Here is a 258,509-nt window from a genome sequence, read left to right as displayed (position 1 = left end):
CAATGGCTGGCAAGGAGCTCTGTCAGGGTACATGGGAATCGCAAGTGAGTTTGGATCCTGGATTCCATATGAGTATGCAATACAATAACCAGCTGGAAGATGTTTCTATGCAGGCTAAGACCCACCTGCCCAACACTCTAACTGTATGTTACCACTCACAATATGCACCTGCCCTTCCCTCCTCCAAGCCTTTTGTGCAAATCATTGTAGTGGAGAGAGTGCCAAAGGAGTTGAAGTGAAGCTTTTGGACAGGGCAATTGTAAACTGAGATGTGACCTCTCTTCTGGATGTTTCCACATTTGGGAAGGGTTTTATCATGGATGGGTAAAAGCTGCAGGAGGGGGCACTGTGCACATGGGTCTCATCTAAAGACAGTGCAGTGTTGTTACGTGCTGGAAAGCATGTGGAGGGTGAGCAGGGTGAAGGAAAAGCATCTTTGCCCCACTTGGAGCAGTCTTGTGCTGAAAAGCACTGCTGAGTCCCCCTGTTTGTTACTGTGTCTGAAGGGAATGCACACTGCAGCAAATGTCCTGTGAATCATTGAAGTGTGAGGTTTTAAAGTTACCTGAAACGTCAACTAGTTTGACTCTCCTGCTAAAAGTTGGGACAGCTTCCACTAAATCCTCCAGAAATCCCACACAGGTCCTTTGCACGATGTGCCTCGAGACATACAAACCAGCAATACCTTTGTCCTTTCAAGGATGTCCCAAGGTAGAAAGGCTGAGGCAGTGGTACCCCACCATCTCAATTCTCATTCCCTCCATCACATGCAGGGAAATCTTTGTGTTGCACTTCTGCTTGTGCTTTGGGTAGAGTAGGAGCCATCTGTTGTGCCATACGCCTCCAATTGCCCTTGCAAAGAGTCATGGGCCCTGTTCACTACTGAGCACTGTTGTGTCCTCTGTGAAATTCTGCCAAGCATTTGGCCATGTCCGGTTTGCAGCCATCTTCATAGCTAAAGTAGATGTGGTGGCAAAGTCATGGGGTGTAAGAAGGACATCTTTATTGGCCATGAAATGCCTTGGTCCCCCGTGTGTGTTCAGCTTTGCCTGTGGTCTCTATTTGGGAGGGGAATAGCCTTGGTCCTTAAGCACTGGTAGTCTGCTACTAAACACGGGAAGGACGAGTGAGAGAAGGAAGATGACAAAAGCGGAAGAACAACTTCTACTGAGGTCAAAGCCCATTCTCAATGAGAATGTCTAAACCCCATGACAGAGGTGCCCTGCCTAGAAAGTCATTGCCTAATACAGAGCGCATGAGCATAACGCAAGAACGAGTGGCTGGTGGAGCTGAACCTTGTGTCTATGTCCAGGCTGAAGCCTCAAGGTTATGAGGAGATGGGCCACATATATGAGGAAATACTTTAAAGTGATGTCCTTCAGGGCAAGAGTCTTGCCTCACTTGTGAGGTAGAACATTCCTCATCGGCTGCATCATCTGCCTATGCTGACTTGTCATTTCCCCTGAAAAAGTTAGGGCTCTAATAGTGTCTGTTGAAAGGAGCCTGAGTGGCTGAATGGGCACGTCATGAACAGGGAAATGAAAAGGAAGTGTTGCAGGGAACATGAAGAACAGTTCCCATTTCTTTAATTGTGATGCTTTGCATGGAAGATGAGCTTCTTGGTAAACGCATTTCATGCTCAAAGCATGCTTCTGGGCCTGGGGTGTCCTGCACTAGTATAAAAGCCAGTGCAGCTGCAGGCTCCCTCATCCACTTCTCTTGCCTTCTCCTCCTTGGTGAACAAGGTGAGCTGCAATTGAATTTGCCTCACTCCTCTGTTTTGCTTAAACTCCTCTTTTACTTCTGATCTTGTTAAAAATTTTGCTGAGAGTCTTGGTCCTTTTCACACTCTTGACTTTGGACTCTTAGCCACCACTATGAGAGGTAGAGAACGGTCTTTGGTTTTCATTCCTGTTTTGGGTTCAGGGCTCTTATCCCTCTTCTTTCCTACTGAAGCTGTCCCTGCTCCCAAGCCTGTGCCTTTGCTCTGGCTGAGCAGGCTGTCAGGCTGCTCCTCACACGCTGCCTGTGCTTTCCCTGCTCTCTCTCCCAGGTCCACCTCCATCCCACAGCCATGTCCTGCTACGATCTGTGCCGTCCCTGTGGGCCAACCCCACTGGCCAACAGCTGCAACGAGCCCTGTGTCAGGCAGTGCCAGGACTCCCGTGTGGTGATCCAGCCCTCTCCCGTGGTGGTGACCCTGCCCGGACCCATCCTCAGCTCCTTCCCCCAGAACACCGCCGTGGGATCCTCCACCTCTGCTGCTGTTGGCAGCATCCTGAGTGAGGAGGGAGTGCCCATCAACTCTGGGGGCTTCAGCCTCTCTGGCCTTGGTGGCCGCTACTGTGGCAGAAGGTACCTGCCCTGCTAAATCCAGGCTGGACATGTCCATTGAATGTGTGGACCAGGAAGCCCAAAGCCAGGTGCTGGACTGAGGACATTGCTGCTGGCCAGAGTTCCCAGATGGGTTGAGCATCCTTGTGTCCTCCTGCAAGGGAGGGAGACAAGCAAAGTGCCAGCCTGTGGTATCTGGAATCACAGCCAGCTGATGTCTTCTTCTTCTTCTGCTTTCTTCTCCACACCATGAGTCCCTGTTGCCTCCTGCTGTCCTGTGTCATGAGTTCATCTTGAAGCAAATGGGGAACCTCTCTGTTCGTCACCCTCTCCTCACGTGTGTGGCAGGAATATGCATTTTCTGTTGCTGTGAAGAAGTGCTTGACTGTCGAGTGCCCTTGTAGCAGCCTGGACACCGTCCCTTCCAGGATGCGCTGCTTTGTTTCTCTCTTTAGACTAATTAAAATTTATGCTGCATTGTAGTTTCAGTCTCCTCATGTTCCTTCTCTCCCGAAATACCTATTTAATCTAGGTAGGGGAAAATGCGATTTCCTGAATGGGAATAAGATGCATGTTAAAGCCAGTTTTTGACCTCTCTTGTGCATGGAGGAGCTGAGTACTTTCAGGGGCTTCAGTCATTCTAAGAGATATGGTGTGGTTGATGGGAGTATGGTATCATCTGAACACACAAAGGTTTTTCAGAACTTCCCCAAGGAACATATGGCCAACAAGCAAGCTTGGAGGTGCCTCTAGTTTATGAGTCTAGCCATTAAGCCACTGGAAGATATTTCTAGGCAGGCCAACATGCACCTGTATAAGGCTCTGATTGTGTGCTATATCCCTTAGTTGATCCTTGCCCTTCCCTCCTCCAAGTACTTTTTCCAAGGCCTGGAACTGAAGGGAATCCAAAAGGAGTTGAAGGAATAGGTGTCAGCCAGGGCCACTGTGTAAGGGAAGATATGACCTCTCTACTATATATTGACACAATGGGGATGTGATCATTATGGTTGTGTAAAACGTTTAGGAGAGGAATGGTCACACAGGGGTAACTCTCTGAAAGAGATGGGCAGTGCTGGTGACATATACTGGACTCTCTGCAAAGGGATAGAAGAGAACAGGAAAATCACTGTTGTCCACACTGGATCATTTCTGTGGTCAAAACCTTAAGCTGTTGTCGAGACCTTCTATGTGTGTCACTGTGTCCTGAAAGGCAGTGGCTCACAAAAGAGATGTGCTGCAAATCCTTCCGAAACCCCTCCAGCTGCTGTGAAGGCTGTTCTTAGAGAGGTGCCAACCAGTGGTCTTTTTTTTCTCCAACCATGGCCAAACTGGGGAGATTAATGAAGTGTTACACCACCACCTCAATTCTCATTCCTTCCTTCACATACAGGCAATACTTTGTGCTGCTTTTCTGGTTATGCTTCAGGTAAAGTAGGAGGCACCTGCTGTGTCATGCTCCTCCAATTCTCCTTGCAAAGGTTCATAGGCCCTGCTTGCTACTGAGCAGGGTTGTGTGTCCTATGGAAATCCTGCCAACATGTGTGCATACCTGCCTGGTGTGCAGCCATCTGCGTGGCTAAAGCAGAAGCAGTGGCAAAGACATGGGCAAGAAGAAGGATGTGTATCGATTAGGCATGACATGCCTTGGTTCCCAGGGCGCATTCAGCTTTGCCTGTGGTCTCCAGTAAAGAATACTGGGAGGGGAAAAGCCCTAGTTCTTAAGCACTGGCAGTCTGCTGCTGTCATGGTTTAAGCCCAGCCGGTAACTCAGAACCACACAGCCACTTGCTCACTCCGCTCCATTCTTCCTTCCCTGGCTCCCGGAAGGATGGGGAGGAGTGTAGCTCCCAGGGGTTGAGGTAAGAGCAGTCCAGTAAGTAAGGTATAATAAAAAACCACTACTGCTACCACCAATTATAATAATGATAAGGGAAATAACAAGGGGAGAGAATACAATTGCTCACCACCTGCTGACCAATACCCAGCCTGACCCCAGCAGCGATCTGGGCCTTCCTAGTAGCTCTCCCCAGTTTATATACTGGCATGACATGCTGTGGTATGGAATATCCCTTTGACTAGTTCGGGTCAGGTGTCCTGTCTCTGCTTCCTCCTGGCTTCCCCTCCTCCCTAGCAGAGGATGAGACTGAGAAAGTCCTTGATCAAAGTAAACATTACTTTGTAAGAACTAAACACATCTGTATGTTATCAGCACTGTTCCCAGACTAAAGTAAAAAATGCAGCACTGCACCAGCTACTAAAAGGGAGAAAAATGACTGCTACTGCTGAACCCAGGAGAGCCGCTAAATGCAAGAGGGATGCGCAAGAAAAGGAAGACGGCAAATGAGGCAGAACAAATTCTGCTGAGATCAAATCTCAGTCTCAGAGAGTCTAAACCTCATAGCAGAGGTGCCCTGCCTAGAAAGGCGATGCCTAATACAGAGTGCATGAGCCTAACACAAGAACGAGTGGCTGACAGAGCCAACCCTTGTGTGTGCATGTCCAGGCTGAAGCCTCAAGGATATGAGGAGATGGGACACATGCATCAGAAGCTCTTTAAAGTGAGGCCCTGCAGGGCAAGAGTCTTGCTTCACATGGTGAGGTAAGAAAATCCTCATCGTTGGCTGCATCATCTGGCTGTGCTGATGCGTCAATTCCCCTGGAAACATTTTGGCCTCTAATAGTGTCAGTTGAAAGGAGCCTGTGTGGCTGAATGGGCACGTCATGAACAGGGAAATGAAAAGGAAACATTGCAGGAAGCATAAACAGTGTCCCCATTTATTTAATTGTGATGCTTTGCATGGAAGATGAGCTCTTTGCTAAACACATTTCATGCTCAAAGACTGGCTCTGTGCCTGGGGTGTCCTGCACCACTATAAAAGCCAGTCCAACTGCAGGTTCCCTCATCCACTTCTCTTGCCTTCTTCTTGGTGAACAAGGTGAGCTGCAACCAAATTTGCCTCTCTCTTGTTTTGCTTAAACTGTTTCCTTTCTGAGCTTGTTATATCTTTTTCTGAGAGTCTTGGTCCTTTGTCCTGCTCCTGACCTTAGACTCTTAGCCACCAATGTGAGAGGTGGAGAAACGTCTTTGGCTTTCATTCCTGTTTTGGATTCAGTTCCCTTATCTCTCTTCCTCCCTACTGAGGCTGTTCCTGCTCCCAAGCCTGTGCCTTTGCTCTGGGTGAGCAGGCTGTCAGGCTGCTTCTTACATGATCCCTGCGCTTTCCCTGCCCTCTCTCCCAGGTCCCAGGTCCACCTCCATCCCACAGCCATGTCCTGCTACGATCTGTGCCGTCCCTGTGGGCCAACCCCACTGGCCAACAGCTGCAACGAGCCCTGTGTCAGGCAGTGCCAGGACTCCAGGGTCATCATTGAACCATCTCCCGTGGTGGTGACCCTGCCCGGACCCATCCTCAGCTCCTTCCCCCAGAACACCGCCGTGGGATCCTCAGCATCTGCTGCTGTTGGCAGCATCCTGAGTGAGGAGGGAGTGCCCATCAACTCTGGGGGCTTCAGCCTCTCTGGCCTTGGTGGCCGTTACTGCGGCAGAAGGTGCCTGCCCTACTAAACCCAGGCTGGACATCCAGTAAGTGCATCGACCAGGAAAAAAAAAAGCCAGGTGCCGGACTGAGGACATTGCTGCTGGCCAGAGTTCCCAGATGGGTTGAGCAACTCCATTTCCTCCTGCAAGGGTGGGATAGAAGCAAGTTATCAGCATGTGCTGTCTGGAAATATGTCCAGCTGATGTCTTCTTCTTCTCCTGCTTTCTTCTCCACATCATGAGTACCTGTTGCCTCCTGCTGTCCTGTGCCATGGGTTCATCCTCAAGCAAGCAGAGAGTTCATCACCCTTTCCGCATGTGTGTGGAAGGAAAACACTTGTCCCATTGCTGTGAAGGGTGCCTGTCTGTCAGGCGGCCCAGTAGCATCCCGGGCAGTATTCCTTCCAGGATGCACTGCTTTGTTTCTCTCTTTAAACTCATTAAAGTTTATGCTGCATTGTAGCTTGAGTTTTTCTCGTGTTCCTTTCTTCCTGGGATGTCCAGCCAAGCTGGGCTGGGGAAAATGGGATATTCTAGAGGTGAAGAGAGTGAATGAGTGAGGTTCACTGTTTGATCTGTCTTGTGCTTGGAGGAGCTGAGTATACTTAAGGGTATGGTCACTTGAAGAGAGATGTGGTGATAGAGGGAGTGTGTTATAGTCTCAGCATGCAAAACTTGCCATGAGCTCTCCGAATGGACATGTGAGCACCATGCTAGCTTGGATACTGCCTCTAATAACCCAGTGGAAGACATTTCTATACAGGCTAACAGTCACCTGTCCAAAGCTCTGAATGTGAGCTTCTGCCCTCCTCCAAGTACTTCCTCCAAGCCCTGAACTGAAGGGAGTCTAAAAGTAATGTTAGCCAGGGCATCTAAGAGGAGATGTAACCTCTCTGGATATTGGCACAATGGGGGTGGGTTCATCACTGTTGTGTAAAATTGTTTAGGGAGGAGAATGGTCACACAGGGGAAACACTCTGAAAGAGATGGGGAGCATCAGTGACATGCTCTGGAAACTCTGTGGAGGGCTACCAGGGAGCAGGAAAACCATCTTTGCCTCACTAAAGCAGTTCTGTGGTCAGAAGCATTAGTTGATATGGAGTCCTTCTGTGTGTGTCAATGTGTCCTGAGCAACAGTTGTTCTGAAGCAGATGTCTGCAAATCATCCCCAAACCCCACTCAGCTGCTGTGCAGACTGTACCCATAGAGGTGTCAAACAGTGATTCCTCTGTCCCTCCCATCACCCCCCAAGCTGGGAAGACTGACGGAATGGTACCCCACCATCTCAATTCTCAGTCCCTCCATTACAGGCAGGCAATACTTTGTGCTGCTGTTCTGGTAGAGTAGGAGGCATTTGTTGTGCTGTGACACTACGATTGCCCTTGCAAAGATTTATAGGCTCTGCTTGCTGGTGAGCACTGTTGGATGTCCTGTGGAAATCCTGCCAAGTATTTGGCCATGCCTGGTCTGCCGGCCATCTGCATAGTCAAAGTGGAAGTGTCAAAGACATGGGCAGTAAGAACACAGATTCAGAGAATCACAGAATTATAGAATTATTAATGTTGGAAGGAACCACTAGATCATCCAGTCCAACCCCTTTGCCAAGTTATGGCCACCTAGAGCGGGTTACACAGGAATGCTACTGGGCTGATTTGAAGTATCTCCAGAGAGGGAGACTTGATAACTCTCTTGGGCAGCCTGTTCCAGTGCTCCAATGAAGAAATTCTTCCTCTTTCTCAGGTGAAACTTGCGGTTTAGTTTATGGCCATTGACTCCTCATTCTGCTGCTGAGCATCATAAAAAGGAGGACATATGTTGATTACCAGCACGTACATTGGTCACTGGGGAGTATCCAGCTTTGTAAGTGGTCTCCAGCAAAGAGTGTTTGGAGGGGAATAGCCTTGGTTCTTAGGCACTGCTAGTCTGCTGTTAAAGGCAGGTGGGAATGAAGGAGAGAAGGAAGATGACAAAAGAGGAAGAACAACTTCTGCTGAGTTCAAATCTCAGTCTCAGAGAGTCTAAACCCCATAGCAGAGGTGCTCTGCCTAGAAAGGCAGTGTGTAATACAGAGTGTGTATGCATAGCACAAGAGCGAGTGGCTGATGGAGCCGACCCTTGTGTGTGCATGTCCAGGCTGAAGCCTCAGGGCTAAAGGAGATGGGCGACATACTTCAGGAACACTTTAAAGTGAGCCCCTGAGGGTAAGAGTCTGGCTTCACATGGTGAGGTAGGACACTCCTCATCACTGGCTGCATCATCTGCCTATGCTGACTTGTCATTTCCCCTTGAAACATTTTGGCCTCTAATAGTGTCTGTTGAAAGGAGCCTGTGTGGCTGAATGGGCATGTCACAAACTGGGAAACAAAAAGACAGCATAGCAATGAATATAAACAGTGTCCCCATTTCTTTAATTGTGATGCTTTGCATGGAAGATGAGCTTCTTGGTAAACACATTTCATGCTCAAAGACTGCCTCTGTGACTGGGCTGTCCTGCACCTGTATAAAAGCCAGTCCAACTGCAGGCTCCCTCATCCACTTCTCTTGCCTTCTCCTCCTTGGTAAGCAAGGTGAGATACAACTGCCTTTTTGCACTCTTTCTCCTTTCCTCCTCTGTCTTCTTGTATCACTGAGCTCCTTACTCTTTATGTCCTGAGTCTTGGATCCTTGCAACCACAATGGAAGGTGGGGGACGACTTTTTTCAGGGGATGTTTCAGGATTGGGTGTTTAGGATCTCTCTTCCTCCCTACTGAGATTGTCCCTGCTCTCCAGCCTGTGCTTTGCTCTGACTGTGTAGGCTGTCAGTATGTTCCCTGCCTGCTGACTGTGCTTCCCTGCCCTCTCTCCCAGGTCCACCTCCATCCCACAGCCATGTCCTGCTACGATCTGTGCCGTCCCTGTGGGCCAACCCCACTGGCCAACAGCTGCAACGAGCCCTGTGTCAGGCAGTGCCAGGACTCCAGGGTCATCATTGAACCATCTCCCGTGGTGGTGACCCTTCCCGGACCCATCCTCAGCTCCTTCCCCCAGAACACCGCCGTGGGATCCTCAGCATCTGCTGCTGTTGGCAGCATCCTGAGTGAGGCAGGAGTGCCCATCAACTCTGGGGGCTTCAGCCTCTCTGGCCTTGGTGGCCGCTACTGCGGCAGAAGGAGCCTGCCCTGCTAAACCCAGGTTGGATGTCCAGTGAGTGCATGGACCAGGAAGCCCAAAGTCAGGTGCCGGACTGAGGACGTTGCTGCTGGCCAGGATTCCCAGACAGGTTGATCACTGTTGCTCCCTCCTGCAAGGGAGATATGGAAGCAAGGTGCCAGCCTGTGCTGTCTGGAAACATGGCTAGTTGATATCTTCTTATCCTGCTTTCTTCTCCGCATCATGAGTCCCTGTTGCCTCCTGCTGTCCTGTGCCATGGGTTCATACTGAAGCAAGTGCAGAGGGTTCCTGCTCATCTCCTTCTCCCCATGGATGTGGGAGAAATTTGTCTTGATGCTGTGAAGGGTGTCTGACTGTCAGGTGCCCTTGTAGAAGCCTGGACGTTGTCTCTTCCAGGATGCACTGCTTTGTTTCTTTCTTTAAATACATTAAAGTTTATGCTGCATTGTAGCTTGAGTCTCCTTGTGTTTCTTCCCTCCTGCGATGCCCAGCCAAGCTTGGCAGGCAAAAATGGAATGCTATACAGGGGAAAGGTGTGGGTGAAGGTATGTGGTGGTTTCCATCTTTCTTGGGAGATTGGGAGGGGGTGTTCTACTGAAGTTGTCACTTGGATGACATAGTTGCATCCAACACTGCCTTTCCAAAGTCACAAAGTTTTGTCCTGAACAAAAGACTTGTGTTTTGCATCAAACCCCTTCAATTCCTTCCATGGCCAGTAGATGTGCGTGTCATGTTCAGATGTCAAATAAACAGTAACCCACCACTTCTGCCCCCAGACCATGCTCCTCAGTCCCCTTTCTGAAGTACATAGCAATGTTAGACCTGCAGAGTTACTGATTGGGAGTGTACATGACTTGTTGTCCACGAAGCTGTAGTGAAGTCCTTCTCGGTCTCTTGTATACCAGCAGATGAAATGAAGAAATCCTCCAGGGTGCAGCCATTGTGTCCTTTTCCCATTCTCTCCTGAACTGCAAGTCCACTGGGATCAGGGAGGGATATCTCCTTGCCCATGCATGGAGCTGGCATGTAGGTGGTCTGGCCTACTCCTCTGAGATATAATAGTTGCTACTGCAACAGGTGATCTAGAGGATGACAAGCTGCCTGTCCGTTCCTGCCTCATCCTCTAGTCTTCCACAGTTGATGTTTTTCCCTTTGGTCTCCAGTATTGCTTCAGGCAGTTATGTGCACATTTTGTGCTGTGCCCTACGTAGTGGGAACACCTACAGTGTCTTTCCCCATAACTAAAGCCCTATTTTCTCCATATGAAAGCTGCTGGGCATTAAATGTGGGGATATGAAGGTCTGGCAGGAGACCCTACCCATGGATTTTCTGGGGCAGGGGTAGGATTGAAAGGATGCTTAGAAGAAAGGACAGATATTGCACATACACAATGAATGTAAACTTGCTCTCTTGAATGAAAAGTCCCTCTCCCCACACTGTGGTCATAGATGGAGCTGGTGTGCTGTGTCCCAGGTGCAGAAAAGATTTCCTCTTCTTGCACATCAATGGCCTGAGTGCAAGAACTCCCAGGCCAATGGCTGTGATGAGCCTCACCTGGGATCTCTCAGTCCTCTCACTCCCCTTTAACCCACTTCTCTATTTAAGTTCTGTGCTGAGCCTTTGCCCTTTTCTTCAGCTTAGCAGTAGGAGTGTGAGCTTCCTGTTCTTTAGTACATTTGTGTATGCCTGACTCCCTTGATCCAGACAGTCATTAGTGGATGGCATGCCCAGTCTGTGCTTAGTTCTGTCTGGTTCTTATGGCCCTTGTCAGCAATTGATGAGCTTTTTGGCCCAGGTTAGCATCCAGGGATCTACTCCTAATGTGTGGAGTGACTGTGCTGCCTTATGTCAGTCCTGCATCACCATGAGCTTGATGGTTGACCTGGACTCTGGGCTGCACCTGTCTACAGTCTGTGAATTTTCCTTGCTCAGGTACTGTGCAATAGAATCATACATCTGTGTCATGTTTCATGTAATAATTTTGTCCTCTGATATTGTCACTTGAAAGGAGGCTTGTTGCTGAATGGGTACGTCACAAACAGGGAAATGAAAAGGCAGCATTGCAGGGAATGTAAGCACTGTCCTCATTTCTTTAATTGTGGTGCTTTGCATGCAAGATGAGCTTGTTGGTAAACACTTTACATGAGCAAAGGGTGTCTCTGGGCCTGGGGCAGTCTGGACCAGTATAAAAGTCAGTCCCAGAGCAGGCTCCCTCATCTACTTCTCTTGCCTTCTCCTCCTTGGTGAGCAAGGTGAGCTGCAAGTGTCTTTGCCTTCTATCTTGTTTTCCTCTTTTTCATTTGGCCTCAACTTTGCCATAGCCTTTTGGTAGCTTTTGCTGGCAGCCTTTCTCCTTGATCCTGTTCTCTCTGTTTCTTCCTCTTGTTCTCCACTTGGGAGAGGTGGAAGAAGGTCTTACACTTTTCCTGTGCCTCCTTGGGAACTTCAGCTACAGAGGCTCTCTTCCTCCCTACTGAGGATCTTTGACACCCTACACAGGCTGTCCCTTCTCCCCAGCCTGTGCCTTTGCTCTGGCTGAGCAGGCTTTCCCTCACACACTGCCTGTGCTTTCCCTGCCCTCTCTCCCAGGTCCACCTCCATCCCACAGCCATGTCCTGCTACGATCTGTGCCGTCCCTGTGGGCCAACCCCACTGGCCAACAGCTGCAACGAGCCCTGTATCAGGCAGTGCCAGGACTCCCGTGTGGTGATCCAGCCCTCTCCCGTGGTGGTGACCCTGCCCGGACCCATCCTCAGCTCCTTCCCCCAGAACACCGCCGTGGGATCCTCAGCATCTGCTGCTGTTGGCAGCATCCTGAGTGAGGAGGGAGTGCCCATCAACTCTGGGGGCTTCAGCCTCTCTGGCCTTGGTGGTCGCTACTGCGGCAGAAGGAGCTTGCCCTGCTAAACCCAGGCTGGACGTCCATCAACCAGGAAGCCCAAAACCAGGTGTCAGACTGAGGCTGGAGCTGCTGGCCAGGGTTGCCAGATGAGTTCAGTGCTCCTCTCCCTCCCTGAAAAAGAGAGAGAGAAGCAAGGTGCTTTCTGGGCACTTGGCCAACATGTCTTGTTCTTGAAATTCCTGCTCTTGATGACTTTCCATGCCTCTGTGATTTTGAATTTCACGTTGTCTTGGTATAACGCTGTACTTTAAAATGATGAACGGAGGGTTTTTATTCAGGACTTGAGGAAAAGTGAAATGTCTCTTGCTGTCTTTCACTTGCAATGGGTTAAAAGTTTTTTTCTCTTTTATAAATATATATCTTTTGTTTGCTGAATGCTGCTTGACTTTACATGATTAAACTTGTTTTGCATCTGAATATATGTTTCATTATGGTTTAATTCTCCTTTTTTCATCTTCTTGGGGCCGAATATGTCCTGTGGCAAATCTCTGCAGAGTATCTTCTCAGTGGAAAATGTGAATTGAATAGTCACCACAATCAACATGATAAAAAGAATTTCATTGTTTAGACTCCTGCGAAACACTGAACCTTTTTACCTATGTATTTCTCTTGCTATTTTTTTCCCCATTTTTTTTCCCACCTCTGTGCTTAACAGTACAATTGTCCTCTTTTAGTTTGGGAACTTTCTGATCTTATCACTTATTTGGCATCTGTAAAACTCCCAGAATATGAAACTCCCTAATTCAGAAGCAGTATTTGGGTATCTGATTTTGATTAGATTGAATACTACCAGCCTCTGAAGCTTCAACCATGACATTCTTTGAGTGATTTTGACTCAGGGCTTCAAAGGGGAAGCGCATATTCAAATCTCAGCAGAATCATAAAACTATGTTGATGATGGGCTTTGATATCTTCTCTTTCAAATATTAAGCACAGTCCATGAAATATTTTTGCTTAGCTAATCCACACAAAAACTCTCATAATTTAGAGGAAAACTGAGTGAAGAAGTAGATAAATAGCCATAGGTATTTCCTGTAAGATTAAAATCAAATTGCTCCTGTTACCACCTAGGGTTTTTCTCAAAGATCTTAAAGCTCACAACATTGTGTGCAGCTAAGAGACATCAATGACAAATAAAGAATAGCTTGTCTGTAGGCACATAAGCTTCTGAGAAATTTGTCCAAGTTCTTTATTGTATCAATGCCTTTGTTCTACTGCTGGTGCTGTGCAGGTTCTAACAGAACATAGGACAGGAAAGCAACATGAGAGAGTTGTGTAATTTTGATGACTGTCCACTTCATTCAGGGCTTTCTCCTTTAAAGCCTACTAATATCTATTTCAAAAGTGAAATGTTGTAGCGCTGATAGAGATAGTGAAGTAACCAGGGGGAAGACAACTGGAATTCAGGTTCACTGCTAGAACCAGCCCAAATGTTCACATGCCAGGAGGAAAAGATAGTTTTATATTTTTCCAAATGTTTTAAGCTTATAAGCCCTTTTTGCTTAAGAATTACTTACTTGCAAAGTTACTAAATTAAAGGGGGCTGGGGGGGGGGGGGGAAGAATGGTTTAGAGATAGTATGGGATATGTTTACTTTTAGGCTGTGGCTTGAGGCAGCAAAAGCAAGCTATGAAAGATGGGAAATCAGTAGGTCCTAGACTGAATGGAGTCTCTGCTTAAAATTTGGTTTCTTTGACTGTGCTTTCTATAGAAATAATTGAAGGGACTGGAGTGCATCCACAAGTATTTGGTGCCCCGTTGACAGAACTGGTGTGACTGAAGTAATTATTCACACGAATCTCTGAGTAATCACTCTGATGTACATCAAAGAATGGCTTCATTCTTGGTGACAGAAAGGCGTCTTTCTATGATGCAAATGGACCTGTAGCATAGAAAGTACAGAAATGAATTTCAGGAGAATAAAGTGTCCAGTTGTTAAGTGGCCTTTACCCAAGAACAGCATGTCCTGAAAGGTACATACATGCTGCTGATGAATGAAAAAGCTTGGAGAACTAGTCTCTGCCATAAGCCCCTTGGTCTGTTTGCTGATTTAAAAGAACAAAGAAACCAATGTCCTGGAATTGGCCATCTTCAGACAGCATGATGTCATGGATGCTCAACAAGGAGGTTCAAACCCTGCAGCTTGTCCAGGAGAAATTGAAAAGTAAAGTTAAAAAACATTTAGTGTATATTTATATTCCACTTACGTAACAGAATTCCAGCAGTTTGCAGTGTAATTACTGTTGTACTTCAGTCTGTAGCAAGGGAAAAAGTTCAGTGGCAATCAAGTCCTTATGTGTTGTGTTGGTTTTTTTTCCCCTATGTGGGGGATGATATCTCAAAGTATTTTAAAATTTGTATTTGTCCTCAAGGTGACTTGCGCAGTGCTATTCATACATATGGTCTGAGATGGTACAGAATGAAGATATATGTTCTTTTCTTAAAAGAACAGATAAATCAGGTCTACATGTCCCCATGTGTTATTAGCTGTCTCAGACTGTGTTATTGAAGTGTAATAGGGTGATACTATCTAAATTTGATATAGTATAATAGAATTTCACACAGGGCTTTGATGCTTTCTCACTGCATTCAGTGACATTTCAGGTGTGCATATGTTTGTGCTTTTTTATGCCTTCAGAAAACACCAAAGTTCAGTCTGGACTGTTCTTACGCTTGGCTAGAGTTGGAGCTTTGTAAACACTGGTGGCGACAAGAATTTCTTAAGGATACACACTCATATTCTTAATAAAAGAGCAGCTTTGAATGATGAATTATGCATGGTATAAATTCTTCTCAATATTTTTGCTTATGACTAAGGTGAAACATATACTGAAGCATAGAGTTTGTTGTGCCTGAAAGGTGGCACTGGAATAAATTTGCTCCATAATACCAGAAGATGAGAGATACTTGTGTGATGGAATATATATGTCAGAAGGTAAGGAAATAAAAACAAAGTAATAAATAGTAAGGAAAAGACATTTAATCAGTTGGAAGCCCTTTGCATTCAGGACATACTCGTTGGTAAATAATTTCATGCGCAAAGGATGTCTGTGCTCCTGAGGCCATTCGATATGCAGTATAAAAGCAAACTCAACTCAAGGTCCTTACTACCACTTCTCTTACATTTTCCTCTTTTGTGAACAAGGTTAGTTCTACTTCTTTCTATTTGCTGAATTCTTACCTTCATAACAATTTGTTTGCTGTTCTTTTTTCACCACAGTATTCTGCTAGCTGCTGGTTTGGTTCAGGGGAAGACTTTTTCTCTTTAAAGCATTGGGGTTTGCTGTTGGAAATGCAGGTATTTCTGCCAACTTGGCCATATAGATCCTTGAAAAGGTGATATAAGTTTATTCAAATATGGGCTTTCAGATGTGCTAAGTGGTTTACCAAATTCTAATAATAGTAATATTAATAAAGATGAACAAACTGAATGGGTAATATACCGGTGCAAGGGGGGTTGGAACAAGGTGATCTTTAAAGGTCCCTTCCAACTCAAACCATTATATGATTACAGAGATCTCTGTGCTCAATCATCTTTCAAGTAGCAATGTGCTTTTTATATCTTTAAGGGTCTTATCCATCATCTGTAATGTGTGAATTTTCAACTGGGTTGATATGAAAACAACAGTATTTGTGAAGTGTGTGGGTTCATTTATCTTCAGAAATGTCATCCAAAAAAAATTCTTTTCTTTGCTGTTTATTCCATAGAAGCTTTTCACTGTTGCCTATTTTTATCGTGATGAGCTTACTACTGGGCACAGTGGGAAATAAGTGGGTAAGATGATACATATACTAAAAGAAAGAGCTGGTGAGCAGACAAACTAGGAAGGTTTAAAGCAGAGGTCTGTGGGTTATAAAATCAATTAGGTGGAACCACAAGTTTTTGAACTCTAAATACCACTTTCTAAATGAAGATAAAACGGAGCTGCATACTGATATTAGAAGGAATAGCCATAGTTCAGCAAGGATATTGACTCTAATCACATACCCTCAACCTTCTATTACAGTAATCAACATGGACTTCAGCCCGATAAACATATCAGAAAATTCTGCTTGGTGTCTTTTAGTACTCAAGTTTTGAAATTGTGTTATAGGAAGCAATGACATCTACTGCAAGTTTAGAGAACTGGTTTCAGGGACTGTGAGAACAAAGGAAAAAATAGCAAAAATGGAAGAGACCTCAGCACCCAACAAAGTGGGATAAACATAGGAAACAGCAACCTTTGTTCTTAGTGGTATGCTGGAACCAGACACAGTGGGTATTCAGAGAGTATTTTGTTCAGGGAATATTTTGTTCAAGGCCAGGTTGTTGTCGCCCAAGGCTCTGTCCCGTGTGAGGCATCCCTGCCCATGGCAGGGGTTTGGGACTAAATGATATTAAATTCCTTTCCAACCCTCCCCATTCTATGATTCTAAATCCTGGCTTTCTCATAGGATTGAGATCCTGTCCACTGTGGACTAGCTGTCTGGGAAAGATTTCCTAAGACATCAGCTTCAAGCATCCTTAACGATATTGAAATTCATACCTCTTTGTAGGCAAAGTTGGAACCTGGAAAATTATTCATTTCATTTTCCATCTGTCTGCTGAACTCTATCCACAAGTACATTTGTAGCTAGGTATTACTCATAATTACTACTACTACAATCCTCTGAATACCTGGAGCTGGATGTCAGTAGTGCATTTCCAGACATACAGCCAATCAAAATACTAAAAGCAATGATACAGGTACGTGTCCTTTTGTTCTGCCTCCAGCTATTCCATTGAATCACCAATAACTGAGAGTGAATTACTTCATCCTCCATCTTCATGTAGCACATTTAAGAATTTTCTTTCTTTCTCAACTCACGCCCCATTCAGTTTCCCCCCCCAAAAAAAGATCCTTTGAAAGCTCCTATTGTCCTGAGCTGAGTAAATGTAAATGTAGTATGATTCCTATATTGCATTCACTTCTGATCCTGTATTTCAGAATTGCGTCCATCCTACAGACATGTCCTGCTATGAACGGTGCCCCCCCACCTCCTGTGGCCCAACCCCATTGGCAAATAGCTGCAATGAGCCCTGTGTCAGGCAGTGCCAGGACTCAACAGTGGTGATCCAGCCCTCTCCTGTGGTGGTGACCCTGCCTGGACCCATCCTCAGCTCTTTCCCCCAGAACACCACAGTGGGATCCTCAGCATCTGCAGCCATTGGGAGTGCTCTCAGTGCTGAGGGAGTACCCATCTCCTCTGGGAGCTCCTTGGGATTAGGGAGCTTTGGCTGTCCAGGCCTGGGCAGTGGGTACAGCCGGCCCTACCGTCGCTACAACACCTACCGCAGTGGCTTCTACGGGCCATGCTAAAGCATGAGGAGCAAGCAGGAAGAAATGACCAGGAACGCTGAAGCACAACTCAACACAGGACTGAGCTCATGGCCATGGTTTTCAGATGCAGTGTTAGACGCCCACAGCCTGAAGTTTATGGAGCTGTGGGAGCTAGTAATTCCCTAAAATGAGGGCCCTCCTCTTGTTGTACTATTTTATATTTCTAATCAAGTATGCAGTTCTGCTGCACAACTCTGTAATTGGTGCTGCCTGGTGTAAAACTTACAATTTAGACAGTAGATGGGACTTAATTGTCAAGGTGTAATGCTACACTAAGAGCTCTGTCCACAGAATAAATCATCATGAGATGTGCCATTCTTCCCATGCTGAAATCTATTGCTTTGCAGTATTTCAATTCACTCTTTAGTATTATTAAAGTTATACTTTTATCACATCTCTGATCTTCTGTTATATTTTGCTTCCTCACCTACCTTCTTTTGAGACTTTTTCTGGGTGAAATTCTTCACTGCTTAGATCATCACTGCCCAGAGACATGATATGAATAATACTGGGGCCACTAATAAGAGAAGAACATATGTTTAGAGCTCCAGATCAAGAAAATGTTTAATTTAGCAGCTGAATTGCTTATTGATTCCACACTGACTCATCATATTACTTGGCTTTCTGCATCTCTGCCAAGAAATTATTCTCAAGCCTGGAAGCGTTCTATGATCTAGCACAATGCCAGGGTATCTAACCCAGCATATAATGATGTTTGTTTCAAGGAATCTTGTGATTCACACTCTCAATTACTCTTATGTGGAGCTGCAGGGTACAAAGAAAGATTTACATTCTTTTACCACCAAATCACTGTTTGAATGCTTGGATTTGTGAAGTAAAACATGAAAACATTACTTCTGCTGAAGTAAAACAGCAGAATTCTCAAAGAAGGGATACACATAGCATCTTCAACAACAGTATTTGATGTATTTACTTGCTATTTACTGCATAAGTACTGTGTCTTTTAGGGCTTCTGATAAGAGCTAAGTTGTCTTTACTGTCCTGACTGCAGCCCTACAGAGTTCCAACATGAGTCAAGGAATGAAGCATGCCAACACAAAATAAATATAGCACATGCAGGCATTAAAACCTTTAGAAATCCTCACAAGTAAATTGTCTTTGTTAAAGGACAGAGCTGAAATTTAAACAAAACTTGCAACAGTTACTGAAGCTACTAAACCAGTAAGTTTGGGGGGGGAAATAGAAGAGATCCTCATGTAGGCACTGAAATAAGTCCAGTCATAAAATTTGTTGCAGCTCGTACATTGTCACCAGTAGTTAAATTGTCCCCAGGAGTTAAATTGCTTATGGTTTATGTACCAGTCTAGCCTCATCCTGGCTTTTAATGAAAAGTCTTCCTCAAAGCTTCTTTCATCTCAGAGATCTGATGATCATTTGAATGCCTTGTTCTACTACACTCAGGCCTCTGAAGTCAACATCAAGATGCTACAAATTTCAATTCATGTAAGTAATTTGTCAGCTCTTTGGCAATTTGGTAGTTCACCAGACTGACAAGGAGCTCTCTGTTATTACACAAAGGGTTGTAATTGGGTGTGTGGAATGTGAAATTCCATCACTGATTCGTAAGCGAGAAGTATCCTTGTTCAACAGCCTTAATCCCAAAAAGCAAGATCCAAAGGCTCTCGATCTTTTGGGTGAAATCTAAACTGAACTAGCATAATATCAGTGAAAACATTTGCAGGCTGTTAATGTTTCTAAAATATTATATACCCTCCAAGAAACACTGCTTATGTCCCTAGAGGTGAGAAGGAGGAAAAATTGGCATTTTACAGATGAAAGGGGAAAGAATTCTCCAGGTAAGTGATACTTTTCACCTTTATATAGGATGAGGAGCTATGAGGAAATAATTTTTTAAGAAGACTCCAGGTAGCATTGGATAGTAGAGATTTTGAGGAAAGGGAAGGAAAAGACTCTTAAATAGAAAAGCTCATAGCAGCCTTCCAGTATCTGATGGGGGCGTATAAGAAGGGGACTCTTCATTAGGGACTTCATCTGGGGAGGGACTCTTCATTAGGGACTGCAGTGATAGGACAAGGGGTAATGGCTTAAAACTTAAACAGGGAAAGTTTAGATTGGATATAAAGAGGAAGTTTTTTTACTCTCAGAGTGGTGAGGCACTGGAATGGGTTGCCCAAGGATGTTGTGAATGCTCAATCCCTGGCAGTGTTCAAGGCCAGGCTGGACAGAGCCTTGGGGTACATGGTTTAGTGTGAGGAGCCCCTGCCCATGGCAGGGGGCTTGGAACTGGATGATCTTAAGGTCCTTTCCAACTGTAACTACTCTATGATTCTATTCTATGACTCTATGACAGGAGAATTTTCTTGTGGAGAATCATTAAAACATGTAGACTTTTTTATTTTTTTTTAAACCCTTTTATAGTATTTAAAGAAGATGAAGATTTAGCTGCTTTTTTTTTTTTTTAATCAATTAGGTAAATTTTTAATAAAATCATTAAAGTTTCTGAAGGTGTTCCCCTTGAATTACTTTGTGAAGTTCTTTGAGTGATCTTGACTCACACTTCAGAATTGGGTTATTAGCCAGGTGATGCAGGTGCTGAGATCTTGTCATGTACCTTGAACATCAGGTAATACGAAACTTTGCATATTTGAGCCATTAGTGAAAAGCTCTTCTGAACTTTGAAGTCCTTTGATCTTCTGAAGACCAAGACGAACTCATAGACAAAGACACTCTTCATTTAGAGTTAATTCATATCTCTTGCTGAGGGACAGTGGTGCTAAGAAGAGAGATTTCAACCCTGCTTTTTGTGTCCTTTCCATGTCTGCCAGTGTTTCCAGCAGGTTGGAGCACAGCTAGGGCAGGCCACTGAAGGCTGCAGAGGTAAAAGAATCATGTAGTGATTAATGTAATGGAGAAATGCTGGGTATAATTTCTCCTGATGCCATTGTTTGGCTCAGGCAGAACCCTGGTTCTAAGAACCAATACTTGAAAGCAATCTTTAACATCCACATTTGTCTTCAATTTGATGTGAAAAATGTTGCATATCCCAGCGACTTAGTGTGATTTCAGGTAGGAATAATGGTGATCCCTCAGATGAGAGGCTGCACAGAAATCATACTGAGAATTAGAGGCAGTTAATAAATGTCACAAAGTAATAAGATCAAATAATCAAGCTCTTTCATTGAAAGTGTGGTTGAGTTTAGCATGGAAAATGAAGTTAAATTTATGATTGGGTAGAGAAATGCAGCCTTATGTGTGTATTAGCTATATTCATACATACACTGGGTTTGTATGGAGAATTGTGGGTTAGTCCAAGCAGCTTTAGAATGTGTTTTGTTGTCTCTGATCAGCAGTTCTCACCAGCCTGAATTTTCTTTAACCTCAGCTCTATGTGTGGTATTGAAACAGTGCAGAAATCTGGGGATACCTATTCTACATCTTGTCTTGTGGTAAAGCTAAGTCCTTGAAATGGAAATGCTTCAGCCCAAGTCCCCATCTCAGTCCTAAATGGTTATTCACCTAAAGGAGTGAAGTCTTGAGTAAGGGCTATGCATTTCCTATACTCCCTTAAGCAGTGTCTTGATGACTAAAATGAAGCATAAAATTTACATTGGCCTTAGGAGGTGACATAATTACTGCTGTAATTCAAACGAGTCACCACAGTCTTCCAAGCAATTCAGTGGGTGCCCATTGGTGAAGATGAAAGCTTTGTCTGTACTGGAATGTGAATGTAATAAGGGGAAGGGAAAAAAATAGAACAATAGTGAAAGAGATTTTGAGTCAGGAAAAATAAGGTTGATGAGTTTGGTGGGTTTTGCATGCAAAATCGTGAAATAATTTCATGCATAATGTATGTTTCTGGTCTGCTGGCAGTCTGCAACATGGTATAAAAGCCTATACAAGACAAGACTTTTCCATCCACTTCTCTGGCCTTATTCGCCCAGGTGAACAGGTAAGTCTGAATCTACCCAGTGTCTTTTTAAATGCTAAACTGTTACTTTGATGACTGCTTTTCTGCTGTTGTTATTCTTAGTTCTTTACAAATATTGCTAGCTTCCCCCACTCCCCTTGGGAAGGAAAATTAGAAAGCCTTAGTTCTATCAAAAACAGGGCTTTATTTACTTGTGAAGCAGGGTGTGATGAGACAGGGCTTAGAGGATACTGACAATGCTGTCTCTCAAACAGCTTCATGCTCCATTTTATAGTTTAGTGCTAAAGATGTAGTTAGCCAATGAACCTGGAAATACAATATCATCTTAAGAAACTGGTACTAGCAAAACCATAAACCCATGTCGAGTCCAGGGTTCTATCCCTAAGTCTTTGTTTTCCACAGGCAGAAGGGCAGTGATCCCAGCAGACCCAAATACATTGAATTCAAATCAAGGCAGAAACTTCTGAAGAGGAAAATAATGCTTCTGCACATTCCAAGTTTGCCAGCTGTGGCCATACATTTGGGCATTTGGGAGCAAAGGATGCTTCTTGAACACTGTTCTACAGCTCTGCAAACAGTGTTGGCTGGGCTGTTAGCAGTTAAGTTCTAGCATTAAGGCACTAAAACCAGTTATGTGTCAGTGTTCATCTCAGGGTCACTGTCGACGCCTCATGAGAGCTCCAGCTGCTGTTCTTCATCTCCTGGTCACAGTCACAATTGTACTTCAGGGAGACAGTGCAAAGGGAAACTACCAAAGAACAGGAGGTGCCTTTGCTGGTAAGGCTTAGGGTATATTTTGCAATGACTGGCACCACAGTTCAGAGACCAGCATAGGGCAGAAGCATCTTCCAGCAGCCTTATAAAGATAGGAGAAACCTCTATGCTATTTTCAGACTATTGTGGACTTTGATCTGATAAGTGATCACCTTTCTGACTACCTTCTCTAGGTACTTTCATAGACATTATGCTCCTGCCTGACTTCTATAAACTTAATACAGGATTTTATTACATTTACTTTCTTTCCTGTATTTCAGACTTCTCTGTCCTACAGCCATGTCCTGCTCTGACCTGTGTCCTCCCACCCCCTGTGGTCCAACCCCACTGGCAAATAGTTGCAATGAGCCCTGTGTCAGGCAGTGCCAGGACTCCACGTATGTGATCCAGCCCCCTCCTGTGGTGGTGACCCTGCCTGGACCCATCCTCAGCTCTTTCCCCCAGAACACCGCCGTGGGATCCTCCACCTCTGCTGCGGTTGGCAGCACTCTCAGTGCTGAAGGAGTGCCCATCTCCTCTGGCAGCTCCTCAGGATTAGGGAGCTTTGGCTATCCAGGCCTGGGCAGTGGGTACAGCCGGCCTTACCATCGCTACAACACCTACCGCAGTGGCTTTAGTGAGCCATGCTAAAGTGTGAGGAGCAGCAGGAAGAAATGACCAGGAACGCTGAGGCACGACTCGACACAGGACTGAGCTCATGGCCATGGTTTTCAGATGTGATGTCAGACACCCACAATTCCACCTGAAGTTAGTGGAACTATGGAAGCTTCTAAAATCAGGCCGTTGCTTGTCTTATTCTTCAAATACTTCATACTTCTGATGAAATACTATTTTTTCTATTGCTGTAAATGGGACTTGATTGTCTCAGTTCACAGCAGCACTGAGAAAAGTAACCCAGGATGAAAGGCACAATAGCTGTTGTCTTACTGAATCCTGGAAATACATAGTTTGTACTTTTTTATTCTGCTTTTTGCCCTCATTAAAGTTATGCTGCATCACTATCCAAGTCTCCTGGGGTTTGTTTGAAAAACTCTCAGCAGCTCACTTTTGGTAAGATTTCTTACTGTTCCTCTGTTTTATTAATCAAAAGCTGCTTTTCCGTGTTGACTAGAGGTAAGTATGACCTCTGATGACTTCTCTGCTAAGAGGTCATTTTACAGCCAGGAAACTTGGGGAATATTGCATATACAAGGTCGATAGTTTGTAAGAAAGTAGAGGCTTAGTCACATTGTAGCAAAGTGGATACTATGTATTGATATAGTATCTACTTTGTATACACATACCATACCTTTGCAGCTTTTCCTTCCCCGGCTCCGAGGAGGAACTGCATCACGAGGGTTAAGACTGTGCACTTAGAAGTGCCTGTTACCAAATTCTCTCCATCATTGGAAAGCATTTCTGAGCCAAACGGGACCCAAAACTGGGAGTCTGGAAGGGAATACTCTCAGAATAGACCTGCTCCCCCTGCAGATCATATTATGTATCTTTTATAACTAATTCCAACCTATCTAAGGCTACTCAAATTTAGATGTGTAACTCATGTTGTTAACTGAACTGCTGGCGCCTCTGTGGATCTTCACGGACTGATACTGAAATAGTGGGGTTAGCAGAGGTACTTGTGTATGCTCACAGGTTGTAGGTATCTGCAGGGTAAGCGACAAGTTGAACTTTCACCCTGTGTGAAAATCTAGTTTCAAACTCTATTTTGAGATGAAAACCTGTCTTGAGATGAAGCCACAGAAAGGCTTCAAAAGGATGTGTGTTAGTCCTGGGTCTGCAGCTCCAAACAAGAAGTCTGTGATCTTTTCCTTCCTAAATGACTAATGCAAGTAAATGTAAAATCAGGGACCTGGAATCTAATTGTATAAAAATGCACCTAATCAATGTCTCATCTAATGCTTGGTGAAGTAATGCCTGGTGAAAAGGTTTTATATCAATATTTATTGGCAATCCCTTGCTCTGAGGTGATGGATTACAAGAACACATTCATTAGCCTGTGTGGCACCAAGACATCATTCTGCAAGGAACATGTCTGACTTATAGGACCTTGGGTAGAGAAATACTGATTGCACTCTTACAATCTGAAATATAATGAAAATCTCCATTTCAAATATATTTAAGTAATAACTAAAGGCCACCCAGTTGGGGAGTAGTGTTTTGCAGTGGTTCTGGAGAGTAAATAATTTCTTCTCTCCAAGGTAAATTAATTTTTGTTGTTGTTTTCTTTTACTGTTCCCATTGAATTCCAGCCTAATGACCATGCTACACCCGATTCTTTGCAGAAATACCCCACAGATCTGTACACAGTAGTTTTTTTGTCAAAAAGGGAAATTGTAATGTAAATTGATGAAATTTATCAGACCACAGTCAGATGCAAAACCAAACCTCAAACTTTAGTAATTTGAAAGTTGTTCATAGCAGTATTTGAATAACATTAACAATGAAAATAGATATGCTAATGTATGGACTCAAGGACTACATATCTACCCATATTTGAACACCTTTGCCCTGAGGGAAATTCTCTGAGCAGCAGAAGCTGAATCTGCAAAGCCCAAAACATAGGCTTTGCCTACACCAAAAGGCATCTGAGATTACACATACAGCAGTGCCACTCATCTGCCTGGGCTAAATAACAAATTATAGCAAATACCAAGTGGTGGGTTGCACAAAAAATAGCAGTGCCGGGCACAGGCATCCGGTCTGACTAAGTTGAACAACCTTATGCTACAGATACATCTTCTGTTTTAAGCAATAAGCCAGAAATTGCTAACACCATGAGGGCATTAAGCAGATTTCACCCTCAGTCACCTGGAAGCAGGTGCCATGGATTATTCTGTGAACTTCAAATGGTGTGTAGGACACGCGGATTGCTCCTAATGTGGTCAATAAGCACCTATATTGATACAATTAGCTAAGAATGAGTTTTAAGATAAAAGCGAGAACTATCAGATCCGTTGTGAATGGTGAGAGAAAGGAGAGCTCTGAGTTGCCAGAACTTTTTCAGATTAGTTCAACTTCTCAAAGCCTCCGAAGCATCAATTTCTTTATATAAGCTAATTAATAAAAAAAAAAAAAATTGATTGCAGATGGTGCTCTTAATTTCTTTGAAATATCCATTTTCTGTGTGTTTTTTTCTCCATGCACACATTTGGGGTCACTTTTGTGCCTGGGGCCATTACTGGAGTCAGCTTCCAGTCCCATTCTGATTAAGGTTTTTTGTTCAGACATTTCGTCACCCTCTGTTGTCTCAGGAGGATGTTCTCACATTATGCAAAGAATTATAATTATAATCTGAATATATAGGTCTGTCCTTGATCATACAAAAACCCCTGTGAACTTCTGATTCACTCACTTGAATTCACCTCAAAGATGGGGCCATTAAGTCATTTCTGCCTGTATACTAAATTTGTATACTAAATTGGTTGGAGTTAGAAAAATAATTTTTTTTTTTTCCCAAGGAAGGCTGTAGACAGCTCTTAAAATGTTGCTAGGCCTTTTTTATTTTAAACTTATAGTCTGAGACTCTCCCTTGGAGACTGTGTCTAATTCTGATGTCCTCAACATAAGAAGGACATGGAACTGTTGGAGCAAGTCCAGAGGAGGCCACGAGGATGGTCAGGGGCCGGAGCACTTCCTGTATGGAGACAGGCTGGGAACATTAGGGCTGTTCAGCCTGGAGAAGAGGAGCTGCCTACCTCTTAGAATACAGAGAAATACTAAGGAATGGAGAGGGTTGGTGAAGATAGAAAAACTTAGGCCAATTTATCTGTGAATCTCCTTGAAATAGGAGATGGTTTAAACTAAACCTTGAACTATTTCTTTAATTAAAAATAAAATACTTTAATTCCTGCAGCTAGGAACAGTGACATTAATTTTAGAACCCAATAACTGACCTGCACTCTCAAATCTTAATAATATATTATTATAGCAGTGATATAAGAATTCAAATATGGGTCACGTATCTTCAATTTGCACATATGATCTTTTGCATGCTTAGCACTTTAATAAAAGCTTCTGATAAACTTTGAAGTTCTCAGGAGCCTATGACCAAGCCAAACAAGTTTCTCTTCCCAGGGGATCTTTATAAAGACACTCCTAATTTAAAGATGATTTACATGTCTCAGTAGTTCAAGTGCTAGGAGAGCAGAAATTTCAGTACTAATCTCTGTGTGTTGGATTGTTTATGTATTTTACTCACTTATTATTTATCCTGCATCCCCCCACACTCCCCAAAAGGCTCAATTTCATTGTGCAATCCAAAGACTGCTGCAAAGTGACAGAAAAATTGACTACAAGTGAAGAAGTTATTGACACTTTCTATACTTTTTATAGTTCTCCAGCTGGTGCCATTGGTCTACAATACATCTGTACTGAATATTGCAGCATAGCTGGAGAAATGAATGCTGCACTAGGAAAGAAAGAATTCATGTATGTGATGTCTGCCTTCACAGCTGGCTTTTGGAAATTCTTATCTTTTGCAGAACTCTTCCTTGAGAACAAGCGTCACCAAACAATACAACATATTTATGCATGTGGAAGTTAACGTAAAGCCAGTTGCTGATATTTTGAGATCTGAGATAAGAATAAAAGTGGATTTGTGAATTCTGTAAAGAACTCCTAAGTGGTTAGGCCCAGAATTAGAGACAGACTCTTTCACAGAAGTGCTATCACTTGATATTATCTCATTAGACTGGACTTCTAATACTCTTTTTTGTTTCTCCTTCCATGACAAAGAAACTGTATCTGGTGTGTTTTTCTAGGTATATCTCAGCCTTTGTACACAGCCATAACATTTCAGTTTCTTCTGATTCTGACAGGGTCCTTCAGTGTCCCTCCCTTTTGTACTTGTGCTTCTTCTCTAATTTTGGGGCTGGAGTTGGGTGAAAACTGCATTGTTCCTAGCTATTTTCTGCAAAATTCAATCTCTCTTTTCTCTAAAAGCAGCTTGAATCCCCAGACTACAAGTGCTCATGGGCTGACTTCCAAAAGCTGAAATTCTTCATGGTTTCCAACAGTATTTACCTTGCAGAGAAGTGTACAAGGGACTGTATTATGTAAATTAAGATTAATCTTCTTTAATGACACCAAGCAGATCCAAAAGGGTTTTGAAGGCAGAATAAATCTTTCTGAATTAATCATTCTAGTGTTTGGAGAAATTAACTTGGCCCAGAATATTTTAAGATGAAAGAGACTTGTGGTCAGATATTCATGCCACAAGATAAGGAAGTGAAGCACTAATACACACAAATACTAAGGCAAAAAAACATGTAATCAGTAGTGGCTCATAAATAACTTCATGCACAAAGAATGCCCTAAGTTGTTGGGCAACCTGGGCCTCAGTATAAAAACCTGAGCAACTCAAGGCTCTTCCACCTATTTCTCTTGCCTTCTTTGCCTTGGTGAACAGGGTAAGTCTGAACCCATTTCTTCTCTCTTTATATGTTGAGCTGTTGCCCTGATGATTTTGTAGTTTTTCATCCCAAATGTTGTAGTATGAAAGAGGAAGTTTTTTGTTGGTGGTCAGTTATAAAAATCATTGAATGGGGTGATTAACTACAAGTTAGACAGTTAGGTGTATTTATTCAACTTTGGGAAACAAACAAGTTTTCAAGTCCTGCAGCTGAACATAAAATATCTGTAGTGAATTCTTGGGTCTGTTCAGAGTAGTGTGCTGGTCTGTGGAGAATCCAGATAAGGTCACATCAGAAAAACACTGGGATAGTGGCCAATACTGGTAGTCATGGATTGTCAGCTCTCCACATAGAGCCCATGCCTGCCTTTGAAACTCAATTCTTAGTTCTGTAAGCAAGGAGTGACCTTCTCAATCCTCCAAACAACTGCATACAGATTTGCACTGTAACATGTAAGGTCTGCTAATGATTTTAATATTAACAATACACAAAACCAGAAGTGTTCCTGGATTCAGCTGCCTGTTTCTATTTCATATAGAACAAATTTTAAGTGCCTAAGCTTCTATTTTCCACTTTCTAAAACTTGGCAAAGGGACCTCCAAGAGAGGTCTCCTTAGAGAAAATACAAGATCAACCCTGTCAAATATCATCTTGTTTGTGATAAACTTCCCTTATCAGAGAATTCAAGCTGTACAAATACAGTTTGATTTAAATTCTTGTATCGCATTTCTTCCTTCTTTTGTGTTTCAGATTTACCTCCATCCCTCAGACATGTCCTGCTACGACCTGTGCCCCCCCACCTCCTGTGGCCCAACCCCATTGGCAAATAGCTGCAACGAGCCTTGTGTCAGGCAGTGCCAGGACTCAACAGTGGTGATCCAGCCCTCTCCTGTGGTGGTGACCCTGCCTGGACCCATCCTCAGCTCTTTCCCCCAGAACACCACAGTGGGATCCTCAGCATCTGCTGCTGTTGGGAGTGCTCTCAGTGCTGGAGGGGTACCCATCTCCTCTGGGAGCTCCTTGGGATTAGGGAGCTTTGGCTATCCAGGCCTGGGCAGTGGGTACAGCCGGCCCTACCGTCGCTACAACACCTACCGCAGTGGCTTCTACGGGCCCTGCTAAAGCGTGAGGAGCAAGCAGGAAGAAATGACCAGGAACGCTGAAGCACAACTCGACACAGGACTGAGCTCATGGCCATGGTTTTCAGATGCAGCGTTAGATGCCCACAGCTTGAAGTTTATGGAGCTGTGGGAGCTTGGCATCTCCTAAAATCAGGCCTATGCTTGTCTTACTTTTGTTATGCTTTACTTTACATTTCTGATCAAAAGTCTTGCTCTCTCGTGCTTTTTTTTTTTGTAATTGAAAATGACTAGAAAATATGTAATTATTTGAAATTGTTTTGCATGGCTGAATTAGTACAATTCACTTAAACAAAGAAGAAGGAAGATCTCATTTTGCTGAGTGTGTCATTGTGAGAGGGATGAGTGGGTACTGTCCTTAGTGGACCATGGAAATGTATTCCTTATGCTTTACATTGCTTCCTTCCATTCCTCAGCCTCATTAAATTTGTGCTGCATCATAACCTGAGTTGTCCTGTACTTCTTTCTTTTCCCAGCCCCTTTTCCAGCTTGTCTGTACTGAACCAAGTCCCTTTACAAGTCACCAGTTCCAGAAAACACTGTGCACATAACTTCATACCCATTGCCAAAGGAGAACGAGTCAGACTGCAGCTGTGGAAGAAGATTTTCTGTTGTCTGTATGTGCTAAAGCAAGCCTGAGACAATTTATCAAAGCCTGGAAAGTGATGATGGTCACCTGTAATAGGTGTGCCTCCTGTTGTTGCATAAGCAGGAAATTTTAAACTAAGGAAGCTTCTTTTGTTACACTTTAAAGACCCTCTACCTACAGTACCATGATGATGGAAAAAGGCCCTTTAACTGTTTCAATATTCTTGCTTTATAAGAATATGTTTGGTTTGAGAATAATGTCTTTGGGGATGAGAATGGAACAATAAGCTGATTTGAGAAGGGGGAAATTCAGTGAAAAGCTCACTGAGGGGATTACTGTTTCTGCTTATCCTTCCGTAGATGTAATAGATGAGAGTATCCTTGTAAAAAAAAAAGAGGATAGATGGATACAGCATGAAAATTTACTAGGAACGCTCAAAATTATAGAGATAAACCTTCTTCTGAAGCACTACATCCACTCCTCAGCTTGTTGCACAAATAGGATATATGTACTATTACCTGAGCAACATAGAAGATGATTGTGGTTTTCTTTATCCTATCTGTGGTACTTTGGAAGACTCCTTTAAAAGGAGGGAGATATTATGCTTTTCCTGAGCACAGCTGAGATTGCTCACGGCAGAGGTGTTGGGGGAGATGCAGTAAGCTGGAACACTCTTCTGAATGGAGCTTAGAGCTTTCTGATGGGTGCGGCACCTCTTGGCATCTGAGATCAGGCCCTGGTAAGTCTCAGACAGAAGGAAGAGAAGGCTATGTGGAATTGGTCTTTGAAATTTGCTGGCCTGGGAGCAGGTCTGGGAGAAAGATGAAAAGGTTTGAAGTTCTAAGCCTTTCTTAGTGTGTCTTTATAAACTGACTCCTATTTGTTGTGTCTGGTAGATCTGTACTTTATCAGGCATTGCTTTGGTTGGCTGTGTTGTAATAAAGGTGGTGTTTAGAGACCAGGAGCTTTGGTCTTTACAGGAAGAAGGTTTGAAAAGCTCTGCCTGAAGGCTCTGGATGACTCAATATCCTGTCAGCCCATACAACTCACAGCCTGATATCTCTAAAACTTCTTTCTTGGAGTCTTTGTCTGTGTCTGTACAGACAGATGTTGAACTGTAATTAAAACCAGGGAAAGATGTTAATGAAGTTATATTGACTATAGTCATTACTGGAACTAAATTAAAGGAGGTTCATCAGTCCCATTGTAGAATTACTAAGTTTAAGGACTAGAATTTCTTAATAAACAACAGAAGAGAATGGAAATTTAGCAACTTGATATTATAATATAATAGAAGGTTGATCTGAATTAAATACATTTTTTTTTCTATCTCAGCTGAAACTATTGCTCAATCAAAGGAGATGCATTCCAAAGAAGTCATCACTCATTTGCAGTTGTTGCAAAATTGGTTTCTCTTATGGATTAAACCTATGTATCTAACACAGCAGAGAAGTTATAATTCCACAGTATCAATATGGCTGGAAAGAATAATGGCTGAGGTAGCACAGTACAGGTATTTTTAACATATAGATGTGGACAGAGAATGACATTTCTCATGATAAAGTACATTCTCCTACTCTTGTAATCCCCTTCTGCAGTTCCTTCTTAAGCTTTCTTCAAATCAAATCTTTCAAAGCTCTTTGCAGATTTAAGCCCTGTGCATGTACACTCTTTCCAAAGTTAGGACCTGTTCCTCAAGTGATCAGAAATTGTAGCAGAAAGAGCTGCCTAATTTGGGTTAAAATTTATTGTAGCTACAAGTGTAGCACAGAACCAAAGTAAAAGGTTTCTCTGTATGATTTTGTAGTTGATCAGAAACTGGTTTAGACACTGCTACAGTATATGAGCTAGATTATAATGTTACAGAGAACTTTCTAAGCAAGACAAGCTCAGGTGCTACCTCTCAAGTTACTGTCATGTTTGCTTTGGAAATGTCATACCATGTTAGACTGGGGTCTACAAAATCAGGCAGCATGTGTCAATAAAACATAGTATTAAACAATGAAACAGCAGCATAAACCCCAGTACATGATAGAGTACACATGCTCTGAACAAAAGAACAGTCTATGTCTTCTCTCTCTCACTTTATAAACTCACATCTGTTAATACCTATCAGTGAACAGGTGGGACAAGTTGGTCCCATAAGAAAAAGAATAATATGAGATGTTTTTGCAGAATAATAAATATTTACTACTGTTGATGTTGAAAATGTATCTCAGTACTGAATTTTGTAAAACTCAAATCAGTATTGTACTGTCTGATGTGTATACAGGGGTAAGGTATGAGGCAGAAAGGCTCTGAAGACCAAAGGCTTTCTTGGGCTGCCTGGAGGATCTGAGACTTTCTTGCACATTTACTAACCAGGTTCTGCATCTATTAGGGCTTTTTTTTTTTTTTTCTTGCATGTGGCTGCTTTCCCACTAATGAAATGGTTTTGTTTGCTGTTTATGTTTATTGTCTGGACTTATCCTGGTGTTGGACGAAAACCACAATCCGCAGTGTCTCTTTCATCTTTTTGATTTACATCCATTCAGTGTACCTGGCTCCATCATCCTGACTCCACCTTCCCAAAATATGAAGGAGTCAAAATTCAATTTGGTTGAGAATTTTGTCTGCACTTCAGCAGTTTGGTTACACTGGCCCATGAAAGTACCACTGCTGTAGCAGCAGGAGCTTGTCATTTCAGTTGTGAGTGTACAACTTTATCCCTGATAAGTGGTTATGAGAGTTAGGATCACTACTCTTTGTAATATTCCAATATACAACATCCCAAAGCTTTTTGCTCCTAGGATAAGGAGATTGAGCCAACCAGGCTAACTTGACATATGATCACCTTCACAAGAGGACTTGTGATTCATTTTATCATCATCATACCTTTTGATGAGCTTGTTTTCAAACCCACATTCTTCTCTTACGGTCAATAGGTAGTTATTCCTATAAAGGAAGATGCTTTTTTACATTTTGGTACCATAGCAGTGTGTCTCTGCGTGTTCATTGTCAAGAGCATTGGGGAAAGACTGGTAAATCTCAGGGGATAGGAGAACTTCAACCAACAGTGTCACTAGTAGAGATAATCACATACCTAAGGGCATCCAGTAGCTGATGATTGGAATGAGGTTTTTAACATGATTTTGTGGAAAGACTTACTTGTATTTTATGTAAAAAATGGAAGTACAGCAGTTTGTGACACCAATGTGAGGAAGTTTGAGAAGTTCGTTAGTTATCTTGGTAACAAACTGTAAATGCTGATCATGTTCAAATAGTGTCCAATACTTTCACATTTTCTGATAGTGCCTCGTTTGCACATCTGAGCCATTAATGAAAACATGTTGTAAACTTTGAAGACTTCTGTTCTTCAGAAGTGTACAGTCAGCATTTATTTCCCAGGAGATCTTCTTGAAGATACTCACAGTTCAGAGATTATTTGCATGTCTCTAGCTAAGTGATTTAAACATTAAGAGACGACAGGTGAGATTCAAATACTGATCCCTCCCCTAAAGACTGCTTATGCATTGTATATAATTACTTTTTAATCTAGAGATTGTCTTTGAAAAGAAATAGAGTTGTTGCACATTGCAAAGGTCTTTAAGGCCATGCAAAATGAAGACAACATTATTTGCTTTCAAAAGATGAAAAAAGAACAAGAATATTATAAACTGCTGTAAGTAGCTACCATTAATTTGGAATATAATTTTGTATAATAGTTCAAGACACAGTAGGGGAAAATTATAATTTAATGGCAAATGTAAAACTGTTTGGCATCTTTAATGACCCCATAGGAAAACTTGTGTAAGACTTTGAGTGCCAGTGTCTCTGAGTAAGCTAAAATTCACATGCATCCTCAATCTGATCTCAATTGTTTTCCTGGAGTTTGATGTAAGAAGAAAGCTAAAACTGCAGACTCCTTAGATTAAGGACTTTGACACTCAGTTCCCAAATTGAAGAGCTGTGTCCCAAATTCCCTCATGGAAGTGTAGTAGTTTAATATTAAAAGAATAGATCAGACTGCCTGTACTCTTTCATCCTGTCTCCTGAGTCAAGAAAGTAAAACATGTTCCCCCAAATAATCTATTTCCCAGGAAGTGCCTTGTAGACTGGAAAAGTGTAATTAGCTCTACTAAGTGCTGTCTGTAACAATCTTATTGCTGAATCTGTGCAGCTGTCTGGTTGTTTGAGAGGAATTTGGTAAAATTGCAGTCCAATTGTCAGAAATGGTAACTTCTGGCCTTTTCAGAAAGGAATGTGTCAAAAACTTCTTCTCTCCAAGAAGATGGAAAGGGGATTTCACAGGGGAGTTCACATATGTCTTTAATACATGTATTCATCTGTGTCAAATTATGTACATTGCATATACTGTCCTTAGGATGCAAAATAATTTCTTTAGTAACTCAGATGAATCAGCTGATCTGACCAGGAATTAACTGGGCTCATAAGATCTTAAGATAAAAGAAACCTCTCCAGTGGAATGCATACATTATGATGAGGAAATTAAATCAAGGCAATAAATACAAACATTGAGGAAAAAGTAAATCATCATCTGGGAATATTTTGCATACAAGAAGTCTTCAACAATTAGCTGGTAAATAGCTACATGTTATTATGTCTCACGTCTTCAGGCACTCTAGGAAACAGTATAAAAGCCAGCACAGTGAGTGCTGCCATCCACTTCTGCTTTTTTCTCCTTGGTGAAAGGGTAAGTCTGAATCTGTTTTCTATCTTTCAATGTCCTGAATTGTTGTCTCCATGTCACTTTATTTTTACACGGTCTTGTCAGTTTATGCAAGTCTAAGGTTTATGCTCTTTATCAATGTGTGTGTGTGAGACCTGCTAGTAGATCTTTCTCTGAAAGAGGGTAGCTATTTTTGAAGGGTGGCAATTGCTAGCCACAGGACTTCAGACTCCTCTTTTTGCATCATTCAGTTCCAAGATGTTCAGAACTCTGCATGTTAATTGTTAAGCAGCTAGAAGTAAATGGGGAGAATCTGTGAAGAGATTTTGGCTTTCCTAGAGCTTTTTCTGTAGACAGACAAGCAGGCTCAAATTTTCAAAAGTGTGCTGAGCAAGCATGTCTTCTTGCACCAGAGTACTGTGAAAATAAGGTTTCTCCTAGCCATATCATACAGGAGATCATAAGTTTTGTCCCTTGCTTCCCTCATGTTGCAGGGCTGCATACATCCTGGAAGAGTGTTGTGGAAAATGAGCTATCAAAGACTGCTCAGGAGCAGGTAGAGCTACCCCTTCAGCTGTCCTCCGTAGCATACAGGAGTTTGAGTTTCATTGAAGTCTCCTTTGAACCTTAGACAAACACATTATTCCATTTGCCATATAGTCTCTTGCATGCTCCATCATCTTAGCAGCTTAATTTACATGACTATAATTACAACTTCTTTCTTGTATTTATTTCCTTCCCTGTATTACAGACAGTTCCACCCTTCAAACATGTCTTGCTATGACCTTTGTGCTCCCACCTCCTGTGGCCCAACCCCACTGGCGAATAGTTGCAACGAGCCCTGTGTCAGGCAGTGCCAGGACTCAACGTATGTGATCCAGCCCTCTCCTGTGGTGGTGACCCTGCCTGGACCCATCCTCAGCTCCTTCCCACAAAATACCACAGTGGGATCTTCAGCATCTGCAGCTGTAGGGGATGCTCTCAATGCTGGAGGGGTCCCCATCTCCTCTGGGAGCTCCTTGGGACTTGGGAGCCTTGGCTATTCAGGTCTAGGTGGCCTTTATGGGAGGTCTTACCGTCGTTACAACCGGTGTGGGCCTTGATAAAGCCCTGGGGGAAAAAAATCAAAGGAACAACCAGAAGCTTACAAGTGTGATCTGAATGCAGGACTGAGTTCATGACCATGGCCATATACTTGCTGACCACCCTCAGCTTCCCCCTGAGCTACTGGGACTGCAGGAGCTTGGCGTTGCTGATTGAATGCCTTTCTCTGTTATCAGTGAGGTGAAAAACATAACTTTTATTGTTGCATATAGGAGTTGGGTGTCCAGCTGTAAAGCATTGCCTTGAAATGGATGATTAGTTTTATCCAGATTCAGCCCTACTGCTTTCTTATGCTGTACATTTTTTTTTATTCTACTCATTAAATTTATGGTGCATCATAATATGTATCTTGCAGTGTTCTTCCTCTTTGGAGCCTTCTCTTGGAGAAATTTGCTTATGTATAAATTGTCAGTACAGACGGATCATCATTTAACTCTTACCCTACCAATTAGGGAAGGAGGTAAACATAGATAAATGCAAGCAATGAGTAATACCCCTTCTTTTACAGGGTATATTTTCCTTCAGTCACACTTCAATAAGTACAATATGAAATTAAAATTTCTGGCTAACAATCAATGAAGGGAAAGAGGTGGGAAAGCTAATGTTGTCTTACAGGAAATATATAGTTTCATTGTTTGGAGTTCTAACATTTTTGAGCTCATAAAATTCTAGCAATCTCTAGTATTATTTTCATGCTCACTTTTTAGATTATGAAGATTTTGCTGATAGCAAAGAATGGTGGTAAATACCAGGAAAAACATTTAAAAATCGACCAGTGGAAAAAAACCAAAACCCACTATGTATGATTCTTTTGTTGGATGCTAGTTAAGGAATGCTGCAATTAGGTGGAATTCGTTGCTAAATTAAGTGGTGAGCTGAGGGCCTTTGTGGTGTCACCAGAAGTCCTCAGAGCTAAAACAATTACCCCACCTGTTCTGAACCTTGAAGATAATGACTGTTAAATTGCTAAGCAAACATTCATTAACACAATGCTGCTGATGCCTTAAGGATCCCAATTAAACTTCCATTCTACGTTTTATAGAGTGATTGAGCAGGGCAGATTGTTAAATTAACTCAGTATACCAAGGATTTTTGCTCCTGGAGGAGGCTAAAGGCAAACAAAAACTAGAGAAATTCTCATGCAACACCACGGAGATTTAATGCTAAAGAGAAGTCAGCCATTCACAGAGAATCAAGGCAATACAAGGGGAATACAAGTGTGATGCAGGTATCAGGCTCTGGTACCAGTGCTCTGTGCAGGACACACGGGACAGCCAAAGTGATAGAAGGATGCAGGAGATACCGGGGCTCAGTCATGCAGTGTGAGCACACCGTGGCACAGGGCAGTGGGCTGCTGGGTACACACAGCCCCCTCAAGACCCATGCCAGGGCAGCTGACGCATGCTGCTGGTCCCCATGGCACTTGTTCCACATCCTGGTGCCATGATCCTTGCTTCAGGGTTATTGCTGGTTCTGGGCTCCATCCTGTGGACTTCAGAAAGCCCCGCAGCTCCCACGGCGGGACCTGCCCCACCTCTGGGAGGTAATGCCAGTGCCACAGGAGGAGAAGCCAGAGCTGCCAAAGCCACTGGACCCGTATTGACCCCCATAGCCCAGGGAGCCCCCATAGCCCAAGTCAGCTCCATAACCTAGGGAATGGCCATACCCAAGTGAGCCTCCATAGCCTCCCAAGCCAAAGGAGCCCCCATAGCCCCCCATACCAGAGGAGCCCCCACAGCCCCGGAAGCCCCCATAGCCCAGGGAGCTACCATAGCCCCCCAGACCAAAGGAGCTCCCATAGCCCCGGGAACCTCCATAACCCCTCAAGCCCAGAGAGCCTCCATAGCCTCCCAAACCAAAGGAGCCTCTGTAGCCCCCCAAGCCCAGGGAGCTCCCATAGCCTCGGGAGCCCCCATAGCCCAGGGAGCCTCCATAGCTCCCCAAACCCAGAGAGCCCCCATAGCCCCCAGAGCTTTGGGAACTAAAGGACCTCCCCAACAGGGCTGGACCTGATGATCCCACCACGCTCTCCTGAGGAAAAGAGCTGAGTATGGGGCCCGGCAGTGTCACCACAGCTGGCGGGGGGAAGATCACTGCTCTGGAGTCGGGACACTGCTGCACACAGGGCTCATTGTAGCTCTCGGCAATGGGCTGAGGGCAGGTCACCTCACAGGGTCGGCAGGACTCACTGTAGTAAGACATCCTTCTGGTGTTGGCTCTGAGTCTGCAATGCACAGTAGTAAGCAGGTTTCAGATGCAGAAATATTCACCTGACTCTAGATGCAGACATCTAGTGTCATGTGGAGTGGATGCCACTTGATATCAACTGCTCTTGCTTGTAGCATGATGAATCTAATATATTAAGAAGAGCTGAAACACACTGAAGTTTGGTAATATTTTTACAGCATGTTAATAAATGAAGTGTCAGATACAGGCAGCTGTTTCTGTAGTTTCATCTTGAGTCCCCAGTAGTACCCAACTTCCAAAAAGGAATATTTACCCTTCTGGTGCAAATACTACTACAAAGTGGTAGATACTGTGATCACTTTGATATTTTTTAGATTTATAAAGCTTGTAGTTCATGAATTAGAAATAAAAAGTCTGGGAAAGGGTATTCCAAGTGACATAGTAAAACTTCCCATTTTGTTCTAAGAATAACACCTTCTGTCTCTCACAGTTCTCTGCCCTGCTAATCCGTAGCATCATGTAGAATTTAGCATCAACAGAAAAAAAGCTTGAGAAGCATAAAGGTTGAACCAAATCAGACTTACCCTGTTCACCAAGGAGACTAAACCAGGAGATGTGGATGGAGAGGCTAGGAGTAGAGGCACCTTTTATACCTTTCTTAAACTGCTTACAAATATGAAACACCCTTTGTGCCTCAGGTCCTACTCAGTAACAAAACAACCTTCCCATTGAGGGATTTAATTTTGCTGGCTTTGCATTGCCACTCCCCACCTTCCAAAACAAGTGTGATACAATTTCAGTACTAAGTTCTGGGCACTGGTCTGGTGAATGATGACATCTTTCAGACATCTAATACCCAGCACCAGCACTGGGCCTCTGCTGTTTTTAGGGTTGATGAGTAAGGATCAGTTAAAGTCATCTGTCTTTTAGTAACAGTGCCATTTAAGTGAATTCTGTGAAAAGCTGGATAAAAAGAGGGAGGGGGTAATAGAAAGAGGGAGAATTTCAGGTATCTACATCCGGTTTAGAAACATGGGGTTTTAAACATCTGCATTTGCAGATCAAATACCAATAATTGCTTCTGAATTATAAGGTGGATTCCATTGTTACTTTTACTGCTGTCTTTGGAATGTCATTGAGACAGTGATGCTTCAATGATACTCCCAATCCTCCTAGGAATGATAAGAAGCTTTACAAACACCTACTAAAAATTCACATTTGATGTGTTGTACCATGATTATACACGACATGCAATGATCAGCATTCAAATCTTGCGCAAGAGCATCAATCTGGGGATGTGTGAATGAAGCGATCCGTCGTTAGGTACAGCTTCATGCATAAGAGTCATTTAGAGGTGAGAGCAAGTGATCTGGAGAGTCTAAGAGTAGAGATTTTAGAACATCGATCTATCTGACCCCTTGTTTTTCTGAACATGGAATAATAGCCAGTTAAACCTGAAAATTCAGATTATTGTTATTTTTTCAATAGAATTTAAGTCAATAGACATTTCAGGCATAGTAGCAAAGTACTGTCTTGGGAGGTGAAGCTACTAGCTACAGTTGGTAGCACTGACATACCATAATCTCCCCAAACTTATTCATACTTAGCAAAAGTATTACTGATCACTGATTTGAATGAAAATCACATCATTGCTAGTAGTGAAGTTATAAATCATGGTCCGATTGGGGAATCAAAATAATTGGCTGGCATATTTTTAAATGATGTTATTTCGTAACAGGGGCACTTCCAAATCTTACTTTTCTTCATTTAATATGATAATAACAGAAATTGCAAGCACTAACTATTAACGAGTATTTGTGAAGCAGTTTAAAGTCATTATCTTCCAGGTGCCTCATTATAATCAGCAAATCCTGATGACACTTCAAAGGCATAAGTATCTTACAATTTAGAGGTAATTTATAGCCTATCTTTTGCAATATTGTAAAATTAGAAAATGACAGATTTGCAAATAACTATATGATGCCACAGACTTATTAAAATATATCCCTTTTTACTACTATTTTATTCATTTCCCACTTCTTAATTGGTCAGGACTTTAGGGAATGAGGACAAAATCAGGATTGTTTTGAAATGTATTTCTAACAGAACTTCTAAAAGTCAAGATTTCAAATGAAATTTTGACATGTTTGGTTGTAAAGTTAGACAGAGACAAGGTCAGCAGTCTGCCTATTTCAGTAAGGTCTTTTCTGCTTCTTTGGAGATGTCACTTAGGCCAGTCATTCCTCTTTTGACCTAGTCTCATCTGAATTGTCTCAAAACTTGAGAGAAGGATGTTAGAAAAGGTTTCATGGACTGATGCGTTATAGATAACACCTCTAGTGATGATGGGACTGCATAAAATCGTAGAATCAGCTAGGCTGGAAAAGACCTTTAAGATCATCAAGTCCAACCATTACCCCAGGAGTGCCAAGACTACTATTAAACCATGTCACTGAGGGCCATCATTCCCCTATACCACTTGGTAGGTGCAGTAAATAAGACACAGATCTCACTGCCTGGGTTAATTACAGGGAAAATTAAAAGCTTAGACCACCAGCTAAAACTTTGCCAGGTCTTCTGCTTTCATGCTGTTACTAGAGATATCCCATCAGGAGTGAGCCTGTATCACGTCAACTCTTTGCTCTTCTGTGTAACAGCATTTATGGATCCCTGCAAGGAGATCAACTTGTGTCCTCTTCAAGTCCGCTGCAAGAAGCCGTGTCCTCCCAGCTCGTGTGGTGACCTTCACCTAGTTTGTGCATGTAGCAACATAAAAGGGTTCCACACCACGTAAGCACTACCTGGAACATTAAAATTGGACTAATGTGACGCACGACTCTTGTTCCGGCTTCCAGTTGCTGATTGTATGGCAACCCTTCAGCTTCAAGTTCCCAAAATCCCCTAAAATGACAATCACAGGTAAGTGATTGTATCAGCAGTTGTATCACACCCACACTAATATTTGGGAGGGACAGTGCTGAGATGACAAAATTAGAGCTCCCACTATCATGTTTTGTAACAGATTAGGACCAGAGGCACAAAGGCTGGCTTAAAGAAGGGTATAAAACCTTGTATCACCCACAGCCTTCTATCCAGTTCTCTTGTCTCAGTCTCAGCAGTGAAAGAGGTAAGTGTGACTTCACTCATTCTTTCTACTACTATTAGCATTTACTTTAACAGTGTTCTTGTCACAGAGATGATTCCTGCATGTGTTTTTTCAGACTTAGATTCTTTGTTTCCCTCTGAAAATGTGTCTTTGTGCAGATGCAGCATCAGGAGTCACAGCATTAGGATAGGAAATAGTTCTCAAGCTATAGAAATACTTGGGTTGACTTCCACATCATGAAGTCTGAAATAATGCATATAGCCAATGAGCCTTTTCTCCTATTCCTGTTGGCTTCTTTTCACTGTTCACTTTGTAGGGACACCCTTGCCTGTCCAAGTTTCTGTAGACAGATCTGTCCATCCAATTTACCCAGTACTGAATTTCTCTTTCATATTGTACAGTTTCCAAAGGTGATCATGATGAGATGAAAGAAAGGACAGAGGTGGAGTTGGTACAAGAATGAGTTTCATTTTTTTAGCATGTAGAAATGTATCCACATCCCTGTTAACTTCTGATATTTTAAACAGAGAATCATTGCTTAACAATATTAGTTAATCTCCTCCCACCCACTTCTAGTATTTGTTCATTTACCTTAAAACTCCTTACTGCAGACTCAGAGCCAACACCAGAAGGATGTCTTACTACAGTGAGTCCTGCCGACCCTGTGAGGTGACCTGCCCTCAGCCCATTGCCGAGAGCTACAATGAGCCCTGTGTGCAGCAGTGTCCCGACTCCAGAGCAGTGATCTTCCCCCCGCCAGCTGTGGTGACACTGCCGGGCCCCATACTCAGCTCTTTTCCTCAGGAGAGCGTGGTGGGATCATCAGGTCCAGCCCTGTTGGGGAGGTCCTTTAGTTCCCAAAGCTCTGGGGGCTATGGGGGCTCTCTGGGTTTGGGGAGCTATGGAGGCTCCCTGGGCTATGGGGGCTCCCGAGGCTATGGGAGCTCCCTGGGCTTGGGGGGCTACAGAGGCTCCTTTGGTTTGGGAGGCTATGGAGGCTCTCTGGGCTTGAGGGGTTATGGAGGTTCCCGGGGCTATGGGAGCTCCTTTGGTCTGGGGGGCTATGGTAGCTCCCTGGGCTATGGGGGCTTCCGGGGCTGTGGGGGCTCCTCTGGTATGGGGGGCTATGGGGGCTCCTTTGGCTTGGGAGGCTATGGAGGCTCACTTGGGTATGGCCATTCCCTAGGTTATGGAGCTGACTTGGGCTATGGGGGCTCCCTGGGCTATGGGGGTCAATACGGGTCCAGTGGCTTTGGCAGCTCTGGCTTCTCCTCCTGTGGCACTGGCATTACCTCCCAGAGGTGGGGCAGGTCCCGCCGTGGGAGCTGCGGGGCTTTCTGAAGTCCACAGGATGGAGCCCAGAACCAGCAATAACCCTGAAGCAAGGATCATGGCACCAGGATGTGGAACAAGTGCCATGGGGACCAGCAGCATGCGTCAGCTGCCCTGGCATGGGTCTTGAGGGGGCTGTGTGTACCCAGCAGCCCACTGCCCTGTGCCACGGTGTGCTCTCACTGCATGACTGAGCCCCGGTATCTCCTGCATCCTTCTGTCACTTTGGCTGTCCCGTGTGTCCTGCACAGAGCACTGGTACCAGAGCCTGATACCTGCATCACACTTGTATTCCCCTTGTATTGCCTTGATTCTCTGTGAATGGCTGACTTCTCTTTAGCATTAAATCTCCGTGGTGTTGCATAAGAACCTCTCTAGTTTTCATTTGATTCTCAGCCTCCTCCAGGAGGAATATTCACTCTTCTACTTGGAATGCCACAGAAGTGACAATTTTCCTGTGATAAGGAGGAATTTCTTTCCTCAGCAGTAGATCTTTTGTTATTTGAAATACATTCCTGGTCCTCATAAAAAGTGCACACAGGTTTTGTGCGGTTTTCTTTGAGGGGACAGTTTCCTGAGCCATTGTCTGTAGAAGGATTGATAGGCTTTACACTGGGATTAAGCATTGAGCTCAGATAAGTTCACAGACTCTGCTATACGTGGAAGAAGAGCTCAAATATATGATGAAGAAAATAAGAGGGTTTTTCTTAGATCTAAATGTTCTTGTTCCTATAAAACAACAGTAGCCAAGGGAACAACGGGAGTGCCCCATAAAAGGTAGGACTAGGATTTCTGCATTTGTCTGCCAGTGATGAGGGTGTTGACCTGATACTAAAAGCTAAACTTCACAGACTGTAAGACTGTTGACAAAGACGGTTGACAAAGATGGGTTAAGCAGAAAGATGACTGTATTATGCAGCAAAACTTTAATCAGAATGAAAGTTACAGGAAAACAACACCAACCTCTCCTTCGATGACAAACAAATACCCTCAACCAGCATAAAATGAGAACCAAGACAGAAATAATGTAGATCATTAATCCAAAGGAAAAGGACATTAGCACTTTCAGGAGATTCACCACAGATGCTCCTGCTACTTTTAGCAGGCCCACAGGTGCTGTGGAGGAACTGGGTGCATTGGGGTGAGGAGTACGGGCTGCAGAACCTGGGGGCTTTGCAGCTGGCTCTAGCAGGGCCCACGGGTGTCCCACAGCCTCTGGCTGTAGCGGGGCAGAGCCAGAGGGCTGCAGGCGGCGGGAGTGTAGGGTCTGCCAAAGGTGCAGAGGCCCCCCGAGGCCTGAGTGGCCCCAGCACCGTAGAGGCCTCCCAGCCCCAGGTTGCCCCCAAAGGCGGGTGCTCCAGAGGAGCCCACCACGGCTTGCTGGGGGAAGGAGCTGAGGATGGGGCCGGGGAAGGTGACAACCACAGGCGGTGGCTGGATGAAGGCTGAAGAGTCGGGACACTGGCGGGCGCACAGCTCGTTGCAGCTCTCAGCGATGGGCTGGGGAACGGCTACGCCGGTTCTTGGTGGGCACAGGTCGTAGCAAGACATCTTGGTATAGAGTGGAAAGTGGAAATGGAAAAGACTGAAAAAAGGCAGAAGATTTATGAGATAAATTTCAAAATGCTGATGTGTGAAATTAATATGATGTGCTTTTGTGTGCTATAGCATTTACTTTATATTCAGCCTTGATCAACTTTCTTTACACTAGCTGAGCACCTGGATCCAAATTTTCTGGCTGTATAAAGACCTCCCCAGGAATGACCAAACACCACTGAATGACCTTTTTTTCTGGGCTTACGTGGGTGTGTATTACGCTTCCTGCAAGCATGCACACTGAAGAACAATATAAGAACTTCAGTCACATCTACCACAGAGTTCCCAAAGTGGGGAAACAGAGTCAAGTTAAATGTGGCTTTTCTTGAAATAGAAGGGTTTATTTATATCTCCCAGAAAGATGCTGAACACAGATGAAAAGGTGGCTATCTTACGTATTTACCGTAAATTTTATGAAGTACTAAAATAATAATCTGAAATAATATTTTCAGCTGCAATTTTTAGCCTTCCAGTTACTTAGAACACGCAAATATATTTCTCAGAGTTTCTGCACTCACACCCTGTTTCCCAAATCCCGCATTTATCACTCTTCCCACCAGAAGTATGGACAAAAACTTTATAATGCTCATAGGAATCTTCTTCTACTACTCTGATACACATTCTGATTAAATAAATAGAAATAGACTGAAAAATCATACTTACGAATCTCAGGAAGCCGAACAAGCCCAAAGATGTGTGTGGATGAACTCTTGGACTATAGCTTATATAGAGTTTCTCAGCATTCCAGTGGGGTTTGAATCTCCCTTGGTGCTGGGTTTTTCATTTGGCTGCCTAACAGGAATTGTTTAGGAGCTTTGAGTGATGAAAGTTTTGTGTTTGTCATGGTTATGATTTTATTCAAATTCTCGCATCATGTGATGTCCGTGTTACACCATCATGATTTCTTTAATCTTGGGTCTTAATTGGTTCGAGTTGTAATTCCTTGTATCATTATGATTACTTCACTAGAATTGCCACGTGCATTAAGCTGACTCCACATGTTACTTCTTCCTTTACAAAGTTGTCATAAGCTTGTCTGCTCAGAGATTTTGTAAGACTCATCTTTGGCTGACATGTACTTTTTTCCTAAACAGTCCTTTAATCTGTCTCATAAATTAATTGGAGACAGAGTGCAGCTTCTCCTAGGACTACCCAGGATTTTGTCTTTTCTATCCCTAACTTAAATAGACTTCTTTGATCTAAGCTGTATTTAAAGTGGTCACAAATATCAGCAGAGATCATACAATGCCCATGACAATTCCCAAAAAGCTTTCCATAGAGAGAAACAGTCTTTTGAATGGCAACTTAATCCTATGTAAAAGTATTTTTTTTCACTAAAAGAGGTTAAGTGGGAATTGAAATTCAGCTTTAAAAGAGCTCATGGTTCTGCTGACTGTGATTTGAGCCAAGAAGTCAAAGAAATCGCCATCTAGATATGTATGAGGCCCATGATGCACCAAAACAAGTAGAATTTTGAGGACAAATAGAAGAAGCAGATAAAGAGTTTTTGTTAGATGTCGGGGGTGTCAACTCTTACCAAGTATGTTCTGAAGCTTCTTGGGAAAAAGTTATTTAGAATGATTTCACAAACATTCATGAGCTGGTGTTCAACCCTGTGAATGTTTTGTGTTGGGTTAATGTATGAAAATGTGTGAGTGATTTAGATGCTTCAGTGTTACACAATCACATTTACTCTAATGTACAGGAAACAAGACGGTGCATGCCATTACTTTAATGAGATCATTAGAATTGTGCCATTGGAAGTCATGGGTCAACATTAACATAGCTCTTTCATTAAAAAAATGACCTTTCAACTTTCTGAATCAAATCCTCTGTTAGTATAAGTTACCACATTTATTGTATTATGTCAGTATTCTGAACTATACTTTCCAGAAAAAAATTCTACATACATTGTGATTGTTTACACTTTTTCTGTGTTTTTTTTTTTCCAGAGGACAGTCAGTATCTTTTATCCAACTTTTAATGTCTTGTGCATGTCCAAGGCATTTTACAGACCCTACTCATTGTCATACCAGTGAAATTCCCCGGAACTGAAATATCTTAATACCTGCAATGATTAAGGTGAATACTTCTTGATGTGATACAGCTTCATCCTGATATTTTCATTTTCTCTTCAAGTGATAAAGGGATTGTGTTTAGGTTGTGGGTTTTGTTCTGACATGTATTGTTTCACTTTGGGAGGAGTTGTGGCTGGGAAGGTAGGTGGAAACAATAGCTGGCTAAAGTGACTGTTTCCCCAGCCAAAAATTATCCTGCATTTACTGCAGGGGAAGACAAAAAAAACACTTTCCAGGCATAGAAAGTGAATTACTGCAATCCACATCTCCCAGCCTAGGGGTGAATTCCTTGCCTTGATTCACATTTTACCACAAAGTCTGCAAGTCAGAGCAAGTTGTGTCTCACTACTCTCTCAGGGCAACAAACTCTCTCCACATCAAAGTTCTCTAGTTTCTCCTGCCACTCGGTAGCATTATTCTGTATTTAATAACATTGTGATTTAAATGCTCTGTCAATTACAAAATGTCTTTGGGGGTTCCCATGGGAAAAAAGCGCTTATTGCAGATTTTCTCTAGCCACTCCTGAACAAAGTATAAAAGAGCACTTTAGAAGCACTGACTAATGATTTATGCATGCTGTTTTGTTGTTATAATGAGACTTGTGTGTCCCAATGATGATTATTATCATCAGTCTAAACAGGGAGATGCTCTTAATCATATCACTTCACTAATCAGATTGTGGCTCCTAGTTGCTGGGGATGGCCATCTCTGTCCCTGCCCTGCTTTCGCTTTTGTGTCACCCATGGCAGTGTGCTCCTTTCACAGTGTCTAAAGCTGTCTTGAGCAAGAGATTCATAGACTGTGATAAAAACCTGCTGTTCTTTCCAGTATCTCTCTAGACCTTTAAGCAATCAGAAAGGGTGAGATTGGATGTTAAGGACAAGAGATGAGGAGAGTATAAAGGTCATATTTTCAAAATTAATAATAATTTCTACATATTAAATAAGAGACAGGAGTACTTCATTGGTCTGGAGATCTGTTACTGTTCTAAAGTACTCTTAAAACTAAGCGTGACAAATTTTATCATAGGAGAGAAGGTGGAATGTATTTTCATGGAAGATAAAGAAAACAAATGTTTATGTGCAATAGTAACATAATCAACCAAAGAAAATTCATCATTTATTTTAAATTTTGCTGATAATCATACGATAATGAAGGTCAACTACACAGAATAGACAACAACCAAAAAATCATGCAGATGCAGGATATGATGTTAGCAGAGACAAATATTGAGAGAAAGAAAATACATACAGTATGGAAAAGATGGAAACAGCTATTCTCAATCCTTAACTCTGTTGCTCTCCCCTAAACGTGTACTAACATGGCCATGAATGAATAGTACTGCGCAAAAATATAAATCATAGAAAATCTGTAAAAAATGGGAATGTAAAATATAATCGGAAGGAAACAGACAATTATGGACTAAAGCAGTGAAGCAGAAAATCTTCTGTGCAATAACCAGGTATAAAATTAGCTCAATCCTCAAAAAATATTTAGAATAAGAAAAGATTAAAAAAAACACACTGAAAATCTGATGCATAAAGGATTTATTGAAAAAAGAAAAGCAGGAAAATCAGACTGATGACACAAAACAAAAAAATAGGACAAGAATAATAAAAAGAAATGAAAAAATGCAGATGAACATTTCTACTCTTACAGTTGTCAAGTTAAAAATTCAACCACAGATAACAAAATACAATATTTTACACAGGTTCATGCCACAACTTACAAAGATAATGACAAAGCAAAACAAACGTGAAAATATAACACATTGAAAATACACAAAAGAGCATATTAGGGAAAAGATGTGTGAAACTTGAGTGAAACAAAAAATTAAACCCATAAATATCAGTGTTAATAGAAAAGATTAATAGTTGCAACACTGGGCATGACTAGCTTCTACTAAGAACTTCCATTACTGGCAGGTATGAAGGCTGTAGCAGTTCCTCTAGCAGGATCCACGGGTGTCCCACAGCCGCTGGCTGTAGCGGGGCAGAGCCAGAGGGCTGCAGGCGGCAGGAGCGTAGGGTCTGCCAAAGGTGCAGAGGCCCCCTGAGGCCTGAGTGGCCCCAGCACCGTAGAGGCCTCCCAGCCCCAGGTTGCCTCCAAAGGCGGGTGCTCCGGAGGAGCCCACCACGGCTTGCTGGGGGAAGGAGCTGAGGATGGGGCCAGGGAAGGTGACAACCACAGGCGGTGGCTGGATGAAGGCTGAAGAGTCGGGACACTGGCGGGCGCACAGCTCGTTGCAGCTCTCAGCGATGGGCTGGGGAACGGCCACGCCGGTTCTTGGTGGGCACAGGTCGTAGCAAGACATCTTGGTGTGAGAAGAGATGTGAGCCTGCAAGAGAAATCACCAAACATGGGTGTCATGAGCAAGGGCCAGATCACCCTGGTGGAGCTATGCCCTGATCATCGTACTTTTCTGGGGATGCAGGGGCCAAAGCCACTGCCTTGCCTGCACTGTCCAAGACTTTTGCTTGGCTCATCCAGCCCCCCTCAGCACTCTACTCTCCAAACACTGAGGTCACACGATCCCTTCCCCAGAGCCTATGCAGGGCCTGATCCTGTGTGTCCTGGCCACTCAGCTCCTTTCTCCCTCCTCCTGCCTTGGCTAAGGGCACTCTGGCGATCCCAGACTGCTGCCAGCTTGTCGGCTGCTGTCAGAGCTCTCCTGGATAGGGAGGCACTCACCAGCCTCGGCCACAGGAGCAGAGCCCCGCAGGCACTCACCTACCCTTTTCCTGAGCAGAGCAAGGCAGGAGCGGTGGATGCCAGCGCTCATCCCGGCCAGGGCTTTTATGCCTGGCTGGCGAGGGTGGGGAGCAGTGGCCGCTGTGGGGGCACGTGGCTCACGGCAGCCGGTTCCCGGCCTCTTCCCTGAGTGGCGCGGGGCTGTTTTGCTGACATTGTTTCCTCGCCAGCCCCAACCTGCTCTATCAGCCCCAGTAATTACCCTGCTTGGTCACTTGATTGCTGCCACCTCATGGGTCAAATTGCCCCCACTGGCTTTTCATTATCTTCATGTGTAAGAGAACATGCTGTGTGACAAAAGCTGACCACAAATGCCATGCGTGCCATAGCTTTTCTCCATGGGCTTGGTATCGAGGCATCCTCAGGCATTCATTTCAGAGCCACAGGGCAGATGGGGCTGTTGCTGCTGGGCAACAATTACACTTCCCAAGGACCATGAAACGCAATGCGGAGTGAAGGAAGCCCGGGCACAAAATGTGCTGTTCTGGCAAGGGGATGCTGACTCAGGGAGGGGCAGGAGCCAGACAGCCCCATTATCATGGGCAGGAAGGTGTTTCCAACTCTGCAGATTGGCCCATGTATTGCTGAGCCATGGCAAGGCTGGTATAAAAGCCGTGCCTCTGCCAGTCTCTCCCAACCACCACTCTGGTCGCCTTCTCCTCGAGGAGCAGGGTAAGTCTGTGAGTGCTTGTCCTTCTGGCCCTGTGCACCGTACCCAAGCTCTCCATCTTGGGAGTTACCCTTTGCTGCTTGCTTGCAACCTGTGACTTCTTGCAGAGCACCATCCCATCGCACACCAAGATGTCTTGCTACGACCTGTGCCCACCAAGAACCGGCGTGGCCGTTCCCCAGCCCACCGCTGAGAGCTGCAACGAGCTGTGTGCCCGCCAGTGTCCCGACTCTTCAGCCTTCATCCAGCCACCGCCTGTGGTTGTCACCTTCCCCGGCCCCATCCTCAGCTCCTTCCCCCAGCAAGCCGTGGTGGGCTCCTCCGGAGCACCCGCCTTTGGAGGCAACCTGGGGCTGGGAGGCCTCTACGGTGCCGGGGCCACCCAGGCCTCGGGGGGTCTCTGCACCTTTGGCAGACCCTACGCTCCTGCCGCCTGCAGCCCTCTGGCTCTGCCCCGCTACAGCCAGAGGCTCTGGAACTCCTGTGGCTCCTGCTAGAGCCAGCCCCACGTTCCCCAGAGTTCCTGGGACACCTCACCCCTAGGCCTCCTGTCATTTTTTCTCCGATTTCCCTCTATCCGTGATGCTTTTTCTTCTTGCTCCTTCCCATGCCCATGTGTGTCACTCCACCAGTGCTCCATGAGGAAATTGCTTATCTCTGAAGCAGCCACTGCCTGGTGAAAGCCTGAAGAAAAACCTCACCTGAAGCCCAAAAGGAAAATCTGCATGTTTCAGCCTTATGTTTCTTTCTTTACTGCAATAAAACAAGCATGCATCCAAGGCCTGCTTCTGCATCCTTCTGTCACAGGCCAGCCTGGTCTGCAGTGTTCACTGGTCCTGCTCAGGGCACAGCCAGACAGGCCACGGTGATCTTGCAGCCCTGGCAGCAGAGCCACGCTGAGCTGCCTTTGGGGACACCCCACAGCCTGGGCCCCTCTGGACACACACATCCTCAGAGCTAAGCTCCAGGGACACAGGCTGAAAGTGGCTGCTCCCCTGCCAGCAGGACATGCAGCCCTAGGGCATCTGCAGACTTGCAGCCTCCTTGCACATCTGTGTGTCTACACCATGGCCTGAAGGCAATCAGAAGTAATGCCTGCAGTGGCTCCAGCCCTGGGAGCCTCCTTGGCACTGCTTGAGGCCCAGAGAGAGAAAGCAAAGGGGAGGCTTCGCCTTCCTTATTCCTATGTCGCTCACTTCCCTTTCTCTTTCTTTGTCTTTTTTTCCCATTCCCTCCTTCTAGTTCTCCTTCTCCCTTCTTTTTCCCCTTCTGCTTCTCTCTTCTTCCCCTTCCTTCTCTTTCTCCCTCCATAACACCCACTCGCTGCTCCTTGGTTCCCTGGTGCACACACAAAATTACAGGAATCACAGCCTGATGAAAGTAGAAGCAGACTTTGCAGGGAGGGCATCTTGTCATGCTGCCTCCTTAAACAGGGACACTGGGAGCTGGCTGCCCAGCACCATCTCCAGGGGCTTTTGCACCTCTACAAGGGCAGAGACTTCACAAGCCCCCAGGCCAAGAGGTGTCAGTGCTTGCTCAACCTTACCCTGCAGAAATGGGCTTGGAACGTAACAGCTGAATGAGACTCCATGGGTTTCTCTGGAGCCCATTCCCTCTAGACTTGGTGCTGACACTGTGGAAAAGAGCCTGGCTCCCTCTCCTCAACACCTTCCCTTCAGATATTTACACACATTGATGAACCCCCCTGAGCATCCTCTACATGTGGAGAAGTCCCAGCTCACTTATCCCCTCACCAAAACACAGAGTTTCCCTGTCCTGCCATCATTTTCCTGCTTTAACCCCAGCTAGCCACTAAACACCACAGAGCAGCTTGCCTCTACCTCCCTCCTGGGATGGGAGAGACGGATAAAATTGAGAAAATTCATGGGATGAGAGAAAGACACCTCCATAAGCGAAGCAAATGCCATGCAGACAAGCAAAGCAAACCAAGGAATTCATTCTCCAAGTGCAGCAGATGTTCATCCATCATCAGGAAATCAGGGCTCCATCACATGTAGTTGCTGCAGCACAGGATACAGCGGAATGCCCTTACTAGACCATGTTTCTAGCTCTTGCTCACCTTGGTGTTGCCCGGCACCCCCAGGGCCTTTCTTGACAAATGCACTTCACAACCCACTGCCAGGTACCTGGCATGTGGAATAATACACGCTCTTGCCAGCCCCCTCTGTGCAGATGCTTGGAGATGCTGTGGTGCTGATGGAGAGCACTGGGGGCCTGTTGGAATAGCTGCAGCTCTTGGGAAGAAGAGCAGGCACAGGAGCACTGCCAGAGCCTATTCTGATCCCTTCCATTTCACTGGTCCTTCAAGCCCCACCAAACACTTTTCTCCATCCTGCCTACATGCTCCGTGTCCCACCACCACCCACCGTCACCTAACCTGGGCCCTAAATCCCTTCACCTGGGAGAAGAAGGAAGGGAGACAAAGCTTAGATGCAGGATAACTTTATTGTGCCCAGAGGTGCAGGAGAGACTGTCACAGAACCAGTGGGCAAATCCCAGGGAGACTGGCTGCCACGTCTTTGGGGTAACAGAGGCATTTTCTCAAAAGAATGATTTCTGGCTCCGCATGCCCCCTTGCTGTGGCATTCCAGATCCCCAGGACTTGACCCGTCAGCCCCCCAGGCCTTTTGGGTGGAGTTCTTCCCCTGTGTTATAATTGAGAATTCAGGGGAGGAGAGGAGAGCAGAGAGCAGGAGTAGAGCACAAGGAGAAGAAGCAGGGGTGTGACATTGGCAGCTACCAAGGCCTTGGCTGGAGATGAGGATGTTCAGCACTCCTCAGTGCCCTGTGCTCACCATCTCACTCCTGCAGCGGTGCTGGTGGAGTTGACCTGGCTCTAGCAGGATCCACGGGTGTCCCACAGCCTCTGGCTGTAGTGGGGCAGAGCCAGAGGGCTGCAGGCGGCAGGAGCGTAGGGTCTGCCAAAGGTGCAGAGGCCCCCTGAGGCCTGAGTGGCCCCGGCACCGTAGAGTCCTCCCAGCCCCAGGTTGCCTCCAAAGGCGGGTGCTCCAGAGGAGCCCACCACGGCTTGCTGGGGGAAGGAGCTGAGGATGGGGCCGGGGAAGGTGACAACCACAGGCGGTGGCTGGATGAAGGCTGAAGAGTCGGGACACTGGCGGGCGCACAGCTCGTTGCAGCTCTCAGCGATGGGCTGGGGGACGGCCACACCGGTTCTTGGTGGGCACAGGTCGTAGCAAGACATCTTGGTGTGTAATGGGATGGTGCTCTGCAAGAGTTACAGGTTGTAAGAGAGCAGCAAAGGGTAACTCCCAAGATGTAGTGCCTGGGGCTGGTGCACAGGGCCAGGACAAACACTCACAGACTTACCCTGTTCCTTGAGGAGAAGGCGTCCAGAGTGGTGGTTGGGAGAGACTGGCAGAGGCACGGCTTTTATACCAGCCTTGCCATGGCTCAGCAGTACCTGGGCCAATCTGCAGAGTTGGAAACACCTTCTGTCCTATGATGACGGGGCTGTCTGGCTCCTGCCCCTCCCTGAGTCAGCATCCCCTTGCCAGAACAGCACATTTTGCTTCTGGTCTTCCTTCCCTCCTCATTTTGCTCTGTGGGCTACATGACAGCTAATGTCTCCCACAAAAAGCAATGTTCAAACAAAGCTCCCTAAACACCATTAGGGGCTCCAAAAACAAAGCTCCCCAAAGCTCCCCAAACGTCTCTCCATTCTGGGACAGTGCTGGCCACATCCTGTGATATCTGGGCCCGAGTGGGGATCTGTGCTCTTTATGCCACGCACCTCAGAAAAAGAAGAGCATAGGGACTCTTGCTGGCCCACGTTGGCAGAGGTCAATGGCCAGTGCCTGCAGGCATATGGGAGCCCGCTCCCTTGCTCTTAGCAGGCAGCGATACGCAGTGCTGAGCAGGCAGATCCCCACAGGAATGCCTTTGATTTGACATTTCGTAACCTCACGCTTCTGCAGATAATGGACGCTGGGAACACATCACACTGTCACTGGCGTGCGGGAGGCCTTGACAAGGCAAATTCTTGCTCAGCGCCCTCGTATGCCCTGTGGCTCTGCAATGAAGGCCTGAGGCCACTCTGAGGCCAAGCCCGTGAGGAAGAGCCATGGCACGCATGGCACTTGCAGTCAGCCTTTGTCACGCTGCGTGCCCTCTAACACACGGAGATAATGAAAAGCCAGTGGGGACAATCTGACCCATGAGGTGGCAGCTGTCAAGCGACCAAGCAGGGTAATTGCTGGAGCTGATAGAGCGGGTTGGGGCTGGTGAACAAACGGCATCAGCAAAACAGCCCCGCACCACGCAGGGAGGAGGCCGCGAATTGGCCGCCATGAGCCACGTGCCCCCAGCGCGGCTGCTGCTCCCCGCCCTCGCCAGCCAGGCATAAAAGCCCTGGCCAGGGTGAGCACTGGCATCCATCACTCCTGCCTTGCTCTGCTCAGGAAAAGGGTAGGTGAGTGCCTGCGGGGCTCTGCCTCCAGTGGTCGAGGCTGGTGATGGACTCCCTGTGCAGGAGAGCTCTGGCACAGTGGCCATCCGGGGAGCAGGGTGGGATGGCCAGAGCACCCTGAACCAAGTTAGGAGGATGGAAAAAGGAGCTGCTTGGCGAGGACAAGCAGAGGCAGCAACAACACAGGCTCTGGGGAAGGGGTTATTTGGCCTCTATTTGTGGAGAGTAGGGCCCTGGGGGGGGTCTTTGTGGAAAGTAGTCGGCAGCGCAGAATAGACAATGGCTGTCATACCTTCAGGCACAGGAGAGTTTTAGGAAAAGGACTGGCAAGAATAGGGGGGGTTTTGGCCCTCACTCATGACACCAATCCTTCATGCCTTGTATTGCAGGCTCACCTCTCTCGCACCAAGATGTCTTGCTACGACCTGTGCCCACCAAGAACCGGCGTGGCCGTCCCCCAGCCCATCGCTGAGAGCTGCAACGAGCTGTGCGCCCGCCAGTGTCCCGACTCTTCAGCCTTCATCCAGCCACCGCCTGTGGTTGTCACCTTCCCCGGCCCCATCCTCAGCTCCTTCCCCCAGCAAGCCGTGGTGGGCTCCTCCGGAGCACCCGCCTTTGGGGGCAACCTGGGGCTGGGAGGCCTCTACGGTGCCGGGGCCACTCAGGCCTCGGGGGGCCTCTGCACCTTTGGCAGACCCTACGCTCCTGCCGCCTGCAGCCCTCTGGCTCTGCCCCACTACAGCCAGAGGCTGTGGGACACCCGTGGATCCTGCTAGAGCCAGGTCAACTCCACCAGCACCGCTGCAGGAGTGAGATGGTGAGCACAGGGCACTGAGGAGTGCTGAACATCCTCATCTCCAGCCAAGACCTTGGTAGCTGCCAATGTCACACCCCTGCTTCTTCTCCTTGTGCTCTTCTCCTGCTCTCTGCTCTCGTCTCCTCCCCTGAATTCTCAATTATAACACAGGGGAAGAACTCCACCCAAAAGGCCTGGGGGGCTGACGGGTCAAGTCCTGGGGATCTGGAATGCCACAGCAAGGGGGCATGCGGAGCCAGAAATCATTCTTTTGAGAAAATGCCTATGTTACCCCAAAGACGTGGCAGCCAGTCTCTCTGGGATTTGCCCACTGGTTCTGTGACAGTCTCTCCTGCACCTCTGGGCACAATAAAGTTATCCTGCATCTAAGCTTTGTCTCCCCTCCTTCTTCTCCCAGGTGAAGGGATTTAGGGCCCAGGTTAGGTGACGGTGGGTGGTGGTGGGACACGAAGCATGTAGACAGGATGGAGAAAAGTGTTTGGTGGGGCTTGAAGGACCAGTGAAATGGAAGGGATCAGAATAGGCTCTGGCAGTGCTCCTGTGCCTGCTCTTCTTCCCAAGAGCTGCAGCTATTCCAACAGGCCCCCAGTGCTCTCCATCAGCACCACAGCATCTCCAAGCATCTGCACAGAGGGGGCTGGCAAGAGCGTGTATTATTCCACATGCCAGGTACCTGGCAGTGGGTTGTGAAGTGCAGTTTGTCAAGAAAGGCTCTGGGGGTGCCGGGCAACACCAAGGTGAGCAAGAGGGTTTCTTACTAGAAAGCAAGTTTCTTACTAGACCAACAAACATGGTCTAGTAAGGGCATTCCGCTGTATCCTGTGCTGCAGCAACCACATGTGATGGAGCCCTGATTTCCTGATGATGGATGAACATCTGCTGCACTTGGAGAATGAATTCCTTGGTTTGCTTTTCTTGTCTGCATGGCATTTGCTTCGATTATGGAGGTGTCTTTCTCTCATCCCATGAATTTTCTCAATTTTATCCGTCTCTCCCATCCCAGGAGGGAGGTAGAGGCAAGCTGCTCTGTGGTGTTTAGTGGCTAGCTGGGGTTAAAGCAGGAAAATGATGGCAGGACAGGGAAACTCTGTGTTTTGGTGAGGGGATAAGTGAGCTGGGACTTCTCCACAGGTAGAGGATGCTCAGGGGGGTTCATCAATGTGTGTAAATATCTGAAGGGAAGGTGTTGAGGAGAGGGAGCCAGGCTCTTTTCCACAGTGTCAGCACCAAGTCTAGAGGGAATGGGCTCCAGAGAAACCCATGGAGTCTCATTCAGCTGTTACGTTCCAAGCCCATTTCTGCAGGGTAAGGTTGAGCAAGCACTGACACCTCTTGGCCTGGGGGCTTGTGAAGTCTCTGCCCTTGTAGAGGTGCAAAAGCCCCTGGAGATGGTGCTGGGCAGCCAGCTCCCAGTGTCCCTGTTTAAGGAGGCAGCATGACAAGATGCCCTCCCTGCAAAGTCTGCTTCTACTTTCATCAGGCTGTGATTCCTGTAATTTTGTGTGTGCACCAGGGAACCAAGGAGCAGCGAGTGGGTGTTATGGAGGGAGAAAGAGAAGGAAGGGGAAGAAGAGAGAAGCAGAAGGGGAAAAAGAAGGGAGAAGGAGAACTAGAAGGAGGGAATGGGAAAAAAAGACAAAGAAAGAGAAAGGGAAGTGAGCGACATAGGAATAAGGAAGGCGAAGCCTCCCCTTTGCTTTCTCTCTCTGGGCCTCAAGCAGTGCCAAGGAGGCTCCCAGGGCTGGAGCCACTGCAGGCATTACTTCTGATTGCCTTCAGGCCATGGTGTAGACACACAGATGTGCAAGGAGGCTGCAAGTCTGCAGATGCCCTAGGGCTGCATGTCCTGCTGGCAGGGGAGCAGCCACTTTCAGCCTGTGTCCCTGGAGCTTAGCTCTGAGGATGTGTGTGTCCAGAGGGGCCCAGGCTGTGGGGTGTCCCCAAAGGCAGCTCAGCGTGGCTCTGCTGCCAGGGCTGCAAGATCACCGTGGCCTGTCTGGCTGTGCCCTGAGCAGGACCAGTGAACACTGCAGATCAGGCTGGCCTGTGACAGAAGGATGCAGAAGCAGGCCTTGGATGCATGCTTGTTTTATTGCAGTAAAGAAAGAAACATAAGGCTGAAACATGCAGATTTTCCTTTTGGGCTTCAGGTGAGGTTTTTCTTCAGGCTTTCACCAGGCAGTGGCTGCTTCAGAGATAAGTAATTTCCTCATGGAGCACTGGTGGAGTGACACACATGGGCATGGGAAGGAGCAAGAAGAAAAAGCATCACGGATAGAGGGAAATCGGAGAAAAAATGACAGGAGGCCTAGGGGTGAGGTGTCCCAGGAACTCTGGGGAACGTGGGGCTGGCTCTAGCAGGAGCCACAGGAGTTCCAGAGCCTCTGGCTGTAGCGGGGCAGAGCCAGAGGGCTGCAGGCGGCAGGAGCGTAGGGTCTGCCAAAGGTGCAGAGACCCCCCGAGGCCTGGGTGGCCCCGGCACCGTAGAGGCCTCCCAGCCCCAGGTTGCCTCCAAAGGCGGGTGCTCCGGAGGAGCCCACCACGGCTTGCTGGGGGAAGGAGCTGAGGATGGGGCCGGGGAAGGTGACAACCACAGGCGGTGGCTGGATGAAGGCTGAAGAGTCGGGACACTGGCGGGCACACAGCTCGTTGCAGCTCTCAGCGGTGGGCTGGGGAACGGCCACACCGGTTCTTGGTGGGCACAGGTCGTAGCAAGACATCTTGGTGTGCGATGGGATGGTGCTCTGCAAGAAGTCACAGGTTGCAAGCAAGCAGCAAAGGGTAACTCCCAAGATGGAGAGCTTGGGTACGGTGCACAGGGCCAGAAGGACAAGCACTCACAGACTTACCCTGCTCCTCGAGGAGAAGGCAACCAGAGTGGTGGTTGGGAGAGACTGGCAGAGGCACGGCTTTTATACCAGCCTTGCCATGGCTCAGCAATACATGGGCCAATCTGCAGAGTTGGAAACACCTTCCTGCCCATGATAATGGGGCTGTCTGGCTCCTGCCCCTCCCTGAGTCAGCATCCCCTTGCCAGAACAGCACATTTTGCGCCCGGGCTTCCTTCACTCCGCATTGCGTTTCATGGTCCTTGGGAAGTGTAATTGTTGCCCAGCAGCAACAGCCCCATCTGCCCTGTGGCTCTGAAATGAATGCCTGAGGATGCCTCGATACCAAGCCCATGGAGAAAAGCTATGGCACGCATGGCATTTGTGGTCAGCATTTTTCACACAGCATGTTCTCTTACACATGAAGATAATGAAAAGCCAGTGGGGGCAATTTGACCCATGAGGTGGCAGCAATCAAGTGACCAAGCAGGGTAATTACTGGGGCTGATAGAGCAGGTTGGGGCTGGCGAGGAAACAATGTCAGCAAAACAGCCCCGCGCCACTCAGGGAAGAGGCCGGGAACCGGCTGCCGTGAGCCACGTGCCCCCACAGCGGCCACTGCTCCCCACCCTCGCCAGCCAGGCATAAAAGCCCTGGCCGGGATGAGCGCTGGCATCCACCGCTCCTGCCTTGCTCTGCTCAGGAAAAGGGTAGGTGAGTGCCTGCGGGGCTCTGCTCCTGTGGCCGAGGCTGGTGAGGGCCTCCCTATCCAGGAGAGCTCTGACAGCAGCCGACAAGCTGGCAGCAGTCTGGGATCGCCAGAGTGCCCTTAGCCAAGGCAGGAGGAGGGAGAAAGGAGCTGAGTGGCCAGGACACACAGGATCAGGCCCTGCATAGGCTCTGGGGAAGGGATCGTGTGACCTCAGTGTTTGGAGAGTAGAGTGCTGAGGGGGGCTGGATGAGCCAAGCAAAAGTCTTGGACAGTGCAGGCAAGGCAGTGGCTTTGGCCCCTGCATCCCCAGAAAAGTACGATGATCAGGGCATAGCTCCACCAGGGTGATCTGGCCCTTGCTCATGACACCCATGTTTGGTGATTTCTCTTGCAGGCTCACCTCTCTTCTCACACCAAGATGTCTTGCTACGACCTGTGCCCACCAAGAACCGGCGTGGCCGTTCCCCAGCCCATCGCTGAGAGCTGCAACGAGCTGTGCGCCCGCCAGTGTCCCGACTCTTCAGCCTTCATCCAGCCACCGCCTGTGGTTGTCACCTTCCCCGGCCCCATCCTCAGCTCCTTCCCCCAGCAAGCCGTGGTGGGCTCCTCCGGAGCACCCGCCTTTGGAGGCAACCTGGGGCTGGGAGGCCTCTACGGTGCCGGGGCCACCCAGGCCTCAGGGGGCCTCTGCACCTTTGGCAGACCCTACGCTCCTGCCGCCTGCAGCCCTCTGGCTCTGCCCCGCTACAGCCAGAGGCTCTGGAACTCCTGTGGCTCCTGCTAGAACTAGGTCAACTCCGCCATACCCATTCTGGGGTGAGATGGTGGGCACAGGCTTACTGAGGAATGCCAAACATCCTCATCCCTAGCCAAGGCCTTGGTAGCTGGCCATGTTGCACGCCCTCCGCTCATCCCTGCCCTCTTCTGCCTTCTGCTCTCCTCCCGTTTCCTCTCTCTTCTCAGCTGGGGCAAGGTCTGCACGTAAAAGGTCCTGAGGGGCTGATGGACCAAGTCCTGGGGATCTGGAATGCTTCAGCAAGGCAGTATGCCGGGCTTAAACCCTGCTCTGGAGACATTGCCTCTGTTTCCTCCAACAAGTGGTTGTCAGCCTCTCTGGGATTTGCCCTCCGGTTCAGTGACAGTCTTTGCAGCTCCTCTGTTCACAATAAAGTTTTCCTGCATCTAAGCTTTGTCTCCCTCTCTTGTTCTCCCATCTGGGGAGACCATGGAGGCAGGTTCCAGGCAATTGCGAGAGGGCAAATGCTGGTGCTGAGATGCCCAGCTTAGGGGAGGGTGGGTGCTGGTTGGTCATGAAACGTTCAGGCAGGATGGAGAAAAGCTTTTGGTGGGTCTGGCAGGAGCTGGAGAAAGGGCAGAGATCTAGGCAGGCTCAGGCAGTGCTCTTGTGCCTGCTCTTCACTGCCTGGGAGAGGCACCAGCTCCAACAGGTCGCAATGCTCTGCAGAAACAATACAGCATTTCCAGGCATCTGCAGAGAGGAGACTTCGCAAGAGAGAGTATTAAACCCTGTGCCAGCAACGTGGCATGGGTTGTGAAGAGCAGTTTGTCAGGAAAGGCCCTGGGAGTGCGTAGGGACACCAATTGGAGCAGAATCCAGAAACATACCTTGGCCAAAATCGTTCAGCCGCACCCTGTGCTACAAATATTACATGTGGGGGAGTCCTGCTTTTCTGGAGATGACTGAACATCTGCTGTTGACGGCAAGTCTAGAATGAATTTCTTGTTTGCGTTTCTTGCCTCCATTGCATTTGCTTCCCTTGTGGAGGTTTCTTTCCTTCATTCCATGAGTTTTATCAATTTTAGACCTCCAATTCTCTCCCCATCCCTGCGGGGAGGTTCTGAGTGAGCTGTTCTGTGGTGCTTAGTGGGCAGATGAAAGCAGGTAAATGACAGCAGGACAGAGAGAATCTGTCCTGTATTGAGGGCATGAGAGAGCTGGGCTACCTACTATTTGTACAGAGGATGCTCTTGGGGTCTAATCAGTGTGCACACAGGTCTGACGTTAAGCTGTCAAGCAGCAGGAGTTAGGCTCTTTTCAGAGGTGTCCAGTGCCAGGACTACAGGAAATGGATTCCAGGGAAACCTCAACTTCCCAAGGCAGTTTTGCACGGTGAGGATGAGCAAGTACTGGAAGAGGTTGTCATGGATCTTGTGGAGTCTCTGTTCTTGGAGTTCAACAATAGCCTCTGGACATGGTTCAGGGCAGCCAGATCCAGGTGATCTTGCTTGAGGAAACAGCATGAAAAGATGTGTTCTTGCACAGGCTGCTCCCACTCTCTTCAAGCCATGATTCCTGTGATCTAGTGTCTGCACTGGGGAAAGAAGTTGGCTCAACCATGTTAGTCTGTCCTGGGAGTTAGTGAGAGAAAAAGAGAAGGAAGGGGAAGAAGAAGAGGGAATAGTCAGAAGTGTAAGGGGAGGAAGCAGAGGAAAGAGGTTGAATAAGGCCGGAGGGAAGCAATCAGAGGACGAGAAAAGGGATAGGCATAGGGAAGAGTAATTGGAGGCCTCCCCTCTGCTTTCTCCCGCAGCAAATCAAGCAGAGCCAAGGAAGCACATAGGGCTGGATCCACTGCAGACATTGCCCCGGAGCGCCTCTAGTCCCTGGTGCAGAGCCAGTCATGCGCAAGGAGGCTGGAGGTCTGCAGATGCCTTAGGGCTGCGTGTCCCCTGGCAAGGGAGCAAGCGCATTCAGCCTGGGCTCCTGGAGCTCAGCTGTGGGGCCGTTTGTGTCCAGAGCTCCCGAAAAGCAGCTAAGCCTGGCTTTGCTGCTGCCGGGGCTGGGAGACTACCATGGCCTGTCTGGCAGAGCTCTGAGCAGGATGGGAAAAGCCTGGTAGCCCAGGCTGGTCTGTGAACAGAAAGGTGTAGAGGCAGGCATTGGATGCAGGCTTGTTTTATTGCAGTGGAGAAAGACACACATAAGGCAGAAGTCGGAAGGTTTTCCTTCACAATTTCTGGAGAGGGGTTCCGTCAAAGTTCTCCCAGTAGGAGGCTGATTTACAGGCTAGGAAGTTTCTCGTGGGATTCTGGTGGATTAATGCATTTGGGCACAGGCAGGAGCAAGGGGGAGGAGAAGGGTCATTGAGAGAGGGAAAGGAGGGTAGGGAAAGGAGGGTAAGAAAAGAAGGAGGCCTAGGCATGAGGGGTCCCAGGAACTCTGGGGAATGTGGGGCTGGCTCTAGCAGGAGGCGCAGGAGTTCCAGAGCCTCTGGCTGTAGCGGGGTAGAGCCAGAGGGCTGCAGGCGGCAGGAGCGTAGGGTCTGCCAAAGGTGCAGAGGCCCCCTGAGGCCTGAGTGGCCCCGGCACCGTAGAGGCCTCCCAGCCCCAGGTTGCCTCCAAAGGCAGGTGCTCCAGAGGAGCCCACCACGGCTTGCTGGGGGAAGGAGCTGAGGATGGGGCCGGGGAAGGTGACAACCACAGGCGGTGGCTGGATGAAGGCTGAAGAGTCGGGACACTGGCGGGCGCACAGCTCGTTGCAGCTCTCAGCGATGGGCTGGGGAACGGCCACGCCGGTTCTTGGTGGGCACAGGTCGTTGCAAGACATCTTGGTGTGAGAAGAGAGGTGAGCCTGCAATACCAAGCAGGGGTGTCATGAGTGAGGGCTTGATCCTTCCTAGTTAAGAAGCACTGTTCTTCTCATGCTACCCTGCAGATACAGTGGCCAGAGACACGGCCTTGCCTGCACTGCCCAACGCTTGTCTTTCGCCCGTCCATTCCCCATCTATGCCCTATTCTTCACGCACAGAGTCTGCACAATCCCTTCCCCAGAGCCTGTGCTGATCCTGGCTCTGCTTGTCCTCACCAAGCGGCTCCATCCTCCCTCCTTCCACCATCATTTAGGGCTGTCTGGACATCCCAGCTTGCTCCCCGGATGGCCACTTTGCCAGAGCTCTCCTGGATAGGGAGTCCCTCACCGGACTCAACCACCAGAGGCAGAGCCCCACAGGCACTCACCTACCCTTTTCCTGAGCAGAGCAAGGCAGGAGCGGTGGATGCCAGCGCTCACCCTGGCCAGGGCTTTTATGCCCGGCTGGCGAGGGCGGGGAGCAGCGGCCGCGCTGGGGGCACGTGGCTCACGGCAGCCAATTCGCGGCCTCCTCCCTGCGTGGTGCTGGGCTGTTTTGCTGATGCCGTTTGCTCACCAGCCCCAAACCAGCATTATCAGCTCCAGCAATTACCCTGCTTGGTCGCTTGACAGCTGCCACCTCATGGGTCAGATTGTCCCCACTGGATTTTCATTATCTCCGTGTGTCAGCTGGCACGCAGTGTGTCAAAGGCTGACTGCATTTGCCCTGCATGCCATGGCTCTTCCTCATGGGTTTGGTCTCAGGACATCTTCAGGCATACTTTTCAAAGCCACAGGGCAGACCAGACTGCTTTCACTGGGCAAGAATTATTTTTTCAAAGGCTTCCTACGCATGCGCAACTGTGTGACGTGCAGCCTGTGTCCATTATCTACAGAGGCAAGAGGTTACGAAATGCCAAATCAAAGGCACTTCTGCTGTGCACTGCTTGCTCAGCACCATGAACAACTCTCCAGCTAAGAGGAGCCAGCTTCCATCTGCCTACAGGTGCTGACTTTCGTCCTCTCTAATGCTGGGGCAGAAAGAGAGATCATACTTTTCTTTCCTGAGATACATGGCTTCAGGAGCATATACACACAATCAGGCCTACACATTATGAGATATGGCCAGTGCTGCTCCAGCACCACATGAATTTTGCAGTGTCTGTGGTGCTGGGGAGGCACAGGGTTTTGTGTGGGAGATGTTAGCTGTTATGTAGCCCATAGAGCAGAATGGGGAAGGGAGGAAACTTGGAATTAGCATGAGCTGTCCTGGCAAGGGGATGCTGACTCAGGAAGGGGCAGCAGATAGACAGCCCCATCATCACGGGGAGGAAGGTGGTTCCAACTCTGCAGATTGGTCCAGGCACTGCTGAGCCGTGGCAGGACTGGTATAAAAGGTGTGCCTTTGCCAGTCTCTCCCAACCACCACTCACGTCGCCTACTCCTCAGGGAATAAGGTAAGTCTGTGAATGCTTGTCCTCCACTCCCGGTGCACCATCACCAAGCTGTTCATCTTGGGAGTTACCTTTTGCTGCTCTCTTGCAACCTGTGACTTCTTGCAGAGCACCATCCCATCGCACACCAAGATGTCTTGCTACGACCTGTGCCCACCAAGAACCAGCGTGGCCGTCCCCCAGCCCATTGCTGAGAGCTGCAACGAGCTGTGCGCCCGCCAGTGTCCCGACTCTTCAGCCTTCATCCAGCCACCGCCTGTGGTTGTCACCTTCCCCGGCCCCATCCTCAGCTCCTTCCCCCAGCAAGCCGTGGTGGGCTCCTCTGGAGCACCCGCCTTTGGAGGCAACCTGGGGCTGGGAGGCCTCTACGGTGCTGGGGCCACTCAGGCCTCAGGGGGTCTCTGCACCTTTGGCAGACCCTACGCTCCTGCCGCCTGCAGCCCTCTGCCTCTACCCCGCTACAGCCAGAGGCTGTGGAACACCCGTGGCTCCTGCTAGAGCCAGGTCAACTCCACCATACCCATTCTGGGGTGAGATGGTGTGCACAGGCTACTGAGGAGTGCTGAGCATCCTCATCCCCAACCAAGGCCTGGGCAGCCAGCTATGTCCCATGCCCTCTGCTTATCGCTGTCATCTTCTCCTGCTCTCTGCTCTTCTCACCACCCCTCTCTTCTCAGTTGTCACAGGGTGCTGACCCTGCACCCAAATTCACTCAGGGGCTGGTGAGCTAAGTCCTACAAATTTGGAATATCGAGCCAAGGCAGCATGCAGAGCCAAAAGCTACACTCTGGAATAGATGCCTCTGCTTCCCCAAAGATGTGGCAGCCAGTCTCTCTTGGATTTGCTCACAGACTATATGGCAGTCTTTCCTGCCCCTCTATGCACAATAAAGTTTTCCTGCATCTAAGCTTTGTCTCCCTCCCTTCTTCTCCCAGCTGGGGAGACCATGGAGATGTTTGCCAGGAAAATGTAGGAGGGCAAATGTTGGTCTTGAGATGCCCCAGTTATGGAAGGATGGGTGGTGTTGGGTCTTGAGGCATGCAGGGAGGATGTAGAAAGTATTCTGGTGGGGATTACAGCTGCCGAGGAAAAGACAAAGATCAGAACAGGCTCTTGCAGTGCTCCTGTGCTTGCTCTTCACTGCCTGGGAGTGGCACCATATCTGACAGGTTACGAAGCTGTGCTAAAGCAATACAGCCATACTCTTTTCACAGATGTCCAGTGCCAGGACTACAGGTAATAGGCTCCAGCAAAAAGACGGAGGCTCTGTCTCAACATCCCAAGCCTTTTTTTCATCATGAGAGTGAGGAATTGCTGGCAGAAGTTGCTCAAGATCTTGTGGAGACTTTGTTCTTGGAGATGCACAAAAGCCCCTGGAAATGGTGCTGGGCTGCTGGCTCCTTGTGATCCTACTTGAAGTAACAGCATGACAAAATGCCCACCCTGCAAAGGCTGCTCTCACTGTCACCAAACTGTGATCCCTGTGATTTTGTGTGTGCAGCAGGGAACCACAGAGCAGTGAGCATGCTGGTCTGTGTTGGCAGTTAGCAAGGGAAAAAGAGAAGTAAAGGGAGAAAGAAGAGGAAATTGGCAAATGTGTGAGAAGAGGAAGTAGAAGAAAGGTGCGAAGGAAGGAGGAGGGAATGGAACAGAGGAGGAAGTAAGGGACCAGTGTAGGGAGGAGGGTGGGGAAGCCTCCCCTTTGCTTTCTCCCACAGAGGCTCAAGCAGAGGCTGGAAGGCACACAGGGCTGAAGCCACAGCAATCATTGCTTCAGGCTTCCTCCAGTCCAAGGTGCAGACCCACTGATGCACAAGGAGCCTGGAGGTCTGCAGATGCCCTAGGGCTGCATGTCCTGCTGGCAGGGGAGCAAGCGCCTTCAGCCAGGGCCCACAGAGTGCAGTTGTGGGGCCATGTGTGTCCAGAGCTTCACAGGCAGTGTTGTGCCCCAAAAACAGCTCAGGTTGGCTGTGCTGCTGGGGCTGGGAGACTGCCATGGCCTGGCAGGCAGGGCTGGAATCAGGCTGGGCAGTAAGAGGTGCAGAGACAGGCACTGGATGCAGGCTTGTTTTATTGAACTGGAAAATAACACATAAGGCAGAAGGAGGCGGAATTTTCTTCTGGGTTCAAAGAAAGATGTTCCATCAGGCTTCTCTCAGCAGGAGAAAAGTAGGGGAAATAAGACAGGAAGCCTAAGGGTGAGGTGTCCCAAAAACTCTCAAGTCATTGGGGCTGGCTCTAGCAGGAGGCACAGGAGTTCCACAGCCTCTGGCTGTAGCGGGGCAGAGCCAGAGGGCTGCAGGCGGCAGGAGCGTAGGGTCTGCCAAAGGTGCAGAGGTCCCCCGAGGCCTCAGTGGCACCAGCACCGTAGAGGCCTCCCAGCCCCAGGTTGCCTCCAAAGGCGGGTGCTCCAGAGGAGCCCACCACGGCTTGCTGGGGGAAGGAGCTGAGGATGGGGCCGGGGAAGGTGACAACCACAGGCGGTGGCTGGATGAAGGCGGAAGAGTCGGGACACTGGCGGGCGCACAGCTCGTTGCAGCTCTCAGCGATGGGCTGGGGAACGGCCACGCTGGTTCTTGGTGGGCACAGGTCGTAGCAAGACATCTTGGTGTGCGATGGGATGGTGCTCTGCAAGAGTTAGAGGTTGTAAGAGAGCAGCAAAGGGTAACTCGCAAGAGGGAGACCTTGGGGCTGGTGCACGGGGCCAGAAGGACAAGCACTCACAGACTTACCCTGTTCCCTAGGAAAAGGCGACGTGAGTGGTGGTTGAGAGAGACTGGCAGAGGCATGGCATTTATAACGGTCTTGCCATGGCTCAGCAGTACCTGGGACAATCTGCAGGGTTGGAAACACCTTCTGTCCCGTGATGACGGGGCTGTCTGGCTCCTGCCCCTCCCTGAGTCAGTATCCCCTTGCCAGAACAGCACATTCTGCTTCCAGGTTTCCTTCCCTCCCCATTCTGCTCTGTGGGCTACATGAGAGCTAACATCTCCCACACACAGCAGTGTTCCTCCAAAGATCTCCAAACTCCGTCAAGGACCTTCTGGGTCGGGTCTGGCCACATCCTCCGATGCTTGGGCCCGAGTGGGGATCTGTGCTCATTATGCCACGCACCTCAGGAAAGAAGAGCATGAGGACTCTTGTTGGCTCACATTGGCAGAGGTCAATGGCCAGTGCCTGCAGGCATATGGGAGCCCGCTCCCTTGCTCTTAGCAGGCAGCGATACGCAGTGCTGTGCAGGCAGATCCCAACAGGAATGCCTTAGATTTGACATTTCGCAACCTCACGCTTCTGCAGATAATGGACGCTGGGAACACATCACACTGTCACTGGCGTGCGGGAGGCCTTAACAAGGCAAATTCTTGCTCAGCGCCCTCGTATGCCCTGTGGCTCTGCAATGAAGGCCTGAGGCCACTCTGAGATCAAGCCCGTGAGGAAGAGCCATGGCACGCATGGCACTTGCAGTCAGCCTTTGTCACGCTGCGTGCCCTCTAACACACGGAGATAATGAAAAGCCAGTGGGGACAATCTGACCCATGAGGTGGCAGCTGTCAAGCGACCAAGCAGGGTAATTGCTGGAGCTGATAGAGCGGGTTGGGGCTGGTGAGCAAACGGCATCAGCAAAACAGCCCCGCACCACGCAGGGAGGAGGCCGCGAATTGGCCGCCATGAGCCACGTGCCCCCAGCGCGGCCGCTGCTCCCCGCCCTCGCCAGCCAGGCATAAAAGCCCTGGCCAGGGTGAGCACTGGCATCCATCGCTCCTGCCTTGCTCTGCTCAGGAAAAGGGTAGGTGAGTGCCTGCGGGGCTCTGCCTCCGGTGGTTGAGTCTGGAGAGGCGCTCCATATCCAGGAGAGCTCTGGCACAGTGGCCATCGGGGGAGCAGGTTGGGGGGGGGGGCAGACAGCCCTAAATGATGGTGGAAGGAGGGAGGATGAAGCCACTTGGCGAGGACAAGCAGAGCCAGGATCAGCACAGGCTCTGGGGAAGGGATTGCGCAGACTCTGTGTGTGAAGAATAAGGCACACATGAGGAATGGACGGGCCAAAGGCAAGCATTGGAAAGTGCAGGCAAGGCAGTGTCTCTGGCCCCTGTATCTGCAGGGCAGCATGAGAAGAACAGTGCTTCTTAACTAGGAAGGATCAAGCCCTCACTCATGACACCCCTGCTTGGTATTGCAGGCTCACCTCTCTTCTCACACCAAGATGTCTTGCTACGACCTGTGCCCACCAAGAACCAGCGTGGCCGTCCCCCAGCCCATCGCTGAGAGCTGCAACGAGCTGTGCGCCCGCCAGTGTCCCGACTCTTCAGCCTTCATCCAGCCACCGCCTGTGGTTGTCACTTTCCCCGGCCCCATCCTCAGCTCCTTCCCCCAGCAAGCCGTGGTGGGCTCCTCCGGAGCACCCGCCTTTGGAGGCAACCTGGGGCTGGGAGGCCTCTACGGTGCTGGGGCCACTCAGGCCTCAGGGGGCCTCTGCAACTTTGGCAGACCCTACGCTCCTGCCGCCTGCAGCCCTCTGCCTCTGCCCCGCTACAGCCAGAGGCTCTGGAACTCCTGTGCCTCCTGTTAGAGGCAGCCCCACATTCTCCACGGTTCCTGGGGTAACTCACCCCTAAGTCTCCTCCTTCTCTTTCCTTGCTTTCCCTCTCTCAATGACACTTCTCCGCCCCCTTGCTCCTGCCTGTGCCCAAATGCATTAATCCACCAGAAACCCACAAGGTCGTCAGCCTCTCTGGGATTTGCCCTCCGGTTCAGCGACAGTCTTTGCAGCTCCTCTGTTCACAATAAAGTTTTCCTGCATCTAAGCATTGTCTCCCTCTCTTGTTCTCCCAGCTGGGGAGACCATGGAGGCAGGTTCCAGGCAATTGCGAGAGGGCAAATGCTGGTGCTGAGATGCCCAGCTTAGGGGAGGATGGGTGCTGGTTGGTCATGAAACGTTCAGGCAGGATGGAGAAAAGCTTTTGGTGGGTCTGGCAGGAGCCGGAGAGAGGGCAAAGATCTAGATAGGGTCAGGCAGTGCTCTTGTGCATGCTCTTCGCCACCTGGGAGAGGCACCAGCTCCAACAGGTCGCAATGCTCTGCAGAAACAATACAGCATTTCCAGGCATCTGCAGAGAGGTGACTTCGCAAGAGAGAGTATTAAACCCTGTGCCAGCAACGTGGCATGGGTTGTGAAGAGCAGTTTGCCAGGAAAGGCCCTGGGAGTGCGTAGGGACACCAAGGGGCGCAGGATCCAGAAACATACCATGGCCAAAATCGTTCAGCTGCACTCTGTGCTACAAATATTACATGTGGGGGAGTCCTGCTTTTCTGGAGATGGCTGAATATCTCCTGTCAATGGCAAGTCTAGAATGAAATCCGTGCTTGCTTTGCTTCCCTCCATCGAGTCTGCTTCCCTCGTGGAGGTTTCTTTCCCTCATCCCATGAGTTTTCTCAATTTTAGACCTCCAATTCTCTCCCCATCCCTGCGGGGAGGTTCGGAGCGAGCTGCTCTGTGGTGTTTAGTGGGCAGCTGGGATGAAAGCAGGTAAATGACAGCAGGACAGAGCGAATCTGTCCGGTATTGAGGGCATGAGAGAGCTGGGCTACCGACTGTTTGCACAGAGGATGCTCTTGGGGTCTAATCAGTGTGCACACAGGTCTGAAGTTAAGCTGTCGAGCAGCAGGAGTTAGGCTCTTTTCAGAGGTGCCCAGTGCCAGGACTACAGGAAATGGGATCCAGGGAAACCTCAACTTCCCAAGGCAGTTTTTCACGGTGAGGATGAGCAAGTACTGGAAGAGCTTGTCGTGGATCTTATGCAGTCTCAGTGTTTGGAGGTGGACAATAGCCTCTGGACATGGTTCAGGGCCGCCAGATCCAGGTGATCTTGCTAGAGGCAGCAGCAGGACAAGATGCTTTCCTTGCAAAGCATACTTATACTCTCATCAAGCTGTGATTCTTGTGCGTAAGTGTGTGCATCAGGGAAAGAAGTTGGCTCAACCATGTTGGTCTGTGCTTGGAGTGAGCAAGAGAAAAAGAGAAGGAAGGGGAAGAAGAAGAGGGAAAAAGCAGAAGGGTAAATGCAGGTAGAAGAGGGAAGTGGTTGAATAACACAGAGTGAAATGAACCAGAGAAGGGGAAAATAGAGAGGCAAAGGAAAAGGGGTAGGAAACGGGTTAGGAAATGGAATTGAAGGCCTTCCATCTGCTTTCTTCCGCAGCAAATCAAGCAGAGCCAAGGAGGCACACAGGGCTGGAGTCACTGCAGACATTGCCCCGGAGCGCCTCTAGTCCCTGGTGCAGAGCCAGTCATGCACAAGGAGGCTGGAGGTCTGCAGACGCCTTGGGGCTGCGTGTCCCACTGGCAAGGGAGCAAGAGCATTCAGCCTGGGCCCCTGGAGCTCAGCTGTGGGGTCGTGTGTGTCCAGAGCTCCCGAAAAGCAGCTAAGCCTGGCTTTGCTGCTGGCAGAGCTGGGAAACTACCATGGCCTGTCTGGCAGAGCCCTGAGTAGGATGGGGAAAGCCGGGTAGCCCAGGCTGGTCTGTGAACAGAAAGGTGCAGAGGCAGGCATTGGATGCAGGCTTGTTTTATTGCTTGTTTTCCTTCACGGTTTCTGGAGAGGTGGTCCTTCAAAGTTCTCCCAGTAGGAGGCTGCTTATAGACAAGGAAGTTTCTTGTGGGTTTCTGGTGGATTAATGCATTTGGGCACAGGCAGGAGCAAGGGGGAGGAGAAGTGTCATTGAGAGAGGGAAAGCAAGGAAAGAGAAGGAGGAGACTTAGGGGTGAGTTACCCCAGGAACCGTGGAGAATGTGGGGCTGCCTCTAACAGGAGGCACAGGAGTTCCAGAGCCTCTGGCTGTAGCGGGGCAGAGGCAGAGGGCTGCAGGCGGCAGGAGCGTAGGGTCTGCCAAAGGTGCAGAGGCCCCCTGAGGCCTGAGTAGTGGCCCCGGCACCGTAGAGGCCTCCCAGCCCCAGGTTGCCTCCAAAGGCGGGTGCTCCGGAGGAGCCCACCACGGCTTGCTGGGGGAAGGAGCTGAGGATGGGGCCGGGGAAAGTGACAACCACAGGCGGTGGCTGGATGAAGGCTGAAGAGTCGGGACACTGGCGGGCGCACAGCTCGTTGCAGCTCTCAGCGATGGGCTGGGGGACGGCCACGCTGGTTCTTGGTGGGCACAGGTCGTAGCAAGACATCTTGGTGTGAGAAGAGAGGTGAGCCTGCAATACCAAGCAGGGGTGTCATGAGTGAGGGCTTGAGCCTTCCCAGTTAAGAAGCACTGTTCTTCTCATGCTGCCCTGCAGATACAGTGGCCAGAGCCACGGCCCTGCCTGTGCTGCCCAATGCTTGTCTTTCGCCCGTCCATTCCCCATCTACGCCCTATTCTTCACGCACAGAGTCCTCACAATCCCTTCCCCAGAGCCTGGGCTGATCCTGGCTCTGCTTGTCCTCGCCAAGTGGCTCCATCCTCCCTCCTTCCACCAGCAATTAAGGCTGTCTGCCCCCCCCCCCATCCTGGTCCCTGGAATGCAACTGTGCCAGAGCTCTCCTGGATAGGGAGTCCCTCACCAGCCTCGGCTACAGAAGAAGAGCCCCGCAGGCACTCACCTACCCTTTTCCTGAGCAGAGCAAGGCAGGAGCGGTGGATGCCAGTGCTCACCCTGGCCAGGGCTTTTATGCCCGGCTGGCGAGGGAGGGGAGCAGCGGCCGCGCTGGGGGCACGTGGCTCATGGCAGCCAATTCGCGGCCTCCTCCCTGCGTGGTGCGGGGCTGTTTTGCTGATGCCGTTTGCTCACCAGCCCCAACCCGCTCTATCAGCTCCAGCAATTACCCTGCTTGGTCGCTTGACAGCTGCCACCTCATGGGTCAGATTGTCCCCACTGGCTTTTCATTATCTGCGTGTGTTAGAGGGCACGCAGCGTGACAAAGGCTGACTGCAAGTGCCATGCGTGCCATGGCTCTTCCTCACGGGCTTGATCTCAGAGTGGCCTCAGGCCTTCATTGCAGAGCCACAGGGCATACGAGGGCGCTGAGCAAGAATTTGCCTTGTCAAGGCCTCCCGCACGCCAGTGACAGTGTGATGTGTTCCCAGCGTCCATTATCTGCAGAAGCGTGAGGTTGCGAAATGTCAAATCAAAGGCATTCCTGTTGGGATCTGCCTGCTCAGCACTGCGTATCGCTGCCTGCTAAGAGCAAGGGAGCGGGCTCCCATATGCCTGCAGGCACTGGCCATTGACCTCTGCCAATGTGAGCCAACAAGAGTCCTCATGCTCTTCTTTCCTGAGGTGCGTGGCATAATGAGCACAGATCCCCACTCGGGCCCAAGCATCGGAGGATGTGGCCAGACCCGACCCAGAAGGTCCTTGATGGAGTTGGAGGAATACTGCTGTGTGTGGGAGATGTTAGCTCTCATGTAGCCCGCAGAGCAGAATGGGGAGGGAAGGAAACCTGGAAGCAGAATGTGCTGTTCTGGCAAGGGGATGCTGACTCAGGGAGGGGCAGGAGCCAGACAGCCCCGTCATCATAGGACACAAGGTGTTACCAATTCTGCAGATTGGCCCAGGCAATGCTGAGCCATGGCAAGGCTGGTATAAAAGCCGTGCCTCTGCCAGTCTCTCCCAACCACTACTCACTTCGCCTTCTCCTTGAGGAACAGGGTAAGTCTGTGAGCGCTTGTCCTTCTGGCCCTGTGCACCAGCCCCAAGGTCTCCCTCTTGCGAGTTACCCTTTGCTGCTCTCTTACAACCTCTAACTCTTGCAGAGCACCATCCCATCGCACACCAAGATGTCTTGCTACGACCTGTGCCCACCAAGAACCAGCGTGGCCGTCCCCCAGCCCATCGCTGAGAGCTGCAACGAGCTGTGCGCCCGCCAGTGTCCCGACTCTTCAGCCTTCATCCAGCCTCCGCCTGTGGTTGTCACCTTCCCCGGCCCCATCCTCAGCTCCTTCCCCCAGCAAGCTGTGGTGGGCTCCTCCGGAGCACCCGCCTTTGGAGGCAACCTGGGGCTGGGAGGCCTCTACGGTGCTGGGGCCACTCAGGCCTCAGGGGGTCTCTGCACCTTTGGCAGACCCTACGCTCCTGCCGCCTGCAGCCCTCTGGCTCTGCCCCGCTACAGCCAGAGGCTGTGGAACTCCTGTGGCTCCTGCTAAAGCCAGCCCCATATTCTCCACGTTTCCTGGGGGAACTCACCCCTAGGCCTCCTCCTTTTCTTACCTTGCTTTCCCTCTCTCAATGACACTTCTCCTCCCCCTTACTCCTGCCTGTGCCCAAATGCATTAATCCACCAGAAACCCACAGGAAATATCCTTGTCTCTAAAGCAGCCTCCTATTGGGAGAACTTTGAAGAATCACCTCACCACAAACCGTGAAGGAAAACCTTCCGACTTCTGCCTTATGTGTGTCTTTCTCCACTGCAATAAAACAAGCCTGCATCCAAAGCCTGCCTCTGCACCTTTCTGTTCACAGACCAGCCTGGGCTTCCAGGCTTTCCCCATCCTACTCAGGGCTCTGCCAGACAGGCCATGGTAGTTTCCCAGCTCTGGCAGCAGCAAAGCCAGGCTTAGCTGCTTTCCGGGAGCTCTGGACACACACGGCCCCACAGCTGAGCTCCAGGAGCCCAGGCTGAATGCTCTTCCTCCCTTGCAGGGGGACACGCAGCCCCAAGGCGTCTGCAGACCTCCAGCCTCCTTGCGCATCACTGGCTCTGCACCAGGGACTGGAGGCGCTCCGGGGCAATGTCTGCAGTGACTCCAGCCCTGCGTGCCTCCTTGGCTCTGCTTGCTGCGGAAGAAAGCAGATGGAAGGCCTTCAGTTCCATTTCCTATCCCTTTTCCTTTGCCTATCTATTCTCCCCTTCTCTGGGTCATTTCACCCTGTGTTATTCAACCACTTACCTCTTCTACCTCCCCTTACCCTTCTGCCTTTTTCGTCTTTTTCTTCCCCTTCCTTCTATATTCTCCTGCCCACTCCAAGCACAGACCAACATGGTTGAGCCAACTTCTTTCCCTGATGCACACACTTAAGCACAAGAATCACAGCTTGATGAGAGCATAAGTATGCTTTGCAAGGAAGGCATCTTGTCATGCTGCTGCTTCTTGCAAGATCACCTGGATCTGGCTGCCCTGAACCATGTCCAGAGTCTATTGTACATCTCCAAGCACAGAGACTCCATAAGATCCACGACAACCTCTTTCAGTACTTGCTCATCCTCACCGTGAAAAACTGCCTTGGGAAGTTGAGGTTTCCCTGGATCCCATTTCCTGTCGTCCTTGCCCTGGACACCTCTGAAAAGAGCCTGACTCCAGCTGCTCGAAAGCTTAACTTCAGACCTGTGTGCACACTGATTAGACCCCAAGAGCATCCTCTGTGCAAACAGTAGGTAGCCCAGCTCTCTCATGCCCTCAATACAGGACAGATTCTCTCTGTCCTGCTGTCATATTTCCTGCTTTCATCCCAGCCGCCCACTAAGCACCACAGAGCAGCTCACTCAGAACCTCCCCGCAGGGATGGGGAGAGAATTGGAGGTCTAAAATTGAGAAAACTCATGGGATGAGGGAAAGAAACCTCCACGAGGGAAGCAGACTCGATGGAGGGAAGCAAAGCAAGCAGGGATTTCATTCTAGACTTGCCATTGACAGGAGATGTTCTGCCATCTCCAGAAAAGCAGGACTCCCCCACATGTAATATTTGTAGCCCAGGGTGCAGCTGAATCCTTTTGGCCGTGGTATGTTTCTGGATCCTGCTCCAATTGGTGTCCCTACGCACTCCCAGGGCCTTTCCTGACAAACTGCTCTTCACAACCCATGCCACGTTGCTGGCGCAGGGTTTAATACTCTCTCTCGCCAAGTCTCCTCTCTGCAGATGCCTGGAAATGCTGTATTGTTTCTGCAGAGCATTGCGACCTGTTGGAGCTGGTGCCACTCCCAGGCAGTGAAGAGCAGGTACAAGAGCACTGCCTGAGCCTATCTAGATCTCTGCCCTTTCTCCAGCACCTGCCAGACTCAGCTGGAAGAAGAAGGGAGGGAGACAAAGCTTAGATGCAGGAAAACTTTATTGTGAACAGAGGAGCTGCAAAGATTGTCACTGAACCGGAGGGCAAATCCCAGAGAGGCTGACAACCACTTGTTGGAGGAAGCAGAGGCAATGTCTCCAGAGCAGGGCTTCAAGCTTGGCATACTGCCTTGCTGAAGCATTCCAGATCCCCAGGACTTGGTCCATTAGCCCCTCAGGCCCTTTTACATGCAGATTTTGCCCCAGCTGAGAAGAGAGAGGAAATGGGAGGAGAGCAGAGAGTAAAAGAGGGCACTGATGAGCGACTGTGTGTGACATTCCCAGCTAGGAACCGTGGAGAATGTGGGGCTGGCTCTAGCAGGAGCCACAGGAGTTCCAGAGCCTCTGGCTGTAGCGGGGCAGAGGCAGAGGGCTGCAGGCGGCAGGAGCGTAGGGTCTGCCAAAGGTGCAGAGACCCCCTGAGGCCTGAGTGGCCCCGGCACCGTAGAGGCCTCCCAGCCCCAGGTTGCCTCCAAAGGCGGGTGCTCCGGAGGAGCCCACCACGGCTTGCTGGGGGAAGGAGCTGAGGATGGGGCCGGGGAAGGTGACAACCACAGGCGGTGGCTGGATGAAGGCTGAAGAGTCGGGACACTGGCGGGCGCACAGCTCGTTGCAGCTCTCAGCGATGGGCTGGGGAACGGCCACACCGGTTCTTGGTGGGCACAGGTCGTAGCAAGACATCTTGGTGTGCGATGGGATGGTGCTCTGCAAGAGTTAGAGGTTGTAAGAGAGCAGCAAAGGGTAACTCGCAAGAGGGAGACCTTGGGGCTGGTGCACAGGGCCAGAAGGACAAACACTCACAGACTTACCCTGTTCCTCGAGGAGACGGTGACCAGAGTGGTGGTTGGGAGAGACTGGCAGAGGCACGGCTTTTATACCAGCCTTGCCATGGCTCAGCATTGTCTGAGCCATTCTGCAGAGTTGGAAACACCTTGTGTCCTATGATGACGGGGCTGTCTGGCTCCTGCCCCTCCCTGAGTCAGCATCCCCTTGCCAGAACAGCACATTCTGCTTCCAGGTTTCCTTCCCTCCCCATTCTGCTCTGCGGGCTACATGAGAGCTAACATCTCCCACACACAGCAGTGTTCCTCCAAAGATCTCCAAACTCCGTCAAGGACCTTCTGGGTCAGGGCTGGCCACGTCCTCCGATGCTTGGGCCCGAGTGGTTATCTGTGCTCTTTATGCCACGCACCTCAGAAAAGAAGAGCATGAGGACTCTCGTTGGCCCAGATTTGTAGAGGTCAATAGCCAGTGCCTGCAGGCATATGGGAGCCCGCTCCCTTGCTCTTAGCAGGCAGCGATACGCAGTGCTGAGCAGGCAGATCCCAACAGGAATGCCTTTGATTTGACATTTCGTAACCTCACGCTTCTGCGGATAATGGACGCTGGGAACACATCACACTGTCACTGGCGTGCGGGAGGCCTTAACAAGGCAAATTCTTGCTCAGCGCCCTCGTATGCCCTGTGGCTCTGCAATGAAGGCCTGAGGCCACTCTGAGGCCAAGCCCGTGAGGAAGAGCCATGGCACGCATGGCACTTGCAGTCAGCCTTTGTCACGCTGCGTGCCCTCTAACACACGCAGATAATGAAAAGCCAGTGGGGACAATCTGACCCATGAGGTGGCAGCTGTCAAGCGACCAAGCAGGGTAATTGCTGGAGCTGATAGAGCGGGTTGGGGCTGGTGAGCAAACGGCATCAGCAAAACAGCCCCGCACCACGCAGGGAGGAGGCCGCGAATTGGCCGCCATGAGCCACGTGCCCCCAGCGCGGCCGCTGCTCCCCGCCCTCGCCAGCCAGGCATAAAACCCTGGCCAGGGTAAGCACTGGCATCCACCGCTCCTGCCTTGCTCTGCTCAGGAAAAGGGTAGGTGAGTGCCTGTGGGGCTCTGCCTCCGGTGGTTGAGTCCGGTGAGGGACTCCCTATCCAGGAGAGCTCTGGCACAGTGACATTCCAGGGAGCAGGCTGGGATGGCCAGAGTGCCCTGAGCCAAGTTAGGAGGATGGAAAAAGGAGCTGCTTTGGGAGCATACTCAGAGCCAGCATCAGCACAGGCTCTGGGGAAGGGGTTGGTTTTCCTCTATTTGTGGAGAGTAGGGTGCTGAGGGAGTGTTCATGGAAAGTAATGGGCAATGCAGGATATGCAGTGGCTGTCATACCTCCAGCCTCATTACAGGTTTAGGAAAAGGACTCGCATCAGTGGGGGGGTTTTGGCCCTCACTCATGACACCAATCCTTGATGCGCTGTATTGCAGGCTCAGCTCTCTTCTCACACCAAGATGTCTTGCTACGACCTGTGCCCACCAAGAACCAGCGTGGCCGTCCCCCAGCCCATCGCTGAGAGCTGCAACGAGCTGTGCGCCCGCCAGTGTCCCGACTCTTCCGCCTTCATCCAGCCACCGCCTGTGGTTGTCACCTTCCCCGGCCCCATCCTCAGCTCCTTCCCCCAGCAAGCCGTGGTGGGCTCCTCCGGAGCACCCGCCTTTGGAGGCAACCTGGGGCTGGGAGGCCTCTACGGTGTCAGGGCCACTCAGGCCTCAGGGGGCCTCTGCACCTCTGGCCGACCCTATGCTCCTGCCGCCTGCAGCCCTCTGGCTCTACCCCGCTACAGCCAGAGGCTGTGGAACTCCTGTGCCTCCTGCTAGAGCCAGCCCCGGCGACTTGAGAGTCCTTGGGACACCTCACCCTTAGGCCTCCTCTCTTATTTCCCCTGCTTTCCCTCCTTCCATGACACTTCTTCTTGCCCCCTCTTATGCCCAAATGCATGTTTTCACTTGTGTCCCTCAGGGAACTTCCTGATTCTAAGGCAGTCACCACCTGGGAGAAGCCTGAAGTAACACCTTTCTTTGAGCTCAGAAGGAAAATCTGCCTGCCCCTGTCTTATGTGTCATTTTCCAGTTCAATAAAACAAGCCTGCATCCAATGCCTGTCTCTGCACCTTTCTGTTACTGTCCAGCCTGGTGCTGATGCGGGCTGTGCCTGCCGGGCCACGGCAGTGTCCCAGCCCCAGCAGCACAACCACGCTGAGGTGCCTTTGGGACACCCCACAGCCTGAGCAGCTCTGGACACACACGGCCCCACTGCTGTGCTCCATGGGCCCAGGGTAAAGGCTCTTACTCTGTTGCCAGCAGGACATGCAGCCGAAGGGCATTGGCAGACCTCCAGCCTCCTAGCATTTGAGCATGGCTTCCCTAAACCATTGCCTTCAGTCTTCCTTTCTTCTTCTTTCCTATTCCTTCTTCCTTATTCTCCCGTTTCCCTCTTCTTCTACTTCTGCTTCTCTTCTTTGTCTCCTTCCACTTTTCCTTCCTTCTCTTTCTCCCATGTTAACCCCCTGTACAGAACTATACGCTCGTTGCCGCTTTGCTCCCTGTCACACACACAAAATCACAGGAATCACAGCCTGGTAACAATGGGACCAGCCTTTTGCAGGGACAGCATCTTTTCATGCTGTTCTCTCAAGCTGGGTCACTGAGAGCCATGTGCCCAGCACCATGTCCAAGGGGCATTTGTGCCTCTACAAGGGCAGAGACTTCACAAGCCCCCAGGCCCAGAGGTGTCAGTGCTTGCTCAACCTTACCCTGCAAAAAGGGGCTTGGGATGTTAAGAATGAGCCTCCTCTGTTTCCCTGGATCCCATTCTCTCTAGGCCTGGCACTGACACCTCAGAAGAGAGCCTGGTTACATCTTCTCAAGACCTTCCCTTCAGACGTGTGTACATTTATGGGGCCCCCTGAGCATCCTCTGCACCAGGAGTAGTCCCAGCTCTCTGATCCCCTCACCACAAGACAGATTCTCCCTGTCCTGCCAGCTTTAACTCCAGCTGGCCACTAAACACAAGAAGCAGCTCACTCACAAATTCCCCACTAGGATGAGGAGAGAACTGGAGGAATAAAAGTAAGGAAACTTGCAGGATGAATGAAGTTGCTGAGCCACTATCCATCATATTTGAAAAATAATGGCAGTCAGGTGAAGTTCCGGAAGACCGGAAAAGGGGTTATATAACCCCCATTTTCAAGAAGGGGAAAGATGGATGACCCAGGGAACTGCAGACTGGGCAGTGTCACCTCTGTGCCTGGCAAAATATTGGAGCAGATTCTCCTGGAAAGCATGCTAAGGCACATGGAAAACAACAAGGTGCTTGGTGACATCCAACATGGGTTCACTAAGGGGAAATCCTGTCTGACCAATTTGGTGGCCTTCTATGATGAGGCTACAGAACTGATGGGACAGGGTCAGAGCAGTTGACGTCATCTACCTGCACTTGTGCAAAGCGTTTGACACCTTCCCATACGACATCTTTGTTTCTAAATTGGAGAGACATCAATTTGATAGATGGACCACTCTGTGGATTATGAACTGGCTGGATGGCTGCTCACAAAGAATTGTGGTCAACAGCTCAATGTCCAGTTAGAAAACAGTAACAAGCAGTGTCCTTCAGGGATCAGTGTTGGGACTGATCTTGTTCAACATCTTTGTTGGCCATATGGACAGTGGGATTGAGTGTGCTGTCAGCAAGTTTACAGATGACACCAAGCAGTGTGGTTCAGTTGATATGCTGGAGGGAAGAGATACCATCCAAAGGGACCTTGACACACTTGTGAGATGGCCAATGCCAACCTCATGAAGTTCAACCAAGCCAAGTGCAAGGTCCTACACCTGGGTAAGGCAGCCACAAAAGCAGCTGGGCAGACAAGAGATTCAGAACAGTCCTGTGGAGAAGGACTTGGGGGTGCTGGTAGATGAGAAGCATGAGCTGGTAGTGTGTGCTCGCAGATCAGAAAGCCAACCATATCCTGGGCTGCATTAAAAGGAGCGTGACCAGCAGGTCGAAGGAGGTGATCCTGCCCCTCTGCTCTGCTCTCGTGAAACCTCACTTGGAGTATTGTGTGCAGTTCTGGTGTCCTCAACATAAAAAGGACACAGAGCTGTTGGAGCAAGTCCAGAGGAGGGCCATGAGGATGATCAGGGGCTGGATCACCTCCCATATGAAGACAGGCTGTGAATGTTGGGGCTGTCCAGCCTGGATAAGAGAAGGCTGCGTGGAGAACTCATAGCAGCCTGAGGGCATAGCATCTGAAGAGGGCCTATAAGGGTGCTGAGGAGGGACTCTTCCTTAGGGACTGTAGTGATAGGACAAGCTTAAACAAGGGAACATAAGATATAAGGCAGAAGCTCTTTACAGTGAGTTGTGAGGCACTGGAATGGCTTGCCCAAGGAAACTGTGAATGCTCCATCCCTGGCAGTACTCAAGACCAGGTTGGACAGAGCCTTGGGAGACCTGGTTTACTGTGAGGTGTCCCTGCCCATGGCAGAGGGGTTGGAACTAGATAATCTTGATGTCTTTCACAACCCTAATTATTCTATGATGATTCTATGAGAGAAAGACATCTCCAAAAAGGGAAGCAAATGCCATGGAGGCAAGCAAAGGAAACCAAGGGACTGATTGCGGACTTGTCATGGGCAACCATTTTTGACCATCTCCAGGAAAGCAGGAATCCTTCACATGTAACTGTTGCAGCCCAGGATGCAGCGAATGCCCTTGGCAAGAGCATGCTTCCGGCTCCTGCTTGGGGGTTCCCAGCACCCCAGGGCCTTTCTTGACAAACTGCACTTCACAACCCACTGCCAATGTACCTGGCATGGGGGTTAATACTCACTCTTGCCAGCCTCCTCTGAGCAGATGCAGAGCACTGGGGGCCTGTTGGAACAGCTGCAGCTCTCAGGGAGAAGAGCAGGCACAGGAGCACTGCCAGAGCCTATTCTGATCCCTTCCATTTCACCGGTCCTTCAAGCCCCACCAAACACTTTTCTCCATCCTGCCTACATGCTCCGGGTCCCACCACCACCCACCGTCACCTAACCTGTGCCCTAAATCCCTACAACTGGGAGAAGAAGGAAGGGAGACAAAGCTTGGATGCAGGATAACTTTATTGTGCCCAGAGGCGCAGGAGAGACTGTCACAGAACCAGTGGGCAAATCCCAGAGAGACTGGCTGCCACGTCTTTGGGGAAACAGAGGCATTTTCTCAAAAGAATGACTTCTGGCACTGCATACCCCTTCCTGTGGCATTCCAGATTCCCAGGACTTGACCCGTCAGCATCACAGGACCTTTATGCACAGTTCCTGCCCTAGGTATCAAGGCCTTGGATGGGGATGGGAATGCTCATTGCTCCTCAGTGCCTTGTGCCAGCCGTGTCACTCCTGCAGAGATACTGGTGGGCATGGCCTGGCTCTAGCAGGAGCCACGGGTGTCCCACAGCTTCTGGCTGTATCGGGGCAGAGCCAGAGGGCTGCAGGCGGCAGGAGCGTAGGGTCTGCCAAAGGTGCAGAGGCCCCCTGAGGCCTGAGTGGCCCCGGCACCGTAGAGGCCTCCCAGCCCCAGGTTGCCTCCAAAGGCGGGTGCTCCGGAGGAGCCCACCACGGCTTGCTGGGGGAAGGAGCTGAGGATGGGGCCGGGGAAGGTGACAACCACAGGCGGTGGCTGGATGAAGGCTGAAGAGTCGGGACACTGGCGGGCGCACAGCTCATTGCAGCTCTCAGCGATGGGCTGGGGAACGGCCACGCCGGTTCTTGGTGGGCACAGGTCGTAGCAAGACATCTTGGTGTGCGATGGGATGGTGCTCTGCAAGAAGACAGGAGTTGGAAGAGAAAAGAAGGGGGAGTACACAAGACGGAGAGACCAGGGCTGGAGTAGGGAGCTACGAGGAAAAGCACTCACAGACTTACCCTGTTCCTTCGAGGAGAAGGCGACCAGAGTGGTGGTTGGGAGAGACTGGCAGAGACACAGCTTTTATACCGGCCTTACCATGGCTCAGCACCCCCTGGGCCAACCTGCAGGGGTGGAGCCACCTTCCTGTCCCTGATGACGGGGCTGTCTGACTCCTGCCCCTCCCTGAGTCAGCATCCCCTTGCCAGCACAGCACATTCTGCTTCCAGGACTCTTTCCTTCTCCATTCTTCATGGGCTACATGACAGCTGACATCTCCCCCCCACAACAATGTTCCTCAAAAGATCTCCAAACACCCTCAAGGACCTCTCAGTTCTGAGGCAGGGCTGGTCACATCTTTTGCCGCTTGGGCCCGCCTGTGGACCTGTGCTTCTTACACCATTTACTTCAGGAAAGAAGACCATGAAGCTTGTTGCTGGCCCAGAGTAGCAGAGATCAATGGCCAATGCCTGCAGGCACATGAAAGCCAGCTCGCTTGGTCCGGCAAGGGATGAACAATGCAGAGGAGGCAGTGCCCTGCACGAGTGCCTTTGATTTGTGATCTCACGAATCTGAAGATAATGGACACTGAGAGCACACTACGCTGTCGTTGCCTTGTGGGAGTTTTGGCAAGGCAAATTCTTGCCCTGGCCAGGACCCTGGTCTTCCCTCTGGCTCTGCAAGGGATGCTTGAGGCTGCCTTGAGATCAAGACTGTGAGGAAAGCCATGGAAGGCAGGGCACTTGCAGTCAGCCTTTGTCATGCTGCATGCCCTCTTACACATGGAGATAATGAAAAGCCAGTGGGGACAATTTGACCCATGAGGTGGCAGCTGTCAAGCGACCAAGCAGGGTAATTGCTGGAGCTGATAGAGCGGGTTGGGATTGTCAAAGAACTGGCATCAGCAAAAGAGCCCCGCGCCGCGCAGGGAGGAGGAAAGGATCAGCAGCCATGAGCCACGGGCCCCCAGCGTGGCCGCTGCTCCCCACCCTCACTGTCCAGGCATAAAAGCCCTGGCCGGGATGAGCGCTGGCATCCACCGCTCCTGCCTTGCTCTGCTCAGGAAAAGGGTAAGAGAGTTCCTGCGGGGCTCTGCCTCCTGTGGCCAAGGCTGGTGAGGGCCGCCCTGGCCAGGACAGCTCTGGCAGCATCGTCTGTGATGGCAGCAGGCTGGGATGGCCAGAGCCCCCTGAGCCAAGGCAGGAAAAGGGAGAAAGGAGCTGTACGGCCAGGACACACAGAGCTAGGCCCTGCACAGGCTCTGGGAAGGGACTGTGTGGCTACTGTGTATGGAGAGTAGGGTGCTGAGTGGGGCTGGATAGGCCAAGGGAAGTGGCGGGGAGTGCAGGCAGGGCATTGGCTCTGGGCCCTCAAGCTCCAGGGTAGTATGAGGAACACAGAGCTGCTTGGCCAGGAGCAATCCGTACCTTGCTCATGATACCCATACTTGGTGCCTTGTGTTGCAGCCCCACCTCTCTTCTCACACCAAGATGTCTTGCTACGACCTGTGCCCACCAAGAACCGGCGTGGCCGTCCCCCAGCCCATCGCTGAGAGCTGCAACGAGCTGTGCGCCCGCCAGTGTCCCGACTCTTCAGCCTTCATCCAGCCACCGCCTGTGGTTGTCACCTTCCCCGGCCCCATCCTCAGCTCCTTCCCCCAGCAAGCCGTGGTGGGCTCCTCCGGAGCACCCGCCTTTGGAGGCAACCTGGGGCTGGGAGGCCTCTATGGTGCCGGGGCCACTCAGGCCTTGGGGGGTCTCTGCACCTTTGGCAGACCCTACGCTCCTGCCGCCTGCAGCCCTCTGCCTCTGCCCCACTACAGCCAGAGGCTGTGGGACACCCGAGGATCCTGCTAGAGCCAGGTCAACTCCACCATGCCCACTCTGGGGTGAGGTGGCATGCATGGGCTACTGAGTAGTGCTGACCATCCTCATCCCTACCCAAGGCCATGGTAGCTGCCAGTGTCGCATGCCCTTCCCTTATCCTTGCCCTCTTCTGCTCTCTGCTCTCCTCCCGTTTCCTCTCTCTTCTCAGCTGGGGCAAGATCTGCATGTAAAAGGGCCTGAGGGGGCTGATGAACCAAGTCCTGGGGATCTGGAATGCTTCAGCAAGGCAGTATGCCAAGCTTGAAGCCCTGCTCTGGAGACATTGCCTCTGTTTCCTCCAACAAGTGGTTGTCAGCCTCTCTGGGATTTGCCCTCCGGTTCAGTGACAGTCTTTGCAGCTCCTCTGTTCACAATAAAGTTTTCCTGCATCTAAGCTTTGTCTCCCTCCCTTCTTCTCCCAGCTGGGTCTGGCAGGAGCTGGAGAAAGGGCAGAGATCTAGATAGGCTCAGGCAGTGCTCTTGTGCCTGCTCTTCACTGCCTGGGAGTGGCACCAGCTCCAACAGGTCGCAATGCTCTGCAGAAACAATACAGCATTTCCAGGCATCTGCAGAGAGGAGACTTGGCGAGAGAGAGTATTAAACCCTGTGCCAGCAACGTGGCATGAGTTGTGAAGAGCAGTTTGCCAGGAAAGGCCCTGGGAGTGCGTAGGGACACCAATTGGAGCAGGATCCAGAAACATACCACAGCCAAAAGGATTCAGCTGCACCCTGGGCTACAAATATTACATGTGGGGGAGTCCTGCTTTTCTGGAGATGGCTGAATATCTCCTGTCAATGGCAAGTCTAGAATGAAATCCTTGCTTGCTTTGCTTCCCTCCATCGAGTCTGCTTCCCTCGTGGATGTTTCTTTCCCTCATCCCATGAGTTTTCTCAATTTTAGACCTCCAATTCTCTCCCCATCCCTGCGGGGAGGTTCGGAGCGAGCTGCTCTGTGGTGTTTAGTGGGCGGCTGGGATGAAAGCAGGTAAATGACAGCAGGACAGAGAGAATCTGTCCTGTATTGAGGGCATGAGAGAGCTGGGCTACCTACTGTTTGCACAGAGGATGCTCTTGGGGTCTAATCAGTGTGCACACAGGTCTGACGTTAAGCTGTCGAGCAGCTGGAGTCAGGCTCTTTTCAGAGGTGTCCAGGGCAAGGACTACAGGAAATGGGATCCAGGGAAACGTCAACTTCCCAAGGCAGTTTTTCACGGAGAGGATGAGCAAGTACTGAAAGAGGTTGTCGTGGATCTTATGGAGTCTCTGTGCTTGGAGATGGACAATAGCCTCTGGACATGGTTAAGGGCAGCCAGATCCAGGTGATCTTGCTAGAGGCAGCAGCATGACAAGATGCCTTCCTTGCCAAGCATGCTTATACTCTCATCAAGCTGTGATTCTTGTGCTTAAGTATGTGCATCAGGGAAAGAAGTTGGCTCAACCATGCTGGTCTGTGCTGGGAGCTGGCAGGAGAAAATAGAAGGAAGGGGAAGAAGAAGAGGGAATAAGCAGAAGGGTAAGGGGAGGTAGAAGAGGGAAGCGGTTGAATAACACAGAGGAAATGACCCAGAGTGTGGAGAATAGATAGGCAAAGGAAAAGGGATAGGAAAAGGGATAGGAAATGGAACTGAAGGCCTTTCATCTGCTTTCTTCCGCAGCAAATCAAGCAGAGCCAAGGAGGCACACAGGGCTGGAGTCACTGCAGACATTGCCCTGGAGCGCCTCCAGTCCCTGGTGCAGAGCCAGTCATGCGCAAGGAGGCTGGAGGTCTGCAGATGCCTTAGGGCTGTGTGTCCCCCTGCAAGGGAGCAAGCGCATTCAGCCTGGGCTCCTGGAGCTCAGCTGTGGGGCCGTGTGTGTCCAGAGCTCCCGAAAAGCAGCTAAGCCTGGCTTTGCTGCTGGCAGAGCTGGAAGACTACCATGGCCTGTCTGGCAGAGCCCTGAACAGGATGGGGAAAGCCTGGTAGCCCAGGCTGGTCTGTGAACAGAAAGGTGCAGAGGCAGGCATTGGTTGCAGGATTGTTTTATTGCAGTGGAGAAAGACACATAAGGGAGAAGTCGGAAGGTTTTCCTTCAGGGTTTCTGGAGAGGTGATTCTTCAAAGTTCTCCCAATAGGAGGCTGCTTTAGAGACAAGGAAGTATCTTGTGGGTTTCTGGTGGATTAATGCATTTGGGCACAGGCAGGAGCAAGGGGGAGGAGAAGTGTCATTGAGAGAGGGAAAGCAAGGTAAGAAAAGGAGGAGGCCTAGGGGTGAGTTGCCACAGGAACCCTGGAGAGTATGGGGTTGGCTTTAGCAGGAGCCACAGGAGTTCCAGAGCCTCTGGGTGTAGCGGGGCAGAGGCAGAGGGCTGCAGGCGGCAGGAGCGTAGGGTCTGCCAAAGGTGAAGAGACCCCCCGAGGTCTGAGTGGCCCCGGCACCGTAGAGGCCTCCCAGCCCCAGGTTGCCTCCAAAGGCGGGTGCTCCGGAGGAGCCCACCACGGCTTGCTGGGGGAAGGAGCTGAGGATGGGGCCGGGGAAGGTGACAACCACAGGCGGTGGCTGGATGAAGGCTGAAGAGTCGGGACACTGGCGGGCGCACAGCTCGTTGCAGCTCTCAGCGATGGGCCGGGGAACGGCCACGCTGGTTCTTGGTGGGCACAGGTCGTAGCAAGACATCTTGGTGTGCGATGGGATGGTGCTCTGCAAGAGTTAGAGATTGTAAGAGAGCAGCAAAGGGTAACTCCCAAGAGGGAGACCTTGGGGTTGGTGCACAGGGCCAGAAGGACAAGCGCTCACAGACCTACCCTGTTCCTCGAGGAGACGGTGACCAGAGTGGTGGTTGGGAGAGACTGGCAGAGGCACGGCTTTTATACCAGCCTTGCCATGGCTCAGCATTGCCTGGGCCAATCTGCAGAGTTGGTAACACCTTGTGTCCTATGATGACAGGGCTGTCTGGCTCCTGCCCCTCCCTGAGTCAGCATCCCCTTGCCAGAACAGCACATTCTGCTTCCAGGTTTCCTTCCCTCCCCATTCTGCTCTGTGGGCTACATGAGAGCTAACATCTCCCACACACAGCAGTGTTCCTCCAAAGATCTCCAAACTCCGTCAAGGACCTTCTGGGTCGGGGCTGGCCACGTCCTCCGATGCTTGGGCCCGAGTGGGGATCTGTGCTCTTTATGCCACGCACCTCAGGAAAGAAGAGCATGAGGACTCTCGTTGGCCCAGATTGGTAGAGGTCAATAGCCAGTGCCTGAAGGCATATGGGAGCCCGCTCCCTTGCTCTTAGCAGGCAGCGATACGCAGTGCTGAGCAGGCAGATCCCCACAGGAATGCCTTTGATTTGACATTTCGTAACCTCACGCTTCTGCAGATAATGGACGCTGGGAACACATCACACTGTCACTGGCGTGCGGGAGGCCTGGACAAGGCAAATTCTTGCTCAGCGCCCTCGTATGCCCTGTGGCTCTGCAATGAAGGCCTGAGGCCACTCTGAGGCCAAGCCCGTGAGGAAGAGCCATGGCACGCATGGCACTTGCAGTCAGCCTTTGTCACGCTGCGTGCCCTCTAACACACGGAGATAATGAAAAGCCAGTGGGGACAATCTGACCCATGAGGTGGCAGCTGTCAAGCGACCAAGCAGGGTAATTGCTGGAGCTGATAGAGCGGGTTGGGGCTGGTGAGCAAACGGCATCAGCAAAACAGCCCCGCACCACGCAGGGAGGAGGCCGCGAATTGGCCGCCATGAGCCACGTGCCCCCAGCGCGGCCGCTGCTCCCCGCCCTCGCCAGCCGGGCATAAAACCCTGGCCAGGGTAAGCACTGGCATCCACCGCTCCTGCATTGCTCTGCTCAGGAAAAGGGTAGGTGAGTGCCTGTGGGGCTCTGCCTCCGGTGGTTGAGTCCGGTGAGGGACTCCCTATCCAGGAGAGCTCTGGCACAGTGACATTCCAGGGAGCAGGCTGGGATGGCCAGAGTGCCCTGAGCCAAGTTAGGAGGATGGAAAAAGGAGCTGCTTTGGGAGCATACTCAGAGCCAGCATCAGCACAGGCTCTGGGGAAGGGGTTGGTTTTCCTCTATTTGTGGAGAGTAGGGTGCTGAGGGAGTGTTCATGGAAAGTAATGGGCAATGCAGGATATGCAGTGGCTGTCATACCTCCAGCCTCATTACAGGTTTAGGAAAAGGACTCGCATCAGTGGGGGGGTTTTGGCCCTCACTCATGACACCAATCCTTGATGCGCTGTATTGCAGGCTCAGCTCTCTCACACCAAGATGTCTTGCTACGACCTGTGCCCACCAAGAACCAGCGTGGCCGTCCCCCAGCCCATCGCTGAGAGCTGCAATGAGCTGTGCGCCCGCCAGTGTCCCGACTCTTCCGCCTTCATCCAGCCACCGCCTGTGGTTGTCACCTTCCCCGGCCCCATCCTCAGCTCCTTCCCCCAGCAAGCCGTGGTGGGCTCCTCCGGAGCACCCGCCTTTGGAGGCAACCTGGGGCTGGGAGGCCTCTACGGTGTCAGGGCCACTCAGGCCTCAGGGGGCCTCTGCACCTCTGGCCGACCCTATGCTCCTGCCGCCTGCAGCCCTCTGGCTCTACCCCGCTACAGCCAGAGGCTGTGGAACTCCTGTGCCTCCTGCTAGAGCCAGCCCCGGCGACTTGAGAGTCCTTGGGACACCTCACCCTTAGGCCTCCTCTCTTATTTCCCCTGCTTTCCCTCCTTCCATGACACTTCTTCTTGCCCCCTCTTATGCCCAAATGCATGTTTTCACTTGTGTCCCTCAGGGAACTTCCTGATTCTAAGGCAGTCACCACCTGGGAGAAGCCTGAAGTAACACCTTTCTTTGAGCTCAGAAGGAAAATCTGCCTGCCCCTGTCTTATGTGTCATTTTCCAGTTCAATAAAACAAGCCTGCATCCAATGCCTGTCTCTGCACCTTTCTGTTACTGTCCAGCCTGGTGCTGATGCGGGCTGTGCCTGCCGGGCCACGGCAGTGTCCCAGCCCCAGCAGCACAACCACGCTGAGCTGCCTTTGGGACACCCCACAGCCTGAGCAGCTCTGGACACACACGGCCCCACTGCTGTGCTCCATGGGCCCAGGGTAAAGGCTCTTACTCTGTTGCCAGCAGGACATGCAGCCGAAGGGCATTGGCAGACCTCCAGCCTCCTAGCATTTGAGCATGGCTTCCCTAAACCATTGCCTTCAGTCTTCCTTTCTTCTTCTTTCCTATTCCTTCTTCCTTATTCTCCCGTTTCCCTCTTCTTCTACTTCTGCTTCTCTTCTTTGTCTCCTTCCACTTTTCCTTCCTTCTCTTTCTCCCATGTTAACCCCCTGTACAGAACTATACGCTCGTTGCCGCTTTGCTCCCTGTCACACACACAAAATCACAGGAATCACAGCCTGGTAACAATGGGACCAGCCTTTTGCAGGGACAGCATCTTTTCATGCTGTTCTCTCAAGCTGGGTCACTGAGAGCCATGTGCCCAGCACCATGTCCAAGGGGCATTTGTGCCTCTACAAGGGCAGAGACTTCACAAGCCCCCAGGCCCAGAGGTGTCAGTGCTTGCTCAACCTTACCCTGCAAAAAGGGGCTTGGGATGTTAAGAATGAGCCTCCTCTGTTTCCCTGGATCCCATTCTCTCTAGGCCTGGCACTGACACCTCAGAAGAGAGCCTGGTTACATCTTCTCAAGACCTTCCCTTCAGACGTGTGTACATTTATGGGGCCCCCTGAGCATCCTCTGCACCAGGAGTAGTCCCAGCTCTCTGATCCCCTCACCACAAGACAGATTCTCCCTGTCCTGCCAGCTTTAACTCCAGCTGGCCACTAAACACAAGAAGCAGCTCACTCACAAATTCCCCACTAGGATGAGGAGAGAACTGGAGGAATAAAAGTAAGGAAACTTGCAGGATGAATGAAGTTGCTGAGCCACTATCCATCATATTTGAAAAATAATGGCAGTCAGGTGAAGTTCCGGAAGACCGGAAAAGGGGTTATATAACCCCCATTTTCAAGAAGGGGAAAGATGGATGACCCAGGGAACTGCAGACTGGGCAGTGTCACCTCTGTGCCTGGCAAAATATTGGAGCAGATTCTCCTGGAAAGCATGCTAAGGCACATGGAAAACAACAAGGTGCTTGGTGACATCCAACATGGGTTCACTAAGGGGAAATCCTGTCTGACCAATTTGGTGGCCTTCTATGATGAGGCTACAGAACTGATGGGACAGGGTCAGAGCAGTTGACGTCATCTACCTGCACTTGTGCAAAGCGTTTGACACCTTCCCATACGACATCTTTGTTTCTAAATTGGAGAGACATCAATTTGATAGATGGACCACTCTGTGGATTATGAACTGGCTGGATGGCTGCTCACAAAGAATTGTGGTCAACAGCTCAATGTCCAGTTAGAAAACAGTAACAAGCAGTGTCCTTCAGGGATCAGTGTTGGGACTGATCTTGTTCAACATCTTTGTTGACCCTATGGACAGTGGGATTGAGTGTGCTGTCAGCAAGTTTACAGATGACACCAAGCAGTGTGGTTCAGTTGATATGCTGGAGGGAAGAGATACCATCCAAAGGGACCTTGACACACTTGTGAGATGGCCAATGCCAACCTCATGAAGTTCAACCAAGCCAAGTGCAAGGTCCTACACCTGGGTAAGGCAGCCACAAAAGCAGCTGGGCAGACAAGAGATTCAGAACAGTCCTGTGGAGAAGGACTTGGGGGTGCTGGTAGATGAGAAGCATGAGCTGGTAGTGTGTGCTCGCAGATCAGAAAGCCAACCATATCCTGGGCTGCATTAAAAGGAGCGTGACCAGCAGGTCGAAGGAGGTGATCCTGCCCCTCTGCTCTGCTCTCGTGAAACCTCACTTGGAGTATTGTGTGCAGTTCTGGTGTCCTCAACATAAAAAGGACACAGAGCTGTTGGAGCAAGTCCAGAGGAGGGCCATGAGGATGATCAGGGGCTGGATCACCTCCCATATGAAGACAGGCTGTGAATGTTGGGGCTGTCCAGCCTGGATAAGAGAAGGCTGCGTGGAGAACTCATAGCAGCCTGAGGGCATAGCATCTGAAGAGGGCCTATAAGGGTGCTGAGGAGGGACTCTTCCTTAGGGACTGTAGTGATAGGACAAGCTTAAACAAGGGAACATAAGATATAAGGCAGAAGCTCTTTACAGTGAGTTGTGAGGCACTGGAATGGCTTGCCCAAGGAAACTGTGAATGCTCCATCCCTGGCAGTACTCAAGACCAGGTTGGACAGAGCCTTGGGAGACCTGGTTTACTGTGAGGTGTCCCTGCCCATGGCAGAGGGGTTGGAACTAGATAATCTTGATGTCTTTCACAACCCTAATTATTCTATGATGATTCTATGAGAGAAAGACATCTCCAAAAAGGGAAGCAAATGCCATGGAGGCAAGCAAAGGAAACCAAGGGACTGATTGCGGACTTGTCATGGGCAACCATTTTTGACCATCTCCAGGAAAGCAGGAATCCTTCACATGTAACTGTTGCAGCCCAGGATGCAGCGAATGCCCTTGGCAAGAGCATGCTTCCGGCTCCTGCTTGGGGGTTCCCAGCACCCCAGGGCCTTTCTTGACAAACTGCACTTCACAACCCACTGCCAATGTACCTGGCATGGGGGTTAATACTCACTCTTGCCAGCCTCCTCTGAGCAGATGCAGAGCACTGGGGGCCTGTTGGAACAGCTGCAGCTCTCAGGGAGAAGAGCAGGCACAGGAGCACTGCCAGAGCCTATTCTGATCCCTTCCATTTCACCGGTCCTTCAAGCCCCACCAAACACTTTTCTCCATCCTGCCTACATGCTCCGGGTCCCACCACCACCCACCGTCACCTAACCTGTGCCCTAAATCCCTACAACTGGGAGAAGAAGGAAGGGAGACAAAGCTTGGATGCAGGATAACTTTATTGTGCCCAGAGGCGCAGGAGAGACTGTCACAGAACCAGTGGGCAAATCCCAGAGAGACTGGCTGCCACGTCTTTGGGGAAACAGAGGCATTTTCTCAAAAGAATGACTTCTGGCACTGCATACCCCTTCCTGTGGCATTCCAGATTCCCAGGACTTGACCCGTCAGCATCACAGGACCTTTATGCACAGTTCCTGCCCTAGGTATCAAGGCCTTGGATGGGGATGGGAATGCTCATTGCTCCTCAGTGCCTTGTGCCAGCCGTGTCACTCCTGCAGAGATACTGGTGGGCATGGCCTGGCTCTAGCAGGAGCCACGGGTGTCCCACAGCTTCTGGCTGTAGCGGGGCAGAGGCAGAGGGCTGCAGGCGGCAGGAGCGTAGGGTCTGCCAAAGGTGCAGAGGCCCCCTGAGGCCTGAGTGGCCCCGGCACCGTAGAGGCCTCCCAGCCCCAGGTTGCCTCCAAAGGCGGGTGCTCCGGAGGAGCCCACCACGGCTTGCTGGGGGAAGGAGCTGAGGATGGGGCCGGGGAAGGTGACAACCACAGGCGGTGGCTGGATGAAGGCTGAAGAGTCGGGACACTGGCGGGCGCACAGCTCGTTGCAGCTCTCAGCGATGGGCTGGGGAACGGCCACGCCGGTTCTTGGTGGGCACAGGTCGTAGCAAGACATCTTGGTGTGCGATGGGATGGTGCTCTGCAAGAAGACAGGAGTTGGAAGAGAAAAGAAGGGGGAGTACACAAGACGGAGAGACCAGGGCTGGAGTAGGGAGCTACGAGGAAAAGCACTCACAGACTTACCTTGTTCCTTCGAGGAGAAGGCGACCAGAGTGGTGGTTGGGAGAGACTGGCAGAGACACAGCTTTTATACCGGCCTTACCATGGCTCAGCACCCCCTGGGCCAACCTGCAGGGGTGGAGCCACCTTCCTGTCCCTGATGACGGGGCTGTCTGACTCCTGCCCCTCCCTGAGTCAGCATCCCCTTGCCAGCACAGCACATTCTGCTTCCAGGACTCTTTCCTTCTCCATTCTTCATGGGCTACATGACAGCTGACATCTCCCCCCCACAACAATGTTCCTCAAAAGATCTCCAAACACCCTCAAGGACCTCTCAGTTCTGAGGCAGGGCTGGTCACATCTTTTGCCGCTTGGGCCCGCCTGTGGACCTGTGCTTCTTACACCATTTACTTCAGGAAAGAAGACCATGAAGCTTGTTGCTGGCCCAGAGTAGCAGAGATCAATGGCCAATGCCTGCAGGCACATGAAAGCCAGCTCGCTTGGTCCGGCAAGGGATGAACAATGCAGAGGAGGCAGTGCCCTGCACGAGTGCCTTTGATTTGTGATCTCACGAATCTGAAGATAATGGACACTGAGAGCACACTACGCTGTCGTTGCCTTGTGGGAGTTTTGGCAAGGCAAATTCTTGCCCTGGCCAGGACCCTGGTCTTCCCTCTGGCTCTGCAAGGGATGCTTGAGGCTGCCTTGAGATCAAGACTGTGAGGAAAGCCATGGAAGGCAGGGCACTTGCAGTCAGCCTTTGTCATGCTGCATGCCCTCTTACACATGGAGATAATGAAAAGCCAGTGGGGACAATTTGACCCATGAGGTGGCAGCTGTCAAGCGACCAAGCAGGGTAATTGCTGGAGCTGATAGAGCGGGTTGGGATTGTCAAAGAACTGGCATCAGCAAAAGAGCCCCGCGCCGCGCAGGGAGGAGGAAAGGATCAGCAGCCATGAGCCACGGGCCCCCAGCGTGGCCGCTGCTCCCCACCCTCACTGTCCAGGCATAAAAGCCCTGGCCGGGATGAGCGCTGGCATCCACCGCTCCTGCCTTGCTCTGCTCAGGAAAAGGGTAAGAGAGTTCCTGCGGGGCTCTGCCTCCTGTGGCCAAGGCTGGTGAGGGCCGCCCTGGCCAGGACAGCTCTGGCAGCATCGTCTGTGATGGCAGCAGGCTGGGATGGCCAGAGCCCCCTGAGCCAAGGCAGGAAAAGGGAGAAAGGAGCTGTACGGCCAGGACACACAGAGCTAGGCCCTGCACAGGCTCTGGGAAGGGACTGTGTGGCTACTGTGTATGGAGAGTAGGGTGCTGAGTGGGGCTGGATAGGCCAAGGGAAGTGGCGGGGAGTGCAGGCAGGGCATTGGCTCTGGGCCCTCAAGCTCCAGGGTAGTATGAGGAACACAGAGCTGCTTGGCCAGGAGCAATCCGTACCTTGCTCATGATACCCATACTTGGTGCCTTGTGTTGCAGCCCCACCTCTCTTCTCACACCAAGATGTCTTGCTACGACCTGTGCCCACCAAGAACCGGCGTGGCCGTCCCCCAGCCCATCGCTGAGAGCTGCAACGAGCTGTGCGCCCGCCAGTGTCCCGACTCTTCAGCCTTCATCCAGCCACCGCCTGTGGTTGTCACCTTCCCCGGCCCCATCCTCAGCTCCTTCCCCCAGCAAGCCGTGGTGGGCTCCTCCGGAGCACCCGCCTTTGGAGGCAACCTGGGGCTGGGAGGCCTCTATGGTGCCGGGGCCACTCAGGCCTTGGGGGGTCTCTGCACCTTTGGCAGACCCTACGCTCCTGCCGCCTGCAGCCCTCTGCCTCTGCCCCACTACAGCCAGAGGCTGTGGGACACCCGAGGATCCTGCTAGAGCCAGGTCAACTCCACCATGCCCACTCTGGGGTGAGGTGGCATGCATGGGCTACTGAGTAGTGCTGACCATCCTCATCCCTACCCAAGGCCATGGTAGCTGCCAGTGTCGCATGCCCTTCCCTTATCCTTGCCCTCTTCTGCTCTCTGCTCTCCTCCCGTTTCCTCTCTCTTCTCAGCTGGGGCAAGATCTGCATGTAAAAGGGCCTGAGGGGGCTGATGAACCAAGTCCTGGGGATCTGGAATGCTTCAGCAAGGCAGTATGCCAAGCTTGAAGCCCTGCTCTGGAGACATTGCCTCTGTTTCCTCCAACAAGTGGTTGTCAGCCTCTCTGGGATTTGCCCTCCGGTTCAGTGACAGTCTTTGCAGCTCCTCTGTTCACAATAAAGTTTTCCTGCATCTAAGCTTTGTCTCCCTCCCTTCTTCTCCCAGCTGGGTCTGGCAGGAGCTGGAGAAAGGGCAGAGATCTAGATAGGCTCAGGCAGTGCTCTTGTGCCTGCTCTTCACTGCCTGGGAGTGGCACCAGCTCCAACAGGTCGCAATGCTCTGCAGAAACAATACAGCATTTCCAGGCATCTGCAGAGAGGAGACTTGGCGAGAGAGAGTATTAAACCCTGTGCCAGCAACGTGGCATGAGTTGTGAAGAGCAGTTTGCCAGGAAAGGCCCTGGGAGTGCGTAGGGACACCAATTGGAGCAGGATCCAGAAACATACCACAGCCAAAAGGATTCAGCTGCACCCTGGGCTACAAATATTACATGTGGGGGAGTCCTGCTTTTCTGGAGATGGCAGAATATCTCCTGTCAATGGCAAGTCTAGAATGAAATCCTTGCTTGCTTTGCTTCCCTCCATCGAGTCTGCTTCCCTCGTGGAGGTTTCTTTCCCTCATCCCATGAGTTTTCTCAATTTTAGACCTCCAATTCTCTCCCCATCCCTGCGGGGAGGTTCGGAGCGAACTGCTCTGTGGTGTTTAGTGGGCGGCTGGGATGAAAGCAGGTAAATGACAGCAGGACAGAGAGAATCTGTCCTGTATTGAGGGCATGAGAGAGCTGGGCTACCTACTGTTTGCACAGAGGATGCTCTTGGGGTCTAATCAGTGTGCACACAGGTCTGACGTTAAGCTGTCGAGCAGCTGGAGTTAGGCTCTTTTCAGAGGTGTCCAGGGCAAGGACTACAGGAAATGGGATCCAGGGAAACGTCAACTTCCCAAGGCAGTTTTTCACGGAGAGGATGAGCAAGTACTGAAAGAGGTTGTCGTGGATCTTATGGAGTCTCTGTGCTTGGAGATGGACAATAGCCTCTGGACATGGTTAAGGGCAGCCAGATCCAGGTGATCTTGCTAGAGGCAGCAGCATGACAAGATGCCTTCCTTGCCAAGCATGCTTATACTCTCATCAAGCTGTGATTCTTGTGCTTAAGTATGTGCATCAGGGAAAGAAGTTGGCTCAACCATGCTGGTCTGTGCTGGGAGCTGGCAGGAGAAAATAGAAGGAAGGGGAAGAAGAAGAGGGAATAAGCAGAAGGGTAAGGGGAGGTAGAAGAGGGAAGCGGTTGAATAACACAGAGGAAATGACCCAGAGTGTGGAGAATAGATAGGCAAAGGAAAAGGGATAGGAAAAGGGATAGGAAATGGAACTGAAGGCCTTTCATCTGCTTTCTTCCGCAGCAAATCAAGCAGAGCCAAGGAGGCACACAGGGCTGGAGTCACTGCAGACATTGCCCTGGAGCGCCTCCAGTCCCTGGTGCAGAGCCAGTCATGCGCAAGGAGGCTGGAGGTCTGCAGATGCCTTAGGGCTGTGTGTCCCCCTGCAAGGGAGCAAGCGCATTCAGCCTGGGCTCCTGGAGCTCAGCTGTGGGGCCGTGTGTGTCCAGAGCTCCCGAAAAGCAGCTAAGCCTGGCTTTGCTGCTGGCAGAGCTGGAAGACTACCATGGCCTGTCTGGCAGAGCCCTGAACAGGATGGGGAAAGCCTGGTAGCCCAGGCTGGTCTGTGAACAGAAAGGTGCAGAGGCAGGCATTGGTTGCAGGATTGTTTTATTGCAGTGGAGAAAGACACATAAGGGAGAAGTCGGAAGGTTTTCCTTCAGGGTTTCTGGAGAGGTGATTCTTCAAAGTTCTCCCAATAGGAGGCTGCTTTAGAGACAAGGAAGTATCTTGTGGGTTTCTGGTGGATTAATGCATTTGGGCACAGGCAGGAGCAAGGGGGAGGAGAAGTGTCATTGAGAGAGGGAAAGCAAGGTAAGAAAAGGAGGAGGCCTAGGGGTGAGTTGCCACAGGAACCCTGGAGAGTATGGGGTTGGCTTTAGCAGGAGCCACAGGAGTTCCAGAGCCTCTGGCTGTAGCGGGGCAGAGCCAGAGGGCTGCAGGCGGCAGGAGCGTAGGGTCTGCCAGAGGTGAAGAGACCCCCCGAGGTCTGAGTGGCCCCGGCACCGTAGAGGCCTCCCAGCCCCAGGTTGCCTCCAAAGGCGGGTGCTCCGGAGGAGCCCACCACGGCTTGCTGGGGGAAGGAGCTGAGGATGGGGCCGGGGAAGGTGACAACCACAGGCGGTGGCTGGATGAAGGCGGAAGAGTCGGGACACTGGCGGGCGCACAGCTCGTTGCAGCTCTCAGCGATGGGCCGGGGAACGGCCACGCTGGTTCTTGGTGGGCACAGGTCGTAGCAAGACATCTTGGTGTGCGATGGGATGGTGCTCTGCAAGAGTTAGAGATTGTAAGAGAGCAGCAAAGGGTAACTCCCAAGAGGGAGACCTTGGGGTTGGTGCACAGGGCCAGAAGGACAAGCGCTCACAGACCTACCCTGTTCCTCGAGGAGAAGGTGACCAGAGTGGTGGTTGGGAGAGAATGGCAGAGGCACGGCTTTTATACCAGCCTTGCCATGGCTCAGCATTGTCTGAGCCAATCTGCAGAGTTGGTAACACCTTCTGTCCTATGATGACAGGGCTGTCTGACTCCTGCCCCTCCCTGAGTCAGCATCCCCTTGCCAGAACAGCACATTCTGCTTCCAGGTTTCCTACCCTCCCCATTCTGCTCTGTGGGCTACATGAGAGCTAACATCTCCCACACACAGCAGTGTTCCTCCAAAGATCTCCAAACTCCGTCAAGGACCTTCTGGGTCGGGGCTGGCTACATCCTCCGATGCTTGGGCCCGAGTGGGGATCTGTGCTCATTATGCCACGCACCTCAGGAAAGAAGAGCATGAGGACTCTTGTTGGCCCACGTTGGCAGAGGTCAATGGCCAGTGCCTGCAGGCATATGGGAGCCCGCTCCCTTGCTCTTAGCAGGCAGCGATACACAGTGCTGAGCAGGCAGATCCCCACAGGAATGCCTTTGATTTGACATTTCGTAACCTCACGCTTCTGCAGATAATGGACGCTGGGAACACATCACACTGTCACTGGCGTGCGGGAGGCCTTGACAAGGCAAATTCTTGCTCAGCGCCCTCGTATGCCCTGTGGCTCTGCAATGAAGGCCTGAGGCCACTCTGAGATCAAGCCCGTGAGGAAGAGCCATGGCACGCATGGCACTTGCAGTCAGCCTTTGTCACGCTGCGTGCCCTCTAACACACGCAGATAATGAAAAGCCAGTGGGGACAATCTGACCCATGAGGTGGCAGCTGTCAAGCGACCAAGCAGGGTAATTGCTGGAACTGATAGAGCGGGTTGGGGCTGGTGAGCAAACGGCATCAGCAAAACAGCCCCGCACCACGCAGGGAGGAGGCCGCGAATTGGCCACCATGAGCCACGTGCCCCCAGCGCGGCCGCTGCTCCCCGCCCTCGCCAGCCGGGCATAAAACCCTGGCCAGGGTGAGCACTGGCATCCACCGCTCCTGCCTTGCTCTGCTCAGGAAAAGGGTAGGTGAGTGCCTGCGGGGCTCTGCCTCCGGTGGTTGAGTGCGGTTAGTCTCTCCCTATCCAGGAGAGCTCTGGCACAGGGGCCATCGGGGGAGCAGGCTGGGGGGGGGGCAGACAGCCCTAAATGATGGTGGCAGGAGGGAGGATGGAGCCGCTTGGTGAGGACAAGCAGAGCCAGGATCAGCACAGGCTCTGGGGAAGGGATTGTGTGGACTCTGTGCGTGAAGAATAGGGCGTAGATGGGGAATGGACGGGCGAAAGACAAGCATTGGGCAGTGCAGGCAAGGCCGTGGCTCTGGCCCCTGTATCTGCAGGGTAGCATGAGAAGAACAGTGCTTCTTAACTAGGAAGGATCAAGCCCTCACTCATGACACCCCTGCTTGGTATTGCAGGCTCACCTCTCTTCTCACACCAAGATGTCTTGCTACGACCTGTGCCCACCAAGAACCGGCGTGGCCGTCCCCCAGCCCATCGCTGAGAGCTGCAACGAGCTGTGCGCCCGCCAGTGTCCCGACTCTTCAGCCTTCATCCAGCCACCGCCTGTGGTTGTCACCTTCCCCGGCCCCATCCTCAGCTCCTTCCCCCAGCAAGCCGTGGTAGGCTCCTCCGGAGCACCCGCCTTTGGAGGCAACCTGGGGCTGGGAGGCCTCTACGGTGCCGGGGCCACTCAGGCCTCGGGGGGCCTCTGCAACTTTGGCAGACCCTACGCTCCTGCCGCCTGCAGCCCTCTGCCTCTGCCCCGCTACAGCCAGAGGCTCTGGAACTCCTGTGGCTCCTGCTAAAGCCAGCCCCATACTCTCCACGGTTCCTGGGGCAACTCACCCCGAGGCCTCCTACTTTTCTTACCTTGCTTTCTTTCTCTCAATGACACTTCTCCTCCCCCTTGCTCCTGCCTGTGCCCAAATGCATTAATCCACCAGAAACCCACAAGAAACTTCCTTGTCTATAAGCAGCCACCTGCTGGGAGAACCTTGAAGGACCACCTCTCCAGAAACCGTGAAGGAAAACCTTCCGACTTCTGCCTTGTGTGTCTTTCTCCACTGCAATAAAACAAGCCTGCATCCAATGCCTGCCTCTGCACCTTTCTGTTCACAGACCAGCCTGGGCTACCCGGCTTTCCCCGTCCTGCTCAGAGCTCTGCCAGACAGGCCATGGTAGTCTCCCAGCCCCAGCAGCAGCAAAGCCAGGCTTAGCTGCTTTTCGGGAGCTCTTGACACACACAGCCCCACAGCTGAGCTCCAGGAGCCCAGGCTGAATGCGCTTGCTCCCTTGCCAGGGGACACGCAGGCCCAAGGCGTCTGCAGACCTCCAGCCTCCTTGCGCATGACTGGCTCTGCACCAGGGACTAGAGGCGCTCCGGGGCAATGTCTGCAGTGACTCCAGCCCTGCGTGCCTCCTTGGCTCTGCTTGATTTGCTGAGGAAGAAAGCAGATGGAGGGCCTTCAATTCCATTTCCTGTCCCTTTTCCTACCCCTTTTCCTTTGCCTATCTATTCTCCCCTTCTCTGGGTCATTTCACCCTGTGTTATTCCACCACTTCCCTCTTCTACCTCCCTTTACCCTTCTGCTTATTCCCTCTTCTTCTTCCCCTTCCTTCTCTTTTTCTCTTGCTCACTCCAAGCACAGACCAACATGGTTGAGCCAACTTGTTTCCCTGATGCACACACTTAAGCACAAGAATCACAGCTTGATGAAAGTGGGAGTGTGTTTTGCAAGGAAAGCATCTTGTCATGCTGCTGCTTCTTGCAAGATCACCTGGATCTGGCTGCCCTGAACCATGTCCAGAGGCTATTGTCCATCTCCAAGCACAGAGACTCCATAAGATCCACGACAACCTCTTTCAGTGCTTGCTCATCCTCACCGTGAAAAACTGCCTTGGGAAGTTGAGGTTTCCCTGGAACCCATTTCCTGTAGTCCTGGCACTGGACACCTCTGAAAAGAGCCTAACTCCTGCTGCTTGACAGCTTAACTTCAGACCTGTGTGAGCACTGATTAGACCCTGTGAGCATCCTCTGTATGAGCAGTATTTAAGCCAGCTCTCTGATGCCCTTGCCACAGGACAGATACTCCCTGTCCTGACATCATTTTCCTGCTTGCCGTCAACAGCAGATGTACAGCCATCTCCAGAAAAGCAGGATTCCACTACATATAATGTTTGTAACACAGGGTGCAGCTGAACACTTTTGGCCAAGGCATGTTTTCTGATCCTGCTCCCCATGGTGTCCCTATGCACTCCCAGGGCCTTTCCTGACAAACTGCTCTTCACAACTCATGCCACGTTGCTGGCACAGGGTTTAATACTCTCTCTCGCCAAGTCTCCTCTCTGCAGATGCCTGGAAATGCTGTATTGTTTCTGAAGAGCATTGCAACCTGTTGGAGCTGGTGCCACTCCCAGGCGGCGGAGAGCAGGCACAAGAGCACTGCCTGAGCCTATCTAGATCTCTGCCCTCTCTCCGGCTCCTGCCAGACCCACCAAAAGCTTTTCTCCATCCTGCCTGAACGTTTCATGACCAACCAGCACCCACCCTCACCTAAGATGGGCATCTCAGCACCAGCATTTGCCCTCCCACAGTTGCCTGGAACCTGCCTCCATGGTCTCCCCAGCTGGGAGAAGAAGGGAGGGAGACAAAGCTTAGATGCAGGAAACCTTTATTGTGCCCAGCGGGGCTGGAAAGACTGACACTGAACCGGAGGGCAAATCCCAGAGAGGCTGACAACCACTTGCTGGAGGAAGCAGAGGCAATGTCTCCAGAGCAGGGCTTCAAGCTTGGCATACTGCCTTGCTGAAGCATTCCAGATCCCCAGGACTTGGTCCATCAGCCCCCTCAGGGCCTTTTACGTGCAGATCTTGCCCCAGCTGAGAAGAGAGAGGAAACGGGAGGAGAGCAGAGAGCAGAAGAGGGCAAAGATAAGGGAAGGGCGTGTGACACTGGCAGCTACCAAGGCCTTGGCTAGGGATGAGGATGGTCAGCACTCCTCAGTAGCCCGTGCATGCCACCTCACCCCAGAATGGGCATGGTGGAGATGACCTGGCCCTACAGGATCCTCGGGTGTCCCACAGCCTCTGGCTGTAGCGGGGCAGAGGCAGAGGGCTGCAGGCGGCAGGAGCGTAGGGTCTGCCAAAGGTGCAGAGACCCCCCGAGGCCTGAGTGGCCCCGGCACCGTAGAGGCCTCCCAGCCCCAGGTTGCCTCCAAAAGCGGGTGCTCCGGAGGAGCCCACCACGGCTTGCTGGGGGAAGGAGCTGAGGATGGGGCCGGGGAAAGTGACAACCACAGGCGGTGGCTGGATGAAGGCTGAAGAGTCGGGACACTGGCGGGCGCACAGCTCGTTGCAGCTCTCAGCGATGGGCTGGGGGACGGCCACGCTGGTTCTTGGTGGGCACAGGTCGTAGCAAGACATCTTGGTGTGCGATGGGATGGTGCTCTGCAAGAGTTAGAGGTTGTAAGAGAGCAGCAAAGGGTAACTCCCAAGAGGGAGACCTTGGGGCTGGTGCACAGGGCCAGAAAGACAAGCGCTCACAGACTTACCCTGTTCCTCAAGGAGAAGGAGACCAGAGTGGTGGTTGGGAGAGAATGGCAGAGGCACGGCTTTTATACCAGCCTTGCCATGGCTCAGCATTGCCTGGGCCAATCTGCAGAATTGGTAACACCTTGTGTCCTATGATGACAGGGCTGTCTGGCTCCTGCCCCTCCCTGAGTCAGCATCCCCTTGCCAGAACAGCACATTCTGCTTCCAGGTTTCCTTCCCTCCCCATTCTGCTCTGTGGGCTACATGAGAGCTAACATCTCCCACACACAGCAGTGTTCCTCCAAACATCTCCAAACTCCGTCAAGGACCTTCTGGGTGGGGTCTGGCCACATCCTCCGATGCTTGGGCCCGAGTTGGGATCTGTGCTCATTATGCCACGCACCTCAGGAAAGAAGAGCATGAGGACTCTTGTTGGCTCACATTGGCAGAGGTCAATGGCCAGTGCCTGCAGGCATATGGGAGCCCGCTCCCTTGCTCTTAGCAGGCAGCGATACGCAGTGCTGAGCAGGCAGATCCCAACAGGAATGCCTTTGATTTGACATTTCGCAACCTCACGCTTCTGCAGATAATGGACGCTGGGAACACATCACACTGTCACTGGCGTGCGGGAGGCCTTGACAAGGCAAATTCTTGCTCAGCGCCCTCGTATGCCCTGTGGCTCTGCAATGAAGGCCTGAGGCCACTCTGAGATCAAGCCCGTGAGGAAGAGCCATGGCACGCATGGCACTTGCAGTCAGCCTTTGTCACGCTGCGTGCCCTCTAACACACGCAGATAATGAAAAGCCAGTGGGGACAATCTGACCCATGAGGTGGCAGCTGTCAAGCGACCAAGCAGGGTAATTGCTGGAGCTGATAGAGCGGGTTGGGGCTGGTGAGCAAACGGCATCAGCAAAACAGCCCCGCACCACGCAGGGAGGAGGCCGCGAATTGGCCGCCATGAGCCACGTGCCCCCAGCGCGGCTGCTGCTCCCCGCCCTCGCCAGCCGGGCATAAAAGCCCTGGCCAGGGTGAGCACTGGCATCCACCGCTCCTGCCTTGCTCTGCTCAGGAAAAGGGTAGGTGAGTGCCTGCGGGGCTCTGCCTCCGGTGGTTGAGTCCGGTGAGGGACTCCCTATCCAGGAGAGCTCTGGCACAGTGGCGATCCAGGGAGCAGGCTGGGGGGGGGGGCAGACAGCCCTAAATGATGGTGGAAGGAGGGAGGATGGAGCCGCTTGGCGAGGACAAGCAGAGCCAGGATCAGCACAGGCTCTGGGGAAGGGATTGTGCGGACTCTGTGCGTGAAGAATAGGGCGTAGATGGGGAATGGACGGGCGAAAGACAAGCGTTGGGCAGTGCAGGCAAGGCCGTGGCTCTGGCCACTGTATCTGCAGGGCAGCATGAGAAGAACAGTGCTTCTTAACTAGGAAGGATCAAGCCCTCACTCATGACACCCCTGCTTGGTATTGCAGGCTCACCTCTCTTCTCACACCAAGATGTCTTGCTACGACCTGTGCCCACCAAGAACCAGCGTGGCCGTCCCCCAGCCCATCGCTGAGAGCTGCAACGAGCTGTGCGCCCGCCAGTGTCCCGACTCTTCAGCCTTCATCCAGCCACCGCCTGTGGTTGTCACCTTCCCCGGCCCCATCCTCAGCTCCTTCCCCCAGCAAGCCGTGGTGGGCTCCTCCGGAGCACCCGCCTTTGGAGGCAACCTGGGGCTGGGAGGCCTCTACGGTGCCGGGGCCACTCAGGCCTTGGGTGGCCTCTGCACCTTTGGCAGACCCTACGCTCCTGCCGCCTGCAGCCCTCTGTCTCTGCCCCGGTACAGCCAGAGGCCCTGGAACTCCTGTGGCTCCTGCTAGAGCCAGCCCCATATTCTCCACGTTTCCTGGGGCAACTCACCCCTAGGCCTCCTCCTTTTCTTACCTTGCTTTCCCTCTCTCAATGACACTTCTCCTCCCCCTTACTCCTGCCTGTGCCCAAATGCATTAATCCACCAGAAACCCACAAGAAACTTCCTTGTCTATAAGCAGCCTCCTGGTGGGAGAACTTTGAAGGACCACCTCTCCAGAAGCCGTGAAGGAAAACCTTCCGACTTCTGCCTTGTGTGTCTTTCTCCACTGCAATAAAACAAGCCTGCATCCAATGCCTGCCTCTGCACCTTTCTGTTCACAGACCAGCCTGGGCTACCCGGCTTTCCCCGTCCTGCTCAGAGCTCTGCCAGACAGGCCATGGTAGTCTCCCAGCCCCAGCAGCAGCAAAGCCAGGCTTAGCTGCTTTTCGGGAGCTCTTGACACACACAGCCCCACAGCTGAGCTCCAGGAGCCCAGGCTGAATGCGCTTGCTCCCTTGCCAGGGGACACGCAGGCCCAAGGCGTCTGCAGACCTCCAGCCTCCTTGCGCATGACTGGCTCTGCACCAGGGACTAGAGGCGCTCCGGGGCAATGTCTGCAGTGACTCCAGCCCTGCGTGCCTCCTTGGCTCTGCTTGATTTGCTGCGGAAGAAAGCAGATGGAGGGCCTTCAATTCCATTTCCTGTCCCTTTTCCTACCCCTTTTCCTTTGCCTATCTATTCTCCCCTTCTCTGGGTCATTTCACCCTGTGTTATTCCACCACTTCCCTCTTCTACCTCCCTTTACCCTTCTGCTTATTCCCTCTTCTTCTTCCCCTTCCTTCTCTTTTTCTCTTGCTCACTCCAAGCACAGACCAACATGGTTGAGCCAACTTGTTTCCCTGATGCACACACTTAAGCACAAGAATCACAGCTTGATGAAAGTGGGAGTGTGTTTTGCAAGGAAAGCATCTTGTCATGCTGCTGCTTCTTGCAAGATCACCTGGATCTGGCTGCCCTGAACCATGTCCAGAGGCTATTGTCCACCTCCAAGCACAGAGACTCCATAAGATCCACGACAACCTCTTCCAGTGCTTGCTCATCCTCACCGTGAAAAACTGCCTTGGGTAGTTGAGGTTTCCCTGGAACCCATTTCCTGTAGTCCTGGCACTGGACACCTCTGAAAAGAGCCTAACTCCTGCTGCTTGACAGCTTAACTTCAGACCTGTGTGAGCACTGATTAGACCCTGTGAGCATCCTCTGTATGAGCAGTATTTAAGCTAGCTCTCTGATGCCCTTGCCACAGGACAGATACTCCCTGTCCTGACAACATTTTCCTGCTTGCCGTCAACAGCAGATGTACAGCCATCTCCAGAAAAGCAGGATTCCACTACATATAATGTTTGTAACACAGGGTGCAGCTGAACACTTTTGGCCAAGGCATGTTTTCTGATCCTGCTCCCCATGGTGTCCCTATGCACTCCCAGGGCCTTTCCTGACAAACTGCTCTTCACAACTCATGCCACGTTGCTGGCACAGGGTTTAATACTCTCTCTCGCCAAGTCTCCCCTCTGCAGATGCCTGGAAATGCTGTATTGTTTCTGCAGAGCATTGCAACCTGTTGGAGCTGGTGCCACTCCCAGGCGGCGGAGAGCAGGCACAAGAGCACTGCCTGAGCCTATCTAGATCTCTGCCCTCTCTCCGGCTCCTGCCAGACCCACCAAAAGCTTTTCTCCATCCTGCCTGAACGTTTCATGACCAACCAGCACCCACCCTCACCTAAGATGGGCATCTCAGCACCAGCATTTGCCCTCCCACAGTTGCCTGGAACCTGCCTCCATGGTCTCCCCAGCTGGGAGAAGAAGGGAGGGAGACAAAGCTTAGATGCAGGAAACCTTTATTGTGCCCAGCGGGGCTGGAAAGACTGTCACTGAACCGGAGGGCAAATCCCAGAGAGGCTGACAACCACTTGCTGGAGGAAGCAGAGGCAATGTCTCCAGAGCAGGGCTTCAAGCTTGGCATACTGCCTTGCTGAAGCATTCCAGATCCCCAGGACTTGGTCCATCAGCCCCCTCAGGGCCTTTTACGTGCAGATCTTGCCCCAGCTGAGACGAGAGAGGAAACGGGAGGAGAGCAGAGAGCAGAAGAGGGCAAGGATAAGGGAAGGGCATGCGACAGTGGCAGCTACCAAGGCCTTGGCTAGGGATGAGGATGGTCAGCACTCCTCAGTAGCCCGTGCATGCCACCTCACCCCAGAATGGGCATGGTGGAGATGACCTGGCTCTAGCAGGATCCTCGGGTGTCCCACAGCCTCTGGCTGTAGCGGGGCAGAGGCAGAGGGCTGCAGGCGGCAGGAGCGTAGGGTCTGCCAAAGGTGCAGAGACCCCCCAAGGCCTGAGTGGCCCCGGCACCATAGAGGCCTCCCAGCCCCAGGTTGCCTCCAAAGGCGGGTGCTCCGGAGGAGCCCACCACGGCTTGCTGGGGGAAGGAGCTGAGGATGGGGCCGGGGAAAGTGACAACCACAGGCGGTGGCTGGATGAAGGCTGAAGAGTCGGGACACTGGCGGGCGCACAGCTCGTTGCAGCTCTCAGCGATGGGCTGGGGGACAGCCACGCCGGTTCTCGGTGGGCACAGGTCGTAGCAAGACATCTTGGTGTGCGATGGGATGGTGCTCTGCAAGAGTTAGAGGTTGTAAGAGAGCAGCAAAGGGTAACTCCCAAGAGGGAGACCTTGGGGCTGGTGCACAGGGCCAGAAGGACAAGCGCTCACAGACTTACCCTGTTCCTCAAGGAGAAGGAGACCAGAGTGGTGGTTGGGAGAGAATGGCAGAGGCACGGCTTTTATACCAGCCTTGCCATGGCTCAGCATTGCCTGGGCCAATCTGCAGAATTGGTAACACCTTGTGTCCTATGATGACAGGGCTGTCTGGCTCCTGCCCCTCCCTGAGTCAGCATCCCCTTGCCAGAACAGCACATTCTGCTTCCAGGTTTCCTTCCCTCCCCATTCTGCTCTGCGGGCTACATGAGAGCTAACATCTCCCACACACAGCAGTGTTCCTTCAACTCTGTCAAGGACCTTCTGGGTCGGGGCTGGCCACATCCTCCGATTCTTGGGCCTGAGTGGGGATCTGTGCTCATTATGCCACGCACCTCAGGAAAGAAGAGCATGAGGACTCTTGTTGGCCCATGTTGGCAGAGGTCAATGGCCAGTGCCTGCAGGCATATGGGAGCCCGCTCCCTTGCTCTTAGCAGGCAGCGATACTCAGTGCTGAGCAGGCGGATCCCCACAGGAATGCCTTTGATTTGACATTTCGTAACCTCACGCTTCTGCAGATAATGGATGCTGGGAACACATCACACTGTCACTGGCGTGCGGGAGGCCTTGACAAGGCAAATTCTTGCTCAGCGCCCTCGTATGCCCTGTGGCTCTGCAATGAAGGCCTGAGGCCACTCTGAGGTCAAGCCCGTGAGGAAGAGCCATGGCACGCATGGCACTTGCAGTCAGCCTTTGTCACGCTGCGTGCCCTCTAACACACGCAGATAATGAAAAGCCAGTGGGGACAATCTGACCCATGAGGTGGCAGCTGTCAAGCGACCAAGCAGGGTAATTGCTGGAGCTGATAGAGCGGGTTGGGGCTGGTGAGCAAACGGCATCAGCAAAACAGCCCCGCACCACGCAGGGAGGAGGCCGCGAATTGGCCGCCATGAGCCACGTGCCCCCAGCGCGGCCGCTGCTCCCCTCCCTCGCCAGCCAGGCATAAAAGCCCTGGCCAGGGTGAGCACTGGCATCCATCGCTCCTGCCTTGCTCTGCTCAGGAAAAGGGTAGGTGAGTGCCTGCGGGGCTCTGCTTCCAGTGGTTGAGTCCGGTTAGTCTCTCCCTATCCAGGAGATGTCTGGCACAGTGGCGATCCGGGGAGCAGGCTGGGGGGGGGCGGCAGACAGCCCTAAATGATGGTGGCAGGAGGGAGGATGGAGCCGCTTGGCGAGGACAAGCAGAGCCAGGATCAGCACAGGCTCTGGGGAAGGGATTGTGCGCACTCTGTGCGTGAAGAATAGGTCGTAGATGGGGAATGGACGGGTGAAAGACAAGCATTGGGCAGTGCAGGCAAGGCCGTGGCTCTGGCCCCTGTATCTGCAGGGTAGCATGAGAAGAACAGTGATTCTTAACTAGGAAGGATCAAGCCCTCACTCATGACACCCCTGCTTGGTATTGCAGGCTCACCTCTCTTCTCACACCAAGATGTCTTGCTACGACCTGTGCCCACCAAGAACCAGCGTGGCCGTCCCCCAGCCCATCGCTGAGAGCTGCAACGAGCTGTGTGCCCGCCAGTGTCCCGACTCTTCAGCCTTCATCCAGCCACCGCCTGTGGTTGTCACCTTCCCCGGCCCCATCCTCAGCTCCTTCCCTCAGCAAGCCGTGGTGGGCTCCTCCGGAGCACCCGCCTTTGGAGGCAACCTGGGGCTGGGAGGCCTCTACAGTGCCGGGGCCACTCAGGCCTTGGGGGGTCTCTGCACCTTTGGCAGACCCTACGCTCCTGCCGCCTGCAGCCCTCTGGCTCTGCCCCGCTACATCCAGAGGCCCTGGAACTCCTGTGGCTCCTGCTAGAGCCAAGCCACCCTCACCCCCACCCCTTCAGTGGTGAGATGGTGTGCAGATAGCCCTTAGGAGTGCTTAGCATCCTCAGCCTTGGCTAAAGCCTGGTCTTATGGCAATGCCACATGCCCTCCCCTTATCACTGTCCTCTTCTCCTGCCTTCTGCTCACTTCCCCTCTCCTCTCTTGTCTGCTGTTACTTCAGGCAGGATCTTCACGCATATGGCCCTGAAGGTCTGATGTGTCAAGTCCTGGGGATCTGGAATGCCTCACCAGTGGGGCATTCGAAACCAGAAGCCATGCTTTGGAGAAGACCCCTCTGCTTCCCCTAAGGCAGGGCAGCCAATATCTCTCAGAATTGCATACTAGGTCTTTGATAGTCTCTCCTACCCCTTTGGGTACAATAAAGTTTTCTTGCATCAAAACTTCGTCTCTCTTTTTCTGAATTTTTGTGCCTGGTAACTGTCGAGGGTTGATGTTTTAATCCCCTTAATGTACCGTGGGATATCATGTACCTTACCATATCTACGAGAGGAAAAGTGATTCCTAGTTTCTCCTGCTCTGCTCCAGCCATTTGCTTTTCAGCTTGTTGCAAGTTTTCCCTAACTGGTGAGAGGTGTTTTTTAATTGCAGAATTGTAGCAATGAATTGGCAGCAGGTCACTGAGCTATAGATGCCTCTTCATATGTGCATACTAATGTATGAATACGTGTGCAGGTATATATGTGGGCCATAATATTAATGTATTAGAATGTCTTGCCTTAGCTACTGGCTTTTCAGGAGGACATATAATGCTTCCCTCTCACTGAACAAAGTTTCATACTTTTATAAAACTGTTACCATATGATATTGAGGGAATTTATAACTACCTTGGGGTCAAAAATCAAACACAAATCATTTTTTTTTTAATCTTCCTCTTTATGACCCATCCCAGAACAATATTCTGCCTCTTACTGTTGTACGTGTGAGCTCTTTTAACTTCAGATTAGTGCCATTCACGTTTCTTGGATTCACATTTTCTTTTGGAGAAGTAGTGGCACATTGGCAGTGAGGACAAAATTAGGTGTGCTCTTCCCCCTCCTTCTACAGGTTCTGCTTTACAGTACCACCACTCTGTGGGATTCTATATTTAGCATGGATTCACTCAAGAGCATGTCATCTCCTTGTACCTTACCATCACTTATTGGGGCTACTCAGATACTTTCATCTTCTGTCACTTCTTTCTGATTATAGTTTGTGTTACACCAGATATTTTCTCCCTAGTCAGCAGCCACGTGGCTTTGCACTGTATTACTGACATTTGGGGAATAACATTACTGCTATTCCCATCAGTTAAGCCATCTTGTTTTTCCTGTCTTAAAGCCTGATTCCCTCCTGCTTAATGTCACTCAGCTTTATATTAACAGCAGATAGAACAGAACACTCCTAAATCATGCATCAATGTCATTAATGGAAATAGAGGTTTTCTGAGAGTTATCCTTGAGTAACCAATGTAGTAAACTCTCTCCATTCCTCTAACTCCCATATAACATGAGACACTGATAGAAGTGCATCTCTATGTACTATTTTGCAACCAGACATGAGATCACCCTTAACAGGCATCCAGCCCAAATAAAAGCTATGTAATCATGTCAGCTGGGTGCTAATAGCTCTCACCAATCTTGTTATCTTGGGCTAGGCACTTACTGTCTGACACAATATACATCTAATTGGGAGCTTGCTGGTACCTGTCTGACACTGCGTTACTGAGAGAATCAGCGGAAAAAGTTGGCAGTTGGGGGTCAAGTGTTCAGCTGTGATCATGTATGATTTACACTGAAGTACCTCTTATAAGCTCTGTGTTAGAGCAAGGATCCTGATGTGGAGCAGAAGAGAAACAGAGAGGAAACAGAGAGGGGTTCTGGTGTCCTCAACATGAGAAGGACATGCAGCTGTTGGAGCAAGTCCAGAGGAGGCCACAAGGATGATGAGGAAGCTGGAGCACCTCCTCTATGAAGACAGGCTAATAAAGCTGGGACTGGTCAGCCTGGAGAAGGCTGTGTGGTGACCTAGTAGCAGCCTTCCAATATCTGAGGGGGGCATACAGGGGTGGTTTTGTAAAGCTGTCGCAGGAATTGCCCTGGGCTGAACTAGCTGCGAGGAAAGAGGGCTTTTCTCAGCACAAAAAAGGCACCTGAGCCAAGGAGATGCAGGGCTGGTGCTGCAGGAACAAGGAGGTGGTTTGCTGAGCTCCTGGGAATTCACAGCAGCAGTGTCCTTGAGTGGCCTCAAGCCATTTGAACATGGAAAGCAGCAGCAGGGACAAAGAGCCATTTCTTGGTGCCCCAAAGACAGGAGACTTTCTTCTGCAGCTCAGCTGCTGGGTTCTTCACAAATCCCAGACACTCATGGGTCAGCAGCTGCGCTCTCAGCTGAGTCCTGCAAGCTCCAGTCCCTTTCCAGACACCCCTGCCACCTCTCCTGATCTTTCCCCAAAATCACAGGGCCATGAGGTTAGGCAGTGTTGGGACAGGGGGATGAAGCAGGAGAGCCTTCAGTGAATAACTTCTCTTTGGTCAAAATATTCTCAATAAATACTAGCTAATCAGTAAAATAAAACAGTGTTTTCTTAAAAGTGAGATTTGTGTGTCCTGAAGACAAATTTTCATTTGAACTTGTCACTTCTTACAGCACATATCCATCCGTCTGACATATCCAGTTACATTTGGTGGGGAACATTGAAGTTACCTGTTAAAAACAAGCTTGCTGTTCCTTGACACTGAGATAGGCTCCAGAAATTCTACCTACACATGTGGAGCTGTTCCTTGAAAGAGTCTCAGTGAAATCCTCAGGTAAATCCTCTGTAATGTGTTAGTTCCTATTCTTTTCACTTCACCCAGATGACTTAAAACACTCAGCCAAAACTCCCCTGAGGCAACTGTTATCACAGGAGTGATTAACAAAAAAGAGGCAGTGCTTGATCTTTGCTCATCAGATACCTATCTTAAAAATTGCTTCCTATTATTTACCTTCCTCCTATTGTTCTTTTTCAGAATTTGCTTTGACAGAACTTCAGGCAACATTTTTTTTACTTTGTCTGTGGTCACATTTTGATGATTTCTAGTGCATCACTTGAGAAGATGTAAAATAAAAAGGAATTCAAGCGCTAAATTAACTAGTGAAAATAAAATTTGTGCTAACTACTGGATGTCTGACAACTGGAGTGTTTAGTGTAGGGGAGACACTATTTTCAGCTGAGTAGCAATGAAAGACTGGGCAGAGAGGATTCTTAGGAGCAAGATCATATGTGGCCAGAGCTTCCAGGGCTCTGGGGTGTCCCCAGAGGCAGCTCAGCCTAGCCCTGCTGCCAGGACTGTGAGACTGCTGCGGCTTGGCTGGAAGGGTCTCATGCCACAGCAGGGCCAGGGAACCCTTCAGGCCAGGCTGGGCTATGACAGAAAGGTGCAGAGGCAGGTGTTGGATGCAGACTTGTTTTATTGCAATGGAGAAAGACACATAAGACAGAGGCAGATATGTTGTCCTCCCAGGCTTCAAGAGAAGTGTTCCTTCAGACTTCTCCCAGGAGGTGGCAGTTTCAGGGAGAAGGAGGCATCCTCTAGGATGGTGGAGCTGACACATTTAGCTGGCAGGGGCAAGTAAGAGGAGATGAAACAAAGAAGGAAATAAGTGTAATTTATGGAACTGTTCTGACTCCACTGAAGTGGAAGTCTTTGATGCTCTGCCCCTTACTCAGGAGCTCAGTTGAGGATCGAAACTATATCATGTATTCGCCAGTCATTCTTTGATCAGGGGACATTTAGTAGAATTTAGCAGGGGCCACAGCTGCCACGGAGGTACCTGCCAAACCGGTAAGGGCTGCAAGAGCCAAACCCATAGGATCTACCATACAGTCCCCTGTAACCCAGAGAGCCCCCATAGCCATAGAGACCACCATAGCCCAGGGACCCATAGCCCCCATAGCCATAGAGACCTCCATAGCCCAGGGAGCCATAGCCTCCATATCCATAGCCCCCATAGCCAAGTGAACCATAGCCTCCCAGGCCTCCATAGCCCCCAACGAAGGGTGCTCCAGAGGATCCCACAACTGAATCCTGGGGGAAAGAGCTGAGGATGGGGCCGGGAAGAGTGACGACCACTGGAGGTGGCTGGATCACAGTGGTGGTATCAGGGCACTGACGAACACATGGCTCATTGCAGGTGTCAGCAAGGGGCTGGGGGCGAGCAACGCCACAGGCAGAGCTGGAGACCAGGTCGTAGCAAGACATCTCGTAGGGGTGGAGTTCAATCTACAAAAGAGTTGATTTTACCAAGTACAAGAATTATTTACATACATCAAAATGCTATAGAGTTCACTGCCTTTCCTCAGACAAGAGCGCTTTGAACTATACCAGGTAACTGCTGTCTTTTAGAAATTAAAATTGAAGTAGAACTGCAAAATTCTTTACTCAGATGTTTTGGTGACTCAGTAGATCATCAAGTACTAGAACTCCAAGAGTGGAATGCGTTGTTATGCTGGATTTCATTACTCTAGCTGTTCCTTCTCACTGATCTCCTTTGTGCTGAGACTTGTCAGAAAAGGGATTATAAGTCATTACTCATTTTGCTCAGTAACTTGTTTGATGAGAACATTACAATGGAATTACAAAGATTATTGTCCCTAGTTTCCACACATTGAATCAGGGGACTGAGATATTTACAACCAGCTTAACAGCATAGTGTTTTGATTCTGAGTTCTGAACTCTCCTGAAAAACTTGCCACCCCAAACAAGTTTCCCCCCTTGACACAAAAATCCCGGTCAGCTCCTTAAACTCCCTCTATGATCCCACTTTCTCTTAAATACATTTCTTGGAAAGAATTTCCAAGAGTTCTCAATTCCTCTGTGTGATACTCTCTCTTAGCCAGTGCCTGATCTCTGGTAATATCCATGCCCAATTATCTTGAATTAATATAAAAGCAATTTAAGCGATGTGTAGTAGAATAAACTGGAGATAATGGAAGTTCTACTTCTCAGCTCAGCATCTCCCTTGTGAACCATGAAGATTTAAACTTTTTCAAGTCATTTCCAGTCACCCATATAACCATACAGAGAAGAGGAATGCACATTTAACTAGTCCCATCGTTTCTTCAGCTGTTGGAAGTGGCCCAATCATGAACTTAGTTTTCTGCCATATCAAGAAATTTCCAGATGGCTTTGCAATTAAATGCCAACCCTGAAGGCAGAGAAGAGCTGTGTATAACACCTTTCATCATTTTTGTAAGATATATCATTTCACCTAAAATTTTACCCACTAGTTCTTAATGGAAAAGACCATCCTAGATTAAATTGTAGAGCAAAGAACTATTCCAATACCTGGGAAGAGCAGATTCAGACTTACCCAGTTAGCTGAGAAGGAGAGAAGAGAAGAGGTTGGAATAACCCTGAGTGGAGAGAGCTTTTATACAGTTTAGAATGCCTGAGGGATGAGAAGCTGGTTTCGTGAATGTGGATCTAATTAGTTGACACGGCACATTTTTTGTATTGATAGCTCCACAAAGTGATGAAATTGTTGCGCTTTGTTTTTGTTTATGACTTGATTTCAATTATCATTAATATAACACACACATTACATCACATGCGGCTCTTTCATCTAAAAGAATGATGGGTGAAATTGATGCATCTTTCATCCTAAAACATGATTCATGAAATTAATATCAGTTTTCTATTCTCTTTGGAGCTGCACCATGTAGTAAGCTGCTTATACATGGATATTCTTCTTTTGCTGTCTTATATGAAAATGGTGCTCAGCCATTTATCAGAAAAAAACCTGTGGTGAGGTGTTTAAGTTTAAGTTTAAGTTTAAGAACTTATCTTAAAAATAAAACACAGTCTATCATGTTTATGATTCGATTATCATTAAATCCTCAGGAGGATGAGCAATATTTTTTGTTTGCTTAGGATTATTTTGATTATTACTTTGATACAGTTCATATTGGAATCCATGCAGGATTCTCAATACTCTCTGAATCAAATTGTATTGTGAGCATTCCCAAACACACAGTGGCAGATATCCAAAACAGCCTTACGTTTAATCTGACCTTCAAATTACAGCATAAAGCTGAATTTAGTTCTGAATGGAGAGATATTTATACTTTTAATGCTCAGGATTGAAAGATTAAAATAATCGATGTGTACATTGAATTAATATCTTGGTCTTCTGCATAAGAACTCCCCACAACAAGCTGACCTTGCAGCTAACTCCAATATTGGTGGCATCTTTCAGTAGAGAGCAATTATGAAGTGGGAATCAGCTGGGAAAGGCAAATCCTGGCTTTTGCTGAGGTTTCTTTCTTTGTTTATGCCATTGTTGTAATACTGTATTATTATCATGGTTATCATAATCATCAATGTGGTTATCTTCAGACCACATATTATTTCTTAATTATGAGCTTTTCCAAATCTGGTGATACATATGGAAATTTCCTGAGCTATAATACTGCAAAAAGTCATTTGAAAGTTTTATGAGAACATTCCAAGGGATTTTTGAAATACCACATGAACACCCATTACTAGCTTATACATACTGCGTCATAATAATATAAAAAGTATATAAAGTAGGTGGATGCATACACCCCACTATTGAGAGATAATCACATTAAAATAGGTAAGTTAAGGTCACTTGGGTCTTTCCATAATAAGTTTATGGTTTATAACACTTTTTGGACCTTAGTTTATTTGACTTCAACAAAAAAGAAAGTAAATTTTATTTTTAAAGGGCACGTTTGTCTAGAAACAGAGATTTGCTAATGTTCCCTGAACGACTAAGGAAAGAAAACCTCAACCAAACAAAAAAAGAAACCCACAAAAACCCCCAGCCAACCAACACCAGACCAAAACAGGATCCAATGGAGCCTGTCTTCATTGTGTCAGGGCTACAGTCCCTTTCAGTATCTGTGTCTTGTTGCCTGATGTACTTGCTTCTCTTAGTCCTATGTTCCTAGGTATGTCTGTCTAACACATAACAGTAGAAGAAAACACGGTAAAATATAAAGGACAAGCTCAGTGAAACGTCTCAGAAAAAATCATCTTCCATAGACTTGGGATTTCCAGGTGAAATATTTCTCTGTTCCCAAGGCTGAAAGACAGCTAGTAGAGAACCATCCAAAAGCCATTAAAAGATATTCCCAACTATTGTGTTCGCCTTGTACTGAGTAGCTCAAGGTAGAAACGTTAAGCCTGTAGGAGGAAAGTTCCCACCCTTGTTGTCTCCAGCCTTCGTTTGAGATCCTAAAAGAAATTGCATTTTGTCTCCTTGTATACTGCTGATTACACTAAAAGACCTGTCACTGGTCAAAAGATATGACTGTCATCCTAATTATGCAGGAATCTTAAGTCAGCTTAAATCCTCCCTTAATGTTAAAGAGAGCAATGGAATAATAAAATGTAATTCCACATATAAAGACAGCAAATAATAGAGAGGTCTGTGGTGGAGTGTGCACGTCACGCTATGTGTGGGCTTGAAATGCCTGCAACGCACAAGCAATAAGCAAAAACAGTTTCAGCACTTTGAGGAACTACGTGTCCTACAATTTGGGGTTGGTACTTAATTATGGGCTCACGCATAGGATGCTCAATGTCCTCCAGGCAATCACCAGAGCTGTATAAAAGCCCTCTGCATTAAGTCTTTACATCCACTTCTCTCAACCTCGCTCACCTTCGTGAACTGGGTAAGTCAGATTTCTCTCAAACTTCTCTAAGCTTACCTTGCTGTCAAGAAATCTTGATTTTAACTTAGGACCAAGTCCTCTTCAGTTACTGCCAGGCTGCCAGTGGTCTGTAGATTGCTGCTGAAACAGTGTTTGGTTTCTCATTTGTTACCGGGTCCTGTAAAGAGAGGCTCCAGAAGAAGCCTTTCTGAATCCCAAACTTGTAACTTTTTAGTGCTTCAAAGAGTTCCTTGACTATTTTAAAAGGTTAAGAATAGTTCATGTACATGGTTATATGTGGCTGCATTTAGTAGAGTTCTGCTGAGTTTGTAACAGGAAAGATGAAACTTACTAAGTAGAAACCATAAAAATTATCTCATCTGGAAATACCAAATATACAATTAAAAAGTACATGACATGAAGATGACAAAGTCAAAATTAACCTCCAGATTACAGTGCTACGTGGAATAGCAATAGAAAACAGGTTTTCATCCCAGATTTATGACTAATATGCTATTGGACTGCTTCATCATAATCTAATGTTTGATATTTTTTGATGTTAACATGAACAACTATGTTTTACAGACTGACTTTCATCCCTACAAGATGTCTTGCTACGACCTGGTCTCCAGCTCTGCCTGTGGCGTTGCTCGCCCCCAGCCTCTCGCTGACACCTGCAATGAGCCATGTGTCCGCCAGTGCCCTGATACCACCACTGTGATCCAGCCACCTCCAGTGGTCGTCACCTTCCCCGGCCCCATCCTCAGCTCTTTCCCCCAGGATTCAGTTGTGGGATCCTCTGGAGCACCCTTCGTTGGGGGCTATGGAGGCCTGGGAGGCTATGGCTCACTTGGCTATGGGGGCTATGGATATGGGGGCTATGGCTCCCTGGGCTATGGAGGTCTCTATGGCTATGGGGGCTATGGGTCCCTGGGCTATGGTGGTCTCTATGGCTATGGGGGCTCTCTGGGTTACAGGGGACTGTATGGTAGATCCTATGGGTTTGGCTCTTGCAGCCCTTACCGGTTTGGCAGGTACCTCCGTGGCAGCTGCGGCCCCTGCTAAATTCTACTAAATATCCCAGGCAAGGTATAACTGACAAATGAGATGTGATGGCTTCAGAGCTAACAAGATCTGAACCTCTAGTGCTCTGTTCCATGACCGTGAGACATATCCCTTAGCCCCCTTTGCATTTCTTCTCTTAACCTCTACTTTCAGCTCCTGCCTTTTCTTCCATCATATTTCTATATTGACTGATGTGAACATGCAACAGAGTTGCTCAAAATGGTTCCTGTTTTTTCAAATCAACAGCTAAAACTCAGGAAAAAAAACCTAAAATCAATTAAATGTGACTGTATCCCTGACTGGAGAACAGTTTCGTTCTTAGAGGCTCTGAAAATTTGTTTGTTTTCTCACTGTCATTAAAAGTTTATTGTATCAAATTTGCTATGTTCTGGTGTTCTTTTCATGTGCTTTTGCAATTGTTATTTGTCTTAAGAGAAACCTAACCTGAACAGCCATCAGTAACAGTCCAAGATGAATGTCCTGCCCAAAGAATGAGGGATTTCAAACGAACAAAAGCAGTGTGAAGCCCTCGCCATAAAAGGAACTACTGTCCTGCCCCCCCATTTTCCAGATAAAGATTCTTGACGTTTTTGAAGAATTTGGCTTCTTGGTTATACATCCACTATTTACAAATTAGTAGTGGTGGAGAAATGAATCAGCAGATTATGGATCTTTCATAAAAACATTAGATTTTAGTAAGGATTTCTTCCAGATCTGTTTTTAATCTCTTCGAACTTCAGGTTATCACTCAAATACTTAAACTCTATCCTCAGTAATAGTCTGTGCCGAAAATTGAATTCAATTTTATCAAATCCTTAAAGAAATGAAGTTTTCTGGGCCATAAAATGGAACTTTAAGTCTGAATTGTGGGTACTGCTCTTTCTCTATAATCCTGAAATCTAAGGTATTGGGTGTTTTTAGACAGAAAAACAGCTACTCCATACCCCAAATGCTAATTCATCTATGCCAGCAAGAAGAGCTGGAAATGTAGAAGACAATTACAGTGCCCAAAAAGCTTAAAAGAGAAGAAAGTCACAACCCTGCACATGTATCCTTAACACTGTTGTTGTGTTCCCTAATTTCTTCTGCATAAGAACTCCTCACAACAAAAACCTCCTTTTCAGCAACTCCAACTTTCAGCCTCTACCGTGATATTCCTCATCTAAAAGGCCTATTGGGCAACCTACCAACTGCTGAAGAGCTCTTCTCCTTGCTACAACTCCTTCAAAACCCTCTCTCAGCAGCTCCATGCTAACACCCTTCACTGCCCTAAACCCTTTCTGATACAGGAGCATCCGTCCCACCTGATAGCCTCCTTGTCGGTCACCCTTTCTCCATAACCTGCTTTGAATCATGTCTCAGCTGAGCCACCAGCTCTGCTCCTGCTATAATCAGTAACGACATTCAAGCAGATCATTAAGGAATGGAGATTTAGTGTGGTTTCTTTCTAAATATAATGTTATTTTTGTAACTCAGGCCAGCTGGGGAGGGAGGATTCCTGCTCCCAAATGTATGCATTGAGTGCAGCAAAGGTTGACTCACTTCACTGATAGCTGGGCCACTTCAGCTGTGTTTTTGAAGTCTGAGCTTCATCCTATGTAAGAATGTGAATTTTCCCCATTTACAAAGAGGAGACTTGTATTTCATAGCAGAAGAAATTAAAACCATAAGTTTTTTTTGATGCAGAGTAGAATCATTTTAATGGGAAATAAACATTCACAGAAAAGCATTGCAGAATATCAAGAATATGCATCTGAGTGCAGGCAATTTCTTCCAAAATTGTTCTTTGGTTGGACAGTGACATGCCATTTCATAAGAATGGAAATTAATTATTTTACCCCACTCATTATACACATAAATGGAAGAAAGACCAAAAAGACCATGAGTAGAGAGTAAAGAAATTAAGCATGTTGTGTTTGTTCCCAGCTCCAGAGCAAGGAGGTGGCAGAGATCAGGACTTCACAACATCTTCTTTGGAACCACTGCTGTGGATTGAGGTTGTATCTCTCAGTTGCCAGTTATTCACACCTGCGATATTCCTGTAGGATTTACCAGAGGCCGCAGTTGCCACGGAGGTACCTGTTGTGCCAGTAGGAGTAAGGGCTGCAAGAGCCAAACCCATAGGATCTACCATACAGTCCCCTGTAACCCAGAGAGCCCCCATAGCCATAGAGACCACCATAGCCCAGGGACCCATAGCCCCCATAGCCATAGAGACCTCCATAGCCCAGGGAGCCATAGCCCCCATATCCATAGCCCCCATAGCCAAGTGAGCCATAGCCTCCCAGGCCTCCATAGCCCCCAACGAAGGGTGCTCCAGAGGATCCCACAACTGAATCCTGGGGGAAAGAGCTGAGGATGGGGCCGGGGAAGGTGACGACCACTGGAGGTGGCTGGATCACAGTGGTGGTATCAGGGCACTGGCGGACACATGGCTCATTGCAGGTGTCAGCAAGGGGCTGGGGGCGAGCAACACCACATGCAGAGCTGGAGACCAGGTCGTAGCAAGACATCTTGTAGGGATGGAGGTAAGCTGGGACACATAATACTGGTTAGACTAAGTAGAAGATGAAGAATTCAAAGGTCAGCAGTTTACATTAAAATAATGAGCAAAGTGCAGGATTTTGAGTAAATACTTCAGTTTCCCATTTTGCAATCATTATCCTTGATTTTCAAAAATTCTCAAAAAGATGTCTACAGGTATGAAAACAGATGGGAAATGTTATGTCTACCACTTGAGGTGTTCTTCTTCACAAATTTCCTGCAAAAACTTTGATATAATTCTACACATTAAATTGAAATCTGAGAAACAAAACCAGAGAGAGCAAAGTGACTTTGTCCAAGGTTACTTGATGAGTCAGTAGGAAAACTTGGATTTGGTTTCAGCAGGTTTACATGAGAAGTAGTTTATATACAACTTAATTACAGTAGCTTCTTCTTCCCACTCGTCCTAATTTTGCTGAGAGTTGTAGGAACAACAGATTACAGGACTGTGACTGCCCTGATTGCTAAGTAAGCCATTTGACAAGACAATAAAGGATACATGGTAACATTATTATCCCAATTTCCATTTATGCAGCCATTGTATGAATTCAATCTGGATAGCTTCAATATAAATAGAGGTTTAGTCCCCAGTGAATTTGAAACTCATTTCAAATTATTATTCCCAAAACAAACTAGGACTCTTTGGTAAACTCAAGAATTCAGCCTGTATTCTCCCCTCTAAAATTATTTTCTCCAAGGGTGATTTTAGTCTTCTCCATTCACTATGTCCTATAAATCCTTAACAGTGTTTTGAGGAACAATATGAAAGCAAGAAAGAAAACGACAGCTAGATTTACTACACCAGAACACACACAATGTTCTCAGAAGCATTGCTCATTCATCTCAGGTTGCATGAATGGCTGCAGTGGTGATGCCCTTATTAAATGCTGAACCTGATGTGCAAACTTTGGAATACATTAAATGCATTGAAGTAAGGTTCATAGATTTTCTCAAGTTAGAAGGAAAACAGAAGTATCATCATGTCCAACTCCCTGCTCCTTGCAAGACTACTTAAAACTATACCAGATGACTAAGAGCATCATCCAGTTTCTCCAAGTTCCAGTGTTTCTAACACTGAGAACTCCAGAAGTCCCCATGCACCAAATAGGTGTATCTGCTACCATAGAACCAGCATTAGAATCTCTGTCCCAAGGCAATGCAGATACACTCAACAGTATGGGTGGTGGGCATCAGCTCTAGTTGAAACCAGCAGTAAAAAGATACCCAGATAGCAATATAGAAGAATCAGACTTACCCAAGTCACCAAGAAGTCAAGGGAAGTGTTTGGAAGAGCTATGAGAGAGAAGAGCTTTTATATCAGAGCGTTTGGGAGGCACAAGATCAACGGTAGCTGCCCGCCCCAATTTCAAACACGTGTAACCCATCAAGATGATGAAATTGCTGTTTTCATTATTGGCGTTTATGAGTCCTTTCAAATTTGTTTGTATAAGGATGTAAACATTACTTTATAGATAATTCTTTCATCTTGTGACAATTTGGGGAAAATGAATACCTGGAATTATTCCAGTTGCTTCCTTGAAGTTACAACAGAAATTATTAAGCCACCTCCTCTTGTATTAACACCTGGAGAGTGTCTCATGAGTTTATCAAAATTACAAACTGTTGTCGTGGACAGGATTTTTGTTTAAGTGCATATGATTCATATTACAACCTGCCAGGATGAAAGGTAAAGACTGTGAATGTGACAGGAAGGTTGGGGGTGATTTAGCTTCCCCACCTACAGTAGGGGGACACAGCGAAGTTGGGAGTTAATGCTATTTTGCAGTGGCATTTGACAGTGGCTAAAATGGGGACAATTCAGTTCAGAAGAGAAACAGCAACTCCAGGGACTTGCTTCAGTCTCTAAATAGGTTTTATGTGGAAACTGAAAATTAACTTGAACAAAAAAAAGAAAAGAAATGCTTCATTTTGGCATGTTGGGAGCTCTTTTCATTCAGCTACGATCTGAATCAGTTTCTGCATCCATCGATCGCTCAAACAGTTGCATTCTCCTGCAAAAAAAAAAAAATGTGTAGAACTAACTTCGCAGAATTTCACACAGAAGATGGGGGGGAAGCCTTCATCTTCCTCAAGCTGGCTTTTGGTTTTTAGGACATAAGCAAGGAATGAGTTTCTGAAGTTAACTAAAGGGATAGGAGATCCCAAAGAGACTTTTTTTCAGGTATTGCTGGCTTGATGTTGCCAGTACAAAGATGGTATTTGAGAATATTTAACAGATCTGAGGAAATCTAAGTTTTATCTTTACACCAATGGAACCTCTGGTGTAAAAAATGAAATGTGACAGAAGTGCTTTGATTCATTGATTTTGATCCTCAGGAATTCATAACCTCTTGTAATACACTATTGTGGCTGCAAGCCGTAAGTCCAGAACAGGGCTGAACTGGCAGTTTCTTGGGAACAGGGAACAATTACACACCTGGAGTGCACCACAGAAAACAAAGGCTGGTTTTTCCCTTCTTTACAGGTGTATCATTTTACTACTGCAGACTCTACGCCACAGATTATCTCTAAATTATGAGGTGGGTTTCTTAGCCTTTGAGGTGGTTGAAAGTTCTGTTGGACAATAATATTTTCAAGCTTTCAGGGAGCAAATCTTTTCAGATGCTACAAACTATCCACTAATGGTTTACAAATACAATCTTACATTAGACTGAAGGCATGTACCTGGATTCAGGTATCTAGCAATTATTGAATGACATCACATTAAAGTATGTAAGCCAAGATATTTGTGTTCTTGGTATAATCAGTTCATGGATGAATACTGAGGATTTGGTAACCTTCCTTTTATTTAATAGTCTAGATTTGAATAAGATACAAAGTTTTACAAAAAATACAGCATTTCACAAGCTGTATAATCAGTGTATCCTTATCATTTTTAGTCACACAGACCACAGAAACAGAGGACTCATTTCTTTAGATGTTCCAATTCTATCAATTATCAGCCTTTATTCATGTAAATGATTTTCTCTTTATCGTGGCATATATCCAGGTAGCTTTAGCAAGTTTCCACCAGTCACGTTTCATTAATTTTGTTCCTCAGAAGTATTCAGTATTGCCTGATCTGAAGATGGACTTAACCCCAGGAATCCTGGATCCCTAAAGGCGAGGATGATTTTCTGTCAGGAGACAGAAAACTAGAAAATGTGGCAGTCAAATGCCTCACAAAGAAATCTTGAGAACAGAAAGGTTAATTATTAGTTTGCCTCTAGACTCCAACCTGGGTTGAAATACACTGAGGGATCTGTTAGACAAATCTTAGTAGTTTAAAAGGATGTTCTATTCCTGCCTTTTGCTTAATATGGTCCGAAGGATTTGCCCGGTTTTGGGATAAGGGCAGGGAGAGTAAGTAATCCACAACTGAATGCACAACAAAGAAGGCAAGAGGTGTTTCCTCAAGTCCTTTGTTCATTAGATGAGGCCAGCATTGTGTTAGTAGCAAAATCAAAACAACAGAAAACCATTTAAACTCCACAGGATATTTTCTATGACTTCCTTTGGGTGCAGTATTGGTCTCACATTAAGCACAAATGATCAAGATAAAAATGACTACCCAAAGCTGTTCCAATGGAACTCCATTTTATCTCCAGGTGTCTTACAGTCTGGATCTAATGGAAAAATCTGTGCACATCGAGCGACCATGCCACGCAATGGGTTTTGCCATTAATAATGGAGAAGCCAAGGAAGAGCATTAGTATAATTCTTGTAACGCTAAGGATGTGAATGGAATGATAACAGGAATGAATAGGACATGAAGCCACTTGAGATGAAAGAGGCTTCCATGACAAAATGCACCTATCACATTTCACGAGACTTAGAATAACAAATGAACAAGCAGTCAGCAAAATTTTGAGGACCTACGTGTTGTATGAGTTTGGGGTTTGCCCCAATTACGCACGTGCTCAAATTGCACTCTGGCTGATCCCCATGGTCTAGAGAATGGTATAAAAGCTCTTCCAACTCAGGGCCCTTCATTCCACTTTACTTGCTTTATTCACCTCCGTGAAAAGGGTAAGTATCCCTCTATGTGTTTTCTTTCCTAAAATTCAAATATATCTTTTCTGCCAGTTTTAATTAAGGTTGGAATAATTCATAAGTATTCTAAGATTCTTAATAGTGTTGGATTATTTTGCCATGAATTAATTTTTCTTATTTGATATTGTTCGTCTATTTGGGTTTAAAATGGTAAAACTAGAGTATTCAAAAATTATTGTTTCCTGCTAATACAAATGTGAGCTGTCAAAGCAGCTTCCAAAACATCAGCAGAAGGCTCATTCAATCACTAGGAAGTTGTTAAGGAGTTTGCATGTTTGTTATATGTGTCTGTGCATATGTATGTGTTTGTTAAAGGGACAAGCTCAACTAGAAAGAATAGAGAAATATTGTCTAAAGAAGTATTGGAAAACTAGGCATGAAGTACTGGAAAACTAGGAGATGAAACTAGGAAATCCTAGGCTACCCTTTACATTGCTCTTCCTTTAAGCAGGGAGTTGGACTAGATGACCTCCAGAATTCTATTCTAATGTCTCATTGGTTCTGGAGGGGGAAAAAAAATGGTTTCCACAGATTTTATTTTAGATTGGCTTAGATCCTATGGTAAAAGTCTTTCTGAAAGCTCACATCCCAAAATACTTACCTGCAGCAGGTTACCTGAGTGTGCCAGTTTCTCATGTGGGGAATCAGACAATCTTTAACCCACCCTGTGACTCTCAAGCTACTTTGCAAGCACTTCAGGGCAGGGAATGCCTTATTTAGTCCGTGTTTAAAGCAGGTTCAGCATACTGGTAGCATGATATTAGTTATTGCTTCTGGAAGCATGTTAAAAAGTCAATACCAGAGTTGTTCTTCCAGCTACCCATTAATTTACCACATGAGCTTTGCTGGTTGTCAGGTTACATTGCTTTGTTTTTGCTAGGATAAAACAAACATGAAACAACCTTTCAGACACAGGCATTTGTAAGAGTGGCTGCAAAGTTTAGTGGAAGTAATTTGCAAAGTAAAGTGCTGGATTATATTTTTGCAGTGTTTAGCAGCAGGGTGGGACAAAGAACTACTTCTTCAAGAGAAGCAAGTGTAAGAAATTAGGAATAAGACTGTAGAAGAGCTGACTGCTTAGTGTGCAGTTTGGGCAATGCTGATTTACAAGAGGGAGAGGTGTTTCATGAAAATACTGAAGAGAAGGAAGGACAAGCAAGACCTGAAAGATAAAGCCATTATTCTAGTCCATGTGTCCAAATTTCAAACTCTTTTTTCCCATTAAACATGTAACTTTCTTTCACTTATCAGCATCTGTCACAGCTTACCTCCATCCCTACAAGATGTCTTGCTACGACCTGGTCTCCAGCTCTGCCTGCGGCGTTGCTCGCCCCCAGCCTCTCGCTGACACCTGCAATGAGCCATGTGTCCGCCAGTGCCCTGATACCACCACTGTGATCCAGCCACCTCCAGTGGTCGTCACCTTCCCCGGCCCCATCCTCAGCTCTTTCCCCCAGGATTCAGTTGTGGGATCCTCTGGAGCACCCTTCGTTGGGGGCTATGGAGGCCTGGGAGGCTATGGCTCACTTGGCTATGGGGGCTATGGATATGGGGGCTATGGCTCCCTGGGCTATGGAGGTCTCTATGGCTATGGGGGCTATGGGTCCCTGGGCTATGGTGGTCTGTATGGATATGGGGGGTATGGCTCCCTAGGCTACGGTGGTCTGTATGGCTGTGGGGGCTCTCTGGGTTACGGGGGTCTGTATGGCTATGGTAGACTCTATGGATCTGGCTACTCCAGCCCTTACTCCTACTGGCACAACAGGTACCTCCGTGGCAACTGTGGCTTCTGGTAAACTCAACAGAAAAATCCACTGAATAGTGTGCAAAATGCAGATTCACCGGTGAGCAGAGGAGTGACAGCTCTCACAAATCCTGTTCAGTGCAGTGTCTTCTGCATGCTCCACACCTCTCCTTTTTTCTTTTGAATTCTTTCCTGATACCTTCATGGGTTCAATTGCTTGTTATCCTCAACTTGATCATACTTGTGCCTGAATTCAGTGAGACATTTAACAGCGTCTTTCAAAATGCATTTGACTCTGACATCTTGGATATACATTCTTGATATTGCAATATACTTTTGTTCTTTTCATTCTCATTAAAATTCTGTTGCATCATTTAAAGTAAGTCTGTTGTGGTTTTGCATTCTCATCCATTCTGAACTTGCCAGCTTTTCTGGATAAAGCTGCCTGTTGTACATAGGGCTGCAATAATATTGTGCAAACCCAGCCTTCATAGTGAAAGTCTCCATGAGGAGCCCTTGCTAGGCCTGTTTTGCTACTGAATTGCAACAACATGGTCGCAACATGATGGTCATAGATGAACAGCAACCTTCTTTACACATTGCTTTATTAGACTCCCCATTTATGAGTTTGTGAGATAGTTCTTTGAACTACAAGGGACTGTTCACATTCTGAAAATTAAAGCCTGGTTTATTCCACTGCAGACTTCTAATCTAATGTCATACAAATGATTTCACAACCACAGCTCTTAATGGAAGATTGGTGAATGCTATAAAATGAATTTCATGTTCTGTGTTTCTCTAGTTTAGACCAGCCTATTAATAGCACTAACCTGTGCTATTAAATTGTTTCACACTCCAAAATTCTGGCTGTGTGCAAATGGCACTTCTTCAAAACCACAATAAGGACTATGTGCATAATAATTTTTGATTGAGTTCCTACGTTTGGGACTTCTCTGGTTCCATTTATGTCATGTATATATGAAAAACAAATAGAATTTTGTAAATATTATATAGGTAGCCTAAAACTGAACAAAATTACTGTGCTGTACATGGCATATCTTTTTAGCTTATCAGTAAAGCAAGCAACCATCTCCTCACTCAAGCAGATGCTTATCTTGCAAGATAGCTTTCTTCAAGTGGTTCAGCTGCCAGAAGATCTTAGGCTACATATTTTACTACAGTAAGATGCATGGCCAAGCATAATGTAACAGTGTGCAAAGAAACTGCAACCAGAACCTGAAAGCAGAATACGAAGAAAAAAAAGCAAGTGCTGCTGCTCATGCCCAGCTCCACCCTCTGTAACTGGACAGTTCATACCACACAATTCTCAACATTCATTACTTAAGAAGTCAGCTGTAAATCTGCCTTCTAGTAGTCTTTTGTAAGTTGAATGGCTCTTCCTGCAAGACCAACACCTTCTGCAGTGGTATCCAGTTTTAAAACAACAGGCAGAAGGGGTATCCTACTTGCTGCCAGGACCTTAAAATCTGCAAGGAAATCCGTTGTGGTAAAGATGACCATAACAAAACCTCCTGTAACAAAAGGAGCCCTTAAAGTATGGGCGCTAACAGAGATCCTGTCCTGAAGGAAGAAACTGAGCATCTGGGCTGGTAATGTGATGACAGTGGATGGTGGCTGAGCCACTGCCCTCAGGTCACGGCAATCAGTTCCTTGGAGCTCTTGACACTGGTACTGGACATGAATTGGTCAACTGGCAACATGACTAAATGTATGTGTAACACAGAACAGATTCCTCTGGAACAGGAAGAAAAGCCTAAATCTCCTGGAAATGGGAAAGGTACAGCAGTCTGGGTCCTCTGCAACACTAATTTAGTTCCAGATCCATCCCACCTAATTGTAACTACTCCCCCCTTACTCCTCCCCTCTACTTACTGCTGTGGATGTAATTTCTCAAATTAGTAAAAGATCTATCAAAATTTTTTTTTCAGTGATGGTTAATTGCTTAGTGGAAACACAGGAATATAGAAGGTCACATGCTTCCTCTGACAAATGGTTGGTTTTATCCTATACCTTGTCTGTGATAAAAGGCAGCTCCACATGGTCTGACGTTTAATGCATTGTTGAATGAACTGTCCAAAGGCTAACCTGATTCCTAACACCCCAAATGGCCTTTTTGCTGTGAGTAGGCAGCTTTACTTACATCTCCTCCAAGATTTGGCTTTCTTCCATACAAACAAATTTGAAACAGTAACTGGAAAACCAAGTAATTAAGTATCAAGAAGACATATCCTCTGATAAACGCATTTGCAACTGAGGCCTTTATAGTGCAAGAGTACAGAGCAGGACTACAGGCAAAGTTTTAGTATCTGTTTAACAGATTATAGCTCAGATTTGAGCTAGTGGAGATCTTAGCCCTTAAAACCTGAATATAATACTGCTTCCTCCTAAATGATAAAAGAGAACCAAACTCAATCTACAGAAAAAGAACAATCTGATATCTAGCAAACAGCTGGCTGTGGGAAGAAGAAGTCAATAGAAATAAATGCAAGGCAGTTTTGAGGAGCGACTTTTTATGCATTTCCTCAAACTGTCTGGAGAACCTGAGGCTCCCATTAACCCCAGCCTACATTTATCACAGGTGGTTCACCTCACAATGATGTAACAGTTTTGCTCAATATTTATATGTATTAGTTGATTCAAATTCTCATGATGCGTAAAATGCAAATGACAAAACAAATATTTCTTTCATCTTAGCACTTAATTGGCAAGATTCATTCCTGGTAATGGTCCATTAAATACATTAGAATGACAGGAGGAATTATGTTGGCTTTGTTTTTTTACCTCTTCTTCTATTGGTTGACATAATGAGGGTGGCTCAAACGTTAATCATAATTGCCATCTGCTTTAATATGCAGGTTTTCTCTCTTTCTTCCTGACCTATGCTGGACAAAGTATAATTGATACAAACCATGGTGGTTTTCCTTCAAAATCACAACCCTTATCTGAAGTTGGCATTCAGATTTGGACAGGACCAGCATGTACTTTTCAGAGGAAAATTTGAAAGACACTTTGCAAAGTATTTTTTAAAATCACCCTGATTGTATCCCAGACAGCCCAGTTGTTCAGTTTCTTCATATTTGGTCAAAACAGGTGAAGAGTTTCTTTGCCAGATTACAGGCAATTTGTTAAATATATTTTTTTTAGGAAGCTGAGGATGTGTTTAAAACACAGAAGAGTGGTAGAGCACTTGTAATTAGACTAGGAAAACCCTAGGGAAAGCTCTCAAAACATGGGAACACAGGCAGGTGCTGCAGAGCTTTGTTCCACAAACAGTGAAGGTGCCGTGAATTAACACAACATCAGCCCTGAAGGAGCTTCTACAAGAACAAATAAATGAAAACCTGAAGTGTGAAAGAAAATCAGCTGAAAACCCAAGGTTAGAAATCATGATCTGGCAAAGCGAACAGGAAGAGTATGCTTGACCAGTACAATTTAATAAACATATTTCAAAAGGCTGGGCTCTTTAAATCCAACCACGTAGTTATATTACAATAATGACAAACCACTTGATGCATAAACTACCAAGGAGGGGTTGGTAAGTGCTTAAAAACACACACAAAAAGTATTTGAACACCCTTTGTGAAGATTATTGTTCCTGTAATCCCTTGGGGCCATCTTAAAGTCTCATAATTTATGTATAACTTCTGGCAAAAATACTGCAATGCTTAATTAACAAACAACCCACCTATAAGCAAATGAGGATTATGGCAGCTGGGCCAGGCCTTTTTTATTGCATTTATTATATTCAGAGTATTGGAATATGGGTGGGACACACCTCATCAAACCTTCCCTGTTTAAAAGCTGGGTGTTTCAGCTGAGCTGGTTTTCTGTCTCCATAGTCAATGAAAACAGAATTGGTATGTTTTGAGAGTGATACCAATTCTGCTAAAGTCAGCATCCAAGATGGGATGAATTGTCTTGTAGAAATTCTTGTCCCTCCCTACTAAGTATTGGAGAATACTGAGTAACTTCAAGTGAGAAGTCACTGGGGAGTGAAAATTGGGCTCTGCAACAATATGCACTTAGTAGGAGATGCCCTGCTAGTCAGGAAAGAAAATGAGAAAAATAATAAATCTATTGTTGGATTTCTTATATCATTTGATTGCTTTTCCTGACACTTACCCAGTAAATTTGGGATGGAAGAACTAAAAAAATTGTTTCTGTGACATCCTCCAGTGAAACTTTGGTTCAGTGTAGGGTCTAGAGAAGAAGTCTTATGAGGAACAGCTGAGGGAACTGGTGTTGTTCTGGAGAAGAGTGGGGTTGTAGTCTGGAGATGAGAAGGCTCAGCAGGGACCTTACCTCTCTCTACAACTACCTTAAAGGAGGTTGTGGTTAGGTGGAGGTCGGTCTTTTCTCCCAAGTAACAAACTATAGGACAAAAGGAAATGACCTCAAGCTGCACCAGGGGAGGTTTAGGCTGGAGATTACAAACAATTCCATCATGGAAAGGGTGCTCAGGCATTGGAACAGGCTGCCCAGGGCAGTGGTGGAATCACCATCCCTGGAAGTGTCCACAAACCATGTAGATGAGGCCCTCAGTGATACGGTTTATTGGTGGCCTCGGTAGCGCTGAGGACAGTTGGTGTTGATCTTAAAAGTCTATTCTAACCTAGTCAATTCTATGACTTTATGATTCCTTGAATTCCTTTGTAACATGAAGGACTAGACATAAGGGCCAAACTACACTCCATCATACGAACAAAACAGAAAGAGAATATATAGACTAATTGGATGCAGTGCTGAACAGAAATGTGTAATCTTACAAAGATACTGAGAAATTTGCTCCTGCTTCACCATTCTCTTGTGTTCTGTCCTCCTTCAGAGCTGTGCAATCAATACAGAGAAGCTAGTAATCATTAATCTGTTTGCATTTACATCCATTCTACATTGCTGAACCTATCAGATAATCTGTGTGTGCCTTTAAGAATCCAGATGTAAAATAAGGAAAAACCACTGGTATCCCTTCAGAGGAAACTTCAGCTTTTGGTTTAAACACTGTTTCATGTACTAAAAGACATTGTTTTCTGCTAGTCTTGCCAAACAGCAAGGAAAAGCCAGAATTTCTAAATCACAGACCATAGGACAATGTCTGTGATTACCATAGGTACAAGACCTCTCTCAAGTTTTGTGGCTATGGATCAAAAGGTGTCTTCTACCTCACTGAACATTTCATTGCAAAATGTGTGAGTAGATTAGATTACAGCTTAGATCTGAGGCACTTAAATACAAACATGTATATGACAGCAGGTTATAGCTCTGATTAAAATCATTATAGGAAGGTAATGAAGGAAGTGCCAAGTAAATAGAACCAGTTTAATTCGTCCTGCAATGCCAGTAAGCAGGGTGGAATGATACCAGCAATGAAGCTGGTCAATTAGGCTTCAAGATGAAAGAGAACTGGGAGCTGGAATGTGCATATCATGCTATTCAGAGATTTAGGGTGATTTTGCAAACAGCAAGCAAAAACAGTTTCGTCACTTTGGAAAGTTATATGTGCTTCAAATTTGGGCTGGTTGGTGACTATGACTTCATGGGTAAAGTGTGCCTCAGCCCCACAGGCAATGTGAAGCAGCATATAAAAAGAGCAGGGGCTCAGACCTATTCCATCTCACTCTCCTCTGTACTGTCCTCTACACCAGGTAAGTCTGATGTGATTTCATTTCTTTCTAAATGCCAGAATGCCTTTTCTGGAGCTTAGATTACTTTTCACTACCATTACATTAGAGCTTTTAGGACTAATTTTGATTCTCTTTTTCTCTCTCTCAGGTTGTTTTTTTTTTTAGTTTTTGGTGGTTTGTTTTTCTTTTGGCAAATTTTGTTACTAGTAGGCTTTAGGAGTCAGTTCTAGGGTTTGAAGCATTTATTTCAGTGTAATTCAAATTTGGACATTCTTGTACTCTCAGCACATTTAAAATGTAGGATGGCATGACCTTTAAAATGCAGAATTCTCCTATACTGTTCCAGCTAATGACTGAAACAGAAAGAGCATATCCTAAACTGTTCAATAATCCAGCCGAAGAAGGAGTGTTATCTAAATGGGAATTAAATTATAAAATATTCCTGGCTTGTATATATTTTTTATGGATAGATATCCATAAATCCTGCTTATTTTAAACCTTTATTATTTTCACCAGGGACAATACTAAGGGAAGGAGAAGAGTGGTCTGATTCAGTGAACAAAGTAGTATTTCCTCTTTTTTACTTAAAAAAGTGCTAAGTCACAACCTTTTGTTATCAGATATTTAGCTGAAATGGTAGTTTGCAAACTGTTTATCTGATGAAGGAAATAATCTTCTTACATTGCACGAACCTGTTTCACACTCTCTATGAAATTACACAGCTATGCCAAGAAATATTTGGATAAAAATATTCTATAGGGTACATTTACTTATTTAATCAAGCCTATGAATCTATCCTAAGGCTCAAATGCTTTTGGGGTTTTACCAGAGGGATCATAAATATTAAGAGAACTGAGACCTAAAGGAGAACAACTGAAAAATATATTACTCCAAAGAGCTTGATTAGAAACAGGGACCTTGAAAGAAGAAGGAAATGTATGGTTAAAGCAGCGCTGGGTTTTTAACTCCACTCATCTCTCCAAAGATAAAACCTGCTTCTGTCCCATTCAGTGCAAAGAGGAGCTCTATTGCAGCTCCTGCAGCTCCTGGCATTCACCAGGGAGAAATGAAAAAGAAAAGAAGCAGCAGTTTCAGAAGGCTTGGCAGATCTGACAAGTGCTGGGATTACTGGATGGGGAAGATAAGAGTGAAGTTGATTGACTGGGAAGCTTGTGAACAGGCATCAGTTTTCCCCATCATCTGATGATCATTTTGCCTGTTTTTCAACAACTGAGCACTTGACCTGTTGTTCCAGTAGATCTTGTGCTTTGTTTTGACTCAGCTCTGTGTTCTGTGTTTTAGGATCACCTTCATCCCTGCAAAGAAATGTCTTGCTACGATTTGTGCCCCACCAGCAGCAACATTGCCTGCCCCCAGCCCATCGCTAACAGCTGCAATGAGCCCTGTGTCCGCCAGTGCCCTGACTCCACTGCTGTGATCCAGCCACCCCCTGTTGTTGTCACCTTCCCCGGCCCCATCCTCAGCTCCTTCCCCCAGCAAGCCGTGGTGGGCTCCTCTGGAGCACCCGCCTTTGGGGGCAACCTGGGGCTGGGAGGCCTCTACGGTGCTGGAAGCCTTTATGGGGGCTCTCTTGGATATGGAGCCCAGTATGGATATGGGAGTTCTGCCCTCTCCACGCTCAGCAGCGGGTTCTGCAGCCCATTCTCCTCCCGCCGGTACAGCCGCTTCCTCCGCAACAGCTGTGGGCCCTGCTAAAGGCAGCAGAAAGATCTCACAAGAGAGGCATGAAGACCCAGATGCAGAGCAATAAGGATGGGGGTTCAGCATTTCTGCAGCCCTGCAGTGGAGCTACTGCCACTTTGCATTTCTGATCTTTCTTCTACATTTTGTTTAACCTTCCATTTCTAGTTCCTTTTTTGCTATTGTTGCCTGTTCCAGCTTTCCCATTTTTTTTTTTTTAACCATCGTGGGGCAGCCTATTCCATATGGACATCACTCACAATGATGTGTATCTTCATCAGTAGTTGCACAACAGACCGAAGAAAGACAGCTGAGAAAAGCAGTATCTCTGAACAGGACATTTGTTGAACATTCTCTGAAATAGTCTGGAAACAGATTTTTCATATTCTGTGGTATCTTGCTTTGCAAATCTAGGCATTTCTTGCTCATTAAAATTGTGTTGCATCGCATGGCAGCCTTCTGGTTTCGTTTTCTCCATTTACCCGCAGTATGTCCTAGGTAGCATCTTCCCATGGGCAGGACCAAGCTGCTAACTGAGCATTTTTACGGCAGATCCTTCCAGCACAGACTGAACTTACACAGTATCACAAATGTTTCCATAATGACACACTTGAGCAGGATCTTTCCATCTTTTGAAGATGTGTAAAGTTTAAAATAACAAAGTATCTTAACTCCTTTAATGTTATTTAAACATTAGTTCAGTGGGGCCTTCCCAGGAACATCTGGAGAATTGGATGGTGGTGAAAAACTGGCACTGGCTGCCCAGACAATCTGTGGCTGCCCCATCCCTGACAGTGTTCAAGGCCAGATTGAAGCAACCTGGTCTAGTGACAGGAGGCTGGAACTGGGTGAGCTTTAAGTTCCCTTCCAACCCAAACCATTCCGTGACTCTATGATTCTATGCTAATTGGGGGTTTTCATGTTAAACTCTGCTTAACCAAATGCCACCAAGGTGATGCTCAGCAAAGCGCTTTCCAAATGTAAATTTGCCCCTATAAATTCACAGACACAATACTTAATCTACAGCACTGACACTGCTCAGTGTTCCAGACATCCCAAGCAGTGTTTTCTCCCCAGTAAAAAAGAGGAATTATCCCTGTTCCCTGTAAGAAATAACTGTAGTACATTAAATGCCAGGAGCAGCGGAGACTCAGTGCTTTAAGCTTCTGGTGATACAGCCAATTCAAATTGTAATGAAGCTGCAAATGAGGTATTGAGTGCTGTGCAAACAAAGAATAAAGGTAGTCGCAGCCTTCAAGTGTTTTCAGAGTAAATAGACAAACAAAAAGTAAGCATCGTTAGCATCTTTTATACGAAGATTAAAGTCTGTGTTTTCTATACTAATAAAAACTTTAGTAAATATTTTCCCCAGGTGACAAAGAAATCACTTGGCAAAGCCCAGAACTGAATTCCTCTCTCCAGTATCCCCACCTAACAATCATACGGTCTCTGTTTCCCGTTTTCCATTCCACTGGTTAGCTTCAGGTTTGCTTTTCATTCTTATTCACGTTTTCAAGGAGTTGTGCTTATTTTAGCTGAAAAATGGTGCACGGCATGGCCAGTAAATTACAGGACATATGACATTTAACAGATCATAGAATCATGGAATCAAGGAACAGTTTGGACTGGAAAGGACCTTTATAGATCACCTAGTCCAACTCCTTTGCCGTGAAGAGGGATATCTTTTCACTAGATCAGGTTGCTCAAAGTCCCATCGAAACTGGCCTTGAACACTTCCAGAAAGCACTGACCTTCAAGACCTGGGGTTTATATAATTTGTTTTCTAAGTAAAAGCGGAGAATAAGCTGGGGGGGGGGAAAAAAAGAAAAAAAAAAGAAAGATTAATTTATTTCAGTTTCTTGGACAGTTCAGGTCCTCCAGCTGCAAAATTGATAAAAAGGTTGACTGCAAGTAGTCACTTTACTAATTCCTCCAGAATCAAACCCTGGAAGGAAGCTGTCATTCAGCTTATTTCTGGCGTATTTATGGATCTGTTATGTTAAGCCATTGTGCCTGCAGGCTATTTACCAGTGGTGTCAGTCTAAACCACATAAAAAACCATTAGGCTCTAGTAATGATTAAATATTTAGTGAATCCACCTATTTAAATCAAACATGAAAGGCTTAGCTCCAACAGATATCTGTCTTAAAATGTAATTTAGTGCGTGGGGAGGACATATACTTCAGGCTGTGTTTACATCATCTTTATGAAGCAACTTCTGATTGCATCTCATTTAACAATAGTGTTACCTTGCACTAAGATACAAGCACATGTTCAGAGCACTTAGACAAGAGAAGAGAGTGTAGTGACCTCTATAGCTCAAGAAGAGACAGCGTGATTTCATTTATTGTTGCTTCCTGTTCTTGGTAATTACTTGTTTCACTTGCAGGAGGAACAAGAGTTGCTGGTGCTATCAACAGCCTGGACTTCACATGATTGACCAAGAATTGCAGGAGACCTCACAGCCAGGTATGATCCTCATGTTGCAGTGGCCAGCAAACTGCCAAGATCTCAAGACTGCTTCCAGATCATGATGATAAACAGCAGCTGGCATTCCTCCCATCTTATATCTTCATGTGGTGTGACTTGAGACGCTTTGGTACTGACAGTGAAATCACTGTGCTCATCTGTATTTCACTTAGATGAACGTGTAATCCAAGTTCAGCCTGCTGTGCATTTGGGAAGTAGCAGACTGCTGATTGTCAGGACCTGTACAATGGAAGGCAGTTAAAGAAATGTCCTTTGGTTTTTTTCTCTGGTCTGTTGTCATAAAATGCAAATTCAGACTGGCAAATAATGGTGGTGTGAATTGCTATGTCTTCAACCATTCAAAGTCAATAAAGCCCATCAATCAATCAATACACGTTATGGTGATCTATTTTTAGTCTGGGCTCTAACCTTCAGCTCCCACATCTGCCTTTTCTGTTGTATAACCAGGACACAGGCAGAGCAGCTTCATCCAGGTATGTTGACTACATCCACATGAAAGGTTCTTTGACTGCAACTTTTCACCCCAGCATGAGAAACCAGCTTCTATTGCAAGTCCAGAGCACCTTCTCAGCAAGATGGGCTGAGAAGAGGATCGATGTAATTCTACTGTGTGGGATGAAAATAAAAGTCCTGAAACAAGAAATTCGGCAGTGATCAACACCATGGTGATGTGTCTTGAAAATAGCTGAACTGGTAGCTTTAGAGCTCTGCATACTGGTACAAATAAGTACTGTTTTTTTGACAGCATCCTTGTGACTCCAAGAACGCAGGGCATTGGAGACAGGAAGCATGAAAACAAGGCAAAGCCTTCAGACACATCCTAACAAGAAAGAGGTGTGGCCTGGCTACCTCATGGGAGCTTCATATCATTTCAGCCCTTTTTACAAGTGAAGTCACACCTCCAAACCCTTTGAAGTTATTGCCACATTCTTGATCCTGTCCAAACAGATTTCTGTGGTGTGAGGCAGGGTTTGCTCGGAATTAGCCTGCTCAAGCCTTGTGAAGTTTGTCAGTGCATTGCTGGTACTCCTAGGAAGAGCAGTTTCATTCAGGGAAAAGCAGAAGTGCTGAGTAATGTCTGATGTATAGTCCATCCTGGTGAGGCACTGGAACAAGGAACTGATTGACCAAGGAAGTTGTCTATGTTCCATCCCTGGCAGTGCTCAAAGTTATGTTAGACAGAGCCTTGGGCGGCATGGTCTAGTGTGAGGTGTCCCTGTCCATGGCAGGGGGGTTTGAACTGGATGATTTTTAGGTCCTTTCCAAACCAAACCAGTCTATGACTCTATGTTTTATGATTCCACAGTCACCTGTGAGAAGCCCAAAATTTATGTGTAAAGATCCTGAGGTGGAAATTTTTTTTTATTCTGAATGGTATGTGTTGTTCTGCAGGGAAGGTTTAAGAATAAATCTTTTCCTTATTTTAACTGGAGTTGACAAGTATTTCAAGGTACTAGTGGGAAAGTTCAAAGAACTCACAGAATTTCAGCAAAGATTTGCCATTCGGTTAAAAATTCCCGATGGCTATTCAAAGGAAAGTTTTACCCACAGATTGTTACATCCTGTTTTTAAACAATGAAAACTATCTTAAAACCAATGTATGGGAACATGATTAAACTGGAGCCGCAGGCAAGTACTGAGGCTTCAAAGTTGCTCGTGTGTTGCACACTGTAACCACACCTGTGCTGGAGGAAGTTTCAAACTTAGTTGTAAGGGTTACAAAACATGTTTATCCAGCATGAAATTATTTTTGTGAAGGCAGTTATTACGCTCATTCCTGCTTAAAGGGCTTGGTCACCTTCCAGCTTTAGGCATTGAAAGAAGTCAATCACTGGTGTTTCACTGTAGAGGGTGATGCTCACCCAGAATGGTATGTAAACAGCAAATTACGGGGGGGGCGGGGGAGACAAAACACAATAAGAAGAAAGCTCAGAATTTTGATGCACAATAATTTAATGAGAATGTAAGAGGCAAATATCTTAGTAAGAATAAAAACACAGGGAAAATATTGCCAGAGTCTCATTAAAGGCTGCAAGTAGAGAATTGCTCCAGGGCTATGCATTCCACACACATTACTCTTTCTTTTTCATAGCATAGAAAGACTTACACAATCTCATCCCACTTTCAACCAGCCAAAGATCATTGATATAACTAATTTGAGGCCCTTATTATCAGGAGCCACTGGAAAGAATAGTCAGAAAATGAAATTAAATCATAAGCTTGAGAATAACATGTAAGAGTGATTTTTAGGGATGCACAGTTCATGCCCCAGGAAAGCAATCCCCCTAATAGAAGTTGTGGAGGCGTATCTTCCACTGTGTTGAGTGATTGCTCCTTCTTCATTACACATTTAACATGGTCTGCAGCTTCCAAAACCGTAACCACTGGATCCATAGGAAGAATATGACCTCCCATAATTGTACAAGCTCCTAGAGCCATAGGAGCCGCTGTGACCCAGAGAGCTTATGGATCCAAAGAAGCTCCCAGTGCTAGATGGTGCTGAGCTGCCCACTATGCTCTCCTGAGGGCAGGAGCTAAGAATGGGTCCTGGGAACGTCATGACCACAGGGGGTGGGTAGATCACAGCTCTCGAATCACCACAGGAGGTGACACAGGGCTGGCTCCAGGCATTTGCAATTGGCTGTGGGCAGGTCACTTCACAGGGTGCAAGGCAACGGGAGCTGATCATCTGTCTATAGGAAGACATCTTCAGGGAGTGGAGACAAATCTGAAACACACAACACCAAGGCAACACAAGGCTGAGAGCTTAGATATCAGTTGAATGGAGACTGTGTTTGGAAGAGAAAAAAATACAAGACAGCAAAAAGACCAGAAGGAGGCTGAAGAATTCACTTTTGTCTTAGCAACCATATCCCTTTTCTCATCTTCTCATGCTCTCCTCCTTTCCTCTAGAACAATCCTTATTTCTTTTGACTCCTCATTATGGAGCCAAGTTAATCAATAAGAATATCATTATCAAACAAAGAAATTGCATGTTCGATCTTGAGCTATCCCCCTGTTCTTTACCATTTCTCCTTTCCACCGTTCCCTTTTGAATCTGACTTCCTGTGACATTGACCATTTATTTTATAAACAGCTGCAGAAAAGAACAAAAACATTGGCTAGCACTTCTATAGTAACATCCTGTGCTGGTTCTCCATCTCCTGTAATCACTACAATTGTATGAAGCAAGCCGTTGTTATTCCAGCTTTAAGGAAGAGGTAACTGAGGCTGAGAAGTGAATGCATTGCCCAGGGCCATTTGGTGAAGTAACTGGAGAGACTGAGTTAAAATTCAGGCAAGCCTGGTTGTTAACAACAGTGCTATTCCCCAGCATTTCAGATGTTACAGCTGGCATCAGGGCTATCTTGTATGCTCTTCGCACAGATAAAATGAGCAGCATCCACATCCCTGAATTGCTCATAAAGAGAATTTGCTTGGCAGAATATCCTATGTTTGGGTAGGAACGTAGTTTCAGTGAGCTTTCCAGTATAACCAGGACTCCTGTGAATGTGGTCCCAGTTGTCCTGCTAAAGATGACTGAGGTGACATCTGATGTCTGTGGCAAAACTAGGAGCTGTGTGTAATTTTGGGGAGTCCTTTTCTTTAACCATAAGATCACTTGATCACTCATAAAATCAATTTGCAGCTCCTCTTGATCTCTGTCTTACCCTACTAAAACCCATAAAATGAAAGGCTGGGAATAATGAAAAGGAATAAAGTCTTGACCATAACAAGTGTATAATGTAATATATAACAGGCTTCAAATTCATTCAGAAACAATTGCAAAGAACAGGATAAAACATTATTGCTAGCGCTGGCTTCCTAGTTCAGTCTGAGACTCAGAGTTAACTTTTCTTGGTAGTCACCATTACAAGTCAAGTTGAACAAAGTCATAAAGGCAGGATGGTCAGGAATTAGGAATTCACTGAATCTCACTATAAAGAAGTTTGCATATCCCAAACTGTCAACTGGTCTGAAAGCTCCTGCATTTTTACAGTCTGCCACTGAATAAATAGGAAACAGTTCTTTCTGAAAGAAAGCTTCAAACATTTCACACATTTCTAAGATCAGTTTGTTTTCAGTTAAAATCCTGCATTGTCACAGCAGCATTGCAATGGAGTCAGGCTCAGGCTTACCTCTTCGCAGCAAAGAGCGAGTCAGGAGAAATGGTTGGAGCAGCCCAGAATGGGGAGCGCTTTTATTCCTTTTCTTAGGCAATCAAGAGGATATGAAACATTCTTCATGGATGATGTCCTAATGCATTATCAAACAAAAATTCACCCCACCTGTAACTGCCCCAGATAACGCAATTATTTTGCTCAGTGATGGTGATTACTATTGCGTTCTTGCCATTACACTGGCAGAGCAATTTTGTTTCTTTTATTGCTTTTTCCTATTTCTCTGATTGCTTCATGGAGCAAAGATTGCTCAGAAGTTTATCCATAAACAAAATATGCTGACATACCTGAGATACTACCCCACTTTTCCAAGTCATACTCCAGTGAGGGGGCATTATGCAACTTATCCCATCATACCCACACACATTAATTCCTATGACTCTGACACGAGACGCATTACACTTCACAGACACCTTCCTACTGAGTTTAGAAATGGGAAGCATTTGTTCCCATCCTCCTGGCTGAGAAATAGGCACAAAGCACATGTCCCACTTCAAGCTTTAACAGTACAGTTGGAGTAACCCATAAGTAGGGAGCTGCTGTTATCCAACCCTGGCATGGGGAACAGGAGAATGAGAAATTCATGTCCATCTTTCATCATCAGGGACCCCATGGGACCATTGCTAAAGTCCTCAGGGCTCCTGAGTGATGAACGATTCATGGTTTGGGATGAAACTGGTCAGGGAATGAAGGCATGCATCACCCTATAAAAACCTTGGTATGAAATCTTAAAGTGCAGCTTCAGCTGATGCAGGAGATTAGCTGCTTACTTCAGCAGATTTATTCCTCAGATCCAGCACCCTGTTTTCAGTTCTTCAGTTATTTACTGATAAAACTGTTTCCAGTCTCACCATTCTGTATAGCCAAGTTGACATAATTTGCAAGCAATTTTCTAACCTCCTGAAGATGAGTTCTTCCCCTCTAAAATCCAGCCCCTCTACAGAATTTAAAGTTGAATGCCTGGTTTCGAGTAACCTCAAAGCTTCTGTTCTAAAATGTTAATTTTATTTGTTTGCCCATCAGCATTTGGTCACTGTTAGCAACACTGCAGTGCAATGCTGTACAGATGACCCATGGAAAGAAAGAAGAGGAAGCCTCTTCCAGGGCCACCTTGGGGTTTCGCTCAGCTTAGTTTCCTGGCAATGCCTGTGGAAACACCCTTTGAAGTCACTTACAGTTTATGGTAGAGGATTCATATAAATAAGAAACATGGTCTGTTCCTCCTGCCCAAACCACGCCTGGTTTCACTTTGTCAGGCAGCAGGTGAGGACAGTGATCACAGATACATACAATGAATCATGTAATTCTTGGAGATGTGTCCCTCTTCCAACTATCCTGCCCTCCTGAAGGATCAAAGGGAGCTACATACTAGTATTGATATTGCTGACACCCCTGACTGCTTCTTTTGACTCATGATTTTCAGGGTTACAGCTACATGCTTTACTTCAGTACTTTTACACACAGTGGCATCCATATAGAATTATAGAATCAATAAGGTTGGGAAAGACCTTTAAGATCATCAAGTCCAACCATTACCCTAGCACTGCCAAGTTCACCACTAAACCTTATCGCTAAGAGCCTCATCTGTATGTTTTTTTAATACTTGTACAGAAGCATTCAAAACACAGAATGGTTAGGGTTGGAAAGGACCTTAAGATCATCTAGTTCCACCGCCTTGCCATGGGCAGGGACACCTGCACACTGGACCAGGTTGCTCAAGATGCTGTGGATCCAACCAGGACCTTGTGGTCCAACCTGGGTGGATGAGCCAGAAGGACAATGCAATAAAAAAGGTGTAACTGCCAACAAAGAGGCATTGATAGCACTCTCTGTTTGAAGAACAGTATTTCTAAGTACTTAAAAAATAATATTCATGCCTTGGTCTGACTAGACTTAAGCCAGAAAGCATGACTGCTGCTAATGTGGACCCACTGAACTCTGTTTCTGGAATGGCCCCAAAGCTGGGAGCATAAAATAAATATTCATAGGGATAACACAAGACTCAGCACTGCGCTCTTGTGGCTTAGATGAGAGCATGACTCAAGCTGAGTAAACCAGAGTTATCTCAGACACCTCTAGATAGGATGAATTCATGCCTCTGAGCTGAAGTGTTGGTGTACCCTTTACTTGTCTGAAAGTTGTGGATCAAATTACTGATGCACCTGTAGGACCTCCTGAGGCAGGATTTCCATGCGTCCAAAAGACATGACTGGAATCTTCTGCAAACAAGTGTGCAAGGTTCAGCCAGCTCTTGGTGTACAGTGAAAACACGGATATGAAGTGGGGATGAAAGTGGGAATATTTATTTGAATATAAAAATATATCTATGTCAAATATAGGCATATTCTAGTCCTAATAACAACACTCTGCGTATGTATTTATAAACTGAGTCCTGAAGCAAAGCACTGCCCAGTGCAAAGGCATATTTATGCTGACATAAGCCATGTAAGATGCTGATTTTAGTTCCAGCTGCTGGGAAGGAGAAATTATGCACAGGATATATCCTGGCCTTTTCAATGTGGGTACATTTATAATCATCTAATAAATCAACTAATAAATGGATGTTAGGGAGGGAGGTGTGAAGAAAGGCTGGAATAAACCAAAAAGAGAATATTTCTATTAGGATGCAGCATGATTTTTATTAGGAACAAGAAATGACATTTACATCAATAACAAACTGTCCTGGGTTCAGCTGTAGCAGTCAAAATCCCAACACATGGAAAAGAAACTCCCCTGATATAAATTTTGTCACATCTTTGAGGTTGAACATGAAACCAGAAAAAACCACATGTGTTCACAGACAGGCTAAAGCACAAAATGACCCACTTTCCCACCCATACTGTCAGAATGGAAAATGCGTATTTTGATAAATCAGTGCAGATTTACAGCAACAGCATCACAATAAAACAGCATTAGAAAGACGAGCAGAAGAGCAGTTCCCATGAGTGCTAAGAAGCACCCACAGGGCCCAATGGATTACTTGGGAGCTGTGGGTGCCCAAGACTTTGGAGAGCTCCTCAGCTCAATTGCACATCCAGGTCTTGCTGTGAGCTCCTCCACTGCTTCTCCTGCCAGACACAGCTTCTGCCACGCTTAACATGGCCCACAGCCCCCATAGCGCTGGCTCCAGAGCTGGTTGGAGGAAGACGAGGAGAAGCAGCCCCCATAGATAAGGGAGCCCTGCAGGGCTCTGGGGCGCTCCAGCCCCAGTGGGGATGAGCTGCCCACGATGCTCTCCTGAGGACAGGAGCTGAGGATGGGGCCCGGGAAGGTGATGATCACGGGCGGTGGGTAGACCACAGCACGGGAGTCCCCGCAGGAGGTGATGCAGGGCTGGTTCCAGGCGTTGGCGATGGGCTGCGGGCAGGTCACCTCGCAGGGTGGGAAGCAGCGGGAGCTGAGCTGCTGCCTGGAGAAAGACATCCTTTGGGCAGAGAGGTGAACCTGCAACACACCATGGACCTTGAGTCAACCTTCTGTTCATGAGCTACTGCACAGACCACCCTGCTCTGCCTTGTCAGCAGCAGGGAGGGCTCAGAATGCGGTCTGGAGCTGCTCTGCTAATGCTAAGGTCTTCTCTTCTCTCTCACTTTCCCCTTCCCTGCCCTCCTTTCTCCCTCCCAAGCAGCTCCTCCATGCTCTCCCAGGTTTTCTGCACACTGAAAGCTTCCCAATCTGGCCAACCTCAAAGTGACAAGCTGGAGATCACCCATTACCAAGCTTTGCAGCCTGCAGAAGGAGTGCATTTTTGATGAAAAAGAAGCGTAAGAAAGACAAGCAGAGTATTTCTGAAAGAGTTAAAAGTACTCAAGTGCAACACTAACCCAGAAAGATTAAGTGGGATCAAACTTACTCAAGACACCAAAGAGGAGAAGTAAAGAGCAGTTGACTGACACTATCTGTGCTGTGAGCTCTTTTTATACTGTTTCTTGGGCTGCTCACTGGTCTATGACACCTCATGAACAAGATCTTAATTAGTTCCCAAACACACAGATTACATGTCACGCCTCAACTCCTCATCCAGGCAAACAGTTTCCTCACTGTTAGCAAGTATTACCCAGCCCACACTATCCTCAGCGTCTCTCAGGTTCTTCCTTCTTAGAAATCATTCGCCTGACTTCCCCAGGTTTGTGGGATGTCTATTTATTACTTGTTTTCCTTACAGATATTGAAGTTTCAGTTTTCCAAAGTGATTTCGTACTCAAAGTTCCTTACAATATTTTAACTCCAGATACTGTTACCTTCTTGGGGATTGCTTTTAAATTTCCTTTGGGAATATCAAGACTTCTAATCCCTTTCCTATGCTGGTGCAGGTCAGTGCTGAGGCACTGAATCACTGAGAACACTGCAAACACCCAAGCAAGGTGGGACAATGCAATCATCTCCCAGCAGAGTTAAGGTTTTTTGTTCGGCTCCCTCTGCTTTCAGCCAGGGCCCCTGGGGTCTGCTTTTGCAGTAGGGTCTCTCCTTAGGGACAAAAGGAAGCACATGGGGGTAGATCTCAACCTCAGGTGTCCTGTAACACACGATAAAGCATCCTTCTCCCCTGTGTGGCTTTAGAGTATTGTCTTGGTCTGTTCTATTTTCATCTAAGTAAAACAAAGAAACAAACAAAACACCATTTTAATAGTTATTGAAGGATTTTCTTCACATCAGGCACAGGGACATAATATCACTGCAGCCAGGAAGATGTGCCACCCTACATCTACCGGGGCTGTGGTGCAAAGACTTCAGAGGGACAGAATGTATAGTTGTGGTTTTCTGTTCAGAGGGAAAAGAAAGTGCACGGATCTGCAAGAGCTCACAAAACAAATCACCTCTATGCTTTAGTGTGCTGTATCAGACCTGCAGTGTGGAGCTGGGATAAGGAACAAAGCAGATGCAGTGTATCTTCAGCCTTTATTCCAAGCATAAGCTCTACAATGCTTCAATTCAACATCAGCAGGGGTTTAGAAAAGCAAATCAGCCCACGTGCATTGCACTACCTGTGATACTGCAGAGTGCTTGAAAAATGCTGGCTATGTGAATCAATCGCTCAAGCAAAGTAGTTTTCCAACACTTTTGTCACATTGGTAAAATCAGCAAAATGCTGCAGGAAGTGAAACTGCTTCAAAAGGTTTAAGGAAGAAAGAAGAGGGTGTTGGAAGAAACTGATAATTGTCCAAAGATGAATAAAACAGTCATAGAAGCGTGGGGAGTGATGTGTCTTGATGTGTTTTAATAACCTGAAACATGAAGGATGTCTCAATCCCCTCCAGGCAATCAAGGAGATGGTATATAAGGGCATCTGGCTCAGAAGTCCTCAGATCACAGGTCCTCACTTCTCCTCTTCGTTGATCCAAGTAAGTTTGATCCTTTCTTTATCTCTTGTATCTTTAGGTGTGGATAGCCTGAACTTCAACCAGTTCTGCGTGAAGGCCTTTTTCTCCGATATTCTCGTTGGTAAACAGGGCAGCTGCAGATCTGTCCAAACTCCACTGTAGCAGCTACAAGTTAGAGGATTCAGCCAATATGGGTTTCAATCCAAGTTCTTTCACTCTGGAGTGTGAACTGACTGGTGCACCTCAGTATAGCTTTTCAGCGGGCTTGGGCAGCACTCAGTGTGCAGAAAACCTGGGAGAGCATGGAGGAGCTGCTTGAGAGGGAGAAAGGAGGGCAGGGAAGGGGAAAGTGAGAGAGAAGAGAAGCACCTAAGCATTAGCAGAGCAGCTCCAGACAGCACATTCTGAGCCCTCCCTGCTGCTGACAAGGCAGAGCAGGGTGGTCTGTGCAGTAGCTCATGAGCAGAAGGTTGACTCAAAGTCCATGGTGTGTTGCAGGTTCACCTCTCTGCCCAAAGGATGTCCTTCTCCAGGCAGCAGCTCAGCTCCCGCTGCTTCCCACCCTGCGAGGTGACCTGCCCGCAGCCCATCGCCAACGCCTGGAACCAGCCCTGCATCACCTCCTGTGGGGACTCCCGTGCTGTGGTCTACCCACCGCCCGTGGTCATCACCTTCCCGGGCCCCATCCTCAGCTCCTGTCCTCAGGAGAGCATCGTGGGCAGCTCATCCCCACTGGGGCTGGAGCGCCCCAGAGGCCTGCAGGGCTCCCTTATCTATGGGGGCTGCTTCTCCTCGTCTTCCTCCAACCAGCTCTGGAGCCAGCGCTATGGGGGCTGTGGGCCATGTTAAGCGTGGCAGAAGCTGTGTCTGGCAGGAGAAGCAGTTGAGGAACTGACAGCAAGACCTAAGTGTGCAACAGAGCTGAGAAGAAAGGCTCTCTGAAGGAATGGTGAACTATGAGTGCTTCTTAGCACCCATGGGAACTGCTCTTCTGTTTGTCTTCTTTATGCTCGGTTTGCTTTTAATGTCAGTTTTCTCACAATCGATCTTTTCCATTCTTGGAAATCAAATTACTGATCATGAAAATCTGTTTCTCACTGTTAGAGCACAAAAGCACTTTTATTACTGGAAACTGGTCCATGTATACTTCCAGTTGCTTGGGACCACAGTATCATTTCTTTGGTAGTTTTATACTTTGATTTCTTTATGTCTAATAGAAATCTTATCACCTTATACTATGATTCATCCTGTCCATTTGAGACTTGAACCAAGAAAGAAAACAAATGTGATGAAAATAAATCAGTTTGGTACAGATTATTAAGTTGGCCCTTTTAAAAGCCACCTTGTATTTTTCCCTTATGTTGCTGAAAATCTACGCTTCTTGATCCTAATAAACACTTATGATTGCATCCAAAGAACATTCATCTGTTTACTTTCTTCTTTGTTTTGGGGGAATGTAGCCTTTGCAAATGAATTGAACCAAATCATCCCCTTATCTTAGAGATCTGCAGATGAGTCTTGTGCTCTTACAAACAGTGTTTATATAACCTGTGGATTCATTCATCAGGAAATTCTGCTTACAGCATGCAGAGCTCCCCTGTGTGTCTGATTTAATCTTTACAGGAACCAGGTGTGAGAAAACTGCCCAACCCTTAAATAATAGTTTCAAAACCAGGGTAAAGTACTAAATAGCCACTCCAAAAGTATTGAAGTAGCTCATCCCTACTTCCCCTACCTTTCCATGGAGTTTTACCAGAGCTATTGTAATTCTATGCACCATAAAAGAAGCCAAAATAATAGAGGATGTTATAATTCCATAGAACATAGCAAAGAGAAAATATTAGACATTTCACAGCAGCAAAAGGAACTTCAAGAGACAGTCAGAGAGCAAATTAGCTAGTGATGAAATTCCAGTCTGAGAATCAGGAAACTTGAATCTACTTCCACACTCTGTACTTTCCTATCTTGCTTTCTGAGACTATGAAACTGCCTCAACTGGAATCATAAATGCCCAAAAGCAGGTAACTTTTTCTAGGTTTACTTGTTAGTACTGAACAAAGTAAAGAAGCCTCCTTGCAAAATCCTAAGAAACAGGGAAGTAGAAATTGGAGCTTAAAGAAGGTCAGCAGATGCATTTCAAAGAGCAACTTAGATGACCAGAAGCCAAGTGCAGTAAAGTAGTTATAGACAGCTCTCAGTAAATAGGGAACAGTGATCCAGCAGTGCTCAGGGACCAGCTGGAAGCAATGATAAATTTCTTCAAGGTAAATAAAAGCCAAGTAGCCCCTCAGTTGTTTGCTATTGTGTTAATCCTTTTTAGCAGGGCGCTGGGTTAGTACCAAGTTTCTTGCTGAAATACTTCACTAGAATTCCAGATGTAGACTACTGGATAGCCTTTTAGGACTAAGGGAAGGGGTAAGATTGAAGGTGCAATGAAGATACACCCTATTGCATTATAAGAAAGTATGCTTGGCTAACTGCTGCTTTCAAGTAAGTGTCCTATGCTGCCTTGTTTTACTATTGCATGCATGCTTCTGGGTGTGAAAATAATAGCAATTCTCTTTTCTGTTCCTTGTATTATTTTCTTTCTCCAGCAGTTTTCTAGCAGTTCAAAATGGTGCAGTACAAGGTCTAAAGTGGCCATGGAAGTTGGCAGAACTCATTGCCAAGCAGAGGATTAACAGGGTGGGTTTGATTGATTAAGGTCTTAGCTCTCTTCTTGCTGCAGGGTTTAACAATGATGGAAACCCAATGCCTGCACAATGATGTTATTTCATTCAAACAGGTAGAAAGCAAACCCAGAATGCTAAAATTATGATGCAGCATGATTTTTTTAATAGGCAATAGAAAAGAAAGTTTACAAAAGCAAAACATGATCATACAGAGAGCAAGGAATCTGAGGCTTTTCCAACTGAGGTTTCTTGTTTCAGGAAGTTTCATTTCAAGCACAGTGCTCTTTTCTTCTTTTGTAGCTGTAAGGTTGACAATGCAGTCCAGTTTTCATCTGTTAACATCACTCTTGATTGACATCAGGCAGTACCAAAAGGGAGAAATCACAGTATACAAACTTTTCCATTATGATACTTCTATAACGTTACAAGGTTGAATGGAATTTTACTGCATTTGAAAATCTGGACCATGAGAAGAATAAGTGAACACATAGAAAAGAAAAGTACATAAGCAGGTACAAGCACAAATACAATTTGAACTGTTAGAAAGACTCAGCCTTTTTATGTCAACATCTTAAAAGCTCCATCTTACTCTTGAGTTTGTATCTTGCATTCAGTATCCTGGCTGCTCTTGGTGTAAGTGTACTCCTGCTGTGGTTGGCAGGGCTCACACCTAGAGCGATAACCTGTGAACCTCTGAGAAAAATAAGGGTATGAGAACTTGCTTTCCTGTGATCCCCCGTAAACAAAAGAGCCTCTGTAACCATATGATCCACCATAGCCAAGTGAGGTCCCAATGGCAGCTGGTGCTGAGGATCCCACTATGCTTTCCTGAGGGCAGGAGCTGAGAATTGGCCCAGGAAAAGTGATCACAACAGGGGGTGGGTAGACCACTGCCCTGGAGTCACTGCATGACGTAACACAGGGCTCATTCCAGGCATTGGCAATGGGCTGGGGGCAGGCCACCTCACATGGTGTGGAGTACTGGTAGTTGCACAGCTGTCTGTAGGAGGACATTGTTCTGCGGTGGAGGTGGATCTGAAAGGCAGAAAACTGTGTGAAGCAATTCCATGTTAGGTCAGAGATCTGTGTTCAGGCACTCAAGAATATTCAATGAGGACTCATAGAATGGTTAGGGTTAGAAAGAACCTTAAGATCATCTAGTTCCATTCCCCATGCTACCCACTTGGGTACCTTCCTGAACAGAAATGAAGTGGCTTTGTAGTTCCTGTCTCTCTCTCCCACCTCTTGATCACACTGCTTGAGTAACATTTATCTTCTGTCCTTGCCAGACTCAACTCTTCTTCCTGTGTACATCAAGCAACCTACACTTTTGACATATCTGTTCTTAATGTGTGAGAACATACCCTTAAGTGCTACATCACAAACAGTGCTTCCTTCAGTTGTGTTCCTTTGTAAAAGGAGCACAAGCGCTTCTATACCTTATGAGAGCAACTGTCATCTCACCCAGTCCCTTCTCCTCAGTAGTTAACCTGTAGGACAGGATTTATATGACCACCTGTTACACAGAGCTTCAAAACTGAGCTTCACCTTCTACTAAAGCCGCAATAAGGCAGCAGCTCATTTCTATCTGGGAACCAGAAGTCATGAATCCTAGAAGCACTTAGTAAGGATGTCAACATTCCCTCAAAAAGCTGGATAATGCCAACTCCAAGCTCTCTGCAGGATTGGTGAAGCTGCTTTTTCAGAGAGGCAAACCCTGTTAGTGTCATGGAAGACATCTATGTAGGATTCAGTTAGAGTTATTATAATAAGTGCATGAAAAAAGCACAAAGAATTAAAAACTTACCCAAGTTCCAGAGGAGAAGTCAGGAGAAGCTGTTGGGAGAGATGTGAGCAGTGTGTGCTTTTATACTGCTCCTGGGATAGTCTGGAGGACCTGAGACGCCCTTTGCGCATGATGTTTGATTAGATTCAGAAAGGAAGCTATTACACATAACGCTTCACAGCATATAATCATTTTGCTCACTGTTGGAAGTTATTAGGCAATTCCCAGTTTTCCATTACACCTTACTACGTCATCCTTCTCTAAACTTTTTGATCATATTTAGATTCATCAGATTTCAGCCTCTATGAGCAGCAATGAGAGGTAGTTCAGCTAAGTTAAAACCATCTCCTTGACAACTGTGTTGTATTTTATATCTCTTTTATTTTAAAATTCACTCAGAGAAAGAGGACAGATTATTAACCTTGAAGCTCCAGGGTGCAAATCTACTTGTTTTGCCTGCTTCATGTCCCCACTTAGAAAGCTGCTTAGAAAGGGTCTCGTGCTGGCATCAACAAACTAGCAAATCTGGGCAATTCACCGTAAGACAGAAAATGCAGAGTAGAAACATTGTTGATTTTAAACCTTATACACCTCTCATCACCCCAACAGCCAAAGCAAGGGGTATTTTATGGTCTGAAGAGAGGCTTTGCTCCGACTGTACTAAGAGATGCTGTTTATTCACCTCCTTCCCCCCCAATCTTTACAGTTACTTCTGTGTGTACTCCAGGACAAACTGCTTTCCAAATGTAGACACCAGGCCCCCATCTGCACCAACTAAATTTAGCTGATCTCAGCTTATATTATATGCTGTACAATAATTTCAACAATCATTCAGCAATATACTCCAACTCAGTAACTTTGCATCTAGCTGTCCCTCCTGTGCATGTCTTCTTTCCAAGGCTCAGTATCTTCAACGTTGGGCAATATCTGTATTCTTGGTCACAGGCAGCCTTGTTTTCAGAATCCCATGGCATAGAGCACATGATCATTCCAGAAGAGGTCTTTAATCAGGATCTTATTGGTCCTGAGAAACCAATAAATGCTTCAGCCCTCAACTTTTCTTTTAATCCATATGGTACAGGAGACACATAGCAAGAGGGGAAACTCCACCTTTTTTTATTATCATTGCCCTCTAACAGGATTCCACAGGGCAAGACTTTAAGTGGCAGTGACACAATGGCCATCAGGGCTCAACTACTAGATTCTTGATTAACATTTATGTTCTGTCGTTGCCAGACTCTCAACTCTTCCTAACATTCCTGTGTACATCACAGCAATCAGTCAGATTGGCAGTGGTCAGTTATCTGGGGGGATGCAAAGGATTCAGCTCACAGACTGTCAGCAGTAAATGTCATGGGACATACTGTGGCATCATGGACCATGAAGCCAGATGCCTAATATTACTTAAGATGGAGAAGGATATTAAAGTAAAACAACCACAAAAGAGGAGCTTGATTCATTCTCACCCAAAACCAACAAAGGGAGTGGATTGATACCAGGAAGGACCTGGTCATTGAAGTTTTGAACGGAAATGAACCATGAGATGTAGCATTGTGTAACATGATGAAGCAGAGAACACCAGAGTAATTAGGATAAGTCAGAAAGTTTTTGCATCATCAAGATGAGCTGAATATGCAACAAATAACAGTTGGTAAAGCAGCAGATTCTCATGAGCAAGGTGGGTTTCTATACACAAAGAGTTTAAGAAAAGTGGAAAACTGTTCTCAATCGTCAAATATTTCCAGAACACTCCTTTTGTTATATGATTCCTGCTAACTTGGCTAAAATTAAATTTACTTGATAGTTTCCCAAGTATGGAAATGCAGATAGAAGAGCAGCTTTAATTGCTAGCCATATATTCTGCTAAAACCATGATTCTTGTAAGAGCTTGACACGAGTCTACCTTTAGGGAAGCCCTTTGAACTTGAAGCAGTCTGTAAAAACTTGTTTATGAGATGTTAGGCAGAGATTTTGATGTCAGCAGCAGATTGATTAGGGTACCCTGTTGCTCTTATGTTCATATGGGTTAATCTTTATCTGTAATCTTTAAATAGTTACATAATTGCTAAATTTGAAAGTATTTTGCTGTAGACAACCTTAGTTTCATATGTCGAGCTTTGATATAAAATTCTTGGAAGAATTCATGTTATATATAAGGACAAAAGTCTTTATTGTGAGGGTGGTGAGGTGTTGTCACAGGTTGCTCAGAGAAGCTGTGGCTGCCCCATCCCCAGCAGTGTTCAAGGCCAGGTTGGATGAGGCTTGGAACAACCTGGAAGGTTTCCCTGCCCGTGGCAGGCGGTTGGAACTAGATGATATTAAGATTAAGATCCTTTCCAACTCAAACCAGTCTATGGTTTTATGAAGGATCAGGGGCTATTCAGGTGTTTTAAGTGGGTATAGGCTGTTTGTAACCATTTAGGGGCTATCTGGAGGAAAAAGAAAAGGTCAGTCATCAGAGATGAGCCATCTGTCTCACACCATAGACCCGTACCATCCCCACTTGCAGATCTTTAGCTGATACTGAGAGTTGAATAAGGAAAACAGTATCAAAATGTGCATCTAAGTACTATTATGGAAAGACGGCTAAGGATTACACAGCAGGAAATATTATATACATCTTCAAAGTGCCTGAGTGGTTCAACCCACTGAGTAAATCTAAGCAGGGAGTTTGTGGCCACATTCTTGTCCCTGCCCTCTCCCGAGTAAATTTTTTTGTGGTCTGGCAGGAGAAAAATGGATATTCCTGCACAGATACTCCATTCTCTGTTTATTTATCTTAAACAGTTGTCAGTTTATTTGTCTTAATCCCAGTATGCTTACCTCTGATAGGTTTATGTACTGATTTAACAAAAACAGTTGAAGCAAATGCAGGGTAGAAAAATAAACAGCAAAGAATAAAAGAAAATCAGAATGAGCACAAGGCAGGTAGGTGGGGGAGGCACAGACCACTGGGATTTTAGATGGTTTGCTTTCCTCTTTTCTTACTTCTGGCTTCATTCTGACAGAATTTCCTTTGCTCTTAAGTGATCCTTGTGGACTTAATGGTGACAGATCACCTCCCATGAGCCAAGTGGCTGCATCAGTAGCTTCTTGCCCTTTGTGACCCTTCTATAAAAGTGTATTTTTCCTTCCACTTTTATTTTATTCCAGATGGAGAAAGATTTTCTGCCTTTTCTCTGGCCTGGAAGGGAAGGACCTATTGCTGAAAGTAAAACCCACCCAAATTCTAATTGTACCAATGGCAGTAATAGGCACACCTGTATCTTCCTTCCCAAGTCTTCCTCCAAGTTGGAAACCAATGCAAAGAAAAACACTCTGCATTGATATCTTGTCTTTCCTGTAACAACCACCTAGACTGCAGGGGTGTTGTGAAAATGCTGTCTTCCCAAGTGAGATCTGCATTCCTAACCATGTAGTCTCCATCTGGGGGAAGCCACACCTGCGCCCGCCTGGCAGCTGGCTTTGTGCAGGGCGAGGTACCAGCCAGACCATTCTCGGAGCACTTCCCAGTGGGGTTTGCTCAGTGTTTGGTGTCCAAAAGACAGACAGGCATGCATACTACCTCATAGTCATAGAATGGTTTGTGTTGGAAAGGACCTTAATATCATCTAGTTCCAACCCCCCTGCCATGGGCAGGAACACCTCACACCACGTCGCCCAAGGCCCTGTCTAACCTGGCTTTAAGCACTACAAGGGATGGAGCATTCACCACTTCTTTGGGCATCCTGCTCCAGGGCCTCACCACCCTCACAGTAAAGAACTTCTTTCTTATATCTAATCTGAACTTCTCCTGTTTAAGTTTAAACCCATCACAGTCTTATCACTGTAGTCCCTGTTGAAGGCCCCTCTCCAGTATCCCTGTAGGCCTCCTTCAGATACTGGAAGCTGCTCTGAGGTCTCTACATGGCTTCCCTTCTCCAGGTTGAACAGCCCCAATTTTTTCAGCCTGTCTTCCTATGGAAGGTGATCCAGCCCCTGATCATTCTCATGGTTCTTCTTTGGACTTGCTCCAACAGTTCCATGTCCTTGTTATGTTGAGGACACCAGAACTGGACACAGTACTACAAGCACTTGCCTGTCTACTGCTACCCATCACAACAGCACATATGCCCCAGTATAACACCCTGGGTGTTATACTTTCAGGAGGTGGATAATCATCACCCATGGGATAGGATATAGAGCGAATCCTGCTTCAGCATGGTCTGCAGCATGGGCTGATGGGATATCTGCACTCCAGCACTTGGAACATCACTCCCCCCTTCTTCACTGACATTAGTGTCTGCAGAGCTGTTTCTCCCAGATGTTCTCACTCTTTTCTCTGGCTGCAGTTTCCATTCCACATTTTTCTCCCTTCTTAAATACATTATTCCAGAGGTGCTACCATCATCACTGATGAGCTTGGCCTTGGCCAGCAGTGGGTCTGTCTTGGAGCCAGCCAGCATTTGCTCTGTTGGACATGGAGGAAGCTTCTAGCATGGAGGAAGCGTCTAACAGATGCCACCCCTGTGGCCCCCTACTACCGTACTATTTGTATAGCATATTTGTATAGCATCCATGGCTATAAAACATTTAGGATCTATATCAAGGTCTGGGATTTTCTTTCAACACCATAACTAATGCAGGAGACTAGTCATTGAGGATTATTTTAGCATCAGTGGGCTATTGATTTAGAAACCTTATAAATAAAAGCAGAAAACAATATTGTGATGCAGAAAGGATTTTATTGGAACTGACAAATGAGATTTATCAGACCACAGGAATATTGCATGGAACAACACAGAGTTGTTAGATTTACACAGAAAGCAAAGTGAAAAGGGCACACAGCCAGAACATAGTGAGCAGAGATCTATTATACAGAGGAAACTGATATTCTGGACTTGTTTCTCAGGGTGGATGAGCATGTCCTGTTCCTGAGAATTCTCACTGACTCTTTAAAAGCCGCATCCCACTGTTCACTCATGAGCTCTTGTTTTGGTTTTGCTTCTGCTGGGTCTTGCTATCCTGGGAAATCTTGCCAGACTTAGCAGAGTGGTATACCCCATAGCTGCGGGAGTAGCAGGGGTAGGAGTACCTGCCACCCAGGGAGGTGCCAGACCCAAAGGAGCTCTGCACATCCTGGGCACTCCCATATCCAAAGGAGCTGCCTATCTCCAGGGGGGCTGAAGTGCCCACGATGCTCTCCTGAGGGCAGGAGCTGAGGATGGGGCCTGGGAAGACAATGGCCACGGGTGGTGGGTAGACCACGGCACGGGAGTCCCCACAGGAGGTGACGCAGGGCTGATTGCTCCAGGCATTGGCGTATGGTGCAGGGCAGCTCACATCACAGGGTGAGTAGCTGCTGTAGTTGCAGACCTGTCCATTGAAAGACATCTTTCTGGCTGGAAGTAAACCTGAATGAAACACAGAGGGTGGGAGAGCATGGGTGAAGGGTGACAGTGCAGGTGTGCTTGCAAAGGAGAACCCTCATTTATTCAAAGCAGTGATAGTGAAGAACACATTCAGAGAGCAAGTGCCACAGGAAAATCTGGTTAGAGTTAGAGGTGAAAAAGACAAAATGCATTTTACTCTATTATAAATATAAAATATAGAAAATGGAAACTATTTTCTATTACTCTATTTCATATCTTGAAATGTTTGTCACAGCATTCCTTAAACTGAATTTCTTAGAAATACATTGAACTGACGTGTTAGCTCAAACTCCCCCCTGCCCCAGAAAGTGACTTACTTGGTTGAACAGCAGAAGTGGAAGGACTCTCGAAGAGAAGTGGTTTGAAGACACTGGGCTATAGGTGCTTTTATACTGCTTCTTGGTTTGCCCTAGGGGAATTGAACGATTCTTTTCCTCATTTGTACTCATTGTCCCTCAAACAGACCTGTTTGTCACTCAGTCAAGGTAATTGTTGTCCGTATTGTTTCTCCTAACTCACTCCACCTTAGATGGCTTTTCATCATGGGTATGTTGCTCCTAGACTTGCATGTCAAAGGGAGAGGATTTCCACCTTAGTTATAACTCAGTTGGCTTTATTGGGGACAGAAGGAGATCAAGATTTACTTTGCTATGAATATGCAAATTAATTTGTCAAATTATCTTACTTTATTATAACTTAACTGGTATCTCTATATGAGTTGGCCATATATTAGTGTTTGCTTAATTTTTACACTGTTATAAATACTAAGCCAGAGCTGGTGATTGGAGGTCTCAGGCCTTTTCCAAAGCCACAGTATTCTGTTTAATCCTTCTACTACTATTTCAGCTTAACTTTTTTGCTTTCCACAGGAATTCATTTAGAGAGAAAGAAAACTTGACATTTTGAAGGAACACTTTTAAACCATTTTAAATTTCATTGTCCATATTCAGCATTTGACTGTTAGCTACACATTGCCAGAACTGAGTACTGCAAAATGGGGTACTAGATGTGCCCTGTTTAAATGGCAGGTTTTAACTTTGACATGTGAAACACAGAAATTAATACCCAGCTCTCAGCTAATGTAGCTGGGTTTAGAACCAAGTCAGAGGGACATGGTTTAGTGGTGGTCTTAGCAGTCCTGGTGTAATGGTTGGTCTTGATGATTTTAAAGATCTTTCTGAACATAGTTGATTCTATGATTATCATCATGATCATCCTTGACTTAAAGGATTACCTGTACTAATCCTAAATAATTCATAACCAACATGTATTGCTTACTTTATTTAGAAACAGAAGTGTAGAAATAATATGGTTAAATCTCAGAAACCTGTGTTAGCCATCCTGTACCTGTCCTATTATTTTTCTGGGCTGAGACATACCAGGGTCTGTCACAGTTATGTTCAGGGTACTGATGGCACAGCCTTAATTTCCTGTAAATGTGTTGCACAGACATGAATTTTGCTTCTCATCATGTCTTGGAGGTGGACAATCTCCTATTTTGTTTCTTACAGTTCTCCAAACATTTATCTTTGACTCAGTGTCACCAGTGTAGGAGATAAAAGAAGGAAGACTTGGTATGCTGAGTGCCTCAGTCTTTTAATAATCCCTTTAAGAAGGCAACAATAAAAATTACTCAATTCCTTTGGGTGTTGTACAAATGAGTGGCTGTTTATAAAGCAGTGGAAAAACAAGGGGTTTATATTCTCTTGATACATAAAAAGACCGAGATTGAGAAATAAGGCTGCATGTATTAAATGGGCAGAAACTAAACTGGTGTGATCAAAAAACAAACATGATTTCCAGGGAAGGAGTTAAAAAGGACACTGTAAACTGAGACCATTTCTGAAGTCTAAGGAAGAAGACTATTGGGTGAGGATGAAGAAAGAAAGATAATGGTTCAGAAGTGGTTTGGAGGAAAAGCAATTAGCACAGGTCAGGCACCATCTGGTCATTGCTTTCCTTTTAGAAGGACAACTGGTGGTCACTTCTAGCTCAGGAGACCTCTGCCTAGTGTAGACCTGCCCTCCTAAAGGTGCTGAGCCCACAAGACGTGCTAGAAACCAGGAAATACAGGTTTATTTTTTCCCACACCACAATGCTCTGCTACCCTACCATGCTCCCACGGCAGCAAGAACTGCAACTTGTCTCTGCCTGCTCCTCAGACCTTCAAGTGTCATGGCAACATGGGTATGTGTGCAACTTAAAGACTTTCAGATGATCAGTTTTCACAGTCATTTCCATAGGGATGGAAATGTAAATACCTTGTAAAGACAGAGAGAGAAAAATTGGAGATGTCCAGATTATAGATGTGCTTCACCATCCCTCATTCTTCCACCATCCTTTTGAGATACACCCTAACTCAGACAGCAGTTAATGTTGCATTAGCAACCTCGATTATCATACATCTGGCTTTTTAGGGATTTAATTCCAGAGGTATTTTACAGGACCAAGGAGAACGTGTTGCAAGACTTAGAAAGTCCAGTATGAGGACTCCCCACTACTGCCTTCCAGATCTGACAAATCCTGGGGCCGTGAAACACATTTTGGTCATGAAACTCATTTAATTTAAACTGATCTTATGGGTCACTGCATTCTTTAGGTGAACACCACAGACAAATTTTCATCTGATTTCTTCTGCTTCCAAATTAGCCTTTCCCCTTTGCATTTTTCCCAGCAGGTAAAACACTGCTCTGTCCAAGCCAATGTAACACCCACATGAAATGGGCAATCACTGATGATGATTTCTAAAAGAGATGATTAAGACAGAGGCCAAATAATTTAGCAACATCTCTTAGCAATTAAGTGAGCCTCTGGGAGGAGATCTCAGGCATGTCTTGTACTTGTTAGTGTTGTTATTTGTAATTATAATTCTACTATCTTTCAGCTTATGTAAATGAGGTTGTCGCCCAGAAACCATGAAAATAGAGAGCTCAGACAGTCACTGCCGCCAGGAACCAGTAAATGAAACCAAGTAGTTTTAGGTATGGTGAAAGGATTACTATCCCCCCATTCACTGCAGAGTGACAGCCTCCTGCAGTGAGTGCAGAGGGGCAGGCTGGATTTGCCCCAGTGCATGCAAGGCAATGAGGGCCATCCAGAAACGTCTCCCCATGTTCTTGCCAAAAGTTACGCTGAAAATGTGCTCCAGACCACCATGCCTTAACCCAGATATCTTTAACTTGCCCTGCGTCTAGGCTTGATGTTACTTTGCTTTTCAGGTTTTACTTTTCCAAGTAGGTTCAGGAGCAAGACCAGGATAATGTCTCTGTTTATAATAAATGGCAAAGAAAACAGGATTTCCATGCCATCTGATAAATCCACAGGAGGTCCAGCTCATCGTGGGGCTGAAACACGGTTCCTTAAATGAGTTTTTCTGTCAAAAGGGCATCATAGTGTAATCTAATTCAGCTCTTCAACCACTAAATGCTGTAAACAATACTTTTGACATACAAATCCTTTAAGATCATCATATTGATATGTAGGTGCAGGAAGACCCCAGCGTTTGATCACTCGCTTTCATCTGTAGTCTGTTACATCATGTAAGGAGTTGGATACAGTTTTTCAGTTGTAAATGTTGCAAACTCCTGTACAGGGGGAGACCAAGATCCACTCTCTGAACTTCATGTCCCAGAACAAAGGAGTTGTTAGAAGCAACACATTTTGGATTAACTTGTGCATGAGACTGCTTCCTTCACAGCAATCCTAATCAAGGGTTTTCTTGCCCTTTCTCATGTTTTTAACTAGGCAATGTACAATAATATTCACCAGGAATTAAGTGAGATAGGAAGACTTCTGCAGCGTATGAGCCCTCTTTCCCCTCTTCACCACCCCTTCAAAATAGGCTGTAGTAACTCAATACTAACATCAGAAAGGCCCTTACATCACAGAGCTGCTTTTCTGTAGCTGTGACCACTATTAACTGAAGCATCTGAGGGCTGTATCTATAGACTTCTATTTTATTTTTACTTATGATGGAAAAATAGAGTAGGGATAAAAGGGGAGCAGAAAGGTACATTGCCAAGGTGGTATAAAAGTCTCTAAGTTTCATTTCTCTTTGTGACTAAAAGGTTTGAAAACCTTTACACCAAGCATGACAAAATCACTACATCATTTTAAAAATGAGTCTGTTTTGTCAAATCAGCAATCTTCTGTTCTACTGGTCAAAGTTACGTGCTTTGAAGCTTGGAGAAGTGGAAGAAGGAAGTAAATGTCTGCAATGAGTAGAAAGAAACTAAGGGTGAACACTGCCCCTGTTTTGAGATGAAAGCCTTCTGTAGGCTGCAAAATGGATGTGATACCATTCAACTAATAATTGCTTAACTGCAAACAACACGCAAGGATCCCTCCACCCCTTGATGTGACAAATGCAGGAAAGTTTGTTTTGTAACTAGGAAGAGCTACATGCCTGAAGTGTGGCTCAGCCCCTGGAGCTGCTGTAGGAATCCTATAAAAGAGCATGGAGCACAGAGCTCTTCAAACCACTCTTCTTGGCTTTACCCTTGTGGCAAACTGAGTAAGTCTGACTTCAGTTATATCTGTTCTCTGAGTTCAAAAGCTAATTTAATAAGAATTTGAATTCAAATTTGTGTGAGCAGTTAATATATCTTTTGCTATTAGTGTAAGAACGTTATTTTTATAAAAATAGATTCAGTGACCTCTTTCAGCTTGGCAAGCTTTGGAAAATACGGACAGCATGGAGCTTCAAGAGATTTTTGCATGTTTCAGAGAAAGAATGGCTATTGGTATTTGTCTATGCCTAAGAGTACTTGCAAATGAAGACAATAGTTTTAGAAACAGTTTTTAACTAAATATTGCTAGGTTAATCCTCCTCTCTAGTTAATGAGGCTTTGCTGACTTCTAACAGGTTACCTAATAGTCATGATTTCTGCATATGAATTGCAATCAGACTATACCTCTAGCTATAGAAGAGTAACTTTCTGAATATTATAAGATTTGAATAAATGAGAGTTCCCCTTTGCAAATGCACTTGCACTGTCAATCTTCACCAGATAAGGAATGTTGTAAGAATTCAAGATGTGAAATGTAAGAGTTCAAGATGTGAAATGGAGTAATAGAAAATGAAATCTTTCTTACCTCTTAACTCTAACCAGATTTTCCTGTGGCACTTGCTCTCTGAATGTGTTCTTCACTATCACTGCTTTGAATAAATGAGGGTTCTCCTTTGCAAGCACACCTGCACTGTCACCCTTCACCCATGCTCTCCCACCCTCTGTGTTTCATTCAGGTTTACTTCCAGCCAGAAAGATGTCTTTCAATGGACAGGTCTGCAACTACAGCAGCTACTCACCCTGTGATGTGAGCTGCCCCGCGCCGTATGCCAATGCCTGGAGCCAGCCCTGCGTCACCTCCTGTGGGGACTCCCGTGCCGTGGTCTACCCACCACCCGTGGCCATTGTCTTCCCAGGCCCCATCCTCAGCTCCTGCCCTCAGGAGAGCATCGTGGGCACTTCAGCCCCCCTGGAGATAGGCAGCTCCTTTGGGTATGGGAGCTCCCAGGATGTGCAGAGCTCCTTTGGGTCTGGCACCTCCCTGGGTGGCAGGTACTCCTACCCCTGCTATTCCCGCAGGTACACGACTTACCGTAGTGGGAGCTGTGGGCCCTGCTAAGCACTGCAAGGATGCCCTGGGAAGCTGGACCCAGCAGGGACCAGAGTAAATTCCCAGTCCATGAGTGAGCAGAGGGACATGGTTTTCAGAGGGCCAATGTACCAGGCTGCAGCAGGGGTTCTGAGTAGCTGGGCTGAGAAACAAACCCAGACATTGTATTTCCCCTCCTATTGGATTAGGTATCTGCTAAGAAGATCCCAGCTCTGAGAAACACAGAAAAGTCCTTAGCTGAAATTCAGGTCACTTATAGAAGACTAAGCATCAGTGTAAATTAGGTTCTCTATATTCTGACCTCTCGGATGGACTGACTTTAAAACTTCTCAAAGCTCCAGTCTGACTGTGGGAGCCACGCTGTTTCATGTCATCTGGGATTAAAAAAGAAAAAGAGAACAAAAAAACCCCAAACAAACTGTTGTGGTGAAAACCCAACTCATTTTTCAAATGCTGCAAATGCAACAAAGACAGAAGATCATCTTACAAACTGCAGCCCCCAGAGAAGACAACCACATCTACCTTGAGCTAACCCTGCAAAAGTATTCTGTGCCCTCTGCATTGTTATGTTCTGCTGCAATGAAGTCCTTGCTCTGTTACAATTAAAGTTTATATTCCATTACATTTGCCTTCTGGCTTTCTTCTCTCCTTGTCTTAAAACTATTGGACAGTGATGCTAAAGTGATGCTTCACTTGAGTCATGTCCTGATTGTTGGTTTGTGTGCTGTCCAAAATATGTGGACATCCTTAAAATCTTTTGTAAGGATTCATCACAAAAAGGGTAGGATTAAACAATCACACTAAACTGTTGGATCAGAGGTTGCCTTTATCCTTTTGCTAGCTTACAGAGAGGAAAAAGTTGTTCACAATGGACTACTTGCAATAGAGAGTTGTTTATAGGCAACAATTTGGGGAGTAACAGTGAAGCTTTACACTAATACAAAGATGTAACAGAAGAATAAGCCAAATCACCCTTACTCGATCCACTGAAGAGAGAGTTAGGAGATAGAGGTAAAAAGCCTTCGGCTGTGAATGCTTTAACTGCCTGGAGGTTAGAGGATCTATCTGTTAGTAATGACTTAATTTACTTGTAAATCAGGTGCTGTTACTTGGATCATTCCTTCAACTGCTGTAATTACCTTTCTTAGGGTTAGTTTTTAGGTCTGAGCCCCACACAGTGCATTATCCGTCTGACACTTGACTTAGGCTGTTTCTGATCTCGTAACAGACAGCAAAAGGTTTCCTTTCCAAGTAAAATTCTTCATTAGATTTTGAAAAATTTTCCAACCAAAATTCTTTGGTTAATGTGTTGAAGAAATCCAAGTCCTCCAGCTGGAAGCAGAGCTTGGAGGCTGAATAAATCTGTGGGCTCTATGAAGAATTGTAACTTTTTTACACAAAGCAAATTTATCACTGGAAAGGGAAGCCTTATGTTATTTGTGTTGTATATGTTTAATTAAGAGACCTTAATTTAGCACACTGATGGACTGGTTTTCAAACTTTTTTTAAACATCATAAGCCTAGATTTTATGTAGGGCAACCCTCTTGAGCATCTTTTCAATTGACAGATGAAATTTACACCATGTAAAAACCAGAAGGTTCATAAATTTAAGACTTCGATTTTAATATAGCAGAGAAAAACAAATTGTTTTCCATGACAAAGCAAATAACCTTAACCTGCAAAGCTATGAAGGATCTGTTTAGGAAGAGGATGAGGTCGTGTTTTGAAGTGAAACTATTACTCATTATCAAGACCTAAAACTGCAGCAATGTCATTAGGTTTATTACAGTTGAACTCTTATCTACAACACATTCAGCACACAGAAACGCTTTGAAGTTCTATATTCTGCGGAAAAAATTGGAACAATCCACTTAAGTGCAGCCTAGAGCTTCCTCATAACCATCCCACATAATTTAATCATAATCTTTGCTATAAAGGATGGGGTTTAAATTGTTAAGGGTGTAAACAAGCGTGAAAGACAAACGAATTGCAGTAAGGCATGTTCCTGCTGGCCAGCCTACACACAAGACACAAGACATCCTGCCAAACCAAATGCCAGTTCAGAAAGCTGTATTATCCCAGCCGTTAGGGCCAGCAGTTCAGCTCACAGCCATCATGGCAATGGACCTTATCCAAAGCTTGGGGGAGAAGGCAGGAGAGTTTGTGTCTGGAGAATGAAAAGTCTCTGCCAAGTCTAATGGAATGTGCTCCTGCCCATAGTAGTGGGCTGGAACTGGATCTTTAAGGTCCCTTCCAACCCAACTCATTCTGTTATTCTATGGTTATCACAACCAAAGCCACTGTGAGTGTAATTTTGCAAACCAAAACATCTGTGGGTTTGCTTCACCCTTTCTCCTTATCTCACAGAGGTGCTGCCTTCAGCCAGCCCCAGAGTAGATGAGGATGGTGTGCTGTGCCAGGAGTGTGTTAACCTCACCAATTACAAGCATCTAAGCTACCAGCTACTTCCCTGGGCTCATTCCTGTGGTGATCACCTAAGAATTTAAAAGGGAGTAACCAAATCATCCACCATAGCAGGCAGAGATCTTCACAAGGGCAGAAGCTTTGAGGGTGATATGTTGATTTAAACCCTGTCAAGCTGGTTAACAACTGGTCGTTGCAGCCATTGGAGAGAGTGGCACATTCCTCTAAAAAAAAACGGCAGAAAAGCAGCCAGAGACTGGAATTCCCAAATCCTCTTTTTCTGTAGATGACAGAGGGAATCTAGCTGGCTGGCTTAGTCCTAAATTCAGTGCCTAAAGCAAATCTCTCCTTCATTTTGTCTCACTTTGCACAGAAAGACTTCTTCTAGGGAGGGAGAGTTGAGTCTCTGTAAGCCTGGAACATGCAGCAAGGAGCTGTAGTGATAAATCACTAAAAATAATGGCCAGGAGTGAGTGAATTCCTGACCATTCTTCAACATGGTTGACACCCTTGTGGGGAATCAGCAGAAAATTCCAGACTAGCGTTTATGGACTCATTATCTTATTATGTAGCCTGTAAATTCCAGTAGCTGTTAGATGCTTCAGTTATATTGGACACCCGAAAGGGACAGATACTTCACAAACGCAGGCCATGAAGTGTTGCCTTTCCTGGGGGTTTTACCTTATAAGCATAAAATAATAGTATACAAAACTGCGGGGGACAGATTTATAGAACTAGTAGTGATAGTTAGAGTTAACAATTAATAGGTGTAAAGCCATCAGTGGCTGTTAAGAAACAATGCTCATGCTAATCCTTTTAAAGCTGACTTCGACAGCATTAGCAGTGCATTTACTAACATTTACTATCTCCTGGTCAGTAGTTTGGTCTCTAGCACTTAGGAGTCAGCAGCAATAAGAAATTAATAATTTATAGCATGAAAATACAACTTTAGGGATGAGTTTTCAGTAGCTTTGATGATGGTTTGCTGACTGCAGCCAGGGCAAACTAAAGTTGGTTTAAAATGGGTAATGTTCATTGTTCTTCTAGATCAAACCAAGTCATGTCCTCCTTCCTGATCTCCAGCTTGCCTTGGATGCACATTGGTGCACAGCCCTGGCCCAGGAAGTTAGACTCTGTGACTGTGTATGGCATCAAAAGCTTTTAAAGAAAGCCAGAATTGATGAACTGTGTAATAACACTTATTTTTTTTGCCTTCCAAACACCCATCAATTAGAACTGAATAGTCATCACTGAGATGGATCCCAAGTTGTCATTATAAGGAGACTTCAGCCACTGACTATCTCACAACTCTTTCCCATTCCTCATCCCATTCCCAGGAAGCTAAATGGGCTTCCTAGCCCAGCTTCAGGAAACACCAGTGTCAGAGCAGCAAACACCCTGGCACTACCCTCCTGCAAGTGTTAGATAAAAGTGAAATAAAATGTCAGATCATCCTCCAGGCAGCAGCTTCTTCCACACCAGTGCTGGCTTCTCGCCATAGCCACACTCTCAGCTGTGTGAGCAGGTGAGGGATTGGCCCATTGAGCTGGAGAAAAGCCCCAGAACAAAATCAGACCATCAATTCTAAGGCTTTCAGTCATAACCTCCTTGGGGAAGCAGAACCAGTGTTGTGTTTTAGTGCGGAATGATTAGTCAACACTGGGGCATCTTACTCCAGCGATTACCGGGAAGGTAATAAGCCTGCACGTCACTGCAGTCAGAGAACCGTCATTGTTAATATCTCCTGAAATGCCTGTTCTGAGCAAGCCCAGGTCTTTCCCAGGCTGTTGCTCCAGGGATCTCCATTATGACTCACCATAATCTGGAGATTATTTTGACACACTGGCAGCAAACAGAAAAACATGAGTGGATTAAAAGCAGAAACACAAGTATTCTTTATGGCAAAAAGTGATGAATAATTCCAAGGCACAGAGCGCCATCCTGACCTTTTCTGATGAAGTGCAAGCACCATCACCGTGAACTTTGTCACAGTCCTGGCTTCTCCACATTAATGACACCGTGCCTTTTTCTCTGTCCGCAAATAGGCTTTGATCTGCCTGGGTGGGATGTGTTGTGTTGATTTTTGATACTGTTCAGCTCCAGATGTGTAAGTTCAAAGGAATATATCCAAGTTAGGCCTCTCTAGCTTTCTTATTTTGACATATGTCTATCACTTATGCCACTTTGACTACTGAAGGCTGGCTTAGAATTGTTACAGGGAGGGAATAGTAACTTGCATGGTGGAAGGATCTACCTCTTCTACATCACCTTTCCAAAATAACATCTTTTGGATTATTAGCATGTCTTACTGACTCAAGTTTTGGAAACTAAAGAGTATTGCCTTGAAAATCTGCAGGGCTGATTCATGTGCAAAGATTAAATCTCAATGTGGGATATGGCATTGTGCCCAAATGTGTGGCAAAACATTCCTGACTGCTTACTCAGAATGGAATAATTGCTGATACTTGTTAATCTTCTTAATACATTTACAGTATTGCCCTATGCATTGTATTTTATTGTAGCTGTTGTGAAGAACCACCATAGGCATGAGTATTGCTCATTGAGTGTATTGCTCAGGCCCAGGTAACCCCAAAAAGAAGTGACAAGAAAGTGAAGGCTTCTGCACTCACTCCATGGGGCCCCACACAGATTCACAGTGCCCAGCTTGTCTGAACATGTCATATTTATTAAACTGCCTTGAAAGTTTGCTGCTTATTGAATGTCCCTACCACATCTGTAAATAGGATTTTCTCCTCTCAACAATCTTTTTCCTTTCCTTACCTCATTTTTTCACGCTGTCAGACCAAAACTGCCTGTTATTTCATGTGTATCAAGCAGCCAAACATTAAAACTTCAATGTGATGTTTAGGAAATACTGTAATTTATGTTAGAAGTTTCAAAACCTGACAACAGCTGAGTCTAATCCAAGAACCTCCATGGAAACAAGTCATTTAGTTTTAGGGCATCAGTTGCCTTTTCTATAAATGTGACATAATAACTATCTGCTTTCCACAAAGTATTACTGATCACTAACAGCCATGGGAAACAAAACTTCTTGGAAAGTGATAGGCAGCAGACTTGGAGCCATCTCACAATGCAAACAGAAAAAGAGATTAAGGGAAGAGATTTATCACTGGGTTGATCTTCATGAACAGGCATTGAAGAAAACTTGCAGAGGCCACAGCGCACCAGCAGTTTTCCCAGGTAAATGATGAGCAGCAAGGTCTGCAGACACCAACCCAGGCCACTTTCACAGCTGCTTCATGATGACCCTGGCTGGGAGAATGTACCTAGACTTGCAGTCCTTGCTGAGTTGCCCTCACATCGTCATCTGAGTCAACCCAAGCTGTTTCCACAGGAGGGCAGCAGCCCCAGCGCTGAGCTAGGCAACCAGACCTGAACCCCAGCCTAGTCCTACAACCCTGCCAACCTTGTCCTTATCCTTCAGAAGAGAGCAGTCTGCCCCAGAGCGTAACCTCCCAGGCTGGAAGGGGAGCTGGGAATAAAGAGGAATCTCCAAATTCTCTGGTGGAGACATTTATTAGTTTCTCCGTCAGACCTTCCCAGCCATGGTAAGATGGGTTCCTGGCTGTTCCCGAGCATCTTTGCAATGGTAGCTTTGGTCATTTACCTAGAGCTGGTTTATTGCCCAGGTTTTCCTGTTTACCAGTGTTTACCTCTCTCCTCAAATACCTGATTTGTTTAGCCTCTATGATTAGCTGAATGTGTGGTGAGGACCTACGGGGACAATGTTGCTACTTGTGACTGCACAGCATGAAATTTTTCCAGCCTGATAGCTTTGTGATTTACAAGGTTCCTATCTGTGTTTTCCCTAATAAAAACACTCGGGCTGCTGGACTTTTACCCCTCTGAACTATCAAAAGCTATTCAATTGAGGGATAAAAATTGCTTTTGGTGTTTTTGTGGTTTTGTTGTTTTGTTTGGTTTTTTTTTTTCCTAATATTAAAAAACCCCAGCTTGTTTCAAAATGTGGTCACCAGGAGAGTGAACTTGCACTTCTGGAACTATCGCACTGAGGGGTTCAAATGTATTTTGTGAGCCCCTGTCTTAAACTTGGGCTGATTGGAAACAGCCCTATGCCTTGATCATTGACATAAAATGTATCCTCATAAAGCAAAAGAAGAGCAATTTTTTAGTGAAAATCAGCAGTTTACTATAAAAAAATATATGTTGAGAAGATATGGAGATAAACGTGTGAAATCGTGACCTTTTTTACCTAAATCAATTATTACAGTCTTTGGGAACATAACCCAAGTAATATACGGTTAACATTATATTAACATACCACTTTACATGTGTAATACATCAAGGCATGTTTGTGAAACATCCTGACTCCCTTTGTTCTGAGGAAGTCTTGGGATATAATAAGGTGGGTATAATTGCAAGAATGACATGGTATTCCTAGGCACCAAAAGACCATGACTTAAATACACAAATACAAGCATGTAGCCATTACAGAAGAATGAAATGAACATAATCTTTAGTATAAAAACAGCACCTGAAATTGCTTAGTATGAACAGGACACACCTTGATGTCCTAAATGGTGTTTGCCTAGAGGGATCCACTCCCGGCACCAGCTGGGCAGATGTAGGCACCTGAAGCTTTGATATCCAGGAGCAAATAAGAAACTAGTGCTCCAGGTCCACATGTGATTGTTAACACTTAGATGTGAAGAGGAGTTCTTTGCAAAAGCAGGCCAGAAAAGTTTTGATGCAGAAATATGAAGAATACCTTGAATTTGGCTTGCTTTGTTTCTAGAAAAGAAGGCCTCCAAATAGGACTGATTATGAGTTAGAACATGACACTCTAAAAATACACATTTGCTATAATCTAGAAATTTATGCCTAGAAAATGTGGAACCTTGTTGCTCTATGAATACAGCTTACGTTCACTGGTTTCCAGACTACAGCCAGGATTATATGACTGACATCCCATTTTCACACAGGGTCCTGCAGAGCAGAGCTAAATCCTAGATTTTACCTGGACATCAAGTTTTGGGTAGTCTAGGAAGAGTCTTCAGGCCATCTTCTGTTCCTCTACACAAAGCTGAGTGTCAGCAGGAGAGTATTGCAAATGAGTAGCAGAAGAAAAAGGAGATTCAGAAGGCAAACGGTTTGATGCAGCAGCATTTTAATGTAAATGCAAAGTGGAGTAAACATTTGCAGAAAGGATAATGCAGACTAGAAAGAGCATATTTCTAGAGACAAGAAAAGCTAAACCCAATCACCCATTCCAGTGTGACACATTTCATCAAAATATCCACTTTCCTTAATCTCTCTGAGCCTGACATTCAAATCCCTATGTGTGCTTTGTTTTAAAACCACAATCATTGTCAAACTGGGTAGAGAAAGTTAAAAGCACAGACATAAGATGCAAAGCCACAAGAATAAAGAAAGCAGTAATCTAAGCTAAAGCACTATATAGGAATTAAATGTAGGGTTCTGGTTTTCAGGGGGGCTTCCCTCTTCGGTAACCATGCCTGTAAATCACATGCCATATTCCTTCGTTTCTTTGCTTGTTCTTTTCCCGTCACTATTCTTTGTTTTAACCTGATTAGATCTTCTTACAGAAGCCTCTCTGGCAAGGATGCTTCCAGCGGGTGGAATAGGTGTAGGAGCACTCCGGCACGCATTTGGTGGCACACTGAGGAGCACATTGAGGAGCACACTTGGAAGCACACTGGGGAGCGCACTGGGGAGCGCACTGAGGAGTGCACTGGGGAGTGCACTGAGGAGTGCACGGGGGAGCACACTGGGGTGTGCACGGGGCAGCGCACTGGGGTGTGCACGGGGCAGCGCACTGGGGAGTGCACTGGGGAGCACACTGAGAAACGCACTGGGGAGCACACTGAGGAAGACACTGGGGCTCACACTTGGTCACAAACTGGGTGGCACACCGGTCAATGCAGGGCTCCAAGCACTCAACACCCTTCTGCGATGAACCAATTGCCACTCCCGACTCTAACACTCCAGCCAGCTCAGCTGACTCCGTGGAGCCCACAATAGTTTCCTGTGGGTAAGTGGTGAGGATGGGTCCTGGGATGGTCACGACCACAGGAGGTGGGAATATAATCACGCGGGAGTCTGGGCAGGCGATGACACAGGGCTCACTGCAGGCGGCGGCCCGGGGCTCTGGGCATTTCCCATCACACGGGACAGAGCATGGCTCAGTGCAGAGAGTTTTCTCACAGGACATCTTGTTGTCTTGTAGACCTGCGAGGTATGGCAAGGAACAAATGTGACACTGAAGGAGCTGGTAGGACAGGGTCAACACTTGAGCTAAGCTAAGCTAAGCCCTGAATACAAGTTGGTAGTTAGGTTGATACCCATTCTGCTGCTCTGCTTTACTCTTCTCTGTGACCTTTCAGAGCTCAGTTCCTTCTTACAGACACAAACAGCCTCTCTGGGGCTGCTGCTTAAATAACATCTGCTTTGTTCTATGTAATTTAGACTCCAGAGGTGGAATTCAGTAAAATTAGGTTAATACAACACTAAAGCATTGCAGGAATGGAAAATACAGGAGAGGTTTTACTGTAATGAATTTACATATTCTCTGGGTAAAGCAGATAAAAGACAGAAAGAGGTATATAATCCCTACATTGTGCATGAGGGAATCGATCCCATTAGGATACCAAGTGCTACATTTTTAGTGCAGTTAGTTTATAACAGGTGGCTTTAATACAGCATGTTTGGTATCAAACTCATTTGGAAAAATAAACAAATAAAAGCCATTTACAAGATCACAAGAAAAAAACTGAAGCACAGCAAAAACCTGAATGCAGGGCTCTTGAATTGAAATTTCAGAGGGATTAAAACTGCTCACAAACTTAGACAGAATTCTACACCTTCATTTTTTCTAAATAAATTGAAGGTGGGCAGGTAATTTGGACAATGTCATAAACCTACATTTCATGATGTCATTTCAAACTTATCCAAATTCCAAATCAAAGCACCAAAGGAAGGAACTAGTTCATCTGTTGTTTCAGGCTGAATGGAATATTTTGGTTTCAGCCAAGGTGGATACTTAGTTCTTGTCTGAGCTGCATATTAGAAAAGCCTGGGTGAGGCTGTTTGACTCAAGTGATTTTTCTCAGATGTTTTTCTTCTTTTGTTGTTTTAGACACAGTGCCAGAATATTCATTATTCACTTAAACTTCTCCTGACCTTAAATGCTAATCCAGACACTAACTCAGGTTCACACCCTTTCATTCTACAGCATTTATTAATTCTATGCTCTTGACTTGACCTATAAATCCCTCTAGCAGAAAGCAACCCAGAAAAAAAAAACACACCTGAACACATAACATAGAGTACAAACAAAAATATAGTGGATAATTTATTCTTACACAGCCTGTTGAAGAGAAACGTAGAATCACAGAATCCTTTAGGATGTAAAAGACCTTTAAGATCATCGTCCAAATAAGATCACTGCTTTGCTTACACAGAACAGTACAACCCAAAGCTACTTCCCGAGTAATATGTGCCTTAAGTAGACATTTTCTGGGTTCCTATTTCTTCTGTGTAGCTGTACTGACAGATGATTTAACAAAGGTCTGGCCATTCAGACTGACAGTGAGCACCCGAGAGGACCCCAGGTGGGACATCTCCAAAGTCAGACCAAGACAGATGTAGAGCCACATCCACAGAGATGTTATAGTCTAATAGCTGGCTCCACTCAGAAAGGTGACTGCAGCTATCTCACCATCTCAGTCTTTATATAGCCTATCTCAATATTTACACATGATAGCTCTGTCCAAAATCAGATAAAAACTGGAAGCCACAAGGTCAGAATAACAATGCCAGTTGTATGCTGCTGGATAAGATATTTTAAGGCTACTAAAAGCCTATATGCAGTAAGTTTCCATAAAGTAATGGAAGTACATTTCTTTAATATTATCTAGATTTCAAATGTATTTTTAAATCTCAATCCATCAGTACCTCTGAATGAATAACTACCAAATGACCTTTTCATTAAAATAAATCCCAGAATATTGTACAGAATGGCAGAATATTAATCCAAAGTCCATCCCCGAAGGAAATGCAAAGATTTCAAAAATGATATTTCTTTGGGTTTTTTTGGTCTTTTTTTTTTTTAGGAAGAAGAAGTTATATCAGAATCCAACTTACTCAGTCCACCGAGGAGAAGTCAAGAGAACCTGCTGAAAGGTTTCTGAATCATGAATGGTTTTATATACCTTCCTAGACCACCAGGCTGATGCAAGAAAATAACGTCATATTTGTGCATTAGGTTCCATTACTCCCCAGACAAAATTTGACATGTAATTACAGTAATAGTTTTGCTTACTGTTTGTGTTGATTATCCTATTCTCACCAGCACATGACTTGCACAGTTCCATCCCTGGATTCCTTTCATTTTGTGGTTTTAAGTATCAAACCCATTCTTGCAGCTGAGACGGTGTGAAAGCAGCCATAGGACTGAACTTGGTCTTGCATGAGAGCCCTGACGGAGCTGCAGCTGGGCAGAGGCTCTGCAGGACTCATCCTTGAAGTTCTTTAGAAAACAGGAGTTTGTTTTCCTTGCATAACATCATGATGTCCAAGAATGCATAAGAGCCTAACCTAGTATTAGTAGTAAGTGTGCTTGCTAGTTTAAAGCTTGTTAGGACATGTTTACACCAACTGTAGTCACTGCATGACTGTAGTGTCAAGATTACCTTGGAGAGACACTCCTAGTAGAGCACAGAATTGCCCGTGGTCGCCTGGCTCCTCGTTTCGTGTTCAAGTCTCTTCCAAGGCAAAAATATAAAACAGCATCAAGGCTTGATGTGACAGCTGTAGCCCAAATTGAGCACGAAGTCTCCTCCTCCGCAATAGGATTCATGGGAAGAAACATAAGGGGAGAAAGCTCATTTTGGTTAAAGTGGGATGGTGAGAGGGATCTCAGAATTGCTCAGTCTGGTTTGGAGTAAACCACTCTGTCCCCAGTCCCTTTCACAGTGGTTATGGTCACAGCTGCATCAGAAAAATGTTTATGAGTGTGAGGAAGAGTGTTGTGGGAAACTCAAGGTAAGTAAGCAATGATCTGCAAAGCAAAGCAAAGCTGGACATTCCCCATTTAACATCCAGGGGGGCTAGGAAAAGGAGAAGCAACTGATTTATTTAGGATTGCTTAGGAGGGCTTTGGCAATGCAGAGAACTAAGAGTTATAATACCAGCTTTTGCCAAATTTGACCTGTTGTGAAGAAGCAGCAGTTCATGCCATGTTTGAAGCACAGCCCCTGCAGATGACACAATACTATTTAAATCATCAAATATGCCTTGATTTGGAAAGGTGCATATTTGGCTAACTTGTTCTAAATATGATTATGATAGCAGATGGCTGGCTTTTAATCAAAAAATACCCCAAAGGGATCCAAATTCCCAAGGTGTTAGTCACTGCCTGATTAAGAGAATCACGTGGGTGTCCCTGACACATATATTCTAAAGGGACGCTATGATTCAATACTGTGGAGTTTAATACTGCCAGCCTGTTATTAACATCATAGCATGATACTTTGCATATATAAAACATTGCTGGGTGTTTGCAAAACTATCTGAAAGCATTTCCTCAGAACATTTCCAATCAGTGTTCTTGCCTAGAGGATCCTCCAAAATCATTCTGCTTCCAAGAGATAATTGGTAGCATAGAAGTTGCAGCAATAATAAGCAAAAATGTTGTATATGTATGGGAATGAGGAAGGGGAAATGAACCCAGGATCTATTTAATGTCCACATATGCCCCTTCTTAGGCTGGCAGGTCCCAAGGTCATAGTGACAACCAGAACTGCTATCCAGGCAGATACACACACTTTTTGCTCACATTTCTGGAGCTAATCAGAAGAGATGGGACATGTCGCTGAGAGAGTGTTTGAATGATATGTCAGGTGCTGTTATTACAGGCACAATCCAAAACATCAACCTCTGCCAGCTTTGGAAAAGTGTAGAATGACTGGCATTCACCTCCAGCTCCATTCAGCAGCACCAACCCTGCCAGGCAAATTTTGCCATCAAATGACTCCTCCTACACGCCTGCATGATCATCCTGTAGCTTTTGTCCTGTATTTGCCTGTCTAAGAGGCATTTCCAGCTTCAGTTGTTCATCCTCTGCTATGATGTTTCTGACTCAGGCATTTCCCATGAAGCCCCATGGCAGAATCAGGGCTGCAGGAAAAGCCGCTTGGTATGAGCTCATTTAACCCAGAGCAGCTTCAAAGGGAGGTTTGAGAGAGCCCAGCTTTCATACGCATATGTACATTTATTTGCTCACATATATTTATTTATTTACATGCATAAAATCAGTGATAAGGAAGTAGTTGTACAGTCCTGTAAAGGATTTCAGTCTTCAAACAGGTGAAGTTACAAATGCTGTTGTGAGCAGGTACGTTAAAAAAATATGAACTGCTTGAGAAGGTGAATATTCTTCAAAAATGGTACTGAGCAATGCCAAAGGCTTATTGAAAAAAAAAACTAATAGAATTATAAGAGATTATTATGGATGAGAATTGGTAAGGTTTCCCTCAATTATGCATGGAAAATATTTCCCTAAGCTGTTCTTTAAAGTGTTCCAGTACAGGGATTCCATTGTCTCACTTGCAAATCTGCCAGCAGCTGGCTTCTCCTACAATTGGAAAGTGAGTTGGGTTTTTTTTTTTCTGTAAATCTAATCTCAGTCTTCTTTTTTTCAATATAAGATGATGACTTCACGCCCTGGTTTTCCACTGAATAAAGTGGATTTTATTGCTTTTCTTGCTTTATGATTTTGTATTCCTTCTTATAAACCTCTCTAAAATAAACAAATTAAATGTGATCGAGATTTTCTCAATGTAAGTTAAGACCAAGAAGTAAGACCAAGAAGAGACTTACTTAAACAAATGTAAGAAACTGAAAGGGAGGAGGGGAAGATTTGTCCAATTAGGAAATACTGTTAATAGAGAAGGAAGAATGTGCAAGCATTTAATTATGATTATAAGTAACCATTCAAATAATTTGGCAAAGATGAATTATTACTCACTGACTTTAAATCAAAAGTGGGTATTTAGTCAAAAGGTATATGATAGCTTAAAGAGAAATTAGGGAATAGAAAGTGCTGGTTCATATTGTCCAGAAGATCCCTCCTGGCCAAACAATCTATAGGGACAAGAATTCAAAATATCTCTTGTGACTATAGGTATGGTGTGGCACCAGCACCCAGTCTCAAAACCTGTTACTTCCATGTTTTCATTCCAATTGATAGAATAGCAAAAAAAAAAGCAGAGAAAGAAAACCTATATACACACATGCCAGAAGAAAAGAAGGTATTGCAACATTTCTGATTAAATTAAGGGGGGACGGGGAGGAAGAGTGAGTGCTGTACAATTATACAATAAACTCTACAGTTACATCCACATTGATGTTAAAATTGTGTCGGCAGTTTATATAAACACAGTAGACCTACCTTCAAGTTAGCTTATGTAGCTACCTTTAGCATTGAAAGAGTTTCTTCCCATGATCTTAAAATCTGGGTAGAGAACTGTGATTCACTTTCCTGCCCCTGTTGCTTTCACCAGGCAGGTAAAGTCTGTGAGGACTCTTTGATTTCGCCTTGCTTTTCCGTCCATTGCCTTTCCAGATGAACAGACACATGGAAGAGACAGCAGAAAATAATAATTATTATTTTCATATCACTCATTTTGTCTTTTCTCTTACTCACATTTATGCCTTACACTGACACATCTATGTGACTCCTGTTAGTCAGCAGAGTAGTCCAATCAGATTCATAAGGATTAGTCATGTTGTTTCGGGAAAGTATCTTCATAACACTTAAGAGGAGCAGAAGTCAGCCAAGGCAGAGCTGAAGAGCCTGTGCGCACAAACCTAAATACTCACTGTTTCTTTAAGAAAATTCTGAACCCCAGAGCCCTTTGAGTGAAAGAATTATCATGTCACAATTAATAAAAGCTGATATTGGACATTCCTGTTTTCAGGCAGAGCAGGTCTGCCACGAGGTCCAATTTCTAGGAAGGCATCAGATGATTTACCCTTTTGATTCTATGCCAGGTGACACTACCAGCACACACTATGGGATGTGGTGCAAAATTTATATCCCCCGCATCAAAAACTATGCTATAGTGCAATAGGAAGGCTGGATTCTCATCCAGGACACACACAGACTTCTCAGGGCCATTGCTGAATTACCCAAAAGATTGAAATTCTTGAAAACATGAATTACAGTACACCACACCCCCCCCCTCCCCCAAAAAAAACCAAAACAAAACTAAAAAGAGGGTTGAGTTTGAATGCTACAAAGTTTTAATGACAGGGAAGGAGAGGGTACATTTGGTGAAGACAGTCACGCAGGGCTCTTGGAAGCAGCTCCACACGTGCCAGCACAGTCGATCGCTTGGACATCACCGGGTTGCAGGGTCTCTTGTGAGGTTTGCACAGCCTGTGGCTGCTGCAATGGGACACGCTGACCCTTCAGAAGTAACCAGAGCCACAGCTTCCCCCACCAAACCTCCTGTAGCTCCCACCGCTCTGACAGCTGCCCCCACCAAAGGAACGGCCACCTCCAAAGGAGCCCCCACCATAGGAGCTGCCTCCTCCACAGGAGCCCCCGAAGCCTCCGCCGTAGGAGCTGGAGCCAAAGGATCTTCCACCTCTGCCAAATGACCTGCTTCCTCCATAGGAGCCCCCAGAACCAAATGAACTACCCCCTCCATATGAGCCCCCCATTCCAAAGGAACTGCCACCACCATATGAGCCACCTAATGAGCTGCTTCCTCCGTATGAACCCCCAGCACCATATGAGCCCCCTGATTCAATAGGGCCCATTCCCCCTGAAAAGCCCCCAATGGAAGATGGGAAGGAGCTGCCCACGATGCTCTCCTGAGGGCAGGAGCTGAGGATGGGGCCTGGGAAGGTGATGACCACGGGTGGTGCGTAGACCACGGCACGGGAGTCCCCACAGGAGGCGACGCAGGGCTGGCTGCTCCAGGCGTTGGCACATGGCTCTGGGCAGGTCACATCACAGGGTGAGGAGCAACCACTGCTCACAAGCTGTCCTGAAGACATCTTTTGTGATCTAGACAAACCTGCAGCACAGGTTAAGGAGGAAAAGTAAAATGTATATGGAGGTCTGTGCCTTTAAAAGGCTACCATGGTAATAGAAGCTGTATTTTTCCTGATAGAAGGAATTACTTTCTTATAACTATGACAACTGCTCCTGTGGACATATCTGTCTTTACTCCAGTTTGAAATACCGAACTTCACTATTTTTAAAGCTAAATAATACAAGCACAAATACTACTTCTCTTGCTGTCCAGTGTAGCTGTCAATAAGGAATATTCCTTTCTAAAGCACCTTTACCCTGTCTTTATTCTGAGAGTGTATCTTGCCCTCCACCACTAACCCCTAGTTCTGTTAAGGATAAATCACTAATTTCTTCATCCCAGCTACTGGGTTCTTTTGGAAACAGGTTTGACAGACCCTGTAGTTATAAATAGAATTCAGCAGTGGGTCTTTTGCCGTATATATATATATGTATGTGTATACATACGTATTTTAATAAATGCCAAGCTATAAATTGTTAAGTCATAACTTCCCCATCAAATTAACAGAATTTAATTGACACTTTCCTCTTGTGGTTAGGAAGAACACAGCCTCACATTTTAACACCTGAATCTACCAGCAGTTACTGCTGAATGATTGAAAAAAAAACCTATCTGCTTAAAGAATAAAACTAAACTGATATTTTTGATCATAGCAGATATTGACATAGAATTCATCCCCAAGTTAAACACTGATAGCAACATCCCAGTTAGTATAAAGGAATTAAAAGGAAAAGTACCTACCAGGTTCACAGGGAAAACCAGACTGAGAAGTTGCTGCTGAACGTGGAGGGAATGCAGTGCTTTTATATACCACTCCAGACTGCTACCAGGATATGAAACACAGTTTTGTACATGGAACATAATAGTTAGCCAGCAAAAGATTTTGCTGTATAAGCTACTTCTAATTGTAATAATTGTTTTGATAACTGATAATGATTAATAAATCAGCTGCACATCATCCAATAGAGCAACACACCCTTTGTCTTACTGTAATCCTTAAATAGTTTTAACATCCATTTTATGACTACTGTCATGTCCTGACCTCATTTGAATTGCAATTGTAGCGAACTGAGCTCCATTTGCTTAGCAAGGCAAAAGCATCAGTCTTTCCCTTAAAAAAAGTAAAAACATCAGTTTGGCTTTTCAGGAGAAATATTTTTTTTTCTGCAGAAGATTCCATTTAAAATTAGAATTGCACAAAGCTAGAAAAACTACAAATTGAGCCTTTTTAATTCCTCAGGTGGGAGGGGTCATTTTTTCTGTCTGTTTAACATCCACCCAAGCACCTGCTTACAAAAGTGCTTAAGCAAATGCCCACTGTCATCTGAGTAAGTACAAGGAAGCACCATGTGAGAACATGGAGTAATTTTGTTATCATCCTTCTCCTTTTGTCATCTTTCAGGACAACTGTGGTATTCTATCCAGACACACTCCTGTTGTCCAGGAGCCATCATTTGAGAAAAAGTAGTCTTTTTAGATACAGAATGGATGCATATGGAGTGTATAAAGATGATTTAATCTTAAACAAAATTAAAGCATGTTGAGAATGGCAAAGGCTATTTTTTTTTTCAAGAAAGCCATAGCAGTATTGCTAAAGTAGTATTTAAAAGCCTCATATATTAGAAGACAGAGGAACAAATGCATAACAGTAAAAGATATCTCTAAGCAAAATTTCTTTCATCAGTAACCAGAAACAGTGAGAATATTAGACACGATCCACATTTTTGTGTGGTTACAATACAATGAAACAAAAACCCAACAAAACCCCACCATGTAGATAGATCACTGATATAAACTACCCAACTTACAGGTTTTGTAAGTGAACTAAAATCTAGATTTTAACTCTCAGCTGCAGCTATGGGAGGAAAGCAGCTGCTGCCTATCTGAATCAAAATGGCTGGGTTTTCAGTCTGTTTCACTCATCATCCTGTGTTTAATGTTTGTATCATAATAATGTTTATATCATTTATATCACCAGATTTCTGGTGTTTTCAAGCCCAGTTAGAAAATAGAGCACAGGGAACGTATATGGTTAAGGTCTTGCGTCAGAATGCGAACGAGTCCTGTCAGGCATTAGTGGGCAGCCTTTGATATGACAATTTTGCTAGTCAGCAATTCTTTGTTAACTCCTCAGTTAATGTATCTTCCCAGTTTCCTACTGTTGCATTGAGAAATTTCAGTTCACATGAAGAGCCCTGGGCACTGCTGCTGATTCTCACATTTCAGCAAGCGGTAGCACTTCTTTTAACCACCCAACTATTTGCAATTCAGATTCTGAAGAAGGAAAGTAGAATATCATGTACAAAACCTATTTACCAGCTCTAAATAACCCTCACATGCATCTATACTCATTCCAGCTTCAACTCCAGTGAGGGCCAGGACCAATATTAGCTGCTAGATGACTTCGTCAGGACTGGAGTATAAAATTCAACATGAGGTGTGAAATGATTGTAACATGACTTGGAATTAAGAATAAAGTTGTGACCACATCACTTAGAGGAACAATTAGAACAATTAAAGAAATAATCCATACAGCAAAACATAGTTTGGTAATGCGTAGGAAGGTCTTGCACAAAGCGTGGCTCACATCCCACTGGTGGTCTGAAGAGGTATATAAGAGCACTCCGAATGCTTCAGTTTCATCAACAGCTCTTCATCTACACTTCTCCAGACCTGGTGAGTTGGATCTTGTTCGTTCTCTATATGAAACATTAGGGAAATCATTTCAGTATGTAACTGAGGTCTTAGTCTACTGCAGAAGTGCGATGTTAAGCAATGCTGTTTGACTTTGGAGATACATAATTTTTATGATAATTGAAATGCATATCTTTGCAGAGACAGTTGATGAATTAAAAGATTGGATTTTCACAGGCACTTAAATCAATTTAATATTATCAGTTATCTCCAGAACTCTATATGATAATCCAACAGACTCTTAAAAAGGAGCTGTTTCCAGAGGGAAACGGAGTTCGGCTTTCCTATCCGTGATTACCAGGATTTCTAGAGCAGCAGAAAGTACTTTGGGAAGTAGCAGATGTTAATTCATCCATGTTCAGGGAAATGTGTAAAAGATAAACCAGAATCTTTCAAAATACTCTTCTTCCACCCATCTTTTTTCATGCTCATGAAAGACATCCGAACAAGCTTTTTTCCCACTGGCATTTGGGCATTGCATGTGTGCTTTATCTCCTGCTGCAGGTGTATCTACATCACAAAAGATGTCTTCAGGAGGATATCTCATGAGCAGTGGTTGCTCCTCACCCTGTGATGTGACCTGCCCAGAGCCATGTGCCAACGCCTGGAGCAGCCAGCCCTGCGTCGCCTCCTGTGGGGACTCCCGTGCCGTGGTCTACGCACCACCCGTGGTCATCACCTTCCCAGGCCCCATCCTCAGCTCCTGCCCTCAGGAGAGCATCGTGGGCAGCTCCTTCCCATCTTCCATTGGGGGCTTTTCAGGGGGAATGGGCCCTATTGAATCAGGGGGCTCATATGGTGCTGGGGGTTCATACGGAGGAAGCAGCTCATTAGGTGGCTCATATGGTGGTGGCAGTTCCTTTGGAATGGGGGGCTCATATGGAGGGGGTAGTTCATTTGGCTCTGGGGGCTCCTATGGAGGAAGCAGGTCATTTGGCAGAGGTGGAAGATCCTTTGGCTCCAGCTCCTACGGCGGAGGCTTCGGGGGCTCCTGCGGAGGAGGCAGCTCCTATGGTGGGGGCTCCTTTGGAGGTGGCCGTTCCTTTGGTGGGGGCAGCTGTCAGAGCGGTGGGAGCTACAGGAGGTTTGGTGGGGGAAGCTGTGGCTCTGGTTACTTCTGAAGGGTCAGCGTGTCCCTTTGCAGCAGCCACGGGCTGTGCAAACCTCACAAGAGACCCTGCAACCCGGTGATGTCCAAGCGATCGACTGTGCTGGCACGTGTGGAGCTGCTTCCAAGAGCCCTGCGTGACTGTCTTCACCAAATGTACCCTCTCCTTCCCTGTCATTAAAACTTTGTTGCATCACTACATTGTCCTAATGTTTTTTTCCTCACCTTTTCACCTACATCCCACATAGATTATGAAACAACATTGCCATGAAGCCAGCTGACAGATGCAGACATTCTGTCTTAAGTCTTTAAGAGACTGTCAGGTACCTTTAGCTAACACGGACGTATTTGGAGCAGTAGAAAAAGTGGCATCCTGTGACACATTTCAGGGTTTGTGTTGCTGAAAGGGTATTGTGCTTCCTGGCTATGTGGGATTATCTTTCCTCCTAGCTGTGGAGCTACATAAGATTGCAATCAAATTATCTAATTGTTTTCAAATTAAGCCTGTTTCTTGAGTCATATTAATGTTCCGCTTGGAGCTGATGAGTTTCTTGACTGCTTATATAAATCACAGATTAAGATTCCTTAACTTCTTTAAACACTGGAAACTAAGCAATTGCTTAATTGCATCTGAATCCTCTAAAGTCTTCTTATTTTCCACTTTATTGTCATTTTCACCTGAGTTTTAACAAAGAGAAAAGGTTTTCAAAGTGGCACAAGGAAACTATGACAAGGACATTCTGTGTTCTGTCTTCTGGCTCTGCTAATAGTCCTCGTGTTTCAGATCATCCTTCTTGACTCTCCAAACATAAATGATCACGGAAATCAAACCAAAGTAAACCCAACGTCTTTGGTTCCTGATCTCCTTAATGTGCTTTTCAAGTAATATCAAATGGAACAGAGCCAGATTTTAACACATCTTTAGCATTCAGTAGACTTCTCTTGAAGTCTCACCCATTTCACTCTTTGCATTTCTGCTCCCACTGATAGCTGTGGAAAACAACACCAGAAGGTATTATTTCTGGTTTCATGTCACTCAACACTCATGAACACTCTTGCCAACTCCAGTGATATGAAAACACATTATACTGCCATATAAATGCAGCCTTTTGATGGGACCACAGTCAAAAGAAATTCCTAAATGTTACCAGGTGTTTAACACTGCCAGTTTAAGATGAAAAATCTCTGAAATCAAGTAGTTATTTGGTTGATTTTCAGTCCCTAAAGAAATGCATTTTTATATTGGATTGCATTCTTTAGGCAGTCTTGATAATGTATTTAAGTTGCCTAAACCTCAGACATCTCCAGGGACCCATGGTAATTCCTAAAAATTGATTCTAAATGGAACATGTTGACAGAATGGATGAATAGACTCCTTCAGAAAAGAAGAGCTGGGCTACACCATGGAGTGTAAAATAAGCCTGAATTTCCATTCTTCAGATGACCATGTCTCATCCCTTACACTTTTTCCCATCCACCTGAGAGAGATAATATTAAGCAGCCTGACCTCTTTTGAAAAGGTCTTGTACATGTGATACTTAAAATCTCATCTCCTTTGTTTGACGTGAAATAGAACAACTGCACTGATGAAAAACGATCTATCTGAGGGTTGCCTGGCAAGTTTTGTTTGCTATCTGTTCATACACCAGCACAAAGAATTGAGTCATCAGCTCCAGAAACCTCTGTGCCCCACGAAGAAGCAAGGCTGGACTGTTTCTTGTGCTTACATTTTAAATGCTTCATTCAACCATCCTTTTCACAACACCTTTATTACTTAAGCAATTACTATTATATTACCATAAAAGCATATAATTGTTGCTCACAGGCTATGCAAGCAGCTCTAGGAAGCTTAATGACCTAGTGGAAAGGATAGGACCAAAATGGTCTTGTGGACAAAGAAAAGCTGAACAAAATTTGATGATGCAGGAGTATTTTAATGCAAACAGGAAATGGGATACATTGCAGAATGACATGACACACAGCACAAAGCAGACACTTCCTATGTTCCAGGGAAGGGCACAGCATTCACTGCCTACTAAGAGTCCATTTTCCACCAGTTGTTCTTCTCCTATCAGAGTTTTATTGATAATCTCTGCGTCAGGCCTTTCAAATGATTTTCTTCTCTTACACTGACGCATGAAAATGGGGATCTAGCATTGTGAGGTGATTGACAGAAGCTGACATTAATAATAGACAAAGTAAAAAGTACAAGAAAAAGGTGTGGGCCAAGTATTCAGTGGTACTGAGCAAGGGTGGCTCCCGTTGATGCAATGGGCTTTCGCCATCTCTGAAAGCCAGCCCCAGATGCAGATCTGGATCTTGTGTTTTCTCCTCCTAAGCTGTCTCATGGTCTGCAGCTGTTCAGGCTGTCTTAGAATGAACCACAGTTTCCAAGGCGGGATCCACGGCTGCTGATGTAGGACCTCCTGCTGTAGCAACCCCCCATCCCCGAGGAACCTCCAGATCCACAGGAACCCCCTATTCCTGACATGCCCCCAGAACCAAAGGAGCCCCCGGAACCAAAGGAGCCCCCAGATCCATAGGAACCCCAGTTCCCTGATGTGCTCCCAGAACCAATGGAACTCCCCATCCCATAGGAGCCCCCAGAGGTCAAAGCACCATAGGTCTGGGGAAACGATGCTCCCACAATGCTTTCCTGGGGACAGCTATTGAGAACTGGGCCAGGGAACGTGAGGACAACCGGTGGGGCATACACCACAGCCCTGGAGTCCCCACATGATAGCACACAGGGCCCAAGGCTGCTGCTGTAGGCACATGGCTGTGACCATGTCACCTCACAGGCAGGCAAGCACCGGGAGCTGATGTTGCAGGACATTGTTCTCAGGGTTTGAGGTGAAGCTGGGAAAGACAACATGTAGTCAGAAAATCATCACAGTCAGGTGCCAAGCACTGCCCATCACACATGTGACAGCAATTGGGCTAGGTGGGCAGGTAGATCCTTTTTCATGCTTCCTATTTTTCCCTCCAGACCTCCTGTCCTATGATCTCATTTCTTCCCCCCTTCTTCCCCACTGTGGATGATGCCTACAGCTTTGTTTATTCATAGAATCTTAGAATGGTTAGGGTTGGAAAGGACCTTAAGATCATCTAGTTCCAACCCCCCTGCCATGGGCAGGGACAATTCAGTATGGTTTAGTTTTATATTTGCCCTGAAGTTTTAAAAGACATAAATAAAAATAAAGTAACTCTTAAAATTCTACCTCTCAATGCATGAAGAGTCTACAAATCTCTACAACTACCACTGTCTATAAATGCTGCAGTGAGTCTCCTATGAAAAGTAAGATTTCACTGCAACATCTTACCTTTCTGTTAAAATCACAAATACAGACACAAGAAAGAGTCTTCATTTAAAACTATCACTACGAAGACATGGTGTCTTCAAAATTATCAGCTTAAATCATACTCACCTAAAGTGCCAAGATGGGTAAGTCAGGAGAAGGTTTTAGGAAACTCCTGAGATGTTTCTGCTTTTATACCTTTTTGCAGGCAACTCTAGGGATGTGAAGCATATCATAAAATCTCTAACCCTTACCAAACGATGGGGTTTCTTTCCTGGGTGACTCCTCTAATAACTGCAATTATTTTCATAGATTCTAATTAATAAATCATCCACAGACCTACACAATATGACTCTCATATAATAAACTTGGGCTTTCTATTGTGTTGAAATTATATAGCCAAATTTCTGTTCAATATTAATTTGCTGACTACCCTTTATTGAGTACTCCTTACAATATTTTGGCCCCCAAAAAGGGACACCCAAAAGATTCTACCCTACAAGTCTGCTTTCAAGAATGACCTGACCCTGATGCTGATGAACAAGAGGTAATTTTGAAGTTCAGCCTCACTTCTAGGTTTGAGATCCACCATGGACTAAAAAGACCTGGTGATGTTTGGGTATGCCCTTGCAGTGGCCTCACTGACATTTTCATCACAAGGTTCTATGCGTAGCATCCCAGAATGAATTTTGACACATGGATAAAATTACTCAGATGGCTCAGAGCTTCAAGGAGGTGCCATGTGTCACTTCAATCCCAGTTACCTGTGTTTTGAAACACTTCTGAAGGGCCTTGTCCTGCCCAGTGCTCAAGAATAATTCGTGAGGCCTCATTCTGTCATGGTGCTGTATCATCCATTTGGTCAATAGGTACAGGTGGGGCTGCAAAGAATGCTGACCCCCCAATCCAAGGTGGGGTTGGACAATTCCATTTGGGAGGTATTATACCTAAACCTAAGGCTTACAAATATACTGGGACTGACGCACCAGTAAGCCACCTTCCTTAAAGCAATTATGGAGAAGTAATCAGAGAGCTCAACTCCTGTTTTGGTTGAAACCAGAATGATGCCAAGAAGATTTTTCCACTAAGTTTGAGACAAAAGGAAACTGCTGGGTGTTGGATGTCTGTCACTCAAAAGTAGGGATCACTAATTACGAATTGAAATTAAAACAATTACAAGGCTTAGAAGAGTATCTTTTTCTTGGTAAGTGACAAGAATTTAGTGAGCAATGGGTGACCTCATAGCTTTCCTATTGCCTAAGAAAGTGTATAAAAGGGTAGAGAACCAAGAAATCTTCTATTCTTCCATCTCCACTGATTTACTCCTCCAAGGCAACAGGGTAAGTCCAACTTCATTGCATGTCTTTGTAGCAATACGATACTTAAAACTTCTTTTTTATCTTGCAAAAAACTATCAATCTTTTGACAAGTCAAGGTAAAAAGAAGAATAGATTTAGCAAGAACTCCATGAAAAGCTAAGGAAAGGGAAGAACAGAGCAAGGAAGATTCTGTTACTTTCCTCTGGAGATTTTCTGAAATTACAGGCAAATACTTCCTGTAGATCTGCTTTGAAAAGGGAATGAATGGGGCTTTCTTGAGCAAGTAACTGTATAAGGATCAGGTAATCTACTCCCAGAGAAAAAAAGCAATACTATGTGAGATTTGGAAGAGTAAGGGATATAGATGGTACCCAAAGAAAGAAGAACAGAGAAACCCTGAAAGGGGTTAATCAGGAAGGAAATAGCAGGGAAAATGGAGACTGTGATGGAGGGTTGAACTGAGTGTTGATTATCAGCTGGAGGAGAAGGACAAGGTGCTCATACTGAGAACCTGTTAGCACCTGGCTGTGATGGTTTCCTGACTGTGATGGTTTCCTGACTGCATGTTGTCTTTCCCAGCTTCACCTCCATTCTCCAAGAACAATGATGAACAACAGTACTTCTGAATGCTTGGCTGCCTGTGAGATGGCATGCCCACAGCCATGTGCCTACAGCAGAAACCTTGAGCCCTGTGTAGCATCATGTGGAGACTCCAGAGCCGTGGTGTATGCCCCACCGGTCGTCCTCACGTTCCCGGGCCCGACTCTCAACAGCTGCTCTCAGGACAGTGTTGTGGGAACACCATTTCCCCAGACCTATGGTGCTTTGGCCCAGAATGGCTCTGATGAGTCCTATGGGATGGGGGGCTCCATTGGTTCTGGGGGCATGTCAGGGATGGGGGGTTCCTTTGGAGGCTCCTTTGGGTATGGAGGCTCCTCAGGGATGGGGGGTTCCTTTGGATCTAGGGGTTCCTTTGGTTCTGGGTGCGTGTCAGGAATGGGAGGTTCCTTTGGGTATGGAGGTATGTCAGGGATGAGGGGTTCCTTTGGGTATGGAGGTTCCTCAGGGATGGGGGGTTGTTACAGCAGGAGGTCCTACATCAGCAGCCGTGGATCCCGTCTTGGAAACTGTGGTTCATTCTAAGGCAGCCTGAACACCTGCACAACAGCTTAAAAGGAGAAAACACAAGATCCAGATCTGCATCTGGGGCTGGCTTTCAGAGATGGCGAAAGCCCATTGCATCAACGGGAGCCACCCTTGCTCTGTGCCTCTGAAAACTGGGCCCACACCTATTTCTTCCATGCTATGCCTCATCTTCTATCAATAGCAATTTCAGATGACGGCTTCTCTCTTTAAATTCTTATCTGGTGGAATGGGAATGCTTCAGAATTTGCAAGCGGGACTTTGCTGCAATGATTTCAGCTTTTCCTTGTAATGTGCAGTGCCTTTTATCATCAATATGGATGGTTTGGCTGCCTTTGGACTATGGAACAGATCATTAGTGAAACTGTGCCATTCTATTCTGTATCACTTCATGTCATATTAAAAGTCTTGTTGAATCATATTACTAGCTTTCTGGGTTTCATTTTCTTCCATTTTGATTTACAAACCAGTTTACGAACTAGTTTTAGTTAAATTGAACTCAGTGGGAAACAAAATAGCAGGTAGATCTCTGTGTATGTAAAGGGAAGTAGAATTTAATACCCTGATGACTAGGTGCATGAAAGCATCTATCTCACTGTTCTTTCTGTACAGAAGTATTTATACTTATTTTAGTGGCTGAGCCTGGAAGGAGTCATTCCCAAGTACTCATTTTAATATGAGAACATTTGGGTAATGTGGTTTGCAGAGGATGAGTGGTAGTTGTGCCTGCATTCAGCTTCATGCCCAGTATTGCAGCTGCCCAGTACTAAAAGGATCAGAGTCAGCAATTCTGAGGCAGAGCCAGGAATGTCTATATGAACTGCCATACAGGTGGCTTCAGTGAAGGTGATGCCTCACAGTTTACAAAGGAGAGTTACACCCCCGCATAATTCTTACTCAATAGGCTGAGCAATGAAACATTGAGTAATGAGAGTGAAAATTGCTGGGGCATTGCTGCCACAATCTTTTCTGCAGCATGCTAGAGCAAAACCTGGTGTTCCTAAGCCTAGACTAGAAGTGGAGTTACAATAGCTAAGTAACTTTGGGGTACTTTGGGACCCCAGTGTGTACACACACATCTCTCCAAGTGTCTTCAAGCAGCTAAGAATACCAATTCTGCGCTAGAAGAAAGGACTTTATTTTGCCTTTTAATGTTAAAATATATAGTATTATTTAAATCTGTGGATTATAGTCCAACTAGCAGAACATCATTGCTTTGCCTGATAGGTGTCTTGTAAAGTAATGCCATTACCTCTGGGTGATACAATTCAAGCAATATTCAGTTAATGTTATGGTGCAGTCCATTGCTGCATAAACCCACAAATATGAGTAGAACTATTTGAATATTTCTGCAAAGATTTTCTGGTTGAAATTCCAGCTTCACCAAAAGACTTGCAGACATATTACCTAATGTGCACAAGATATCAGTGAAAACCCCAACAATTTAAAACCAGATGCAAAGTTCTGGTGGAAGAATCTGTTTCTTGGACAGTTCTGGCAATGATTGTACATGAGACACTTTGTGATTCTTAATCTGAGAGAGCATGTAGCTGTTGCCTGAGGGAGCCCATGGTGATGCTTAACTACCTCAGATCATTTACTGCATAAATGCTTCAATTAAGTTAACAAACCACAAGGATTAATACAATCAAAGGAAGGAAATTAATGTTATGCTTGGCACAGCAGCACTTGCTCAGCCCACGCAGGAGCCCTCTCTTTTCATCAACACCAGAACAATGGAAATGGCTCCTAAAGAGAAACGTTGATACAGCTGCTGGGGTGAATTTCCCAGCTTCAAGGCACATCACAGAGTGCAAGACTTGTAGTCTGATTCTCAGTTGCATACAGATAACTTCTTTCCACTCCTTTTGGCTCTGCCTCCCCACAGTACTCAGATCTAGACTAACCCATTCGCCTCTGCAGCCTGTAATCAATTTTACCATCAAGGTTAGATAAATCAGAGCACATCTTTGCCTTCTGATAGAGTCAGAGGCCGAGTAGTCATTTCAACTGCTGCTGAGGGTTAAAATAATTTCCTTTGGGATGTTCAAGGAAAGACTGCTGATGTCCCAGAGTAACTGACCTAGCTTCAAAGTTATCTTGGTTTTGAGAGGGAACTGTATCAGATCAACTCCAGAGATGGAGATAGAATAGAACTATGATTTTGTTCTATTAGCATGGTATATATCAGAAGGGGAAAAAACACCTTGTTGAAAGATTTCTGACAAATTGTGTGGGTCATACAGAAGAATTAATTCCTTTCTGATGATAGTCCTCAATTAATGTATAAGAATTGATACACAAAGTTAACTTTGCTCAGACTAATTTGCAACTATGAGACTACAGTGAAATAAAAGACAGAAGATGGTGCTATGATGCAGCAGGGCTTTAATAGAAACAAAGACTGGAATACATTCTTGCAGAATGAGGCAAGGAAGAGACAAAGAATGTAATTTCCATTTCAAACAAGTGCTACAATCAATCAATCGTTCAGAGCAGCACAGGGCTCACAAGGTGTTCTTCTTTCAGCTGGATGCTTTTACAGTCAAATTCCATTACTTGGTTTACCCTTTTCAGGTTCAGAAAGAACAAAACATAACATGAGCAAATGACAAAGTGAGGCAACATTGGGATCATAAGCCTTAGATAAAGCGCAATGAGATCCCAAGCAACCCCAGCTCCTCTGACATAGGCTGGAGCAGAGGCTGCTTGGCATGTCTGATTTCCAGGTCTATATGTCAGCTACTAGCTTGTATTTTACTATTTCTCCAGTCATTAATCTTTCTTAAAGATTTAAAATGGCCCATAATTTCCATAGCGATACCTATAATACCCTCTGGAAAAAAAGGGGGAATAATATCTACCATATCCTGAAAAATATGAGTTTCGGTAAAAGTTTCCCAAACGGGAGAATCCACCACCACATGAGCTTTCCCCACCATATGAGCCCCCTCCTATGCCACCACAAGAACCGCCTGAACCATGAGAGCCCGTCCCGTAGGAGCTGCCTCCACCACAGGAACCACCAGAGCCTATTCCTCCACCTCCGGAGCCAATTCCACCTCCAGAACCTATTCCTCCACCTCCAGAACCTATTCCTCCACCTCCAGAGCCAATCTGACCCTCAATTTCAGGCATAGCAGTTCCCACAAAACTCTCCTGAGGGCAGGAGCTTATAATGGGTCCTGGGAAAGTCACGACAACGGGCGGTGCATACACGATTGCTCTTGAGTCTCCACATGAGCTGACACAAGGTTCGTTCCAACAGTTGACATATGGTTGTGGGCATGTTACTTCACATGGCTCAGCACAGCGGGAGCTAATCATCTGTCCATAGGAAGACATCTTTGCAGAAAACAAACCAACCTGAAAGGCAGAGAGTGCACTGGTCTGGTAAAGTTACAGTCAAAAGAGTGGAAGAACAAATTGTTATAGTAATGTGGAATGGTATTCATCTGAGCAGATGCAGATTCACAGGTCTGAGTCAACTACACTAAACTTCATAGAATCATGGAATGATTTGGGTTGGAAAGGAGCTTAAGATCGTCTAGTTCCAACTCTCTTGTCATGGCCATGGGAGATGAAACCTGACACTGGACCAGGTTGCTCCAAGCCCCATCCAACCTGGCCTTGAAAACTGCCACAGATGGAGCATTCACCACTTCTTTGGGCAACCTGTTCCAATGCCTCACCACCTTAAAATTTAAGAGTTGGCGATTAAAAAAAAAAATAAATCATGATTTCTAAGGTACAATCCATTCCATTCTAAAGTGGACTTATGCATTACAGATATCACCAACCAAGTGAGATGAATTACTGGGTAGGGGGTTCTGAGTCTACTCCCATCACTCTCTAGTGCTCCATTGCCCCATAGTCTATTCCCAAAATGATTTCTGGGAAGAATGTCTCTCCTTCCTTTTCTAACATCATTCCCTTTGCAGTACTTTGGTCTGGGAGTCAGTCTCAGTCATATGTCCCAGTCCCTATGCTGATAGTTTCTGGGCTATCCTGTCTCCATAGATAGATACTCAATTCCTAGGAATTGCTGCTGTCTACATTTTTGGAACTCCCTTTCCTTTTTTCCCCCATACACGTGGCAATGTCTGTATTCACCCTATTTAAAAGTTACAGTTCCCAACTAAAATGATTTTAGATAATAAGGTCCTACCTTTAAATAGGGTATAGGATATATAACCTCATATTAATGCTACCTATAAATCCACATCTATAATTATGAACTGATTCAGTTAAATCAGACTTACCCAGTCACCAAGAAGAGCAAGTCAGCAGAGGCAGCTACAGAGATCTGAGTTACGAGCACTTTTATATGCTGTCATAGAGAATAGAAATTGGGAGATACCTTTACGCAACCGTTCTCCACATCTTGTGAAACAGAATATTTTCCCCTGGTGATGCCTGCCTTTGTTGCAACTGTTTTGATAACAGCTTATGATTATTAGATAAATTCTAATCCCACATGGCATGATGCACAAGCTTCAACAATCTTGTCTTTTTGCTGAAAATCTCACAATAAATTGAGGTTAGTTTTCTCTTCAATACTTGCTAGTACTTGTGAAGGCACCTCAGAGATGGATAAACTGCATGCTGCTAGTAAGTAGAGGATTCCAGATTATCGTTTGTCATTGCAGGTAACAATAACCAGTGGCCTTCTGGATTTTTCCTCTTTATAACTAGGAAATCTTTTTATGTTAAATAGCCATTAGTGTCCATGGCCATTCTGTACTCATTCCAGGGGCTTTGGGACTACAGTTTATGGCTTGGGACTGTCCTTTGGACAGATGTTCCTACATGACTATACCATGTCCAGAGTGAGTAGAAAGTAAGAGACACAAAAGCAACTCACAGACAAAATAACCCAATAAGAATTAGCAACGTCAGAGGTTTTTCAATTTATCATCATTTCCTCATCCCAAGGAATCACTCGTTTCCAAAGGGCCTTCAGAATAAACAACAAAACCGCATTAATAACTACGAATTTTCCTTTCTGAGAATGCTTGTTGGAAGCCATATGACAGGAAATATATATATCACCTGTGGGACTAGAGGATCCACAGGAAATATCACCTGAAGTACATGTCCATAACCTCAGTTAGAATAAATTCACAAGGCCTCAAAAACGCTGACACTGTGATTCACATAATCACATTTACATGAAAAAAAAAAACCAGCCCTCTTATCTGTGCTCTTGTGACGAATTATCAAAACCAAAACTAAAAAAAAACAAACAAACCCCAAAACCCAGATAATTTGGTTTAAATTTCATGATCATGAAATCAATAAAATGACCAGAGGAATGTATACGGCCAATAGAGATGTGAAAGCAAGCTGGACAGAATAACATGACTCACATAATTTGTGGGAATGAGAAGTAATTAATAATTACAGCAATCTACAGCTGAAGCAATTAAAGGAGTTACCAAACAAAATAGTTTTCAAAAGTTAATAAGGATCTCATTGTTTTTGAAGTTTTCCAAAGAAAACTTGTTTAAAACACAGATTAACTGACATTGCAGAAAATCACACTGGCTTGAGCATCTGCAGTTTTATTGTTGTAACAGGTGCTTTTCGCTGGTAAATTTAAGGGGAATTCAGTTTTTACATAAGGTAGAAAGCCATAAAAGCAGATACAGGCTTTCAAGCTCAAACTGTAGCCCTCATACTCTACAGATATCCTTTTAAAAATATAAGATACAAAATGCAAGAAAGCAAATGGCAATAGTCCAGCATCCTATTTTACAACACCTCTACCTGAGCGGCCTTACATCACCGAAATCTTTTAAAGAGAGAGATATAGATACTCTCCCTCACCAGGTGAAAGCAAAATTCTTCTGAAAACAGGAAGAAAAAACATCAAGGATTTTGCCTTTTTCCCTAAAAATCTGTTTCTTCATATGTAGAGCTGCATACATAAACCAGTGGTCTGGCCTGGCTGAGGAATCTGAGGCTTGGTGTTTACAGCTTTAGATTTACGCTCACATCGCATAAAGCAATCCTGAAGCATTACCTGAAAGATATCTCATGTTTTTCTACCATGCTGTTGTTGCTGTTGTTGTTGTTGTTGTTGTCGTCGGCTTTATTGATTTTTCTGTTTTAGAAATCCCAAGCCTGATCCTTACCCAGATACTTTGCATACAAAGATTAAATCTTAAAGAGGAAGCTGGTTTAATTGCTATTGCTCTCACCTTTGCTATGCTATAATTTTCTAAATTGGTCTGGAAGCTCCCTTGTCTGAAAGGAAATAGCCTATATTATTATCACAGATCGTAGCAAAACATTATCCTTAACCTTCATTTTTCCACAGATTTTATCACAGCAATTCCAGGCAGATAGTGCCTGTAAGAGAATAACAAACAACACAGTGCAGGCTAAAATATGGGAATCACTGTGCAGGAGTACAAACTTAGAGCAGCTTTTGATCCTGGACATCCACATTTGGACATACGTTTCCAGTGTGGTCTAAGAGCTGCCACCTGGAAACCTGTTTCCTAAACTGCTGAAACTGGAGGGTCGATATTACTGAGTGCTTCTTCATGCCTAATTGCAAGGCTGAAGATGAAATTAAGAACTGAAGGACTAGATAAGCACTGTGGGCTCTTTATCTGTATAGTCAGTGTTATTATATTGCCCAGACCACATCAGTATCTGATTTGTACTTTCATGTTTATTGTTAGTTGTGTATTACATTTACTTGATTCCTTTTGTTCAATCCTGTTAAAAAGAATAACTTGTTGTTTTGCTGGCAGCCTGTGTTTGGAGTTGTTGGAGATGGTTAAGTACAGGAAACCTTGTGACTGTGGGCCAAGCAGAGCACAAGACAACAGAGAAAAATGAGAAAAAGAGTCTAGATTGATGACAAAATTTCTAATTTTCCAGAAAAATTGATGTTTCCAGCAGTTCCCAAAATTGAAAGAACTTCATTTCTTCTTAAAATCCCACTCACATCTGACTACCATGTCTCAGGTTTTATCTTATAACAATCTCCAGTAACCATTTCTTAGAACCTTGCTTGTGTACCTATGTGGTTGCCACAGGAGAAAGGAAGACATAAGGGTTAGATTCAGTTCCAGATTGAGATAGCCACACTTGGGTGTCTGGAAATACATATCTCAGTTTCTCTTACAGTCAGCAGACATGTTTGGTAGAGCCTGGAGATGTCCATGCATTCATCTTTCCAATAAATGCTTGCATTTCATCAACTGAGCTGTTCTGACATCTCTTTGAAGTTCTGTCTAGTTGTCCTTCGAAGGCACTGGAAGTTTAGAAACCCCACTGATATGGAGACCTTGTTCAGCCGCCACTGACTATTTTAGTTTCCATTGGAACTAAGATGACTTTCTTCTAGTTTTTGCCTTTTCCACACTCCTCACTTAATCTCCTTTCAGCAAAATTCACCCTGATCCTAGGAGAAATTCATAGCCAATGACCTCAGTCTACTCATCTCCCATTTACATCCTGAATACCTAGTCTCATCTTCAAGTATTTTATGGCAAAATGAAGCTCTCATTATACGGGTTTTCTCTCTTCTGAATAGGTTTGGTTATGTTTTCTAGCTACAGTGCAACAAAAGGTAGGGATTAAATAATTATGCACACAAATAATTCTGAAGCTGAAGAATTCTTCCCTGCCACTAAATGAGATTTGCTCAGAGCTCAGGAATAATTACACTGCTGAAATTTTAATGGGCATCTTTCATCTTAAAAACAAAACAGAACTAATATTCTTTAATATATGAGGGCTGCTCTCCTGAGCAAAACCTGAGGGTATGTAAAATTGCAGCCCCAGGTGTAACTACAGCTGTGTATAATTTAGCTCTGTGTAAAAGCTGGCTAATCTATACTTCTCAGGCTGCACACAATATACCCATCACCCAGGCATGTTTTCCAGGTGAGACCCATCTTGCTTGACCAGCAACAGGGTTGTAGGATTTGGATGGCTACTGGGTCATCTGAAGTCCCCAGGTGTGGGAAAGGCTGATGTAGCAGCATTGATGAGGATCCTGGGTTGCTTCATAAATCAGCCAAGTCCAGCCCTATCCTACTCCACCTCACCCTACAAGGTTCAGGCTCTGAGCAGGAGACCTGCATCTTTGTCTCTGAGTGTGAGTTGCTGCAAAGAGGTGAAGGACCTCATTAAGAACCAAGAGCTTTTTAGAGGCAAGAAGGGCATAGTGGTGGGTACTTATTGGAGTAGCAACTGTGTATTCAAAGAGCCTGGAATAGCATGTTTGTACCATGGTGAAGAGGCATGGGAGTTAGTTCAGCCTTCTTGAAGTACCAGTGTGGTAGAGATGTCTATAGACCTGCTTTTTAATAAGGTGGGTGCTTGTGAGTCCAAGTTTTTGATTACTTACAGCGAAGTGCCTTGGAAATTTCAGTCTTCTAAATAGTTCACTTTTAATACTTTGTTAGTGCTTATGGTATGTGCTGATACTGCTAGAGTGGTTTCATGTTCTTGTATCACCTTATGGCTCACAGAGGGTGTGGTACTAATATCCAATTTAATAATTTATTAATTCTAAAGCTATTAATTATATATTCATTCTGGTTCATTACCTAATTAAGCCTATTAAATTCAGCAAGAAAAACTGGCAGCTGACTTTCAGTTCTTTTAAGGCTATTAGACTAAGAAAGCATTGATCTGGTGGCACAGAATGCTGAAATGAATTTACAGGTGAGCTTGGAGAGAGAGAAGGGTCTTCTCACAAAAGCGAAAGCAGAATTGTGCTGTCCAGAGAAAATGTCTGAGTTACGCTGCCACATCCCTTTCTGTTGCACATGTCTTTGTAGTACTGTTTCTTCCAACTTAGATCAATAAAACCAGAACTCCAGCTTGAGTAGAAAGCTGCTCCGAAGGCTCACCATACTCTTATCTTGCTCCAAATAACTCATGTAACAACTTGAAAAAGAGATTTTAAACAGAAGGAGCAACCCATGAAGGATCCGTTCTGCCCCTTTTGTCTCTGTCCTATGTCTTGGTCTTCATGACCCCATCATAAATTTGGATAGTGTGTGATATGGAATTATAATGACAGGTTATAAGTAATAAGACTAATAATAATTAGGTGTGTCTAAGTCTTAGATCCACCCTTATGTATAGAGTGTCCTTAGACAGGTTAGGTGGCTTTTGGGAATCAGCTGTCCCATAGTAAGATGGCAATTGTGCCATACAGGTGTAAAGAGAAAGAAGGTTTGCAAGAAGTGATGAGAGGATGATGTGGGATGATATGATGACAACGAAATGTGGCATCCTTTATAGTGACTGAAACAGAGTAAGGTAGAGGAACAGCTGAGCTCCCACACCAGGAGGCAATAGGGGTGGAAAGCATTGAAACAAGCAGTGTAAGAGCAACAGCATTTGAGGGAGGTAGTTACATGGCAGGCAAAGGAGGAGAGACCAAGAGTGAAGACCAAATTTCTAGAAAGATGCAGTATTATCAGAAATACTGGTTTGTTTTTTTTTGCGGGGTTCTTAATCAAAATGTCTCAAGATATGGCTTAGGCAGATGAGTAGAGAATATTGAGGGTTCTTTAAAAATGTGATGTGTCAACACACACTGAACGGACCCAAACAGTGTGTCTATATTTCGGATAGCAGAGCACTATCTTGCACAGCATGGATGTTACACACAAATTTTTTTCAAAAGGGATCAGGCTCTAAGTTCCTAGGCTTAAAGGCTAATGGCTCTTCTCTAAAAGCCCTCAGCAAAGCTCTTGGAGGTCAGATCATCATGCGCAAGGGGCATAATTCACAAGAAAAATAGAATCATAGAATCAACTACCTTGGAAAAGACCTCTAAGATCATCAAGTCCAACCATTACCCCAGCACTGCCAAAACCACCACTAAATCATGTCATTGAGGGCCTCGTCTACAGGGCTTTTGAACACTTAAAGCTATATTATTCTTGAAGAATGAAAGGTGTAAATCACTTCCTGAATCCCCTTGTGCAAGCAGGTTATTGTTAAACTCATTGAACTGCAGCACTAGCTGGGGTGTAGAGGATGAGTCAAGGCAGGGTCTTTTGGGCTGCAGGTTCCTGAGAGCTCCACCCTGCCCATGAGCTCATTGCCACATTTTTCACAACACTTTTTGTGTGAGCCAGGCAAACAACAAAGCTTCTATCTCTCACCTGCCTCCCAGCTTATCTAGGGCGTGACCCGGTTCACAAGCTAATCTTCAAAGATAGAGTAATTACATCTTCATATTAGATCAATAAAGTAGGGCACATAATAATGTCTGCAAGATAAACTAGAAGATTTATAGGAGTTCCCATCCTGTCAAATGAAATATATATATATATACACCCCAAACGTTTGAGGGGCTCATTTTAGAAGGATTTACAGGGTGCAGGAGAATTTATGGGCTGATCATGTTCCAGGTGGATGGCCAGGTGAGCCAGCTGAGAAGACAGCAAATCGCTGAGAATATAGCAAATCACTGTGAAGGTGAAAGCCTGGGGGCTGCAACAGGCAGATGGGTAAACTAGCTTCCCAGGGAGACTGGCAGGAATCCAGGCTGCTAAGCATGTTTTCATATGATGTTTTAACATTGCTGTAAAGTTTTCTGCAATCCCTTTTCTCTTTGATGAAGTGCCTGGGAAAACAACAGCCTCTGGATGTGACCACAGGAGCTGCTTGTAGAATAAGGTGTGCACCCAGATGTTCATGGACATCTGCCTCCACAGATGAGAGCAAATCATTAAATAACAGGTTTCAAGACTTGACAAGCCCAACAACGGGGAATTAGAGTTTAACCAGCTTTCACATATCAGTTTTAGGGACAAGTTTACCTAGGAATTTTATTTCACTTCTGTTAAACTGGGCTTTTAGCTTGCAAAGACTAGCAGAGGTGCCCAAGTATAACTGCAGTAATATTCTTCTAGGGATGAAAATGACAATGCTTGCACCTAGAATTGTTGGGTTTTTTTTATTATTCCTCTTTAGAGGAATAAAATCTTCAAATTGGGGAGGGCGGGAAGAGCAGAGAAGGGAATAGCTAAGGATTTTTCCTGAACTGAATTAAATAATAAGGAAAATTTGGGTGTCATTCATTTTCATCTACTTTTTGTTTTTCAGCTGATACATCAACCCATGAACTCTCAAAACCACATGCTGTGTACTTAACAGGATGAAGAAAAAGTGAAAGCTGAGGTGCAAGTGAAAATGAAACAGTCTGTGTGTAAGCATGTGACCAGAGCTGAGGAATGCAAGACAAAGTCGATTGTTTCCTCACTTCATGGGTGAGCAGGACTGACAGTTTTGTGTTTAATGTTTGCCATCTAAATTTCACCAGTAGGTATCTGAAAATCAGGAGTAGAAAAGAAAGAAAATGAGAACCACAATGATAATGCAGAATAATTTTAATGGGAAAGGATAGAACAAGACTGCTAGAAAAAATAATAGTGTAAAGGGCACAATTCTAGATGCAGATTCTGTCACTCATACGCTTGCATTAACCTCTATATTCAAGTGATACCTTTCATCAAATGCTTTTTCCTTAAAATTAAATACAAACAGAGGATCAATTTGTTTTTCCCCACACTTTTCCCCCACACTTTTCTTGCAGAAACTAAAAGTCAGATACAGATGACGTGTTTGTGTGTATATTTATCCAAAGCAAAAGTGAATTTCCTGGTGACTAATTATCTCTAATTACCTGCCTGAGAATGTACCTGAGAGGGAATACACCCTATGAACTTAAGGTAAAGCATAATTTAAAGAAGATATGGGTAGGTCTGCTTTAAAGAGGCAGTAGGAGTCTACGAAGCCTTTGGGGTTGGTATCACTGTGTTATGCTTCTGTGTTCTCTTTGTCCTCATTTGCTGTATCTGTATTTTCAGTTTCTGGTTTCTCCTTCTCTGGAGCATGCTCTTCACTCTTGCTCTCAGATGGTTGGTAGCTTCTGTTGCTGGGTCTACTGCAAGGATGCATCCAGTGGGAAGAAAACACATAGGAGCATCGTGGTGCACACTGAGGCACAGGTTTTGGGATGAAGCTATTTGCAGGTGGCCCTGAGCACAGGACTTCTGCTCTCAAAGATGTCAGCGGGGCTGGTGTACCTCCCTCCATGACTGCAGAACTTCCCACTACTGTCTCCTGTGGGCATGTGCTGAGGATTGGCCCTGGGAATGTCACAACGACGGGAGGTGGGTATATAATGACTCTGGAGGCACCGCAGGATATAACACATGGGTCATTGCAGCCGGTAGCAAGAGGCTGTGGGCACTGTGCATCACATGAGTAGAAAATCTGTCCTGCATCCCACTCACCACCAAAGGACATCTTGGAGAAATGATGGTGAACCTGCAGCACATAAGAGACTAAAAATGAGTTTCTCAAAGCATTTGCAACCTCCCCCCTGCCCTTCACCCTGCAGTTCCTTGCAACTCAGGGGGGACTCCTGCTCTCCTTCTTGCAGGGAGGGTGAGGCAAGTGACACAGCTGGGGACACACTGTGGTGGAGAAGGTACGAATCTATAGGAGTGCAGCTCGGGTATTCCAGCTATAGGGGCTGTGCAAGTAATGTGGATGTAGCAGAGACAATGTGATGAAATGAAGGTCATACAGGCTTGTCCTCTCATTCCATACACCCTGTCGCCCTGAGTGCTTCTTACGCTACCTCCACCCTCCCAAAAAGGACCCTAGGCCTCTGGGTTTAACCAGCCTTCATCCCATTTTGTCCCATCCATTGCCCCAGGGCATTTGCATCTCTGCCTGTTCATAGTGTCTCTTTTTGCTTTTACAATTACAGATCCTGTCTGGGCAACCACCAAGGACGACTGGAGAGGTGCTGCAGCTGTGGTCAACGACTTCAACACAGCCACAGCTGGGAACATAAAACCACTGGTCATACAAGAATGGGTATAAGATACCCCTGTACTGGAGAACATCCTTGCCTGGGACTATTTGTTTATCTCACTGATAGAGTCTGCCCAGCCCTCATTAGAGTAATTATGCACAATAGGATTCCCGTGCCTCTGGTGAGACTGTGTTGAGCACCGCATTGGTGTCCTGAGAAGTTTATGCAGACCAATGAGGCCATGTCAAGCAGGACTGAAAGCCAAAACCATTACTGCAGCTCTGCAAGCTGGGGACTGCTGTGCAGGAGGTGGAAGGACCTGACTTTGGTGCTATTCTGTATGCTAGTGCCCAAGCTCCTAGTAAAATCTTATCTCCAGGTACCTCCAGATGGTTTGCAGAGACCATCCATGGCAGAGCTAAGAAGTTTATTGAGATTTTTGATGCCTACCTTTTTGCCTGGACCCTGACTCCACCTTTAAGGTCATTTAACTGGAACATTACAAAAATGTACAGTGGGATTTACCTGTCAAAGTTTAAAACTGCGTGATGTAAATGATCACCTGTAAAGCAGCCACTTTATTTTTGTCCCTGGAGAAAAGCAGACTTGCAGAGTGCAGTCAAGCTCATTCAGAGGTAGGTGCTATTTAAATACGTTATGTGAAATGCCTGTTTCTGTTCACTGACTGAGAGGGAAAGGTTAAGGGGGATGTGATTATTTATCTTGTCCAGCTTTTCAGGTCTATCAGATGCTCTCATCAGAAGACCCCTGAAGTTATTGACTATGGAAAGAACTGTCCTTCCAGACTTTCTTCTTCCTAATAATGCAATGATAAAAGTCTCAGCCTAAAGAGAGAGGGTCCAACCAGAGAGCAGACCTGTATGAATGGCCAGCTAAAAACTGTGGAGACATTGCTTCTTAGTGAATGAGTTCTCCATTCTAGCTGTGTTTTGCATGATTTAAGTCCCTTTGTATCCCTTTAAAATGAAGTCTTCCTGGGTTTATGAATTAGAACTTCCAGAAAACAAATTTGAGCATCTTAGATCTTAGCTAATTTTAAAATTAAGACATAAAAATACTACTGTTACTGAGCAACCTGATCTTGTAGAAAATGTTCTGCTAGTTGCCATGTGGTTGGACTAGATGATCTTTGAAGGCTACTTCCAACCCAAACTATTCTGTGATAATGTATGCAACTAAATTTATAACAGACTTTTTGAGAAAGGATCTTATTAAGATTTTTAGTGGCTTGCTGTTAAACCCTGGTCTACGTTAAAGAACATTTTACTCAATATAATTAGATTGAGGTGAATGGGACTTACCGGTTGTCCAGGAAGAAGTCAAGAGAAATGGCCAGAGGAGCCCTGAATCCTTTGAGTTTTATATCCTTTCTTGATCTTCCAGGAAGATGAGACAACCTTTGTGCATAAGGTCTTAATTACTCTCCAAACAATTTTTCCCGCATGTGTAACACTTATAATTATTATAATTATTTGAACACTGTTTACTGGCATTATTCAATTTTCTGTGGTACATACTGTTACATGCTGGGGGGTTCCCTTCATGTTCTCTTTTCATGGTCTAAGTCAACTGCTGAGGTGATTCTACCACTTGGGTCTGTATTAATGTGGGGATGGAACTAGCTCCACTTTTTTCGGCTTCGACTTAAATGTTGACCAGGTGAGCAGTGGTTTGAAGGCAGCAGCTGCTGTATTGCAGAAACGTTGGCTGTATCTGCTTGCTAGATGTGCGGTTTTAATTCATTCATTTAGAAGTCCACTGTAGCATTTAGCCAGAGGCACTATGGGGTTCATTCCTGTAAGTGGTTTGGAGGTGGAGGGAGAACAGAATTTTGCAGACAGTACATAGCCCATTTTTGTTCACAGCAACATTGATTTAATTATTTGCTTCCTGTCCTTTGTTTTACTGCTGTCACAGCTTCAGCTGGAAGATGTTCTGCTTAGGGATCTTCACTCACAATCTAGGTACCAACCAACAGCTGAGCATCTGGTTCCAACCACCATGAGTGACTGGAGGGCTAAGAAGCATACGTTCTGCAAGATGCCCTCTTACAGAAGAGAAGACCAGAAGAAGGTAAAGTAATACTTTCTGCCAAAGTGAAAGAATGTAGCTGCCATTTACACACTGAGGCCAAGAGAAGTCATAGACTTAAAGTGTACCAAGGGAGACTTAAGTAAAATGAAAATATTTTAATCATGTGGCTACTTATGTGCACGAATTTTGTGGAGCTTCATTGATTTCCCAAGGATTGAGGTGGGTTCTCAGAGCTGAGTCATGTTCAGCTCTCACCAGCTTAGCTGAAGTTGCCCTTTAACCCATTTTGAAATGATTGCTTTTGAATGCAAACAGAAATGCATGTTTAATGAAAATGCAAAGTGCCTGGAGTTGTCAGGGCTCAAAACCAACATCCTGTTTATAAGAACAAGTAAGACACTTCCATCAAAAAAATGCATATCCTAAAGTTGCTTTTAGTCCTGAGGTGTTCATCTCAGATAACATACTATTATAATGGTAAAACACTTTGCATGCATAAGCCAGTAATGAATAATTCTGAAAGGTTTTGATGTCCCCTGTTGTGTGGAGACTTCACCTCACCAAGTCCCTAGTTGTTTGGATTATTTTTTCCCATCCTCTCACAAAAGACAATGAAAAGTTACAGAACGCAAAGTTATCCAAAAAGCCAGGCCCCAGATTCACACCTCACAACAGAGGTTAACCCCACTGAGCCCTGTCGCCAGAGACTGCTGGTAATTTATGTTCAAAATCATATTTCATAGTGTTTGACAATTTCAGGTAGCTTATGGATATCTTGGAGAATTCCGAACCAATTTCTGATCATACTTTTCTTCCTTAAAAGTGAGAAAAATGTCTGGGAAAATTGGGAATTCCTGTTTCTATGCCACTTTACCTGCAGAGCATCCAACTATCTCAAACTCGAAACTCAATTACGCCTCAGTCTTCCCTGTAAGAAGAAAAGACAGCAAGGTTGCCATTTAATTTCTAAAAGTTATGAAGTTTTCTGCATAAAAAACCCTTTGGAAATGGGTCTAGAAACACAACTCTAAACATCTTATACCTCCTAGTAACATGGGCAATGTGGAACTTGTGCAGCCAATGAATCCTGCATTTACACCTGCTTTGGACAGTGGTGGCACGGAAAGGCTGTGTGAAGTAGACCCCCAAAAGAAAAAGCCACTTTGTAGCCCGCCCTGTCTCTGTCCACCTTGGTGTGGAGCTTGTCTTTGCTCTGAACACTCATTTGGTGAGTGAAGGTGGTAATAAACTGTCCCTCCAGTGTTTTCCTACCCATAGCAAACATACCCAGCTCTCCCAACCTCCCTTTTCTTGCCAGTTTTCAGTGCCCTGACCACCCTGCAGCCTCCATCAGACTCGCCTCTGGCTGTCCATGCCTCCTGTGCTGAGCCCCCAAAAGCAGACATGGAGGTCTGGATGGGACTTCCTAAATGCCCGATGGAGGGGAATGAACACCTTCGGCCCGTGGCTGGCTATGCTCTGCTTCGGGCAGCCCTGCCTGCAGTTGGCTCTCACTACCACGAGGCTGCAGCACTGCCTCACATTTGGGCAACCGGGTCCTGTTTTTTGCAGGGCCCATGAGCTCTCCAGGAGCAGATCCTTTCCGTTTGGTGAGCGAGAGCTGGGCTTGCTGCCAAAGCGGTTAGTGCTTGGAGAGAGGGAACAAGACAGCGTAAAACTATCCTTACGCAGAGAACCAGTAGAAGTTCAAGCACCATTTCATAGAATCATAGAATAGTTAGGGTTGGAAAGGAGCTTAAGATCATCCAGTTCCAACCCCCCTGCCATGGGCAGGGACACCTCACACTAAACCATCTCACCCAAGGCTTCATCCAGCCTGGCCTTGAACACCGCCAGGGCTGGAGCATTCACAACCTCCCTGGGCAACCCATTCCAGTGCCTCAGCACCTTAACAGGAAAGAATTTCCTCCTTAGATCCAATCTAAACTTCCCCTGTTTATGTTTTAATCCATTACCCCTTGTCCTATCACTACAGTCGCTAATGAAGAGTCCCTCCCCAGCATCCCTATAGGCCCCCTTCAGACACTGGAAGCTGCTCTGAGGTCTCCACGCAGCCTTCTCTTCTCCAGGCTGAACAGCCCCAACTTCCTCAGCCTGTCTCCATACAGGAGGTGCTCCAGCCCCTGCTCATCCTCGTGGCCTCCTCTGGACTTGTTCCAACAGTTCCATGTCCTCTTTATGCTGAGGACACCAGAACTGCACACAATGCTCCAGGTGAGGTCTCACGAGAGCAGAGCACAGGGGCAGGATCACCTCCTTCGACCTGCTGGTCACGCTCCTTTTGATGCAGCCCAGGACACGGTTGGTTTCTGGACTGCGAGCTCACACTGAAGCTGGCTCATGTTCATTTTCTCATCGACCAGCACCCCCAAGTCCTTCTCCGCAGGGCTGCTCTGAATCTCTTCTTTGCCCACCCTGTAGCTGTGCCTGGGATTGCTGTGATCCAGGTATAGAACCTTGTACTTGTCATGGTTAAAGTTCATGAGCTTGGCATCAGCCCACCTCACAAGCATGTCGGGGTGCCTCTGGATGGCATTCTGGTGGCTTTGAGATATCAGGGTTTTCTATTATGTTTGAGCAACCCCTTCCTCAGGAGCAAAACCACAGCAACAGAAGCTCAGATTTTTAAAAGGAAACCCTTTTCTGCTGGTCAAGGTCATCTACTCCATGCTAACTGAAGGGGAGTGTGCACCCAAGTAAGACCGAGGTCAACAGTGCCTTTTAAGCCTTCCAAATGGGATAAATGCAGGTGGGAGAGCTTCTCCTGGGTCTGGTCTGTGCCACTTTCATGCCTTAATTGTGAACCTCTTAATACACCTGATATAAGAAAGGGGTTGATCCCATGTGGGGTAGTCAGGAGGGAGCTGCTGGATCAGGCTTTTCTTCTCTTTTTTTCCATTTTATTCCCCAGTGTCAGTGATTTATGAGAAGTTACAATGAATTCTCTCTCCCCATGGGGACCAAGACTCCTAATCCTGGAGGACTGGTAACACCAGTCTCTATTTATACAGGCAAATTTATCACTTTATTAGTAAAAGGAGTCTACAGAAATCCTGCTTGGTCTGTTTGAGCTGCTGCAGAGGAAACCAAGGAGAGAAGGAGGTGGTTTTTCTGTTGGGATATGCTCAGGGAACCGGCTGAGCAGAGCAAGGCAGTGAAGCAGTGATGGGAGGAGATACCAGGTCTCCCACTGCACCTTTAGGTGGTGGCAGAGAGCTGCTGCTTCCACAGGAGCACCTCCTGGGAGAGAGTGCGATATGGGGCAGGTGTGCAGAGATGTGTGCATTGGGACTTTGTTACTTATATAAATATATGTATTAGGAAATCAAAATATTGATCAAGCATGATAACTGTTTCCTTCTGTCTATGAAAATATTGTTGTCAAGGAATAGATGAAATTGAGTTTGTTTTCCCTCTGGTTGCAGTTTTGTAACCACAGACTCTTGATGCCAATCACCCACCCACTGCATCTTTTGACACAGACAGGTCATAGCATCAAAAGAGACCTTCTGTGTCTTATCCCCTCATCCTCCTATGCTAGGGACTATCCCCCACAACCCATTTGGTAATCTGCTCAGCAGTGATTTGTCCAGGGACAAAACTTGCCCCGGTCCCAGGGTGCAGGGCTGAAAGTCCTCCTGCATGACTTGCATGGAAATGGTGTGTGCTTCCCTACAACACTGATGTGACAGAGGTAAGCCTGGAGAGACAGTGAACTCCAGTCTGGGGCTCCTAAGTAGTCTCATTGCTTTAGCCAAGCCTTCTCCTAAGTGCCAACATGGGCTGCTGCTTCTGCTATGTCTCTGGGTAACTTTTCAGCACCAAGATCTGTTGCCACAGATGGTAAATCTTGCCCTAAAAGCATGATTACTGCCATTATTTTACACAAAGAAGTGGTATAACAGCAGGGAATAGGGTGGGTTTGGCGTTTTTTTTTGCTCCCCAGTAGTAGGTGTTAGAAACAGTTTCTAATAAAAATAAAGGAAATAAACCAGGCAGAGAGTGGGAATCCAGATGAAACCTGAGTTTAATAGGACAGGTACAACCAGGGAACGTAGTTTGACCCAGTAACAGTAAAAACCTCTTGGGGTATGAACACTGTAACAGAGTTGTATCGATTTGAATCAGTTCAAAGCCTGAGCTATCGCCCAGAGTTACTTAATTTCTCACTAACATCGTTTCTGTTGCAGAATTACCGAAGTGTGGCCAAATCAAAAGGCAGTGTGCTCTATGATTTTAACATAGTTACAATGGGGGGTACAATAAGGCTGAAGCTTCTCTGGGGTTTAAGAATAGGAGCAGGGGAAGTAAAATAAAATACTTTAGACCTCAGCTACACAGCTCTCTGTTTTTCAAACCTATTTCTTTATCTCCTTTACCACAGACATTTTGGACCACAACGACTCTTCTTGGAGTGGCCTGAACGTTTCACACCCCCTGAGTGATGGCGCGTTGAGTGGTGGGTGGTCCGTGGGTAGAGGCACTTGGACTTGCTTAGGTGATGTGTGGATGAGCTCTTGTGCTTGGTTCCCTCCTGCAGCAGCAAGCATTTGCCTGTTTGTTGCTGTGAGGAGCACTCCTTTATTCCCTCTCCAGGGGAGCATTTGGGCACGTTTGGCTGCGGCACGGACTTGGTTACTTGCTGCTGGGAGGAGTAGGTGGTGACGCACTCCTGTGTTGGGTAACCCTTCATGCACTTCTGTTGGGGGAACCCTTTCACGCACTCTTGCATGAAAGACTCTGTTACACACTGCTGCGGGGGGCACTCGGTGACTCCACGCAGCGGTGGGGAATACCCACTGGTCATTCCCTGCAGGGACCGGAGCTCCGTGCCGTATCGCTGTGATGAGCACTTGGATATCTTCTGCGACCGGCATTCATTCTTACACGAGGATGCGTACTTGATCCCACATGGTGGGAACCTGAGTTTGCGCGGCTCCGGGCACCTGGGTGCGCATGGTGGAAGGCTCTTGGCCACGCGCTTTTTCTCAGGGTGGATGGTCTCACAGGGCTGGAAACACGGTGTTGTGCTCAGCCGCACGCTGGGCTTCCTGCAGGGCAGAAGGCGAGTGGTCTCACAAGGCTCGGGGTACAGCAGGACACACTGCTGTACATAGGGTGGACAAGACAGCAGAGGCGTCTGGGTCACACTTGGCTGTGGGCACACGTAAGTGAAAGGCTGAGTGTAGCTTTGCCATCTTGGCATCGGGCTCTTGATCACACTGACTGGGTGGCACGTGGTGCTGCATACATCTTTCTGGGGTGTGCACTGCTGGATGCTTTCAGTGAAGTAGCCCGATCCTGGCAGGTACAGATGTTTGTACCGCTCCCCATAGTAGTGCATGGTCACACAAAGCACTTAGGCCTGAAAGAAGCAGGAAAAAGACCGACAGTTCACATAGGCATTGGTTGATTCCTGTGATGTAGGACCTAGTTTCTGACAGGCACCTCAACATGCAAACTCACACCCTGGCTCACCTGAGGGTCAGAGGCTCTTTGTGACTCAAAACCAGGCTGGGATTACCCAGGTGAGTGGAGTCTCTTCTCAGCTTGTTCCTTCACACCCTTCTCTTAATAGCCCAGAAACAACCAGGATTGGAGCCAAGCAAACTGGAAAGTTTTCGTGCCAACTTTCAAAGACCAGCTAAGTGTCCATCAAAGCATTTCACAAGGACAAGCACCATTTTGACCCTCTGCCTTCCTTCCTGGAAACCTTCCGTGTCCCCACTGGGACAACTATTCAGGTTTATGTCCTGCAACTCCCAAGTACCAGAGATGAAAGGCAAGCCAAAATTAAAGGTGTGTCCATGCTGTAATACTCAGGTGTGGCTGCAGTTCACACAGGCAAACCCAAGCTGAGGCTAAATTAACTAGCTGAGGGTAAGGATAGGTTTGTGGCAGCAAGGAGCTCATCAGCTCAGCACGTACAACTTGCCTATTGAGTCACAATCCCACAGGGGTCTGCTGGGCTGACAGTGTGCAGAGCATTTATGCTCTGAGCATGCTACCATAGCATCAGCTTTGCTACCTCTCAAGCCTTGCAGTCCCAGATTCATACAAAATAGTTTGTGTAGGCATCTTCAAGAGAAGAAAAGAGCAAATACAACAGGATTGTGTCTAAGTGTTTGGTGAAATGACAGCAAGAAAGGAGAAGCTGTGAAGGCAAGGTCTCAGCTGTTGTTAACTGCTCAAGTGTCACTGAGCTGAGCGAATTACACCCATTTAAAGCAGCCTCCAGCGCTGCACTACAGTCATACCAAGTCATAATGTCCTGGTTTTGTTATGGTAAGCTAAAGATCCACTGTCACAATGCCTGGCATAGCAACTCTGAGAGTGAAACCTCATCCAGGCAGCCCCAGTTAGAGCAGCAGAAAGGGGAATCTAGATGACACCCCCTTCCCAGGGAAGGGATCAGGTGGCACTATCTAAAGGCCCACACTTCCCTCCTGAAACCACTGAGAAATGTCTCACTTTCTCTTGACCCTGGGAGTTGCAGCATAAACCATCCCACTTAATTCTCCACCCTGGAAAACACCAGTTTCAGGGAGTTTTCTGTGGTTTTAACAGGCATATTTTGAGCACAATAAGTACTTCAACCACTGACACATGAAAGGTACTCTGTTTGAAAATGTTTTCCTTATTTCATTTCAACATTGGAGATTAAGGCGTATAATTAAACAGTTGTAAAGAAACTGCAGTTTCTAACACCTCGAGTTCTGTCTGTAACTACAGTAAGGCGTTTTATCTTCCAAAAGCCTGTCACTGGGTGACTATTAACAATAGCAATGCTGTGTGTTCCAATCATTAGGAAAAACTTATCACTACAATTATAATCATCAACTAATAAAAACAGCCAGATGAAAAACAATGATAGCAATTACTACTAAATGCTAAAGTGATGCTCGTTAAGATAAAAAGCTTCTAAAATAGGGGGGAATATTTGCTTCCAAGGGGTTGTTTGCATCTCAGACTCATTTGTATCACTGTTATCCTAGATGGAAATTTAAACATGATCAGGCTTAGCTAGAGTCTCACAGTTGACCTTCACATTGGCACTGAAGTTGGTCAGCTTCTTATTATTATCTTAAAAGTTGCTTTGCTTAAGTAAGTTCCATAAAACAGCAGCAAATTTCTCCATGTCACTTCCTTTAGAGGAGTTGCTCATATCTACTGTCAGCATCGAGCTCTTTATGTAGTCAATAGCCTCCTTTGGACTAGAACTAACAGAAAGCGTAGAGAAGCCCACAGATCCCACTCCTGACTTCACAGTCCATTGGGAAGTGCTTTCCCAATATTCTTCACTTTAGCACAGAGGAGATGCTGCAGTAGTTAGAGCTGTGCATGCTGGTGCTGAAGGCAGCATCCCCCAGAGGATGCTTCTCCACGAGTACATACGCAGAACCTCTGCCTGCTCCGGCCACCCAGGAATAAAACAGCATTTCAGGAGCTCCATTAAAAGCCAGACTTACCCACTTCATCAGTGAGATCAACTGGAGAGAAGTGCCTAGGAGAGCCCCGCGATGGCAGAGCTTTTATACAGTGAATAAGTGCCCTAGGGGAGTGAGGCGGTTTGGCTGGGTGATGCTCTAATTGCCTGCCAGTCCTGGACGAGCCACGTGCAGCTTCATGCCGGCGGGAATGGCTGTCCTTGCTCTGTGAGGTTGCTGTCACCACCAGGTACCATCGGAACATCTGTGAGCTCCATGAGCTGGAACCTCATGATCCAATATACTGAACCAGCGAAGCATCTGGGAAGCTGAGGGCACCCTGTGCTCATGGCCTTCGTGCTCTGAATTCCCATGCGCAGTGCCAAAGCATCCCAGCATGCCCATCGCAAACCCAGGCCAGCTAAAATATACCTTTCCACCCAGAAAAAGATTGTAGTTGAGACCACCAAAGGGACTTCTCATTTCCGTGCCTAATCCATTTGGTGCCTTTGAAAACACCATCCAGGAAGGACTCTTGGCAACTTTTTGCCAAGACCATAATTACTGTGGCATGCAGACTTCCTTCACTTACACAGGGAGCCCAGGGAAGAGACGGATGATTTGGAGTGAGAAAGCCTTGGGCTAAGGCAAGATGGCTACTAAAAAGGACTTGCTACGAAGTGAATGACCTGCTGAAAGAGATGACGCTTTTCCGGCACAACAAAGAGGAGAAAGGACAAGCAGGAGCCCGGGGAAAGGCGGCTGAATCAAACCCAGCTCATGTCCTGAAAATACAAATCCTATTTCCTGCTTTGCTGCACAGTCTCTGCACCAGTCATCCCTCCCTTTGTTCCCTGTTTACACCACAAATGAACCCAAAGGAAAATTAACAGTGGCATGAACAGAAGTGCCAATAGGGAATACATTCTTACGTAGTCATATAGGCATAAGCCAAGGTCCTGGGCTTTATTTTCCTTTATTTTTTTTTCCTTTAATCTGACACCTATGACTTGGGTTCCAGCATGCTGGGAATTCAAGTGAGGTCCCATGCATTGAAATAAAAAAAAAAAAGTGAAATAAGTTAACTTTTAATGGAGTAGGTGGAAAATTTTTCACCAATGTGAAGCACTGGGAATGCTGCTGGGCTGTCAACTCTAGAGGTATTTTAAAGACATATTTAGGAACCTGGTGGACTTGGCTGTATTGTATTTATGATTTAGCTCAATGGACTTAAGGGTCTTTTCTAATCTAAATGATTCTATGATTTGAAGCAAAATATTGATCTCCATCTTATGAACCACTTAGTAAATTTCTATTTCTATTTTCATTAGAAAATTCAGAAGCCTGAAGGTAGGTTTGTTATTTAAATTTCTGATTTTCCAACAACAACAAAAAAATCTCACTCACTATCATACAGAAAAAAATACAAAGTGTGTGTTTCCCCAGTTGATGCCAACAACTTTTACTGTGTTTCACTCCCTGGAGCTATAATGCCCTTTTTTGATGTTAAATGATCTGACCTAAGATTTTGGGAATCAAGCTGGCGTCAGAGAACAGGAAAGCAGATTAATACAGTTTTTACAAGGTCTATAAATCCAACTCCTGGGCAAGCTCCAGATCAAGTAGCCTTCAAGTAATGCTAATATTCAGTTTAGTGTTTCCAGTATAGGTAGCAGAATACTAACCCGATGATAACATCGTGCTCTGTCATCCAAATATTCTTAATTATCATCTGTAAAGTCCTTTCATCTCAGAGAGACGCATAGTGCCACATGGGGCATTGTTGAGGGGGGTATTATTATTCCCAGTTAAGGACAGGGGAAACTGAGGCACATTGCACTGTGGTCACTTGGTGGTGCAGAGTGAGTCAGAGCCGGGGTCAGAGCCAGACTCCATCACAACCACCTTCAAAACAAACCCCGTGCACCCTGTGAGGTAAGGCTCTGCACCACCTGGCTACCCATCACCACCAGGAAGATTTTCCTAAGGATCCCCTGGGCTCTGGCACCTGTGGAAAAGACACAATGATGTGAGAACTCCTCAGAAGGCCACCCCATTGTTTATTTCTTGGTTTTAAAGGGGACAGAAAGTGTTGGATTGTGAGAGCATCCCTGGCTCTTCAGGGTGGAAGGAAGGCCATGGTCACTGCTGCTCTTGAGTGCAGCCTCTCTGGTCCAAAGCATCACCACTGAATATTCAGGAGAAGGCATGAAAAGGGTTTGGTTCCCCATGACCCACTGAGCTCCCTGGGGAAGCAGCCAGGTGCCCCCTTGACATTGCGAGATGCTCAGGTCTTGGACACTTCCTTGCCTTCAGAGGGCAGCCTGCAGTGACACCCCAAGGTCACCGAGCAAGGGTGGAGCAGGGCAGGATGCGGGGCAGCGTGGTCACACCCTTCTCTTTGTCTTGCAACACTTGTTTTCAGCCTCCAAATACACATGATCTACTTAGCATGAGTTACTACTCGTTCTCCTAATGATAGGGCATATTACAGGATTTTTCTGGTTTTTAGACTGGATTCACTGTATTTAATAAAGAAGAACCGTGAGACAGGAAAAAGACAAGATACTTAATCTCAGGTCAGACAACTTTATTTAAGTATATATATATGTATGAGTATACATATATATATGTGTTTTGTTTTCAATATATATATGGGTTTTGTTTTCAATGTGTAGAGTACACACCTTTGAGCAGCATAAAGAATATGGTTAATTGCTTTTACAGCTCAAACATTTCTAAAACAGTCGTGCTACAACTTTCAGTATTATTTCAAAGACTTTCATTTTTTTTCAAGTTGTGTTTTCAGTATTCATGAAAGCAACCAAGTGAAGAAAAACTTTCATATATAAAATTTCAGCAAGCATCAGCTTCATCAAACCAGGAATCCTGCCTTGTCTGGGGACTCTGCTGAAGTCAGCGCAGAGTCAGTGTTTTAAAGCAGCAGGCATTTCTGGCCACCTTCTGAAATGAAGGCCGTTGGAGGAAGATTCATACACCGTTTGCTTAGCAAATTTACTTTTGGCTTCCAAATCTGGGTGTGAAAACAGATAGCTTTTTTATAGTTCTCTGTTTTGGAGAACTTGCAGCCTCGTGGAACCCAAGTCAATCTGAACATTGTCTCCTAAGGACTAAACGCAGAGTTGGGCACAGCCCACTCCTTCACTGACCACATCACCAGTCCTTTTGGTGCTGTCATGATCTGGAGTCCTTAGACATTTCTATTTCTTTATACATGTATATATATATTTAAATCATTATTCATTTTAATTGTGTGAGAATTTAATAGCATCCCGCTAAACTATGCCTTGCAGCAGATAAAGGTACAAGCCTAGGTACCTGGAGTGCAGCCATGGATATAATATCACACCCTATGGCCCAAACTAGAGCTGAGCTACAGGGGAAGCACTTGAAAACAGAGATAAAGCAGATTTAAGCAACAGCAACCAGTTGGCAGGTGGTACAAGGAGATCAATAACCCCCGCCAATCCCAGAAGTTGTACCTAGCTCTTTTCCTGTGGGCCTTCCTTTCCCTTCTCCTTTTTACCAGGGCCATTTGGAGGCAGAGCAGTACTTTTTAGCGTGGCTTGAAATTTTCACTCCACCTGACTGACACTGCTGCTGTGGGACACACTGCGTGGCACACTGCTGCTGCGGCACACACTTGGTGGCACACTGCTGCTGCGGCACACACTTGGTGGCACACTGCTGCTGCGGCACACACTTGGTGGCACACTGCTGCTGCGGCACACACTTGGTGGCACACTGCTGCTGCGGCACACACTTGGTGGCACACTGCTGCTGCGGCACGCACTTGGTGGCACACTGCTGCTGCGGCACACACTTGGTGGCACACTGCTGCTGCGGCACGCACTTGGTGGCACACTGCTGCTGCGGCACGCACTTGGTGGCACACTGCTGCTGTCTCACACACTGGGTGGCACACTGCTGCTGTCTCACACACTTGGTGGCACACTGCTGCTGCGGCACACACTGGGTGGCACACTGCTGCTGTGGCACGCACTGGGTGGCACACTGCTGCTGTCTCACACACTTGGTGGCACACTGCTGCTGTGGCACGCACTTGGTGGCACACTGCTGCTGTGGCACACACTGGGTGGCACGTTGCTGCTGTGGCACGCACTTGGTGGCACACTGCTGCTGTGGCACGCACTTGGTGGCACACTGCTGCTGTCTCACACACTTGGTGGCACACTGCTGCTGTGGCACACACTTGGTGGCACACTGCTGCTGTGGCACACACTTAGTGTCACACTGCTGTTGTTGCACACACTTGGTCGCACACTGCTGTGGGATACAAATGGTAGCACCATCACTGTCACACCGCTGTGGGACACACTTGGTCACACACCTGGTTGCACGCTGCTGTGGGACGTACGTGGTTGCACACTGCTGTGGGGCAGAAGAGGTCACAAAGCGGTGCGATACCCATTTGGTTGCACGCTGCTGTGGGACACACGTGGTCACACACCTGGTTGCACATGGCTGCTGCGGGGTGTATGTTGTCACACACTGCTGTGGGATGCACTTGGTTGCACACTGCTGCTGCGGGATGGCCTTGGTCAGGTACGGCTGCTGTGGCATACATGTGGTCACACATCTGGTCTCACACTGCTGCTGCGGGGCATAGGCGGTCACACACTTGGTTGCACACTGCTGTGGCACAGCCTCGGTTGCACACTGCTGCTGTGGCACACACTTGGCCACTCTAGGCTGCTGCAGCATGCCCTCAGTTGCACACTGCTGCTGTGGCACGCAGGTTGTCACACACCGAGTTATACGTGGCTGCTCTTGGATGCGTTGGGTCACACACTGCTGCTGTGGCACACACTTGGTCTGATACTGCAGCCGTGGCACACACTTGGTCACACTCTGCTGGTGGGAGAAGCTGGAGGACATGATCCGCTGCCGGGGGATGCAGGGGGTCACATATTGTGGTGTGCATAGTGTCGAGTGCCAGGTAGGCACTGGCAGATGTCTGGCAGTATATACTGGTGAGTACTTGATGGGGATGGAGTTCTGGTAGACTGGAGGGAGGCACTGGTGTAGGTAGCACGACATCTTGGTGAGGCTTTGGCAGGATGGGAACGGCACGTGAGAAAGCCTTCAGAGAGGCTGTTTCTTGCTGTCCTGCTGCTGCCCGTGCTTCAGGACTGGCTTGTTTCACAGGGTGCTGGAGACACGTCCCACCTATGCCATGGTCTCAAAACCACAGCAGCAGCAGCTGAAGACCCAACCCATCATTTTTAACTCTGAAACATAACATCAAGTCAAACAGTGGGGAAATTCAGAGACATATAGCGCCAAATATCTCCCTGGACTGCAACTCCCTCCCCATCACCTCGACCTCCATGGGGAGAACTAATCATGGAGGTCAGCAGAAGAATGGCTGATCTCAGAGCTTTCAATCATTAAACACAGTTTTCCCTTCCTATGACCTCTTACTGATGCAGTGAGAAAAAGGCCCAACCCAGAAACGAGGTCTGAAGCTCTCGTCACATCTGCCGTAGCAGGAGAGACAAACAGCACTCAAGGCTCCGCTGTTTGATCCCATCACACCATGGGCAGATAGAGGTCCACAGCTCAGTCCCAGCATCACAAGGCTCGTGCTCATTATGGAACCAATGCTTATTAAAGGGTAGTGATACCACAACTGAACACAAACCTGCTTGCAGCTCTTTTAGCATTACCATTGTCTGGTCCACCAAAGCTCCTCTGACTGTTGTCAGGCACCCCCAAAAAGCAAACAATAATAGCAGCACCCCAATTACTGCTGACAGCCTTTCCTTAAATTCTTCTGGATTGCCTTTTGGACTCAGAGGCCCAGCTGAAGACACGAAGAGCACGCTGCTACTCCAACACAGCAATTCAAGCCAAATCATTTTAAAAACTTCTCTCATAGACCATTTTTAGTACATAAAAAAAAGTAGAAATAAATCTGCATTTCAGCAGCTACAGAGGTTCGGCACAAACCAGACTTACCCAGCTCCCTGGTGAGAACAGCTCAGTGGTGTGACCAGTGAGCTCTAATAGAAGGAGAGCTTTTATATAGCTACTAAACATGCCTTGAAGGTATGAGGTACCCATGACATAGCCTATTAGCTCCTATGCAAAGCTGTCCTGTGTGCAACACTCGTAGTGACTAGCATCAGTGTACTCATCCCTGAGGATGAGTAGTTGAATGTTAGCTCGCCATAGTAAGAGTAATTACCTTTAGTATAATCCTCCCTGGCATGGTAATACTTAAAGGTATTTGGAGAGGCAGCAGCAGCGGCATCCTCTGCCGCAGGGGTTTTGCAAGGCAGAAGTGCACCAAATAACAGCTGGTAATGGCTTTCAGAGGTCTCACTGGAACAAGGCTTCACAGTCCCTGGAAATGTCTTGGTGGTCCCCATGAAATGGGGCCATCCCATCACTCAGCCTCTTTCCACACACATGTGGCATTGTTTCATGCTGTGAGAGCTGCACTGACTGTTCCATGTCTTTCTCCATCTTTAATCCCTGGTTAGAGCTTCTTATCTGCCCTATAAGGCCCAGCAGCCAGGGTTGGCTGTGTTTGCAGGCTGGACATAGGGCACTGGCTTCTCTAAGGAAAACAGGAGCTCCTAGTAAGGTTCAAATTATTCCCTTGGGTGGATGCAGTTCATCATCCACAGAAAACTTCATTTTTAGCTTGTGTAGTTCCAGAGAACACATGGCCACTGGTGTCCTGATGCTCCCATGATCCCAGTGCAGTCACCTGTCATCAGAGCAATGGGAATACACAGTCCAGTGACTCTCAGATGAGCGGAAAAGATGAGCTACAGTCATGTTTGATTACAGCCCTTGCACAACAAGCTCAGGAGTCAAAGCTGTAACCGGCCACACAACAGGCCACAAAAAGCACCAGGAGCAGATAAACTTCCTCCACACTTGCAGGTGACTTTCTCAGTGAGTCAGCTTCTTATCACACACTGTGCCCAGATTAAAAAGACTGGTTAGAAAATTTAGAGATTAACTCTTTGAAGTCATCGGTGGTCTGATCAATGCTTTCATGTGTACGTTGTCACATGAAATAGCCTCCATAAGTGACAATTTCTTCCTGCTGGCTACAGGGAGAGCTGAGGGGGACTAGTGCAGAGGAGTGCTCAGCCTGCTGGCATGTAATGCTGGTTCAGATCAAACACACTCCGAGAGGATCACTTCCTGAGCATGTTTATTAAAACCCATGGTTTCTTGTGAGCTAGAGAAATGGCTCTGCCCACCTGGGCTTTGAGGCAAATAAAAAAGTCCATAAATAATTCTGTAATGAAACTGAATAATAAAGTTTAGGTATTCTTGGACCACACTGAGGAAGAATCACAGAGAGTGAAATTCTCCCTTTCCCATAAGCTTCTCCAGTAAGAATGAATCCTGCCCCTTGCTGGTCAACATGGAGTGTGATCACCTTTGCCTGAACCACAAGTAATGTGTCTTTGTTGTGTCATCTCTCTCACAGAAATTGGTTCTTTAATCCAAAGCCATAACTCTTCATTGCTTTTTAGCTCTAAAGGTTGTAGCTGTGATCCTCCCAGTTAACCAAAGTGAGCCGTTCGCTTTTGTATTATTTCCCTTCACACCGTCTCAGCCTTCAAACAAATCCTTGTTTCATCCCATACTTCACTGTAACACCATGTGTACCTGCCCAGCTCACTGAAAGCCCAGGTGAACTTTAATTTTCTGATCACAACAATGACTCTTCTTTCATGTTAATAACCAGTACTGTCCAAAACTATAGAATCTAAGAAAGAAACCCCCCAGAAACCCAATTAGGCTCCATTTCAACTTTGTCAACATAACAACTTTGGACTTTCACTATACAACAATTTAATGAGTGTTTTATTTTCCCATGGCAATGCCTGTCAAAAATGTGTGCTTCTGTTGTCATCATCTGTGCATACCCTGGCACTGTTCACCTCCCCTCCATAGCCAGCCCCACCTTGAAGTGGTTGTCAGCTAAGAAAACCTCCTGTCCTTTTTTAACCTGCCTAACAACCTGGAAAATAGCATGAGATGAAGGTGGGGAAAAAAGAAAAAAAGAGGTTAAAACAAAGCTGTGGCACTGAGAAGCATGAAGAGGGAAGCTGAAAAACATCCTGGAGGAGATGCCAGGTGAGACATTAGGGAATCCACCACCTTCCCTTTAATAAGTCAGGAATGTGAAGGAGCATCTTCACAGTGTGGCAATTTTGGAGCATGACCAATGACACAAGGAATGCAAAGCTCCCTGCCTGCAGAAGAAGGGGCCATTAGGAAAAGAAGACAGAAGAAACAAGGTCCATTGTCCAGGTATGATCTGGGAGATTGGGTTGAAACCTCAAGTGATGTAAAATTAGCCTTGTTCCATTAACAGTAATAAAAATATAACAATAAACTGGGCAAAGAGCTGTAAATGGGAGGGAGCTACAGTGCGGAGTTGTTAGGCTTTAAAACTAGTTCAATGTGAAGACCACTCTATGTGTCAGGCTACAACAGCAAAGCCAAGAAATATATCCACCTTGGAGAAGTATCTGCAGGAGGATGGGATGGCTATTTCCTCCAGTCTTTCCAAGACACAGCCATTCCCTCCAGCCTCTCCAAGTGTTGTGGTTTAACCCCAGCCAGCAGCTGAGCACCATGCAGTCACTCACTCACTCACTCACTCACTCCCTCCCTCTGCCCTCCTACCCCTTGCCCTGGTGAAAGCAGGTAAACCCCATAGGTTGAGACAAGAACAGTTTAATAATTAAATTGAGATAAATAAAATGCAATAATAATAACAGTAATAGCACCAATAATATAAATAAAGAAACAAGAGGAATGAAACAAATAAAATCCTCCAAGTTATGTGCAATGCAGTTGCTCACCATCCACTGACTGATGCCCAACCTGTTCCTGAGCAACAATTGGTGCTTTCCAGCCAACACCCCCCCCAAACAGTGTTATACTATATATAATAGTATATTATATATTCAGTATTTCTATACTGAGCATGATGTTCTCTAGTATAGAATATCCCCTTGGATAATTTGGGTCAGCTGTCCTGGCTGTGCTCCCTCCTGTTTTCTGTGTTCCCCTTACTGGCAGGGCATGAGAGACTGAAAAGTCCTTGACTTTTCCATATTATTCTCAGAATAAAGCCAAAACAGAGCACTGTACCAGGAAGAAAACTACCTCTATCCCAGCCAAAAGCAGGACACCAGGGCATGGTCATTTCCTCCAACCTTGCAAAGGAATGGCCATTTCCTCCAGCCTCACCAAGCATGGGCATTTCCTCCCATCTCTCCACAGCATGTATGTGTCCTCCAAGCTCCCCGCGACATGGTCACGTCCTTCGAGCTCGTAGGGCACGGGCATTTCCTCCACGCTATACAAACCACTAGAGAGCAGCATTCGCGCAGGCAACCACCTCCTGCAGCAGCTTCGCAGATCCCAGGTACTGATAGTTGGGAAACTGCCTTCCGATGCCCTCTCATGCCAGGAAAATAGTTTAAATTGGCAGCCCGTGAACAAGTCCAAGCCAATGCCCCTGCAGCCCACCCGCAGCCTCCTGTTCTACCGCTGTAAAAGCCAGAATGCCTTGTTCCAGGTGTTCCTGGGCATGAAGAGCACACACGGAAGCAGTAGTTGGCCAGCACACGATGTTCTTCACCCAAGAGTACATCTGTTCAGTGAATCCCTGCGGGGCACTAAGGTGTATGCAGGGAGGGGAGGGCAGAGAGTAAAGAAAACATGAGCGAATAAGAAGAAATTGCACTTTTATTGTATCAGACTTGTAATTAGAAAGCCACTTACAGGCTGTAGATAATAAAACTTAACATATTATTACCCAGCAAGCAGTAAACTCACAGTCTTACTCTTTCAATGATTTAACAGCACTGAAGGCAAAATTCTCAGCCCATCATGCATCAGAATGAAATGCTCCTGACTTGGACTCTTTCTTGCTTCATTTTAAAAGTATTTTATTACTTAATGAACTCTTGCTGTTCCGCAATTAGTAGACTCACACCCCTCTTTTTTCTGGTTGCTACCAGGTTCAGTGAAGGTTATCCTGTAGAAAATCTGACTGCATGGTCATAATAGCTCTGGTGACTTTAAAAATACTTAAGCTGAGCTGTGAGTTTCAATACAACTTTCTCCTCCCTCAGCACCCATATTCTTTAGCTCTATCCATTACCTGGCCTTCCCATGGAAGAGAAACCTGGGTGCTGAGGTTTGAGCTCGAAGCTTGGTCACAACCACAGTAGCAGCAACAGTGTTAATCTTAAGGCACAAAGACCCCAGCAGCACAGTTCCAGGGACTGCCAGATCTGATTGTGGAAGCAGTATGTGGTCACCAAGGCACCCAGCTGCAAAAGATGAAGTTGTGAAATGCATCTAGTGGAGCCTCTGTCACACCAGCAATGAGAATGTGGGAGGATAACCTTCTTGCAAGTCAGGGTCTGAGAAAAACAATATAGGAAAAAAGGAAATCCAATGTTTTTGAGGAAATATATTAGATATCAGGAAAACAAATCCTCACTATGAGGGTGGTGAGGCACTAGACAAGGTTGACCAGAGAAGCTGTGGCTGCTCCTTCCCTGGCAGTGTTCAAGGCCAGGTTGGACGGGGCTTGGAGCAAGCTGCTCTAGTGGAAGATCTCCCTGCCCATGGCAGTGCATTGGAACTGGATGAGCTTGAAGGCCCCTTCCAACGCAAACCACCCTGGGATTGTGTGAAATAAAAAACTGCGCTTCTCTCCCCTCTTCCCCCACCCCGCTTTGTAAAACAGCAAACCAAAGAAAAAACAGCAGCAAAAGTAGGAAAGAAAAGCAGCAGCAAAGGCAGGAAAGAAAAAGAAGCAGCAAAAGCAGCAGCAAAAGCAGCACGTTTCTATTAGAAACACTGGTATCTTCACCTTCATCCACATACCGGTGTTAGAATGAAGCAAATTGTGAGAGCTCAGGATTGTTATGATTTTAATGACTAACTCAGAGCAATGAAAATAAGAAGATTCAGGGTAAGTCTCTCTCTCTTGATCTTGAATATCAAGAACTGCCCCTCCCAAGCTATCTTCCTGCTGTATGTTCGTTTGCTTGATGTCCCTGTCATTATTAACTCCCTGTCAGATGTCTTCTAGCACTCAACTGTGTTAAGATTGGTTTGCAGTTCTGAGGACACCAAGGTTGGGTCAGAGTCTGTTTTGTCAGACACTGCATTCACGTAAGGCTGTGAGGCTCCTCAAAATCTTCCATGCTGCTCTGGGACTTACCCTTCCTTTTTCTCTCCAGAGAGTTTAGTTTGTTCGATTAGACAGAACACGGTATTAAAGCAAATGCTCAGGATATACTAAGCTTTTAAATTTTCCCCTTTCCATAGCAATTCAGCTAATAGAGCATGTTTGGGATTATAGTGCAAGACATGTTTGTATAATCTCCAAGTCCTCTGGGCCTAATTCTCTTCCTATACTCACCTTGTGCAACAGTGTGATGCCATCAAAGTCAAAAGAATGGCATAGGTATAACCAAGATTATCTCCAATGATCTGTGGCATTACACAGATGCAGACACAGTTGGGGAAGAAACAGTTTAATTCCTAGAGCCTGCATCTCTTGCAATTTAATCTCAATTAATTCTATTTGCAAATAGAAGAATCTGAAGTTGCCATCACCAGTCTCTAATCCTACAGTAAGTCATGCTACGGCAAGTTTAATTAACAATATTTAATAGATACATCAGAATCAAACTTACCCAACCCACCAGTGAAGCAATGAATCAACGGAACGACTGCAACAGATTTGGGAGTCAGAAAGGTTCTTACCTACCCCAGCAGCTCTACCTTCCAGAGGGGAGGGCCTGTGCTGTACATGGTGTGCATTTTTTCACAGCTCCAGAACTGCTCAATTTGCAGAAACAGGTGTTTTTTCCTGACCTTTAGGAGAGAAAACTTTCCATTCTTAGGTATTTTCTATTTTAGCAGCAGAAGGCTGTTGTGTTGGCCACACCTGAAGCTTGTTTTTATTCAGGTGTTTTCCAAATGCTCTCTTCTAAAGCCCCACAGCTTCAGACCTACCAGATACAACAACAGAAATAACCCAGACAACAAATGCACAAAAAGATTCAAAATGGGGGGCCTGAACCTCAGGGAGACTCAAGATCTTTTGGGGCATCTTTAGAAGCATAAAGCAACCTTAATCAAAATGCAAGCGGTGTCTTGAGAACCTCTCTGTTGCACCAGACAGCTGCCTGACCACCAGCCTGCTGATACCCCAGCAAGATGGTATTTTGTCCCCTTCAAAGAGGGTATGGAAGCCTGAAATGGGCCACTGAACCCCAGCTCCCAGTTCTCCAGCATCAGCAGCGGTGCAAAAATGAGCACAAACATAAGGTGACCTCCATGGTGCTCTACTTTACAATTGCATGTCCAGGTGTATGGGCTAGAAAAGGCTGATGACAGGCTAAACTCCAACAAGTTCATTCCTGAACTCGAGTCCATAAATGAAGCAACTGAGAATTAGGCTCTTTGATGTGATGGCTAGCTGGAAAGTGTTCCTGTTGTGCCCGATGGGTTTTCAATGAGGCAATCTGTTGTACTCAAGAAGCACGGTAATTCTGCAGAAGCAGTTAGGAATAAATTTAGGGTAGGGAATTGGGAGAAGATTTTCAAGAAGCAGTACAAGGAGACTCTGGAATAGGCTGCCAAATCAGAAATTTGGAATCAAAATATGGAACAAGCTTTAAGAGAGAGGTTGGTGAATTTATGGAAGAGGTTTTATAACTATGAATGCAGATTTACAGACTTAACCCTGTGATTCAGCCATGTGCGTCTCCTGAGAGTTGTTAAACTAATCCATTTCTATAGGTTTAATAGGAATCTCTCTGGTTCCTGGGAAGCTTGGGTGCTGTACTGCAGCAGAACCAAAGAGGAATCACTCGTGAAGTAAAGGCAGGGAAGAAAATATTAAAGCATGGATATTTTGTGTCCAGTACTTTGACACTACAGCATTTGGACATCCCTATGGGTGACCAGCTTCTCATCTTCTGTAACATGACTTGACCCTTGATCAGTCTCCAGCACTAGGGGAGAAGATGCTTTAGTGACTGGACTCACAGGCAGACAGACCGATACTAGGAAATTCGGTAACAGGTAATTATGTCTTTTGTCTCGTGAGATGAGTTAGTCAAGATATCCACCCTAAAATGATGACAGACACAATAATAAAGAACAAGATGGGGTGTTAACGAAACAGTGCCTAATTAAGCCATCAGGGCGAGCCCTGTGCCTTGGGAGATCCAGTTCAGCAACTTCTCAGTCACACCAAGACATGAAATCCAGGAGTGCAATAGTTTCCTCAGATGGTTTTCTCTGTGCACAAAAGTTCAAAGTACAGAATGGAGAAAAATCAAAGAGTATTCATACAGACATGCGGTTAAGGTCAGACTGAACATTTCACAGCCTGAGCTGAGGTCCTCTGCAGTGGTCTTCACTCCTAAAACAATGATCCTTCTTTTCATACTGAAGGAATACAGCTTCAGGACCCTTTGAAATACTGCCACAGTCATCTCAGTGATAAACCAGATAAAGCTGACAACTACAGACCTCCATTCGGAGCTGCTAGCATAACTGTTGCATATCTCCCAGGGCATCTTAGATTTTGAGGCATTTAATTACCTGATCAGCATTTACTGATGGGCTGATAGCCAAGCTGTGTGGGAGCTGGAATAGCATTTTCTCTCTAGGAAGGAGGGGCTCGGGCCAGTATTTTTCTCACCTGTGGTTTTATGCTCCCTAGAATTAGTGGTACAACTTCAGTATTGACTTGGAGCTGAGCTGGGCTCCATCAGGTGAGAGTTGAGGAGTTGCTTAGCTCCACGTTCACTGTAAGGCCAACTTACTCAGTGCACGTTTCTCCCGTAGTTTCCCAAAGTTTCAGTAAGGCAGGTTTCACTGCATATGGCATTTGCTCTAAAAATAGTCTTTGTGCAATTCACATGGAAGGGGAAAGCAATTACACCGCTACTATGGGAAAAACACTCACTCCCTTTCCACGGGCTGACTTCAGAGCCTCTTCGATGATAATTACCATCGTCTTTCTGCTGAGGTTGCTGACATGGAGGTGAAGTGACCTCCCCGTGTCTCTCCAGACCTGGACCCAAACCAGTGTTTAAGGTCAGGATGGCCCCACCTTCTGATTTCCAGACAGGGTTCAGGTCGTCTCCCTTTCAGCTATGGAAAGTGCTTTCCTTAATCACTTGATGTTGCAAGTTGAGGCTGGAAACTGGACTCTGAAATAGTCCAGAAACCTCACAGCTTGCTTAAATAAAAAACAGTGTCTCGACACAGAGAGACACTGCTTTTATTTAAGCACAGAAACATTTCAACAAGCTGCCTCCACATGCTGCACAAGTCCTACGTGCCCTCTTTCTCTCAGGTGTTCTAATTGAAGGGCATAACAAAGGTTAGTGAAGCTCTGACCTGAAGATACATATTAATGTATGTTGCACAAATACTCACATACAATGTTTGAGCTGATGAAATGCACAGTCTCCTTTCATACCCAGGTGCTCTGTTGTCTTCAAGCCAGTAAGTGCAACGATTAAAAACCACTTTATTATGAGTCTGAGCTTATTCTATCTTCCTGCTTTGAAGTGCTGTATTTCAGGACCCTATGTCAGCAGAAGGGCTAGTTTGATAACCACAAAGCATGATACTACCTAGAAAGCAGACAGGCAGGTTCTCCACTGCTGGAAAGTGCTCTAGTTCCTGCCTTCAGCAGAGCTATGACTGCAATTTGTACCAGCAGAGCAGCAGGCAAGGCCTGAGTCAGGGTTAGGTCTTGGGCTGGAATATTTCCCTCACTAGCAAAGGCTGGTGATTGAAACTAAGCAGCTTCCAGAGCCAAGAAGGGCCCCACCTGCCATGAGGCAAGAAAGGAAGTTGCACAGGTGAAGTCACAATATAGGAGAAGACGTGGTCTAAAATTCAGGTGTTCTGAACTTCAGTTGCCACACAATTATTAATAGAGGAAGTTACACCACAGCTAGAAACAGCTTCTTACATTTGCACCCCAGGAATCCCAACTGGTGACAGGTACCAGCTCAGCCTGTTGCAATGATAGCATCTGCAGTGCATGCTCTGATAAGAGCTCTGGTAAAATGGTGGAGAGAGGACAAAGATAGTCTCAGGACAGCCAAACATGATGAAATTCACCTCTGTGTAGGACATGTGGTCTCCACTGCTGAAAATAATCCAACCATCAGAAATGAGGACAGTTTGACTTGCATACTGATAGCTCCCTGAGATTTTGAGGATAAAAGTCAGTGAGCTATTTTCACTCAATGAACTTGTTTTACAGTGAATAATGCTTAGCGAACAAGCTGCATAAACTACAAGCTCCCTAAATTTCACATGTAGATTGAAGTATCTCTTCAAATGCCATTTTGGCACCCAAATGAGACCAGTGTCCAAATCCCATTTGGGTGTGATAAATCTTGTATATTATTTAAAAAATCCCTTTTCACATAATACATGGAGATAAACTCAGTTCCCTTTTCTGTCACATGTAGGTGAGTGGGATCTGCATCTTCTGTGTGATGGACAATAACATGCGTTCAAAACTGTTTGTTCTAAAATGAAAGAAGAATGGAATCTATGAAGATCTTTATGGGGAAAAAAAATAAAAACAACCCTTATGAGTTTATAGAATCTTAAGAAAGTCACTTTAGAGAATTCATTGATGAAAAGCAGGTGAGAAAATTACAGATTAGCCCCCCTATCTTAAACTATGAATACAATCCTAAGAAGTGGGGGAATTAGGTGAAATTAAATGACTCATGCATGGTTTGAAGCGGAACCATGCTGGCTGACACCACACCAAGATTCCTGATCTCCATGGGGTCTGCAATGAATGTATTGACCTAAGGGTTTGAACTTTATTCACCCAGAATTTTTTTGTTAAATCAGACTAGTCAGAACAGGGAATAAAACACATTCTGCACCAAAAGGCTTTCTTCACAGTGCCTACGTGTAAAACAAGTCTGTGGAGGAAATGCACAACGGCAGTTGTGAAAGAATGAGCTCATTACCTAGGAGGACTCATTCCCAGAAGGCAGGGCTTTGAAACCATATAAAAGTTCTCAAATCTCTGTGCTGCACCATCCACTCGACTTCGTGCTTCTCCCTGTTGACTGGTTGGGTAAGTCAGAGAATACTGATACTCTTTTGTGATGTCTATAATTTTACTGCTTGGCTTAGTGTAGGCAGACTCTTTAAAGAAATATTTTATTTGATACCTTTGAATATGCACAAGAGACCTTCAAAGAAGAGAAACTGTGGGCATTGGGGTAGGACAAGGATCCTTGGAATGACTCTGCAAGGCAAATTCAGATTGTATGTAAATGTGAGGATAGTTAAGTGCTAAATTAAAACCTTTCTGAAGAAGAGATTAGATAAAATATGTTGGTTTAAGTATAATTGATGCGGTCTTCAGGCATGGAGAGGGTCTGAATGGCCCCTTAAAAGCTCCTTCCAAAACTGTTCTCTGCAATTCTGCTGTTTATAACAAGACTTCTACTAAAACGCCAGTTTCATTGAAGAATTATTTTGTAAAAGATAGATTTGGGAGTATGAGAGGCTGTAGGGAGTAGAAGGGTGAAAGTACTCCTAGTGTGGTGTCTCATTCATGTTAACCATATCAAGAACAACATATTAACTTGGCTTAATATCTTATCAGATCTTTATAAAGAAAATACTAAGAGACAAGTGATATTGATTGGGAGGATCCGGGAAGATGCAGAAGAGAGGAATTAATTTGCTTTGAAGATGTGTTAAGAGGAGTAGGCAACATGAGGAAGGGAGAATGAACTTGCACACTCTTATGTGATCTGTGTTGCTGACAGTCCTGCATTGAGGGGACTAAAAAATGCCCCTTCCAAGAAACACTTCTGAGATTCTAAACTTATTTGTGCCCTTAGCTTGTTTTTATAAAAACAGCAACACGAGCTTTACCAAAGACACAACAGGAGCTCAGCTGAGCCTGGTGCCTACCTTCAGTAGCCCACAAAACAAGGGCAGTTTCATAAATCGTTAGGAAAACCCATTTGGCCTGTTGCACGTTACTGGCCTTGGGAGAAGAAATCCCTCTTGATTATTCTGATTCACACAAGCTTCATGTATTATTAGTGGCCATGATAATCCACACACATAAGGAGGCATTACCACTGCTAATTCTTTCCATGACAGCTGGAAGAACTGTGCCACAGGTAAGCTCCATCCATTATATCACAGATGAAGTCAGAGTGAAACCAGAGCAAGAGGAGGAGTTGGCCTACTGTTACTGCAAAGATTCTTTATACTACAGAAAGCTATTCAGCTTGTTGGTGAGGTCCACCTTGAGGACTTAGCACCTCAGTTCTCTAATTCCAAGTAAAATCTGGAAACCATTTTAAAAGGGGCAAAAGCAAAGGAAATGTTTCAGTTTTGCCAATGTGAAATATTCTATTGGGCCCAGGTTAATATTTTTCTACTTTTTGATAGACTAAACCTTTTTAAATGCCTGTATTCAGCATTCATTTTATTATTATTATTATTATGACTTTCTGAAACCACTTTCAAAATCAACAGATCTGTTATTTGCCAGCCTTTCTCATTAATTCCTCAGGACACCTTGAGAAGTGTGAAGCAACAGGAAAAAGAGCTCTGAAGTGTAAATCAACTCCAAGATAAAAGGAGTAGTTCTACCACAGTTAGACTTGATAGGGCTTTCCCACATTGCAGAATAGAAAGGAGGGACAAGATGAAACAGTCAGAACAGGAGCTGAAAGGCAAGATGAAAAAGAAAGAGCAAATCATTAGTCTTTTGAGCAAACCTGCCTTGGGAAACCAAAAGCAAGCTAAGAGAACTTTATGCTTGCAGCTGATTCAATTTTTCTTAACAGTTCTTTCACCCTTATCACAATGCAGCTCATTTGTGAGACACAATAACACTCTGACATTTCTTTCAGATAATCTTGTTTTCTGCAAAGATGTCTTTGAATCAAATGCAAATTAAGCAGGAAATCCTGCTCCCACCTGGCCTGAGCAAGACAATTCCAAAGCACAGCCAAGACCCTGTGCCATGCAGTGATCCAGTCCCACATCCACAGCAAGAGCCTGAAGTCCAAGTCCCAGCACCTTGCCCAGAGCCAGTTCCAGTAGAAGTGGTACCAGAAAAAGAAGTGCCATTGCCAGCACCAGTGGTGGAACCAGGCAAGGGAGAAGCACCAGTGATAGTAATACCCAAGAGTCCCCTTCAGGAACAACAGCAGCAACAGCAATGCAAGCTACCACCGACTTTCCCACCTGTATCGCACCCTGAGCCTGTTCCACACCCTGAAGAGAAATCAGAGTGCAAAGAGCTACCTGTGCCAGCCCCTGTTTCCAGCTGTAAACCAACTCCACATGTGCTGGAGAAGCAGGAGCGCAAGGAGATCCCTGTGCCAGTTCCTGTTTCACACCCTGAACCTGCACCATGTCCCCAGGAGAAGCAGGAATGCAAGGAGATCCCAGTGTCAATCCCTGCTCCATGCCCTGAACCTGCACCACACCCCCAGGAGAAGCAGGAGTGCAAGGAGATCCCTGTGCCCACCCCACACCCTCCAGAGAAACAGGAGCAGAGGGACACCCCTGTGCCAATCCCTGAACCCACACCGTGTGCTCAAGAAAAGCAACAGCACAAGGAGATCCCTGTGCCGATCCCTGTTCCACACCCTGAACCTGCACCGTGTCCTCAGGAGAAGCAGGAATGCAAGGAGATCCCAGTGCCAATCCCTGTTCCACACCCTGAACCTGCACCACATCCCCAGGAGAAGCAGGAGTGCAAGGAGATCCCTGTGCCCACCCCACACCCTCCAGAGAAGCAGGAGCACAGGGATACCCCTGTGCCAATCCCTGCTCCCTGCCCTGATTCAGGGAAGTCCTCCCATCCAGAGAAGTATCCTCCCATTGAGCAGCAGCAGGTGAAGCAGCCCAACCAGTGGCCACCCATGCAGAAGTAATCTGCAGCTGACAAGGGAAGCCCTGAAGAGAGGAGATTGCAAATCCAATCTTCCTCTCCCCATGTCTCACAACCAGAGGTCATTTTCCAACACCCTTTTATTCACTGCAGAATTTTTATTAAGAAGCACAGCTTCCAACTCCCCCCTCCCAGCTAACACTAGTGTTATCCCGTACTAACAGCCATAAGCTAACTGACATGTTGGGACTGGCAATAGATAAGGCTTCAAGTGGTGCTGCAGGCATGTGCGTTCAGCTTTTCAGGTGCCTGAATTTCTGCCCTCTCCCAGTCATCCCTCTGGCTTTTAAAGGCCCAGAAAGAGACCAAAGAGCATGACGGCACGCATGAGTCAGGGTCTATTAAGCTGAACAATAAACTTAACCCAAATGCAGTTAGGGACCTAGAGCTCATGCCTTCCTCCCCCAGCTCCCCATACATAAATGTCATCTCCCACCTTGCAGTTAGGGGTTTTTCCTATTAATAATAGGATTTGAGGTTTGTGTAGATCCTGCTGCTAAGGGGTTCTGGTAAATGGCAATGAGACTTTCTGAATCACAAATCCATAGTGCTGAATACTTTATGTAATCAAAAAAATAACACTGGGCTAGAGGAAATATTTTACAAAAGAGCCATCACCTCTTAATTATCTGCTTAGCTGAAGTATTTGTAATCAGTGCTTTCCTCAGAGAGCTCACCTTGGTTTATCCAGGATGTGTAAAAGAACAGTTTAACATGAGATTATTTATGGAAAACATAGATAATCAAATCCAATCCAGACATGTTTTGAAATAGATTAACTTCAGGCGTGGCTTTCATCTGTTAGACAGGATAAAGGAGGAAACATAGAGTGCTGTCTCAATTACACCCTGGAACATGTTTCACGACACAGTGCTGTTGTGTATGTATTTGGTACTTACCTCTAATTATTTTAGGCTGATATTGTATCCAGGATTAATTTCACTGTGACAATCAACAATAAAAAAATACTTTGAATACCAAGTCGTGGAGATTCTTCATCACTTTGCTTAAAAAAAATGAAAAGAAACCTCAGCTTGGAACAGAAATTTTTTAGGCTCAAAGCTGGGTAAATCAAGACTCAGAAACTTTGGTGCTTGCAGGGGACCCTGAGTCTGCTGCTCCTCTCCATGCACCAGGATTAGACAACCTGCAAGAGTTCCTGCATTGCGTCAGTCTATTGGGCTGGCTGATAACGCTGATCACTCCTCAGCAAGACACCACGTCCCAGAGCACAGCACATGACATCAGCTCACATCGAGCTGTCCCCACTTTCAGTCTGCCCAGTTCAAACATATTCCCAGCCACTATGTGACCTTCAGAACACATAAGGCAGGGTGCAAGCACAAGCCAAGAAGGTTTTCCCACACTTCAGATGAGCCAGGAGTGATGCAATCCCACTAGTTCGGCCCCGTACCTGTTAGATGAGTGTTAGACACATCCAATCTCATTGTCTGATCACAGAATCTCACTGAGTCACACAGCTGCTGGTTAGCAGAGCAAGCTTATGTCTGTCTGCCAGATATCATATCACTCAACAGTGTCTGTATTTATAGTTTTCCTCCTCTGCCATACAGCTGACTGGAAATCAATTAGCTGAGCCCGTATGTCCTCCTGAGAAGCTGAAACATTTCTGAATCTGCCTTCTTTTAAAATAGAAGCTATTCATTCTGAACAGGCAAAAACTTCCTTTCAGTGTCAAAAACTTCCAAAGACTCTTTTACTCTCAGCAGTTACAGTATAGTTTAGACTCTAAATCCACAGTTAATTGCTTTGATAGACCCACAAGAGCATACTTCAGAATATTATACAATAATTATTATGCTAGGATGCTGGAGACGGGCTCTGCATCAGTGACTGTAGTGATAGCACAAGGGGCAACGGGTTCAAAGGTAAACAGAGGAAGTTCAGAAAGCAGCTCAGCAGGAAAGGGCCCTGCATTTTAATGTGCATGTTGAATGTTAATGTTTAAAGGTAACTCTTTGGCTAATAAAAGAAAGCAAAAGAGAATGGATGACACCAGTAAAGTGAAAAAAAATATCAGGAAGCAAATAATGAGGTCACTTATAATTTTATTGCAGCATAACCAAATAAAGATCAGAAGAACGTAGCCCCACACTATTAGTTCTTTATATTAAAGGATGAATAAATCCAATTTAATGAACTGCATCACTTTGAAAAGTAATTTCTGCTTGCAAACAGAAGAGGTGTGCTGCAAATTTTTAGCTATTCTGGCAGAGCCAGCAGAAAAGAGAGCTTGGAAATAAGTATTTGTATCTTCCATAGCACTTTGAGGCCACTGCTGCTAGTGCTACTTCTGCTTTGGGCACTGCTGCTGCTGCTGCTGCTGCGGGATGCTCTTCACAGGACACTTGGTTTGCCCTTTTGGTGCTTGGGATTGCTCCACACACTTTGGAGGACACTTTTCCTGGCATTTTGAAGGTATCTGCTGCTGCTGTTTCTGCTGGTGGGAAGACATCTTTTCTAAACCTGGAAGAAAACCAAAATGCCATTTCTATTATTTTAAACCCTACACACTTCTTGTTCCTGGATATTAATTTCAGTCAGTTCTTTAGCTTTGAGATCAAATCAACAGTGAAGAATCTATATAGGTTAATAAAGGCAAACCCACACAACTGACCCCCAACCCCACTGTTGGAAATCCTTGAGGAGGATGCTGTTCAAACCAAATTCCTGTTGGTGACTCCAGTCTGCTGTAGCTGCCCCACAGTTTCTTTTTCTGCGCTCCTATTACAATTAGTCTCTATGGAGATCAGCCACACTGCTGAGGCATAACTGTACATAAGCATAAATGAGTAAGAGGCAAGCACCCTCTTAACAAAGTTGTGATCCAAACAGGTGTAGCCAAACAGGCTACAGAGGTGGATGGAAGAGAAACAATGACAGGGGTTTCCCTTCTTTCCCTCTGCTCACTGTTTTCTGAACACTTCAGCTGTGACAAGCTAAAAAGCAATACAAATTTTGATGAAAGCATGCTTAGTTCAAGGAGAACCTCAGAGCAATATTTAAAGCTCATCAAAGAGGAGCAGAAAGCTAGTGACGTTTAAGTATTGCAAATGGTTTTGAAAGGAAAAATGATTTGATAACAATCCCTTCCAGCAATGCCTTGTCTCTGCTTAGTTTATTGGCAGAAGCCCTGTCTCTGGCTGTTCAATGCCAGGGAACTGTCCTCCTCCTCAGTGATGATGCAGTTTTATACAAAGAAGTGAAACTCAGAGCCCAGGAGATCCAGGAGACTGCAGTGACCAACCCACGGCTGCTTGATGGGTACAAAATAAGCTGCTGGCAGATGCCATCCTTTAGTAGCTGATACTCAATGCCCAATGGTTATCCACAAGCATTCTTATCAGTTGGGAGAAAAAATTATGAGGGTTGACAAGGGCTTCCTGGTCTAAACAGTTAGCAAGCCATTGTCTAGAGCCTCAGAAAGTCTCAAAATAACATAACACAGCTTTCACCTGTATGGAGATGAAATTGTCAGGGAGAGGAACTGAAACAGTTACAAGACAAACAAAGAGAAATCACACTGTCTCCTGAGAACAGGGCATCATAAACCCCCACTTCTATAGCTAAATGTGCATAAGACTCACCTGATGTCTCCTGCTCTTAGAAGAAGAGAAGAAGAAGGCACTCAAGTTAACAAGCCTCCCAAATAGGAGGCTTTTATATGCTTCCAAAAGTCAGCCCCAGGAGCTGATGACAACAGATTAACTTGATGACCAGAATCTTTCACAACCAGAACTTGCTCCACTGACACCTCCATACACCTGGACTTCAGTCAAGGTCTGTGAGAGATGTTTCCTCTTTCAGGTGCGGGGGATTTGTTGTTTTTAATGTAAGGCACACCCAATCTGGTAATAACTGGCTAATTTATTAATAATTAATCTTCTCTCAACCCTGGGCAAAGATCCCACAAATGAAAACAGGTTTGAGAGATGTTCTGTGTTTGGCAGTCTGGGTTTCTGGGTTTTGCTCCCATTCTTCTCTATTTTCCTTCCTGAAAAGGGGAGTGAAACACTTGATATTGCCAAGAAATTAAGAAGCTTTCCCCTAATTTTTTTCTTGTGCATTCACATAGCTTTTCACTGAAGCAACTAGAACTTCTTTTTTTGTAAACACTGTGGCTTGCTGAAGTTGTGTCAGGATTTCTTTTCTCTGGGTTTCAGAAACATGTTGGTCCCCTTGAAACTTTTCCAAGGAAGGAACAGAGAGGATGTTTCAACTGAAATGATGTTTATAGTTCTAATGGAAAAAGTAGTTCAAGCCTCTCTTGACTATTCATCAATACTATGCCCTGTAGGATCATATTCGACCTAATGAATTACAGCCCAGTTTCCATTACATATGTGAGATACTTGGAGAGATGACGGACGTGGCTTCCACTGGGTGTAGGAGAGCAGAAGGTCTTAATGGAAAAAGGATCATCCCATATCTTAACATCCCTCACCCACCCCTGATTTACCAGGGGTCTTAATGACCCCCAAGATTGACATGGCACAAGTGTCACTAATTTGTTGTAAATACACAGGGGAATCTCAGCAATGCACAGAACTAACCACAGGTGCGTAGGAGAGCCATGTGTCAAGGCTTTTGCAACAGCTTTCCCACAGGCACAGGAAGCATGATGAGCATAAACCAACAGGTCTCTTCTGCCACTTCCTCTGGGGTTTTCAGCACCATGTGCTCCTGTCTGTGATTAGTGTGGCTGGTGCAATGCTCACAGCAGAGAGAGAAAGAAGAAAAAATTTAAATGACTAATGCAGCTGATAGAGATGGATGAAGATGCTTGGAATTCTGTCATAGATGACTAACCTATGGGACAGACCTCATTAGTAGTTGCATGTGACTTCCTGACTAAGACATTTTCCATGCCTGAAAGTGGACACTGACCCTACACATGTGGCAGCAGCAAGCAGTTATTAGCAAGGCAGTGTTCACTGCTGAATCCCCAACGGTTTGCATTCAAAAGTAGGAATTACATATGCATGTTCCTAGTCTCCACATCCATGCTGTTGAATATCTGGTCCACCTCCCCTTGTTTTGTCTATCTGAACTGAAAGGTGTGTTCAGGTGTAAAATGTTTGCTTTACTGAGTCATGTTTTTCTTATCATTATTCCTCTTTGATGGTGTCACCTTTTGGTGTTGACAGAAATAACACAGTAAGAAATCTACTGTAAAAATCTCTGCACCTGCACATAAGGTTTCATTAAAAGCTGATTTGGTAACAGTGTTTACACACTGCTAAATATAACCCTTTTCTTTTCTAGATTAGATATTCTCCACCCTTGCTATAATGATACGGTACGCGGATAGCAATTCTCTACATCCCAGACATGGAAATTGTGTGGCCATCACAGAGACAGAGGTAAGCAAGTCACATGCACAGTCCAGGAGACAATGAGAGCATTATCTCTGAAACTCAGCATTTAGATGGGTATAATGTCCCCCCAGACAATGGGCTTCCTTCTGTTTCAAAATTATTACTCCAAATAAAGAAGATGCATTTATAAGTGAATTAAAATATTACTGCACCTGCCAGGCATTAATGAACTGAATTAATGAACCAGAATGTCAACCAGTCTATCAGTCATGGATGTGACTTCTCCTCATTGCAGATGGTGAACAGATAGGGAGCAAGAGAGTGACCTGCCTAAAGCCATATAAAGTATCTGCAGCAAACTTGGGAAAAAATCCTGTGAACTTGCAAGACTTGGACCTGTTCCTGAACCACAAAAAGATTCATTTCCTGAAGCCAGATCCCCTACTTTCTATATTCAGTCAATGAAGAAGAATTAATCAAAAATACCACTTTCATTTCCAACAGAGTGCTTTTAAGAAATAATTCATACCTCAGCAAGAGCATTTTAACTCCTTCTTTCTTGGATTTGTGGCTTTCTTCCACTTAAATATACCTTCTAATGGTGTCTAATATTTTCCTCCAAAATCCAGAGATGCAAAGATCAAAATGTAATCATTAATACATGTGAAAATTTAATTTCTATCATTATTTTCACATGGGATAGAATTCTTCTGGTTTTGTATCTGTCAGAAAAGTATTGACCATATGATGTTTTGCCTACAGTGTTAAAAGACATTGCTCCACATTATAATGCATGCTTTCCCTGTTTACAGCACTGCATTGCAGGTACAAATTGTCCACAACCGTAGCAGTTTTTTAAAATGGAAACTGAAGGAAGATGTTCTTGGGCCCAATGACACTGAAACGAGGCGATGAAAGAAAGACATACGGCACATGATGCCATCAATGGTCAATTTTTATTGCTGCACATAGACAAGAGGACAAAGATTAAAAGACAAACTGAGAAATAAAGAACTGAAGGGGAAGCATCTTCCAACATCAACTGTTTACAGAACAGACCTTGCTAAATAACTTCCCAAGATGCCCAGCAGTATAATTATTGGCCAACTGCAGTTACCAAGAAAGAAGTTGCTGAGATAGCAGTAGCAGAAGTATCATAGCAAGCAAAGGGTGGAAACATTCAGACAAATGTTTTCCAAGACAAAGAGAGCATGGGGTAAACAGATCAGGAGAAGTCTCAGTATGTTGCAGATGGGTCTATAACGTGGTTTTCGTTCCATGGATGCTTGTGAGCCTATGGATATTGCAATGCACTGAAGCACCAGGGCCGCAGGCTAGGCTCATGTGTTAAGGTGATCAGCACGGCCGAGAGCAGACAGTGCTACATGGCTCCAGGCACACCGTCTCACATGAATCAACACACTTGGTGGTACACACCTCCACGCATGGGGGTGGGCAGGGCTCCACACACTTGCTGCAGCACTGGGTGGCACAAGGCTCCACACACTGAGTGGTGCACTGAGTGGCACACGGCTTTACACAGACATCAATGCACTTAGGGGGGCAGACCTCCACACACTGGGTGCTGCAGGGCTCCACGCAGGTGGTGGTGCACTGGGTGGGACATGGCTCCACACACTGGGAGGTGCAGGATGTGGTGCACTGGGTGGCACAAGGCTCCACACACTGGGTGCTGCAGGTGGTGGTGCACTGGGTGGGACATGGGTCCACACACTGGGTGGTGCAGGACGTGGTGCACTGGGTGGCACAGGGCGTTGTGCAGACCTCCACGCATGGGGTAGGACATGGCTTCACACAGATGCTGTCACAGGGCTCCACACACACCGTCTTGCAGGGCTCCACACACTTGCTGCATTTCTGCAGACAAATGGGAGGGGGCAGGCAGGGCTGTTTGCACTGCTCGTAGTAAGACATGCTTCTGAGGTGCTGATAAAGCTGAAGACAAAGAAAAGAGATACAAAATCAGGGCACTCATCCTTTCTTCTTGAGCCACAATTCACAATCTGAACTCTTGCAGCATACATAAAAGTTAGATGTTGGACTAAGAAAAGAGCTCTCAGGAAAAATTACATGTCTGAACGATTTCTGGATTCAGACATATTCAACTACAACTGCCACATTATTCCTTCTTTTCTTGGGAACCTGCAAGTACCACTGTTAGGAAGACTACAGCCATAAACCCTGAATTTTATATAACTGCCCACAGTTAAACTTTGCAGAAGCCATAACATGAAAATAGTTCATGTCTTTATTTTCTTAGTTGTATCAGCAGACATTCCCAGGCCCAACTCTTTCATCGTCAGTTCCTCACAGAGCACATCTCCCTTGGTGTAGGTATTGAGCTGCTAATGCCCAAAGATAAAGACCAAAGATCAAAAATTCAGGCACTACTCGAAATCCTCCAGTTGTATATCATTGGAGTACATCACTGTACTATCGTCATGGTATATCATCATGGTACGTCACTGGAGTTGTATCAATATTAATGGGCTCATCCTTTCATAAGAAAAGGGTTAGCCCAGAGCTTACAGCTCCTATTTCTAATTCATTTCCTCATCTTGACTTGTCCCAGATGGCTCCTGCAGCTTTGCCCTCAGGTATTCTGCAGCTTCCTTCTTCCAGATAATGCTTCTTCCCACTCATCTCTTTGAAGTCCCAAAACTACTCTGCAGCATCTACTAATCTATTTAATTTCCAGTCTTAAAGCCATATGAAAAAAATTAATGAAGATAGAATAAGTAGGAAGATGAGAAGCAGTCACAGCTTCTGAGGAGGTGACAGGACATTTGCAAGATACTTAAGCAATAGTCAAACACCCTCTCCCACATTCCGCGATAAATCCTGGGACTGAAACACCAGAAACAAAGCTCTCCTGTGATCAGTAATAAATTCTCTTGACCAGAACAATCAAGTAACACAGCCATTGCATTATTCCCTGATAAATCCAAGAAAGACTTACCGGTCCACCAGTGCAGGTGAGTGAGTGAGAAATCAAACGAACTGCTGTGAGCATCAAAATGCAAACCTTTTTATATGGCTTGCATGGCGTCATCTCCGGAAACAAGGGAGCCCAGGGGTATGGACACCTGACCACTAACTACATCAACAGGCTCCACCTATACATGCTTTACATATTTGTTTGCATCCTAATTTTTGATGGAAACCCTCTTCCAGGAAAAGCATATGATCTTGAGTAAATTCTGCTTCTACCCAAACCCTGTGTCATGTGGTTCTAAATGAGAATGATAGAGTAATTAAAAAAATCAAGTGATGGATTGATTGCTCTTCAGAAAAGATTTAATATGCTTGGATATTTTCATCTCCTTATTTCCATAAATGTCTGGATGATACTTTAGATTGTTTTCAATGCAGTATGAATAGAAAGTTATTATTAGGGAAGATGGAAGATCTGATTTACTATGAGAAATAGCATGTCCTAATTCTTATGGTAAGAAGCAGCTAATCCTGCAGTGGCCCTCAGAGCTTCCACAGACTGTTGAAGTATCTGTTTCTGTAATAATTTTTTAATCATTAAATGCACCCAACCAATCCCTCTCCACACTCTTATTAACAACATGCATGCTCGGCAATGTCAATGGGGACACACCTCTAGTTACCTTGAGGACCTCTTCAAGCCATTCAGGGCAAAGTAAAGGGGCATTCATTTTAAAGGCTTTTTTTCACTGCCAGAGCAGTGTAAAGAGCTTCAATTTAAGTGGCATTTAGGCCCAGGACTTTGAGTTAGCATATTGAAGCTCTTTGCTATTCATAACTCAGCTCTGCAGCACAGAAAACATGCGTGAATGCATCTAATCGACCCTGCAGATTTTAAAACAAAACAAGAGCAACTAGCTCAGATTTAGGTGTGTAATAATTTAATAGATTCATCTCTTCCCATATTTTCCTCCTAGAGTTGACCCTGCTGAGTGATGCTGAGCAAGCAATTGTCCTCCAGCACTTTTAGGTCTACCCACATCAGCATCCTCCAACACTTATCTTGCTGATGAGTTTCTCATAGTCTGGTTTGTACAGTTCTTCATGCTTTCCTAGGGCTCCAGGCTCACCTCTAAAACCTAGGTGAGGACCGGTCCTACGTCTCCCTTTCCATAGTGGGTTATTTTATAACCTATTGTTATCTTTGATTAGCAAGAAATTGTAACAACTTCTGAGAGAAATAGACATTTTAGGGGATATAAATTGATCTGCCTTTGTAATATGTGGGGACATGAGAGGGCTGGATTATTATTCTTAATTGACACTTATTTGTGGGTCTCATATATATGAGCAATTTAGTCATTTGAATAGTCACCTTAACTGCAGTGAGTCAGGACATCACAGCAACATCCTTTCCTGTCCATTTGCCTTTGGCAAAAGAGCTGAAGTGATTTTCCACATCTGACACTTCTGGGATCTATTCAATTAAATGGCACGTGTTAAGGTCTCTGGCAGAACCACAGGCTGGTATGAAGGGTTATGCTTTGATAAAAAGAGCACGAAAGATTGCAAACCTGAAACTCCAGGAGGTTCCTGGAGCCCAGGAGGAGACAGACTCCCCTACCTGGAGGTCTGTGTGATGCTGCAGAAGAGGAGCCCACTGACCATTGTATTCTGGTACTCAGGACAATATTTCTGAAAAACTCAGTAAAGAAGAACATGGTCAACACTTTTGGATTTAAATAATCAGGGAGACTTCATATTTCACCACAAAGAGCTACTAAAGATGGAGGCTCATCAAGACTAAAGCCATTTTCCTACAGCTATAAAAATCTTCCCTGCGGACATGAAACACTGAATAATTAAGCAGATGAGAGTGTTAACATAAATACAAAACTTCAGGATGTGCAGATGTTATGATTTTTGATAGAAACATCTCAAACTGATATATTTCCCTTGCAGCTGTTTAGATATGCACCATTTTAAACTGTTCAGCTGGATTTCTACCAAGAAAAAAAGCCCCCTATTATCAACCACAGAAGACTTTTCTTTTAAAAATGTCATACTTCTGGATTCATTGCTTTACCTAAAAACCTCCTAAATAAACTTCTTATTTTTTCATAGAAATCAAGAGATTCACAGCATGGTAAGACCTTCCCAGCCCACTCTCCTGCGTGTTATTGTATTTCAATCTCAAAGCCTGTAGCTGTATTACAACTGACTTTCACTTCTCATCATTCCCTACCACAACTACCTGGGGAAGGCGTGAGGGTGTGATCCAGCTCTGAGGGCAGCTTCCAGGTGGGGCAAGTCTCCAAGACTGATGGTCCATCCCTTTCCTTTGGAAACATTTGCATAGCTGAGATGCCAGGAGCCTGAACATAGAATGCAATTAGCCTCCCATGAAAACAAGTGGCTTGACTAGTCCATGCCTTAGGGACTATTTGATTGAGTAATAAGATCATTACTTTGGGGGCTGAGAGGAACCCAAATACGGCACTATCCACCTCTTTTCCTGTTTATTTGGAAGGTGAGTTCTCCATAAAGAATGATAAGTGAGCATCTGAATCCAGTTAATCTGGACAAGAGAAACTAGCTATGAAAATAACTTAACAGTTTTATCTATTTCCTTTTAAATATTGCAGATATTTCCTTGTATTTTCAAATAGTTTAGAATCTTAGTGTTTCTTAGAATTTTTTAGATACCTGAATAAAACTGTGTCCTGATCTCTGAGGAATACCTTTCAGAGCTCAGAGCACATTGTCTGACTGAACGAGGAGTGTAGGTCTATGAAATTTGATTATGCTGAACAGCAATTTTCTATCTCCCTTTTACAACACTCCTGTGTCCAGGGAGGAAGGCTCTCTCTTTCTCTCCGTATCGCACAAGCTTGTGATTTGTGTGAGGTAGGGTCTCCCCAAGCCACGTGCAATATCATGCAATATCATTGGGTACGATTTATAATGACGCACTAATGTTCAGATTCCTCTATGAGAAGAAGTGAGAAAGTGATAATTGCAGGTTAGTCACCAGAAACGTGCCCTGGGGCATCTTGAAAGAAGAAACCAGTGCATGCTCCCAGAGAAAGCTGTCACCGCATCAGCTCCTTCAGCAGCTGGGCTGGCTTGACCCACAGTCTGCCTCCGCATCTCACATGCCTTCAGCAGCTGTTGCTCATTCAATTCATACTCTGCACCACCTCTGCTCTGGACCTGCGGAGCACTGCAATTGGCAGGCATGACTGGGTGACATAGACCGCAGAGGACTTTACTTCTGGAGAGCAAATTCCAAACAAAAGAGATGCTAAGGAAGAAGAACTGAGATCCTATAAGCAGATGTTCATGGAGGTTTGATATGATTCTCCAATATGCCTTGTTAAAACTACTGACACTGTGGCAGAATTAAGCAGGGAGTGATCCAGTTCTGTGGGCAGGTTACAGGTAGGGCAGGTCTCCAGACTGATGGTCCATCCCTCCCCTTTAGAAACCTATGCATAGCTGAAAGGCCAGGAGGCCAAATGCAGAAGCCTATGAGGATCCCAGGAAAACAAGTAGCTTACCTACTCCACGCCCTAGGGACTAGTTGATCGAGTAATGAGATTGTTATTTCCAGGCCTGAAAGGAACCCAAATACGGCACTAGCCACCTCTTTCCTCTTTACTCCTGAAGGTGAGTGCTTCATGAAGAATGAAGCTTCTAAGAAGCACTTTGGGAAATGCTTTCGTCTTTCCGAGTCCTTTCAAAAGCATGGCAGAGAAGGGCTTCCTCGTGCCATAGAGCATACCCCTCTCCCAGCTGTCATATGGCATATCCCAGATGAGTCCCAAATCTCTCCCAAGGTTATTGCCTTGCACCTTGCCGTAAGTGCGACCAGAAGCTACCACCTCACAGGCACCAGGGATTTCAGAAGATATTCAATGAGAAAGGGTGAGTCTGCAGAAAGGCCACAGTGAAGGAAACACATGCAGACAGCTGTTGTCAAGCACACTTTTTTTATTATTGCTTTTCACAAGAAGAGGAACAAGGTGGCAAGGAAGAACACATGGGCAAATTCCTCCAGCCACATCAGTACAAAGAGGAATTAGAGAATACCTCTCCCAGGCAATATCCTGGGGGCACAAAGACACTTAGGTACAAGTTACAAGGAAAGGCATTGTTCTTTGATTAAATACAACAGAAATGACACAGAGCACGAGAAGAAACCATTGGAGGATTTACTCTTCTTAGGGCAGGAAAGGCACTAGGAAATGGAAGTCTGGAGAAAGATGTTGGCAAGCATTAGGATCAGCAAACCGTTTTCATTCCTTAGGCTTTGGAGAATCCACAGGGCAATGGCACTACACAGTAAGGTCACGTTGAGGCTGTCACCACGGGAGCCCCCACATGCAGACCCTCATGGAGACAGACAATTACTTCATCAGACATCAATGAGACCCAGGTTCAAGAAAATGGTGTTGCCATTGCTCCCAGCTCCACTGCATGCATTCACGCACCTCCCAGCGTTCTGGGACACATCAATAGTGCCCAGGTTCAAGTAAATGGTGTTGCCATTTGTTGCACTTCCACTGCATGAATTCACACACCTCCCGGCATTCTGGGACACATCAATAGTGCCCAGGTTCAAGTAAACGGTGTTGCCATAGCTCCCAGCTCCACTGCATGCATTCCCGCACTTCCTGGGATTCTGGGACACATCGATAGTGCCCAGGTTCAAGAAAATGGTGTTGCCATTGCTCCCAGCTCCACTGCATGCGTTCATACATCTCCCGGGATTCTGGGACACGTCAATAGTGCCCAGGTTCAAGTAAATGGTGTTGCCGCTGCTCCCAGCTCCACTGGCTCCATTCACACACCTCCCAGGCTGCTGGGACACATCAATAGTGCCCAGGTTCAAGTAAATGGTGTTGCCCCTGCTCACATCCTTGCAACAGGGATCCACACACCTGACATTCCGGAGCACATCAAGATTGCCCCGGTTGAAGTAATTGGGGTTGCCCTGAGGATTCCCAGCATTTCTATATGAATACAGAGATGGAGCCACAAGAGGGGTGTTAGCCAGATTTCTCATAGCATCTTCAAATCTTCCTAAGGAAGAACTTCCCCGCTGGGCGTTGGGAGAGAGAAAGCAGGGCTGTCTCAGATCGCAACCGTTTTGGAAACTCATCTTTGAGGGACGGGTATTATCTGAAATCAGGAAAGGAATACACTTTGAGGAAAACAAAGACATTCAAATTTCACAAGCTGTTTTATACCCCTCCTTCAACTACAATTTTTCAAGGCGAATCCTGAACAATATCCTGAGAAAACAGCCTCAAATCCAGAGCAAAGCACTAAGCCTGCAAAAAAGCACTCAGACATTTAGCTGCTGGCTGCACGTACATTTCAAACAACTTCTTTTCCAAAGAAGAAAGAAAGGTGGTGCTGTCTTGACTCAGGTAGATTATACGGCAAGGTCTGAAATCACGGCAGTACTCACATGTCGACAGAGTCCCTTGCTTTGGGATTAGCTCTGTGACATGACTTCCCAAATTCCACCCACACAGGAGTCTACTATGCTTGTGACAGCGCCTTGTCCACGCACAGATACCCAGCTAGAGGACATGAAGGGAGGCATCGTGACAAAAATCTGCCACAAGGAAAGGAGCTGGCCGTTACAGTGCAGCAGCTTTCCCACCTCTCCCACAGAAGTCCTTTGAGCTCTTCTCATCCACATTTCCTTCCAGGCATTGCTTACCCTTGCAGCCTGCAAGATCCATTTCTTCTCTTCCCTCCCACTATTTTCCTTTGCAGTCCTAAGCCTTGCCTTTCCATCTTTCTCAAACCCACTAATTTCATGGCGGAAACAGAGTAGATTGTCCTTGGGAAAAGAGAGAGATTAGTCCCCTTACAGCTCCCCTGAGACTCTTCTTGATGGAGAAGGCTCAGCAATTGCAAAGCACACAGCAAATAAAGACTGGTAGAACTTGAAATGAATATTAATCTACACTAGACTCAGCTGCTCGGTAAGTAACATATACGAATCTTGATAAGCAGAAACCATCCCTCTTCTAAGCTTGCTTCTGCAGGTAGCATTTAGCAATTAAAGATCACCAGCCACTACTTTGCTTCCCAGCAAGCCAAGACAGACTTACCCAACGCAGCACCAGCAAGTAGCAAAGGAAACCCAATTGGTTTGCAGAACTCTACAAAATCAATCCTTTTATATGATTCCAGTGTCTGTGTCTCCGGAAGTGAGACACCTCAGAGGTATGGAAATGCATTTTTTAATAATCCAGACCTGCTCAACCTCCAATTCTGAAATTGCTGGCTTACATTATAATTCTTTATGGAATGCTGCCACTGAGGTGTTAAACGCCACACTATGACTGCTGCCTGCAAGCTTCTGTTCCTGATCCACGCATTTCTGCTGGTGCAAGGAGAACAAAGAACTGATGATAGAGCCTGGAAACAATCCCCCTTGGGATTAAACTTGATTTGGATAAAAGGTAATTTGGCACATTCCAGAGTAAATTCAAGGGACCTGCACAGCAGATTCGGTTTTGGGGAACTAAAAATGGCAAGACGAATGTTGTCATAGCCACACAGATGTCATGAACAAGATCTTCCCCAACGTCTTCAATGTCTTCCCCAACCGAGAAGAAAGAAATGCAAGCTTTGTCAGGTGTTGTGTGGTTTTGGAGACTGCACATCTCAAATTACAGTCTGATTGAAAGCCCTCTCTATCACGAGACCCAAGAGAAGAACGATTTCAAATGGGGCCCTGAGCAACAACAAGGCTTTGAGCAAACTAAACGGAACTTAGTTCATGCAGTAGCCCTTGCACCAGCCCACAATGGCCAAGAGGTGACAAATGCGCTCTGTACCTCAGCCGTGCAGAATGGTCCTGCCTGGATCTTGCCTGGGTCCTCTGACAAAAACCACCAGGGGAGATTCAAGGACGACCCTTTGATTTTTAGAGTCAGAGAGACAGGATATGTGAGGTTCGCTCTGCTTCAAATGGGAAAGGGATCCTGGCTGCCTACAAAGGGCTTCCAGCTGCTTTGGAAATGATCGGCACTGAAGAACAGCTCCTCCTGCCAGATGGGCTGCCCAAGCTGGCCCGGATGTTCAAAGAGAAGGTCTCCTCTACTCAACATGCAACCAGTCCTAGCTGGAGTAAGTGTCACTCGGTGATTATGCAATGAGGCTGAAGAGGAAATCCCAGTCATCCAGAAATGCTGGAAGTTATCAGGGACTGGCCAGAGGGCAAAACCTTTGGCATGTCACCAGAGGAGGAAGTGACACGTGCTGAAGAAGACCCTGTCTATGATGAACTGTCTGAATGGGAGAAGCAATATGCCTTGTTTACTGATGGGTCCTGCTGTGTTGTGGGACAGCTTTGGAGATGGAAGGCGACTCTATGGAGTACCCTATGACAAGCTGCAGAACCTGCTGGCCATGCAGATGGGACTGTTAGCGTAAATAGAAATTTTTACAATGTGCGGATGTCATGATTTTTTATCGAAACATCTCAATCTGACATACATGCCTGTGAAACTCTCTGGATACATGCCACTTTTGGCTGTTCAGGTGGATTTCTGATTGGAAAACTTCCTCCGTTATAAACCGCAGGACACTTTTCTTTACAAGTATCATACATCCTGATTTCTTTCCTCTTCCTAAGAGTCCCCTAAGTGAGGTATTGTTTTTTCCTAAGTGCAGTGGCACCAAGCACTTGTTGGCATCAGGAAGTTCATTTTGCTTATGTGTAGCATCCCTGAGAACCCACTAATTGCATTTAGGTGAGAAAGCATTTTCACAGAAATCAAGGATTCTCCCCAGATTCTCAGCATGCTGAGCTATTCCTAGCCCACTCTCTTGCATGATGGTGCATTTCAGTCTTAAAGCCTGGATTCCCAATCCACTCAACTTTTCCTCCTCTTCAGAACTACTCGGGGAAGGTGTGAGGGTGTGATCCAGCTCTGTGGGCAGGTTCCCGGTGGGGCAGGTGTCCAGAGGGATGGTCCATCCCTCCCATTTGGAAACCTATGCATAGCTGAGAGGCCAGGAGGCCGAATGTAGAAGCCTATGAGGAGCTTGGCCAGTCCATGCCCTAGGGACTAGTTGATCGAGTGATGAGATATTGTTATTTCCAGGCCTGAAAGGAAACCAAGTATGGCACTAGCCACCTCTTTCCTCTTTACTCCTGAAGGTGAGTGCTTCTGGAAGAATGAAGCTTCCAAATACGGCTTTGGGAAATGCTTTTGGCTTTTTGAGTCCTTTCAAAAGCATGGCAGAGCAGTGCTTCCTCGTGCCATAGAGCATCCCCTCTCCCAGCTGTCATATGGTATATCCCACATGAATTCAAGCCTCTCTAAGGCTATTGCCTTACACCTTCCCATAATTTTGACAGGAAGCTACCAGCTCACAGACACCAGGGATTTAGGAAGGTGACACCAAGCTCTGTGGCTCTTTTGATTCGCTGGAGGGAAGGAATGCCATCCACAGGGACCTTGAACACACTTGTGAGGTGGGCTGATGCCAGCCTCATGAAGTTTAACCATGACAAGTGCAAGGTCCTACACCTGGGTGGGAGCAATCCCAAGCACAGCTGCAGGTTTGGCAAAGAAGAGATTCAGAGCAGCCCTGCGGAGAAGGACTTGGGGGTGCTGGTCGATGAGAAAATGAACATGAGCCGGCTTCAGTGTGAGCTCGCAGTCCAGAAACCAACCGTGTCCTGGGCTGCATCCAAAGGAGCGTGACCAGCAGGTTGATGGAGGTGATCCTGCCCCTCTACTCTGCTCTTGTAAGACCTCACCTGGAGCATTGTGTGCGGTTCTGGTGTCCTCAACATAAAAAGGATGTGGAACTGTTGGAACAAGTCCAGAGGAGGCCATGAGGATGATCAGGGGCTGGAGCACCTCCTGTATGAAGATAGGCTGAGGAAGTTGGGGCTGTTCACCCTTGAGAAGAGAAGCTGCGGGGAGACCTCAGAGCAGCTTCCAGTGTCTGAAGGGGGCCTACAGGGATGCTGGGGAGGGACTCCTCGTTAGGGACTGTAGTGACAGGAAAAGGGGTAATGGATTAAAACATAAACAGGGGAAGTTTAGATTGGATCTAAGGAGGAAATTCTTTCCTGTGAGGGTGGTGAGGCGCTGGAATGGGTTGCCCAGTGAGGTTGTGAATGCTCCATCCCTGGCGGTGATCAAGACCAGGCTGGACGAAGCCTTGGGTGATATGGCTTAGTGTGAGGTGTCCCTGACAATGGCAGGGGCTTTGGAACTTGATCTTAAGGTGTTTTGCAACCCGAACTATTCTATGATTCTAAGATGTTTTGTGAGAAAGGGTGAGTCCGCAGGAATGCCACAATGAAGGAAATACATGCAGACAGCTGATGCCATGTGAAATTTTTTTATTATTGCTTCTCACAAGAAGAGGAACAAGATGGCAAGGAAGAACACATGGGCAAATTCCTCCAGCCACATCAGTACAAAGAGGAATTAGAGAATACCTCTCCCAGGCAATATCCTGGGGGCACAAAGACAATTAGGTACAAGTTACAAGGAAAGGAATTGTTCTTTGATTAAATACAGCAGAAATGATGCAGAGCACGAGAAGAAACCATTGGAGGATATACTCTTCTTAGGGCAGGAAGGGCACTAGGAAATGGAAGTCTGGAGAAAGATGTTGGCAAGCATAGGGATCAGCAAACCATTTTCGTTCCTTAGGCTTTGGAGACTCCACAAGACAATGGCACTGCAGAGGTGGGTCACCTTGAGGCGGTCACCCTGAGAGCCCCCACATGCAGAGCCTCATGGAGCAACACAGATACTTCATCAGACATCAATGAGACCCAGGTTCAAGAAAATGGTGTTGCCATTGCTCTCAGCTCCACTGCATGCATTCACACACCTCCCAGCATTCTGGGACACGTCAATAGTACCCAGGTTCAAGTAAATGGTGTTGCCGTTGCTCCCAGCTCCACTGCCTCCATTCACACACCTCCCAGGCTGCTGGGACACATCAATAGTGCCCAGGTTCAAGTAAATGGTGTTGCCCCTGCTCACATCCTTGAAGTAGGGATCCACACACGTGGCATTCTGTGACACATCAAGATTGCCCTGGTTGAAGTAAATGGGGTTGCCCTGAGGATTCCCAGCATTTCTAAATGAATACAGAAATGGAGCCACAAGAGGGGTATTAGCCAGATTCCTCAAAGCATCTTCAAAGCTTCTTATAGAAGAACTCCCCAGCTGGGCGTTGGGAGACAGAAAGCAGGGCTGTCTCAGATCGCAACCATTTTGGAAACTCATCTTTAAGGGATGGGTATTATCTGAAATCAGGAAAGGAATACACTTTGAGGAAAAAAGGACATTCAAAATTCACAAGGTGTTTTATATCCCCCTTTAAAAATGCTATTTCCAGGCGAATCCTGACCAATATCCCAGGAAACAGCCTCAAATCCAGAGCAAAGTGCTAAGCCTGCAAAAAAGCACTCAGACATTTAGCTGCTGGCTGCACGTACATTTCAAACAACTTCTTTTCCAAAGAAGAAAGAAAGGTGGTGCTCTTCTAGACTCAGGTAGATTATACGGCAGGGTCTGAAATCATAGCAGTACTCACATATCCACAGAGTCCCTTGCTTTGGGATTAGCTCTATGACATGACTTCCCAAATTCCACCCACACAGGAGCCTACTCGGTTTGTGAAAGCACCTTGTCCACGCACAGATCCCCAGCTAGAGGACATGAAGGGAGGCATCGTGAAAAAAATCTGCCACAAGGAAAGGAGCTGGCCGTTACAGTGCAGCAGCTTTCCCACCTCTCCCACAGAAGTCCTTTGAACTCTTCTCATCCACATTTCCTTCCAGGCATTGCTTACCCTTGCAGCCTGCAAGATCCACTTCTCTTCCCTCCCACTTTTTTCCTTTGCAGTCCTAAGCCTTGCCTTTCCATCTTTCTCAAACCCACTAATTTCATGGCGGAAACAGAGTAGATTGTCCTTGGGAAAAGACAGAGATTACTCCCCTTAACAGCTACCCTGAGACTCTTCTTGATGAAGAAGGCTCAGCAATTGCAAAGCACACAGCAAATAAAGACTGGTAGAAATTGGCATGAATATCGATCTTCCCTAGACTCAGCTGCTCCGTAAGTAACATATACAAATCTTGATCAGCAGAAACCATCCCTCTTCTAAGCTTGCTTCTGCAGGTAGCATTTAGCAATTAAAGATCACCGGCCACTACTTTGCTTCCCAGCAAGCCAAGACAGACTTACCCAACGCAGCACCAGCAAGTAGCAAAGAAAACCCAATTGGTTTGCAGAACTCTACAAAATCAGTCCTTTTATATGATTCCAGTGTCCGTGTCTCCGGAAGTGAGACACCTCAGAGGTATGGAAATGCATTTTTTAATAATCCAGACCTGCTCAACCTCCAATTCTGAAATTGCTGGCTTACGTTATAAGTCTTTGTGGAATGAGGCCACCAAGGTGTTAAACGCCACACTATGACTGCTGCCTGCAAGCTTCTGTTCTTGATCCACGCATTTCTGCTGGTGCAAGGAGAACAAAGAACTGATGATAGAGCCTGGAAACAATCCCCCTTGGGATTAAACTTGATTTGGATAAAAGGTAATTTGGCACATTCCAGAGTAAAGTCAAGGGACCTGCACAGCAGATCCAGTTTTGCGGAATTGGCAAGACAAATGTTGTCATAGCCACACAGATGTCATGAACAAGATCTTCCCCAACGTCTTCAATGTCTTCCCCAACCGAAAAGAAAGAAATGCAAGCTTTGTCAGGTGTCGTGTGGTTTTGGGGACCGCACATCCCAAATTACAGTCTGATTGAAAGCCCTCTCTGTCACGAGACCTGAGAAAAGAACGATTTCAAATGGGACCCTGAGCAACAACAAGGCTTTGAGCAAACTAAACGGGACTTAGTTCATGCAATAGCCCTTGCGCCAGCCCACAATGGCCAAGAGGTGACAAATGCGCTCTGTACCTCAGCCGTGCAGAATGGTCCTGCCTGGATCTTGCCTGGGTCCTCTGACAAAAACCACCAGGGGAGATTCAAGGACAACCCTTTGATTTTTAGAGTCAGAGAGACAGGATATGTGAGGTTCGCTCTGCTTCAAATGGGAAAGGGATCCTGGCTGCCTACAAAGGGCTTCCAGCTGCTTTGGAAATGATCGGCACTGAAGCACAGCTCCCCCTGCCACACGTGCTGACGGAGCTGGCCTGGATGTTCAAAGGGAACATCTCCTCTACACATCATGCAACCAGTCCTAGCTGGAGTAAGTGTCACTCGGTGATTATGCAATGAGGCTGAAGAGGAAATCCCAGTCATCCAGAAATGCTGGAAGTTATCAGGGACAGGCCAGAGGGCAAAGATTTTGGCATGTCACCAGAGGAGGAAGTGACACGTGCTGAAGAAGACCCTGTCTATCATGAACTGTCTGAATGGGAGAAGCAATATGCCTTTTTTACTGATGGGTCCTGCTGTGTTGTGGGACAGCTTTGGAGATGGAAAGCGACTCTATGGAGTCCCCTATGACAAGCTGCAGAACCTGCTGGCCACGCAGATGGGAGTGTTAGCGTAAATGGAAATTTTCACAATGTGCGGATGTCATGATTTTTTATGGAAACATCTCAATCTGACATACATACATCCCTGTGAAACTCTCTGGACACGTGCCACTTTTGGCTGTTCAGGTGGATTTCTGATTGGAAAACTTCCTCCGTTATAAACTGCAGGAGACTTTTCTTTAGAAGTATCATACATCCTGATTTCTTTCCTCTTCCTAAGAGTCCCCTAAGTGAGCTTTTCATTATTCCTAAGTGCAGTGACACCAAGCACTGGTTGGCACCAGGGAGTTCATTTTGCTTATGTGTAGTATCCCAGAAAGTCCACTAATTGCATTTTGGTGAGAAAGCATTTTCACAGAAATCAAGGATTCTCCCCAGATTCTCAGCACTCTGAGGCCTTCCCAGCCCACTCTCTTGCATGGTGGTGCATTTCAGTCATAAAGCCTGGATCCCTGATACATTCAAATTTTCCTGCTCATCACTACTTGGGGAAGGTGTGAGGGTGTGATCCAGCTCTGTGGGCAGGTTCCCGGTGGGGCAGGTGTCAAGACTGATGGTCCATCCCTCCCCTTTAGAAACCTATGCATAGCTGAGATGCCAGGAGGCCAAATGTAGAAGACAATGAGGATAACATGTAAGGAAGGAGCTTAGCGAGTCCATGCCCTAGGGACTAGTTGATCGACTAATGAGATTGATATTTCCAGGCCTGAAAGGAACCCAAATATGGTGCTAGCCACCTCTTTCCTCTTTACTTCTGAAGGTGAGTGCTTCAGGAAGAATGAAGCTTCCAAATCGGAATTTGGGAAATGCTTTTGGGTTTCCAAGTCCTTTCAAAAACATGGCAGAGCAGTGCTTCCTCATGCCATAGAGCATCCCCTCTCCCAGCTCTCATATGGCATATCGTACGTGAGTTCAAGTCTCCCACAGGCTATTCCCTTACACCTTCCCATAAGTCCGACCAGAAGCTACCAGCTCACAGACACCAGGGATTAAGAAAGACATTCAGTGAGAAAGTTTGAATATGCCGGAAGGTCACAGTGAAGGAAACACTTGCAGACAGCTGATGCTAAGCTCACTTTTGTTTATTATTATTGCTTCTCAAAAGAAGAGGAACAAGATGGCAAGGAAGAGCACATGGGCAAATTCCTCCAGCCACATCAGTACAAAGAGGAATTAGAGAATACCTCTCCCAGGCAATATCCTGGGGGCACAAAGACACTTAGGTACAAGTTACAAGGAAAGGCATTGTTCTTTGATTAAATACAGCAGAAATGATGCAGAGCACGAGAAGAAACCATTGGAGGATATACTCTTCTTAGGGCAGGAAAGGCACTAGGAAATGGAAGTCTGGAGAAAGCTGTTGGCAAGCATAGGGATCAGCAAACCGTTTTTGTTCCTTAGGCTTTGGAGACTCCACAAGACAATGGTACTGCAGAGGAGGGTCAACTTGAGGCGGTCACCCTGTGAGCCCCCACATGCAGAGCCTCATGGAGCAACACAGATTCTTCATCAGACATCAATGAGACCCAGGTTCAAGAAAATGGTGTTGCCATTGCTCTCAGCTCCACTGCATGCATTCACGCACCTCCCGGCATTCTGGGACACATCAATAGTGCCCAGGTTCAAGTAAATGGTGTTGCCGTTGCTCCCAGCTCCAATGCCTCCATTCATGCACCTCCCAGGCTGCTGGGACACATCAATAGTGCCCAGGTTCAAGTAAATGGTGTTGCCCCTGCTCACATCCTTGAAGTAGGGATCCACACACGTGGCATTCTGTGACACATCAAGATTGCCCTGGTTGAAGTAAATGGGGTTGCCCTGAGGATTCCCAGCATTTCTATATGAATACAGATACGGAGCCACAAGAGGCGTGTTAGCCAGATTTCTCATAGCATCTTCAAAGATTCGTATAGAGGAACTCCCCAGCTGAGTGTTGGGAGACAGAAAGCAGGGCTGTCTCAGTTCGCAACCGTTTTGGAAACTCATATTTAGGGGTTGGGTATTATCTGAAATCAGAAAACGAATAAACTTTGAGGAAAACAAAGACATTCAGCTTTCACAAGGTTTTCTAAACTTCTCGTTTAACTACACTTTTTCTAGGCGAATCCTGACCAATATCCCAGGAAACAGCCTCAAATCCAGAGCAAAGCGCTAAGCCCAGAAAAAAGCACTCAGACATTTAGCTGCTGGCTGCACGTACATTTCAAACAACTTCTTTTCCAAAGAAGAAAGAAAGGTGGTGCTCTTCTGGACTCAGGTAGATTGTACGGCAGGGTCTGAAATCATGGCAATACTCACATATCCACAGAATCCCTTGCTTTGGGATTAGCTCTATGACATGACTTCCCAAATTCCACCCACACAGGAGTCTACTAGGTTTGTGACAGCGCCTTGTCCACGCACAGGTCCCCAGCTAGAGGACATGAAGGGAGGCATCGTGACAAAAAACTGCCACAAGGAAAGGAGCTGGCCGTTACAGTGCAGCAGCTTTCCCACCTCTCCCACAGAAGTCCTTTGAGATCTTCTCATCCACATTTCCTTCCAGGCATTGCTTACCCTTGCAGCCTGCAAGATCCACTTCTTCTCTTCCCTCCCACTTTTTTCCTTTGCAGTCCTAAGCCTTGCCTTTCCATCTTTCTCAAACCAACTAATTTCATGCCTGAAACAGAGTAGATTGTCCTTGGGAAAAGACAGAGATTCGTCCCCTTACAGCTACCCTGAGACTCTTCTTGGTGGAGAAGGCTCAGCAATTGCAAAGCACACAGCAAATAAAGACTGGTAGAAATTAGAATGAATATTGATCTTCCCTAGACTCAGCTGCTCCGTAAGTAACATATACAAACCTTGATCAACACAAACCATCCCTCTTCTAAGCTTGCTTCTGCAGGTAGCATTTAGCAATTAAAGATCACCAGCCACTACGTTGCTTCCCAGCAAGCCAAGACAGACTTACCCAACGCAGCACCAGCAAGTAGCAAAGGAAACCCAATTGGTTTGCAGAACTCTACAAAATCAGTCCTTTTATATGATTCCAGTGTCCGTGTCTCCGGAAGTGAGACACCTCAGAGGTATGGAAATGCATTTTTTAATAATCCAGACCTGCTCAACCTCCAATTCTGAAATTGCTGGCTTACGTTATAAGTCTTTGTGGAATGAGGCCACCAAGGTGTTAAACGCCACACTATGAATGCTGCCTGCAAGCTTCTGTTCCTGATCCACGCATTTCTGCTGGTGCAAGGAGAACAAAGAACTGATGACAGAGCCTGGAAACAATCCCCCTTGGGATTAAACTTGATTTGGATAAAAGGTAATTTGGCACATTCCAGAGTAAAGTCAAGGGACCTGCACAGCAGATCCGGTTTTGGGGAATTGGCAAGACGAATGTTGTCATAGCCACACAGATGTCATGAACAAGATCTTCCCCAACGTCTTCAATGTCTTCCCCTACCGAGAAGAAATGCAAGCTTTGTAAGGTGTCGTTTGGTTTTGGAGAACGCACATCTCAAATTACAGTCTGATTGAAAGCCCTCTCTATCACGAGACCCGAGAGAAGAACGATTTCAAATGGGACCCTGAGCAGCAACAAGGCTTTGAGCAAACTAAACGGGACTTAGTTCATGCAGTAGCCCTTGCGCCAGCCCACAATGGCCAAGAGGTGACAAATGCGCTCTGTACCTCAGCCGTGCAGAATGGTCCTGCCTGGATCTTGCCTGGGTCCTCTGACAAAAACCACCAGGGGAGATTCAAGGACGACCCTTTGATTTTTAGAGTCGGAGAGACAGGATATGTGAGGTTCGCTCTGCTTCAAATGGGAAAGGGATCCTGGCTGCCTACAAAGGGCTTCCAGCTGCTTTGGAAATCATTGGCACTGAAGCACAGCTCCTCCTGCAACACGGGCTGTCCAAGCTGGCCCGAATGTTCAAAGGGAACAACTCCTCTACACATCATGCAACCAGTCCTAGATGGAGTAAGTGTCACTCAGTTATTATGCACTGAGGCTGAAGAGGAAATCCCGGTCATCCAGAAATGCTGGAAGTTATCAGGGACTGGCCAGAGGGCAAAGATTTTGGCATGTCACCAGGGGAGGAAGTGACACGTGCTGAAGAAGACCCTGTCTATCATGAACTGTCTGAATGGGAGAAGCAATATGCCTTGTTTACTGATGGGTCCTGCTGTGTTGTGGGAAAGCTTTGGAGGTGGAAGGCGACTCTATGGAGTCCCCTATGACAAGCTGCAGAACCTGCTGGCCATGCAGATGGGAGTGTTAGTGTAAATAGAAATTTTCACAATGTGCGGATGTCATGATTTTTTATGGAAACATCTCAATCTGACATACATCCCTGTGAAACTCTCAGGACACGTGCCACTTTTGGCTGTTCAGTTGGATTTCTGCTAGGAATAATACCTCTATTATCAACCACAGGACACTTTCCTTTCGAAGTATCGTACATCCTGATTCCTTTGCTCTAAACAAGTTTCCTAAGTGAGGTATTGTTTTTTCTTAAGTGCAGTGGCACCAAGCACTGGTTGGCATCAGGAAGTTCATTTTGCTTAGGTGTAGCATCCCAGAGAGTCCACTAATTGCATTTTGGTGAGAAAGCATTTTCACAGAAATCGAGGATTCTCCCCAGGTTTTCAGCACTCTGAGGCCTTCCCAGCCCACTCTCTTGCATGGTGATGCATTTCATTCTTAAAGCCTGGATTCCCAATCCACTCAACTTTTCCTGCTCATCAGTCCCTTCCAGAACTACTCGGGGAAGGTGTGAGGGTGTGATCCAGCTCTGTGGGCAGGTTCCCGGTGGGGCAGGTGTCAAGACTGATGGTCCATCCCTCCCCTTTAGAAACCTATGCATAGCTGAGATGCCAGGAGGCCGAATGGAGAACACTATGAGGATCGCACGAAAACAAGCAGCTTGGCGAGTCCATTCCCTAGGGACTAGTTGATCGAGTGATGTGATTGTTACTACCGGGCTGACAGGAAACCAAATACGGCACTAGCCACATCTTTTCTTTTTACTCCTGAAGGTTAGGTCTTCGTGAAGAATGAAGCTTCCAAAAAGGACTTTGGGAAATGCTTTTGGGTTTCCGAGTCCTATCAAAAGCATGGCAGAGAAGGACTTCCTTGTGCCATAGAGCATCCCCTCTCCCAGCTTTTATATGATGTATCCCACGTGTGTTCAAGTCTCCCCAAGGCTATCCCATTACACCTTCCCATAAGTTCGACCAGAAGCTGCCACCTCACGGACACCAGGGTATTAGGAAGGTATTTAAAGAGAAAGGGTGAGTCTGCAGAAAGGTCATAGTAAAGGAAACACATGCAGACAGCTGATACCAAGCACACTTCTTTTATTATTGCTTCTCACAAGAATAGGAACAAGGTGGCAAGGAAGAACACATGGGCAAATTCCTCCAGCCACATCAGTACAAAGAGGAATTAGAGAATACCTCTCCCAGGCAATATCCTGGGGGCACAAAGTCACTTAGGTACAAGTTAAACGGAAAGGCATTGTTCTTCAATTAAATACAGCAGAAATGATGCAGAGCATGAGAAGAAACCATTGGAGCATTTACTGTTCTTAGAGCAGGAAGGGCACTAGGAAATGGAAGTCCGGAGAAAGCTGTTGGCAAGCATAGGGATCAGCAAACTGTTTTCGTTCCTTAGGCTTTGGAGATTCCACAGGACAATGGCACAGCAGAGTAGGGTCAACTTGAGGCTGTCACCACGAGGCTGTGACCATGGGAGCCCCCACATGCAGAGACTCATGGAGCAACGCAGATACTTCAGCAGACATCAATGAGACCCAGGTTCAAGAAAATGGTGTTGCCATTGCTCTCAGCTCCACTGCATGCATTCACGCACCTCCCGGCATTCTGGGACACATCAATAGTGCCCAGGTTCAGGTAAATGGTGTTCCCATTGCTCCCAGCTCCACTGCCTCCATTCACGCATCTCCCAGGCTGCTGGGACACATCAATAGTGCCCAGGTTCAAGTAAATGGTGTTGCCTCTGCTCACATCCTTGAAGTAGGGATCCACACATCTGGCATTCTAGAACACATCAAGAATGCCCTGGTTGAAGTAAATGGGGTTGCCCTGAGGATTCCCTGCACTGCTATAGAAAAATAAAACTGGAGCTACAAGAGGGGTGTTACCCAGATTTCTCATAGGATTCACATATATTTCTAAGAGAGCACTCCTCACCTGGATGTAGGGAGATGGAAAGCAGGGCTGTCTTAGTTCGCAACCGTTTTGGAAACTCATCTTTGAGGGATGGGTATTATCTGAAATCAGGAAAGGAATACACTTTGAGGAAAACAAAGACATTCAGCTTTCACAAAATGTTGCATACCCTTCCTTTAAGTAGGATTTTTCCAGGCGAATCCTGAAAAATATCCTGAGAAAACAGCCTCAAATCCAGAGCAAAGCGCTAAGCCCAGAAAAAAAGCACTCAGACATTTAGCTGCTGGCTGCACGTACATTTCAAACAACTTCTTTTCTAAAGAAGAAAGAAAGGTGGTGCTCTTCTGGACTCAGGTAGATTATACGGCAGGGTCTCAAATCATGGCACTACTCATGTAACCACAGAATCCCTTGCTTTGGGATTAGCTCTATGACATGACTTCCCAAATTCCACCCACACAGGAGTCTACTAGGTTTGTGACAGCGCCTGGTCCACGCACAGATCCCCAGCTAGAGGACATGAAGGGAGGCATCGTGACAAAAAACTGCCGCAAGGAAAGGAGCTGGCCGTTACAGTGCAGCAGCTTCCCCACCTCTCCCACAGAAGTCCTTTGAGCTCTTCTCATCCGCATTTCCTTCCAGGCATTGCTTACCCTTGCAGCCTGCAAGATCCACTTCTTCTCTTCCCTCCCACTTTTTTCCTTTGCAGTCCTAAGCCTTGCTTTCCATCTTTCTCAAACCCACTAATTTCATGCCTGAAACAGAGTAGATTGTCCTTGGGAAAAGACAGAGATTATTCCCCTTACAGCTCCCCTGAGACTCTTCTTGGTGGAGAAGGCACAGCAATTGCAAAGCACACAGCAAATAAAGACTGGTAGAAATTAGAATGAATATTGATCTTCCCTAGACTCAGCTGCTCCGTAAGTAACATATACAAACCTTGATCAACACAAACCATCCCTCTTCTAAGCTTGCTTCCGCAGGTAGCATTTAGCATTAAGGAACACCAATCACTACGTTGCTTCCCAGCAAGCCAAGACAGACTTACCAAAGGCAGCACCAGCAAGTAGCAAAGGAAACCCAAATGGTTTGCAGAACTCTACAAAATCAATCCTTTTATATGATTCCAGTGTCCGTGTCTCCGGAAGTGAGACACCTCAGAGGTATGGAAATGCAATTTTTAATAATCCAGACCTGCTCAACCTCCAATTCTGAAATTGCTGGCTTACGTTATAAGTCTGTATGGAGTGAGCACACCGAGGTGTTAAACGCCACACTATGACTGCTGCCTGCAAGCTTCTGTTCCTGATCCACACATTTCTGTTGGTGCAAGGAGAACAAAGAACTGATGATAGAGCCTGGAAACAATCCCCCTTGGGATTAAACATGATTTGGATAAAAGGTAATTTGGCACATTCCAGAGTAAAGTCAAGGGACCTGCACAGCAGATCCGGTTTTGCGGAATTGGCAAGACGAATGTTGTCATAGCCACATAGATGTCATGAACAAGATATTCCACAATGTCTTCAATGTCTTCCCCAACCGAGAAGAAAGAAATGCAAGCTTTGTAAGGTGTCGTTTGGTTTTGGATAACGCACATCTCAAATTACAGTCTGATTGAAAGCCCTCTCTATCATGAGACCCGAGAGAAGAACGATTTCAAATGGGGCCCTGAGCAACAACAAGGCTTTGAGCAAACTAAACGGGACTTAGTTCATGCAGTAGCCCTTGCGCCAGCCCACAATGGCCAAGAGGTGACAAATGAGCTCTGCACCTCAGCCGAGCAGAATGGTCCTGCCTGGATCTTGCCTGGGTCCTCTGACAAAAACCACCAGGGGAGATTCAAGGACGACCCTTTGGTTTTTAGAGTCAGAGAGACAGGATATGTGAGGTTCGCTCTGCTTCAAATGGGAAAGGGATCCTGGCTGCCTACAAAGGGCTTCCAGCTGCTTTGCAAATCATTGGCACTGAAGCACAGCTCCTCCTGCAACATGGGCTGTCCAAGCTGGCCCGAATGTTCAAAGGGAACAACTCCTCTACACATCATGCAACCAGTCCTAGATGGAGTAAGTGTCACTCAGTTATTATGCACTGAGGCTGAAGAGGAAATCCCAGTCATCCAGAAATGCTGGAAGTTATCAGGGACTGGCCAGAGGGCAAAGATTTTGGAATGTCACCAGAGGAGGAAGTGACACGTGCTAAAGAAGACCCTGTCTATCATGAACTGTCTGAATGGGAGAAGCAATATGCCTTGTTTACTGATGGGTCCTGCTGTGTTCTGGGAAAGCTTTGGAGATGGAAGGCGACTCTATGGAATCCCCTATGACAAGCTCAGAACCTGCTGGCCATGCAGATGGGAGTGTTAGTGTAAATAGAAATTTTCACAATGTGCGGATGTCATGATTTTTTATGGAAACATCTCAAACTGACATACATGCCTGTGAAACTCTCAGGACACGTGCCACTTTTGGCTGTTCAGTTGGATTTCTGCTAGGAATAATCCCTCTATTATCAACCGCAGGACACTTTTCTTTACAAGTATCATACATCCTGATTCCTTTGCTCTAAATAAAAGTTTCCTAAGTGAGGTATTGTTTTTTCCTAAGTGCAGTGGCACCAAGCACTGGTTGGCATCAGGAAGTTCATTTTGCTTTGGTGTAGCATCCCCGAGAGTCCACTAATTGCATTTTGGTGAGAAAGCATTTTCACAGAAATTGAGGATTCTCCCCAGGTTTTCAGCACTCTGAGGCCTTCCCAGCCCACTCTCTTGCATGGTGATGCATTTCATTCTTAAAGCCTGGATCCCCGATGCATTCGACTTTTCCTGCTCATCAGTCCCTTCCAGAGCTACTCGGGGAAGGTGTGAGGGTGTGATCCAGCTCTGTGGGCAGGTTCCCGGTGGGGCAGGTGTCAAGACTGATGGTCCATCCCTCCCCTTTAGAAACCTATGCATAGCTGAGATGCCAGGAGGCCGAATGGAGAACACTATGAGGATCGCACGAAAACAAGCAGCTTGGCGAGTCCATTCCCTAGGGACTAGTTGATCGAGTGATGTGATTGTTACTACCGGGCTGAAAGGAAACCAAATACGGCACTAGCCACATCTTTTCTTTTTACTCCTGAAGGTTAGGTCTTCGTGAAGAATGAAGCTTCCAAAAAGGACTTCGGGAAATGCTTTTGGGATTCCGAGTCCTATCAAAAGCATGGCAGAGAAGGGCTTCCTTGTGCCATAGAGCATCCCCTCTCCCAGCTTTTATATGATGTATCCCACGTGTGTTCAAGTCTCCCCAAGGCTATCCCATTACACCTTCCCATAAGTTCGACCAGAAGCTGCCACCTCACAGACACCAGGGATTTCAGAAGATACTCAAAGAGAAAGGGTGAGTCTGCAGGAAGGTCAGAGTGAAGGAAAAACATGCAGACAGCTGAGGCCAAGTGAACTTTTTTTATTATTGCTTCTCACAAGAAGAGGAACAAGGTGGCAAGGAAGAACACATGGGCAAATTCCTCCAGCCACATCAGTACAAAGAGGAATTAGAGAATACCTCTCCCAGGCAATATCCTGGGGGCACAAAGTCACTTAGGTACAAGTTACACGGAAAGGCATTGTTCTTCAATTAAATACAGCAGAAATGATGCAATGCATGAGAAGAAACCATTGGAGCATTTACTGTTCTTAGAGCAGGAAGGGCACTAGGAAATGGAAGTCCGGAGAAAGCTGTTGGCAAGCATAGGGATCAGCAAACCGTTTTCGTTCCTTAGGCTTTGGAGATTCCACAGGACAATGGCACAGCAGAGTAGGGTCAACTTGAGGCTGTCACCACGAGGCTGTGACCATGGGAGCCCCCACATGCAGAGACTCATAGAGTAACACAGATACTTCATCAGACATCAATGAGACCCAGGTTCAAGAAAATGGTGTTGCCATTGCTCTCAGCTCCACTGCATGCATTCACGCACCTCCCGGCATTCTGGGACACATCAATAGTGCCCAGGTTCAGGTAAATGGTGTTGCCGTTGCTCCCAGCTCCACTGCCTCCATTCACGCATCTCCCAGGCTGCTGGGACACATCAATAGTGCCCAGGTTCAAGTAAATGGTGTTGCCTCTGCTCACATCCTTGAAGTAGGGATCCACACATCTGGCATTCTAGAACACATCAAGAATGCCCTGGTTGAAGTAAATGGGGTTGCCCTGAGGATTCCCTGCACTGCTATAGAAAAATAAAACTGGAGCTACAAGAGGGGTGTTACCCAGATTTCTCATAGGATTCACATATATTTCTAAGAGAGCACTCCTCACCTGGATGTAGGGAGATGGAAAGCAGGGCTGTCTTAGTTCGCAACCGTTTTGGAAACTCATCTTTGAGGGATGGGTATTATCTGAAATCAGGAAAGGAATACACTTTGAGGAAAACAAAGACATTCAGCTTTCACAAAGTGTTGCATACCCTTCCTTTAAGTAGGATTTTTCCAGGCGAATCCTGAAAAATATCCTGAGAAAACAGCCTCAAATCCAGAGCAAAGCGCTAAGCCCACAAAAAAGCACTCAGACATTTAGCTGCTGGCTGCACGTACATTTCAAACAACTTCTTTTCTAAAGAAGAAAGAAAGGTGGTGCTCTTCTGGACTCAGGTAGATTATACGGCAGGGTCTCAAATCATGGCACTACTCATGTAACCACAGAATCCCTTGCTTTGGGATTAGCTCTATGACATGACTTCCCAAATTCCACCCACACAGGAGTCTACTAGGTTTGTGACAGCGCCTTGTCCACGCACAGGTCCCCAGCTAGAGGACATGAAGGGAGGCATCGTGACAAAAAACTGCCACAAGGAAAGGAGCTGGCCGTTACAGTGCAGCAGCTTCCCCACCTCTCCCACAGAAGTCCTTTGAGCTCTTCTCATCCGCATTTCCTTCCAGGCATTGCTTACCCTTGCAGCCTGCAAGATCCACTTCTTCTCTTCCCTCCCACTTTTTTCCTTTGCAGTCCTAAGCCTTGCCTTTCCATCTTTCTCAAACCAACTAATTTCATGCCTGAAACAGAGTAGATTGTCCTTGGGAAAAGAGAGAGATTAGTCCCCTTACAGCTACCCTGAGACTCTTCTTGGTGGAGAAGGCTCAGCAATTGCAAATCACACAGCAAATGAAGACTAGTAGAAATTAGAATGAGTATCGGTATTCCCTAGACTCAGCTGCTCTGTAAGTAACATATACAAATCTTGATCAGCAGAAACCATCCCTCTTCTAAGCTTGCTTCTGCAGGTAGCATTTAGAAATTAAAGAACACCAACCACTACATTGCTTCCCAGCAAGCCAAGACAGACTTACCCAACACAGCACCAGCAAGTAGCAAAGGAAACCCAATTGGTTCGCAGAACTCTACAAAATCAGTCCTTTTATATGATTCCAGTGTCCATGTCTCCGGAAGTGAGACACCTCAGAGGTATGGAAATGCATTTTTTAATAATCCAGACCTGCTCAACCTCCAATTCTGAAATTGCTGGCTTACGTTATAAGTCTGTATGGAATGAGCACACCGAGGTGTTAAACGCCACACTATGACTGCTGCCCGCAAGCTTCTATTCCTGATCCACACATTTCTGCTGCTGCAAGGAGAACAAAGAACTGATGATAGAGCCTTACACCTTTTACACCTTCCCATAATCCCCTCGGGATTAAACTTGATTTGGATAAAAGGTTATTTGGCACATTCCAGAGTAAGTTCAAGGGACCTGCACAGCAGATCCAGTTTTGGGGAATTGGCAAGATGAATGTTGTCATAGCCACATAGATGTCATGAACAAGATATTCCACAATGTCTTCAATGTCTTCCCCAACCGAGAAGAAAGAAATGCAAGCTTTGTCAGGTGTCGTTTAGTTTTGGAGACCGCACATCCCAAATAGCAGTCTGATTGAAAGTCCTCTCTATCACGGGACCCGAGAGAAGAACGATTTCAAATGGGACCCTGAGCAACAACAAGGCTTTGAGCAAACTAAACGGGACTTAGTTCATGCAGTAGAACTTGCGCCAGCCCACAATGGCCAAGAGGTGACAAATGCGCTCTGTACCTCAGCCGTGCAGAATGGTCCTGCCTGGATCTTGCCTGGGTCCTCTGACAAAAACCACCAGGGGAGATTCAAGGACGACCTTTGATTTTTAGAGTCAGAGAAGACAGGATATGCGAGGTTCGCTCTGCTTCAAATGGGAAAGGGATCCTGGCTGCCTACAAAGGGCTTCCAGCTGCTTTGGAAATGATCAGCACTGAAGCACAGCTCCCCCTGCCACATGTACTGCCCAAGCTGGCCTGGATGTTCAAAGGGAACATCTCCTCGACACATCATGCAACCAGTCCTAGATGGAGTAAGTGTCAGTCGGTGATTATGCAATGAGGCTGAAGAGGAAATCCCAGTCATCCAGAAATGCTGGAAGTTATCAGGGACTGGCCAGAGGGCAAAAATTTTTGGCATGTCACCAGAGGAGGAAGTGACACGTGCTGAAGAAGACCCTGTCTATGATGAACTGTCTGAATGGGAGAAGCAATATGCCTTGTTTACTGATGGGTCCTGCTGTGTTGTGGGAAAGCTTTGGAGATGGAAGGCGACTCTCTGGAGTCTCCTATGACAAGCTGCAGAACCTGCTGGCCACACAGATGGGAGTGTTAGCGTAAATAGAAATTTTCACAATGTGCGGATGTCATGATTTTTTATGGAAACATCTCAATCTGACATACATGCCTGTG

The 258,509-nt window shown here is 46.3% G+C and overlaps 49 protein-coding genes, 2 long non-coding RNA genes and 1 pseudogene across 60 annotated transcripts; 28 read left to right on the top strand and 24 right to left on the bottom strand.

Moving 5' to 3' along the window:
• The first annotated feature begins 1,635 nt into the window (after window positions 1–1,635).
• LOC133262909 (feather beta keratin-like) lies at window positions 1,636–2,371 on the top strand (annotated as a pseudogene).
• Window positions 2,372–5,602: 3,231 nt separating this feature from the next.
• On the top strand, window positions 5,603–5,899 carry LOC133262893 (feather beta keratin-like). The gene has a single exon (XM_061442403.1). The coding sequence runs from the start codon at window positions 5,603–5,605 to the stop codon at window positions 5,897–5,899; it is 297 nt and encodes a 98-aa protein (XP_061298387.1).
• A 2,842-nt stretch (window positions 5,900–8,741) lies between these two features.
• Window positions 8,742–9,038, top strand: LOC133262895 (feather beta keratin-like). Its single transcript, XM_061442404.1, has one exon. It carries the CDS (start codon window positions 8,742–8,744, stop codon window positions 9,036–9,038), a length of 297 nt encoding a protein of 98 aa, XP_061298388.1.
• A 2,176-nt stretch (window positions 9,039–11,214) lies between these two features.
• On the top strand, window positions 11,215–12,242 carry LOC133262871 (feather beta keratin-like). The gene is made up of 2 exons (XM_061442379.1): window positions 11,215–11,275; window positions 11,613–12,242. Exon 2 carries the CDS (start codon window positions 11,634–11,636, stop codon window positions 11,928–11,930), a length of 297 nt encoding a protein of 98 aa, XP_061298363.1. The 5' UTR covers window positions 11,215–11,275; window positions 11,613–11,633; the 3' UTR covers window positions 11,931–12,242.
• Window positions 12,243–16,907: 4,665 nt separating this feature from the next.
• On the top strand, window positions 16,908–17,377 carry LOC133262957 (feather keratin 4-like). Its single transcript, XM_061442469.1, has one exon. It carries the CDS (start codon window positions 16,914–16,916, stop codon window positions 17,262–17,264), a length of 351 nt encoding a protein of 116 aa, XP_061298453.1. The 5' UTR covers window positions 16,908–16,913; the 3' UTR covers window positions 17,265–17,377.
• A 10,762-nt stretch (window positions 17,378–28,139) lies between these two features.
• LOC133262953 (feather keratin 4) lies at window positions 28,140–28,729 on the top strand. The gene has a single exon (XM_061442465.1). The coding sequence runs from the start codon at window positions 28,152–28,154 to the stop codon at window positions 28,500–28,502; it is 351 nt and encodes a 116-aa protein (XP_061298449.1). The 5' UTR covers window positions 28,140–28,151; the 3' UTR covers window positions 28,503–28,729.
• Window positions 28,730–29,739: 1,010 nt separating this feature from the next.
• Window positions 29,740–34,612, top strand: LOC133262849 (uncharacterized). Of its 2 annotated transcripts, none has more exons than XR_009741407.1 (3): window positions 29,740–29,847; window positions 30,444–30,621; window positions 34,529–34,612. It is a non-coding gene; the product is annotated as an uncharacterized LOC133262849 (long non-coding RNA). The 2 variants fall into 2 exon arrangements; XR_009741408.1 differs by lacking the exon at window positions 34,529–34,612 and adding an exon at window positions 32,496–32,528 and having other exon boundaries at window positions 30,444–30,607.
• A 1,763-nt stretch (window positions 34,613–36,375) lies between these two features.
• LOC133262908 (scale keratin-like) lies at window positions 36,376–37,083 on the bottom strand. The gene has a single exon (XM_061442420.1). The coding sequence runs from the start codon at window positions 37,081–37,083 to the stop codon at window positions 36,376–36,378; it is 708 nt and encodes a 235-aa protein (XP_061298404.1).
• A 3,724-nt stretch (window positions 37,084–40,807) lies between these two features.
• On the top strand, window positions 40,808–41,515 carry LOC133262847 (scale keratin-like). The gene is made up of 2 exons (XM_061442342.1): window positions 40,808–41,279; window positions 41,325–41,515. Exons 1-2 carry the CDS (start codon window positions 40,808–40,810, stop codon window positions 41,513–41,515), a joined length of 663 nt encoding a protein of 220 aa, XP_061298326.1.
• Window positions 41,516–42,678: 1,163 nt separating this feature from the next.
• Window positions 42,679–43,057, bottom strand: LOC133262848 (scale keratin-like). The gene has a single exon (XM_061442343.1). The coding sequence runs from the start codon at window positions 43,055–43,057 to the stop codon at window positions 42,692–42,694; it is 366 nt and encodes a 121-aa protein (XP_061298327.1). The 3' UTR covers window positions 42,679–42,691.
• Window positions 43,058–46,800: 3,743 nt separating this feature from the next.
• Window positions 46,801–47,500, bottom strand: LOC133262928 (scale keratin-like). The gene has a single exon (XM_061442440.1). It carries the CDS (start codon window positions 47,492–47,494, stop codon window positions 47,129–47,131), a length of 366 nt encoding a protein of 121 aa, XP_061298424.1. The 5' UTR covers window positions 47,495–47,500; the 3' UTR covers window positions 46,801–47,128.
• A 907-nt stretch (window positions 47,501–48,407) lies between these two features.
• On the top strand, window positions 48,408–49,360 carry LOC133262898 (scale keratin-like). The gene is made up of 2 exons (XM_061442409.1): window positions 48,408–48,603; window positions 48,709–49,360. The coding sequence occupies exon 2, from the start codon at window positions 48,733–48,735 to the stop codon at window positions 49,096–49,098; it is 366 nt and encodes a 121-aa protein (XP_061298393.1). The 5' UTR covers window positions 48,408–48,603; window positions 48,709–48,732; the 3' UTR covers window positions 49,099–49,360.
• Window positions 49,361–51,458: 2,098 nt separating this feature from the next.
• LOC133262946 (scale keratin-like) lies at window positions 51,459–51,838 on the bottom strand. Its single transcript, XM_061442456.1, has one exon. It carries the CDS (start codon window positions 51,822–51,824, stop codon window positions 51,459–51,461), a length of 366 nt encoding a protein of 121 aa, XP_061298440.1. The 5' UTR covers window positions 51,825–51,838.
• Window positions 51,839–52,388: 550 nt separating this feature from the next.
• Window positions 52,389–53,837, top strand: LOC133262900 (scale keratin-like). Its single transcript, XM_061442411.1, has 2 exons — window positions 52,389–52,828; window positions 53,438–53,837. Exon 2 carries the CDS (start codon window positions 53,459–53,461, stop codon window positions 53,822–53,824), a length of 366 nt encoding a protein of 121 aa, XP_061298395.1. The 5' UTR covers window positions 52,389–52,828; window positions 53,438–53,458; the 3' UTR covers window positions 53,825–53,837.
• Window positions 53,838–56,143: 2,306 nt separating this feature from the next.
• Window positions 56,144–56,594, bottom strand: LOC133262926 (scale keratin-like). The gene has a single exon (XM_061442438.1). It carries the CDS (start codon window positions 56,583–56,585, stop codon window positions 56,220–56,222), a length of 366 nt encoding a protein of 121 aa, XP_061298422.1. The 5' UTR covers window positions 56,586–56,594; the 3' UTR covers window positions 56,144–56,219.
• Window positions 56,595–57,817: 1,223 nt separating this feature from the next.
• On the top strand, window positions 57,818–58,236 carry LOC133262934 (scale keratin-like). Its single transcript, XM_061442444.1, has one exon. The coding sequence runs from the start codon at window positions 57,824–57,826 to the stop codon at window positions 58,187–58,189; it is 366 nt and encodes a 121-aa protein (XP_061298428.1). The 5' UTR covers window positions 57,818–57,823; the 3' UTR covers window positions 58,190–58,236.
• A 2,371-nt stretch (window positions 58,237–60,607) lies between these two features.
• Window positions 60,608–60,979, bottom strand: LOC133262943 (scale keratin-like). Its single transcript, XM_061442452.1, has one exon. It carries the CDS (start codon window positions 60,971–60,973, stop codon window positions 60,608–60,610), a length of 366 nt encoding a protein of 121 aa, XP_061298436.1. The 5' UTR covers window positions 60,974–60,979.
• A 1,371-nt stretch (window positions 60,980–62,350) lies between these two features.
• On the top strand, window positions 62,351–63,058 carry LOC133262929 (scale keratin-like). Its single transcript, XM_061442441.1, has one exon. The coding sequence runs from the start codon at window positions 62,464–62,466 to the stop codon at window positions 62,944–62,946; it is 483 nt and encodes a 160-aa protein (XP_061298425.1). The 5' UTR covers window positions 62,351–62,463; the 3' UTR covers window positions 62,947–63,058.
• Window positions 63,059–64,686: 1,628 nt separating this feature from the next.
• On the bottom strand, window positions 64,687–65,061 carry LOC133262945 (scale keratin-like). The gene has a single exon (XM_061442455.1). The coding sequence runs from the start codon at window positions 65,050–65,052 to the stop codon at window positions 64,687–64,689; it is 366 nt and encodes a 121-aa protein (XP_061298439.1). The 5' UTR covers window positions 65,053–65,061.
• Window positions 65,062–66,637: 1,576 nt separating this feature from the next.
• Window positions 66,638–67,018, top strand: LOC133262930 (scale keratin-like). Its single transcript, XM_061442442.1, has one exon. The coding sequence runs from the start codon at window positions 66,653–66,655 to the stop codon at window positions 67,016–67,018; it is 366 nt and encodes a 121-aa protein (XP_061298426.1). The 5' UTR covers window positions 66,638–66,652.
• A 2,232-nt stretch (window positions 67,019–69,250) lies between these two features.
• LOC133262951 (scale keratin-like) lies at window positions 69,251–70,077 on the bottom strand. Its single transcript, XM_061442463.1, has 2 exons — window positions 70,036–70,077; window positions 69,251–69,643 (listed from the first exon to the last, which is right to left on the bottom strand). Exon 2 carries the CDS (start codon window positions 69,617–69,619, stop codon window positions 69,251–69,253), a length of 369 nt encoding a protein of 122 aa, XP_061298447.1. The 5' UTR covers window positions 69,620–69,643; window positions 70,036–70,077.
• Window positions 70,078–71,199: 1,122 nt separating this feature from the next.
• LOC133262939 (scale keratin-like) lies at window positions 71,200–71,574 on the top strand. Its single transcript, XM_061442449.1, has one exon. The coding sequence runs from the start codon at window positions 71,209–71,211 to the stop codon at window positions 71,572–71,574; it is 366 nt and encodes a 121-aa protein (XP_061298433.1). The 5' UTR covers window positions 71,200–71,208.
• Window positions 71,575–73,789: 2,215 nt separating this feature from the next.
• Window positions 73,790–74,164, bottom strand: LOC133262940 (scale keratin-like). Its single transcript, XM_061442450.1, has one exon. It carries the CDS (start codon window positions 74,153–74,155, stop codon window positions 73,790–73,792), a length of 366 nt encoding a protein of 121 aa, XP_061298434.1. The 5' UTR covers window positions 74,156–74,164.
• A 1,586-nt stretch (window positions 74,165–75,750) lies between these two features.
• LOC133262836 (scale keratin-like) lies at window positions 75,751–76,116 on the top strand. Its single transcript, XM_061442328.1, has one exon. It carries the CDS (start codon window positions 75,751–75,753, stop codon window positions 76,114–76,116), a length of 366 nt encoding a protein of 121 aa, XP_061298312.1.
• A 3,589-nt stretch (window positions 76,117–79,705) lies between these two features.
• On the bottom strand, window positions 79,706–80,080 carry LOC133262937 (scale keratin-like). The gene has a single exon (XM_061442447.1). The coding sequence runs from the start codon at window positions 80,069–80,071 to the stop codon at window positions 79,706–79,708; it is 366 nt and encodes a 121-aa protein (XP_061298431.1). The 5' UTR covers window positions 80,072–80,080.
• A 1,583-nt stretch (window positions 80,081–81,663) lies between these two features.
• Window positions 81,664–82,035, top strand: LOC133262959 (scale keratin-like). The gene has a single exon (XM_061442471.1). The coding sequence runs from the start codon at window positions 81,670–81,672 to the stop codon at window positions 82,033–82,035; it is 366 nt and encodes a 121-aa protein (XP_061298455.1). The 5' UTR covers window positions 81,664–81,669.
• A 2,298-nt stretch (window positions 82,036–84,333) lies between these two features.
• LOC133262944 (scale keratin-like) lies at window positions 84,334–84,708 on the bottom strand. Its single transcript, XM_061442453.1, has one exon. It carries the CDS (start codon window positions 84,697–84,699, stop codon window positions 84,334–84,336), a length of 366 nt encoding a protein of 121 aa, XP_061298437.1. The 5' UTR covers window positions 84,700–84,708.
• Window positions 84,709–85,840: 1,132 nt separating this feature from the next.
• LOC133262962 (scale keratin-like) lies at window positions 85,841–86,657 on the top strand. Its single transcript, XM_061442474.1, has 2 exons — window positions 85,841–85,882; window positions 86,271–86,657. Exon 2 carries the CDS (start codon window positions 86,292–86,294, stop codon window positions 86,655–86,657), a length of 366 nt encoding a protein of 121 aa, XP_061298458.1. The 5' UTR covers window positions 85,841–85,882; window positions 86,271–86,291.
• Window positions 86,658–90,246: 3,589 nt separating this feature from the next.
• On the bottom strand, window positions 90,247–90,631 carry LOC133262935 (scale keratin-like). Its single transcript, XM_061442445.1, has one exon. It carries the CDS (start codon window positions 90,610–90,612, stop codon window positions 90,247–90,249), a length of 366 nt encoding a protein of 121 aa, XP_061298429.1. The 5' UTR covers window positions 90,613–90,631.
• Window positions 90,632–92,204: 1,573 nt separating this feature from the next.
• On the top strand, window positions 92,205–92,576 carry LOC133262960 (scale keratin-like). The gene has a single exon (XM_061442472.1). It carries the CDS (start codon window positions 92,211–92,213, stop codon window positions 92,574–92,576), a length of 366 nt encoding a protein of 121 aa, XP_061298456.1. The 5' UTR covers window positions 92,205–92,210.
• A 2,298-nt stretch (window positions 92,577–94,874) lies between these two features.
• Window positions 94,875–95,249, bottom strand: LOC133262955 (scale keratin-like). The gene has a single exon (XM_061442466.1). It carries the CDS (start codon window positions 95,238–95,240, stop codon window positions 94,875–94,877), a length of 366 nt encoding a protein of 121 aa, XP_061298450.1. The 5' UTR covers window positions 95,241–95,249.
• A 1,132-nt stretch (window positions 95,250–96,381) lies between these two features.
• On the top strand, window positions 96,382–97,205 carry LOC133262830 (scale keratin-like). The gene is made up of 2 exons (XM_061442323.1): window positions 96,382–96,423; window positions 96,816–97,205. Exon 2 carries the CDS (start codon window positions 96,840–96,842, stop codon window positions 97,203–97,205), a length of 366 nt encoding a protein of 121 aa, XP_061298307.1. The 5' UTR covers window positions 96,382–96,423; window positions 96,816–96,839.
• Window positions 97,206–99,399: 2,194 nt separating this feature from the next.
• LOC133262907 (scale keratin-like) lies at window positions 99,400–99,831 on the bottom strand. Its single transcript, XM_061442419.1, has one exon. It carries the CDS (start codon window positions 99,820–99,822, stop codon window positions 99,400–99,402), a length of 423 nt encoding a protein of 140 aa, XP_061298403.1. The 5' UTR covers window positions 99,823–99,831.
• A 1,568-nt stretch (window positions 99,832–101,399) lies between these two features.
• On the top strand, window positions 101,400–101,912 carry LOC133262829 (scale keratin-like). The gene has a single exon (XM_061442322.1). It carries the CDS (start codon window positions 101,424–101,426, stop codon window positions 101,787–101,789), a length of 366 nt encoding a protein of 121 aa, XP_061298306.1. The 5' UTR covers window positions 101,400–101,423; the 3' UTR covers window positions 101,790–101,912.
• A 2,129-nt stretch (window positions 101,913–104,041) lies between these two features.
• On the bottom strand, window positions 104,042–104,416 carry LOC133262831 (scale keratin-like). The gene has a single exon (XM_061442324.1). It carries the CDS (start codon window positions 104,405–104,407, stop codon window positions 104,042–104,044), a length of 366 nt encoding a protein of 121 aa, XP_061298308.1. The 5' UTR covers window positions 104,408–104,416.
• Window positions 104,417–105,998: 1,582 nt separating this feature from the next.
• LOC133262828 (scale keratin-like) lies at window positions 105,999–106,364 on the top strand. The gene has a single exon (XM_061442321.1). It carries the CDS (start codon window positions 105,999–106,001, stop codon window positions 106,362–106,364), a length of 366 nt encoding a protein of 121 aa, XP_061298305.1.
• Window positions 106,365–110,157: 3,793 nt separating this feature from the next.
• Window positions 110,158–110,616, bottom strand: LOC133262826 (scale keratin-like). The gene has a single exon (XM_061442318.1). It carries the CDS (start codon window positions 110,614–110,616, stop codon window positions 110,158–110,160), a length of 459 nt encoding a protein of 152 aa, XP_061298302.1.
• Window positions 110,617–114,641: 4,025 nt separating this feature from the next.
• LOC133262827 (scale keratin-like) lies at window positions 114,642–115,100 on the top strand. The gene has a single exon (XM_061442319.1). The coding sequence runs from the start codon at window positions 114,642–114,644 to the stop codon at window positions 115,098–115,100; it is 459 nt and encodes a 152-aa protein (XP_061298303.1).
• A 2,048-nt stretch (window positions 115,101–117,148) lies between these two features.
• Window positions 117,149–117,613, bottom strand: LOC133262906 (scale keratin-like). The gene has a single exon (XM_061442418.1). It carries the CDS (start codon window positions 117,611–117,613, stop codon window positions 117,149–117,151), a length of 465 nt encoding a protein of 154 aa, XP_061298402.1.
• Window positions 117,614–122,980: 5,367 nt separating this feature from the next.
• LOC133262845 (scale keratin-like) lies at window positions 122,981–123,493 on the top strand. The gene has a single exon (XM_061442340.1). It carries the CDS (start codon window positions 122,981–122,983, stop codon window positions 123,491–123,493), a length of 513 nt encoding a protein of 170 aa, XP_061298324.1.
• A 6,913-nt stretch (window positions 123,494–130,406) lies between these two features.
• Window positions 130,407–131,082, top strand: LOC133262857 (scale keratin-like). The gene has a single exon (XM_061442360.1). The coding sequence runs from the start codon at window positions 130,410–130,412 to the stop codon at window positions 130,797–130,799; it is 390 nt and encodes a 129-aa protein (XP_061298344.1). The 5' UTR covers window positions 130,407–130,409; the 3' UTR covers window positions 130,800–131,082.
• A 4,208-nt stretch (window positions 131,083–135,290) lies between these two features.
• Window positions 135,291–135,998, bottom strand: LOC133262856 (scale keratin-like). Its single transcript, XM_061442359.1, has one exon. The coding sequence runs from the start codon at window positions 135,979–135,981 to the stop codon at window positions 135,625–135,627; it is 357 nt and encodes a 118-aa protein (XP_061298343.1). The 5' UTR covers window positions 135,982–135,998; the 3' UTR covers window positions 135,291–135,624.
• A 4,464-nt stretch (window positions 135,999–140,462) lies between these two features.
• On the bottom strand, window positions 140,463–140,882 carry LOC133262837 (feather keratin 4-like). Its single transcript, XM_061442329.1, has one exon. It carries the CDS (start codon window positions 140,876–140,878, stop codon window positions 140,549–140,551), a length of 330 nt encoding a protein of 109 aa, XP_061298313.1. The 5' UTR covers window positions 140,879–140,882; the 3' UTR covers window positions 140,463–140,548.
• A 1,756-nt stretch (window positions 140,883–142,638) lies between these two features.
• Window positions 142,639–144,168, top strand: LOC133262961 (feather keratin 4-like). The gene is made up of 2 exons (XM_061442473.1): window positions 142,639–142,797; window positions 143,275–144,168. The coding sequence occupies exons 1-2, from the start codon at window positions 142,666–142,668 to the stop codon at window positions 143,623–143,625; spliced, it is 483 nt and encodes a 160-aa protein (XP_061298457.1). The 5' UTR covers window positions 142,639–142,665; the 3' UTR covers window positions 143,626–144,168.
• Window positions 144,169–145,082: 914 nt separating this feature from the next.
• LOC133262854 (beta-keratin-related protein-like) lies at window positions 145,083–158,884 on the top strand. Of its 9 annotated transcripts, none has more exons than XM_061442354.1 (4): window positions 145,083–145,191; window positions 145,374–145,461; window positions 157,037–157,158; window positions 157,891–158,884. In XM_061442354.1, the coding sequence occupies exons 3-4, from the start codon at window positions 157,047–157,049 to the stop codon at window positions 158,271–158,273; spliced, it is 495 nt and encodes a 164-aa protein (XP_061298338.1). In that variant the 5' UTR covers window positions 145,083–145,191; window positions 145,374–145,461; window positions 157,037–157,046; the 3' UTR covers window positions 158,274–158,884. The 9 variants fall into 9 exon arrangements, with proteins under 9 accessions (XP_061298338.1, XP_061298336.1, XP_061298334.1 ...); XM_061442352.1 differs by having other exon boundaries at window positions 156,827–157,158; XM_061442350.1 differs by having other exon boundaries at window positions 156,787–157,158.
• A 13,776-nt stretch (window positions 158,885–172,660) lies between these two features.
• LOC133262904 (scale keratin-like) lies at window positions 172,661–177,778 on the top strand. The gene is made up of 2 exons (XM_061442415.1): window positions 172,661–172,746; window positions 176,997–177,778. The coding sequence occupies exons 1-2, from the start codon at window positions 172,719–172,721 to the stop codon at window positions 177,611–177,613; spliced, it is 645 nt and encodes a 214-aa protein (XP_061298399.1). The 5' UTR covers window positions 172,661–172,718; the 3' UTR covers window positions 177,614–177,778.
• A 7,975-nt stretch (window positions 177,779–185,753) lies between these two features.
• Window positions 185,754–189,251, bottom strand: LOC133262942 (claw keratin-like). The gene is made up of 3 exons (XM_061442451.1): window positions 188,982–189,251; window positions 187,624–187,691; window positions 185,754–186,727 (listed from the first exon to the last, which is right to left on the bottom strand). The coding sequence occupies exon 3, from the start codon at window positions 186,704–186,706 to the stop codon at window positions 186,155–186,157; it is 552 nt and encodes a 183-aa protein (XP_061298435.1). The 5' UTR covers window positions 186,707–186,727; window positions 187,624–187,691; window positions 188,982–189,251; the 3' UTR covers window positions 185,754–186,154.
• Window positions 189,252–202,317: 13,066 nt separating this feature from the next.
• LOC133262927 (uncharacterized) lies at window positions 202,318–204,527 on the bottom strand. The gene is made up of 2 exons (XM_061442439.1): window positions 203,733–204,527; window positions 202,318–203,619 (listed from the first exon to the last, which is right to left on the bottom strand). The coding sequence occupies exon 2, from the start codon at window positions 203,596–203,598 to the stop codon at window positions 202,630–202,632; it is 969 nt and encodes a 322-aa protein (XP_061298423.1). The 5' UTR covers window positions 203,599–203,619; window positions 203,733–204,527; the 3' UTR covers window positions 202,318–202,629.
• Window positions 204,528–209,224: 4,697 nt separating this feature from the next.
• On the bottom strand, window positions 209,225–210,763 carry LOC133262855 (keratin-associated protein 10-11-like). Its single transcript, XM_061442358.1, has one exon. It carries the CDS (start codon window positions 210,761–210,763, stop codon window positions 209,225–209,227), a length of 1,539 nt encoding a protein of 512 aa, XP_061298342.1.
• A 12,922-nt stretch (window positions 210,764–223,685) lies between these two features.
• LOC133262901 (protein TsetseEP-like) lies at window positions 223,686–225,687 on the top strand. Its single transcript, XM_061442412.1, has one exon. The coding sequence runs from the start codon at window positions 223,702–223,704 to the stop codon at window positions 224,710–224,712; it is 1,011 nt and encodes a 336-aa protein (XP_061298396.1). The 5' UTR covers window positions 223,686–223,701; the 3' UTR covers window positions 224,713–225,687.
• Window positions 225,688–226,780: 1,093 nt separating this feature from the next.
• Window positions 226,781–228,598, bottom strand: LOC133262963 (uncharacterized). Its single transcript, XR_009741416.1, has 2 exons — window positions 228,338–228,598; window positions 226,781–227,216 (listed from the first exon to the last, which is right to left on the bottom strand). It is a non-coding gene; the product is annotated as an uncharacterized LOC133262963 (long non-coding RNA).
• Window positions 228,599–231,424: 2,826 nt separating this feature from the next.
• On the bottom strand, window positions 231,425–232,003 carry LOC133262949 (proline-rich protein 9-like). The gene has a single exon (XM_061442460.1). The coding sequence runs from the start codon at window positions 232,001–232,003 to the stop codon at window positions 231,425–231,427; it is 579 nt and encodes a 192-aa protein (XP_061298444.1).
• Between the last annotated feature and the right edge of the window lie 26,506 nt (window positions 232,004–258,509).

Source organism: Pezoporus flaviventris, unplaced genomic scaffold (genome assembly GCF_033815535.1).
Source record: "Pezoporus flaviventris isolate CSIRO_AGI_PZ_B2104156 unplaced genomic scaffold, CSIRO_AGI_Pfla_v1 ptg000225l, whole genome shotgun sequence".
Taxonomy (NCBI): Eukaryota; Metazoa; Chordata; class Aves; order Psittaciformes; family Psittacidae; genus Pezoporus; species Pezoporus flaviventris.
This window is presented reverse-complemented; position numbering and strand designations above follow the sequence as displayed.

Excerpts from the sequence above, each read along its gene's own strand:
- LOC133262847 (XM_061442342.1), top strand. The coding sequence starts at position 40,808 with ATGTCTTACTACAGTGAGTCCTGCCGACCCTGTGAGGTGACCTGCCCT. Across the intron at positions 41,280-41,324 it reads GGGCTTCCGGGGCTGTGGGG|GCTATGGAGGCTCACTTGGG; the intron begins GCTCCTCTGGTA and ends TTGGCTTGGGAG.
- LOC133262935 (XM_061442445.1), bottom strand. The coding sequence starts at position 90,612 with ATGTCTTGCTACGACCTGTGCCCACCAAGAACCGGCGTGGCCGTTCCC.
- LOC133262829 (XM_061442322.1), top strand. The coding sequence starts at position 101,424 with ATGTCTTGCTACGACCTGTGCCCACCAAGAACCAGCGTGGCCGTCCCC.
- LOC133262934 (XM_061442444.1), top strand. The coding sequence starts at position 57,824 with ATGTCTTGCTACGACCTGTGCCCACCAAGAACCGGCGTGGCCGTTCCC.
- LOC133262828 (XM_061442321.1), top strand. The coding sequence starts at position 105,999 with ATGTCTTGCTACGACCTGTGCCCACCAAGAACCAGCGTGGCCGTCCCC.
- LOC133262951 (XM_061442463.1), bottom strand. The coding sequence starts at position 69,619 with ATGTCTTGCTACGACCTGTGCCCACCAAGAACCAGCGTGGCCGTCCCC.
- LOC133262906 (XM_061442418.1), bottom strand. The coding sequence starts at position 117,613 with ATGTCTTGCTACGACCTGGTCTCCAGCTCTGCATGTGGTGTTGCTCGC.
- LOC133262855 (XM_061442358.1), bottom strand. The coding sequence starts at position 210,763 with ATGTCGTGCTACCTACACCAGTGCCTCCCTCCAGTCTACCAGAACTCC.
- LOC133262959 (XM_061442471.1), top strand. The coding sequence starts at position 81,670 with ATGTCTTGCTACGACCTGTGCCCACCAAGAACCGGCGTGGCCGTCCCC.
- LOC133262926 (XM_061442438.1), bottom strand. The coding sequence starts at position 56,585 with ATGTCTTGCTACGACCTGTGCCCACCAAGAACCGGTGTGGCCGTTCCC.
- LOC133262928 (XM_061442440.1), bottom strand. The coding sequence starts at position 47,494 with ATGTCTTGCTACGACCTGTGCCCACCAAGAACCGGCGTGGCCGTTCCC.
- LOC133262962 (XM_061442474.1), top strand. The coding sequence starts at position 86,292 with ATGTCTTGCTACGACCTGTGCCCACCAAGAACCAGCGTGGCCGTCCCC.
- LOC133262827 (XM_061442319.1), top strand. The coding sequence starts at position 114,642 with ATGTCTTGCTACGACCTGGTCTCCAGCTCTGCCTGTGGCGTTGCTCGC.
- LOC133262961 (XM_061442473.1), top strand. The coding sequence starts at position 142,666 with ATGTGTTTTAATAACCTGAAACATGAAGGATGTCTCAATCCCCTCCAG. Across the intron at positions 142,798-143,274 it reads TCTCCTCTTCGTTGATCCAA|GTTCACCTCTCTGCCCAAAG; the intron begins GTAAGTTTGATC and ends GGTGTGTTGCAG.
- LOC133262830 (XM_061442323.1), top strand. The coding sequence starts at position 96,840 with ATGTCTTGCTACGACCTGTGCCCACCAAGAACCGGCGTGGCCGTCCCC.
- LOC133262836 (XM_061442328.1), top strand. The coding sequence starts at position 75,751 with ATGTCTTGCTACGACCTGTGCCCACCAAGAACCAGCGTGGCCGTCCCC.
- LOC133262857 (XM_061442360.1), top strand. The coding sequence starts at position 130,410 with ATGTCTTGCTACGATTTGTGCCCCACCAGCAGCAACATTGCCTGCCCC.
- LOC133262942 (XM_061442451.1), bottom strand. The coding sequence starts at position 186,706 with ATGTCTTCCTATGGACAGATGATTAGCTCCCGCTGTGCTGAGCCATGT.
- LOC133262944 (XM_061442453.1), bottom strand. The coding sequence starts at position 84,699 with ATGTCTTGCTACGACCTGTGCCCACCAAGAACCAGCGTGGCCGTTCCC.
- LOC133262908 (XM_061442420.1), bottom strand. The coding sequence starts at position 37,083 with ATGTCTTACTACAGTGAGTCCTGCCGACCCTGTGAGGTGACCTGCCCT.
- LOC133262939 (XM_061442449.1), top strand. The coding sequence starts at position 71,209 with ATGTCTTGCTACGACCTGTGCCCACCAAGAACCAGCGTGGCCGTCCCC.
- LOC133262937 (XM_061442447.1), bottom strand. The coding sequence starts at position 80,071 with ATGTCTTGCTACGACCTGTGCCCACCAAGAACCGGCGTGGCCGTTCCC.
- LOC133262856 (XM_061442359.1), bottom strand. The coding sequence starts at position 135,981 with ATGTCTTCCTATAGACAGATGATCAGCTCCCGTTGCCTTGCACCCTGT.
- LOC133262898 (XM_061442409.1), top strand. The coding sequence starts at position 48,733 with ATGTCTTGCTACGACCTGTGCCCACCAAGAACCGGCGTGGCCGTTCCC.
- LOC133262895 (XM_061442404.1), top strand. The coding sequence starts at position 8,742 with ATGTCCTGCTACGATCTGTGCCGTCCCTGTGGGCCAACCCCACTGGCC.
- LOC133262900 (XM_061442411.1), top strand. The coding sequence starts at position 53,459 with ATGTCTTGCTACGACCTGTGCCCACCAAGAACCGGCGTGGCCGTCCCC.
- LOC133262831 (XM_061442324.1), bottom strand. The coding sequence starts at position 104,407 with ATGTCTTGCTACGACCTGTGCCCACCGAGAACCGGCGTGGCTGTCCCC.
- LOC133262854 (XM_061442354.1), top strand. The coding sequence starts at position 157,047 with ATGCCTGAAGTGTGGCTCAGCCCCTGGAGCTGCTGTAGGAATCCTATA. Across the intron at positions 157,159-157,890 it reads TTACCCTTGTGGCAAACTGA|GTTTACTTCCAGCCAGAAAG; the intron begins GTAAGTCTGACT and ends TGTTTCATTCAG.
- LOC133262904 (XM_061442415.1), top strand. The coding sequence starts at position 172,719 with ATGATTTACCCTTTTGATTCTATGCCAG. Across the intron at positions 172,747-176,996 it reads CCCTTTTGATTCTATGCCAG|GTGTATCTACATCACAAAAG; the intron begins GTGACACTACCA and ends CTCCTGCTGCAG.
- LOC133262930 (XM_061442442.1), top strand. The coding sequence starts at position 66,653 with ATGTCTTGCTACGACCTGTGCCCACCAAGAACCAGCGTGGCCGTCCCC.
- LOC133262929 (XM_061442441.1), top strand. The coding sequence starts at position 62,464 with ATGCTTGTCCTCCACTCCCGGTGCACCATCACCAAGCTGTTCATCTTG.
- LOC133262945 (XM_061442455.1), bottom strand. The coding sequence starts at position 65,052 with ATGTCTTGCTACGACCTGTGCCCACCAAGAACCAGCGTGGCCGTTCCC.
- LOC133262946 (XM_061442456.1), bottom strand. The coding sequence starts at position 51,824 with ATGTCTTGCTACGACCTGTGCCCACCAAGAACCGGTGTGGCCGTCCCC.
- LOC133262848 (XM_061442343.1), bottom strand. The coding sequence starts at position 43,057 with ATGTCTTGCTACGACCTGTGCCCACCAAGAACCGGCGTAGCCGTTCCC.
- LOC133262927 (XM_061442439.1), bottom strand. The coding sequence starts at position 203,598 with ATGCACTACTATGGGGAGCGGTACAAACATCTGTACCTGCCAGGATCG.
- LOC133262901 (XM_061442412.1), top strand. The coding sequence starts at position 223,702 with ATGTCTTTGAATCAAATGCAAATTAAGCAGGAAATCCTGCTCCCACCT.
- LOC133262960 (XM_061442472.1), top strand. The coding sequence starts at position 92,211 with ATGTCTTGCTACGACCTGTGCCCACCAAGAACCGGCGTGGCCGTCCCC.
- LOC133262826 (XM_061442318.1), bottom strand. The coding sequence starts at position 110,616 with ATGTCTTGCTACGACCTGGTCTCCAGCTCTGCCTGTGGCGTTGCTCGC.
- LOC133262957 (XM_061442469.1), top strand. The coding sequence starts at position 16,914 with ATGTCCTGCTATGAACGGTGCCCCCCCACCTCCTGTGGCCCAACCCCA.
- LOC133262837 (XM_061442329.1), bottom strand. The coding sequence starts at position 140,878 with ATGTCTTTCTCCAGGCAGCAGCTCAGCTCCCGCTGCTTCCCACCCTGC.
- LOC133262949 (XM_061442460.1), bottom strand. The coding sequence starts at position 232,003 with ATGTCTTACTACGAGCAGTGCAAACAGCCCTGCCTGCCCCCTCCCATT.
- LOC133262940 (XM_061442450.1), bottom strand. The coding sequence starts at position 74,155 with ATGTCTTGCTACGACCTGTGCCCACCAAGAACCGGTGTGGCCGTTCCC.
- LOC133262953 (XM_061442465.1), top strand. The coding sequence starts at position 28,152 with ATGTCCTGCTACGACCTGTGCCCCCCCACCTCCTGTGGCCCAACCCCA.
- LOC133262871 (XM_061442379.1), top strand. The coding sequence starts at position 11,634 with ATGTCCTGCTACGATCTGTGCCGTCCCTGTGGGCCAACCCCACTGGCC.
- LOC133262845 (XM_061442340.1), top strand. The coding sequence starts at position 122,981 with ATGTCTTGCTACGACCTGGTCTCCAGCTCTGCCTGCGGCGTTGCTCGC.
- LOC133262955 (XM_061442466.1), bottom strand. The coding sequence starts at position 95,240 with ATGTCTTGCTACGACCTGTGCCCACCAAGAACCAGCGTGGCCGTTCCC.
- LOC133262907 (XM_061442419.1), bottom strand. The coding sequence starts at position 99,822 with ATGTCTTGCTACGACCTGTGCCCACCAAGAACCAGCGTGGCCGTCCCC.
- LOC133262893 (XM_061442403.1), top strand. The coding sequence starts at position 5,603 with ATGTCCTGCTACGATCTGTGCCGTCCCTGTGGGCCAACCCCACTGGCC.
- LOC133262943 (XM_061442452.1), bottom strand. The coding sequence starts at position 60,973 with ATGTCTTGCAACGACCTGTGCCCACCAAGAACCGGCGTGGCCGTTCCC.